Source organism: Mya arenaria, chromosome 13 (assembly GCF_026914265.1).
Source record: "Mya arenaria isolate MELC-2E11 chromosome 13, ASM2691426v1".
NCBI lineage: Eukaryota > Metazoa > Mollusca > Bivalvia > Myida > Myidae > Mya > Mya arenaria.
This window is the reverse complement of record NC_069134.1, coordinates 382,873-657,058: the sequence shown is the minus strand read 5'-3', so window position 1 is coordinate 657,058 and position 274,186 is coordinate 382,873. Positions and strand designations below refer to the sequence as shown.

General features: G+C 36.0%; 12 protein-coding genes across 17 annotated transcripts; 10 read left to right on the top strand and 2 right to left on the bottom strand.

Annotated features, from left to right (window-relative positions):
• Nucleotides 1–2,504: 2,504 nt before the first annotated feature.
• Nucleotides 2,505–8,078, top strand: LOC128214434 (uncharacterized). The gene is made up of 4 exons (XM_052920904.1): nt 2,505–2,688; nt 2,995–3,061; nt 6,377–6,652; nt 7,025–8,078. Exons 1-4 carry the CDS (start codon nt 2,530–2,532, stop codon nt 7,435–7,437), a joined length of 915 nt encoding a protein of 304 aa, XP_052776864.1. The 5' UTR covers nt 2,505–2,529; the 3' UTR covers nt 7,438–8,078.
• An 8,274-nt stretch (nt 8,079–16,352) lies between these two features.
• LOC128213764 (protein GVQW3-like) lies at nt 16,353–17,026 on the top strand. Its single transcript, XM_052919811.1, has 2 exons — nt 16,353–16,700; nt 16,949–17,026. Exons 1-2 carry the CDS (start codon nt 16,353–16,355, stop codon nt 17,024–17,026), a joined length of 426 nt encoding a protein of 141 aa, XP_052775771.1.
• A 6,758-nt stretch (nt 17,027–23,784) lies between these two features.
• Nucleotides 23,785–29,066, top strand: LOC128214437 (uncharacterized). The gene is made up of 4 exons (XM_052920908.1): nt 23,785–23,969; nt 24,276–24,342; nt 27,655–27,930; nt 28,304–29,066. The coding sequence occupies exons 1-4, from the start codon at nt 23,811–23,813 to the stop codon at nt 28,714–28,716; spliced, it is 915 nt and encodes a 304-aa protein (XP_052776868.1). The 5' UTR covers nt 23,785–23,810; the 3' UTR covers nt 28,717–29,066.
• An 8,573-nt stretch (nt 29,067–37,639) lies between these two features.
• On the top strand, nt 37,640–38,312 carry LOC128213754 (protein GVQW3-like). The gene is made up of 2 exons (XM_052919795.1): nt 37,640–37,987; nt 38,235–38,312. The coding sequence occupies exons 1-2, from the start codon at nt 37,640–37,642 to the stop codon at nt 38,310–38,312; spliced, it is 426 nt and encodes a 141-aa protein (XP_052775755.1).
• Nucleotides 38,313–45,065: 6,753 nt separating this feature from the next.
• LOC128213753 (uncharacterized) lies at nt 45,066–82,398 on the top strand. The gene is made up of 5 exons (XM_052919794.1): nt 45,066–45,255; nt 45,562–45,628; nt 48,946–49,221; nt 49,596–49,854; nt 81,942–82,398. Exons 1-5 carry the CDS (start codon nt 45,097–45,099, stop codon nt 82,396–82,398), a joined length of 1,218 nt encoding a protein of 405 aa, XP_052775754.1. The 5' UTR covers nt 45,066–45,096.
• A 36,921-nt stretch (nt 82,399–119,319) lies between these two features.
• On the top strand, nt 119,320–123,807 carry LOC128213752 (putative 3-phosphoinositide-dependent protein kinase 2). Its single transcript, XM_052919793.1, has 8 exons — nt 119,320–119,634; nt 120,052–120,107; nt 121,519–121,620; nt 121,943–122,084; nt 122,613–122,776; nt 123,061–123,186; nt 123,405–123,467; nt 123,667–123,807. The coding sequence occupies exons 1-8, from the start codon at nt 119,320–119,322 to the stop codon at nt 123,776–123,778; spliced, it is 1,080 nt and encodes a 359-aa protein (XP_052775753.1). The 3' UTR covers nt 123,779–123,807.
• Nucleotides 123,808–131,216: 7,409 nt separating this feature from the next.
• Nucleotides 131,217–143,839, top strand: LOC128213837 (serine/threonine-protein kinase STK11-like). 3 transcript variants are annotated; one of them, XM_052919897.1, is made up of 9 exons: nt 131,217–131,641; nt 132,448–132,531; nt 133,116–133,205; nt 134,932–135,064; nt 136,619–136,755; nt 139,181–139,308; nt 140,081–140,138; nt 140,397–140,641; nt 141,627–143,839. In XM_052919897.1, the coding sequence occupies exons 1-9, from the start codon at nt 131,262–131,264 to the stop codon at nt 141,734–141,736; spliced, it is 1,365 nt and encodes a 454-aa protein (XP_052775857.1). In that variant the 5' UTR covers nt 131,217–131,261; the 3' UTR covers nt 141,737–143,839. The 3 variants fall into 3 exon arrangements, with proteins under 3 accessions (XP_052775857.1, XP_052775856.1, XP_052775855.1); XM_052919896.1 differs by having other exon boundaries at nt 132,448–132,549; nt 141,630–143,839; XM_052919895.1 differs by having other exon boundaries at nt 132,448–132,549.
• A 5,270-nt stretch (nt 143,840–149,109) lies between these two features.
• LOC128214277 (ribonuclease 3-like) lies at nt 149,110–186,025 on the bottom strand. 2 transcript variants are annotated; one of them, XM_052920663.1, is made up of 34 exons: nt 185,969–186,022; nt 183,082–183,165; nt 182,515–182,656; nt 181,042–181,115; nt 180,638–180,716; nt 179,150–179,265; nt 177,998–178,990; nt 176,340–176,540; nt 175,390–175,506; nt 174,963–175,074; nt 172,280–172,433; nt 169,907–170,103; nt 169,415–169,495; nt 168,641–168,727; nt 167,899–167,985; nt 167,565–167,636; nt 167,042–167,192; nt 165,094–165,263; nt 163,991–164,121; nt 163,628–163,756; nt 162,439–162,517; nt 162,001–162,108; nt 160,760–160,898; nt 160,401–160,521; nt 159,883–159,982; nt 159,228–159,330; nt 158,532–158,704; nt 158,220–158,323; nt 157,940–158,045; nt 157,247–157,412; nt 156,923–157,005; nt 156,565–156,671; nt 153,471–153,613; nt 149,110–149,876 (listed from the first exon to the last, which is right to left on the bottom strand). In XM_052920663.1, exons 2-34 carry the CDS (start codon nt 183,114–183,116, stop codon nt 149,428–149,430), a joined length of 5,109 nt encoding a protein of 1,702 aa, XP_052776623.1. In that variant the 5' UTR covers nt 183,117–183,165; nt 185,969–186,022; the 3' UTR covers nt 149,110–149,427. The 2 variants fall into 2 exon arrangements, with proteins under 2 accessions (XP_052776623.1, XP_052776624.1); XM_052920664.1 differs by lacking the exon at nt 183,082–183,165 and having other exon boundaries at nt 185,969–186,025.
• Nucleotides 186,026–187,862: 1,837 nt separating this feature from the next.
• Nucleotides 187,863–196,495, top strand: LOC128212854 (histone chaperone asf1b-B-like). The gene is made up of 4 exons (XM_052918230.1): nt 187,863–188,047; nt 192,825–192,940; nt 193,383–193,559; nt 194,479–196,495. Exons 1-4 carry the CDS (start codon nt 187,939–187,941, stop codon nt 194,725–194,727), a joined length of 651 nt encoding a protein of 216 aa, XP_052774190.1. The 5' UTR covers nt 187,863–187,938; the 3' UTR covers nt 194,728–196,495.
• Nucleotides 196,496–198,238: 1,743 nt separating this feature from the next.
• LOC128213942 (uncharacterized) lies at nt 198,239–201,449 on the top strand. The gene is made up of 5 exons (XM_052920060.1): nt 198,239–198,338; nt 198,474–198,591; nt 199,366–199,403; nt 199,646–199,763; nt 201,336–201,449. The coding sequence occupies exons 1-5, from the start codon at nt 198,281–198,283 to the stop codon at nt 201,346–201,348; spliced, it is 345 nt and encodes a 114-aa protein (XP_052776020.1). The 5' UTR covers nt 198,239–198,280; the 3' UTR covers nt 201,349–201,449.
• On the bottom strand, nt 201,433–248,463 carry LOC128213941 (coiled-coil and C2 domain-containing protein 1-like). 2 transcript variants are annotated; one of them, XM_052920058.1, is made up of 26 exons: nt 248,317–248,463; nt 244,753–244,870; nt 244,459–244,556; nt 243,147–243,344; nt 242,599–242,872; nt 235,665–235,780; nt 235,244–235,331; nt 221,039–221,167; nt 220,541–220,689; nt 220,138–220,210; nt 219,588–219,809; nt 215,592–215,734; nt 215,112–215,168; nt 211,762–211,893; nt 211,459–211,517; nt 211,123–211,239; nt 210,580–210,709; nt 210,259–210,310; nt 209,074–209,173; nt 208,853–208,943; nt 207,901–208,050; nt 207,636–207,658; nt 204,018–204,081; nt 203,618–203,747; nt 202,588–202,712; nt 201,433–202,057 (listed from the first exon to the last, which is right to left on the bottom strand). In XM_052920058.1, the coding sequence occupies exons 1-26, from the start codon at nt 248,383–248,385 to the stop codon at nt 202,022–202,024; spliced, it is 2,943 nt and encodes a 980-aa protein (XP_052776018.1). In that variant the 5' UTR covers nt 248,386–248,463; the 3' UTR covers nt 201,433–202,021. The 2 variants fall into 2 exon arrangements, with proteins under 2 accessions (XP_052776018.1, XP_052776019.1); XM_052920059.1 differs by lacking the exons at nt 201,433–202,057; nt 202,588–202,712; nt 203,618–203,747; nt 204,018–204,081 and adding an exon at nt 204,108–207,097.
• A 66-nt stretch (nt 248,464–248,529) lies between these two features.
• LOC128213747 (CDK5 and ABL1 enzyme substrate 2-like) lies at nt 248,530–271,759 on the top strand. Of its 2 annotated transcripts, XM_052919789.1 has the most exons (13): nt 248,530–248,921; nt 250,107–250,201; nt 251,595–251,706; nt 251,885–251,977; nt 253,008–253,143; nt 255,193–255,286; nt 255,841–255,924; nt 261,116–261,219; nt 261,414–261,520; nt 261,873–261,909; nt 262,196–262,258; nt 262,793–262,897; nt 263,168–271,759. In XM_052919789.1, exons 1-13 carry the CDS (start codon nt 248,530–248,532, stop codon nt 263,306–263,308), a joined length of 1,563 nt encoding a protein of 520 aa, XP_052775749.1. In that variant the 3' UTR covers nt 263,309–271,759. The 2 variants fall into 2 exon arrangements, with proteins under 2 accessions (XP_052775749.1, XP_052775750.1); XM_052919790.1 differs by lacking the exon at nt 255,841–255,924.
• Nucleotides 271,760–274,186: the final 2,427 nt, after the last annotated feature.

The following is a 274,186-nucleotide window of genomic DNA, read 5'->3' as shown; positions in this document are numbered from 1 at the left end:
AAGCACTTCCGGCGGAAAAAAAACAACATGATTTCATTCAAAATATGAATCAACAAAACTGTCATATAAGTCAATGTACATGACTTAATCACAAATTATACTACAACAGTAATCATCCCATAGATTTAAACTGCTTTGCTAAAGAAGAAATTAGTCCATTTCACTTCAAAAACAAACGTCTTTGATTACGCTTTACTAAGGCAAAAAGTACTTAACCAGTACACGTGCTGGTAAAGACCAAATTGTTTACATCGTGAACAAAGAATTCATTAATCGTCTTCTCTAAATGTCACACTGAGACTCTGTAAAACTTGACGCCAGCAGTGACTGACTTTGAAATTAACCAAACAGCTTCCCTTGATTTACGACCCGCGCAATTTCCCCGGCAAAATCAACATCGGAAGACACTTGATTGTTCATTTGTTGTACACATTGTACGTGAGACGAGTATGTACAACAAACCTAAATATTTTTCTAGGAAACAATCATTTGCATTAAAAGTAAATTCAGCTTAAACGCTGTATTCATTTATTTCATTTTATCTCAAAACAATATACTTATTTGGGGGAATGCAGATTTTGACGTGTTAACACTAATTATAGCATAAAATGTGTGTTTTCGGTCCGTTATCGTGGTGTGTTAAAACGCAAAAATCCGGGCGTTATCGGTAGAAACGTGCATAATTCAGTTAATTCACGTGCCGTTAATGACCGTTTTTTTTTGTTTTACATAAGCCCCTTTAGGGCTCGCATCATTACAATGGCAGCTGGGCGACCTGGTTTCTGACCGAAAGTGGGTCAACGATGCCAACTTTTGCACAAAAACAAATTTCAACAAATTAAATAAACCGCATCTAACTTACATATTTTTTTCCTGGCAAGCTGATGTGTGTTTACAACGTTCAACTCTTCCGAACTTCAGTTAGTTCTGTCGATTTTATTCAGAACAAACGACTAATATGGACATGATTCCATTACGTCGTATGCAAAGAACAAAGAAATGTCAAATATTTGTTTTCTCTGATGCTGAAGATGCTGTACATTTTATCAAGAACATGTTTACAAACTTTTCAGGCTTAAATTAGTTGTCAAAACAAATAATGGTTAAAGTAGGACTATATCGGTAATTAATCGATTACCCAATAGGTATTAAGTGTAAATAATCCCAGTAATCCAGGATCTTCCAAAAAAAAAACACTTTCCAAACGAATAAACACTGCAAAAAATGGCGTTGAAACAAAAATGCAACTGCCGAGTTATGTTGCGGCCCGAATCGAGCTTAATGTAAAACTTTTTCAATGACATCACTCATGACGTCACACAAGCACCTGTTATGGAGGTTGTTTTGAACTAACTATTTTTGCATTTTCGTGACAGCCTTTTTAAACACAAACGTTTCTCATGGTGTGTATTTTATGCAATAATAGCGATAATACACCTTTTTTCGTTCGTTACCATCTGCAAAGGCCCTTAAAATAGTTTACAACTCTCGTGCTACGCACTCGGGCTGTAAGTTGCAGATGGTAACGACCTCAAAATGGTGTATTAAACCTATAGTAAGGATATTTTTTTTTCGATAGAGTGTGTGCTTTCAAACGATCCCTCTTCCAAGATTATTGTTTTGAGTTATAAAGAACCATATTGACACATACATCTTGATCCGAGGTCCTTCTTATGCATCAACCATATTCAAATCCAAATCCTGATATATAGGTTCAATTGAGACTGTTCATTTAAAATTATGGTGCACAAATTTCAACGCCTCTAGCACAATGCTCATACCACAGTACAGGCGTAAACGGAAAACCATTAAATCTGGTGCATACAAACAGCCTTGGTTGGATTGGTCTATTCATTGACAGCAATCGTAAGTAAAACTTTGCAAAATATTCGCTTCATTAACCTTATTAGCATTTCAAAGCTACTATTTCCTACTATGATCTGTTGCGATCTAATATGTGGTAGCAGCCATCAATTGTTAAGTTTGTGTATCCATAATTTACATCTTAAACAAGCAATACTGGCATGTGAACGATATAAATTCCTTCCAATTTCTTGGGTGATATCATTGAGTGTATGTATACATTGCTAGTCAACCACTGAACTTGGACCAATTGCGTTTTATTTGTGTTTAAATTACTTCTTATTTGGTTTCATTGTTTCCGATAAAATAATCAGCGTCATGTACATCACAATACAATCTCCCTGTGCTGTCGTTACATAATCATCTTTAAGTCCTAACTTTTAAATATGCAATAAGCAATGAAAATGGCCCATTCATCGAAACCCGAATATGGCGAGTTTAGTAGTCAATCAAAGCGCCAGAAACTAGTTCAAGCCGACTTTGGTCTGTATTGGGCGAGTTTTGGCATAAATTATCGTCAATTGTAATGTGTAAGTACTATGATTGTTACAGAATAGCATAAACTTGAATTTCCTTTTCCAAATATTTCAGCTTTTTAAGGCTGTATACGAAATTCTCATTACTGCATTATCGATTGGTTGTACCGACATTAAGACCCGGTAGTTTATGTTTGCGCCTCCTCTTTTGCGCCTTTCAAACATGGCAGACGAACTGCTTAAGAGATTGTGTACAGTCATTGAAGTGTTAATACTTGTCGTTCTTATTGCAATGCTCTGCATTGTGTGGACCAAGCCGGACTGTAGGCACACAGACAGTGACTCAGAGGTATGTCTGCAAAATAAAAATCAAAATTTAAAATTTGGTAAAACAACCTGTTTGTTACACGCGTTGATTGAAAATGCAACATTATAAGCATGACCTTAATTATATTTGTTTTTATTGGTTTCGTTTAATGTTCTCAACTTTCGGTTGATAACTATAGTTTGTATATATGCTAGCTTAAACCGAAATCATAAAAATATTCCATTCGTATGCAGCCACATCATTCACTAATTCACTTCCTGGTTTAATTAAACTTCCCACAATATACTTTGTAAAAAGCTATCATTGTTCTTTTTTTAATCCTATTAGGAATGTTTGTTTGCATACGATGGAGCTGAGAAACAGGAGCAAATTCAAACAGAAACAATCATAAAAGGTAAAAGAAGTACTTATATACATGTAAATATTTTGTCATAAAATTGCTCACGCAATTCTAAATTGCGACTGATTACTATAAATAGTTTCCTCTTTTGTATACATTTACATGGTATTGGCAAAATGACTTTATAAAGTTTTCATTGTATTATTGATATAGATATTGACTTTTTGCGATATGTTCATTGTTTAAAATATATCAAGGTCATTAACCTGTCAGTTGATATGTTACGCTCTGTTAAGATTGCTTATGCTATTTCAATACTCATGACATATAATCTGCATCAAAATAGTATGTTTTTCTGCATTATTGTCATTGACCTACAAAACAAAAGTTTATCAATCTTATAGCGATTAATTGGGCGAGTTTGACAATTGTCTTCAATTAAAATGTATTATTACAGTATCGCGTCAAAAACGTCATTGTTAATAATAATGTTTTGCCAGATCGCCTTTTTGTTAATCTGTGTATGCTTTCCTTCATTGTTCTTTATCCGTGTTAACAGATTGAATATCGTCTCAACTTGCCTATTTTTCATTGTAATGTTGTACATATTTCGACATACTAAAGATTAATGTCAAGACAACTTACATATTTTTAAACAAACGAACCAATATCAGAACACCATTGTCATCCAATTCATTCGCTGATTAAAAAGGTATTTCGTTAACACTATCACTGATTGAATGGTTGTATCCCCCGCCGAAAGACAAATGGGATAAAATTATAATAGGTGTGTGTGCGCCTGGGCAATCTTGTCCGGAGCATTACTTGCAAAGTATTAAGCTATTGACTTTAAACTTTATATTCAGATATATCCCATTGAGAAGAAGTGCAGCGCACAGAAATCATAACTCTAGGTGATTTTTAAGTGATTATCGTTTTCTAATGGTCATACGTTTTTGTCAGTAGCACAACTTCGAAAGTATTTAAGGTACAGTTTTCAAACTTCAAAAATAGATGGATCGGATAAGGGAAAAATGCAGTGCACAGGAACCATAACTCTGGGGCAGTATTTTAGTTATTGCCCTTTCTTGATTTTCATACTCATTTTTGTCCGGAGTAAAACTTGAAAAGCCTTTTAGGTATTGACTTCAAACTTCATAAACAGATCTCTTTAATGATAAATGCAGTTCTTAAGAACTCTGGATGCAGCTTTTTTTTACTTTTTGCCCTTGTTAATATCCAATGCCATCCTTTTTCGTAAAGCAAAGTTGATACTGTTCTTAATTCGGATGGGACTATAGTGACTGCTATTATTTAAGGAATTAATTGCGTGATTTATGTCATATCCCATATAATGACACCAATCATGCAATTAATTGCTTATATTTATACCGATTGTTCATTGTTTCTTTCTAGAATTGTGACCAAAATACTTAATTTCATTTAAGAAAACCTCACAATAATTATTTCTCAACCATGCTGTAAATAGAACGACCGACCGGTTTATACTTTTTTTATTGCTGCGGACAAAATAAGGCCCGAAATAAAATCACTTTTTAACATAAAATTAAAAAGCTAATGACAACAATACATTTAACAAATTATAAATTAATCTTTTAAACATGTTGATAAAATTCGTGGCCTGCTAAAATAATACAAATAATTGAAGGTTATTTAAATCAATACGCGATGATTCGCAATCCGAATATTTCCGAAGATGTTGCGATCATCGGAAAATATTTGCAATTGCCAAAATGCTAGTAATTGAAGGAATGGAAGTTGGAGTGTAAATATTCCCATCCTTGTACATAAGTCGGTGCACGTCTGATTTTGCTGTTTTACTTCATCACTGTAAGAGCATGATGTTACTCAAAACATGTATTTTTGTCAATAGTGACATATTATTTCTGTATTTCTCTTCTGTTGTATCCAAGCACTGTGATAACTGTCGTGCAACTTGAAACCCTTTAAAGATATCAACTAAAACTTGGAAAACATAAACAGTCACAACTATATGCGCCTGTATTAAACTATTATTTAATATGAAAACATACCGCTGTTATTCTCCGCGTTGCTCTAGCTCATTACGTATGTTACAGCATGTATACTGCGTCATAATGCGATACTACATAATGACTGATTTTTAAACTACCACCAGTACCGTCCTTAAACACTTTGAGTGCTTCGATAGTTCGTGTTTCTTTTAACGAAAACCTTAAGCGTTATGTAAACCACAAACATACCCTGTGTTGTAATTTCTTAACTAACCATTTCTGAGCTCAAACAAGTTTAACAATATTTCCATATTTGAAAGAGTTTAATTTATCAAGCATATTCAGTTGTTCAGGAAACGAATGACCAATAAAGAAATAAATAACGATTTAAATGTAGTTTGACGGGATTTGGGGTGTCAAATAGACACAAAGGAAATGCGTCACTTGCATGCTGTTTTCTATTTCCTTTCGCTTTTATCTATCATTTCACGATATCTCTCGAGACAAATTCTAATGATACAATGGAAACTGCAGGGACATGCCCGGTAGCACACAAAAATAACAACGATACCAGAAAAAGTCAACCTACTACCTAGATTGAACATAGTTACATTACGTACTGTATTTACAAAGTATCACAAACAGACAGACATGCATTCCAAGAATATTGCGGTAGAAAAGAGAAGGAGAGACACAATGTCAAAAACAAAGAAAATGCGCATTCAATGAAATATTAAAGTTAATATCTATAAATGTGTGTGTCATGATATGGATAACGTTAATGGAAAATGTTGACTTTGATGTTAAAGCGTGTTTTACAATAGCCGGCAGTAAAGGTTTATTTCTTACTGAGAGGGTTCGGCTGTTTCTTCGGATTTAATATACGTGGACATGAAAAACGGACCGAACAATTTGAAGCATTTTCTTGCTGATGATCATACACACAATTTTATAATTTTATCCTGTACATTCGATTTCGCCAACATGGCCCATGATCAATTGTATATGATAAATATATCCGTAAGTACCATTATCTTCGGCGAACAAGATAATGATTTAACAAATATAAACATCTTAAGACAACAACTTCTTCTTAATCCAGTATACACATCTGGTAATAATGTTATGCTTATGAAAACTATTCCATAATACTAGTAATACCAAATCAATATACACACACATTAAACAATATATATTTCATGTGAATACTTGCATTTTACTTTTTAACCTTTGTTAATCACATTGGAAATTGTGTTGACTGGTTGGTATTAATATAATCTGTAAACAACATCATGTTTACACTTGTCTGACACGTGAAAAGCGTTTGTAAATATGATTTAAATAGCATTAGTTATTTTATTTGTTCAATACTTAGTGGATTCTACGGAACCTTCGTGTCCTAAATACAACCTTGAAAAAAGACTCATTGAACGCGTGATTAAGAATGAAGTGGAAATAAAACACCTGCATGACGATATATCAACGGTTCGTGAAGAGATCGGGGAGATGACCCGCAGGATTAATCAGTTGGATCTCGCCTCTGGTTTCCGCTTTGAGCAGTTGTCCCAGAGTCTAATAGAGAACATGACGCGTTCTCTCGCGGAGCTTGAAACTGCCCGAGATATGGTGACAGAAATGACCCGGCTCAAAGGTAGGCTGTCTCGATGATGTATTTGTATAAGTATACATTTAAAACGTACAAGGTACCTCATTCACTTAAGTTTTTTTTCCTTATTAACTAAAAGTAGGCTACTGTTGTTGTTTTTTCAATTGACGTTGTTTAAATTTATTAATCATTTCAGTTTAGATAATCATTTTGTTCATATTTCTTTGTGATTTTAGTAAAACGTTAAAAGTTGGTATTTCATTACATTCTGTTTTGTTACAAAATATCACGTGCTAATGAAAATGGTAGTGTGCATACCTCTTCATGTACAACCTCATAATTGGCAAGGGATTGATGTTCCCTTTAACAAACAAAATTCCTTTACTTAATAACTGACCATGTATGTTTTCCGTGCAGGAGCCAGTATATGGCCGCCAAAAATACAGTTCACTGCCAATAGCCCATTTGACAAATATTTGGACAATGGACAAACTATAGTGCTAAAGAATGTGGTCATCAACGATGGTCAAGGGTACGACCCAAATACAGGCATATTCACGTGTCCCTTCAGCGGTCTTTACACATTCTCTTTCCAACACTGTGTGCACAGGGGAAAATATTCTCACGTCGGCATAGTGAAGGACAATACCCTGCTCATTGCTGGTGTAGCGTTTGGTACCGAGTGGTACCCTTGTAGTTCTATGCAAGCGTTTGTCAGTCTGAAGAAAGGTGAGAAGGTTTGGAGCAAGGCCAACTGGGAAAGCTTCCTTTTCCATAGTGAAACAAGGTGGACAAGTCTTAGTGGGGTATTGCTGCGTTCTGAATCTTGAGTGATGTGCACATGCTGTCCATCTTTGAGGCAGAGAAACTGATATATTTTATGGTGGTTAGAACGTTATAATAAACACAAAGTCATACATCATAAAATGTATATATATATATATGTTTATATTATCATGGCTTAAATAAGATCAAAGTAACACTCAAATCGTAAATCATACAAGTTCAAACAACGCGTTACTGGTTTCTTATGTTAACCAAATGGATAAAAGTGTTGTCAATGTTAAGTTACACCATTGGCTAATGTATTTGTATTATGTATACAAAAATTTGCTTCATAACATATATTAAAATTGTTTGTATTTCCAGATGACTGAATAAGATGTACAATTTGTATTAATGCTTGAAATTTCAAACCATTTCATATTTCATCCGACGGAAAAGTAACCATTACCTTATAAAAGATCGATAGTGTTGCTTTAGATTATGGTCTTAAACTAGATTTGTGTCGCATATGTTTGTGTGGGCAACTAAAAATCAAGGATTTTTCAGTTTTCTGTTCATTAATTCTACGTAAATCGATTCTAACGAATACTACATAAAATAGTTTCATGGAGTATATTCCAGTCAGTCTTCTTTTCCTACCAAGGCTTACTTCTCTACTACTGTTAGTAATAAAAGGTAGCATGTCCATGATGTTTGCATTTTTGTGTGGCCCAATATCAATCGGGTATTTTTCAAATGTTGTTGTTCATTAATTTTACGTGTATTGCTCCAAACGAATGCACCAAAAACAACACATATGTTAGAGTCCAATTTTGACGATGTACAGAAAATAGAGCGGGCTATCTCGGCCGAGGTACGTACGCTCTTTTTTCTGTAGATCGCACAAATTTGATCTCTTAACACATAAATAATGAAATCATGCCATGTAACAAACTTATCTTAATACTGTTTGATGACACACCACTCGTGCAATGAAACTTTTAGTGATCACTCCTTTAAATACTCATACATCGGGATACTAAACTAAAAATAGTAATTGTAATCCTCGATATATTGGGCTTGAACATTATATGCATTTACTTGAAATCGATCATTGGCAATAGAATGAAAAAAAATGAAAAAAAAGAAAGGTATTGGAAGGACGTATCCCAAGCGGTTGTTATCAGACTGACCAGTTTCTCTATGACAAAATTGAATTTAATGAAACTATATACAGTGTCGCTGCACAACTAGTTTGAATTGTGTTTTTGTTCATGGCTATATAATTAAAGCCAGTCCTCGTCCAGCGCTTTACCGCGAATAGAATAATAAATACATAGACGGTGCATCAAGATCATTCAATTCAGTGATCTTCTACAAAAGTAAAATTACCAAATGTTTACCAAACAGGTGTAATCAATCATTTTTGTGTTCCTTTTACCGGCATTTTCCTATTAGTTATTAGTTTTTATTAGTTTTTTTAAGTAGCATTTCCTTAGTGAGTTTATAACTATTCCATCTAAAGACCTAAAATAATGCTTTTCTTCGGATGAAAGGATATAACTTGAACTATCCTAAATAACAACTGGTAATTAAATGTTAAAAATTACATATATTATTAACATTTCCATTTTCAGTCTTTATAGATGGAAAAAAATATTAGATTATGTAGTGAATAAACCATTATGCGTTCAAATATTACCGAATGGAAAACCCCATTAGAACCTTCGTCTTTTTTAAGGTAATATGCTTTGCGTAGAACCAGTTGTCCAGAATATCTCAATGGAAAGCTAATGTAGAGCTTTGCTTTCATAAAAAGAAATCTATAATGGCACAGACAGTGACGAAATGAACAGCGTGAAATCACTTTTGAATGATTCTTTGGAATAAGTCATTGACATATATAGAATACCTTGACAACATAACGCAAATGTCTGTCGATGATAGTCATAGGTTAAAAAGAGAATGGAAATGTTCGTTTATTTTAACGCAAAACAAAAATAACATTAAATGATAATTTTGTTGTTATGTATTCATAGAGTCATGTCCTACGCCAACCGCTGAGTCCTGTTACTTTAAAATATAGGTTCGTATGACGTTATCAATCAGATTCTTCCACGTTTAACCCTCAGTCATTTGTACGACGAGGCACAAATGTGTGTTTAAGGTAGTCACCTAACCTTCGTCCGGTTTTCTGCAGAGTAATTGTTTACAAAAGAAGAACAGTTTACCTTTAGAATATTTATTCAGACAGTATATACACCACAAGATGAAACTAATTGTACTAAAATAAATCAATACCCACACAAACGGCCACATATATCCTGTACATTCAAACTAAATTGACCAAAAACTAAAATGACAAAATAATATCCAAATGTAAGACAAGTCATTTATCGGTGACTCTTATCACTTAGTGCCACACATCGCTCGGAGCTGAACCTGACAACAGGTCCTGATGGCAAACATATACAGGCGATATCGCGCAACATTGGTAAACACGAAAGGTGCATCTTCATTAATTTCGATATATTCAAACACGAGTCACAGACAGTAAAGGCGTACGTCCGATAGGAAATAACTACGTTGGTCAAACATACCAGCACAAAGTCTATACGGCTAAAACAGATATGGTATTTCATCCGATAACAACGATTATTCTATCTCAAATATTTATAACATAAACTGTCATATTAGCCAATGTACATGACTGAATCCGAAACATATACTACAACTGTTTTCATACCTTACACTAAATTTTAATAACTAAATGAAAGAATGTTCTTATTTCACTTAGTAAAAACAGAATTGTTCACGTCATGAACTTATAATTCATTAATCGTCGTTCATTATATGCAACACGAAACTGCAGAGAAGGTTGAATTCCTGGAGTAATTGAATCCGAAATTAACCAATTTTTTCCGCATGATTTACGACCTATTCAATTTTGCTGGCGATATCAGCATTCAAGGACACTTGATTGTTCCGTTTTGGTACGCATTATACACATTTATTTATAGAAGCGAACCTTCTGAATTAAAAGTTAATATAGCTTTACGTTACTGCATTTCTCCAATCCCACTGTATCCATACAATGTATTTATATTGACAAAAAGCAGCCGATGACTGATATTTTTTATTATGATACATTGTGTGTTCTCAAAGGATCCATCTTCCAAGTTAATCGTTTTGCGTTAATTAGAACCATATTGACAAATACATTTTGACGTGAAATCCTTCGAAATCACCAACCTTATCCAAAGTCTGAATGAGACCTATCAACGTCGATAATGTTGCAACACTTTAAAAAGTTTCTAGCTCAACACTGGCTTTAGCGTAGACCCCTTCAATACAGTGTTTTACGACTGCCCAGGCAGCGCCTAAGCGCAGCTTTAGTCAACTGAATACATACCATAAGGGCGCAAACAGGTACATTCCAAATATAAAACAGAAGCCGTAGATGTATTGGTATTTTCATTGACAGCAATTGTAAACAAAACTTTACAAGGGACAAAGTAGTCAAGCCCCCTTATACGCTTTGATGGCAATAAGACGATATGGTCATAAAGATATACAGATCAAGGACGAAATCTACAAGATGGTTTACATAACGGAAACTTGCCATTGAAACACGAGCTCGTATGTCAGTAAAAACTGATGAGTGACTTCGATAGTGACACCATTTATTTCATACGTTCACCCTTTACACCTAATCGTACACAATGTACGATTACCGAAAACTGGAGATAAAACGTCCGCATACCTCAAAAGTATTTGTGTAACATCAATGGATCAAGTGCTGACCACCAGCCGTCAGTTTTTTAATTTGACTATACATAATCACGAAAATCTACTTCTTAAAATGTAAACGATATGAAGTCCTGCCTATTTTTGTGCGATATCATTCATTGCGTATATGAATATTGCTAGTCAACAGTTGGAAATTGTCAGAAATGCGTTAAATCACTTCTTGTTTTGTTTCTGAAAAAAAAAACATCAATTTAATTTAAACCACAATACAATATACTGTATTCTCACTACGTAATCATCTCTTAAGTTCTTACATAATTTGCACGAAACTATAAATACAAGGATTTTCACGTGTTTAGGAAATGAATTGCCATTAATAGAACCATAAGAACGATTTAAGTGCAGTTTGAAGGCAACAAACGATAGCAAAGACAAATAAACATTGCATCAAGGAGTTTAATTATTCAAAGACTTTACGTCTTATATAATGGTGAAATAATTCAATTTTGTGCATACTACGAGTAGTTTGCAACAATTGGCCTATTGCTCAGAAATAGAAATTTGATTTCTAGCAGATGACGTCATTACAAAAGTACACTTCACAATTGGCACGCATCATGAACCTATTCTTATTTTAACTAGATAATTCCTTTAGTTGTTATCCTTGCAAAAAACCATTTATGGAATATAAAACAAATCTACAGAGCATCTTAACAAAGAGTTTAATAATGAAATTAAAGGCGCAGTGATCAAGGCATAATGTTGTTCAGACGAACGATTAGCTCGGGACACTCAACGTCACAAGACAACAGACACAGATTATATATATCTAATTATGTTTAAAATACATTTTAATGTGTCTACACGTCATTATGTCAAATAGACAGTCTATTGTATCAAACAGACGATTTACTTTGTATAAATTGCATATTATGATGTCTGACAGATATGTCATTTGTCTGAATGGCATGCTTAAATGAACAACAGACATGCTAGTATGTCTAGCAGATATGTCATTGTGTCTAATAATATGTCTGACTGATATTCTGATGTCCAACTATTCTATTATTATGTCTAAATGACATGCAATAGTGTCTAACCGACGTATTGTCCTTTTTCTCGACTGATTATAAAACGTTTTGTTGTTATGAAAAAAGAACACGAGATAAAAGGTGGCATAATCAGTCAGATATAACGAAAATATTTGATGCACTTAAAATTGAATGTTTGGGTAATATAAGACATGCAAGAGGTGGATAAACTAACTACCAGTTAAAATTTTGTAAACACATTCTTGGAGTTCGCTCTAAAACGTCTAATGCTGTGGGTCTGGTTGAGCTCGGCGGTCTTATTTTCTTTGTTTTGTGAAGTAAGAGCACTTATATTTTGGTGCAAGATCATATGATATACATATATGATAAATATAGAATTGCATTATCAAGATTACGATTATGTCCTCACTCACTTGAAAGATAAGTTGGAGGGAACACTAATGTTACACGTTTAAAACTACAATGTAAACTATGCAATTCTAATTTGGTTGAATTTGAATGCCATTTTATGCTCTGTTGTCCTCTTAACTGGGATTTAAGTTTCCAGTTCCTGGAAAACCTTAACCACATTAACGGTTATAATAAACAATATAACCACCATTAGATATTTTATAATGTTTTACCATGCAAGGCTAAGACGTTCTGTCAGAATTGATACAGTTCAGTTGCTTATTAGTTAGATGATTCAATCAGGGGGTTTGTTGTTGTTTATATAATATGTACTTGTCAAGTGCTTGTTTGTGTTCGCAACATTTTCAATTGGAGTACATGGGCAAAGGCTTAAGTATTGCCATTTCTGCCAATAAAACTTGAAAATTTGAAACTATAAACATTACAAGAAGACTGTGTTCGCCCCTTGCCCAAAATACCGGTCAAGTAATTAAAAGCAATTTATATACACACACCTGCATTTGCAAAGAAAAGCTTGAATCGACAAGAAAGCCGAATTAAAAAAAAGAAACAGACATTTATATCGTGTAATTATATTTAAGAAATAGATCATTGTATCCAATGATTATTAAATCGCTTAACAAAATAACCCTTCAAATCATGTACAAGGAAACGTTTTGTTACTTTATTATGTCTTATAAAATGTTAATAAGTCCATTTCACGTTGTGACATTACAACATGTTATTAAGTCCATTTGGCATGGCGCTTAATTGACATGATATTACAATTAATCATAATAAATGATGGTTACACATAATAACATATAGTTTAGAGTTTTAGAGTTTATTACTAACTATATATACATCGAGGCAAACTCTCAATTATACACGAACAATTGACCAACTGATCGTATCAGTAGGTTTGATTGTGTCAATAATTCCCTTAATACAATAAAAAGCTCTCTTTTAATCCCATAGCTTGATGAAAATCAATAAAAAATAAGTATTGCGTATTCAACTTTGTGTATGGTCAGGTAGAACCGCAGCGTTACCTAACCGTTTTACAAGTGTTCTTAGATATTGGAAGACACATTGTTTGAATACAACACATAATCTAAAGACATAACATAATGTTGCTCTTTGGTTAAAATATGCATATATTGAACAATCCATTAATATTAATTTGTCAATAGTGTCAAAACAGATATATTTTAACATTTCCATTTTCACTTGTGTCCCGGTAGATGGAGATACAATAATGGACTCTGTGTATCAACCATTATACTTTCTCAAATACATTCTCTCGTTAGTGGGAATAAGCTATAAACAACTTCGTCTACTTCAAGGTTCATGCTTTAAGGTTATGGACCTTGAACACTGATTATATAGATTGCATCATTAACATATATTATTCAAGTACTATGTCATCGTACAGTCAGACAGTAATAATGAATGGTTATTTTACTAAATACGTGTAAATATATCCTGAAATTTAACTCATTTGGGTATATATTCCTAGATATATGAACATGGCCGACCGGTTTTTCTTGTACCGTTAAATAGAGGTTCTTACAGATAAACCATAAGGACTGAAAATACAAAAAAAAAACACGTTCATCTTGTTTGTTTGAATGCCTTTACCGGGCGCCATCAAAACTTGTAAAATTCCTGTCTGTAAACTAAACCAGTGGGTTATTTCATCCTTTCAATATTTATGCGAAAAGCTTCTGAAACAAGCTCAGTAGCAAAAAGTTTAAACATAAACCCGGTTCTATGGCACTGGGTAAACGCCGAAGACATAAAATCACAAACCCGAAACATGGAAGAACAGCACAAAACTCCACAAGCAGCACATTGCATACCCACTATATATAAAAAATAACTAGGTATGTCTATCAAGGATTGTGTACCGCCTTGGAATGGTAGGTAAAATGTAAATTTACTTGGGGTTTAAACCAGTTTAAGTGCACAAACCTCACTCTCACTAATAATAAACTTATAGGTAAACCCCAAGTACTTCAAACCGAATAATGGATGTCAGCGTGACACAATTCTTTTTGTATTATTACCAAGTTGTGATCTATGGTAAAAAAAATTGTCATTTTGTCACCTTTAACCCCCCGTAATTCAGTAAGACCGAGCACAATTGGGTGATAATGCAAAACATTATAGTTTACCTTGATATCCATTGTTCATGCATTTTCACAGTTATTCCAACAGTGTTTATACAATCAGAATTGTTGTTTTTTTATTTCAGCTAATTATTACTCAAACATATTAAAACGTTCGCATAAATCCTAAACATTTAAACAAAGTAAACAAAAACAGTAAATGACAGGTTGTATCCATTTTACCATGAGAACATAATTGACATTGTTTACAGGCTCCAACGGAATTCCTCATTTACAAAAAGCTAAATTCCCCGGAGCTTCCGAAAATGAAATGAAAAGTCATTAATCGCTGTCTCTGAGCATTAAATGTCAAACACCGCTCGAAGCTTAGCCTGACAACAGGTCCTGATGACAAACCAATACAGACAAAATCGCGGAACATTGCTGAACACGAAAGGTGCATCTTCATTAATTGTAACAGGAAACTGCAAAAGTGTATAACGTCCGGAAGGAAATACATACGCTGGTCAATATTTATGCGAAAACTACAAAAACAAGCTCAGTAGCACAATGTTTAAACATAAACCCGGTTTAATGGCACTGGGTAAACGCCAAAGACATAGGACATAAAAAACAAAAACAAATCACAAAAAAGAAACATGGAACAACAGCACAAAACTCTCGCAACAGCATATTGCATACATACTATATATAAAATCTTGGTATGTTTATCAAGGATTGTTAGGTACCGCCTTGGAACGGTCAGTAAAATGTAAATTTACTGGGGGTTTAAGTGCACAAACCTCACTCAAACCTTAATTCAAACCTTGCCGCACCAAAACTTTACTATGACTAACCCTATAACATATACAATATAGCAACATCACGGTTTTACTACCTTAAATATTAAAGTCATTTAAGCTCGTGTACATAACTGAAACCGAGGTAGTTATTATATTATACATTCAACTTATGAATACATGAATCATTTGTTTATTTCACTTTTAATACACAGATTTTTGTCTCTGGCTACGCTGAACTGTGGGAACATGTACCTCACAAGTGCACGTCCTGGTAAAGACTTAATTATTTACGTCATTAACTAAGAAATCATTTATCGTCGTCTCTATATGTCACACTGCGCCTGAGGAAAACTTAATTTCTGGAGTGATTGACTTTGAAATCGACTAAACTTTTCAACATGATTTACGCCCCGCGCAGTTTTCCCGACGTCAACAACAATGTGAACTGATTGTTTCGTTTTGGTGTGAATTGTACGTGGTTAAGGCAAGTCAAATCAGACCTTTAACATCAAGGTTATATACGAGGGATGATCCAAAATAAACAGGACTGGCGTACTCATAACAACATAGAGTTTTCAACCCGCTAAGTATTTTCTATCGATTCATGTTATTGCCGAATATGTTTGTATTGCACTTTTCTCAAAACGGCCCCTTTTAATACCATGGTAACGCGAAACCGGCGCAGTAAAATGTACCGTTAACATATGTGTAATGCAATTGTAATATCATCCAACACTATAGCTCAGATAATATTGAAAAAAACGCCATTTGAAGTATTTGTGACGTCATATGCAAGTTTGACGTCATTTGAACGTTATATGCGAAAATAAACAAGTATCATTCAAAACTAGTAACAACGATCAGAGTGTACGAAATGGCGTCATCAGATCGCATCGAAGCTCGGGCAGTTATAAAATTTTGTAGTGAATTAGGGAAAACGCCGACACAAACCTACAAGATGATACAGACGACAAGTGTAAAGAACAGTGTCAGTCGCAGTCTGGTTTTTGAATGGCATCGGCGTTTCCGCGACGGCAGAGAGAGCCTTAAAGATGATGAGGGTAGAGGAAGAAAAAAGAAATACGGTGCGACGTTGGTGACGTCAATCGCTGACGCATTAGCAAAGGACCGACGGTTAAAGGTCAGGACGTTGTCGGAGATGTTCGGTGTTGGCTATGGAACAATTCATAGAATACTTACTGAGGATCTACAAATGTCGAAGGTGTGTGCATAAATAATACGATATGAAAATATTATTTCTTAAAAATAGCTGCTCATAAATGATTCAGCATCTTTATGTTAAAAAAAACGTATTTCAATTAGATCAGAAATAATTAATCAAACTAACTTGCCCAGTCTAAGGATCTGAATAACTTAATAATTGAATTAATAATTGAATTAATACACGTTTTTTGTGTGGGGGGGGGGGTATAAATGATTTTTCAGTTTAAAAAAAAATAATGCTTGCAGGTTCATGCACGCTGGGTTCCACGCCTGTTACAAGACCATGAAAAAGAACTCCGTGTCCGTGATTCTAGAACTTTCTAGATTCTTAGATGTTTGCTGACATGCAGGGAATGATTCTTAGCCACGCCGTTCCAAGCCATATGACCGTAAATGCAGATTACTATAGCAAGGTAGGGTTATTTTTTATACTTGATAATTAGTTGTTATTCAATTTTCGAGTTTTGATATAAATATCACTATGTAATTTAAATATTTCCTTATGTTTGAAGTACAAACTATTTAATTGCTACATATTAAGCAATTTATGTACCCCTTTTTTATTTTAAATGAACAAAAAATATGTGTTATTTTAAAATATGTGATACCATACTTTTTATCTAACGTAATTTTGTAATTTGCATATAGCGAATCGTTTCTTGTCACACTTATTATCGCATATGCGGGCCGTAATGTCTTTTTCACTTGAACAGGTACTCCGCCGGGACCTCGTGCACGCATTGCAGAAAAAGAGACCGGCGATTCCCCTCGAGAATTTCATTTTGCATATGGACAATGCATCGTCCCATACTGCACAGACGACACGTTTGGAGATCGGGGTCCTCGGATTCGAGACAATTTCGCACCCACCATATTCCCCAGATTTGGCTGACAGATCTCCGCACGGCAACATCACAAATTATCAAACAATATGACTCTGAGTGGTATAGAGAAATATTCCGCCACCAATGGATTCATCGCCACCAACGGTGCATCCAGTGTGACGGCGATTATTTTGAAAAAAAACTAGGATGACGTCGATTACGCTGTTAACGTCATTCCAATGCATCCGGCGTGTGCCGGGTCTGAATTAATGACCTTGTTCAGAGCCCTGTAACTTTTGCAACATACATACTATTTTCATGAAATTGTCAGTGTTTGTAGCGGATACTATCCGCGTCTTGTTAATGTATATGTTGATGTATAAATATTAAACCATATTGGTTATGTGAGAACAATCCTGTTTATTTTGGATCATCCCTCGTATACTTTATCTAGCTAAAACAAATTAATTACCATTAACGTTTCCATACACAGTATTTACATGGGCAGAGTAATTATTGGTTTAAAGTTCAAATTGATTCCGAAGATACATGTCCATTAACTAGAACCATACAGATACAAATTCTAAATAAAGAATGTTATCCAAAATAGGAAAAACATATCTCGGTTTGATAGAGACTTTTCATTCACTGCAGCGGTAGGTGCAACACTGTCAATGCCCTAAGCATCGAACTGATGTTTACAGAAAATCATTAAATAAATAGCAGTTATAAGGATGCTACGCTACACTTAACATCAGCCATATGTGATCTGAAAAAGAAACCATTCTTCATTCATAATATGAATACAATGGCTTTGGTTTGATTGCGATTGTTGACAACAATGTAGGTAAGACATATTCAACGCCCTTATTTAGCATGGTGTAAGCGGAAAACAATGAAACAAAAGGTTTTACATCCGCCACATGGCACCTCATGCGAGCTATAGGCGATCCGGAAAATAAACTTTTATACTTTCGTAATGCAAGCAATAGGACTGGTTATCAAAATTGTCCGAGGTATTATGCCAATATACATTCTGCCGGAATTTGCAAAGGCTTCTAAAGTTATTGATCGGAAAAGATTGGTTTAAGGGTTATTTCTTTAATGAAAGGGTGATAACTCTAAAATGACTCGAGCGCTATGTCTGGTTATCGAACTTGCCCAAGATAGTATGCACATACACATTTGGTGATAATTGGACAAATGCTTCTATAAGTATTGATCGGAAAAATACTGGACACCGACCGCACACGCGCGCGTACGCCGCATGTGAAATATGCCCTGTTGTATGAACAGGTGAATTAAAACAGCATCAAACTATCAACCTTAGTTTGATGAGAATGATCATTGACAGGAATGATGATACATATAGCTATATCAGACAGGCAAGAAGCTTATCTTAAACTTCATAGGATTGCTAAAGCAGCAGGAACATGCCATTGACGCATGCACATTAAACTTGTTTATGGCACAGGCAATAATACCATTGTTCTTAAGTGTTCACCCTTAGTTCTTTTTATCTCCAAAGTATTTTTGTTACAACCATTTGATCACCGCGCCTTAAAATATGAACCAAAATTGATTCCATATATTTGCTCTAATAACCAAATCGTATAAGCATTTCAGAATAATTCAATATCTTTTCAGCACTATCTGTATTTTTGGGCTCTGTTTTTGTTTGTAGTAACAGTTATCGATGATTAAGTACTATATGTAATTTATTGCCCTATTCTCATCTGTTCAAATGTTTACTTACCAATCTAAATCAGACATTTTAACGATACAAAACGATATCAACTTGTGTGTTTCATTGACTGTATTTTAATTACTACTCAATTTTGAAGTGGTCAAAAATGTGTTTTCATTGACTATATGCATATTACTATTTAACTTTTGGACGTGGTCAAAATTGGGTTCAATGTCATGTTCACCTCAATGTAATTTCCCTTTGCTATTATTCCGTAACCATCTCTAAGTCCTAACAAGCTTTTCAGGATTTCCATATTTGCAAGAAACTATAAATTAGAGGATATCCACGCATTCAGGAAATGAATTACGATTAATTGAACTCTCAGAAAGATTTAAAAGTAGTTTGACTGCAGAAAACGGTAGCGATCCGTTTAAAGAAAAAGCGCATTGCATCGTTGACATCAATAATACAAATACAATACTTCGTTATAATGGTTAAAATGTACGATGTTTAATTTGTTTATCATTAATTTGTAGCATTATGAATTACTATGTTCAGCAATGTTGTCACATTTTGGACTTCTACCACAACGTCTACATATTTGCGCCTAGCCATTTGCTACTTTTTCGCCTTTGCAGGTCTCGCGGCATTTTGACTACAAAATAACTCCTTTGGCGAATATCCCGTCAACCGGTGGGAGGTAAAATTCCCCACTTGGCTTCCTTTTTTTAAAATCACACTTACGGTCGTGACGAGGTCAAGTCATAATGCAACCTTTAAAGGGCGGGGCAGACCTTTACAAACTCAAGAACGACAACATGATTCATCTGATATAAGACGGAGAATATTTATATTTACGTTTAATCCTATTTCAGAATTGTCAATCACCGACGTAGATCCTGCTCACGCAGTAACGCAGAGGATTCAGTTAACAAGCTATATTTGTAAAGTAATCATCAAGCAAAACATGAATACTTGAGTAAGGATCTATTCTTGGGGTTGGTTTTGTTGTTCGAACTGTGTTCTTATCCTTTTATTATTTTGTTGTATAATCACTGTTTAAAATAAATATATAACATATTACCAATGCAATAACCAATCGCGTAAAAAGGTTCAGCAAGAAGGTGCGTCCAGCGAATAACTAGAACATAAAATCCCAAACAAGAAACATGGAAGAACAGCACAAAACTCCACAAGCAGCACAGTGCATACATACTATATATAAAAAACTAGGTATGTTTATCAAGGATTGTTAGGTACCGCCTTGGAACGGTCAGTAAAATGTAGATTTACTGGGGGTTTAAACCAGTTTAAGTATACAAACTTCATTCTTATCCCAACAATCCTCAATAACGATAAACACAAAAGGTAAATCTTATCAAAGTATGCATTAACTTGATGAAACTTAACAATAAAACAAATAATGATAAACTTATAGGTAAACCCCAAGTACTTCTATGATTAGAGATCCCAACTCTATCTGCAGACGGAGGAATATAATTCAGGGCTCCTAATGCAAAAACTTTTCAAAGATACGATGCAGTCATTGTTTGAAACTATAAACATCACACACAGTCTGCCTTATAAAATAAAAGGTTTAAAACTGTGTGATCATAGAGCTTCATAAATAAAAGCATCATTGTACTAAAACTGGGAACAAACATTAAAAATAAAAGAAACATGTATAAGCTAATATTATATTTCCTTCCAGATGTTTGAAAATGTAAAATGTTTGAAAAAAATGAAGTCACATGCCAACACACTCCGAGTCAGCCAAAAAGTTTTAGCAAAAAAAGGTTTTAACCAAAAAAGACCACACATTCACAGGACTTGCCCTATCTTATCTTGGTAAGCCAGAAATGTTTTTGTCTTTCTGCATTGAGTATTTTTTTTAGATTTTACATTATAAATAACAGTTATCATCTGAGATTACATATATAAAAATGTATCTCCTTTCATGGAAAAAAGTGCATCTGAAAAACGTGATACTTACCCATATCTTGGTGGAATGAAAACACACTCAAAGACAACTGCAATCAATCAATACATATAAATATAAAGCAAGCACTTCCGGCGGAAAAAAACAACATGATTTCATTCAAAATATGAATCAACAAAACTGTCATATAAGTCAATGTACATGACTTAATCACAAATTATACTACAACAGTAATCATCCCATAGATTTAAACTGCTTTGCTAAAGAAGAAATTAGTCCATTTCACTTCAAAAACAAACGTCTTTGATTACGCTTTACTAAGGCAAAAAGTACTTAACCAGTACACGTGCTGGTAAAGACCAAATTGTTTACATCGTGAACAAAGAATTCATTAATCGTCTTCTCTAAATGTCACACTGAGACTCTGTAAAACTTGACGCCAGCAGTGACTGACTTTGAAATTAACCAAACAGCTTCCCTTGATTTACGACCCGCGCAATTTCCCCGGCAAAATCAACATCGGAAGACACTTGATTGTTCATTTGTTGTACACATTGTACGTGAGACGAGTATGTACAACAAACCTAAATATTTTTCTAGGAAACAATCATTTGCATTAAAAGTAAATTCAGCTTAAACGCTGTATTCATTTATTTCATTTTATCTCAAAACAATATACTTATTTGGGGGGAATGCAGATTTTGACGTGTTAACACTAATTATAGCATAAAATGTGTGTTTTCGGTCCGTTATCGTGGTGTGTTAAAACGCAAAAATCCGGGCGTTATCGGTAGAAAACGTGCATAATTCAGTTAATTCACGTGCCGTTAATGACCGTTTTTTTTTGTTTTACATAAGCCCCTTTAGGGCTCGCATCATTACAATGGCAGCTGGGCGACCTGGTTTCTGACCGAAAGTGGGTCAACGATGCCAACTTTTGCACAAAAACAAATTTCAACAAATTAAATAAACCGCATCTAACTTACATATTTTTTTCCTGGCAAGCTGATGTGTGTTTACAACGTTCAACTCTTCCGAACTTCAGTTAGTTCTGTCGATTTTATTCAGAACAAACGACTAATATGGACATGATTCCATTACGTCGTATGCAAAGAACAAAGAAATGTCAAATATTTGTTTTCTCTGATGCTGAAGATGCTGTACATTTTATCAAGAACATGTTTACAAACTTTTCAGGCTTAAATTAGTTGTCAAAACAAATAATGGTTAAAGTAGGACTATATCGGTAATTAATCGATTACCCAATAGGTATTAAGTGTAAATAATCCCAGTAATCCAGGATCTTCCAAAAAAAAAACACTTTCCAAACGAATAAACACTGCAAAAAATGGCGTTGAAACAAAAATGCAACTGCCGAGTTATGTTGCGGCCCGAATCGAGCTTAATGTAAAACTTTTTCAATGACATCACTCATGACGTCACACAAGCACCTGTTATGGAGGTTGTTTTGAACTAACTATTTTTGCATTTTCGTGACAGCCTTTTTAAACACAAACGTTTCTCATGGTGTGTATTTTATGCAATAATAGCGATAATACACCTTTTTTCGTTCGTTACCATCTGCAAAGGCCCTTAAAATAGTTTACAACTCTCGTGCTACGCACTCGGGCTGTAAGTTGCAGATGGTAACGACCTCAAAATGGTGTATTAAACCTATAGTAAGGATATTTTTTTATTTCGATAGAGTGTGTGCTTTCAAACGATCCCTCTTCCAAGATTATTGTTTTGAGTTATAAAGAACCATATTGACACATACATCTTGATCCGAGGTCCTTCTTATGCATCAACCATATTCAAATCCAAATCCTGATATATAGGTTCAATTGAGACTGTTCATTTAAAATTATGGTGCACAAATTTCAACGCCTCTAGCACAATGCTCATACCACAGTACAGGCGTAAACGGAAAACCATTAAATCTGGTGCATACAAACAGCCTTGGTTGGATTGGTCTATTCATTGACAGCAATCGTAAGTAAAACTTTGCAAAATATTCGCTTCATTAACCTTATTAGCATTTCAAAGCTACTATTTCCTACTATGATCTGTTGCGATCTAATATGTGGTAGCAGCCATCAATTGTTAAGTTTGTGTATCCATAATTTACATCTTAAACAAGCAATACTGGCATGTGAACGATATAAATTCCTTCCAATTTCTTGGGTGATATCATTGAGTGTATGTATACATTGCTAGTCAACCACTGAACTTGGACCAATTGCGTTTTATTTGTGTTTAAATTACTTCTTATTTGGTTTCATTGTTTCCGATAAAATAATCAGCGTCATGTACATCACAATACAATCTCCCTGTGCTGTCGTTACATAATCATCTTTAAGTCCTAACTTTTAAATATGCAATAAGCAATGAAAATGGCCCATTCATCGAAACCCGAATATGGCGAGTTTAGTAGTCAATCAAAGCGCCAGAAACTAGTTCAAGCCGACTTTGGTCTGTATTGGGCGAGTTTTGGCATAAATTATCGTCAATTGTAATGTGTAAGTACTATGATTGTTACAGAATAGCATAAACTTGAATTTCCTTTTCCAAATATTTCAGCTTTTTAAGGCTGTATACGAAATTCTCATTACTGCATTATCGATTGGTTGTACCGACATTAAGACCCGGTAGTTTATGTTTGCGCCTCCTCTTTTGCGCCTTTCAAACATGGCAGACGAACTGCTTAAGAGATTGTGTACAGTCATTGAAGTGTTAATACTTGTCGTTCTTATTGCAATGCTCTGCATTGTGTGGACCAAGCCGGACTGTAGGCACACAGACAGTGACTCAGAGGTATGTCTGCAAAATAAAAATCAAAATTTAAAATTTGGTAAAACAACCTGTTTGTTACACGCGTTGATTGAAAATGCAACATTATAAGCATGACCTTAATTATATTTGTTTTTATTGGTTTCGTTTAATGTTCTCAACTTTCGGTTGATAACTATAGTTTGTATATATGCTAGCTTAAACCGAAATCATAAAAATATTCCATTCGTATGCAGCCACATCATTCACTAATTCACTTCCTGGTTTAATTAAACTTCCCACAATATACTTTGTAAAAAGCTATCATTGTTCTTTTTTTAATCCTATTAGGAATGTTTGTTTGCATACGATGGAGCTGAGAAACAGGAGCAAATTCAAACAGAAACAATCATAAAAGGTAAAAGAAGTACTTATATACATGTAAATATTTTGTCATAAAATTGCTCACGCAATTCTAAATTGCGACTGATTACTATAAATAGTTTCCTCTTTTGTATACATTTACATGGTATTGGCAAAATGACTTTATAAAGTTTTCATTGTATTATTGATATAGATATTGACTTTTTGCGATATGTTCATTGTTTAAAATATATCAAGGTCATTAACCTGTCAGTTGATATGTTACGCTCTGTTAAGATTGCTTATGCTATTTCAATACTCATGACATATAATCTGCAAATCAAAATAGTATGTTTTTCTGCATTATTGTCATTGACCTACAAAACAAAAGTTTATCAATCTTATAGCGATTAATTGGGCGAGTTTGACAATTGTCTTCAATTAAAATGTATTATTACAGTATCGCGTCAAAAACGTCATTGTTAATAATAATGTTTTGCCAGATCGCCTTTTTGTTAATCTGTGTATGCTTTCCTTCATTGTTCTTTATCCGTGTTAACAGATTGAATATCGTCTCAACTTGCCTATTTTTCATTGTAATGTTGTACATATTTCGACATACTAAAGATTAATGTCAAGACAACTTACATATTTTTAAACAAACGAACCAATATCAGAACACCATTGTCATCCAATTCATTCGCTGATTAAAAAGGTATTTCGTTAACACTATCACTGATTGAATGGTTGTATCCCCCGCCGAAAGACAAATGGGATAAAATTATAATAGGTGTGTGTGCGCCTGGGCAATCTTGTCCGGAGCATTACTTGCAAAGTATTAAGCTATTGACTTTAAACTTTATATTCAGATATATCCCATTGAGAAGAAGTGCAGCGCACAGAAATCATAACTCTAGGTGATTTTTAAGTGATTATCGTTTTCTAATGGTCATACGTTTTTGTCAGTAGCACAACTTCGAAAGTATTTAAGGTACAGTTTTCAAACTTCAAAAATAGATGGATCGGATAAGGGAAAAATGCAGTGCACAGGAACCATAACTCTGGGGCAGTATTTTAGTTATTGCCCTTTCTTGATTTTCATACTCATTTTTGTCCGGAGTAAAACTTGAAAAGCCTTTTAGGTATTGACTTCAAACTTCATAAACAGATCTCTTTAATGATAAATGCAGTTCTTAAGAACTCTGGATGCAGCTTTTTTTTACTTTTTGCCCTTGTTAATATCCAATGCCATCCTTTTTCGTAAAGCAAAGTTGATACTGTTCTTAATTCGGATGGGACTATAGTGACTGCTATTATTTAAGGAATTAATTGCGTGATTTATGTCATATCCCATATAATGACACCAATCATGCAATTAATTGCTTATATTTATACCGATTGTTCATTGTTTCTTTCTAGAATTGTGACCAAAATACTTAATTTCATTTAAGAAAACCTCAATAATTATTTTCTCAACCATGCTGTAAATAGAACGACCGACCGGTTTATACTTTTTTTATTGCTGCGGACAAAATAAGGCCCGAAATAAAATCACTTTTTAACATAAAATTAAAAAGCTAATGACAACAATACATTTAACAAATTATAAATTAATCTTTTAAACATGTTGATAAAATTCGTGGCCTGCTAAAATATACAAATAATTGAAGGTTATTTAAATCAATACGCGATGATTCGCAATCCGAATATTTCCGAAGATGTTGCGATCATCGGAAAATATTTGCAATTGCCAAAATGCTAGTAATTGAAGGAATGGAAGTTGGAGTGTAAATATTCCCATCCTTGTACATAAGTCGGTGCACGTCTGATTTTGCTGTTTTACTTCATCACTGTAAGAGCATGATGTTACTCAAAACATGTATTTTTGTCAATAGTGACATATTATTTCTGTATTTCTCTTCTGTTGTATCCAAGCACTGTGATAACTGTCGTGCAACTTGAAACCCTTTAAAGATATCAACTAAAACTTGGAAAACATAAACAGTCACAACTATATGCGCCTGTATTAAACTATTATTTAATATGAAAACATACCGCTGTTATTCTCCGCGTTGCTCTAGCTCATTACGTATGTTACAGCATGTATACTGCGTCATAATGCGATACTACATAATGACTGATTTTTAAACTACCACCAGTACCGTCCTTAAACACTTTGAGTGCTTCGATAGTTCGTGTTTCTTTTAACGAAAACCTTAAGCGTTATGTAAACCACAAACATACCCTGTGTTGTAATTTCTTAACTAACCATTTCTGAGCTCAAACAAGTTTAACAATATTTCCATATTTGAAAGAGTTTAATTTATCAAGCATATTCAGTTGTTCAGGAAACGAATGACCAATAAAGAAATAAATAACGATTTAAATGTAGTTTGACGGGATTTGGGGTGTCAAATAGACACAAAGGAAATGCGTCACTTGCATGCTGTTTTCTATTTCCTTTCGCTTTTATCTATCATTTCACGATATCTCTCGAGACAAATTCTAATGATACAATGGAAACTGCAGGGACATGCCCGGTAGCACACAAAAATAACAACGATACCAGAAAAAGTCAACCTACTACCTAGATTGAACATAGTTACATTACGTACTGTATTTACAAAGTATCACAAACAGACAGACATGCATTCCAAGAATATTGCGGTAGAAAAGAAGGAGAGACACAATGTCAAAAACAAAGAAAATGCGCATTCAATGAAATATTAAAGTTAATATCTATAAATGTGTGTGTCATGATATGGATAACGTTAATGGAAAATGTTGACTTTGATGTTAAAGCGTGTTTTACAATAGCCGGCAGTAAAGGTTTATTTCTTACTGAGAGGGTTCGGCTGTTTCTTCGGATTTAATATACGTGGACATGAAAAACGGACCGAACAATTTGAAGCATTTTCTTGCTGATGATCATACACACAATTTTATAATTTTATCCTGTACATTCGATTTCGCCAACATGGCCCATGATCAATTGTATATGATAAATATATCCGTAAGTACCATTATCTTCGGCGAACAAGATAATGATTTAACAAATATAAACATCTTAAGACAACAACTTCTTCTTAATCCAGTATACACATCTGTAATAATGTTATGCTTATGAAAACTATTCCATAATACTAGTAATACCAAATCAATATACACACACATTAAACAATATATATTTCATGTGAATACTTGCATTTTACTTTTTAACCTTTGTTAATCACATTGGAAATTGTGTTGACTGGTTGGTATTAATATAATCTGTAAACAACATCATGTTTACACTTGTCTGACACGTGAAAAGCGTTTGTAAATATGATTTAAATAGCATTAGTTATTTTATTTGTTCAATACTTAGTGGATTCTACGGAACCTTCGTGTCCTAAATACAACCTTGAAAAAAGACTCATTGAACGCGTGATTAAGAATGAAGTGGAAATAAAACACCTGCATGACGATATATCAACGGTTCGTGAAGAGATCGGGGAGATGACCCGCAGGATTAATCAGTTGGATCTCGCCTCTGGTTTCCGCTTTGAGCAGTTGTCCCAGAGTCTAATAGAGAACATGACGCGTTCTCTCGCGGAGCTTGAAACTGCCCGAGATATGGTGACAGAAATGACCCGGCTCAAAGGTAGGCTGTCTCGATGATGTATTTGTATAAGTATACATTTAAAACGTACAAGGTACCTCATTCACTTAAGTTTTTTTTTCCTTATTAACTAAAAGTAGGCTACTGTTGTTGTTTTTTCAATTGACGTTGTTTAAATTTATTAATCATTTCAGTTTAGATAATCATTTTGTTCATATTTCTTTGTGATTTTAGTAAAACGTTAAAAGTTGGTATTTCATTACATTCTGTTTTGTTACAAAATATCACGTGCTAATGAAAATGGTAGTGTGCATACCTCTTCATGTACAACCTCATAATTGGCAAGGGATTGATGTTCCCTTTAACAAACAAAATTCCTTTACTTAATAACTGACCATGTATGTTTTCCGTGCAGGAGCCAGTATATGGCCGCCAAAAATACAGTTCACTGCCAATAGCCCATTTGACAAATATTTGGACAATGGACAAACTATAGTGCTAAAGAATGTGGTCATCAACGATGGTCAAGGGTACGACCCAAATACAGGCATATTCACGTGTCCCTTCAGCGGTCTTTACACATTCTCTTTCCAACACTGTGTGCACAGGGGAAAATATTCTCACGTCGGCATAGTGAAGGACAATACCCTGCTCATTGCTGGTGTAGCGTTTGGTACCGAGTGGTACCCTTGTAGTTCTATGCAAGCGTTTGTCAGTCTGAAGAAAGGTGAGAAGGTTTGGAGCAAGGCCAACTGGGAAAGCTTCCTTTTCCATAGTGAAACAAGGTGGACAAGTCTTAGTGGGGTATTGCTGCGTTCTGAATCTTGAGTGATGTGCACATGCTGTCCATCTTTGAGGCAGAGAAACTGATATATTTTATGGTGGTTAGAACGTTATAATAAACACAAAGTCATACATCATAAAATATATATATATATATATATATGTTTATATTATCATGGCTTAAATAAGATCAAAGTAACACTCAAATCGTAAATCATACAAGTTCAAACAACGCGTTACTGGTTTCTTATGTTAACCAAATGGATAAAAGTGTTGTCAATGTTAAGTTACACCATTGGCTAATGTATTTGTATTATGTATACAAAAATTTGCTTCATAACATATATTAAAATTGTTTGTATTTCCAGATGACTGAATAAGATGTACAATTTGTATTAATGCTTGAAATTTCAAACCATTTCATATTTCATCCGACGGAAAAGTAACCATTACCTTATAAAAGATCGATAGTGTTGCTTTAGATTATGGTCTTAAACTAGATTTGTGTCGCATATGTTTGTGTGGGCAACTAAAAATCAAGGATTTTTCAGTTTTCTGTTCATTAATTCTACGTAAATCGATTCTAACGAATACTACATAAAATAGTTTCATGGAGTATATTCCAGTCAGTCTTCTTTTCCTACCAAGGCTTACTCTACTACTGTTAGTAATAAAAGGTAGCATGTCCATGATGTTTGCATTTTTGTGTGGCCCAATATCAATCGGGTATTTTTCAAATGTTGTTGTTCATTAATTTTACGTGTATTGCTCCAAACGAATGCACCAAAAACAACACATATGTTAGAGTCCAATTTTGACGATGTACAGAAAATAGAGCGGGCCGAGGTACGTACGCTCTTTTTTCTGTAGATCGCACAAATTTGATCTCTTAACACATAAATAATGAAATCATGCCATGTAACAAACTTATCTTAATACTGTTTGATGACACACCACTCGTGCAATGAAACTTTTAGTGATCACTCCTTTAAATACTCATACATCGGGATACTAAACTAAAAATAGTAATTGTAATCCTCGATATATTGGGCTTGAACATTATATGCATTTACTTGAAATCGATCATTGGCAATAGAATGAAAAAAAATGAAAAAAAGAAAGGTATTGGAAGGACGTATCCCAAGCGGTTGTTATCAGACTGACCAGTTTCTCTATGACAAAATTGAATTTAATGAAAACTATATACAGTGTCGCTGCACAACTAGTTTGAATTGTGTTTTTGTTCATGGCTATATAATTAAAGCCAGTCCTCGTCCAGCGCTTTACCGCGAATAGAATAATAAATACATAGACGGTGCATCAAGATCATTCAATTCAGTGATCTTCTACAAAAGTAAAATTACCAAATGTTTACCAAACAGGTGTAATCAATCATTTTTGTGTTCCTTTTACCGGCATTTTCCTATTAGTTATTAGTTTTTATTAGTTTTTTTAAGTAGCATTTCCTTAGTGAGTTTATAACTATTCCATCTAAAGACCTAAAATAATGCTTTTCTTCGGATGAAAGGATATAACTTGAACTATCCTAAATAACAACTGGTAATTAAATGTTAAAAATTACATATATTATTAACATTTCCATTTTCAGTACTTTTATAGATGGAAAAAAATATTAGATTATGTAGTGAATAAACCATTATGCGTTTCAAATATATACGAATGAATGGAAAACCCCATTAGAACCTTCGTCTTTTTTAAGGTAATATGCTTTGCGTAGAACCAGTTGTCCAGAATATCTCAATGGAAAGCTAATGTAGAGCCTTTGCTTTCATAAAAAGAAATCTATAATGGCACAGACAGTGACGAAATGACAGCGTGAAATCACTTTTTGAATGATTCTTTGGAATAAGTCATTGACATATATAAAATACCTTGACAACATAACGCAAATGTCTGTCGATGATAGTCATAGGTTAAAAAGAGAATGGAATGTTCGTTTATTTTAACGCAAAACAAAAATAACATTAAAATGATAATTTTGTTGTTATGTATTCATAGAGTCCATGTCCTACGCCAACCGCTGAGTCCTGTTACTTTAAAATATAGGTTCGTATGACGTGATCAATCAGTTCTTCCACGTTTAACCCTCAGTCATATTTGTACGACGAGGCACAAATGTGTGTTTTAAGGTAGTCACCTAACCTTCGTCCGCCGTTTTCTGCAGAGTAATTGTTTACAAAAGAAGAACAGTTTACCTTTAGAACATTTATTCAGACAGTATATACACCACAAGATGAAACTTATTGTACTAAAATAAATCAATACCCACACAAACGGCCACATATATCCTGTACATTCAAACTAAACTGACCAAAAACTAAAATGACAAAATAATAGCCAAATGTAAGACAAGTCATTTATCGGTGACTCTTATCACTTAGTGCCACACACATCGCTCGGAGCTGAACCTGACAACAGTCCTCTGATGCGCAAACATATACAGGCGATATCGCGCAACATTGGTAAACACGAAAGGTGCATCTTCTATTAATTTCGATATATTCAAACACGAGTCACAGACAGTAAAGGCGTACGTCCGATAGGAAATAACTACGTTGGTCAAACATACCAGCACAAAGTCTATACGGCTAAAACAGATATGGTATTTCATCCGATAACAACGATTATTCTATCTCAAATATTTATAACATAAACTGTCATATTAGCCAATGTACATGACTGAATCCGAAACATATACTACAACTGTTTTCATACCTCACACTAAATTTTAATAACTAAATGAAAGAATGTTCTTATTTCACTTAGTAAAACAGAATTTTACGTCATGAACTTATAATTCATTAATCGTCGTTCATTATATGCAACAAACGAAAAAGCAGAGAAGGTTGAATTCCTGGAGTAATTGAATCCGAAATTAACCAAATTTTTTCCGCATGATTTATGACCTATTCAATTTTGCTGCGATATCAGCATTCAAGGACACTTGATTGTTCCGTTTTGGTACGCATTATACACATTTATTTATAGAAGCGAACCTTCTGAATTAAAAGTTAATATAGCTTTACGTTACTGCATTTCTCCAATCCCACTGTATCCATACAATGTATTTATATTGACAAAAAGCAGCCGATGACTGATATTTTTTCATTATGATACATTGTGTGCTCTCAATGATCCATCTTCCAAGCTAATCGTTTTTGCGTTAATTAGAACCATATTGACAAATACATTTTGACGTGAAATCCTTCCAAATCACCAACCTTATCCAAAGTCTGAATGAGACCTATCAACGTCGATAATGTTGCAACACTTTAAAAGTTTCTAGCTCAACACTGCTTTAGCGTAGACCCCTTCAATACAGTGTTTTACGACTGCCCAGGCAGCGCCTAAGCGCAGCTTTAGTCAACTGAATACATACCATAAGGGCGCAAACAGGTACATTCCAAATATAAAACAGAAGCCGTAGATGTATTGGTATTTTCATTGACAGCAATTGTAAACAAAACTTTACAAGGGACAAAGTAGTCAAGTACTCTTATACGCTTTGATGGCAATAAGACGATATGGTCATAAAGAAAATACAGATCAAGGACGAAATCTACAAGATGGTTTACATAACGGAAACTTGCCATTGAAACACGAGCTCGTATGTCAGTAAAAACTGATGAGTGACTTCGATAGTGACACCATTTATTTCATACGTTCACCCTTTACACCTAATCGTACACAATGTACGATTACCGAAAACTGGAGATAAAACGTCCGCATATCTCAAAAGTATTTGTGTAACATCAATGGATCAAGTGCTGACCACCAGCCGTCAGTTTTTTAATTTGACTATACATAATCAGACAATCTACTTCTTAAAATGTAAACGATATGAAGTCCTGCCTATTTTTTTGTGCGATATCATTCATTCCGTATATTAATATTGCTAGTCAACAGTTGGAAATTGTCAGAAATGCGTTAAATCACTTCTTGTTTTGTTTCTGAAAAAAAAACATCAATTTAATTTAACCACAATACAATATACTGTATTCTCACCACTAATCATCTCTTAAGTTCTTACATAATTTGCACGAAACTATAAATACAAGGATTTTCACGTGTTTAGGAAATGAATTGCCATTAATAGAGCCATAAGAACGATTTAAGTGCAGTTTGAAGGCAACAAACGATAGCAAAGACAAATAAACATTGCATCAAGGAGTTTAATTATTCAAAGACTTTATGTCTTATATAATGGTGAAATAATTCAATTTTGTGCATACTACGAGTAGTTTGCAACAATTGGCCTATTGCTCAGAAATAGAAATTTGATTTCTAGCAGATGACGTCATTACAAAAGTACACTTCACAATTGGCACGCATCATGAACCTATTCTTATTTTAACTAGATAATTCCTTTAGTTGTTATCCTTGCAAAAAAAACCATTTATGGAATATAAAACAAATCTACAGAGCATCTTAACAAAGAGTTTAATAATGAAATTAAAGGCGCAGTGATCAAGGCATAATGTTGTTCAGACGAACGATTAGCTCGGGACACTCAACGTCACAAGACAACAGACACAGATATATATATCTAATTATGTTTAAAATACATTTTAATGTGTCTACACGTCATTATGTCAAAATAGACAGTCTATTGTATCTAACAGACGATTTACTTTGTATAAATTGCATATTATGATGTCTGACAGATATGTCATTTGTCTGAATGGCATGCTTAAATGAACAACAGACATGCTAGTATGTCTAGCAGATATGTCATTGTGTCTAATAATATGTCCTGACTGATATTCTGATGTCCAACTATTCTATATTATGTCTAAATGACATGCAATAGTGTCTAACCGACGTATTGTCCTTTTTCTCGACTAATTATAAAACGTTTTGTTGTTATGAAAAAAGAACACGAGATAAAAGGTGGCATAATCGTCAGATATAACGAAAATATTTGATGCACTTAAAATTGAATGTTTGGGTAATATAAGACATGCAAGAGGTGGATAAACTAACTACCAGTTAAAATTTTGTAAACACATTCTTGGAGTTCGCTCTAAAACGTCTAATGCTGTGTCTGGTTGAGCTCGGACGGTCTTATTTCTTTGTTTTGTGAAGTAAGAGCACTTATATTTTGGTGCAAGATCATATGATATACATATATGATAAATATAGAATTGCATTATCAAGATTACGATTATGTCCTCACTCACTTGAAAGGTAAGTTGGGGGAACACTAATGTTACACGTTTTAAAACTACAATGTAAACTATGCAATTCTCATTTGGTTGAATTTGAATGCCATTTTATGCTCTGTTGTCCTCTTAACTGGGATTTAAGTTTCCAGTTCCTGGAAAACCTTAAGCACATTAACGGTTATAATAAACAATATAACCACCATTAGATATTTTATAATGTTTTACCATGCAAGGCTAAGACGTTCTGTCAAATTGATACAGTTCAGTTGCTTATTAGTTAGATGATACAATCAGGGGGTTTGTTGTTGTTTATATAATATGTACTTGTCAAGTGCTTGTTTGTGTTCGCAACATTTTCAATTGGAGTACATGGGCAAAGGCTTAAGTATTGCCATTTCTCAATAAAACTTGAAAATTTGAAACTATAAACATTACAAGAAGACTGTGTTCGCCCCTTGCCCAAAATACCGGTCAAGTAATTAAAAGCAATTTATATACACACACCTGCATTTGCAAAGAAAAGCTTGAATCGACAAGAAAGCCGAATTAAAAAAAAGAAACAGACATTTATATCGTGTAATTATATTTAAGAAATAGATCATTGTATCCAATGATTATTAAATCGCTTAACAAAATAACCCTTCAAATCATGTACAAGGAAACGTTTTGTTACTTTATTATGTCTTATAAAATGTTAATAAGTCCATTTCACGTTGTGACATTACAACATGTTATTAAGTCCATTTGGCATGGCGCTTAATTGACATGATATTACAATTAATCATAATAAATGATGGTTACACATAATAACATATAGTTTAGAGTTTTAGAGTTTATTACTAACTATATATACATCGAGGCAAACTCTCAATTATACACGAACAATTGACCAACTGATCGTATCAGTAGGTTTGATTGTGTCAATAATTCCCTTAATACAATAAAAAGCTCTCTTTTAATCCCATAGCTTGATGAAAATCAATAAAAAATAATAAGTATTGCGTATTCAACTTTGTGTATGGTCAGGTAGAACCGCAGCGTTACCTAACCGTTTTACAAGTGTTCTTAGATATTGGAAGACACATTGTTTGAATACAACACATAATCTAAAGACATAACATAATGTTGCTCTTTGGTTAAAATATGCATATATTGAACAATCCATTAATATTAATTTGTCAATAGTGTCAAAACAGATATATTTTAACATTTCCATTTTCACTTGTGTCCCGGTAGATGGAGATACAATAATGGACTCTGTGTATCAACCATTATACTTTCTCAAATACATTCTCTCGTTAGTGGGAATAAGCTATAAACAACTTCGTCTACTTCAAGGTTCATGCTTTAAGGTTATGGACCTTGAACACTGATTATATAGATTGCATCATTAACATATATTATTTCAAGTACTATGTCATCGTACAGTCAGACAGTAATAATGAATGGTTATTTTACTAAATACGTGTAAATATATCCTGAAATTTAACTCATTTGGGTATATATTCCTAGATATATGAACATGGCCGACCGGTTTTTCTTGTACCGTTAAATAGAGGTTCTTACAGATAAACCATAAGGACTGAAAATACAAAAAAAAAAACACGTTCATCTTGTTTGTTTGAATGCCTTCACCGGGCGCCATCAAAACTTGTAAAATTCCTGTCTGTAAACTAAACCAGTGGGTTATTTCATCCTTTCAATATTTATGCGAAAAGCTTCTGAAACAAGCTCAGTAGCAAAAAGTTTAAACATAAACCCGGTTCTATGGCACTGGGTAAACGCCGAAGACATAAAATCACAAACCCGAAACATGGAAGAACAGCACAAAACTCCACAAGCAGCACATTGCATACCCACTATATATAAAAAATAACTAGGTATGTCTATCAAGGATTGTGTACCGCCTTGGAATGGTAGGTAAAATGTAAATTTACTTGGGGTTTAAACCAGTTTAAGTGCACAAACCTCACTCTCACTAATAATAAACTTATAGGTAAACCCCAAGTACTTCAAACCGAATAATGGATGTCAGCGTGACACAATTCTTTTTGTATTATTACCAAGTTGTGATCTATGGTAAAAAAAATTGTCATTTTGTCACCTTTAACCCCCCGTAATTCAGTAAGACCGAGCACAATTGGGTGATAATGCAAAACATTATAGTTTACCTTGATATCCATTGTTCATGCATTTTCACAGTTATTCCAACAGTGTTTATACAATCAGAATTGTTGTTTTTTTATTTCAGCTAATTATTACTCAAACATATTAAAACGTTCGCATAAATCCTAAACATTTAAACAAAGTAAACAAAAACAGTAAATGACAGGTTGTATCCATTTTACCATGAGAACATAATTGACATTGTTTACAGGCTCCAACGGAATTCCTCATTTACAAAAAGCTAAATTCCCCGGAGCTTCCGAAAATGAAATGAAAAGTCATTAATCGCTGTCTCTGAGCATTAAATGTCAAACACCGCTCGAAGCTTAGCCTGACAACAGGTCCTGATGACAAACCAATACAGACAAAATCGCGGAACATTGCTGAACACGAAAGGTGCATCTTCATTAATTGTAACAGGAAACTGCAAAAGTGTATAACGTCCGGAAGGAAATACATACGCTGGTCAATATTTATGCGAAAACTACAAAAACAAGCTCAGTAGCACAATGTTTAAACATAAACCCGGTTTAATGGCACTGGGTAAACGCCAAAGACATAGGACATAAAAAACAAAAACAAATCACAAAAAAGAAACATGGAACAACAGCACAAAACTCTCGCAACAGCATATTGCATACATACTATATATAAAATCTTGGTATGTTTATCAAGGATTGTTAGGTACCGCCTTGGAACGGTCAGTAAAATGTAAATTTACTGGGGGTTTAAGTGCACAAACCTCACTCAAACCTTAATTCAAACCTTGCCGCACCAAAACTTTACTATGACTAACCCTATAACATATACAATATAGCAACATCACGGTTTTACTACCTTAAATATTAAAGTCATTTAAGCTCGTGTACATAACTGAAACCGAGGTAGTTATTATATTATACATTCAACTTATGAATACATGAATCATTTGTTTATTTCACTTTTAATACACAGATTTTTGTCTCTGGCTACGCTGAACTGTGGGAACATGTACCTCACAAGTGCACGTCCTGGTAAAGACTTAATTATTTACGTCATTAACTAAGAAATCATTTATCGTCGTCTCTATATGTCACACTGCGCCTGAGGAAAACTTAATTTCTGGAGTGATTGACTTTGAAATCGACTAAACTTTTCAACATGATTTACGCCCCGCGCAGTTTTCCCGACGTCAACAACAATGTGAACTGATTGTTTCGTTTTGGTGTGAATTGTACGTGGTTAAGGCAAGTCAAATCAGACCTTTAACATCAAGGTTATATACGAGGGATGATCCAAAATAAACAGGACTGGCGTACTCATAACAACATAGAGTTTTCAACCCGCTAAGTATTTTCTATCGATTCATGTTATTGCCGAATATGTTTGTATTGCACTTTTCTCAAAACGGCCCCTTTTAATACCATGGTAACGCGAAACCGGCGCAGTAAAATGTACCGTTAACATATGTGTAATGCAATTGTAATATCATCCAACACTATAGCTCAGATAATATTGAAAAAAACGCCATTTGAAGTATTTGTGACGTCATATGCAAGTTTGACGTCATTTGAACGTTATATGCGAAAATAAACAAGTATCATTCAAAACTAGTAACAACGATCAGAGTGTACGAAATGGCGTCATCAGATCGCATCGAAGCTCGGGCAGTTATAAAATTTTGTAGTGAATTAGGGAAAACGCCGACACAAACCTACAAGATGATACAGACGACAAGTGTAAAGAACAGTGTCAGTCGCAGTCTGGTTTTTGAATGGCATCGGCGTTTCCGCGACGGCAGAGAGAGCCTTAAAGATGATGAGGGTAGAGGAAGAAAAAAGAAATACGGTGCGACGTTGGTGACGTCAATCGCTGACGCATTAGCAAAGGACCGACGGTTAAAGGTCAGGACGTTGTCGGAGATGTTCGGTGTTGGCTATGGAACAATTCATAGAATACTTACTGAGGATCTACAAATGTCGAAGGTGTGTGCATAAATAATACGATATGAAAATATTATTTCTTAAAAATAGCTGCTCATAAATGATTCAGCATCTTTATGTTAAAAAAAACGTATTTCAATTAGATCAGAAATAATTAATCAAACTAACTTGCCCAGTCTAAGGATCTGAATAACTTAATAATTGAATTAATAATTGAATTAATACACGTTTTTTGTGGGGGGGGGGGGTATAAATGATTTTTCAGTTTAAAAAAAAATAATGCTTGCAGGTTCATGCACGCTGGGTTCCACGCCTGTTACAAGACCATGAAAAAGAACTCCGTGTCCGTGATTCTAGAACTTTCTAGATTCTTAGATGTTTGCTGACATGCAGGGAATGATTCTTAGCCACGCCGTTCCAAGCCATATGACCGTAAATGCAGATTACTATAGCAAGGTAGGGTTATTTTTTATACTTGATAATTAGTTGTTATTCAATTTTCGAGTTTTGATATAAATATCACTATGTAATTTAAATATTTCCTTATGTTTGAAGTACAAACTATTTAATTGCTACATATTAAGCAATTTATGTACCCCTTTTTTATTTTAAATGAACAAAAAATATGTGTTATTTTAAAATATGTGATACCATACTTTTTATCTAACGTAATTTTGTAATTTGCATATAGCGAATCGTTTCTTGTCACACTTATTATCGCATATGCGGGCCGTAATGTCTTTTTCACTTGAACAGGTACTCCGCCGGGACCTCGTGCACGCATTGCAGAAAAAGAGACCGGCGATTCCCCTCGAGAATTTCATTTTGCATATGGACAATGCATCGTCCCATACTGCACAGACGACACGTTTGGAGATCGGGGTCCTCGGATTCGAGACAATTTCGCACCCACCATATTCCCCAGATTTGGCTGACAGATCTCCGCACGGCAACATCACAAATTATCAAACAATATGACTCTGAGTGGTATAGAGAAATATTCCGCCACCAATGGATTCATCGCCACCAACGGTGCATCCAGTGTGACGGCGATTATTTTGAAAAAAAACTAGGATGACGTCGATTACGCTGTTAACGTCATTCCAATGCATCCGGCGTGTGCCGGGTCTGAATTAATGACCTTGTTCAGAGCCCTGTAACTTTTGCAACATACATACTATTTTCATGAAATTGTCAGTGTTTGTAGCGGATACTATCCGCGTCTTGTTAATGTATATGTTGATGCATATTATTAAACCATATTTTTATATGAGAACAATCCTGTTTATTTTGAATCATCCCTCGTATACTTTATCTAGCTAAAACAAATTAATTACCATTAACGTTTCCATACACAGTATTTACATGGGCAGAGTAATTATTGGTTTAAAGTTCAAATTGATTCCGAAGATACATGTCCATTAACTAGAACCATACAGATACAAATTCTAAATAAAGAATGTTATCCAAAATAGGAAAAACATATCTCGGTTTGATAGAGACTTTTCATTCACTGCAGCGGTAGGTGCAACACTGTCAATGCCCTAAGCATCGAACTGATGTTTACAGAAAATCATTAAATAAATAGCAGTTATAAGGATGCTACGCTACACTTAACATCAGCCATATGTGATCTGAAAAAGAAACCATTCTTCATTCATAATATGAATACAATGGCTTTGGTTTGATTGCGATTGTTGACAACAATTGTAGGTAAGACATATTCAACGCCCTTATTATAGCATGGTGTAAGCGGAAAACAATGAAACAAAAGGTTTTACATCCGCCACATGGCACCTCATGCGAGCTATAGGCGATCCGGAAAATAAACTTTTATACTTTCGTAATGCAAGCAATAGGACTGGTTATCAAAATTGTCCGAGGTATTATGCCAATATACATTCTGCCGGAATTTGCAAAGGCTTCTAAAGTTATTGATCGGAAAAGATTGGTTTAAGGGTTATTTCTTTAATGAAAGGGTGATAACTCTAAAATGACTCGAGCGCTATGTCTGGTTATCGAACTTGCCCAAGATAGTATGCACATACACATTTGGTGATAATTGGACAAATGCTTCTATAAGTATTGATCGGAAAAATACTGGACACCGACCGCACACGCGCGCGTACGCCGCATGTGAAATATGCCCTGTTGTATGAACAGGTGAATTAAAACAGCATCAAACTATCAACCTTAGTTTGATGAGAATGATCATTGACAGGAATGATGATACATATAGCTATATCAGACAGGCAAGAAGCTTATCTTAAACTTCATAGGATTGCTAAAGCAGCAGGAACATGCCATTGACGCATGCACATTAAACTTGTTTATGGCACAGGCAATAATACCATTGTTCTTAAGTGTTCACCCTTAGTTCTTTTTATCTCCAAAGTATTTTTGTTACAACCATTTGATCACCGCGCCTTAAAATATGAACCAAAATTGATTCCATATATTTGCTCTAATAACCAAATCGTATAAGCATTTCAGAATAATTCAATATCTTTTCAGCACTATCTGTATTTTTGGGCTCTGTTTTTGTTTGTAGTAACAGTTATCGATGATTAAGTACTATATGTAATTTATTGCCCTATTCTCATCTGTTCAAATGTTTACTTACCAATCTAAATCAGACATTTTAACGATACAAAACGATATCAACTTGTGTGTTTCATTGACTGTATTTTAATTACTACTCAATTTTGAAGTGGTCAAAAATGTGTTTTCATTGACTATATGCATATTACTATTTAACTTTTGGACGTGGTCAAAATTGGGTTCAATGTCATGTTCACCTCAATGTAATTTCCCTTTGCTATTATTCCGTAACCATCTCTAAGTCCTAACAAGCTTTTCAGGATTTCCATATTTGCAAGAAACTATAAATTAGAGGATATCCACGCATTCAGGAAATGAATTACGATTAATTGAACTCTCAGAAAGATTTAAAAGTAGTTTGACTGCAGAAAACGGTAGCGATCCGTTTAAAGAAAAAGCGCATTGCATCGTTGACATCAATAATACAAATACAATACTTCGTTATAATGGTTAAAATGTACGATGTTTAATTTGTTTATCATTAATTTGTAGCATTATGAATTACTATGTTCAGCAATGTTGTCACATTTTGGACTTCTACCACAACGTCTACATATTTGCGCCTAGCCATTTGCTACTTTTTCGCCTTTGCAGGTCTCGCGGCATTTTGACTACAAAATAACTCCTTTGGCGAATATCCCGTCAACCGGTGGGAGGTAAAATTCCCCACTTGGCTTCCTTTTTTTAAAATCACACTTACGGTCGTGACGAGGTCAAGTCATAATGCAACCTTTAAAGGGCGGGGCAGACCTTTACAAACTCAAGAACGACAACATGATTCATCTGATATAAGACGGAGAATATTTATATTTACGTTTAATCCTATTTCAGAATTGTCAATCACCGACGTAGATCCTGCTCACGCAGTAACGCAGAGGATTCAGTTAACAAGCTATATTTGTAAAGTAATCATCAAGCAAAACATGAATACTTGAGTAAGGATCTATTCTTGGGGTTGGTTTTGTTGTTCGAACTGTGTTCTTATCCTTTTATTATTTTGTTGTATAATCACTGTTTAAAATAAATATATAACATATTACCAATGCAATAACCAATCGCGTAAAAAGGTTCAGCAAGAAGGTGCGTCCAGCGAATAACTAGAACATAAAATCCCAAACAAGAAACATGGAAGAACAGCACAAAACTCCACAAGCAGCACAGTGCATACATACTATATATAAAAAACTAGGTATGTTTATCAAGGATTGTTAGGTACCGCCTTGGAACGGTCAGTAAAATGTAGATTTACTGGGGGTTTAAACCAGTTTAAGTATACAAACTTCATTCTTATCCCAACAATCCTCAATAACGATAAACACAAAAGGTAAATCTTATCAAAGTATGCATTAACTTGATGAAACTTAACAATAAAACAAATAATGATAAACTTATAGGTAAACCCCAAGTACTTCTATGATTAGAGATCCCAACTCTATCTGCAGACGGAGGAATATAATTCAGGGCTCCTAATGCAAAAACTTTTCAAAGATACGATGCAGTCATTGTTTGAAACTATAAACATCACACACAGTCTGCCTTATAAAATAAAAGGTTTAAAACTGTGTGATCATAGAGCTTCATAAATAAAAGCATCATTGTACTAAAACTGGGAACAAACATTAAAAATAAAAGAAACATGTATAAGCTAATATTATATTTCCTTCCAGATGTTTGAAAATGTAAAATGTTTGAAAAAAATGAAGTCACATGCCAACACACTCCGAGTCAGCCAAAAAAGTTTTAGCAAAAAAAGGTTTTAACCAAAAAAGACCACACATTCACAGGACTTGCCCTATCTTATCTTGGTAAGCCAGAAATGTTTTTGTCTTTCTGCATTGAGTATTTTTTTTAGATTTTACATTATAAATAACAGTTATCATCTGAGATTACATATATAAAAATGTATCTCCTTTCATGGAAAAAAGTGCATCTGAAAAACGTGATACTTACCCATATCTTGGTGGAATGAAAACACACTCAAAGACAACTGCAATCAATCAATACATATAAATATAAAGCAAGCACTTCCGGCGGAAAAAAACAACATGATTTCATTCAAAATATGAATCAACAAAACTGTCATATAAGTCAATGTACATGACTTAATCACAAATTATACTACAACAGTAATCATCCCATAGATTTAAACTGCTTTGCTAAAGAAGAAATTAGTCCATTTCACTTCAAAAACAAACGTCTTTGATTACGCTTTACTAAGGCAAAAAGTACTTAACCAGTACACGTGCTGGTAAAGACCAAATTGTTTACATCGTGAACAAAGAATTCATTAATCGTCTTCTCTAAATGTCACACTGAGACTCTGTAAAACTTGACGCCAGCAGTGACTGACTTTGAAATTAACCAAACAGCTTCCCTTGATTTACGACCCGCGCAATTTCCCCGGCAAAATCAACATCGGAAGACACTTGATTGTTCATTTGTTGTACACATTGTACGTGAGACGAGTATGTACAACAAACCTAAATATTTTTCTAGGAAACAATCATTTGCATTAAAAGTAAATTCAGCTTAAACGCTGTATTCATTTATTTCATTTTATCTCAAAACAATATACTTATTTGGGGGGAATGCAGATTTTGACGTGTTAACACTAATTATAGCATAAAATGTGTGTTTTCGGTCCGTTATCGTGGTGTGTTAAAACGCAAAAATCCGGGCGTTATCGGTAGAAAACGTGCATAATTCAGTTAATTCACGTGCCGTTAATGACCGTTTTTTTTTGTTTTACATAAGCCCCTTTAGGGCTCGCATCATTACAATGGCAGCTGGGCGACCTGGTTTCTGACCGAAAGTGGGTCAACGATGCCAACTTTTGCACAAAAACAAATTTCAACAAATTAAATAAACCGCATCTAACTTACATATTTTTTTCCTGGCAAGCTGATGTGTGTTTACAACGTTCAACTCTTCCGAACTTCAGTTAGTTCTGTCGATTTTATTCAGAACAAACGACTAATATGGACATGATTCCATTACGTCGTATGCAAAGAACAAAGAAATGTCAAATATTTGTTTTCTCTGATGCTGAAGATGCTGTACATTTTATCAAGAACATGTTTACAAACTTTTCAGGCTTAAATTAGTTGTCAAAACAAATAATGGTTAAAGTAGGACTATATCGGTAATTAATCGATTACCCAATAGGTATTAAGTGTAAATAATCCCAGTAATCCAGGATCTTCCAAAAAAAAAACACTTTCCAAACGAATAAACACTGCAAAAAATGGCGTTGAAACAAAAATGCAACTGCCGAGTTATGTTGCGGCCCGAATCGAGCTTAATGTAAAACTTTTTCAATGACATCACTCATGACGTCACACAAGCACCTGTTATGGAGGTTGTTTTGAACTAACTATTTTTGCATTTTCGTGACAGCCTTTTTAAACACAAACGTTTCTCATGGTGTGTATTTTATGCAATAATAGCGATAATACACCTTTTTTCGTTCGTTACCATCTGCAAAGGCCCTTAAAATAGTTTACAACTCTCGTGCTACGCACTCGGGCTGTAAGTTGCAGATGGTAACGACCTCAAAATGGTGTATTAAACCTATAGTAAGGATATTTTTTATTTCGATAGAGTGTGTGCTTTCAAACGATCCCTCTTCCAAGATTATTGTTTTGAGTTATAAAGAACCATATTGACACATACATCTTGATCCGAGGTCCTTCTTATGCATCAACCATATTCAAATCCAAATCCTGATATATAGGTTCAATTGAGACTGTTCATTTAAAATTATGGTGCACAAATTTCAACGCCTCTAGCACAATGCTCATACCACAGTACAGGCGTAAACGGAAAACCATTAAATCTGGTGCATACAAACAGCCTTGGTTGGATTGGTCTATTCATTGACAGCAATCGTAAGTAAAACTTTGCAAAATATTCGCTTCATTAACCTTATTAGCATTTCAAAGCTACTATTTCCTACTATGATCTGTTGCGATCTAATATGTGGTAGCAGCCATCAATTGTTAAGTTTGTGTATCCATAATTTACATCTTAAACAAGCAATACTGGCATGTGAACGATATAAATTCCTTCCAATTTCTTGGGTGATATCATTGAGTGTATGTATACATTGCTAGTCAACCACTGAACTTGGACCAATTGCGTTTTATTTGTGTTTAAATTACTTCTTATTTGGTTTCATTGTTTCCGATAAAATAATCAGCGTCATGTACATCACAATACAATCTCCCTGTGCTGTCGTTACATAATCATCTTTAAGTCCTAACTTTTAAATATGCAATAAGCAATGAAAATGGCCCATTCATCGAAACCCGAATATGGCGAGTTTAGTAGTCAATCAAAGCGCCAGAAACTAGTTCAAGCCGACTTTGGTCTGTATTGGGCGAGTTTTGGCATAAATTATCGTCAATTGTAATGTGTAAGTACTATGATTGTTACAGAATAGCATAAACTTGAATTTCCTTTTCCAAATATTTCAGCTTTTTAAGGCTGTATACGAAATTCTCATTACTGCATTATCGATTGGTTGTACCGACATTAAGACCCGGTAGTTTATGTTTGCGCCTCCTCTTTTGCGCCTTTCAAACATGGCAGACGAACTGCTTAAGAGATTGTGTACAGTCATTGAAGTGTTAATACTTGTCGTTCTTATTGCAATGCTCTGCATTGTGTGGACCAAGCCGGACTGTAGGCACACAGACAGTGACTCAGAGGTATGTCTGCAAAATAAAAATCAAAATTTAAAATTTGGTAAAACAACCTGTTTGTTACACGCGTTGATTGAAAATGCAACATTATAAGCATGACCTTAATTATATTTGTTTTTATTGGTTTCGTTTAATGTTCTCAACTTTCGGTTGATAACTATAGTTTGTATATATGCTAGCTTAAACCGAAATCATAAAAATATTCCATTCGTATGCAGCCACATCATTCACTAATTCACTTCCTGGTTTAATTAAACTTCCCACAATATACTTTGTAAAAAGCTATCATTGTTCTTTTTTTAATCCTATTAGGAATGTTTGTTTGCATACGATGGAGCTGAGAAACAGGAGCAAATTCAAACAGAAACAATCATAAAAGGTAAAAGAAGTACTTATATACATGTAAATATTTTGTCATAAAATTGCTCACGCAATTCTAAATTGCGACTGATTACTATAAATAGTTTCCTCTTTTGTATACATTTACATGGTATTGGCAAAATGACTTTATAAAGTTTTCATTGTATTATTGATATAGATATTGACTTTTTGCGATATGTTCATTGTTTAAAATATATCAAGGTCATTAACCTGTCAGTTGATATGTTACGCTCTGTTAAGATTGCTTATGCTATTTCAATACTCATGACATATAATCTGCAATCAAAATAGTATGTTTTTCTGCATTATTGTCATTGACCTACAAAACAAAAGTTTATCAATCTTATAGCGATTAATTGGGCGAGTTTGACAATTGTCTTCAATTAAAATGTATTATTACAGTATCGCGTCAAAAACGTCATTGTTAATAATAATGTTTTGCCAGATCGCCTTTTTGTTAATCTGTGTATGCTTTCCTTCATTGTTCTTTATCCGTGTTAACAGATTGAATATCGTCTCAACTTGCCTATTTTTCATTGTAATGTTGTACATATTTCGACATACTAAAGATTAATGTCAAGACAACTTACATATTTTTAAACAAACGAACCAATATCAGAACACCATTGTCATCCAATTCATTCGCTGATTAAAAAGGTATTTCGTTAACACTATCACTGATTGAATGGTTGTATCCCCCGCCGAAAGACAAATGGGATAAAATTATAATAGGTGTGTGTGCGCCTGGGCAATCTTGTCCGGAGCATTACTTGCAAAGTATTAAGCTATTGACTTTAAACTTTATATTCAGATATATCCCATTGAGAAGAAGTGCAGCGCACAGAAATCATAACTCTAGGTGATTTTTAAGTGATTATCGTTTTCTAATGGTCATACGTTTTTGTCAGTAGCACAACTTCGAAAGTATTTAAGGTACAGTTTTCAAACTTCAAAAATAGATGGATCGGATAAGGGAAAAATGCAGTGCACAGGAACCATAACTCTGGGGCAGTATTTTAGTTATTGCCCTTTCTTGATTTTCATACTCATTTTTGTCCGGAGTAAAACTTGAAAAGCCTTTTAGGTATTGACTTCAAACTTCATAAACAGATCTCTTTAATGATAAATGCAGTTCTTAAGAACTCTGGATGCAGCTTTTTTTTACTTTTTGCCCTTGTTAATATCCAATGCCATCCTTTTTCGTAAAGCAAAGTTGATACTGTTCTTAATTCGGATGGGACTATAGTGACTGCTATTATTTAAGGAATTAATTGCGTGATTTATGTCATATCCCATATAATGACACCAATCATGCAATTAATTGCTTATATTTATACCGATTGTTCATTGTTTCTTTCTAGAATTGTGACCAAAATACTTAATTTCATTTAAGAAAACCTCACAATAATTATTTCTCAACCATGCTGTAAATAGAACGACCGACCGGTTTATACTTTTTTTATTGCTGCGGACAAAATAAGGCCCGAAATAAAATCACTTTTTAACATAAAATTAAAAAGCTAATGACAACAATACATTTAACAAATTATAAATTAATCTTTTAAACATGTTGATAAAATTCGTGGCCTGCTAAAATAATACAAATAATTGAAGGTTATTTAAATCAATACGCGATGATTCGCAATCCGAATATTTCCGAAGATGTTGCGATCATCGGAAAATATTTGCAATTGCCAAAATGCTAGTAATTGAAGGAATGGAAGTTGGAGTGTAAATATTCCCATCCTTGTACATAAGTCGGTGCACGTCTGATTTTGCTGTTTTACTTCATCACTGTAAGAGCATGATGTTACTCAAAACATGTATTTTTGTCAATAGTGACATATTATTTCTGTATTTCTCTTCTGTTGTATCCAAGCACTGTGATAACTGTCGTGCAACTTGAAACCCTTTAAAGATATCAACTAAAACTTGGAAAACATAAACAGTCACAACTATATGCGCCTGTATTAAACTATTATTTAATATGAAAACATACCGCTGTTATTCTCCGCGTTGCTCTAGCTCATTACGTATGTTACAGCATGTATACTGCGTCATAATGCGATACTACATAATGACTGATTTTTAAACTACCACCAGTACCGTCCTTAAACACTTTGAGTGCTTCGATAGTTCGTGTTTCTTTTAACGAAAACCTTAAGCGTTATGTAAACCACAAACATACCCTGTGTTGTAATTTCTTAACTAACCATTTCTGAGCTCAAACAAGTTTAACAATATTTCCATATTTGAAAGAGTTTAATTTATCAAGCATATTCAGTTGTTCAGGAAACGAATGACCAATAAAGAAATAAATAACGATTTAAATGTAGTTTGACGGGATTTGGGGTGTCAAATAGACACAAAGGAAATGCGTCACTTGCATGCTGTTTTCTATTTCCTTTCGCTTTTATCTATCATTTCACGATATCTCTCGAGACAAATTCTAATGATACAATGGAAACTGCAGGGACATGCCCGGTAGCACACAAAAATAACAACGATACCAGAAAAAGTCAACCTACTACCTAGATTGAACATAGTTACATTACGTACTGTATTTACAAAGTATCACAAACAGACAGACATGCATTCCAAGAATATTGCGGTAGAAAAGAGAAGGAGAGACACAATGTCAAAAACAAAGAAAATGCGCATTCAATGAAATATTAAAGTTAATATCTATAAATGTGTGTGTCATGATATGGATAACGTTAATGGAAAATGTTGACTTTGATGTTAAAGCGTGTTTTAGCAATAGCCGGCAGTAAAGGTTTATTTCTTACTGAGAGGGTTCGGCTGTTTCTTCGGATTTAATATACGTGGACATGAAAAACGGACCGAACAATTTGAAGCATTTTCTTGCTGATGATCATACACACAATTTTATAATTTTATCCTGTACATTCGATTTCGCCAACATGGCCCATGATCAATTGTATATGATAAATATATCAGTAAGTACCATTATCTTCGGCGAACAAGATAATGATTTAACAAATATAAACATCTTAAGACAACAACTTCTTCTTAATCCAGTATACACATCTGGTAATAATGTTATGCTTATGAAAACTATTCCATAATACTAGTAATACCAAATCAATATACACACACATTAAACAATATATATTTCATGTGAATACTTGCATTTTACTTTTTAACCTTTGTTAATCACATTGGAAATTGTGTTGACTGGTTGGTATTAATATAATCTGTAAACAACATCATGTTTACACTTGTCTGACACGTGAAAAGCGTTTGTAAATATGATTTAAATAGCATTAGTTATTTTATTTGTTCAATACTTAGTGGATTCTACGGAACCTTCGTGTCCTAAATACAACCTTGAAAAAAGACTCATTGAACGCGTGATTAAGAATGAAGTGGAAATAAAACACCTGCATGACGATATATCAACGGTTCGTGAAGAGATCGGGGAGATGACCCGCAGGATTAATCAGTTGGATCTCGCCTCTGGTTTCCGCTTTGAGCAGTTGTCCCAGAGTCTAATAGAGAACATGACGCGTTCTCTCGCGGAGCTTGAAACTGCCCGAGATATGGTGACAGAAATGACCCGGCTCAAAGGTAGGCTGTCTCGATGATGTATTTGTATAAGTATACATTTAAAACGTACAAGGTACCTCATTCACTTAAGTTTTTTTTTCCTTATTAACTAAAAGTAGGCTACTGTTGTTGTTTTTTCAATTGACGTTGTTTAAATTTATTAATCATTTCAGTTTAGATAATCATTTTTGTTCATATTTCTTTGTGATTTTAGTAAAACGTTAAAAGGTGGTATTTCATTACATTCTGTTTTGTTACAAAATATCACGTGCTAATGAAAATGGTAGTATGCATACCTCTTCATGTACAACCTCATAATTGGCAAGGGATTGATGTTCCCTTTAACAAACAAAATTCCTTTACTTAATAACTGACCATGTATGTTTTCCGTGCAGGAGCCAGTATATGGCCGCCAAAAATACAGTTCACTGCCAATAGCCCATTTGACAAATATTTGGACAATGGACAAACTATAGTGCTAAAGAATGTGGTCATCAACGATGGTCAAGGGTACGACCCAAATACAGGCATATTCACGTGTCCCTTCAGCGGTCTTTACACATTCTCTTTCCAACACTGTGTGCACAGGGGAAAAATATTCTCACGTCGGCATAGTGAAGGACAATACCCTGCTCATTGCTGGTGTAGCGTTTGGTACCGAGTGGTACCCTTGTAGTTCTATGCAAGCGTTTGTCAGTCTGAAGAAAGGTGAGAAGGTTTGGAGCAAGGCCAACTGGGAAAGCTTCCTTTTCCATAGTGAAACAAGGTGGACAAGTCTTAGTGGGGTATTGCTGCGTTCTGAATCTTGAGTGATGTGCACATGCTGTCCATCTTTGAGGCAGAGAAACTGATATATTTTATGGTGGTTAGAACGTTATAATAAACACAAAGTCATACATCATAAAATGTATATATATATATATATTGTTTATATTATCATGGCTTAAATAAGATCAAAGTAACACTCAAATCGTAAATCATACAAGTTCAAACAACGCGTTACTGGTTTCTTATGTTAACCAAATGGATAAAAGTGTTGTCAATGTTAAGTTACACCATTGGCTAATGTATTTGTATTATGTATACAAAAATTTGCTTCATAACATATATTAAAATTGTTTGTATTTCCAGATGACTGAATAAGATGTACAATTTGTATTAATGCTTGAAATTTCAAACCATTTCATATTTCATCCGACGGAAAAGTAACCATTACCTTATAAAAGATCGATAGTGTTGCTTTAGATTATGGTCTTAAACTAGATTTGTGTCGCATATGTTTGTGTGGGCAACTAAAAATCAAGGATTTTTCAGTTTTCTGTTCATTAATTCTACGTAAATCGATTCTAACGAATACTACATAAAATAGTTTCATGGAGTATATTCCAGTCAGTCTTCTTTTCCTACCAAGGCTTACTTCTCTACTACTGTTAGTAATAAAAGGTAGCATGTCCATGATGTTTGCATTTTTGTGTGGCCCAATATCAATCGGGTATTTTTCAAATGTTGTTGTTCATTAATTTTACGTGTATTGCTCCAAACGAATGCACCAAAAACAACACATATGTTAGAGTCCAATTTTGACGATGTACAGAAAATAGAGCGGGCTATCTCGGCCGAGGTACGTACGCTCTTTTTTCTGTAGATCGCACAAATTTGATCTCTTAACACATAAATAATGAAATCATGCCATGTAACAAACTTATCTTAATACTGTTTGATGACACACCACTCGTGCAATGAAACTTTTAGTGATCACTCCTTTAAATACTCATACATCGGGATACTAAACTAAAAATAGTAATTGTAATCCTCGATATATTGGGCTTGAACATTATATGCATTTACTTGAAATCGATCATTGGCAATAGAATGAAAAAAAATGAAAAAAAAGAAAGGTATTGGAAGGACGTATCCCAAGCGGTTGTTATCAGACTGACCAGTTTCTCTATGACAAAATTGAATTTAATGAAAACTATATACAGTGTCGCTGCACAACTAGTTTGAATTGTGTTTTTGTTCATGGCTATATAATTAAAGCCAGTCCTCGTCCAGCGCTTTACCGCGAATAGAATAATAAATACATAGACGGTGCATCAAGATCATTCAATTCAGTGATCTTCTACAAAAGTAAAATTACCAAATGTTTACCAAACAGGTGTAATCAATCATTTTTGTGTTCCTTTTACCGGCATTTTCCTATTAGTTATTAGTTTTTATTAGTTTTTTTTAAGTAGCATTTCCTTAGTGAGTTTATAACTATTCCATCTAAAGACCTAAAATAATGCTTTTCTTCGGATGAAAGGATATAACTTGAACTATCCTAAATAACAACTGGTAATTAAATGTTAAAAATTACATATATTATTAACATTTCCATTTTCAGTCTTTATAGATGGAAAAAAATATTAGATTATGTAGTGAATAAACCATTATGCGTTCAAATATATACCGAATGGAAAACCCCATTAGAACCTTCGTCTTTTTTAAGGTAATATGCTTTGCGTAGAACCAGTTGTCCAGAATATCTCAATGGAAAGCTAATGTAGAGCTTTGCTTTCATAAAAAGAAATCTATAATGGCACAGACAGTGACGAAATGAACAGCGTGAAATCACTTTTGAATGATTCTTTGGAATAAGTCATTGACATATATAGAATACCTTGACAACATAACGCAAATGTCTGTCGATGATAGTCATAGGTTAAAAAGAGAATGGAAATGTTCGTTTATTTTAACGCAAAACAAAATAACATTAAATGATAATTTTGTTGTTATGTATTCATAGAGTCATGTCCTACGCCAACCGCTGAGTCCTGTTACTTTAAAATATAGGTTCGTATGACGTTATCAATCAGATTCTTCCACGTTTAACCCTCAGTCATTTGTACGACGAGGCACAAATGTGTGTTTAAGGTAGTCACCTAACCTTCGTCCGGTTTTCTGCAGAGTAATTGTTTACAAAAGAAGAACAGTTTACCTTTAGAATATTTATTCAGACAGTATATACACCACAAGATGAAACTAATTGTACTAAAATAAATCAATACCCACACAAACGGCCACATATATCCTGTACATTCAAACTAAATTGACCAAAAACTAAAATGACAAAATAATATCCAAATGTAAGACAAGTCATTTATCGGTGACTCTTATCACTTAGTGCCACACATCGCTCGGAGCTGAACCTGACAACAGGTCCTGATGGCAAACATATACAGGCGATATCGCGCAACATTGGTAAACACGAAAGGTGCATCTTCATTAATTTCGATATATTCAAACACGAGTCACAGACAGTAAAGGCGTACGTCCGATAGGAATTAACTACGTTGGTCAAACATACCAGCACAAAGTCTATACGGCTAAAACAGATATGGTATTTCATCCGATAACAACGATTATTCTATCTCAAATATTTATAACATAAACTGTCATATTAGCCAATGTACATGACTGAATCCGAAACATATACTACAACTGTTTTCATACCTTACACTAAATTTTAATAACTAAATGAAAGAATGTTCTTATTTCACTTAGTAAAAACAGAATTGTTCACGTCATGAACTTATAATTCATTAATCGTCGTTCATTATATGCAACACGAAACTGCAGAGAAGGTTGAATTCCTGGAGTAATTGAATCCGAAATTAACCAATTTTTTCCGCATGATTTACGACCTATTCAATTTTGCTGGCGATATCAGCATTCAAGGACACTTGATTGTTCCGTTTTGGTACGCATTATACACATTTATTTATAGAAGCGAACCTTCTGAATTAAAAGTTAATATAGCTTTACGTTACTGCATTTCTCCAATCCCACTGTATCCATACAATGTATTTATATTGACAAAAAGCAGCCGATGACTGATATTTTTTATTATGATACATTGTGTGTTCTCAAAGGATCCATCTTCCAAGTTAATCGTTTTGCGTTAATTAGAACCATATTGACAAATACATTTTGACGTGAAATCCTTCGAAATCACCAACCTTATCCAAAGTCTGAATGAGACCTATCAACGTCGATAATGTTGCAACACTTTAAAAAGTTTCTAGCTCAACACTGGCTTTAGCGTAGACCCCTTCAATACAGTGTTTTACGACTGCCCAGGCAGCGCCTAAGCGCAGCTTTAGTCAACTGAATACATACCATAAGGGCGCAAACAGGTACATTCCAAATATAAAACAGAAGCCGTAGATGTATTGGTATTTTCATTGACAGCAATTGTAAACAAAACTTTACAAGGGACAAAGTAGTCAAGCCCCCTTATACGCTTTGATGGCAATAAGACGATATGGTCATAAAGATATACAGATCAAGGACGAAATCTACAAGATGGTTTACATAACGGAAACTTGCCATTGAAACACGAGCTCGTATGTCAGTAAAAACTGATGAGTGACTTCGATAGTGACACCATTTATTTCATACGTTCACCCTTTACACCTAATCGTACACAATGTACGATTACCGAAAACTGGAGATAAAACGTCCGCATACCTCAAAAGTATTTGTGTAACATCAATGGATCAAGTGCTGACCACCAGCCGTCAGTTTTTTAATTTGACTATACATAATCACGAAAATCTACTTCTTAAAATGTAAACGATATGAAGTCCTGCCTATTTTTTGTGCGATATCATTCATTGCGTATATGAATATTGCTAGTCAACAGTTGGAAATTGTCAGAAATGCGTTAAATCACTTCTTGTTTTGTTTCTGAAAAAAAAACATCAATTTAATTTAAACCACAATACAATATACTGTATTCTCACTACGTAATCATCTCTTAAGTTCTTACATAATTTGCACGAAACTATAAATACAAGGATTTTCACGTGTTTAGGAAATGAATTGCCATTAATAGAACCATAAGAACGATTTAAGTGCAGTTTGAAGGCAACAAACGATAGCAAAGACAAATAAACATTGCATCAAGGAGTTTAATTATTCAAAGACTTTACGTCTTATATAATGGTGAAATAATTCAATTTTGTGCATACTACGAGTAGTTTGCAACAATTGGCCTATTGCTCAGAAATAGAAATTTGATTTCTAGCAGATGACGTCATTACAAAAGTACACTTCACAATTGGCACGCATCATGAACCTATTCTTATTTTAACTAGATAATTCCTTTAGTTGTTATCCTTGCAAAAAACCATTTATGGAATATAAAACAAATCTACAGAGCATCTTAACAAAGAGTTTAATAATGAAATTAAAGGCGCAGTGATCAAGGCATAATGTTGTTCAGACGAACGATTAGCTCGGGACACTCAACGTCACAAGACAACAGACACAGATTATATATATCTAATTATGTTTAAAATACATTTTAATGTGTCTACACGTCATTATGTCAAATAGACAGTCTATTGTATCAAACAGACGATTTACTTTGTATAAATTGCATATTATGATGTCTGACAGATATGTCATTTGTCTGAATGGCATGCTTAAATGAACAACAGACATGCTAGTATGTCTAGCAGATATGTCATTGTGTCTAATAATATGTCTGACTGATATTCTGATGTCCAACTATTCTATTATTATGTCTAAATGACATGCAATAGTGTCTAACCGACGTATTGTCCTTTTTCTCGACTGATTATAAAACGTTTTGTTGTTATGAAAAAAGAACACGAGATAAAAGGTGGCATAATCAGTCAGATATAACGAAAATATTTGATGCACTTAAAATTGAATGTTTGGGTAATATAAGACATGCAAGAGGTGGATAAACTAACTACCAGTTAAAATTTTGTAAACACATTCTTGGAGTTCGCTCTAAAACGTCTAATGCTGTGGGTCTGGTTGAGCTCGGCGGTCTTATTTTCTTTGTTTTGTGAAGTAAGAGCACTTATATTTTGGTGCAAGATCATATGATATACATATATGATAAATATAGAATTGCATTATCAAGATTACGATTATGTCCTCACTCACTTGAAAGATAAGTTGGAGGGAACACTAATGTTACACGTTTAAAACTACAATGTAAACTATGCAATTCTAATTTGGTTGAATTTGAATGCCATTTTATGCTCTGTTGTCCTCTTAACTGGGATTTAAGTTTCCAGTTCCTGGAAAACCTTAACCACATTAACGGTTATAATAAACAATATAACCACCAGTATTGCCATTTCTGTCAATAAAACTTGAAAACTTGAAACTATAAACATTACAAGAAGACTGTGTTCGCCCCTTGCCCAAAATACCGATCAAGTAAGTAAAACCAATTTATATACACACACCTGCATTTGCATAGAAAAGCTTGAATAGACAAGAAAGCCGAATTAAAAAAAGAAACAGACATTTATATCGTGTACTTATATTTAATAAATAGTTCATCGTATCCAATGATTATAAAATGGCTTAACAAAATAACCCTTCAAATCATGTACAAGGAATTTTGTTGTAACTTTATTATGTCTTATAAAATGTTAATAAGTCCATTTCACGTTGTGACATTATTACATGTTATTAAGTCCATTTGGCATGGCGCTTAATTGACATGATAGTACAATTAATCATGATAAATGATGGTTACACATAATAACATATAGTTTAGAGTTTTAGAGTTTATTACTAACCATATATACATCGAGGCAAACTGTCAATTAGCATACACGAACAATTGACCAACTGATCGTATCGTATTGTTTGAATACAACACATAATCTAAAGACATAACATAATGTTGCTCTTTGGTTAAAATATGCATATATTGAACAATCCATTAATATTAATTTGTCAAAAGTGTCAAAACAGATATATTTTAACATTTCCATTTTCACTTGTGTCCGGGTAGATGGAGATACAATAATGGACTCTGTGTATCAACCATTATACTTTCTCAAATACATTCTCTCGTTAGTGGGTATTAAGCTATAAACAACTTCGTCTACTTCAAGGTTCATACTTTAAGGTTATGGACCTTGAACACTGATTATTAAGATTGCATCATTAACATATATTATTTCAAGTACTATGTCATCGTACAGTCAGACAGTAATGATGAATGGTTATTTTACTAAATACGTGTAAGTTTATTCTGAAATCTAACTCATTTGGGTATATATTCCTAGATATATGAACATGGCCGACCGGTTTTTCCTTGTACCGTTAAAAACAGGTTCTTACAGATAAACCATAAGGACTCATTTGGGTATATATAAAATAATAATAATAATATATAATAATGTAAGTACAATACAAAAAAAAAACACGTTCATCTTGTTTATTTAAATGCCTATACCGGGCGCCATCAAAACTTGTAAAAATCCTGTCAGTAACCTAAACCAGTGGGTTCTTTTATCCGTTCAATATTTATGTGAAAAGCTACAGAAACAAGCTCAGTAGCAAAAAGTTTAAACATAAACCCGATTCTTTGGCACTGGGTAAACGCCATAAAATCACAAACAAGAAACATGGAAGAACAGCACAAAAATCCACAAGCAGTGCATACACACTATATATATATAAAATTAGGTATGTTTATCAAGGATTGTTAGGTACCGCCTTGGAACGGTAGGTAAAATGTAAATTTAATTGGGGTTTAAATCAGTTTAAGTTCACAAACCTCACTCTTATCCCAACAATCCTAAATAAAGATAAAAACGCAAAAGGTAAATTTTATCAAAGTATGTATTAACTTGAGGAAACTAAACAATAAAACAAATAATAATTTATAAACTAATAGGTAAACCCCAAGTACTTCAAACCGAATAATGGATGTCAGCGTGACACAATTCTTTTTGTATACCAAGTTATGATCTAAGGTAAAATCTTTGCCATTTTGTCACCTTTAACCCCCCGTAATTCAGTAAGACCGAGCACAATTGGGTGATAATGCAAAACATTATAGTTTACCTTGATATCCATTGTTCATGCATTTTCACAGTTATTCCAACAGTGTATATACAATCAGATTTTTATTTTTTTTTTCAACTAGTTATCACTCAAACATATTAAAACGTTCACATAAATCCTAAACAATTAAACAAAGATAACAAAAAACAGTATATGACAGGTTGTTTCCATTTAACTATGAGAACATAATTGACATTGTTTACAGGCTCCAACCGAATGCCTCATTTACAAGAAGCTAAATTTCCCGGAGCTTCCGAAAATGAAATGAGAAGTCATTAATCGCTGTCTCTGAGCATTTAATGTCAAACACCGCTCGAAGCTTAGCCTGACAACAGGTCCTGATGACAAACCAATACAGATAAAATCGCGCAACATTGCTGAACACGAAAGGTGCATCTTCATTAATTGTAACAGGAAACTGCAAAAGTATATGACGTCCGGAAGGAAAAACATACGCTGGTCAATATTAATGCGAAAAACAACAGAAACAAGCTCAGTAGCAAAACGTTTAAACATAAACCCGGTTTAATGGCACTGGGTAAACGCCAAAGACATAGAACATAAAAACAACAAAAAAATCACAAACAAGAAACATGGAAGAACAGCACAAAACTCCACCAACAGCACATTGCATACATACTATATATATTTATACAACTAGGTATGTTTATCAAGGATTGTTAGCTACCGCCTTGGAACGGTCAGTAAAATGTAAATTTACTGGGGGTTTAAGTGCACAAACCTCACTCAAACCTTAATTCAAACCTTGCCGCACCAAAACTTTATCATGACTAACCCTATAACATATACAATATAGCAACATCACGGTTAATCTACCTTAAATATTAAAGCCATTTAAGCTCGTGTACATGACTGAAACCGAGGTAGTTATTTTAATATACATATAACGTATGACTACTTGAAGCATTTGTTTATTTCACTTTAAAAACACACATATTTTTCGCTGGCTACGCTGAACTATGGCACGTCTTGGTAAAGACTTAATTGTTTAAGTCATTCACTAAGAAATCATTTATCGTCGTCGCTATATGTCTCACTGCGCCTGAGGAAAACTTAATTTCTGGAGTGATTGACTTTGAAATCGACCAAACTTTTCCCCATGATTGACAACCCGCGCAGTTTTCCCGACGTCAACAACACTGTGGGACTGATTGTTTCGGTGTGAATTATACGTGATTAAGGCAAGTCAAATGAAATATATAACATCGAGGTAATATATATTTTATCAAACTTAGATAAATTTATTACCATTAACGTTTCCATACATAGTATTTACATGTGAAGAATAAGCAGCCTTCCATATTCTAACAATTTATACTATATACTGATATTCTGTATACCATTATACAAATTGTTGGTTTAAGGTCAAATTGATTCCGAAGATACATGTCCATTAATTAGAAACATATAGATACAAATTCTAAATCAAGAATGTTATCCCAAATAGGAACAGCATATCTCGGTTTGATAGAGACTTTTCATTGACTGCAGGTGCAACACTGTCAATGCCCTCAGCATAGCACTGATGTAAACAGAAAATCATTAAATAAATAGCAGTTATAAGGACGCTACGCTATACTTAACATCAGCTATATGTGATCTGAAAAAGAAACCATTCTTCATTCATAATATGAATACAGTGGTCTTGGTTTGATTGCGAGTTTTGACAACAAGTGTAGGCATATTTAACGCCCTTATCATAGCATGGTGTAAGCGGAAAACAGTGAAATAAAGGGTTTTACATCCGCGACATAGCACCGCATTCGAGCTATAGGCGATCCGGAAAATAAATTTTAATAATTTCGTAATGCAAGCAATAGGACAGGTTATCGAAATTGTCCTAGGTATTATGCCAATATACATTCTGCCGGAATTTGATGATGATTGCGAAGGCTTCTAAAGTTATTGATCGGAAAAGACACATTTGATGATAATTGGACAAATGCTTCTATAAGTATTGATCGTGAATAAACTGGACGCCGACCGCACACGCGCGCGTACGCCGCATGGGAAATAAGCCCTGTTGTATGAACAGGTGAATTAAAACAACATCAAACTATCAACCTTAGTTTAATTGAGAAAGAACATTGACAGCATTGACAAATACAGCTATGTCAGACAGGCAAGAAGCTTATCTTAAACTATATAGGATTGCTAAAACAGCCGGAACTTGCCATTGACGCATGCACTTAAAACTTGTTTATGACACAGGCAATAACACCATTGTTCTCAAGTGTTCAACCTTACTTCTGTTTATCTCCAAAGTATTTTTGTTTCAATCATTTAATCACCGCGCCTTAAAATGTTAATCAAAATTGAATCCATATATTTGCTCTAATAACCATATCGTGTAAGCCTTTTAGAATAATTCAATGTCTATTTAGTAATATCTGTATTTTTGGGCTCTGTTTTATTTTGTAGTAACAGTTATTGATGGTTAAGTATTATATGTAATTTATTGCCCTATTCTCATCTGTTCAAATGTGTACTTACCAACCTAATTCAGTCATTTTAACGATACAAAATCGTATCAAGTTGTTGTGCGTTTTCATTGACTGTATCTTTATTACTACTCAACTTTGAAGTGTTCAAAATTGTGTTTTCATTGACTATATGTATATTACTATTTAACTTTTGGACGTGGTCAAAATTGGGTTCAATGTTATGTTCACCTCAATGCAATTTCCCTTTGCTATTGTTCCGTAACCATCTCTGAGTCCTAACAAGCTTTTCAGGATTTCCATATTTGCAAGAAACTATAAATAAGAGGATATTCACTCATTCAGGAAATGAATTACGATTAATTGAACTCTCAGAAAGATTTAAATGTAGTTTGACTGCAGTAAACGGTAGCGATCCGTTTAAAGAGAAAAGCGCATTGCATTGTGGACTTCAATAATGCAAATACAATACTTCGTTATAATGGTTAAAATGTATGATGTTTAATTTGTTTATCATTAATTTGTAGCATTGTCAATTACTATGTTCAGCAATGTTGTCACATTTTGGACTTCTACCACAACGTCTTCGTCTTTGCGCCTAGCCTTTTGTTACCATTTCGCCTTTGCAGGTCTTGCGGCATTTTGACTACAAAATAACTCCTTTGGCGAATACCCCGTCAACCGGTGGGAGGTAAAATTTCCCATTTGGCTTCCTTTTTTTTAAATCACACTTACGGTCGTGACGAGGTCAAGTCATAATGCAACCTTTAAAGGGCGGGGCAGACCTTTACAAACTCAAGAACGACAACATGATTCATCTGATATAAGACGGAGAATATTTATATTGTCATTTAATTTTATCTCAGAATTGTCAATCACCGACGTAGATCCTGATCACGCAGTAACGCAAAGGATTCAGTTTACAAGCTATATTTGTAAAGTAATCATCAAGCAAAACATGAATACTTGAGTAATGATCTATTCTTGGGGTTGGTTTTGTTGTTCGAACTGTGTTCTTATCCTTTTATTATTTTGTTGTATAATCACTATTTAAAATAAATATATAACATATTACCAATGCAATAACCAATCGCGTAAAAAGGTTCAGCAAGAAGGTGCGTCAAGCGAATAACTAGAACATAAAATCCCAAACAAGAAACATGGAAGAACAGCACAAAACTCCACAAGCAGCACAGTGCATACACACTATATATAAAATACTAGGTATGTTTATCAAGGATTGTTAGGAACCACCTTGGAACGGTCAGTAAAATGTAAATTTACTGGGGTTTTAAACCAGTTTACGTATACAAACCTCACTCTTATCCCAACAATCCTAAATAACGATAAAACACAAAAGGTAAATCTTATCAAAGTATGCATTAACATGAGGAAACTAAACAATAAAACAAATAATGATAAACTTATAGGTAAACCCCAAGTACTTCTATGATTAGAGATCCCAACTCTATCTGCAGACGGAGGAATACAATTCAGAGCACCTAATGCAAAAACTTTTCAAAGATACGATGCAGTCATTGTTTGAAACTATAAACATCACACACAGTCTGCCTTATAAAATAAAAGGTTTAAAACTGTGTGATCATAGAGTTTCATAATAAAAAGCATCATTGGACTAAAACTGAGAACAAATAAAGAAAACATTAAAAATAAAAGCGACATGTATAAGCTAATCTTTCCTTCCAAATGATTTAAAAATGTAAAATGTTTGAAGAAAATGAAGTCACATGCCAACACACTCCGAGTCAGCCAAAAATGTTTTAGCCAAAAAAGGTTTTAACCAAAAATGACCACACATTCACAGGACGTGCCCTATCTTTTCTTGGTAAGCCAGGAATGGTTTTGTCTTTCTGCATTGAGCCTTTTTTCAGATTTTACTTTATAAATAACAGTTATCATCTGAGATTACATATATAAAAATGTATCTCCTTTCATGGAAAAAATCATCTGAAATACGTGATACTTATCTATAACTTGGTTGAATGAAAACACACTCAAAGACAACTGCAATCAATCAATAAATATAAAAGCAAGCACTTCCGGTGGAAAAAAATGATTTAACTAAAATATGAATCAACAAAACTGTCATATAAGCCAATGTACATGACTTAATCACAAATTATACTACAACAGTAATCATTCCCTAGAATTAAACTGCTTTGCTAAAGAAGAAATTAGCCCATTTCACTTCAAAAACAAACGTCGTTGATTACGCTTTACTAAGGCAAAACGTACTTAACCAGTACACGTCCTGGTAAAGACTAAATTGTTTACGTCGTGAACAAAGAATTCATTAGGCGTCGTCTCTAAATGTCACACTGAGACTCTGTAAAACTTGACTTCAGCAGTGATTGACTTCGAAATTAACCAAACGGCTTTCCGTGATTTACGACCCGCGCAATTTCCCCGGCAAAATCAACATCGGAAGACACTTGATTGTTCATTTTTTGTACGTGAGAAGAGCATATACAACAAACCTAAATATTTTTCTATGAAACAATAATTTGCATTAAAAGTAATTCAGCTTTAACATTGTAATTATTTATTTTATATTATCTCAAAACAATATACTTATTTGGGGGAAAATGCATACTTTGACGTGTTAACACTAAGAAAGGGTATTTTTTATTCCCATATAGTGTGTACTCTCAAACGGTCCCTCTTCCAAGATCAATGTGTTCAGTAAAAAAGAACCATATGGACACATACATCTTGTTCCAAGGTCCTTCTTATGCATCAATCATATCCAAATCTGATATAAAGGTTCAATTGAGACTGTTCATTTACAAGTATGGTGCACAAATCTCAACGCCTCTAGCACAACGCTCATACCACAGTACACGCGTAAACGAAAAACCATTAAATCTGGTGCATATAAACAGCCTTGGTTGGATTAGTCAATCGGAAGTACAACTTTGCAAAGAGTAAAGTATGTCAGGCACTCAAATGAGGCAAAATACCTAGCAAGCAATCAAGAAACAAGATGGTTCACTTGCAATTCATCACGACGTCATGTGTCAATACATACTTATGTAGAACAAGGCAGTGAGATCATTGTTTCCGTGCGTTCCAAATTACAGACCCGATATAACATATTGTTTATCTAAGTTATTGTGTTATATAACTTGATCAAATGTTGACAACCACACCTTAAAATGCGATACAAAGGTTTAAGTCTATTATTCGCTTTATTAACCTCATTAGCATTGCATAGCTGTTCTATTATTTCCTACCCTGATCTGTTGCGATCTAATATGTGGTAGCAGCCATCAATTGTTAAGTTTGTGTATCCATCATCTTAAACAAGCAATACTGGCATGTGAACGATATAAATTCCTTCCAATGTCTTATGTGATATCATTGAGTGTATGTATAAATTGCTAGTAAACAATTGAACTTGGACAAATTGCGTTTTATTTGCGTTTAAATTACTTCTCCGATAAAATAATCACAATCATGTCTGCGTCCTAACTTTCCAATGTGCAATAAGCAATAAATCCAAGGATTTTCACGTGATTCGGAAATAAATTGCCATTAACAGAACCATCAGAACGATTTAAGTGCAAGTTGATTGCTGCAAACGGTATCAACGACAAATGGACGCTGCATCAACGAGTTTAATTATTCAAACTCATCTCATATTTTAAACGATGAAATAAGTTTACTGTGGTTCATACTATTTTGTGACAGTGGGCCGATTGCTTAAATTTTCTTAAAGTTAACAATGTGGTTAACGTAATTGTTATATCTTTTTATAATTTAATACTGATTTTTTTAGATCATGAACACACGTATAATATGCAGTACATCTTATTATCAACGTCATTGATTTAGTTTCATATCTTTAACACTGTTGGAAAGTTCAATTCAATTTCATACGTTTATTTGACAAAGACCACCGGCCCATAACAAAATATGTGTTGGAAAGTGAATGGATTTTGTAATCTGCAGTACATCTTATAATTCGAAACAACATTCTTAGCTGTGCTTGTTTTGTTTGAATAAATGTGTACATCATAAAGTATATCGCATTGAAAGGTTAAAAGCGTTGCCATTAGCAAAGTTGATATCATTAATAAAGTTCCGAACATTGAGCCCAATGTATGGTAAAAAGAATGGCGATATGAAGGCTATATGTTTTCTCTCGCTGTTTATCATAGGTCCTCTATATGTACATAAATATGACAATGGTAATGCAAAGTGCAGTAGGATTTGGCGAGGAATTGAAGGTCTTCCTCATTGTCTTTGTTTAATCAAACCGTGGTATATAGGCCGTCGGACATACCTGGTTAATTGGTTAATTGCTTATTGGATATTTCATTTAAATGACATTTTAGAAAGAAATACTGAAAGCGTCATGATGATATGTATCGCATTGCCATAATATACATGCATACAAGCAAGAACTATAAATTGCAAATAGTCAATATTATGTCCCGCACATTGCGTCATTGCAGATGCTGTCGGTTCTGAAATAGGTATGATCAGAGCTTATTATGAATATAATGATACAAAACTAACATTTTGCACCACCTCGGTATAGATTATTTCTAAATACCTCAAGGCAAAATGTCCGTGAAAATACATAATAGTAATGACAAACATAATAATCATCAATGTAAAGGTTCAATTAAGCACTGGAAACAAATGAACAAACTATCGCTATCATAGCAACCCATATAATTCGACCAACAGATACATGTGTTGGAAATAAAGCGTGATGTATGGAATGGTGTCAATAATACCCGTAATAGATACATATATCTCTCTTAATGTCCTTGCTTTATGGAAATATATAGCAAGATTTCTGATGACATTGACATTCTACGAAGTAAAAATGCAACACACATAGGTATATTTGGTCCAGTATAATACAACAAATCGAGTATTGTGTATTCATAATTTATATGGAGAGTAAGGTAGAACAACATTGTTAGCTAACCGTTAAATTAAGTGAATTAGATATGGGAATAAACATTGTGTAAATGCAACACTACAACTCAAGGCCATACATAATACTGCTCTTCTAAAAGGCATTAAATTGAACAATCTACAAATATCAATATCTTATTAAATGTCAAAAATGTCAAGTCAGATATAACCCTATATTCTTAATATTTCCATTTTCACCCTAGTGCTAGTAGTTGGAAATACAATAAAACTCCGTAATGCATCAACCGTTGATCATTCACATATATATTCTCTTCTACGTATGAAAAGCCATGTCATCTAATCGTTACATTCGGAACGCCTTTATCGATCGAAAACAACCTCGGATATACGCCGGTACATAAGTAGAAGTAGTTCGTAAAATGTTAAATAATAGTTTTAATTAATTGTAGCAATTAACCGTGTATTTCGTATTACTAAGTTTAAATTAATTGCCAGTGAAGTGTATTATTGCATAAACAATTGAGATTCCCAAGAGAAAAGTCATTTAGTTAAACTGCAAAATTGAAATGACTACGCGATCTACTTGCAGCGTAGTTAAATTGTTGCAATTGTAAAAATTGTAAACCGTTCATGTTCACCCGAGGTTGTTTTTGAAGGAATATGTCCGCGGAGTTCCAAATGCTTATCGTTGATGATTATCAATGCTAGCCATAGGTAACGTTGAATGGTATTGTTCCTTAATACGTGTAAATATATCCTTAATTGTAACTTATTTGGGTATATATTCCTAGCGATATCCTTTGGATAGAGGTTCTTATAGAAAACCATTAGGACTGAAAATAAAATATCAACGTTTATTGTTTTTGTTTGCACACTCATACCAGGGGGCCATCAAAACATGTAAATATCCTCTTCAATAAAATATTCCATTTTCTTATATCCCTTTAAATGTGCGTAAAAACAAAAATAAAAACACAGTTTACCTTTCTATCCATTGTTCATGTGTATTCACATTTATCCCAGCAGTGTTTATACAACTAGATCTGATTTATTTTCTTCATACAAATTAACGCTCACACATTTTGAAACGACTCCATATATCCTGAACATTCAAACAAAATTGGCAAAAAACGTAAATGACGGTTTAAATCCATTTTACCATGAGAACAAAGGTTTCATTGTTTACAGGCTCCAAAGGAATTCCGCATTTACAAGAAGCTCAATTTCCCAAGCTTCGCGAAATGAAATGAGAAGTCATAAATCGGCGTCTCTGAGCATTTAGTGTCACACATCGCTCGGAGCTGAGCCTGACAACAGGTTCTGATGACGACGTCAATACAGGCAATATCTCACAACATTGCTAACCACCAAAAGTGCATTATCATTAAGTGTAACAGGAATCTGCAATAGTATCAAAGTCGAATAAAGCCAACGCGGGTATATACGAACGTCCAAAAGTTAATACCTACGCTGGTCAAACGTTACCGGACGTTACCGAAAGTATATACGGCCCGAGTATATACAGCATAACAATCACTTCCTGACACAAAAGTTGTTTTTTTTTTTATCTTAAAGATAATTACACAAGACTGACATATAAGCCTATGTAGTTTAATGAATCCAAGAACATACTAAAGCAGGTATCATAATTTACATTTAAACTTCTGAATACCTGCAGCAATCGGCATCACGTTCAATTACGGCTTACGATTAAATATGGGAAAATGTACATCCCCAGTACACGTCTTGGTAAAGACAGAATTCATAAATCATCGTCTAGGTATGTCGCACTGAGTCGTAGTCTCTATATGTCAAACTAAGATTTAGTCTCCATATGTTACACTGGGATTCAGTCTCCATATGTTACACTGAGATTCAGTCTCAATATGTCACACTGAGATTTAGTCTCCATATGTCACACTAAGATTTGGTCTCCATATGTCACACTGAGATTCAGTCTCCATATGTCACACTGAGATTCAGTCTCCATATGTCACACTGAGATTCAGTCTCCATATGTCACACTGAGATTCAGTCTCCATATGTCACACTGAGATTTCGTCTCCATATGTCACACTGAGATTTAGTCTCCATATGTCACACTGAGATTCAGTCTCCATATGTCACACTGAGATTTAGTCTCCATATGTCACACTGAGATTTAGTCTTCATATGTTACACTGAGATTCAGTCTACATATGTCACACTGAGATTCAGTCCCCATATGTTACACTGAGATTCAGTTTACATATGTCACACTGAGATTCAGTCTCCATATGTTACACTGAGATTTCGTCTCCATATGTCACACTGAGATTCAGTCCCCATATGTCACACTGAGATTTAGTCTCCATATGTCACACTGAGATCAGTCTACATATGTCACACTGAGATTCAGTCTCCATATGTTACACTGAGATTCAGTCTCCATATGTTACACTGAGATTTCGTCTCCATATGTCACACTGAGATTTAGTCCCCATATGTCACACTGAGATTTAGTCTCCATATGTCACACTGAGATTCAGTCTACATATGTCACACTGAGATTCAGTCTCCATATGTTACACTGAGATTTCGTCTCCATATGTTACACTGAGATTCAGTCTACATATGTCACACTGAGTTTCAGTCTCCATATGTTACACTGAGATTCAGTCTCCATATGTCACACTGAGTATCAGTCCCCATATGTCACACTGAGATTTAGTCTCCATATCTCACACTGAGATTTAGTCTCCATATGTCACACTGAGATTCAGTCTCCATATGTCACACTGAGATTCAGTCTCCATATGTCACACTGAGATTCAGTCTCCATATGTCACACTGAGATTCAGTCCCCATATGTCACACTGAGATTTAGTCTCCATATGTCACACTGAGATTCAGTCTCCATATGTTACACTGAGATTTGGTCTCCATATGTCACACTGAGATTTAGTCTCAATATGTTACACTGTGATTCAGTCTCAATATGTTACACTGAGATTTAGTCCCCATATGTCACACTGAGATTTAGTCTCCATATGTTACACTGGGATTCAGTCTCCATATGTTACACTGAGATTCAGTCTCAATATGTCACACTGAGATTTAGTCTCCATATGTCACACTAAGATTTGGTCTCCATATGTCACACTGAGATTCAGTCTCCATATGTCACACTGAGATTCAGTCTCCATATGTCACACTGAGATTCAGTCTCCATATGTCACACTGAGATTCAGTCTCCATATGTCACACTGAGATTTCGTCTCCATATGTCACACTGAGATTTAGTCTCCATATGTCACACTGAGATTCAGTCTCCATATGTCACACTGAGATTTAGTCTCCATATGTCACACTGAGATTTAGTCTTCATATGTTACACTGAGATTCAGTCTACATATGTCACACTGAGATTCAGTCCCCATATGTTACACTGAGATTCAGTTTACATATGTCACACTGAGATTCAGTCTCCATATGTTACACTGAGATTTCGTCTCCATATGTCACACTGAGATTCAGTCCCCATATGTCACACTGAGATTTAGTCTCCATATGTCACACTGAGATCAGTCTACATATGTCACACTGAGATTCAGTCTCCATATGTTACACTGAGATTCAGTCTCCATATGTTACACTGAGATTTCGTCTCCATATGTCACACTGAGATTTAGTCCCCATATGTCACACTGAGATTTAGTCTCCATATGTCACACTGAGATTCAGTCTACATATGTCACACTGAGATTCAGTCTCCATATGTTACACTGAGATTTCGTCTCCATATGTTACACTGAGATTCAGTCTACATATGTCACACTGAGTTTCAGTCTCCATATGTTACACTGAGATTCAGTCTCCATATGTCACACTGAGTATCAGTCCCCATATGTCACACTGAGATTTAGTCTCCATATCTCACACTGAGATTTAGTCTCCATATGTCACACTGAGATTCAGTCTCCATATGTCACACTGAGATTCAGTCTCCATATGTCACACTGAGATTCAGTCTCCATATGTCACACTGAGATTCAGTCCCCATATGTCACACTGAGATTTAGTCTCCATATGTCACACTGAGATTCAGTCTCCATATGTTACACTGAGATTTGGTCTCCATATGTCACACTGAGATTTAGTCTCAATATGTTACACTGTGATTCAGTCTCAATATGTTACACTGAGATTTAGTCCCCATATGTCACACTGAGATTCAGTCTCCATATGTCACACTGAGATTCAGTCTACATATGTCACACTGAGATTTAGTCTCCATATGTCACACTGAGATTCAGTCTCCATATGTCACACTGAGATTCAGTCCCCATATGTCACACTGAGATTTAGTCTCCATATGTTACACTGAGATTCAGTCTCCATATGTCACACTGAGATTCAGTCTCCATATGTCACACTGAGATTCAGTCCCCATATGTCACACTGAGATTCAGTCTCCATATGTTACACTGAGATTCAGTCTACATATGTCACACTGAGATTTAGTCTCCATATGTCACACTGAGATTCAGTCTCCATATGTCACACTGAGATTCAGTCCCCATATGTCACACTGAGATTTAGTCTACATATGTCACACTGAGATTTAGTCTCCATATGTCACACTGAGATTCAGTCTCCATATGTCACACTGAGATTTAGTCTCCATATGTTACACTGAGATTCAGTCCCCATATGTCACACTGAGATTTAGTCTACATATGTCACACTGAGATTTAGTCTACATATGTTACACTGAGACTAAGTTTATATATGTCACACTGAGACTCAGTATATATGTGACAAACTTTGACACAGACTCGTAGAAAAACTTTGATTCCTTGGGTGATTGCCTTCGAAGTTTACCAAACATCTCCACATGATTTACAACCCGCGCAATGCTTTGGGCGACAACAACATAAGAGGACTGATTGTTTCGTTTTTGGAGTACATTAGAGAACAAGGCAAGTGAATTTAGACTTATAAATAATAAATAATATGAGACTTATTCATACACGATATTTACGTTGGCAGACAAAACAGGCTTCGACATTCTAAAAATGTTTACTTAGTAATACTCTGTATACCATTTTCTCGATGTTTTGTGAACTTTCCATCTTCGTGTATTATCTCCTTGCCTGTTATAATTTATAGAAGCAGCCATCAATTGGCTAATGTATTCAATATCAGAGATATTGACTTCTTACAAATTCAGATATTTTAACAAAATCGTGTCAACTTGTTATGCGTTTACATTGGTTGTATGTATATTAATACTCAACGATTGGAAATCGTAAAAGTTGTGTTAAAACTCGACTGTTTTTGTTGAATTATTTGCTAAAGGGTAAGCAACAAGACACTTCCCTGTGCTAGCGTTCAGTTAACATCTCTGAGTCCCTAACAAGTTTTCTCAGAATTCCATATTTGCAAAAAACTATAAATTAAAGAATATTCACGCGTTCAGAAATTGAATTGCCATGAATCGAACTCTTAGAACGATTTTATTGTATTGATCGCAGTGTTGTGACCCGTCATCATCATCATCATCATCATCATCATCATCATCATCATCATCATCATCATCATCATCATCATCATCATCAACAACAACAACAACAACAACAACGCTGCCGCCGCAACCACAACCACCAGCAGAAGCATGTCATCGTTTGTTTTGTCGTCGCAACAGAAGTAGAAGCATTAGTAGCAGCAGCAGCAGTATTATCAGTAGCAACAACATCAGTACCAGTAAATCCCAATCAAAATGGCGGCTTCCGGTATAAACACTGGCTCAATAAATGTATATTGACCATGCTGGAAGTCATTGCTCATCGTCTCATGCACTAAAGGATCATTGATTGATTTAATAATTATGCAGTAAACATGTGTATCTGATACTGGTAGCGTTATTTGCGTAGCCATAGTCCAGCAGCCAAATTGGTGAACTTTTCATCGGAGTATATAGAAAATGTGTTAAGCTTTTTAAGAAGTTTATACACTCTAGTTAAGGAGTCCGTTTGATGGCTTCGCGCCATCCTTTGGGAAATTGAGATACTCAAGACATATTATCGCCTCGTTGACTGAACGATTTGGTGACGATCTGCTAGTTTTAACAAAGCAAACAATGATGAATAAGATATAGATATAGCGATAAAAAAGGAGCAAAACATATCGTTCGCGAAAGAAAATTGTATAACATACGTTTGCGGAAACAAACAATTAAAAGTCAGCTGAGTCCAACTGTAATGACATTTTTATCTCAAGCGTCTACGAAACTCTATGACACTCCAGCAGCATATCTAAATGGAAGCATCGTGACCAGTATATTGACCAATTTTCCAACTCCACTGTCAATAGCACTTTGTGTTAAAATGCGATATTCAAAGGCACTAGTAAACCAAAGAACAAATTTGAAGTAATCTGTACCTATGACGATGTATTGCAATTTAAAACAATCAGCAGCAGTAGCAGCTACTTTATCTAAATCTCTTCAAGGAATAGCAGACTGCTCAGATGGATTAGTTCAGATGGAAAATTTTGATGCGGACATTATCAACGTATTCTCTTGCAATGCTTGTGACACAGCCTACTTCCGAAGAAAATAATGGAGACAATGACAACGTGATAGGAAGTGTCGACAAGAGTGAAATGGCAAACCGAATTGATTTCGAAATCAAAGTCGAACATTATAATTGACCAAAGAAGGCTGACATTCCAATTAAAGCATCGTTAAAGAAAGTAATGCCCTTGAAAGTATTAGCAGAAATAGCAATATCAACAAGACGAGGAAATAACATTGATTATGATTTTTTAATTATGTAATTGCATCAGAGTCATGTTCAGAATTATATGGGTATAAAACGCAACTATTGTCGGGAACAATATCACACAAGAAGACAAAAAAAACAAAGTAGTATACTTACCTCTTATTGACAAAACTCCATCTGATCCAGACACAGTAAAAGCAAAAGCTTTGAAACAAGCCATGCTTATTGCCACCAGGTCCGGTCAAGAGTACACACTATTTATCGGAGATTTACAACTGTACAGGGTAGCTCTCAATAACACAGGTACAAATCCAGATCAGTACAGCGGTGTTGTTTTATGTTTGGGGAGAATGCATACGCTTATGAGTTTTGTAGGAAGCGTGGGATCTCTAATTAAATGGAGCGGACTTGTAAAATTGTTTGATTCTACATTCGATGTCGTTCTGAATATGTTATCGGGAAAAACCTTTTATAAAATATTCGGGCCCTACGTATGCATTCAGAAGCACTACAGAGAGAAACATTTCAAGTAGAAATATAAGCAACATGAGAGACCTAAATAAGACTCTTGCAGACTTGTTTTTTGAAAGTAGAACATGCCATTTTTTATAAAAATGTGTTATTAAAAAGGTGTTAATCATGATACTTTACATAAGAGCTGAAAGAGCAAATGACTGGAATCTGCATTTGGCATGATTCCCTACTCCTTTGCAGCAGGACACGTGCATTATGCTAGATATTGGCTCGTCTATTTACGATCTATGGAGTCGATGCTCGATTCATGTAGGGAAAAGTAGCGCGTGGTAATGTTCTTTAAATGATCAAGTGTTCCTGTGTGTCACAGAGTCCATGTAACACTATTCGATGTCATTGCAACCATGTACGGTTATCATGTACAATGTTTGAATCTGTGACGGGTAAGAAATTTGCTGGAATGAGCAAACAAACAAATATAAGGCTTTAAATAAGCAAATCGAAAAACAATCAGGCTCTTATTACATTACTAGGAACATGGCTATTATGCTTTACTTGGACAAAAAATACTTCACCAGTACACGTTCTAGTAAAGACAGAATTGTTTAAACTAAGACTTCATTAATCGTCGTCTCTAAATGTCACACTGAGACTCTGGAAAACTAGACTCCTGCAGTGATTGACTTCGAAATTAACCAAACAGCTTCCCGTGATTTACGACCCGGGCAAGTTTTCCGGCATAATCAACATCAGAAGACACTTGATTGTTCCGTTTTTGTACACATTGTTCGTGAGCAGAGCATGTAAAACACACCTAAATTTATCTTTTCTAGGAGTAAAGTAAATACAGCTTAAACTCATTTATTTCATTTAATCATTTTTACAATATATTTATTTGGGGGAAAATGCATACGTGTTAACACTAAGAAAGGATATTCTTTATTTCGATATAGTGTGTGCTCTCAAACGACCCCTCTTCCTCGATCATTGTGTTGAGTTAAAAAGAGGCATATGGAGACATACATCATGATCCGAGGTCCTTCTTATACACCAACCATATCCAAATCCTGATATATAGGTTCAATTGAGACTTTTCAAAAACAAGTATGGTGCACAAATGTCAATGCCTCTAGCACAACGCTCATTGCACAGTACACGCGTAAATGGAAAACCATTAAATCTGGAGCATATGAGCAGCCTTGGTTGGATTGGTCTATCCATTGACAACAATGGTAAGTACAACTTTGCAAGGAGTTAAGTAAGTCAAGCACTCAAATGAAGTAAAATGCCTAGCGAGCAAGCAATACACAAGATGGTTCACTTGCAATTAATCACGATGCCATGTGTCAATAAATACTGATGTAGAACAAAGGCAGTGAGACCCTTGATTTCGTGCGATCCAAAGTACAGACCCGAAATAACATTATGTTTATCTTAGTAATTTTGTTATATAACCTGATCAAGTGTTGACAACCACACAAAATACGAAAAAAGGTTTAAGTCTAAATATTCGCTTTATCAACCTCATTAGCATTTCACAGCTACTCTGTTATTTCCTGCCGTGATCCGTTGCGATCTAATATGTGCTAGCAGCCATCAATTGTTAAGTTTTTGTATCCATAATTTACATCTTAAACGAGCAATACTGGAATGTGAACGATATAAAGTCCTTCCAATTTCTTGTGCGATATCACTGAGTGTATGTACACATTGCCAGTCAACAATTACTTCTTTTTTGGTTTCATTGTTTCCGATAAAATAAAATCAGCGTCATGTACACCACAATACAATCTCCCTGTGCGGTCGTTACATAATCATCTCTGAGTCCAAACATTCAAATATGCAATAGGCAATAAATCCAATGATATTCACGTGATCAGGAAATAAATTGCCATTAACAGAACCATCAGAATGATTTAAGTGCAATTTGGCGGCTCCAAAGGGAGCAACGACAAATGAACATTGCATCAACGAGTTTAATTACTTAAACTTATAAAATATTTTAACGATGAAATAAGTTTACTGTGGTGCATACTAGTTTGGGCCGATTGCTCATAACTTTCTTAAGGTTAACAACGTGGTTAACGTAATTGTTTTATTTTGTATATTTTAATACTGTAATTCTTTTAGATCATCGACATACTTTTAATATGTAGTTCATCTTATAATCAACGTCATTGATTTATTTTCATAGCTTAAATACTCTTTGGAAAGTTAATGGATTTTGTAATCTGCAGTACATCTTACATTTTGTCTAAATAAATGTGTGCATCATAAAGTATATCGCATTGAAAGGGTAACAACGGTGCCATTAGCACTAGCTAGACTTAACTTATAAGCATAATATGTATTCTAAATTTACATATAAAATAGCCAGACACAAATATGGCAGTGGAAATGAAGTAGGATTTGGCGAGGAATTGAAGGGTTTGCTCGGTGTCGTTGTTTAATCAAACCGGATATACCTTTGTTAATATTGCGTTATTGGATATTTCATTTAAATGACATTTTTAAAAGAAATACTGAAAACGTTATGGCGATATGTATCAAATTAGCAAAAGATACGTACATACAAGCAAGACCATGCATTGCGAATTTTAAAATAGTCAGTATTATGTCCAGCACATGGCATCATTACAGATGTTCTCGGTTCTGAAATTGGTATGCTGATTGTGAATATAATAATACAAAACTAACATTTTTTCACCACCTCTGACTGATATGTCCACATATGGATTAGATCAGTTCATACATTCGTTTATTTTTAAATAAACAACGTAACGGGATGTTGGCATAAAACAATGAAAAAAAACACAACCGCATAACCCACGCTGTGGACAAGACGTCTAAAAGAGATAATTTCAAGTCAATTGGACATGAAGCCAAATGGACTTAATAGTAAGTTAAAAGACATTATAATATGTCAATTAGACGACTTCATATATGAAATCGACAAGTATTTGACATGATGATGCATCGATTAAACTTAGTAAATGACAGTTACACGTAATACAATATACTTTAGAATTATTTTTTTTAAATACCTCAAGGCAAAAAGTCCGTCAGTATACATAATAGTAATTGCAAACATATTAATTATCAAAGTAAAGGTTCAATTAAGTACTGGAAGCAAATGAACAAACTATCGATATCATAGAAACCGATATAATTCGACCAACAGATACATGTGTTGGAAATAAAGCATGATGTAATGGTGTCAATAATACCCGTAATAAATACATATATCTCTCTTAATGTCCTAGTTTTATGGAAATATATAGCAAGATTTCTGATGACATTGACATTCTACGAAGTAAAAATGCAACACACATAGGTATATTTGGTCCAGTATAATACAACAAATCGAGTATTGTGTATTCATAATTTATATGGAGAGTTAGGTAGAACAACATTGTTAGCTAACCGTTAAATTAAGTGAATTAGATATGGGAAGAAACATTGTGTAAATGCAACACTACAACTCAAGGCCATACATAATACTGCTCTTCTAAAAGGCATTAAATTGAACAATCTACAAATATCAATATCTTATTAAATGTCAAAAATGTCAAGTCAGATATAACCCTATATTCTTAATATTTCCATTTTCACCCTAGTGCTAGTAGTTGGAAATACAATAATACTCCGTAATTCATCAACTATTATGCATTCACATATATATTTTCTGACACGTGGGAACAGCCATGTCATCTAATCGTCACATTCGGGACACCTCGGCCATTTTCGATCGAAAACAACCTCGGATATACGCCGGTACATAGGTAGAAGTAGTTCGTAAAATGTTAAATAAAAGTTTTAATTAATTGTAGCGATTAAAAGTGTATTTTGTATTACTAAGTTTAAATTAATTGCCAGTGAGGTGTATTATTGCATAAAGAATTGAGATTCCCAAGAGAAAAGTCATTTAGTTAAACTGCAAAATTGAAATGACTACGCGATCTACTTAGCGTAGTTCAATTGTTGTAATCCGTCCATGTACATCCGGGGTTGTTTTTGAAGGAAAATGGCAGAGGTGTTCCGAATGCTTATCGTTGATGATTATCAATGCTAGTCTTAGGTAACGTTGAATGGTAATGTTCCTTAATACGTGTAAATATATCCTTAACTGTAACTTATTTGGGTTTATATTCCTAGCGATATCCTTCAAATAGATGTTCTTATAGATAAACCATTAGGACTAAAAATAAAATACAAACGTTTATTTCGTTTGTTTGCATGCCATCAAAACATGTAAAAATCCTCTCCAATGAAATATTCCATTTTCTTATATCCATTTAAATGTGCGTTAAAGCCAAAATAAAAACACAGTTTACCTTTCTATCCATTGTTCATGTGTATTCACATTTATCCCGGCGGTGTTTATACAACTAGATCTGATTTATTTTCTTCAAACAAATTAACGTTCACACATTTTGAAACGACTTCATATATCCTGAACATTCAAACAAAATTAGCAAAAATCGTAAATGACGGTTTAAATCCATTTTACCATAAGAACAAAATTTACATTGTTTACAGGCACCAAAAGAATGCCGCATTTACAAGAAGCTCAATTTCCCAGCTTCGCGAAATGAAATGATAAGTCATTAATCGGCGTCTCTGAGCATTTAGTGTCACACACCGCTCGGAGCAGGCCTGACAACAGATTCTGATGACGAAGTCAATACAGGCAATATCGCACAACAGTGCTGACCACCAAACGTGCATCATGATTAAGTGTAACAGAAATCTGCAATAATATCGAACTCGAATAAAGCCATCGCGAGTATATACGAACGTCAAAAAGGAAATACCTACGCTGGTCAGACATTACAGAATAAAAATATATACGGCCAGAACATATACAACATAACAATCACTTTCTGACACAGCAGGTTTTCTATCTTAAAGATAATTACACAAAACTGACATATAAGGCTATGAACAAGAATGAATCCCAGAACATACTAAAACAATTATAATAGTTTACTTCTGAATACCTCCAGCAATCGGCTTGTTTCACTTTAAAAATCAATTACGGCTCACGATAAACTATGGCAAAGTACACGTTTAGGTAAAGACATAAATCATTAATCGTCGTCTATATATGTATATGTCGAACTGAATCTCAGGAATTCGTCGTATTTTTATGTCTGGTGTAAGCAAAAAATCATTAAAAAAATATCAGTTATACAGACGCCACGCAACACTTAACATCAGCTACGTGTAATCTGGAAAATACACCATTCTGGAAAAGAGACCCTTTTACATTTATGTATTATACTAGGCTTGACTATGACTCTCATATCCCGAGATAGTAAGTAATCAACAAACGACCAGGATAAGTTTGTATATGGGCATTTATTTAATGCCGTAATTTATAATATAAATACAGCAGTCCCGGTATGATTGCGACCTTTCGGTAGATGCAACACTGTCGCACAGCACTGGCGTAAGCGAAAAGCCATTAAACAAATATCATTACTGTGGACAGCACTTTACAACCACCGCAAAGTACAAACTGCCGCATTTGTCGAACTGGAAAAGAACAAAGGTACAAGAGGTCGAATTGTCGCAAAATACACCCCTCCTATTTTATAGTACGTAGATATTTTGCCAACTCGATGGCTAAGACGACATGACTGGTTATCGAACCTGACAGAGATATTTTGACAAAAATATCCTGTTTGTATTTGGGGATGATCGGAGAAAAACTTCTTAAGTTATTGATCGGACAAGACCGAAAGGTTATTTCTATAATAAAAGTGCAGTAACTCTCGAGTAACTTCAGCGATGTCATCAAACTTTTAATTTGAATAGTATGCCCATACACATTCTAACCAACTTGAATGATAATAGGATAAAGGCTTCTTAAATTATTGATCGGACAAGAACTGATATAATTATAAGTGTGATAGCCCTCAAGTTGCTAAAGCGATATGACAGGTTATCGAACTTGTCCAAGATAGTATGCATAAACACTTTCTGGCCAAATAAGGTGATAATTGAACTAAGGCTGCTAAACTAATTAATCGGAGAAGATCGAAGTCAGATAAATATTATTATAAAAGAGCAATAACATGCAAAGATAAATGCGCATTATATTGTTGACGAAGTTTAAACGTGATGATTTTAATTTTTATTTTAAAATAATTTATTACCCTTCTTTAGATAGATATGTTCTTAGTTCACCATCATATGATGTTTTATTGCTTAGTTGATAAGATTCGCTAGAATATGTACATATGCCAAAAAATTCAGATCTCGCGGTTTCAGATATCATAATTAATCATTTCTTAAAATTTGCTCATGGCCATTATGCTATCATATCAAAGAACATTATTAGTCTTAAATCGCTGATTGCTCATCACGATTCTTATGGTGATGTTTTAAAGAAAATTCGAAAAATCAAAATGTTTCCAGCAGATAATTGGGTAGATAGACTCAATGAAATGCTTGGATTTTATGTAAACTGTGGATATAACGGCAATACTTTAAAGAGAACTTGCCTTCTACTTTTTGAAGATGAATTCCTCAAACAAAATATAAGGTTGAATATAGCTACCTTACATAACAAAACTTTCAGTCCTTTGATTTTTATGAAACATTCGCATATTCAAGTTATCTTTAAAACCGTCTTTTGGCTGGCTAGGAATGTTCCGGCATGTGAAGTCTCTTTCTTCATATATTTTACATAGTTAATCATTTGGAAAAATGTTTTGCTAATACATGACGTTTATGCTTTTAATTGTGTTGTCTTGATTTGTTCCCAGTTTAAGTTCAATGTTGCTTTAAGTTTTTATTCTGAAACTCTCTGATCACACAGTCTTAAACCTTTTATTTTCTTAGGCAGACTGTGTGTGAAGCTCATAGTTTCAAAATATAACTGCATCATACCAGTTTTTGCATTAGGTACTCTGAATTGTATTCCTTCGTCTGCAGATAGAGTTGGGATGACTAATCATTAAAGTACTTGGAGTTAACCTATTAGTTTATTATTATTTGTTATATTATTAAGTTTCCTCAAGTCAATGCATTCTTTGATAAGATTTACCTTTTACATTTTTACTTTATTTAGGATTGTTGGATTAAAATTGAGGTTTGTGGACTGGTTTATCCCCCAGTAAATTTTCATTTTACTGACCGTTCCAAGGCGGTACCTAACAATCTTGATAAAGTTTTTTTTATATAGCATATATGTACTGAGTTGTTTGTAGAGTTTTGTGCTGTTGTTCCGTGATTTTTTTGTTTTGTGTTCTATGTCTTTGTCGTTTACCCTGTGCCATTAGTCGGGGTTTATGTTTAAACTTATGGCTACTGAGCTTGTTTCTGTAGTTGTTCACATAAATAATAATATAACACACCATCATCATCATCATCATCATCATCATCATCATCATCATCATCATCATCATCACCGCCACCACCACCACCATCACAACCACCATCATCATCACCACCATCATCATCATCATCATCATCATCATCATCATCATGCACCGACGAAAAGGAAATAGATAAACAACTATTTGCACCGACAAAAAGGAAATAGATAAACAACTATTTGCACCGACAAAAAGGAAAAAGATAAACAACCATTTGCATGGAAAAATAGAAAATAGATAAACAAGTCAGAAAATCACAAGCAGAAAACATTGATTTAGTCTGTCAATGCAGACAATCATGGAGAAACTCATTAATCTTATCGTAATATTGCATTACATGCTGATAAAAAAAATCGGGCATAAATTGTTGAACTAATATACTGTCAAAAAAAAGGGGCGAGCTTTATTGAAATGAATTTTTTTGCAATCGACTAAAAGGAGATATCTATGGCAATTGACATGATAGATACGTTTTATTCCTCCAGTAACGGAGAGCATTTTAATACAAGTCTAGATTTGTTGGTATTTGAAAATCATAACAAAATAATAAATTACACCTATTCGGAAGTGCCTACTCATTGTTACATTATTTTTTTTTCTTTAATTAACACATGACCGTGAATCAAAGCATGTTTATACCATCTCGGACCATTTCCTAGCTTCCATATTTATAGGTTTTTAAACTGAATGATTTGCAATTTCAAAAAACATGCTGCCCATGATGGATCATCTTGATTTACTTTTTATTTGTTTACATTTTTACCACATTATTTGTACTCGTACCTCAGAATGATCATTTTACTGATTACACAGTGGTTACGTTAAACGTAACCTTTTTCTTACGTTGTTTAATGTTTAGTACACAAATGTAGCTTTCTTCCCATTTATGCTGTTTGGATCACTAGACATCAGTGTTATCTTGCTTGCTAATTGGTCAATTGACCATAGAATATTTATTTATTTATTTAGTGGGGTTAGACCTAAATAAAGTACCAATAACCCGTAATATGAAAAGAAGCCGACAACAATAGGTCTTATCCATGATACGAGTACTCATAAGGTGGGCCAAATGTAACCCAAAGCAAACGTTACTATTTTGGCGTAGACGTAATTCAAAAACGTAACCTAAGTTAAAAACAAAACAAAAAACAAGACACATTCAAACCAAATATGGTGATGCTTGTAATAAGACATCTATATTAATTGATAGGACAAGACCGATTTTAGCTAATTTCTAGAATCAAAAAGCGATATTTCGAAGTTTTCAAGCGATATTTGACATATGTTGCTACCACACATTCTGACCAAATGAGGTGAAGACTAAACAAAGGATTCTAAAATTATTGATCGAACAAGACCGAGTTGAGGTAACCTCTTTTTTATTATTAGATAGCAATTACTCTTCCTTGCCAGCAATACGACTGCCTTTAGATCCCGTCCGATATGTTATGCCCATACACATTCTGACCAAGTTTGGAAATGATTAGGGAAAAGCTTCAAACATCTTTGATCGGGCAAGACCAATTTTAGGTCATTTCTATAATTAAAAGGCAATAACTCTAGAGTGACTCGAGCGATACAGCTAGTTATTGAACTTGTCCGAGATATCATTCCTTACACAGTCTGACTTCATGTGGTGATAATATGACAAAGCTTCAAAAGTTATTGACCGGCCATGCCCAATTTGAGGTAATTTTTAAATTAAAGGGCGTTAACGTTCGAGGGACTACAGTGATATGGCTGGTTATCAAACTTGTTCCAGAAATATTGCCAATACAAATTCTGCCGAAATGTAGGGATGATTGTACAAAGACTTATCAAACTTGTCAAAGCAATTATATGTAAGGCAATACACAATCTGATCAAATTTGATGGTGATTGGACAAAGGCTTCAAAAGTCCTTGAGCGGACAATACCAAATTTAGGTATTTTATTCATTAAATGACGATAACTCTCGAGCGAGGGAAACGATATCGATGATTATTGAACCTTAGAAAGATAGTAATCCAGTAGACATTCTGACTACATTTGGTGATGATTAGACAACGATTTTGAAGTTTTGGAGCGGAAAACATACTTGACGCTACTCGTAAGCCCGGCTATACGCCGCAGGTAAAACTATTTCTATGTCCCGTTTTTTAACACGGGCGTATAAAATTGTAACCAAATTAAAACTGCTTCATAACTGTATTTTTTTAACAAAACAAATGCATTCTGATTTGAAGTATGACAAACGAAGGTCACGTGACGACGTGCAATAATTGCGAGAGTGCAGACATTAAACTAAATTATTTTCGTTACAAGTTTAGTAGTTCATAAAATGAACAATAATATAACACTCTTTGCCATGCAAACCAAAGCTTTCTTCCCATCTTACATCCCAGTTAGTTGCGATTCATGAAACAGTTCATGAAACTTGCTTTAACAAATTTAATGGACAAAACCATCAAACAAAACATAACTCCTTTCTGTTTAGAATTATCAACCTGTGGTGTCACAATACCCCGACTTTCTTTCTTCGAAACACCCAAGACCTAAAATTGTTTGCACCATTTCTAATAATAAATTGCTTGGACTTGTTTGGTAATTCAAGAATAGTTCGCTCGACTCGAGGGAATACCTTGTTTTGTCGTAGACAAAGAATTAATTAATTCCATAATTTTATCCAAGATGACGAGTGTAAATATAATCAGGGGCTGATCTGCGCCTTATCAAAGGGGGTAGCAGCATCATTTGGAGGGGTAACAATGAAGAGAGGAGCAGTAACGATGTCATATGGAGGGGTAACATCGTAATCGAGATGGTAGCAACGCCATTGGATGAGGTAAAAACGAATACGGAAACGCAAACAGTAACAACGAGATTGGTAACAACGGAGACGAGAATGGTTACAACGGAGACGAGAATGGTAACAGCGGAAACGAGAATGGTAACAACGGAGACGAGAATGGTAACAACGGAGACGAGAATGGTAACAACGGAGACGAGAATGGTAACATCGGAGACGAGAATGGTATCAGCGGAGACAGAATGGTAACAACGGAGACAAGAATGGTAACAGCGGAGACGAGAATGGTAACAACGGAGACGAGATTGGTAACTACGGAGACGAGAATGGTAACAGCGGAGACGAGAATGGTAACAGCGGAGACGAGAATGGTAACAACGGAGACGAGAATGGTAACAACGGAGACGAAAATGGTAGCAACGGAGACGAGAATGGTAACAGCGGAGACGAGAATGGTAACAACGGAGACGAGAAGCGAGAAATGTGAAGACGAAAGGGGAAAACGGAAACGAAAAAAGTAACAATGCAGACAAAGGGGGACGTAAAAACGGAGACGGGAAGGGAAACAACGGAGGCGAAAAGCGTTATTTTAATACAAAAGAATCACTAATAACCAAAGGCAAGTGAAAATGAACATCCATACATTTTACATTCTATTGAACTTTTAAAGCTCACTTATAATTTAAATATCACGATTCTGTGCTCCCATTTGCCCTTAACATGCAAGAGGGTATACAGAAGAGCACTTTAGATTAGATATAATATTGAAAATATTGTCTTTCTGATAAAGTCACAATGCTGATTCAAAACCTTGATGAAGGGTCCGTGACGTTGTGGCGTCGTTGAAACAGCCAACAGTGACTGGAGGTATGTGTTCTTATTTTCAGAAACCTTTACTTAAATATTCGAGGTGTGGGTGGAGCAGATAACAAAAGTCCCTACAATACACACATACAGTTGAACCTCGCTATGTCGACATCTGATAAGACGACTTTTCGGTTATGTCGACTTTTTTCCGGTCCCGAATTTATTCCTTCTTTTTCTATAAAAATAAATCTGTTTGTGTCGATTTTTTTATCTCGACTTTTTCGCTATGTCGACCTCGTTTTTCAGTCCCAGTGGTCGAATTTCACACGTTTCCTATGTTCTTTATGTCGAACTGTAGATCGAGACGTAGGTGTGAAAATATTCATGACGGTTTGCGGCATGTCGCAAAATACCGTGCGTGTCAATATAACAAACCATCATAATTAGGGGATACAAAAATGTAATTAGTAAGTGAGAGTAATTAAAGTTGTTTGTTTGTGTATTTAATTAAGGAGACATTTATTGCTCAAGTTCTTTTTGGTATTGTATAAAACATGAACATTTTATTGATTAGATATCAATCCCGAATGGGAACAGAAAGAATAACTTCAAAATGTCAAATGTTAGTTCCACTGCTCTGGTCGACCAATTCAGAGAAGGACCCGGTATAAAATCCGGGGGGATATCTGGATCGGCCATAGGGAGAAAGGGTTCTAAAAGAAAATTGTCATCGAAATCTTACACCGAGAAGTACCAAGCCATCATCGAAGTCGAGAAGGGTATTAAGACAAAGAATGTGTTTTGTGTGATCCATAAACGTAAAAGAAATAAATTTGACACAAATAATTCTTCTTTTGTTTCACTTAAATTTTCAATAATAAGTTTACTGTTTTCACGACGAAAATATGTAACAAGACCGATCAATTGTGGATGTAAACATCGGACAATCCAACTCAAACGTGTTGGGATTGATGATATTTTTTGTAATTCGGATGAGTCGACTTTTCGTTATGTCGACTTTTTTCACTAGGTCCCGAAAAAGTCGACATAACGAGGTTTGACTGTATATAAATCAATAAAGTCGCAATGCTTATTAATATGTTTGAAATGATAGAAAAGAGAAATATCACGGACTCTATTATGGCCATATCTGGAAAACTTAGAGTATCTGACTGAAGTCACACTATATAAATACTATGGTACATCGCTTTGAATCTAACAATTAATACCTTTTGAAGAAGTTCATTGCTACCCTAGTGCAACATAGCTATTTACAATACTGTGAAAGTGTCGAAAGTTACATGTCTTTTGGAACACGATGCAAAAATAGCTTTTCGTTTCTTCCCTGCTATTGGTCGTTATTTTTTTTATTCTTGCATTCCCGCATAATTTTGTAATAATCTGAAAGAGTTTTGCTTGCTGATTAATGATATGTTAAACAAACTATCAAAACATAATTATACATACATTTGTACAATATTTGCAGTTCATGGTTCTGTATTTTATGTCAACTAAAATCAGACACGAAATTTTGCAATATTTTGAGGCCAAAAATGTCTGCTAGAAACATTTGATTCAACATTTAACATATTCCTTTCCCACATATTACACCTACAAATGACAAAAACCTTATTTGCGATCACCAGGCATCTTAAGCTCACATAATTGTAATTTATAAATTTTAATGATAGAATAATTGTAGATAGCCTTTTTGTTCTTTTTGTAAGGATATAAACATGTGACAAATTGTGTGATGTGCCATTTAATCCTGTCTCAGAATTGCCAATGTAACTGTCAAACTCTGACGTTGATTTTGCTCACGAAATGACGAAGAGGAATCAATTTATAAGCTATATTTGTATATTAAATCATTGTGCAAAATAGGAATGTTTTGATAGTCTCTCTAGGATGCTGGTTGTTTTCTGTATTTGTATTTTTACGACTTGTTTTCATCATATATAACTCAGAAACTCTTAATGAACTTTTAAGTTATTATCTAACGGGCAAAAGGTTTTCAAAACTTCCCATTTTATAAACAAATGTGTCCAACAAATAAGCCATTTGAAAGGTAGGTTTAGTGTTGCTAGTCTCTGAGTTTGACTGGGTGAGTAATTTACAAGTTACTCAAACGAAATTACATCACTAAATTTTATGTCAAACGTGAAACACGAACGAATATATCAATACAAACGGAAATAATGTATTGACAACTACAGGGACAATTCCGATAACTCAAACTAAATAAACATTGGAATACCATTTATGATAATTATACCGATTCGAACAAATAAATGCTGTCAACCGTCTCATCAGTCATCAAAGACAACAGCCCTTCCATACACGATTCATCTGAATGCGATGTGTTTCCAAGTTGTGCTGCTCACATGCTGTTTAAGTTCGTGTTTTAAAAAAGCATCAGTCAATCATCGTATTTCGCGCTCACCAAAGATCAAAGTTAGCTTGTTACAATATCGATTAACGAGCTTTCGATGATTGTCTGCATGTTCTGTCCATAAAAAGCTATATCGCATCATCAATATTTCCCCGGATAAAAGTCACATTGTGATATGTTTTGACTTGTGTGTCCCTAGCTATCTTATCTCCCCAGTGTTAGATACGCAATGGTACTAGACACACTAATAAAAACACTATATTCCAGATAAAGGTCAAAGCATATACAAAATATATGAGAACACAGCATTCTTGAGTGAAGATATATACCAAAAGCACGTGTCTTGAACAATACAATACATACAGTATATCTGAAAAAAAGCTAATTACAAAAAAGGCCGGCTGGTGTTTTGTTAAACAAATTCATAAATAAAAACAAAACAACGCACGTTCTCGTTTAGGTTTTCAGCTCTCAGAATAAAACCATCAGTTGTGCAAGAAATGTTAAATTTCTTTTAAATAGCTCATAAAACACGTCCAAGCCAATATGAGAAACGACGACTTCATGCCAAAATCGTTTCTCTTGAAATGAAGTTTGAAATAGATTAATAGTGTTGATATTTCCTAGGGCTGATTGACGACTAAAAATCAATGTGAAACTCTGGAACAGTATTGCAAATCCCCTGCAAAAGAATATTAATCTTTTGACTTTAATTATCTGCATAAGCCTACTCATGTACAGGAAACAGATACTTAATGTTGAAAAGGCAGACAGGAAGAAAAAAGAAGTACAAAAAACATGCCTGTGATTTTTTTCCCGCAAAATGCACTGAATTATTATCCGACACCAGTTTTCATTAGGATGAAGTAAGTTTGTCACAATCTACCAAAAGTACCCGCTCATCTACATCCATCCCAAATTACCATTCACTTATTTATATATGCAATTTTATGGCCCTTCAGTGTACTTTTTTGTGAAATAAAGACAGTTTAAACAATTATTGTATTCAATTTCACGTTTACGTTAAAAACAACGGCGCCGAGCTTTATTTAAAACAAATTGACTGTGTAACATACTTAGGATATATATTCATGACAATTAACATGAACAAGTTCAGATTCGTTGGAAGTTTTATTCAACCATAACTCCAGCACCACCAATTAAACAAACTTGATATGGGAATAAAAACGGTGGGGGCAACCCTACATCGAGTGTCATCATTTGAACAAATTTGATAGTGGAATACAAAGGGGAGAATCTTATCTCAAAAGTCGCCATTTGACCAAAATTTGGTAGATGAGTACCAACGTTGGTGGGTAACTCTACCTCATGAGTCGCCATTTGAACAAACTTTGTAGATGAGTACAAACGGTGGTGGCCACCTTACCTCCTGTGTTATTATTTGAATACAGACGGCGGGGAGCAACCTTGCATCCAGTTTCATCATCTGAAATAAACTTGGTAGATGGATGCAAACGGTGTGGGCTACAGTTCATCGAGTGTTATAAATTGAACAATATTTCTGCCACTGAATTTGTTTAAAATATTCCGAGTGATACATTAATCACCAATAGAAATAGAGCAATATTATATTTCACATGTGTTATACAGATAATTGTTTCTTTAAACAGGAAACAAGGTACAGCATGTGATAAATCTCAGAATTGTCAATGGTTGACGTTGATTCTGCTCGCGCAATAATTTGTCCTTCTGAAGTGTCCCTGTTGTTCTTATTTTACCTAATAATTACCAGTTATCATATTTTTAGGAGATTGAACAGCTCTTTATGGTCGAAAGAGCGACTGAAATACATGTAACTAGTCCACATAAAACACCTTTAAAATCAACAACAATCAATAAATTTCATACAAGCAATAAAACACAAATCAGCATTACACAAAGCACCGACAAAATAGAAAAAGATAAACAATTATTTGCACCGTCAACAAGAGAGACAGATAAATAACTATATGTACCGTCAAAAAGAGAAACAGATAAACAATTATTTGCACCGTCAACAAGAGAAACAGATAAATGACTATCTGCACCGTCAACAAGAGAAACAGATAAATATATATGTGCACTGTCAAAAAGAGAAACAGATAAATATATATGTGCACCGTCAACAAGAGAAACAGATAAATGTATATGTGCACTGTCAAAAAGAGAAACAGATAAATAACTATTTGCATCGCCAAAAAGAGAAACAAATAAACAACTGTTTGCACCGTCAACAAGAGAAACAGATAAATATATATATATATATATATATATATATATATATATATATATATATATATATATATATATATATATATATATGTGCATCGTCAAAAAGAGAAACAGATAAACAACTATTTGCACCGTCAAAAATAGAAACAGATAAACAACTATTTGAACCGCCAAAGTAGAAACAGATAAACAACTATTTGCAGCGTCAACAAGAGAAACAGATAAATAACTATTTGCGCCGCCAAAATAGAAACAGATAAACAACTATTTGCACCGTCAACAAGAGAAACAGATAAATAACTATTTGCACCGTCAAAAAGAGAAACAGATAAACAATTATTTGCACCGTCAACAGGAGAAACAGATATATAACTATTTGCACCGTCAATAAGAGAAGCAGATAAATATATATATGTGCACTGTCAAAAAGAGAAACAGATAAATAACTATTTGCATCGTCAAAAAGACAAACAAATAAACAACTGTTTGCACCGTCAACAAGAGAAACAGATAAATATATGTGTGCACCGTCAAAAAGAGAAACAGATAAACAACTATTTGAACCGCCAAAATAGAAACAAATAAATAGCTATTTCCATCTTCAAAAATTAAAACAGATAAATATATATGTGCACTGTCAAAAAGAGAAACAGATAAATATATATGTGCACTGTCAAAAAGAGAAACAGATAAATACCTATTTGCATCGTCAAAAAGACAAACAAATAAACAACTGTTTGCACCGTCAACAAGAGAAACAGATAAATATATGTGTGCACCGTCAAAAAGAGAAACAGATAAACAACTATTTGAACCGCCAAAATTGAAACAGATAAACAACTGTTTGCACCGTCAACAAGAGAAACAGATAAATATATATGTGCACTGTCAAAAAGAGAAACAGATAAATAACTATTTCCATCTTCAAAAATAAAAACAGATAAATATATATGTGCACTGTCAAAAAGAGAAACAGATAAATATATATGTGCACCGTCAACAAGAGAAACAGATAAATATATATGTGCACCGTCAAAAAGAGAAACAGATAAATAACTATTTGCATCGTCAAAAAGACAAATAAATAAACAACTGTTTGCACCGTCAACAAGAGAAACAGATAAATATATGTGTGCACCGTCAAAAAGAGAATCAGATAAACAACTATTTGAACCGCCAAAATAGAAACAGATAAACAACTATTTGCACCGTCGACAAGAGAAACATATAAATAACTATTTACACCGTCAAAAAGAGAAACAGATAAACAATTATTTGCACCGTCAACAAGAGAAACAGATAAATAAATATCTGCACCGTCAACAAGAGATACAGATATAAAAATATGTGCACTGTCAAAAAGAGAAACAGATAAATAACTATTTGCATCGTCAAAAAAAGAAACAGATAAACAAATATTTGCACCGTCAACAAGAGAAACAGATAAACAACTGTTTGCACCGTCAACATGAGAAACAGTTAAACAACTATGTGCATATATAAATACATGGGCTTATTATTTACACCAAAATTATCATGGACCGCAGCTAAAACAAAATTGGCATCACAGGCTCGTAAGGCTAGCCTCTCTATCAGACAATACCAAAAACCATTTGGATATTTTACCCATTCCGATATTTTTTAATTGTTTGATAGCATGGTCACCCCAATACTCACCTTCGGGTCTGAAATATGGGGCTATGAACACAGTGAAATAATTGAACGATCACATGTAGAGTTTTGCAGATACTTTCTGGGTGTTAATTCTAGTATAAATAATAGCACAGTATTGGGTGAATGCGGACGTCTTCCACTTTGCACTATATATTATTATAAATGTGTCAAATATTGGTGTACACTGCTGCAAATGCCAAACCATAGATTTCCAGTAAACTGTTATTTAATGTTGAAATCCTTAGACGACATTGAAAGACGAACATGGGCAACTTGTATTAAAGACTTGCTGTTTAGGTTTGGGTTTGGGTATGTTTGGGTTGCACAAGATGTCGGGGACATGACCATGTTTTTATATTCATTCAAACAGCGCGTTACAGACTGTATGGCGCAAAGTTGGCATAACGATATCGATAGCTCTTCGCGCTGCGATACTTATAAATGCTTTAAATCGCTATTGAATCCTGAAAAGTACTTATTCATTGACATACCATTTCAGATAAGGCGATCACTAGCGAGATTTAGATGCTCTAACCATAAACTAAATATAGAATTAGGCAGACATTATAATGTTCAGCGTAATGATCGCACCTGTTTTTATTGTCTCACACGTCTGAACGTACAGATCATTGAAAATGAGTATCATGCCTTTTTTGAGTGTCCTCAATACGGGGAAATAAGAACAAATTACCTTTTTAATTGGTTCAATGGTCAGACATGTCAGTCAACATTTATTAACTTAATGATTTCCCAAGATGCATACACTTTAAAGCAAGTAGCATACTATGTTTCAAAAATAATGATTGCTATTGAAAACCGATAGATAATCGATATAGAAAGGGGGCACTATTTAAATTATATACTATGTACAATGTTATGCTGTATTCTGGGCCGGAGGCCTTTATTTACAATAAAGTATAGTTGAGTTGAGTTTGCACCGTCCAAAAAGGAAGCAGTTAAACCTCTAAATGTACCGTAAGAAGGAAAACAGATGAACAATAATTTGCAACAGAAAAATTAGGATTTGAACCTTTAAACAGAGAAACAAATGAACAACGTTTTGCAAAAGGCAAAAGCGAAACAGATTATAATTATTTGCACCGTCAAAAGGGGAAACTGATAAGCAATTTCTTGAAAAGTCAAAATTGAAATAAATGAACAATTGATTGCAACTACAAAAAGATAACAAATAAACAAATCAGAAGATGACAAGCAGAACATATTGATCTAGTCTGTCAGTTCAGACAGTCATAGAGAAGCTTATTAAGTAAATCAAGATATTGCATCATATAATATTGATTTTTTTCGGGAATAAATTGTAAAACTGATTCACCATTAAAAACAGCGGCAAGCATTATTGAAGACGAATTGAGACTGTGTACTGAAAGGAGATATCCAAAGCAATTAAAATCATCATCTTTATACAGGTTCAGATTCGTTGGTATTTGAAGATTATAAAAAAATAGTAAACAAAGTACGAATAATTTCAAATACACAATTGAAGCCGATTTCTATATGTCTTATCCATCATACAACCTAGTAATTGTTAAAGAGTGTTAGTATGTGAAAGTAGTACTATGTTCATACTATCGATCTTTACTTATTAGTGGTCTTCATAACATTTTGTTAACTGCTAACGGTTGATTTACTGCAATAAATTATTAAAAAAACTTGAGAAATACGGCCGTCTCATTGAACAAAATAGTTTGGTTATCACAAACATAATTTAAAGTGAATTTAATTAAAAATAGATTCAGTAACATCCAAATACAAAAAGAAAAACGTCAAATACAACATGAGTACAAATATTTAAAAAACAAATGAAAAATATAACCACGTTAAAACTTCTCCACATTAACGTTGGTTTCAGTAGAAATTTCGCATTTTGATGTATACAAGAAATTATGATAACAAAAGATGGTCACGTGTAAACGTGCAATGCCTGCTAAAGCGCGAGCATTAACTGAAATAATTTCCGTAACGAGTTAAATGGTTCATAAAATGAACAATAATTAAACACGTTTTGCCATGCACAACATATTGTTCTTCCAAATGCTGGCAGAAATCAATTCATTGCGAGTCATTAAACAGTAACTGACACTTGCTTCAACAATTGTAATGGAAGATGATAGCAAAATAATTCCTTTCGTTTAGTAACACAAAGTGGTGGAACCATCAATCGAATATAATGACAAGTTAAATATATATTTTAGTGTTGGGAATCGGTTCCAATTATTATAGCCAAGCTATCCCAAGCTTTATAATTCAATTTACATTGCGGTTTATCAGGTGAGTTTTTCAGCCAATATTAAAAAATAAATTATGTATAGACTTTTTCAGATCAATTATAATTTACAAATCATGATTATGAGTTAAATTCTACCCAAAACCTAACATGCAAGATGTTGTGCAGAACAGAATATAGATAGTGTTTATAAAATAACTTAAACTTTAAATTGTCCATTTTGTTTAAACATCACCGAAAGTTGTAGTGTCCGTGACGCGTTATTTATATATCCATTTTTACACATTTTTTTTCAACCAATTAATGACTATCCATTTTTTTCTGTGTGCTTGAAGAAACTCGTGTGAGATTCATCTCTCAGTATTGAGATCTCAGGATTTTTCATTAAGCCACACAATGCTGATCCAAACACCTGTCCGTGTTTCACAAAGCAATAAAAACGAGATTATTACCGTTTTGAATTTAAGACCTGAAGGGTCAGACTAAATTCACTTACAGATTACGATAGAGTGAATAGGGTTCAAAACAAATGTAAAAATAAATGTTAATGAACGAAAAACATTAAATACTTGTAAATTAATGTTATTCATTAAGATACATGAAAATGAACTTCATTTTGCCTAAGTGCAACTTAGCTGCTCGAAATACTGTGAAAATGTTGAAAGTAACATGTCTTAAGGATTCCGAAGCAAACATGCGTTCCGTTTCTTCCTGCTATTGGTCTTAATGTTAAATGTAGATGATTGGTCACCCCGCATTTTTCAGATTATGTCTTATGGTGTGTGTTTTTTTACATTCTGCTGCTCACATTCTATATTAATCCGTGTTTTAAAACAGCATCAGTCAATCATCGTATTTCTCGCTCGTCAGGGATCAAAGTCAGCTTGTTACAATATCGGGTTTGGATGAACGAGCTTTTCGATGAATGTCTGCATGTTCTGTCCATAAATTGCTATATCGCAGCATCAACATTACCAAGGATAAATGTCATATTCTGTTATGTTGTGATATGTGCATCCCTAGCTTTCTCTTCTCGCCAGTGAAGCCTTTGCAATGAAAATGGAAAAACGAAGAGTAATCTGCAAATAGCAACATTCAAGAAAAAATGAAAACATTTTTCTCATATATTTTTTTTTTTTTTTTTTTTTTTGAAAACAGAGTAGTCTTGGTTAAAGTATATAAAATTGCAGGCTGATATTTTTGGTTAACAAATTCATAAATTAAACTAAACAACCTTTTTCTCTTTTAGGTTTTCAGCTCTTACTATAAAAAACCATCAATTGTGCAAGAAATGTTCCCTTTGGTTAACCTTTTAAATATCTCATAAAAAACGTCCAAGCCACGATGAGAAACGATAGCTTCATGCCAAAATCGTTTCTCTTGAAATGAAGTTTGAAATAGATTAAGAGTGTTGATATTTCCAAGGGCTGATTGACAACTGACAATCAATGTACAGCTCTAGACGAGTATTGCAAATCTCCTGCAGAATGGCTGTCAACCTGTTGACTTAATTATCTGCAACATGCAAGCTCCACATGCGCGCCTACTCATACAAAGGAAACTGATACTTAATGTTGAAAAGGCAGACAGGATGAAATAGTTTACAACAAATCATGCCTGTGAATTGTTTTTCCTGCAGATTTTACTTAACACGAGGATTCGTTGAGCTCAAGAAACTTCCTCTCAATCTGCCAGATCAACCTGCTTTTTTACATACCAGCTTACCATTCACTTCTATTAATATAAGTAATTTTATGGCCGTTCAATGTGCTATTTGTGAAATTAAATATAGTTTTAACCATTATGTATCCAATTTCACGTTTACCCGTTTTTGTAAAAGACAAACTTTAATAATGTTTTTTTTTGTGTCTTTCTTTTCGTTAATCCCATTTAAGGCAACCGCAGATATTAGTCATTATTGATGCTTCTTAAAGTACATGACAAGAGGGCAATGGTTACCCTACATCATTTGAACAAACTTGGTAGAGAAATGCAAACGCTGGTGGAAGCTCTACATCGAGGGTTATCATTTGAACAAACTTGGTAGAGGAATACAAACGGTGCGGGCAACCCTACCTCCAATGTCATCATTTGAACAATTTTGGTAGAGAAATACAAACGCTGGGGGCAATCCTATATCGAGTGTCATCATCCGAAAAACTTAATAGAGGAATACAAACCCCGGGGGCAACCCTACCTCAAATGTCATCATTTGAACGAGCTAGCTAGAGGAATACAAACGGTGAAGGTAAACATGCCTTTCGTGTCACAAAACAAAATTGGAAGATGAATACAAACGCTGGGGGCAACCCTACATCGAATGTCGTCATTTGAACAAATTTGGTAGATATATACAAACGATGGTGGAATCCCCGCCTTATGCTTTGTCGTTTGAACACACTTGTAAGAGGACTACAGAACAGGTGTTGATGGCAAAAAAAGTTTATGCCAAATCACGATATAAGTAGATATCAATTATTCGATGGCAAAGATGTAACCATAAGATTATATAACCTGGGTATTTCATATAGGCAATGCCGTTGATCTGTTAACGCCAACACCGAATTTTCGGTGTAAGACATGTTAGCATATTTATCTTAAAGATCATTTCATTACCTTTACATTGATATCGACTAATTATTTATATGTGAATTATAAGGAAACAATGTCTGACTGCAAACATGTATAGTAATTGATACTGATATACAAATGGCTTAAAAGACAATTGTAATTACTTACTACTTGATGCTTAAAGAAATGAATGTGAGTGGACAAAGACATGTTGACAACTGGACGATAGTGCTTTTAAAGGTTCCATTACTAAGTACATGATGAAGCTTCGATCGTAAACATCAAGGATGATCGGGGAATCTAAGTACTCTAAATGTGTTTCACGCAGTCAAAGTAAGGCCTAGGTCAGGAGGGAGCTCTTACAGTGGAGTAGCAGCAAATATCGCCGAAACGTAAATGTGAAACCCTTGTATTGCGACTGGTTCTTCACAAGTAGAGATCAATGGCATGTCTCCTGTGATTTCGTTTCCAATTGTGATGCTGAGTTTAAAATCTAGCATATATGGACGCCCAGAGAATTCAAAAGTTAGAAACCACATAGTAAATTTAAATTTTGATAGAATAAAGAATGATGTCCAAATGTATCAAAATACTTTTTTCAACGTTCAATGTTCAATGCTGAAGGCACTGTATTGAAAACAATGATAAAATCGCCAATGCAATTGTGTCATAGTGTAATCCTTAAAAAACTGTTTGGAATAAGGATGAATCACGCTTAATTCGGTACAGATTTTCAAAAAGCAAAATCAAAGGTCAATCATGTGCTAAAGTATATAGATCAAGCAAGGAGATGCATAAACCATATGTCTATGTAAAAGGAGAGCGCTCATCCCTTGAAAAACCAAAATCAAAACGGCAACTGCGCCATATGTTTATTGCGGGCCGTATATTTAATACGTGGCGAGTAAAAGGTTTATGGAGACTTAAGGACTTGGTTGAAAATATGCGTCTCTTTTTCACAAAAAAAATCAAGTACTTTTGAGCAGAAAATGTAGACACAGTCAATTTTTCCCTTGAATACATGAGTTGTCGTTCTTACCATAATGATTGTATCGTCATTAGATAAACGGTGTTGCTTTTGACATTAATAATGTAGACACAGTCTATATTTTTTACAGAGTTTCTTTCGTACGTTTGTTTTCGGAACGTTTCTGGGCACGTACTAAAGTGCTGACGAGTTAGCTGACGATATAGAAATAGAGTAGAGTTGCTGCTCAATTGCTGACCATATAGACAAAGAAGGAAAAAAAATAAGTTTTGAAATTAAAGACGTTTTAAGACTTATTTTGTTTAATTGATTTTATATACTCCTTAAAGTGTACGTAATGACGGATGTTTGTGTATTTTTATTGAAAATGGCAGTTCATTGAAATGCATTGAGTAATTTTACTTTTTTGCTGGTTTGGTGAAAAGATGAGAAGATATCACGGATTAAATTACTTTTTTAGGTGTTTCATTTACAATTTTTTGAACCAATTATTTTAATTGTAAATGTAGCTTTAAATGTTAGCCTCACAACTTGTGGAAAACTATCTGCACTACATCAAAGAACGATCAAAAGAATGTTGTTTGCCAATCCATTATTTATTTAAGTTGTTTTGTGGAAAACAAGGCAAACTGTTGCCAATGAAATGTTCATATGATGTGAAAAAATAAAGCATGAATCATTAATGGCGACAGATAATTAGATCTCCCCCACTCCCCTTGAAGAAACTATGTTAAAATGCCCAAGAGAGTCTGAGCCACAAGAGTACCTTGCAGCACCTCAAACAAACACCGCAACGGTACACGAGGATGTCGTGCAGACAGCGACAGAGAGTGACTAGGCCCGGACAGAGAAGTGCAACCCTCATGACAGTTTTTTAACAATGCATATATGTCAAAATGCCAAACTTTTGGTCAAAATAGTAAAATTAAACTTTTATTATTAAACGTCTGTGGAATAGTATCGAAGCAAATTTGCCCAGAATTTATTTCTTTTATTAATACATTTGATATTATTGGCTTCCAAGAAACTAAAAAAGATTGTTTGGACCAAGTAGAAATAGAAAATTTTACTTTGCATTTTAAACATCGACAACAGATTGTTAAACGAAAATCAGGTGTTGGGATTAAAAACGAGTTATTACCTTATGTATCAGTAATTGACACAGATTGTAACCTTGTGATGTGGCTAAAGTTATCTGAAAAGTTTACTGGTAAAAGGGATATTTTACTAGGCGTGGTGTATCTGCCACATGAAAACTCGAATTACGCGATAGATGACCCATTTATAGTATTACAAAACGATTTTGATAATCTGTCTCGAAAGTATAAAAATGTATGTCTATTTGGAGATTTTAACTCGAGAACAAAAGATTTACAAGATTTTGTCACACCTGACTATGAAATTTTGCATGAAATGCAGTTAGATGAATTATATTCAGATTTAAACTCGGAAACGTCATACTTTAGCGAGTCGAACTTGTGTAAAAATAAATGCAATCAATATCTCTTCGTGAATAATTATGGATATAAATTAATGGATTTTGTGAAGCTTAACGGCATGTATGTATTAAGCGGTAAAACACCAGGTGATTTATTATTCACACCACGTGCAGGTAGTTAGTACGGTGGACTACTTTATTTCTAGTCCGAATTTGTTTCGTAATATAGTTAATCTATGTGTGCACGATTGTTGTACCTTGCTTTCCGACGTTCATAATCCAGTGAGCCTTGATCTCATATTTTGTTGAAAACAAACAATTAGTAATGAACGTAATGGTTCCCAAATGCATAATGCGAAGTTATGGGATAATACCAAACCAAACGAATTTGTAAGTAACATAAAAAGAAATGATATATACAATATTATACATGAATTAGACCATTTGCAAGAGCAAAATATTGTTAATAGTGAGAATATTAATAATGTTGTAAATAAAATTGGACAGGTCTTTCACGACAGTGCCAGAACGTCTTTCGGTCCGACCAACTTATCTAGACAGAATATAACCCAAAACAAACGTAAAAATAAAATTTGGTTTAATCACGAATGTAAAAGCGCAAGAAAGAATTTCCATAGAGCAAAGTTTTTGTATAAACTTCGCAGGGATCCCCACCATAAACAAAGTTTTAATATTGCAAGTAAACACTATAAGAAAGTATTAAACACAAACTATAAAAACAACAAAGATTAAACGCTTCTAAGTTAAAACAGTTCAGCAAATCTGACCCTAAAAGCTTTTGGAAATATTTAAACGCTCGAAAGCCTAACAACTGCTCTGCATCAATAAATGTAATGTTTGATCATTTTAAAAACGCCAACTCGGGCGATATAACTGAAAATCATGCTGATATCACTACGGATACAAATACGTTTGATATTAAAGCAGATGTAGATATACACATGCTAGATAGCGAAATAACACTTGAAGAAATTGAAAGTGCTGTTAGAAATTTAAAAATAACAAGGCATCTGGCGATGATAAAATAATAAATGAATAGCTGAAATATTCCTTTGATATTATGAAGATTGTGTATCTTAAGCTATTTAATATTGTCTTTAAAACTGCAACTATACCCGAAAATTAAAAAATCGGCTCACATCACAAGGGGTCACTGTTTAATGGGCTAACTTAAACTTTGACTTAAATTACTTGCAAGCTGCAAAGGAAATTTGAAACATCTCATTGAGTGTGTGTATAGTGAGGGGGGAGGGGGGCTTAAGCGTTAAATCAGATAAAGTCATAGTTCTTTTAAATTTCTTAAAGTCGTTTAATCAGACTTGTGCAAATTAATTTACGTGTTTGGCGTATGTTAACCAAAGTACACATACTTTTTTAATTTGGTCAATACTTTTATAACAAAGGTCTGTTATTTGCAGTTTCAGAGAAGATTTTCAATGATGTAATTATATACTATATAGAAAACCTGTCACCTCTTTTTCAGGGGAGCTTTAAACCACTGGGCCATACTTTGAACACTCTTTGTAAAAGACATCTACATTGTACACGTACGTCAGACTGCATGCACAATGCTATTAGGAAGTAGTTTTTATTTGAAAAGTGAAGAATTATTTTCTCACTCTTAATTAGTGCTTTGTATTCAATTAATATAAAATGTTACCATGATAACTTAGTGCTGTTGATAAATATTATGCACTGCTTTCTGTCTCATGCTATTCTTATTACTGCTGCAGACTTTTGTACAAAGCAAGTTGAGTAGACTAAGATGAGATGAATATCGTTTATCAAGTATGAACTATTGAAATGTCTATTAAATACAATGTATTTAAAAGACATTTCAATATTTCATACTTGATAAACGATATTCATTATATACATTGACCATCAAATTTCATAACATGGTGTCAGCAGTTCATCACACTGCTTGTGAGAATGGAATACCAACCATAATCATATTCTTTATTATATACCCATCATCAATCCACATGCAATACGTATCACAAAATACTTTAACCCATATTCCGCTCCAGTGCATTACGGCCATATACCAATCTTGTGACGTCACGTCATAACAAGTATGTTGGGCAATATTAAATTGACCAATGAGTGCATCCTTAAAATTCAATTTATTATGCAAAGATGTGGCTTTTAAGTGATCTAAACAGTAATGTATATAATAAAAGGAGTATTAGTACTGCGTTTTGATCCGGATATGGCGGAATGTCATATTCGATTCTGGTAGTTTTTTGTAGATTTTGATTTTACTCGGCTGTGCCTTGTGAAAACCGAATCTGCAAAAATCTACTTGAGTCGAATACAACCTCCTGGATCAAAACGCAGTACTTATAACCCTATTATGTACAAAACCTGTTACCCCATGGACAGAGCATCTTTCACCCACAGGGCCATTGTAACTTTGAACAATCATTGTTTGCATGCAGTACTTATAACCCTATTATGTACAAAACCTGTAACCCCATGGACAGAGCATTTTTAACCAACAGGGCCAATGTAACTTTGAACAATCATTGTATGCAGTACTTATAACCCTATTATGTACAAAACCTGTAACCCCATGGACAGAGCATCTTTAATCAACAGGGCCATTGTAACTTTGAACAATCATTGTATGCAGTACTTATAACCCTATTATGTTCAAAACCTGTTACCCCATGGACAGAGCATCTTTAACCCACAGGGCCATTGTAACTTTGAACAATCATTGTAAGCAGTACTTATAACCCTATTATGTACAAAATATGTTACCCCATGGACAGAGCATCTTTAACCAACAGGGTCATTGTAACTTTGAACAATCATTGTAAAAGACAACTACATGTCAGACTACATACAAGATGCTAAGGAAGTAGTTTGGAAAACTAAGAATTATTTTCTCCGTCTTAATTTGTATGCATTAGATAACTCAATAAATGCAGCAGTTGACCATTCATATATTGTCCTCTGTCACTGTCCTGATAGCTCCCTATCTCAATAGTTGCAAAAGGTTGTAGGTTCATGATTCCATGGCCCAATATGTCATACAGAAAGAAGATGTTGAATGTAGAATCAAGAAGCTTTCTTTTCAGGCACTTCAAATTGAATATAGTCCATATAAACAGCCGCTTCAGAGTCTTTGATATTTTTTGTGTTGGCGACTCTTCGCGTCCATATACCACTTGTTGTTTTCCTAGCCAAGATCCCAGCGCTAAATATATTTAGCGCAAAGATAACGCGCACCTGTTCCGGTTAAACTCCACTAATAAAAGGCGCATTTGAAATCAGTGCCAAATATATATATATATATATATATATATATATATATATATATATATATATATATATATATATATACTAATCAGGAAAACAGTCGAAAAAAAATCAATCTTATGAATAATGTATCAAGAATATCGATGTCCCAACAGGGACAAAGACACTAATAGTGGCTAACCCAATATGGCAGTGAAAAGTTGACAGAAGCCGATCAGCGTCAGTTTATCATGGAAAACTTAAGTTATAAATAAAAGGTATTAACCAGTATATCATTTATGTGTCCCTTTTATGTTTTCTTTTAACGATTTATTGTTGTTGTAATATAATAGTCTAATATTTTATTTTACACTGCTATAAATAAGTCGACTTGTGGCGTTGTAGGGAACACAACAAATAATTATCCAAATGTTAAAAAACGTTCCCTAAACGCGCATTATTGTGGCTAAATTGAATAGTACTGGACATTTGGAATGCAAAGAATTTGTTGGATTCGTAGGCAACATGTATCAGGTGTTGCAGTACATTTGGCAAATACTTTCACCACTTTTTTAGGTTGCTAAATCAGAGTTTGAATAATTCTGAAAACTAGATGTGCATTTAATTGCAGTAATATGAACTAATAATGTCGATTAAGCAGTTCCTTGTAATGGGATTGCTTTATTTACTTTAATAAACAAACATTTCTTGCGTTGGATAGTACAATGTATCTTTGATTTGGATTATAAAGTATAACTTATATAAATAAATATATATTCTTAACTTTTAATATGTAATTAGACAATTAGTTAATTTTTCAACCGCGCACCAAAACCCTGAATCTGAATACACAAGCTAATGCATCAGTCAATTGTAACCATGCCCCCCCCCCCCCCGGTCCGGGAATAGCGGGGAATTCCCGGCCCTGCGGAGATAATCTGGTGGTTAAGTCCCCACCGAATGCACCCGCGCCCAAGGGACATTAGGTTAATAGGTTAAGCCCCATCCACACTGTATTTTCTGGGAAGACCCGGCACTGCGCTGCCTACTGAAAGGTAAGAACATGGCTATCCCCGGTAAACCCCCGGATGTGGGAGCCGTGGTTTCAATTGACTGGCGCATAATGATCCTTGTGATCCAATCTCATGCCAAGACGATTTCTGTTCTAACATTGCCAGGTCAGTTATTCTTAAGCATAAAAAAGCCTGGACAGTATTTGAGAAAGACTGTTGTGAGGTTAAATCTTCATTACTTCACTATTCCACAACATAATTGCGTGATAATGGAACTTTATTGAATATTTTGATTTTAATTTTGTTCCCTAAACGCCACAAGTCAACTTATTAATACAAATTAATTCAATTTTATCTCCACAATATTCGGCACGGCATAGTTAAATAAAACTCAAAAGTTACACTTGTAAATTATATAACCAAATACCTTTCCCTCTAATATTTCACAAATTTATATTGATATATCAACAACAATGTATCACCATACTGTATCTCTGACTGATTATTGATTTATATTCTTGGTTAGAAAACAAAAAGTGAGCACAAAGCGTCTTCAGAAAAAGAACTTGTAAAGTATGCATCAGTCAATTGTAACCCCCCCCCCACACACACACACACACACACACACACACACACACACACACAGTGAACTGCAGGTACTTTGACTTTCGGTCACGAACTGGTGGTAAAATCCCGTGAATAACCCCGCACCCCGGGGATCTAAGGTAAGAGCAATTCACTGATATAATTTGCGGGAAGACAAAACCACCGCAATCTCCCGGCAATGCGAGGACACTAGTTCAGGCTTCCATAACTTTAATGTAGATATTTTTTATGTTTACAACACATTGAACAAGTCCAAAAAGGTAATATACAATGTGTTCGCTGAAGTTCTTTAGCTACGAGGACACCTGTAAGGTTTAAACACAGCACTTCCCCATCACCCGGTATATCCCCAAGGGGCCGTGGTAACAATTGACTGGTGCATTATACGAGAGGAAATCAAAATTGAGCAGGCAATATTGTTTTATCTACAGCGATGTTTTATTACAATGTCATTGAACAAAATGTACTTACACTGAGAGAAGCTCCAAGACATTTCTATGCACATAGGTAACAATCATCTTATTCATAAGCCTGATGCTGTGCACATATTAATACATTTGGCTTCATTTAGAATGAAACTTCATAAATAAGTATGCGCATATTTGATATTTTTTATCTCCATTTTGCAAAATTGAAATCACTTGATTTTATCAAACGAACTTGTGTTACTTGAAAATTTACGTGTCAAATTAAAAATGCTACCCACGGTAAGATGAAAATAAATCCGTTTGATGGTGGCAATCATTCAATGGCGGCTTTATTGATAAATTTCTTCAATAAAACAGGTATGAAATTCACATCATCAACATCCGGAAGTAGTGATAACATACATGTCTGAATCATTCGGCCGCTCTGATCAGAGTAAATAAGGTCAATACAGTAGACTGGTACCCTGATTTACTTTTCCTCAAAAATATAAAGTTATACAGGTACGCGGCATATGGGTTTTAGTTAACATTAATAGTATATTTGAACAATAAATACCAAAAATCATGTTTTGTTTGAAAAAGTGCTTAGTGCCATGCAATGATTAGTTAAAAAATAAACTTTGTATCGAAAAGAAAATATCACGGAAACATGCAAATTATGTCCAAAAAAAAAGAACAGGGACCGACTTCGGATTTTTTTATTAACAATGGATATCGTTTTTATAAATAAATACCAACATTCTATACAAAGGATATTAACAATACTTTTTAAACAAACTTTCGTGGTTGTTTTCTACTTAGGCCGCACACTTTAGTCGCTTTACGTATGAATTCACAAGACATTTCGAATGCGCGATGGGCACCGCGGTTATCTGATACTGGTTTCTTTTCGGATAAATGAGAAAGAGGGTACCAGTCTATCAATACAGAGCATTGAACGGGAAAATTTCGATCCGTACTTTTCCAATATGTTCATACTCTTATTGCATGTAATCTGACCGTATGCAAGAACATTCATGTAGTTAACCCGATTAACTCACTCGCTACGTATGACTTTCTTGTGCTTCATTAAAAGAACATACGGTTAGCTTAAATTGTTAGGAGAACTATTTTTATTGGATTTTTTTCATTGTAATCAGTTCCGGTACTACTTTGATTATTCAAATTCGCTAACGGCAATCCAATCAAAATAAAGCGTATGAATACATTACGTCAGTGAACCCCCAGATGCGGCTTGAAAATGCAGACATCGCGGTTATGGCTATAAACTAGGCCACAAGTGCCCTAGTCCTAATATTAGGGTGATATGTGTGATCCCGCTAATTATCGCCCAATTACATTGCTTAGTTGCTTTGGTAAGCTATTTACTACAGTTTTCAATAATAGACTATTAAAATTCATTGAAAAGTACGATATGTTAAGCGAATTTCAAACTGGTTTTAGACTAGCACATTCAACAGTCGATAGCACGTTTGTTTTGAATATGCTTATAGAACACATGTACACATCTCGCAAGGAATTGTTCTGTGCCTTTATTGACTTAAAAGGTGCCTTTGATTCCATTAATAGAAACATGCTATGGTTTAAACTACATGGATATAAGATACAAGGAAACTTTTTAAATGTTGTTAGGAACATGTACGAACAAGCAAAAAGCTGTGTTAAGGTGAATGGAACAAAGTCGGACTATTTCTCTTGTTGTGTTGGGGTCCGGCAAGGAGAAAGTTCATCTCCTTTACTGTTTTCATTCTTTGTAAATGATTTGCATCAATATTTTCTAAGTAGCTTGGTTGTAAATGGTATTATAATTAACAAACATGAACATGATTACAGGTTAATTGATGTTTTAAAGTTATTTTTACTCCTTTATGCGGACGATACTGTTATATTGTCTGAATCTGCTATAAATTTACAGAATGCACTAAACCTGTATGAGAACTATTGTTTACAGTGGAATTTAACTGTTAATACCTCAAAAACTAAGGTTGTCATTTTCTCCAGAGGTAGACTAAACCGCCATACGTTTTCTTTATGTAAAGATACAATAGATGTTGTTACGGAATATAAATATTTAGGAGTTATTTTTTACTAAAAGTGGCTCGTTTTGTAAAACAAATGACTATATTTCAAAACAGACAACAAAGGCAATGTTCTGTTTGCTTAAAAAGTCAAAATATTTATGTTTATCTACTGATTTACAAATAGATTTGTACAACAAAATTATTAAACCTATATAACTATACGGTTGTGAATGTTGGGGTTTTGGCAACAATTACATACAAGAAACAATCATTTTTCTATTGAAGTAGGTAGTTGGAGGAATATAAACATAAATGACAGAAATTGCCACCTTTGTGATTCAAATCGTATTGGTGATGAATTTCATTATTTGTTAGAGTGTAGTTATTTCACTTACGAAAGGCGACGTTTCATTGATAACTGTAATTTTAGAACTCCAAATATATTGTCATTTAAACGTGTTATGAAATTAAACCCAGAATGTATTATGTTTTCAAAGTTGTGTAAATTTATGAAATGTATCATTAAAAAAGTTAATTATAGAATATAATGTACTCCTCTTTATACCATGATGTTAAGTATTATATTATGATTGAAGTTCATTTTTCAAAGCCTCTTTATGTGTAACAGTATAATATGTTCATTGCAATTCTCATTTTTTTCATGACATGAGTTTACTGAATAAACTTGAAACTTGAAACTCGAAATAAGTGTAATCTTTTCATTTTTATTTATTATTTGTTTATTAACTTGTATAGTCCATTAAGCCTCAAAGGCGTGTTGTCACATTTCGCACAAAGCCACTCGGGGTGTTGAATTGTTGTATGGTCATTATATTTCATGGTCCAGTGCATATAGATGACCAATTTACTGCCTCATTCAGAATTTAATGACCAATTTCTTAGCTGACCAATGTATGCTTTAGGGAAACTCGATACTGCCGTATTGATAAGTTACTGACCAATTCCTCAGCTGACAATGCAACTTATATGAAAACTTGACTCTGATGCATTGTAAAGTTAGTGTCAATTTACATAGTGATTTAACTAATGTGTAATTGAAACTTATTTTCAATAGAAGTAACTAAATGTCCCGAGAATTGTTACTGAACATAAAAATGGGTACCAAAATAAAAAAAGTATTGTTACGCTTGTGCTTGTGCAAGAACTGTAACTTCGGTTTGCCTTATTTATGTCTTTTCGCGAGTAAGCAAGAGACATATTGATTTAGTGATGTCTGTCTGTCACAAAACTTTGTCCCCTGTAAAACTTATAGTTGTACTGAAACTTGGAAGAAGTGTTTAAACTGTAGGTGTGCATAGACTAATGTTTTACCAAAATAGGTCTCTTTTAATTCCTTCATAGCCTTTACTCGACATCAGCCATCACCAACTTCAAAATATTTACATGGTAGATCTGTTTGTGGGTCCGCTGTAATACCTTGTAACACAGTTTTCCTTGTATTATATGATTACGAAAAAGTATTGAATTTTGTGGGTTTTCGTGTTTGTTGGGTACATCTATAGCTGAGTTTAAAGATGCACTAGTACTCCCAAATAAGAATTAACACATTTAATACAATTGTTTAAATATACCAAAAAGGATGAACAAATGTCGATAAAGAATTGAATTTTGTGGGTTTTCGTGTTTGTTGTGTACACCTATAGCTGAGCTTAAAAGACAATGTAAAATACATGTTAATACTGAAACTTTGCAAATTGATTAAAGAGTGAAACATTGAACATATTGCATAATACAAATTGTAAGTTTATAAATATTCCACAATTCATTTTCTGAGCCTCAGCGGTCGCATAAACACAGTTGGTACATGTATATTGGTCGTCTTAAGATCACTTCTGTGAAAGTATTTAAAATAGAGTATTTTTCCACACATAGTATTTTTAAGTTTGGAACAGTCAAGGGCTCCCGTTTCAATAAGATATCTTAGTCGTATTCCTAACGCGGCTTAAGAGTGCTCAGGTTAAACCGTAAAGTTGCGGGCAGAATCTATGAGATAAATGGCCTAACGACATTTGTATTTGAAAGCAGTATACGCCGAAGCCTTGCGATCTTTTTCTAAAGGGGGGCCTGAACGGAAACATATGGAGATGGGGGATGAGTACGAATTTTGCAATGGTTTAACGTTGTTGTTTTTTGTTTACGGTTACTTAAGGTACCTTTTCTAAGACCTGATGTTTTCAGTTTTCTTTTGCCGCTACCATGAAAACAAGAGTTTTAGGTGCACTACAATTATTTTTAAAAAACATAAAGAGGACCATTTATTCATTGTATTTGAAAGCTTCTTCACTAGGAACATTGGTCAAACGGTAAAGGGACTTTAACAATAAAATATGGTGGTTATCATTACTTAGTTTTAAGGATATGTAAAACATGTATCCTTTGCAACATGTCTTGCTGTAAAGCAAAGTTAAGGAGTTGAGCAAATTTAGAAAAGGGATATTTATCAGAGATTTGTTGAATTAATTTGTTTTTAAACGGAAAATTTGTATGAATATTTGTTGTTTATCAATGTTTAAAAATATACAGTGAACGATTTCCTGTGCCTTCTTGATATTATCTTTACAAAGAAGATATTATTAATATTAAATAAAATAGGGTAATTAATCCTGCGTTTTGATCCGGGAGGTTTTATTCGACTCGAGTAGATATTTGCACATACGGATTTCACGAGTCGCAAGCCGAGTGAAATCAAAATCTGCAAAAATCCACGAGAGTCGAATTCGACCTTCCGGATCAAAAGCCAGTATTAATAACCCTTTTATTATATACAATATTGGTTAGATCACTTAATCGCCACATGTTTTTATAATGTTATTTTATCGACGCACTTTTTATGACGTCATTTAAACATCGCGCACCGATATTTGTTATGACGTGACGTCACAAGAGTGGAAAACGGCCGTATTGCACTGGAGTGGAATACGGACTAACTTTTTTTGCGATATGTATTGCGTGTGGATTTATGATGGGTATATAATAAAATGTAATATGTGATTTGTTGATGTATCATGTACTGTATGTTTTTATGACCTATGACATTGTACGAATAAAACTATCGATCTAATCCATGTCCTGGTAACATGTCTTAAAATAAAATCAATCGTCACAAAGCGCCAAGACATAGTTGAATGGACAGATGCATTAAGCTCGTGCTTAATATTGAACCTTTAGAATCATTATTGTTCATTTGGTGGTCTATGAGAAAATCATTCCTTCAAGTCTTGTATTTAATGATTATTGATCCTATTACGAACGTTACCTGTGTACTGTTACTGTTTAGTTCCAGAACATATATATATATTCATTTACAGCGTCTTGTTGAATGATGCTCATTACTCACATAAAATAATAAGACGAGCTTTAAAGAGACACTTTTATTCAAAATCAGTACATACACATGTATAACAAAGGTCAGACTACATTCATTTACAGATTACGATTGGTTAGAAGAATAGTGTTCAAAACTTTGAATGTAAAACAACATGTAAACGAATGTAATACATTAAAATATTTATGGGATAAGCTACAGAAACAAGCTCAGTAGCAAAAAGTTTAAACATAACCCCCGTTTAATGGCACTGGGTAAACGCCAAAGACATAGAACATAAAATCACAAACAAGAAACATGGAAGAACAGCACAAAACTCCACAAGCAGCACAGTGCATACATGCTATATATAAAACAAGGTGTATTAATCAAGGAGTGTTAGGTGCCGCCTCGGAACGGTCAGTATAATGTAAATTTACTTGTAATTGAATGATATACATTAAAACACATGTAAATGAACTTTGAATGTAAAAACACCATTTGAAGAAGTACATTTTAGCTCAGTGCAACATTGCTGTGAAAATGCCGAAAGTAACATTTCTTAAGGAATCCAAAGCAACAGGCTTTCCGTTTTTTCCTGCTATTGGTCTAAATGTTGAATGTTGATGATTCATCACCCCGCATTTTTCAGATTATGTCTTATGGTTTTTTTTCACATTTTGCTGCTCACATTCTATATTAATTCGTGTTTTAAAAAAGCATCAGTCAGTCATAATAATATCTGTCATGTGGTCCCGTTCCGGATAGAAAAATCCGACCCGAGGGCACCTGCGTCGCCAGGTAACGAGGCTTGCCGAGTTACCGGCTACGCAGCGTGCCCGAGGATCGGATTTTTCTATCCGGAACGGACACACATGATAGATATTTTTTCTAGCATACCTTAAATTACATTTTTATATGAACAAAATACATAAGAAAGCGCGTTTTGTACATTTCACCAAAATGCGCGTGCGATGATGTTTACTGACGTCAGGACGCGCAGTAATTTGTATTCATTGCATACGTCAATAAGTTCCTTCGCTATCACGTCTTTTAAGGGTTATTTTGTTTTGTTTTTAAGGAATATTTTTGTAAAGTTAATGTTAATGGAACTCATCTATTGAAATCATAACTATGGTTACATTTAGTGTTTAATAAAAGAAATTGAAAGTATTACGTCACAGCGCGTGACTCATCTAGCATGGGGGGATGCCAGATGGAGTTTTCCAGCACGGCTGAATTTACCGGAAATGCCTATCCGGTGTGCTAGAATCGTATTCCTCGCTCGTCAAAGATCAAAGTCAGCTTGTTACAATATCGGGTTTGGATGGACGAGCTTTTCGATGATTGTCTGCATGTTCTGTCCATAAATTGCTATATCGCAGCATCAACATAACCAAGGATAAATGTCATATTCCGTTATATTGTGATATGTGTATCTCCAGCTTTCTCATCTCGCCAGTGAAGGCTTAAAATGAAAATGGAAAACAGAATAGTCATGTGCAAAAAGCAACATTCAAGAAAAAAATGAAACCATATTTAACATTTTTTTTTATTTATTTTTTGGAAATACAGCAGTCTTGGTTAAAGTATCAACAAAGACATATACCAATATCAAGTGTCTTATACAATAAAACACATACAATTTATCCAGAAAATAGCTAATTATAAAATTAACGGCTGATGTTTTGGTTAACAAATTCATTAATTAAACTAAATAACCTTTTTCTCTTTTAGGTTTTCTCTAACTTAAAAAAAACATCAATTGTGCAAGAAATGTTCCCTTGGGTTAACCTTTTAAATATAATAATAAAAAACGTCCAAGCCACGATGAGAAACGATAACTTCTTGCCAAAATCGTTTCTCTTGAAATAAGTTTGAAATAGATTAATAGTGTTGATATTTCCTAGGGCTGATTGACGGCTTACAATCAATGTGAAACTCTGGACGAGTATTGCAAATCCCCTGCAGAATGGCTGTCAATCTGTTGACTTAATTATCTGCAACATGCAAGCTCCACATGCGCGCCTACTCATACAAAGGAAACTGATACTTAATGTTGAAAAGGCAGACAGGATGAAATAGTTTACAACAAAACATGCCTGTGAATTGTTTTTCCTGCAGATTACACTTAACTCGTGTCTGAAACGAGGATTCGTTGAGCTCAAGAAACTTCCTCTCAATCTGCCAGAAAAACCTGCTCATCTACATCCCACCTTACAATTCACTTTTATTTATATAAGTAATTGTATGGCTCTCCAATGTACTATTTGTGAAAATAAAAAAAGTTTGAACCATTATGTATCCAATTTCACGTTTACCCGTTTTTTGTAAAAGACAAACTTTATTAATGTATTTTTGTGTCTTTGTTTTCGTTAATCCCATTTAAGGCAACCGCAAATTTTAGTCAATTTTGATGCTTCTTAAAGAACATGACAAGAGGGCAATGGTTACCCTAAATCGCGTCCCTGAGTTACACACTACTTGACATCAGAATATAGTCTGTGAGTACTTTCTTGCAGCACATTTCAGACATAGGTTGTCTGTTTGTCAAGAAGAACGTTTTTAGATTATTTTCTTTGAAGCTTTTCAATTCAATTGTATTACCGAGACGAAGAGCTAAACGGCGGGGAAGGGGTGCAACACTGTCTACAGTGTCATCATTTTAATAAACCTGGTAAAGGGATTCAACCTAGCTGAGACAAACCTACTTCGAGTGTCATCATGTGAACAAACTATGTAGATGAATAGAAACGGTGGTGGGCAGCTCTACCTTCAGTGTTATCATGTGAACGAACTTGGTAGAGGAATACGAACGGTGTGGGCAGCTCTACCTTCAGTGTTATCATGTGAACGAACTTGGTAGAGGAATACGAACGGTGTGGGCAAACCCTACCTCCAGTGTCATCATTTGAACAAACTTGGCAGAGAAATACAAACAGTGCGGGCAACCCTACCTCCAGTGTCATCATTTGAACAAACTTGGCAGAGAAATACAAACAGTGCGGGCAGCCCTACCTCCAGTGTCATCATTTGAACAAACTTGGTAGAGGAATACAAACAGTGCGGGCAGCCCTACCTTCAGTGTTATCATTTGAACAAACTTGGTAGAGGAATACAAACAGTGCGGGCAGCCCTACCTTCAGTGTTATCATTTGAACAAACTTGGTAGGGGAATACAAACAGTGCGGGCAGCCCTACCTTCAGTGTTATCATTTGAACAAACTTGGTAGGGGAATACAAACAGTGCGGGCAGCCCTACCTCCAGTGTCATCATTTGAACAAACTTGGTAGGGGAATACAAACAGTGCGGGCAGCCCTACCTTCAGTGTTATCATTTGAACAAACTTGGTAGGGGAATACAAACAGTGCGGGCAGCCCTACCTTCAGTGTTATCATTTGAACAAACTTGGTAGGGGAATACAAACAGTGCGGGCAGCCCTACCTTCAGTGTCATCATTTAAACAAACTTGGTAGGGGAATACAAACAGTGCGGGCAGCCCTACCTTCAGTGTTATCATTTGAACAAACTTGGTAGGGGAATACAAACAGTGCGGGCAGCCCTACCTTCAGTGTTATCATTTGAACAAACTTGGTAGGGGAATACAAACAGTGCGGGCAGCCCTACCTTCTGTGTTATCATTTGAACAAACTTGGTAGGGGAATACAAACAGTGCGGGCAGCCCTACCTTCAGTGTCATCATTTGAACAAACTTGGTAGGGGAATACAAACAGTGCGGGCAGCCCTACCTTCTGTGTTATCATTTGAACAAACTTGGCAGAGAAATACAAACAGTGCGGGCAACCCTACCTCCAGTGTCATTATTTGAACAATTTGGTAGAGAGATACAAACGCTGGGGGCAATCCTTCATCGAGTGTAATCATTTGAACAAACTTGATAGTTGAAAACAAACCCCGGGGGCAACCCTACCTCCAATGTCATCATTTGAACGAGCTTGCTAGAGGAATACGGTGAAGGTAAGCATGCCTCCCGTGTCACCATTTGAAAACAAAATTGGAAGATGAATACAAACGCTTGGGGCAACCCTACATCGAGTGTCGTCATTTGAACAAATTTGGTAAATGAATACATACGATGGTGGAATCCCTGCCTGCAGCGTTGTCGTTTGAACACACTTGTTAGAGGACTGCAGAACAGCTGTTGATGGCAAATAAAGCTCATGCCAAATCACGATATAAGTAGATATTAATTATTCGATGGCAAAGATAAAACCATAAGATTATATAACCTGAGCATTTCATATCGACAATGCCGTTGATATTTTAACGCCAACACCGAATTTTCAGCGTAAGACATGTTAGCATATTTATCTGTAAGATCAATTCATTACCTTTACATTGATATCGCCTAATTATTATATGTGAATTATTAGGAAACAATGTCTGACTGCAAACATGTCTAGTAATTGATACTGATATACAAATGGCATAAAAGACAATTGTAATTACTTGCTACTTGATGCTTAAAGAAATGAATGTGAGTGGACAAAGACATGTTGACAACTGGACGATAGTGCTTTTAAAGGTTCCATTACTAAGTACATAATGAAGCTTCGATCCTAAACATCAAAGATGATCGGGGAATCTAAGTACTCTAAATGTGTTTCACGCAGTCAAAGTAAGGCCTAGGTCAGGAGGGAGCTCTTACAGTGGAGTAGCAACAAATATCGCCGAAACGTAAATGTGAAACCCTTGTATTGCGACTGGTTCTTCACAAGTAGAGATCAATGGCATGTCTCCTGTGATTTCGTTTCCAATTGTGATGCTGGGTTTAAAATCTAGTATATATGGACGCCCAGAGAATTCAAAAGTTAGAAACCACATAGTAGAATTAAAATTTTGATAGAATAAAGAATGATGTCCAAATGTATCAAAATACTTTTTTCAACGTTCTATGTTCAATGCTGAAGGCACTGTATTGAAAACAATGATAAAATCGCCAATGCAATTGTGTCATAGTGTAATCCTTAAAAAACTGTTTGGAATAAGGATGAATCACGCTTAATTCGGTACAGATTTTCAAAAAGCAAAATCAAAGGTCAATCATGTGCTAAAGTATATAGATCAAGCAAGGAGACGCATAAACCATATGTCTATGTAAAAGGAGAGCGCTCATCCCTTGAGAAACAAAAAACCAAAACGGCAACTGCGCCATATGTTTATTGCGGGCCGTATATTTAATACGTGGTGAGTAAAAGGTTTATGGAGACTTAAGAACTTGGTTGAAAATATGCGTCTCTTTTTCCCAAAAAAATCAAGTACTTTTGAGCTGAGCAGACACAGTCAATGTTTCCCTTGAATACATGAGTTGTCGTTCTTACCATAATGATTGTATCGTCATTAGATAAACGGTTGATAGTTAAAGAATGATGTCCAAATGTATCAAAAGACTTTTTCAACGTGCAATGTTCAATGCTGATGTCATTGTATTGAAAACTATGATAAAATCGCAAATGCAATTGTGTCATAGTGTAATCCTTAATAAAACTGTTTGGAATAAGAATGAATCACGCTTAATTCGGTACAGATTATCTCAAAGCAAAATCGAAGGTAAATCATGTGCTAAAGTATATAAACCAAGCAAGGAGAGGCATAAACCATAAGTCTATGTTGCAGGGGAGCGCTCATCCCGTGAGAAACAAATGAGCAAAACGGCAACTGCGCCATATGTTTATATTATATTATTACGAAAAAGTATTGAATTTTGTGGGTTTTCGTGTTTGTTGGGTATATCTTTAGCTGAGTTTAAAGATGCACTAGTACTCCCAAATAAGAATTAACACATTTAATACAATTGTTTAAATATACCAAAAAGAGTGAACAAATGTCGACAAAGAATTGAATTTTGTGGGTTTTCGTGTTTGTTGTGTACACCTATAGCTAAGCTTAAAAGACAATGTAAAATACATTTTAATACTGAAACTTTGCAAAATGATTAAAGAGTGAAACATTGAACATATTGCATAATACAAATTGTAAGTTTATAAATATTCCACAATTCATTTTCTGGGCCTCAGCGGTAGCATGAACACAGTTCGTACATGTATATTGGCCACCTTCAGAACATTTCTTTGAAAATATTTAAAATAGAGTATTTTTCCACACATAGTATTTTAAGTCCGGAACAGTCAAGGGCTCCCGTTTCAATAAGATATCATAGTCGTACACCTTACGCTGCTTACGAGTGCTCAGGTTAAACCGTAAAGTTGCGGACAGAATCTATGAGATAAATGGCCTAACGATATTTTATTGAAACGCAGTATACGCCAGAAACGAGGTTATGCCTGGAAACGAGGTTACGCCTGGAAACGAGGTTACGCCTGGAAACTTACGATCTTTAGCCTAACGATCTGTTTTTAAACGGGGCCCTGGACGAAAACATATGGGATGAGGGTAGGGGGCAAGGATGGGTACGAATTTTGCAATGGTTTAACTTTTTTGTTTACGGTTACCAATGGTACCTTTTCTAAAATTGTTTTCAGTTTTCTTTTGCCGCTACCATGAAAACTAGAGTTTTAGGTGCACTACAATTATTTTTACAAACCTTAAAGATAACTATTTATTCACTGTATTTGAATGCTTCACTAGGAACATTGGTCTAACGGTAAAGGGCTTTCAGCAGTAAAATGTGGTTGTTATCATTACTTAGTTTTAAGGATATGTAAAAAAATGTATCCTTTGCAACATGTCTTGGTGTGATAACGAGTTGAGCAAATTTAGTAAAAGGATAATTATCAAAGATTTGTTGAATTATTTTGCTTTAACGGAAAAAAATATATGAATATTTGTTGTTTATGAATGTTTAAAACTATACAGTAAACGATTTGCTGTGCCTTCTTGATACATTCTTTACAAAGAAGATATTATTTAAAGTATATAGTATAGTATAATGGCATATGTAATATGTGATTTGTTGATGTAGCATGTACTGTATGTTTTTATGACCTATGGCAGTGTACGAATAAAACTATCGATCTAATCCATTTCCTGGCAACATGTCTTAAAATAAAACCAATCGTCACAAAGCGGCAAGACATAGTTGAATGGACAGATGCATTAAGCTCGTGCTTACTTTTGAACCTTAAGAATGAGTTCTGTTCATTTGGTGGTCTATGAGAAAATCTTTCCTTCAAGTCTTGCATTTTAATGATTATTTATCCTCTTACGAACATAACCTGTGTACTTCCTACAGTACTGTTACTGTTTAGTCCCATAGCATATTCATTTACAGCGTCTGGTTGAATGATACTCATTACTGACAGAAAATAATTAGACGGGCTTGAAAGTTTCACCGTCAATATGAACGACCTATAATCTAGGGATTCAATGTATAAGTACGCTAAATAAATCTTTGAACAATACGAAAAATAATCGTAAATTAATCTGAAAATACTGTCAACCTTTATAAAGACTTAAACCTTGACTTTTTGACAAAACAAAAAAAAAACACCTTTAAACTCGATATGCATTGTGACAAGTCTTAAAGAGGACGAGCTGTGACGACCATCAAAACAGATTGGTACTCAAATGACGAAGAAATAAGATAGATATTTTCTTTCTTTTTTTTCATGGACTTTTTTGTTTATTAAACATTTAGTACTAAATATAGACAAAAATGGGAAAATAACATGTATACGTACATAAAAGTTTTATACTGTATCGCTTTAAACGCTGAACAATTATCCATGATTTCAAAGAAAAGAAAATAGACATGCAAGTGTATCACGAATTGTAAGCTTAATAATGAACTATTATTCTAGTATTATAATTTTATTAGAAATTTTGTTACAATAGAAAACGTTCTACAACTGTCCAAATACACTTCTTCTTATCTGATAAGTTTGTGTTATTATAAATGTCCAGAGCAAGGCTAAGGCTATTATTAAACCCTGGAACTGTTGGAACTTTTTTTTCTTTTATAAAGATTTTTTTTTATTCTAGGAACAATATGTCAAACCTGAAATTATTATTTCTAGACCCTAGCAAAACAAACATATTATGACAATATTTGAATCAATGGAATACACTTTTTGTTAAATATGCTATAGTAAAGTCTGTATTTTATTACAATTCCAAAAAACAGACGAAGCAGAGTTTCTTCACAGCGTTCACAAAAAGAACATAGCTTATCATCAACTAGTTTCATTTTACATTAGCAACAATTTTGTTGGTAGTATTCTGTGAACTATTCTTGTCTGTAACCATTGAATAAACGAGTCTCTTGTGCAATAGAATACATAACATATATGCAACTTTCCATTTTATAATGATATTTTCATAAAAAAAACACCCACTTTGGTTGACTAGTTGGTATATCAGTGTTTTTAATAAACGCCGTTGTATAGAAATCTATTAAGGTCCTGTTTTACCCAAATAGGATATAAATTACATTTATACATGGATTATTACATAAAGCAAAGTCAATATCTCTTAAAACAATGCTCTTTTTCTTCATATATGAATTTATTGCACATTAAAGTCCATTGTAATATAAAAAGTTCAATGCCAACAATCAGACCATACATTTTACCATTTAAATCGAATAAGTCTTTTACATAGTGTAACCCCTTACTAAAAAGACGTGTATTAATAAATGAAACAGATTGGTACTCATATAACGATTAGAGAGAGTTGCGGAATATTATGTGTTGACCTTGTTTATTTTGTCCTGACTGTTAATAATTTAAGACACGATCTGATCGTTAACATACAGTAGCAGTTGGCAATCATCCTTTACAAGTGTATTTTGTAAGATCTAATTAGTTAATATCAGCGTTTTAATGTTTATGGCTAGACTTTGACCGACGTTAGATGTCACAATATATTTTCCTGCCAGACCTATTTGAATAATGCCTAGTGCTGAATTGCAAACTCGTCTAATTGCTAATGCAATAAACACAACTTAGAAAAAGTGAGAAACAAATCAATTCGTTCTTTTTTATGAACATTGTGTATTATAGTGCTCTGCCGAGAATGTAAGACCACATTATACCTGAAATAATGACATTGAAGGTGACCTATCACCGTTATATCATGGATTCTCTGAGACGGGCTTATGGTATTCTGTGTACAATTAAATGAATTGTGGACGCCTTGTTACCCATAGTATGTGTGTATCGTTAACCACGTTACAGTCTAAATTTCAATGATTATGGGGAACTACTTCTAAGAGCAGTCACCCATAGTCCCTTATGTGTCAATCCGATCTTGTCATTGTTCAGTTTAATTTCGCCCCGTCCAGACGTCAAGTATAAGACTAACAAAACCCATCACCTCCTCAAAACATACTCGATAGCGCCACCACCACTCGATAGCGCCACCACTACTCGAATGCGCCACCACTACTCGACAGCACCACCACTACTCGACAGAACCACCACTACTCGAATGCGCCACCACTACTCGACAGCACCACCACTACTCGATAGCGCCACCACTACTCGATAGCGCCACCACTACTCGATAGCGCCACCACTACTCGACAGCACCACCACTACTAGACTGCGCTACCACTACTCGACAGCGCCACCACTACTCGTGGGATAGACATCATGGCAGATCTTGGTTGAAAGATCTTTTTTCGCGCATGAAATTGATCCTAACATGTTTTAAATGAATTCCCACACTGCATAGGTCGAACATCGAACAGTAGTGTCTTATGCAGTGTAAACTGCAGTGTGTAAACTTCAATGTAAACTGCAATTTGTAAACTGAAATGTGTAACCTGCAATATGTTAACTGCAACGTGAACTGTCTCGCAATGTAGACTGCATGAATTGAAATGTAACTGCAATGTGTAAACTGTAATGTGTAAACTGAAAAAAAAACTGCGATGTCAATTTCGATGTGTAATCTGGACTGTGAACTGCACTGTATAAACTCGACTGTAAACTACACTGTGAACTGCGATGTGTAGACTGGACTGTGAACTGCGGTGTGTAAACTGCAATGTGAACTGCGGTGTGTAGACTACACTGTGAACTGCGATGTGTAGACTACACTGTGAACTGCGGTGTGTAGACTACACTGTGAACTGCGATGTGTAGACTACACTGTGAACTGCGTTGTGTAGACTACACTGTGAACTGCGAAGTGTAGACTGCACTGTGAACTGCGGTGTGTAGACTACACTGTGAACTGCGATGTGTAGACTATACTGTGAACTGCGGTTTGTAGACTGGACTGTGAACTGCGGTGTGTAAACTACACTGTGAACTGCGATGTGTAGACTGCATTGTGAACTGCGGTGTGTAGACTGCACTGTGAACTGCGGTGTGTAGACTACACTGTGAACTGCGATGTGTAGACTGCACTGTGAACTGCGGTGTGTAGACTACACTGTGAACTGCGGTGTGTAGACTACACTGTGAACTGCGGTGTGTAGACTACACTGTGAACTGCGATGTGTAGACTGGACTGTGAACTGCGATGTGTAGACTACACTGTGAACTGCGGTGTGTAGACTGGACTGTGAACTGCGATGTGTAGACTACACTGTGAACTGCGGTGTGTAGACTGCAATGTGAACTGCGGTGTGTAGACTGCAATGTGAACTGCGGTGTGTAGACTGCAATGTGAACTGCGGTGTGTAGACTGCAATGTGAACTGCGGTGTGTAAACTACACTGTATTTGTAAACCGTCTATAACGCTTTTAACATCTCATGAACTTGTTGGTTTATTAAAAATTAACTACTTTGGGCGAAAGGTAATGAAAATAATGAGTTGAATAAAATAGAAAATTCGTGCAGTCTCCTCGTTTTTTCAAAACAGTGCAAGAGAAACGGCTTCAGGTTAAATGTTCAAGGTCTTACCGGCCAAACACATACCAGCAGTTTCAGCGGTTTTGGCCTTTACTTTTTGGAATATAAATTGCGTATTTTTCTACTATGCTATTATTTTGAATTATCTCATTTTCAACGACAGAAAATAAAATACTGGGAGCACTTGGGATCCGGCTGTTGATCGAACTCAGTCGAACTATTCTTCAAATAAATATTGTAACAAAGATTTGTAAAGATTGGATACGAAATGCTTACATAAGAACACGGGCGGTATAGAAAGTGTGCCGTCGAGGGCGGTGACACCGGCGCCGGACAACATGATACCAATAATAATGTCTGCCATATTACGTAGGCAACATATCAAAATCATGGGGAAATGGGCAAGCACTTTATACAACAGGATGGTCACCATACCTATGCATATCGATGGATGTACAATATCGATAGCCCCATATAAAAGTACGCATCTCATAAGAAAAATATTTCCACGATAAGAAAAACCATCAAAACATGTATTTATCAAGAAATGATTATATAGCATGTGTCAGTGGCATATAAGTCACTCACGATAATATGATAATAATTCCCTTTTACCTGTGTATTCGAGCCAATTAATAAAATGTTATCTTTTATCCATACATATAAGCGTAAATTGCGTTTTATTCAAAATAATGGAATTAAATACTAGAAGTACATACACGATCATTACAGCACTGACCTGCATTCATGGTTGACGCGAGTAAATCCATTAGCAGCATCAATTAGAGAAAAACAAACATGTGCACTGATGAGATCAGAATTGAAAAGATAATAAAGGCTGATATGACATTTCATGCAGACACTGCATCTTTTACAGCGCTATCTTGGAACCGCTTAATCAATTTATTGGTTTCATGGTTAACACGTAATGTTTGCTTCTACTGGATTCTTGTCCATCATAATTATAACTGAAACGAGACAATGTGGCATTAAACACAAATTATTGTTTTATAACACTTACAAATTAAATTTTGCAAGACATAATAGTGGCTTCTTAGTGATTGTAATCCTGTTAAAAGTGTTGATGTTTTGGCGAGACTAGTTCTTCGAGTCTGATTTTATTTCTTAGCTATACTGTCGGCGGTGCGTTATACCTTTACATGTGCTTACAAGACGATCAATTTCCCTTCACTTTACCTTAACCTTATATGTATTTTAAGTTATAAGTAAAGCAGACAATTGACAACAATTTAACGTTATGATTTATTTAGCTGTGCAGTTAGCTATACATACGACATTGGGTATTCAAAATTGTCTTGCTGGAACGCAATTGGACATTCACAAATGAATGTCTTACTGGCACGACATTGGACATTGGATATTCAAAAAAATATATCTTGCTGAATGTATGTTAATGTTGTCTCTCTGTCTGTATGTCTGTCTGTCTTTATGTATGTCTGTCTGACATAATATTTTACCGTTTAATCCATTTATGGGTTTTAATACTGTTACGTTTGTTTCATTATCTCACGTCAACGATGCTCACGTCAAGTTTAGAATAAAAAGGCGCGCAAACGACTGTTGCAACTCAATGACGTCAACGTAGTGTACCTTCTCGTTTCCACTTCCGGTATTAGACGGAAAGAAACAATATGTCGCGAAAGACCGGTGACAAAGCGTCTGTAGACGCAATCACGACCAAACTTAAACAGTGCGCCACTGATCTGAGAACGGCCGAGTCAGAACCAAGTATGGAATCAGATCAGAATAATGGAAGCTTCCGGTATCATATAAAAAGGGGTAAATCGGCTAAACTTCATAAAAAGTTACCATCAATTTTGAAGAAGAAGGACAAAGTTGAGTACTATCTCGTGCCTATCGGAAGTTACATGCAGAGTCCACAAAAGACGTCACCGAAATGGGTTGATATTGCTTCCATCATCGATCAAGGGATCGCCAGCCACAGGGTATAATTAATTAAGTGAAATTACAAATGAACATGATATTTTTGTCCATGCGCATAGCCACGTGAATTCATCAGGATCATGCTGGGTAATGGATATGCACGATTCTAGGGAAATAATTACAGAATGTGGTAGATAATGATCAGTTTTTATCAACGGCCAACAATGATTAATATAGCAAACTCCTTTAATTTTGTCCTCTATTATTGAATGCGCAATCGAACCCATGTCTTACTTTTCATAACTTTTTAAAATAGGTTTTATGCATGTAACTTACATGCGCATCGTGTGGTGCATTATTTAACATGTGAAGGGTTCACGTTTGCACGTCTTTACACGTCAACTATGTTCTGGTAGTGTATGTCTCCAAAACGTAGCAAAGCACTGATTGCAGCAACTGTATAATTATCTAATTTACAGAATCTTAATTCCAACCCGTCCTCGAAGCCTGACATTAGGACAACGTTGAGTTTGGGGTAATATTTGTTATGATATTCGGTGCTCATCTGACAAATATTTAATTATACACGTTGATGTTATTGTTGTTGTTGTTGTTGTTGTTGTTGTTGTTGTTGTTCAGCAATACTCATTGATTTGTATGTGATAAGAAATGTACATTGCGATATCAACAGCAATGTTTTAAAGATGCACTCTTACTCCCAAATAAGATTTACCACAATTAATAATATTGTTTTAATATTCCAAAAAGGATGAATAAATGTCGAAAACAAAGGTTCTTATTAAATAAACGGTTACAATCATGTAATTAGTAATTAATATTTTCCATTAATGCATTATTGAGTAAGTAGTTAAAGGTATATCACTCAAAATTTATGTTTGTTATCCATGTGTATGTATTGATTTTGAATAAGAAGTGTCACTTTAAAAGGTCATCTGTACCAGAAGCTTTCTGGTTGATAAATAGCTGGTGCTGTCTTTGGTTTAGTGGTACAATCTTCAATTATGTAATGACGTGTTTCTGAAAAAAATACCCCATTTTACGATAAAATGAACTTTGAATAATATGTAGCTGCTTCCCGTTGTCTGTACAAATTTAATATCAGATATAAGGGAATTCTTTTCGTCATTGAAAATCGATATTTATTTTTTATGAGAAAAAACCTCTAGGACAAATGCTATATAGATCATAACTGTTTGTTTCAGTGTAAGATCGCGATTTATTTCATACCTGTTAAATATCCGTCTAAAATATTCCGTTCTATAAAAAAAATCCGTATTACTTAATGTGATTTCTGAATCCGTACCTCACAGAAGCATAGTGCGCATCGCAAATCTACGTCCGCAATATAACGCAAATGAAATAGGACGATTGTCGTCGATTTTAAATGCTTTTGTAAAGAAAATCATCGTTATTTGGGGAAAAAACACCTTTAAAGGTAAAATAAAATAAATACTATCATGTTAGTTGGTTGGTCTGTGCGATTATATCACTTTTCGATGCTTGGGTACAGATACATGACACTCTACCTTCAGTCACGTGCGATACGAACTTTTCGCAAGCAACTCGAGGTGATACAGCCCCACAGATCGACCGTAATATTCCCTATATGTTTCACAGAGTAAGCCCCAAAAGCTATATTTCATGAATGGCGTAGTGAATTTTACTGCGATATTACCCAGAAACAGACATATTTTTTCGTCGTTTTTTCGTCTTTTTCTTACAAGTAAATTGCATTTTGTTCAAAAGCGCCGAATTGTATGCGAACATAACGTTTTCTCAGAAATGACGTCGATGAAATAATGTGTGGATGCGTTCGATGTGAACACATGCTTCAACAAACATCGCTATTGGGAGTTGGTGATTTGAATAAGATCGCATGTTCACATTGGCCTGTTTTGAAACTCGTCCGGTGTCCTTTGTTTCAGGACGCTGACATCTGTACTGGCCAAGATGCACATGTACTCGGTACTTCCCGTTTCCGGTCATATGACTAGCCTGCAGACGCTCCTGGAGAAGAATGCACAGACGTACGTTATCTGTATGCTGTTGTTCTCGTTCGACCTTAGCTGCGTCTAACGTCTTCCACAATAACGAGCACGTAGAAGCTTAGCATTGAACCGCAGCAATTTCATAAATTACTGATGGTCATTGGGGAAGTTTTAAGGTCAGTTAAATCTGAGCAACATAATATCAACGGTTTTTAGAAAGTTGTTTCCCTTATTATATATTGGCTATCGTTTACTAGCGCAGAGGGTTTTACAAAAAAGCTTCAAATGAGCTCAAACATATGATGTTTGTTGGTTTCGCTGGTGTTCATTAACGTAAGTCAAAGTTTGCGTATATTTGTAGACGACAGTTTGCTGAGACGCATGCGAAGTTCGTCTGCGTGAACCTGGCGCTGGCTTTACAGTTCCTGCACGAGAAGGGCGTGGTACACGGCTCCCTGCGCCCCCGCAAGGTCATCTTCAACAACAAGGGATATCCCTTCCTGGTCGGTCAATTTAAAAAATACTGCATTCAACTTTAAAAATTCCGAACACATTGTTGCATTGTCATTTGTCACGTGTTACATACAATGAAAGAACTACATTCTTTTCGACACGTTTTTCATCATAAGTCACATGTGACAAATGACGATTCAACGATGTGTTTGGAATGCATATGCTTTTATTTGTATTCGTATTCCGATGAACAAAGCATCTTTGGAGCTCCTCTGATAATACTAAAACCACGCTTGTGATTGATCACGTCACGTTTTATCGCCTTAATATGTATGACGTGGGCGAAACGACGGAATTGACGCTGCCGCTGTTTAAACAGCGAATTTAAACAAACTTTCAATTGTCTTTGGAATGTGTTTTTACCGTAGTAGTCGGATTATCTTACAGAAATATTGCAAACAATGACATTGAATTTTAGAATAAATACAATGCACGTATGACCAAATGTTTTCAGTTACCGATGCACTGCAATGCTTTAACTTTCAATATTGATGATATTGATTTGCGCTCTCCTGCAGACGGGCCTGGGTACGGCGGACTTCCACAAGCAGCGACCGAGCCGCCCTCGAGAGCTGCTAGAGCTGGCCTACACGCCGTCGGAATTGCTGTATGACGAAATCGCGGAGCCTCATTCTGACATTTTCCCAATGGGCTGCCTCGTGTATGCCATGATCTTTGGCACGTGAGTATATTGCAACGGGGGGGGGGGGGGGGGGGGGGGTACATAAGGAGTCCTAGACAGATTCTACAGGGTTACATCGGGGGTCGTGGACAAAGGCTATTTGGTAACATAAGGAGTCGTGGACAAATGCTACTGAGTTATATAGGGATCTGTGGACAGATGCTCCTAGGCTTAATCGAATGTATGAGTCAGTTATCAATATTGTGTTGCTTCGTACCGTCAGCAATCTGCGTGAAGAGTTGTTGCTGATTTTCATTTTTACAAATACAACGCTCGTGTTCTAGGCCACCTCACCAGGGTCCGGACCTGGCGGCGACCCGGCGGAATATTCTTTCGAAGACCTACTTGCCGCCCTTTGCTCCTGACACTATCTCCGGTCCCGGCCACCGCTTCATTCTTCGGTGCATTCGGTATGTGGTTTTAGGTTGTACTTATTATGGCGTTCGTTCTGCTAGCACTTTCTGTTCTTTTACCTTATTTAGTAATGGTTGTATAGGTTGTGTAGTTAAGTGTATAAGAAGATCTGTGAACAACCTTATTATGAATTAAGCTACCTAAAATATATTCAAGCGAAATATTGAATTGCTCTTCCAATGAATGTAAACTAATACGAGCGTGAACGTTGTAGGAGGGATGAGGACCGGCGGTTCAGCCTACTCCGAATGGACGGGCCTCTCTCCGACTATTCTTCGTAAGTATAGTTGTTCGCCAACCATGTAGATTCTTAATGTTGACCTTTGAATCATCGAAACACTGGCTCCTGCATAAAAGAATCTTCGTTTAATTACTTTGTTTGGGTTAATTCAAGTCACAGAATTGCAATGTTGTTTTGTAAATTGTAAAACATTGCTCAGTCTACTGTAGATATAGCTACTGTGCTGATGTTACAGGTGGTTTACCGGCGTTCCAGAGGAGAAACTGTACCGCCAGACGCTGCCGTCACCTATACTTCCGGTCATCCGGGCTCTACACACTACGCCCGGTGAACAGGAAACCAAATAAAAAGCATACACTGTTCGCCTTCACTTGTACATTATCTCATAATGTGACACGGAGTATTACAGTTAATATTGGAAACTCTAGATTTACTCTTCAGATGGACAGCTTGCCTTATGTCCCTTTTGCAACACTGTATCGGCTAGAACTCAGACCAATCAAATGTTGATAAAGAATAAATTTGCGAAAAAGTATTTTTTGACTGCGATTATAAGAAGCATTCCATGTTTTAAATAAAGAGAACCAATTATTCCATTTTGAATTGAATTGCACTGTAAAGACCGGAGGTTTTGCAATCTCTCAACATAAAAACATCCTGGACCGCCCCCAGTGCCCTGATATACATATTAGTGAAGCTTTATTTTTTAAAGAATTTATTTCATAACTAATAACTAACATTTGTATATAGAGATTCAAATACAACGAAACATAAATAATTAAATACACTTGAAGATATAGACAGAAACAAGAAATGCCATTCATTCGAGATGGGGCAACAATAGTGAAATATCTTTACAATTATAATACAATTATAATTGATAATTACTGATTTTGCACAGCTAACAAATTTCAAAGATTTTTCCCAGACATCAACCATTATATTCGTGGGTTCATACATAATGTTCGTGGGTTCTACCATTATGTTCGTGGGTTCAACCATTATGCGCGTTCAATCATACTGTTTTTGTGTTCAACTATAATGTTCGTTGGTTCAACCATTATACTCGTGGGATCAACCATTATGCTCGTGGGATTAACCATTATGCTCGTGGGTTTACCATTATGTTCGTGGGATTAACCATTTTGCTCGTGGGTTTAACCATTATGCTCGTGGGATCAACCATTTTGCTCGTGGGTTCTACCATTATGCTCGTGGGATCAACCATTATGCTCGTGGGTTCTACCATTTTTCTCGTGGGATCAACCATTATGCTCGTGAGTTCTACCATTATGCTCGTGGGATCAACCATTGAGCGTTATGTACAAGAAATTTGACAAAACAAAAAATATATATACAAAGACACATGTAAACAACTTTCGCCCATGTAAAATGGGCCAACTTGGCAATACCTAAAACATAAAATGAATGACAAAACATGAAATTGTATACAATGAATATTGGTGAAATGATATTGGGATAAATGTTTTATACAAATAAAGAGTAAATGACATCGCTCTCTTACTTATGTACATTAGCAAAGAACTCGCTCGCGGACACGTGTGTAGATAGTCAGTCAGGTGGCATCTTATATGATCGAATGTTATGGATATTCGTTGCAATAAGCAGATAACAATAATACATATGCGACTTCCAAAACATTAAAGAAAACGAATTTGAAGAAAAACAGCAATAAATACAAAATATCACAAGTTCAAATAGATCACTTCTCGTTCGTATCACAGGACCAAATGTGCAAAACTTAACAAACTTAGAAAATAATATGCAGCGGAGAAAATCATTGACAAGTATTTTCGCACCAAATATAACGGTGGACAGTTCTCTTTTGTATACTTAAGCTAAATATTTAGAATCTGTATTTTAAAAACAGCATCGCACAGTTGAAATAACAACAACATCGCCAGCGGATGACAACGCCCGTCCGTTCATAATAGACGCAACACATATCTAAGCCATTGGTGTATAACATGCTATACGTGTATGTTTAGGGACTTGTAACTTATGGACTAAGATGCTCATACAGTGGTTATTTTCTACATGGTCTGACAACCGATGACGACAACAGCGCTATGACACTGACTCAACATTTCCCTTCGAAAAACAGGGGAGCTAACCCAAACACGTCGTAAGAAAAAAAGTGATTTCTGGAATTATTAGAAACAAATGTTAAATTAGCCAAATCCAAACACAAATCCACATGTTGTTCACTTCCCTATATGGGAGGTGTGTTTAGCAGGATTTTTTATGCATTGAAAATTTGAGTGGCGAACCGCAGGTGGGACAGTTCGGGTAGGTTTTCACCTCCTTTCTTGGGATGTGCCAACACCGGCTGCACCGGAGACGATATTTCTTGTACCTGCAGCAGAGGAAGGTGGGCTTGGTTGGAAATATTTGGATTAGGCGGCTTGCTAGTGTTCTTGGTTCTTATCAAGGCTATAAATAGTGCACAGGTTATTGTACACCTATTGAAGCATCGTGACGCTACATGGCATTGGTGGTTTCGAAACTTACATTCTTAATTTGGCCCAAAAAAATAATGCCACAATGAAAAAAATATTTTCCTACTCCGTACCTGATGCCGCAGGCGTTACAAAGCGGTGTTCCGTCTTCCGAATCTCGCCACAGGGGGGTCCGCCGGGTCTTGCACGAGGCACACGTCTTCACTGAAACAAGTACACGGTATACAAACTACAGACATGACAACATCTGTCTATGAATTGATATATTCTTCTGTCTACAAAATCATACATGTTAGATATTTTTTCTATCTATGACTTTGTATATAGTAGACTACTGCATATTGTAGACAAATTATTCTATTTACCACTTGGTATATTATAGACTATAAGTATCTATCATGTGTTTCCGGTACGGATAGAAAAATCCGACCCGAGGGCACGTGCGTAAGCCGGTAACGATGCTTGCCGTTGATATATTGTAGACAACTCCTTCAGTCAGCGACTTGGTATATCGTAGACAACTCCTTCAGTCAACGACTTGGTATATTGTAGACGAATCCTTCAGTCAACGACTTGGTATATTGTAGTCAACGAATTGGTATATCGTAGACAACTCCTTCAGTCAACGACTTGGTATATCGTAGACAACTCCTTCAGTCAACGACTTGGTATATCGTAGACGAATCCTTCAGTCAATGACTTGGTATATCGTAGACTAATCCTTCAGTCAACGACTTGGTATATCGTAGACTAATCCTTCAGTCAACGACTTGGTATATCGTAGACTAATCCTTCAGTCTACGACTTGGTATATCGTAGACTAATCCTTCAGTCTACGACTTGGTATATCGTAGACTAATCCTTCATTCTACGACTTGGTATATCGTATACGAATCCTTCATTCTACGACTTGGTATATCGTCGACGAATCCGTCAGTCTACGACTTGGTATATCGTAGACTAATCATTCATTCTACGACATGGACTATTGTAGACGAATCCTTCAGTCAACGACTTGGTATATTGTTGACTAATCCTTCAGTCTACGACTTGGTATATCGTAGACTAATCCTTCATTCTACGACTTGGTATATCGTAGACGAATCCTTCAGTCTACGACTTGGTATATCGTAGACTAATCATTCATTCTACGACATGGACTTTTGTAGACGAATCCTTCAGTCAACGACTTGGTATCATGAAGACATATTCTTGGACATAAATACACACGTCGGAAAACTACTGCTCTTTTTATCAAGGCAAATAACTCAGCAAGTGGAATAGCCATACCATGTAGTATATGGGACTTGCCATGTTTATGCACATTGGCCACTGTGAGCATGTTCAATTTGAATGATTTCCAACATAAGTGTTTGCACGACATTAATGACGGTATTGTTGCCAACAACACCAAGGCTATAACAAAAGCTTTAACAATAAGTTTTTGTTTTAAGTTAAGAAGTGTTGTCCTACCCATGCCGGTCTGCAGTTTGTCCCTGTACGCGGGCTGGCTGCTAAGGGTCACAGGCGCGCTATACGTCTCGCGGACGGCGGGCTTATCAAGCGGAGCCCGTGGATAGTGCACGTGGACATTGCTTGAGTATAAAGGAAGATATTAATAATATTGCAATATAAAAAGCCGCGTATATAATGTAGTATATAAGTATACCTAGAAATTTGTCCCAATATCCGGGAGTTGCAGACGATCAATTACTAAATGAATATCAAAGGTCGGCATGCACTTACAAAGAACTTGAATTATACGGTCTCTATAGTAATCAAACCTAAACGAAGTGTTCTATCAAAATATATTATTTACCTGTAAAATGCTGATAGCTGCAACTTGCTGATCCCTTTTTCATATGACGTTTGCAGCCAAACCGTTGCGCCCTTGAATCTGGGGTCGAATCTTGCCGCGCTGCGGACAGGGTGTTGAGATTTCCGGCGACGTATACGTCTCTGTCTTACGTTGACGGTATTCAAGGCAATGGTTGACCTATCCAGTTCATCAGAAGACGTGTCCGAGCCACTGGAATGGTCACTGGACGATGTTTCACTCCCCTCGCTGTATTTTCCTGTAAGTTTATCAGCACAAGTATTGTTGTTGGTGTCAACATTTGAAGAACCGTCGGTATCACTGATGTCACTGTAAGCCAATAACTGTGGTGAACATGGTTTTACCGGTGCGTTTGTCTCAGTCTCATTTAGTTCATTGATTGCTTTAGTGTAATTAGTTAGTGAAGGACGGTAGAAAGTAGCACCTTTCATATACCCTTCGTTCCGATTATTCATAACTTCTTCAGGCTTTTTCCAGGATTTCGTAGAACCAACAGTTTTGTATTGTGCCGAATTCTCATATAATGGCGCTCGATTCAATAGAGACACGAGGGCACTGTGTTCTATGTTGGACCGTATGGCCGGAAGACTTGATTGACGCTCACATGATGTCGGTATACCCAGCTTACACTCACCACTGGAAGGATTTGCATTGGGTTCGTCAGCATGAATAGTTCTCTGTAGTGGTGTCGGAATTTCTTCCGGCAGGGGCCGAAACATTTGGAAAACTGGCGGGCCCACAATCGACGGCGATGGATCTCCTATTGGCCGCCAGGGGTTGTATACTAGGAAAGGGGCGGTTCCCGGAACCGAGGCCTTTGTGGCCATTTCCGCTGTTGGAATCGGGGAGCCGCCAGAAACACCTAGAAACTCCCGGTGCGGCGTTGGCGCCATTCTATACGGTGTTGAGCAATGATAGTGTTCATATGAAGATGGCTGGAGTTGGTAGAATGAACAAGGTGTAAAGCAGCGAGCGGGCTCGTTGCTGTAACTTGTCAACTGCGGTGGTGTTCTGTAGCTCCCGAGGCGCGCAGGGTCGCTGTCATCATAGTGATGGTCGCAGAACCCACTGTCGTCTCCGAAAGTAGCATTGTCTTGACTGGCAAATGTGCTAAAAGAGGTTTTTCAGGGGAAAATAAATAGAAAACTAAACACAATCAGATAAACAAGATGACAGCTAGATGTATAATGTACTGTTTTGAATCATTCTTGGATCCCTGAGTGGTATTCAGGGGGAGTTTTTGTCCGGTGTCGTTGAGTCTCACACACAATGCCAAAATTTAAAGCTTGAAGATCAATGTCACACTTTAATTCTAAATGGTCAACCATATTTCTTGGCACTTAAACTAGCGATCAGTTTTATAATTGAAAATGTATCTTTAAGAATTAAAAACACAGAAATGAGAATATCCAGCATGATAAAAAAAAACGTACCTTTTGTGAAGCACCTCACGATTATAAGATAGATCTCTGGCATCTTGTGTATTTTCTGGATGTTGATCATACAGCCCCGTGGCCCCTTTTGGTTCAAATCCCTCGGGCACAGGATTAGGTGACCTTAGATAAGTGCCGTCATGGCTCATTGAATATGATTTTCCGCACGATCCGTCCATTCTGAGTAATTTTTTATAACTGTTTCAGCACACGTAAAATGCACAGCTGATTGGTATCGTCTAGGTCGTCTGAATAAACACGCATGTATATATTGTCACTGACACAGGTGTAAGTTCCATGTATATACCGGTTTGCTTGATTGAATAGCCATGGATTGCACGAGGAGTTTTGTGACCGTCAACGTGTGTGGTGTATGATGAGTTAAGTCGCTGTGTATTGTAGTTCACAGGTATATTAAACCTTTATAGAAACTAAAAAAAAACACATAGTTAGCATTTTCTGTAGTAAAAAAAGTTTGCCATGGTAACCAAATAAAAAGTTTATCTTTTTCATTTTTATTTGCTTTAAAACCGGTTCAGCAAATATCGTTATGCTGCATTGTTGTTGAAGTGAACGCCATTTAATTAAAATTAACAGAAACTTAGGCCTGCCGCTCACTTTACGATTGACCATGTTTCCGAAATCGTGGCGATTCTTGCCAATCGTGAATACATTCTCAAAATCCTGGTGCGTTCAATCGAGATGGGCTGGCATGGATGGGATAATAACAAGGGAAAAGGCACTGCATCTTCCACGTTTTCTCTATGTTTATAACTGTGAATAATTCGTAATGATGAATTGATAACTGTTAAGATTATATATGGATACAAACGGTCAGATTGTCAGCAAAAAGTCATCACAATTACAAAATCTAAACAATGTCAATAACCGAAACGTGTCTCCAGTATGGAAGTATTTTTAAGAAAACCTTAAGAAATTTATGTTTTGGGATTTTGAGGCGGAACATTATAGTTTGGTTTCATTATGCGTGGTACAACCCGTACCAAAATTATTTTCGAATTAGTATCAGTCTGCATGCCTGTAGCTTCTTGAACGCAAAATATATAGCTGCGAGTACAAGCTCCCAAAAAGTGGTAAATTAAAAATGCAATAAAATCAGGAAATTAAGGGAGAAATAGTGACTTCAATGACAAAATGAACAAGATTTATGACGTATTACTTTCATGCACCATTTTTCCTGGTAGTAATTCTACTTTAATTGTTGATGCTCAGACTGATTGGAATTGATTATTTCAAAATATTATTGTCAATAATAACATTTTATGAACTATGTTCTTCAACAGTCATACTTAAATTGAACTCCGTGTTCGGTTCGTACATCGGGTCTAGGCTCTAGCATATGTTTCCCCCAATAAACATTATAAAACTATGTGCATCACAACGGCGATTGCAAGTATACAATGTTCTGTTCGCTACGCTCACTCCGTCCATTATTTATAATTGACATTTTACTTCATTACATCTAAATATAAGTTGCTTAAGGTATTATTATGTAATAGATATTAATTCCTGTTTTTACTTTATTATAGTAACGTAGGCTGTATACCCAGAAATTTGATACTGGTTGTCTAAATTATTTAAAAAACAACAACAAAAAAACGCTTTCAAACATAAATTTACCTGGAATCCTACAGCAGGCCTTTACATTTATGTACGTCTCGCTTCGCTTGAGTTATAACAAATATAATTGTAAGAAAGACAACAAAGGCCAAGATGTATATAAGATATATGAACATCGAGCAATATAGGAACGATAAATATGCACTTCGTATTCTAGTTCATAATTTAGCGGTATTTTGTAACCCAAAGGAACGCTGCTACTATAAGCTTTACTAGACGAAATCGTCATGTATTCCATTGATTCACAATAAAATAATGCCTAGAATTGTTGTTGTATTGTTTGTTAAAAAAATGTTTTTGCCCGGGACGAAACTACAAAATATTTCAAATTTGGCGGGTACGAAACATTAAGTCATGTGACCAATCAAGCCTCTTTCTGACTTAGGAACAAACATGGCTGACATGGGGAGACTACAGCCGAACAAAATTGAAATTTATTATGACTTTCGATGAAAATCAACCAATTGCATCGATGGCAATGTCTGATAATCAAGTAACGAATGAATATTACCAGTATGATGATGACCAGTACTGCCACGGGACCATTGATAACGTGGATGGTATAAATTTCATACATGACGATGATGATAATTTTGATCTCAACTTTTTCCACAGGGTGGAATCAGCAGAGGTTGTGTATCAGGCACGCAAGCGTGCTAAACTGGTTGAAAAGTATTTAATGGGTGATTTGCTTGGCGAGGGTTCATATGGCAAGGTAAAAGAAGTGATGGACACAGAGACATTATGTAGAAGAGCTGTCAAAATTTTGAAGAAGAAAAGACTAAGGAGAATTCCGTACGGAGAACAGAACGTGAAAAGGTGTGTAAGACTCAATATTTCTATACTATTTTTCCATCTGTTATGAGTCAGAGATTCACACAGATACTAGATGCATTTTCCTTTCCGGTTCAAGGTCAGAGGTGATTGTGCGTTGGCGTTTGTTTGTTTGTTTGTCCTTGTGACAATGCATCTGTAAAAAATTGTTTGTGAACACATTTTTCATGTCTTCAGATTATTTTTGTATCTTAATCAAACTTATATTGTAGTAAGATATTCATGAATGCTCTTTTGCTTTTGACAACCAGCAAGATCCGCCCATAGGATCATTAAAAATATATGTAGACACTGTATATAACACATGTAATACAAGTAATAATGTTATTGATACATGTAACAGAAATTATCAGAATCTTTTCTCTTTATGTGCCAAATTTCATTTTGGGTCATTCATTGTGCTTGATGTGGCTATATTTGAAAGGAGTTAAAGTAGAGCAAGGTGACGCAACCCAATGTGTTTTCATCAACATATATCAACTCTTCACTAATGACATGAATTTACAGTTGAAAACATGTATGTTAAGAATTTAACCAAAACAATTTTCATCTATTTACCCAGTTGGCTTTAAATTCACAGTGTAAAAATATAATACTTACCCAATTGAAAAGACTCAGTTCTCATTTCAACAAAAATGAGTGGGTAATACCCAATTCATTGAAAAATTTGATCTGGAGCTCTGACATCATAGAAATCATAATGCATACTAGAAATTTATCCTTGGCTGTGACATGTTTATGAACAAAATGATATAATGATTGTTTTTAATTGTAATACTTTACATTTTCAGGGAAATTCAGCTGTTAAAGAGGCTGCACCACAAGCATATTGTAAATCTGATAGAAGTGCTCTACAATGAAGAGAAACAGAAAATGTATCCTTTCCCAGACAGGTTTTGCCAATATGCTTATGCTGTTGTTTTGTTTTGTTTTGTTTTTAAAATGCCTGCATCAATTGTTTATTTAAGAGCTATACACACCCAAATATATACACTATACATATTTATGTGAACTCATAGGGTTAATAATATATGGGCATGTATTATATTTATTTAAAAGTGTCAATTATATTTCTGGCAATTATATTATAGTTTAAACTATTTGAAGAACTTATAGGGCAACTGAACTCCAACTTTCTTATGTCAGCATTGGCAGTGCTTTTTCCAGCTTGATCAGAAGTTTGTATGCAAGAATGATAGTCACTGGCTATCTGTCCATGTACATTACTGCCGTGTACCTGAATTAATAAGGCCTAAAGTAAAGAACTACATAACAATATTTTTTAATGGGTTCATTAATTTTAGTCATCAAAATCTATTAAACCAGTCCAAATATGATAGTTTTCAAATAATTATCATTGTTATATTTTCTTAAACAATCCAGAATAAATTAAACACATCAATACCCAAAGTGTGGGCTTTTGCTATTTTTGACCATTGCCCTTAACTGCTTTGACCAGGTACATGATTATGGAGTATTGTGCAGATGAGCTACAGAGTATGCTTGAAGCAGCCCCGGAGAAAAAGTTCCCCGTCTGGCAGTCTCACCTGTAAGTGTATCTATGTGTGCATATTGGGTCAAATAGCGTCTATCTATAGTACATAGGGACTTGTCCTTACCCTAGCTTCATATATGAGATTGTTTAGGTCAAACAGTCCAATGTCATGATGCTAGTCCAGAAACTACTGTTATCTTGAATCTGTGTTTAACAAAGAATCTTTTGTTTGATATGTATTGTTATATACAAAAAAAAGATGATTCAGAAATAGGATAGGCAAGGTGTCAGTAGTTCCTCTATATCTTTATTTGTTTGTGACGTGATGTGCAATATGCGAAATGATTCATAAGTAGTACCTTCTAAGTTCCTGTGTCTAATTTTATGCCTTGAAAGGCCGCATTCAATAATCTGACTGTCTGTCCGTCAGTCCACCTGTTTCTCTATCCGTCCATTCCCATGGTTTCCGATCAATAACTTGTGACTGCTGGGGCACAATGACCACAAACTTTGTTGGAATATTGGTCATGACCAATAGATGAATCTTCTGGTATTTAGGGCAGTGGATCAAAGTTCAGGGTCATGGTGACCTTGAGGTGAAAATCGGTTTCTGATCAATAACTGAAAAAAACTGGGGCCCAGGGACCTCAGTCTTAATAGACAGGTTTTCATGACAAGGACATGAACACTATTTATTTTGTGGGTCAAAGGAGAAAGTCATGGTGATCTTTAGCTGACAATCTGTTTCTGATATCATTATCTGAAGAAAGCTGGAGCCCAGGGCCCACAAATTTGGCAGGCAAATTGGTCATGACCAGCAGATAAACCCCATTGATTTTGTTGTCAGGGGGTCAAATGTCAAGGTCGGGGTAACCTAGAGGTGAAAATCCATTTCCAATTAATAACTGAAGGATGCTTGTGCCCAGGGACCTCAGACTAAATAGGCAGGATGGTCATGACCAGCAGATTAACTATTATGATTTTGAGGTCAAAGGTCAAGGTTGTGGTGAAAGTAAGCTGAAAACCTGTTTCCATTCAATAACTGAAGAAAGCTCTGGTTCAGAAACCTCATACTTGGTAGGTAGTTTGAACAGTATCAATGGATGACCCCTTGATAATGGACACCAAGATTTCAATACTGTAATCATGATGGAGCCATTTATCTACATCATTTACTTAAAAGTTAACCAGTGCCCGTTATTTTGTGTTTTCATTCCTTTTAACATAAAAGTTTTTTTATACCCATTTTCTATCCTAGTTTTTAATAAATAAAAAAATGAACCCTGGCAAACATTTTTCCAACACTATGTAAGGTATTCACACTCATTCATGTATATATAATGCCCAACAATCTCAGACACAAGTTGACATCCTCTCCAACTTAGGGTGACTTACCATCTTTGTGCTCATACTTTGCTATTTAAAAATTTCATTTTTGTGACAGTTCTTGATGGAAATACAATAAGGATTGTCAAAGTAAAAAAAAGACATTGAACAGATAGTCATGGCAATAATTTGATCATAACCTTTTGAAAATTATTTTTCATAGCATATCACAATGTTTACTAATGATGATGTATGTTGAAAACCACAAATGTCTTGGACAGGTTTGCTGTTTGAGATTGAAGTATTTCTTTTTGTATAAATGTGATAAATGCTCACCATGAATTGTTTATGTCCTAAATGACATACTTAAGCTGGTTTTTGTCAAGGTCAGTTAACTTGTTTAATACATTGCTTATCCAATGACCACTTATGTATTATCCTCTATATACTATAGGTACTTTGTGCAGCTGGTGGACGGCCTGGAGTATCTTCATGGCAAGTCCGTCATCCACAAGGACATCAAGCCTGGCAACCTGCTTGTCACCCTCGACCAGGTCCTCAAAATAACAGACCTCGGTGTCGCAGAGGTAACTATATCACTACTGTCCTGGACACAGTCATAACTCCTGTTGTTGTTGTTGTGGTTGTGGTTGAATGTAGTCCATCAAGTGGTGAATCACATCAACATTTTACTCTTTTTCTTCTCATCCTTGTCAAAACTTGGACAATATTTTTGTCCAGTGATAAGAAATAAATGTCAAGATCTGTTATGGGTATTTAATGTCAGGTAAAAAAAAAGAAGGTAACTTGGTCAAATGTTCAAAACACCTTGTTCAGTATTAGGGTCTATACTTTTACCCAATCTATATGTTACTTTGTCCAATTGTGTGCCTATGGAAATAATACAATTTGGTCAAGTTTTGATATGGATTATGTCCAGTCATATTCATGAAGGTTGGTCAAAATATTTCTTTAATTGATTTTTATCAAGTTGTTTAGGAGGTTTCTTTTCACATGTAAAGTTCTGATACTTTGGTGAGTTTTTCATAAACTGTTTCCCAACCTCCATGTTATTGACTTGTACTAAGTTGTACATAATTATTGAGTATATGTGAATTGATGTCTGGAATTCCAGGGGTAATGACCAGTTACCTTTGTAATTGTTTCTCTACACGCTGCTTGAAAAAATATGTTGTTAGAAACAATAGACAAAAATAGACAATAGATAAAAATATCTGTGATAGTTTCTTGGCAACCAAACTGGTGTAAGGCTTCCTGATTGTAAGTATGAGATTTACATGTTAACTTTGTTATAAGATAGAAACATTATCTTTGGCAAGGAATCTGCCTATAAAAAAAAACAACATTACATTTACAGGCGGTGAATGACATCAACATTTTACTCTTTTTCTTCTCATCCTTGTCAAAACTTGGACAATATTTTTTGTCCAATGATAAGAAATCAATGTCAAGATCTACAAAAACAGTGTTTGATAGGATACATCCTTTTCTTGTGACTATAACTTACTTCTTACAATGTCGGGAGGGATCTATCTTTTTCAAGCTTTATTTTGGCAAGATGTAACATATCAATAGATCCCTCCCGACCAATTGTGGATGAACTGAACATGAAGTGGTCAAAAACAGCACCAACATTTGAATAAACACCGTTATCCCAGAACAACAATCTGCAGATTCTCTAGAAAATATATACCAGGTCAACAGGGTTTCTAAAGTTGTGGATTAATCCTGACTTCAAGATTTAGAGCTCTTAACTGCAGACTCATGTACAGATGTAAAGTTGCATCACAAACAGAAGGAAGTACCTTAAATAATTATAAATGACTTGGAAACAATTTTAAAAGGGGTGTTAGCCCCTTTACCTTGCTTGGTCATGAATCCCTCATACTCCTTGTCTTTTTTACAGGATTGACAAATATCAGCTGTTTGAACCCCTGGTAACTTTTTATCTGAATATGAATATAACCAATTCAACCTGTACTTTCTGGTAAAAGATATATTGTAATATTATTAAACAATAACTAACAAATTAGTAGTTGAAACAAATCCAAAGAAACCATGTGTTTAGTGTGAAACAGTCAGAAGTCTTTTACAACTCTAGGAAATATTGTTCTTTTCAGATGTTGGATCCATTCAGCAAGGATGATATATGTAAGACCAGCCAGGGCTCACCTGCATTCCAACCTCCGGAGATCGCCAACGGCCTCGAGTCATTCTGGGGCTTTAAGGTCGATGTCTGGTCTTCAGGAGTCACACTGTAAGTCAGCTCAATAAGAATATTATAATTATCATAAATATCATTCACTTATATGCCGGGCAGATTGAAATATTTCTTTATCAAAAATTTATCGAAAATGATAATCATCTCTAGCCATCCATAATTTTGTCATTATAAACATATTTTATCTAAAAAAAGTTCCTTTGATAGCAGCAAATTCCTGGAGTATATAGCCTTTAAAAACAGAAAGTTTTCCAAAGATGTTTTAAAAAAATGAATTTGTTGTTAATTTAATAATTCAATGATGTATGCAATGAATTACAATTAACACAAAACACATTCTACATTTTATTGTAGCCTTTATTAAGATAAGCGAACTCAATTGAATTATTTATTGATTATTAAACAATTTTTAGTCTCCAATGATTTATCTTAAATTTGATCTGATTCAAAACTCTACATCCGGCATACTGGTAAATGATACTTTTTCTTGAAAATCTAAAACTAGAAATTGTGGTAAAAGTTGATGTTATGAATGTAATATTCATTTCACTTTTAAGCCAGAGAGTGGCAATTCAGGTTTTAAAGTGCCATTTTGAGGATTTGTCTATGTTGGTGTTTTCTTTGTCATGATAAAACATCATCTCTGGCAGGGATATGCTTCTTCTCAAGTCTTTTTGTATACTCCATGTATTAAATCAAAATGTTGTACATGGACAAATACTGCTTTTTCGCTCTGATAAATGCTGTCAGAGAAAAAGATAACAATTACATTGTTTAGAATATTCTCAAGCTGTGCAGCTGAAACCTGTTATTTTCATGTAATTGACTGCCAGTGTCCTTCATTACATGTTATGGGTATTGTTGTACCTGTTTTCCCATTAGTTCTTGTCAGACCTTCATGGTCACTTATTAAATCAAGTCGAGTAAAGTCAATGCTAACAATGTTAGTTCTCTCATACGATTATACATGGCAAATGGTTTTATTTATACATAAAAAGTCATAATACATACATAATGATTGCTTATTTAATCCTAGTATGAACCTGTGGAGTAGTGTGGAAAATTCATTTTTTTATGATCAACTTGCTGTTGTTGGCAGATGCTGTATTTGGAATACATACATTTGTAAATCATAAAATTTATTGCAATGGTTATGACTTTATCCTAAAAATGTCCACTAAATGACTTCCTTCTAAGACTTCTCTAATATGTCGGAAAAAAAGCTCATTGAGCATAAAAAAAGGTCATATACCCGACTCTTGTGTCTTGTACTTGTAAATATTGCTTTGACAAATATTTCGCGCATGAACATTTTGTCTAGTGTGTTATGTTCTATTATTATGCCCCCCTTCGAAAGAAGAGGGGTATATTGCTTTGCACATGTTGGTCGGTCGGTCAGTATCCCCTATTGATTTTAGGGCTCATTGGGTCAAAGGTCAAGGTCACAGTGACCTTAAATGGTAATAGGATTTTAAAGCTTGTCCAAGTGATTAATCAGCAATGCCTAGACCTATGGTTATCAAACCTGACATGGAGGCTGGTCCTGACCAGTAGATGACCCCTATTGGTTTTGGTGGTCATTTGGCCAAAGGTCAAGGTCACATTGATCTTCAATGTTAAAAGGCTGTCCTAGTGATAACTCCACAATGCCTGCACCAATGGCCCTCAAACTTGACTTGGAGGTTGGGCCTAACCAGTAGATGACCCCTTTTTATTTTGGGGATCATCAGGTCAAAGGTCAAGGTCACAGTGACCTTGAAGCCAACTCCACAATTCCTGCACTTATTGTCATCAATTTTGACATATAGGTTGGGCCTGACCCGTGTTGATTTGGGGTTTCATTGGGTCAAAGGTCAAGGTCACAGTGACCTTTAACATGAAAAAGTTAACAAAGCTTTTCCCAGTGATAACTCAACAAAGCTTGGACCTATGCTCTTCAAACTTGACATGAAGCCTGGGCCTGACCAGTAGATGACCCCTATTGATTTTAGGAGTCATCAGGTCAAAGGTCAATTTCACAGTGACCTTGAATGTGAAAATGTTGTTTGAGTGATAACTCGACAATGCCTGCACCCATGGCCCTCAAACTTGACAAGGGGGTTGGGCCTGACCTGTAGATGAGCCCTTTTAATTTAAGGGATCATTGGGTCAAAGGTCAAGGTCACAGTGACCTTTAATGCAGAAGGTTGTCTGTGTGATAACTTGACACTGCCTGCACCCATGGCACTCAAACTTGACTTGGAGCTCCATGCATATTTCATTCAATTGTCCAAAAAATCCTGACAACATGGGGCTCAGGGGGGGGAGGCATAATGTTTGACAAACATCTCTATGTTTTGAGTTGAGAAATAAAGCTGTTTTCTCTTATATACAAGACAAATATGTATTGGGTCTGCTTAAATTGACTGTTTCTGCAGGTACAATATGACAAAAGTTGTGTATCTTTTGTCTCTATTTTCAGGTACAATATGACGACGGGTGTGTATCCTTTTGAAGGAGAAAACATCTACAAGTTGTTTGAAAACATTGGCAAAGGGGTCTTCACGGTCCCAGACACAATAGACAATATTCTTGCATCTATGCTCAAGGGTATGTGCACTTATAGAAGTTCTGTACTGAAAATGGCAATCAGCGATTTACTTTTTTAGCGAGTTATTTTACTCTAAAGGGGATATTATTTCCGATGTTTTACAGATAAAATCATTTATGTCCCATTGTACATCCATTTGCCATGTTAAACCTGTTGTTATTATCTCTTTTTACATCAATTTCCCCATGTTTTAAACCCTGTCACTGATGGCCTTTTTACATCGATTTCCCCATGTTTTAAACCCTGTCGCTGATGGCCTTTTTTGCATCCATTTCCCCATGTTTTAAACCCTGTCACTGATGACCTTTTTAACATCCATTTCCCCATGTTTTAAACCCTATCACTGATGGCCTTTTTTACATCCATTTCCCCATGTTTTAAACCCTGTCACTGATGGCTTTTTTACATCCATTTCCCCATGTTTTAAACCCTGTCACTGATGGCTTTTTTACATCCATTTCCCCATGATTTAAACCCTGTCACTGATGGCCTTTTTTACATCCATTTCCCCATGTTTTAAACCCTGACACTGATGGCCTTTTTTACATCCATTTCCCCATGTTTTAAACCCTGTCACTGATGACCTTTTTTACATCCATTTCCCCATGTTTTAAACCCTGTCGCTGATGACCTTTTTACATCCATTTCTCTATGCTGTAAAACTATCATTGATGTATCTTAACATAATGTTGTTGAAGCAGAGTTTTGATTAAATTATAGTGAACCTATATTATAATTAACTTGCTCATTTTTGCCAACTTGATATTTCAGGAATGTTGCAGTACAAAGCAGAGGAACGGTTTTCCATAGAGGATATAAAACAACATGAGTAGGATTTATTTACAGAATTATGCTCATTAAACTTAAATAGAAACAATTTGAATACCAAATGTTTTATTGCTATGCCACTTGTCACACTAAAATTGTCAAGCTTGGTGAGAGTAAATATCATTAAAATGTTGTTTTTTTACTAATTATGTCTCATAATTATTCTGAGATTTTTAAGGTAGAATTAATTAAAGATTTTCCAAGGACAAAAATGTTGCTAACAAATTGTCCTACCTAATACTTTGTGTGCCGTTATCAGCTGGTACAGGAAGAAGTTTCCACGCACATGTGAGAAGGTGCCATTCCCGGTACACCCCGAGAGCGGTGACGAGCTGCGCAACATGACTGTGATCCCGTACGTTGAGGACCTGCATCGTGGTGAGTCATCCGAGGATGAGGAGGAGTACACGCCTGATCAGATCAGCATTGTCCCGGCCACTGTTATAGAACCAATCCTTGATGGAAATGGTACACACAACAACTCCCACACTGAGAACTACGCAGGTACAAACTCAATCTGGTTTAACTTTTGCTTTTGAAATAGAAAATTAAAGGCCTGTTAGCTGCAATTTTGATGTAATCAAATGTAAAATGATTCTGATAAATTTGAAAAATATGATATTTTATTTTATAGCTTTAATTTTGTAAAAATAATAAAAATAAGAAAGAAATTAAGCAAAAAATAATATAGAAATTGGGTGTCAAAAATGCAGCGAAACTTCAATGTGGTAGTTGAACACTCTTTTGAACAAAATTACCTGTTTGTCAACATGTTTCACTATCAGTCATAAGGATTTAAAGAAGTGTTCAACAGCCCTAATTCAACCAGCAGTTTAATTTTTTGTAAATATAAAACAGATATAATGGTCATAACAGACAGTTGAGCATTAATTTCAGTTTAATTATTTTTAAATATAAAACAGATATTATGGCCATAACAGACAGTTGGGCATTCATTTTATTGTTGCAGCAAGATGAAAAGTCAGGATTATTAGCTTTGATTTTTTGCTCTATTGGCCAAAGGCCAGATGAGCTTATGCGATGGCGCAGTGTCCGTTGTCTGAAAACAATTGCTTGTGAACGCGATTAAGTTTTCATTTTATTTGTATTTTAATCACACTTGAACTGTAGTTAGATTTCCATGAAAGCTGGGTTCCTTACAAAAACCAGTCATATCTGTATGACTGGGTTATGGCCCTTGAAATGCAAACAACTTTGTCAAGAGAGTTGTGTGTAGTGTTTGTCTCCCTTTGAAACATGGTATTATACTCTGAATTGAAAATGACCAAAAAGAGCCATGCCAGCAGAGCATAAGACTCTCATGGGCCTCTTGCTAAAAACACAATGAAGTAAGTAACCAGAGGTTGAAGTATGTTTTTTTTTAAATTCATAGAAACTGAACCAACCAGTATTTGTTATTACATTTTGAACAATAGAAATCTTTCGTATTTAGCCAGTATTATTCACGAAAATTTATCTCTCTCTCAAGCAGTGGCAAAGGAGATAGCTGAAGACCCCATTCCAGACCCCAAACACAAGAAGCGGAAGGTCAAATCCAGCGCCCGTAGATTCAAATTCTCTGCCTGTTCCCAGTCCTGATGTCAAAGACACTTAGTGCGGATATAGCTAACTTTGCATGTATGCCAAGCCATTTGTCAGGTGGTAGGGCCTTGCTGCTAGCAGGGGATCATGGCTGGCCTGTGATATTGGAACAGGCCTGTGATATGTATCAAGACTTGGTAGCACAGGTTCACTCAACATACATACACATTGGCTCTGTATGTAAGTGATCCTGTGGTGTATGCATGCCGGGACTGATGATGTATAAGCAGGGACTGGTGATGAATATGCAGGAACTGGGGATGTATGTCCAGGTCTGTGATATGTGCACAGACTTATGATATTCACATGGGCCTGTGTTCTAGAAGTAGGCCTGTGATATTGCGGGTAGTTATGTGGCTTTACAGAGATACATGACAGGCTTCACTCTACAAACTGGGCTGGATCTACACCTGAGAAGTTTAACATGTAACATGATATCAGGAATTAATATTAAGATATTAGCTAAACTTTTAACCACAACCATGCTTTAGTTTGGAAAATATACTCCATTAAGGGATTTTTCCCATTTAAACATTTAAAATCAATTCAACTCTTGAGAGTCATTTTAGATATTCTTTATGAAATATTGATACATATATATAGCTTGTTACATAGGTAATAAGGTATTATTTCAGGTAAAGTGAGCACAAAAAATGTGTAGAAGAATAAACCAGACGACTCTTTTAAGTACTTCATTTAGGCATGCTACTTATCCACACCATGCCTGGATTAAAGTCCCATTTCAGTTAAATGAAACCACTGATAATCATCACTTTTCTTGATTAGCCGGTGCAATTAGCATGCTATATTAAAATTTTAACTTGAAATGGAATAGAGGAAAAACGATGGATAAACTAGTAATGGTGAAACTCCTTGCTCTGTCAGACATGCAGAGAACTTGACGTCAGGTTGAACATGACAGTCTCTAACTGAATCAGAAATGCCCTTAGCAATAAAATTCTCATCTGTGGCTGATATTCACCTCACCAGATTCCTATACGTGCGTACTTATCATTTAGCCCCTGTATGATACTGATATAATCGAAAAAAATGTTGCTTAAAAAGAGGTAGAATGCTCCTTTTTCCATGATAGCTCATACATATAACTTTCTTATACAAATGTAATTTAAAAACTAAAAAAATGACATTTTAAATGCGTATATATTATTGAAAATAGGAAAAATATTATTTTTATAAGAAACCATCTGCATCAGGGATATTTGAATGAGATGTTGAAGTACTCATTTCAAAACTGAATACTTAAAAGAGTCGTCCAGTAAATAAACATAGGCATAATATATAAGTTATAATTGTAATATGTAATAACAACGCTGAATGCTTTTTGCATAATATGTTTTTTTGTTTGTTTTGTTAAAATGAGCAACAGTTTTCTTAAATATTATTCAGTATCTTTTTTCACATAAATACTTGTTTTAAGATCTGTAATATTTAACCTTGATTGTATTCAGAAAATTTGTTCCTGAGAGCTGTACTATGATCATGTATTGCTAAAAGTGTGTTGGGTTTTTGAAATCAGATTCAGAAAATGAGGACAATGTTCTCCATTTCCATAGCTCCAATAGTAGTCTATTTACTGGTTACATAGATAAAGCAGTTGTTCCTCCATTTGTTATATCGATCCAATTATAGTTCATCCACTGGTTACATAGATCCAACAATAGTTCGTCCACTGGTTAATAGACTCAACAATAGTTTATCCACTGGTTACATAGATCCAACAATAGTTCGTCCACTGGTTACATAGATCCAACAATAGTTTGCCCACTGGTTACATAGATCCAACAATAGTTCGTCCACTGGTTACAGAGATCCAACAATGGTTCATCCACTGGTTACATAGATCCAACAATAGTTCGTCCACTGGTTACAGAGATCCAACAATGGTTCATCCACTGGTTATAAAGATCCAACAATAGTTCATCCACTGGTTATATAGATCCAACAATAGTTCATCCACTGGTTATATAGATCCGACATAGGTCCAACAATAGTTTATCCACTGGTTACATAGATCAAATAATAGTTTATCCACTGGCTATAAAGATCCAACAGTAGTTCATCCACTGGTTATATAGATCCGATATAGATCCAACAATAGTTCATCCGCTGGTTAGATAGATCAAATAGTTCATCCACTGGTTATATAGATCCAACAATAGTTTATCCACTGGTTACATAGATCAAATAATAGTTTATCCACTGGCTATAAAGATCCAACAGTAGTTCATCCATTGGTTATATAGATCCGACATAGATCCAACAATAGTTCATCCGCTGGTAATATAGATCAAATAGTTCATCCGCTGGTTATATAGATCAAACAATAGTTCATCCACTGATTATGTAGATACAACAATAGTTCGTCCACTGGTTATATAGATCAAACAAAAGTTCATCCACTGGTTATATAGACCCAACAAAAGTTCATCCACTGGTTATATAGATCAAACAATAGTTCATCCACTGATTATGTAGATCCAACAATAGTTCGTCCACTGGTTTTATAGATCAAACAATAGTTCATCCACTGATTATGTAGATCCAACAATAGTTCATCCGCTGGTTATATAGATCAAACAATAGTTCATCCACTGATTATGTAGATCCAACAATAGTTCGTCCACTGGTTATATAGATCAAACAAAAGTTCATCCACTGGTTATATAGACCCAACAATAGTTCATCCACTGGTTACATAAATCCAACAATAGTTCATCCACTGGTTATATAGATCCAACAATAGTTTATTTACTGGTTACATAGATCAAATAATAGTTTATCCACTGGCTATAAAGATCCAACAGTAGTTCATCCACTGGTTATATAGATCCGATATAGATCCAACAATAGTTCATCCGCTGGTTAGATAGATCAAATAGTTCATCCACTGGTTATATAGATCCAACAATAGTTTATCCACTGATTACATAGATCAAATAATAGTTTATCCACTGGCTATAAAGATCCAACAGTAGTTCATCCACTGGTTAATTAGATCCGACATAGATCCAACAATAGTTCATCCGCTGGTTATATAGATCAAATAGTCCATCCGCTGGTTATATAGATCAAACAATAGTTCATCCACTGATTATGTAGATCCAACAATAGTTTGTCCACTGGTTATATAGATCAAACAAAAGTTCATCCACTGGTTATATAGACCCAACAATAGTTCATCCACTGGTTGGTTATATAGACCCAACATAGATCCAACTCATCCACTGGTTATATAGATCCGATATAGATCCAACAATAGTTCATCCGCTGGTTAGATAGATCAAATAGTTCATCCGCTGGTAATATAGATCAAACAATAGTTCATCCACTGATTATATAGATCCAACAATAGGTCATCCATTGGTTATATAGATCAAATAATAGTTCATCCACTGGTTATAACGATCAAACAATAGTTCATCCACTGGTTATAAAGATCAAACAATAGTTCATCCATTGTTTATAGAGATCAAATAATAGTTCATCCACTGGTTAAAACGATCAAACAATAGTTCATCCACTGGTTATAAAGATCAAACAATAGTTCATCCACTGGTTATAAAGATCAAACAATAGTTCATCCACTGGTTACATAGATCCAATAATAGTTCATATATTGGTTACATAGATCCAATTATTGTTCATATATTGGTTACATAGATCCAATAATAGTTCATATATTGGTTACATAGATCCAATTATTGTTCATATATTGGTTACAGAGATCCAATAATAGTTCATATATTGGTTACATAGATCCAATTATTGTTCATATATTGGTTACAGAGATCCAATAACAGTTCATATATTGGTTACATAGATCCAATTATTGTTCATATATTGGTTACAGAGATCCAATAATAGTTCATTATACTGGTAACACAGATCCAGCAGTAGTTTTTTAATTTGTTATATCAATCCAATTAGTCTATATGCTGGTAACATAGTTAAAGATATAGGGTCTTTTTAAGCATTTTAAACATTAAAAAAATACTGAGATTTTCTTAATTCAGAAAGTCTGATTGTGGGTATAAAGATCAAGCTACATGTAGACTGTTTCTGTTTTAAATTGTAAGTTGTTTTAAAGTACATATAATAGCCATATTTTGTTCTAAATATATGCTTGACAATTAAGCCTTTTTCAATAAGTTTGCATTGCTGCATTTGTATTTAGCTTGTCCGTTGTTGATGGAAAAAATGAGGTATTGTCATAGCCTTGGTGTCGCAGTCATCAAAATAAGACTTGGATGAACAAGCCCAAATTCTTATACTATATTGCTTGGCATCAAAATTTCTAACAAGCCCTGCTGTATAAAATTCAGAATTTTAACAAGCCCAGAAGACATTTTACCAGTGCAGGGCTTGTAGGCTTGTGTTGATTTTGATCACTGGTCTCATCTCCTTCATGCAAAAACCTTAACCTAGGGTCATAACTCGAAAACCATTTAAGATATTTATAAGAAATTTGATAAACATGCTGCAAGTGAAAACACACACATGTGTAGAAAGGCCTGTAACTCTGTTTTTAACAAATATTTATAATGCCCTTTGTTGGATATAAAGAAATATGGCCTCTCTGCTGCACTCATGTAATTACAGTATATAATCCGTCCATACTGATTTGGATTGTTGGAATATTAAAAACAAAGTTCATATAGGCTTCTATCTGTTTATGTTATAGCCTCAGAATGTGGACATATTGTGTTAGCAGACCAACACATGTATATGTTGTTATAATTCTGGTGTTTTGGAAATGTTTCCCTCTATAGACAGATCCATTGACTTGCTTAACACTTGCTTCTTCTATTTCCCAACATTATATTTATATTATATCCAGATTTATTTTGCACTGTAATATTTATCTTTCATTTCAAAGATCAGTCGTTGGTTAACATGTTTGTTTATAGCAGTTATTTTCTATGGATAATTTATTTAACAGAAAACATACTTTAGTTTTAATGTTTTACCAGTTACCGTAAGATAATTATGATAAAAAATAAAATCGGCAGATTCATACAAAAGCAACATTTACATTACATAATGGTATGCTTTGTAAGGATTTTTATAGAATTGATTTTCTGTTTTAATGGAAATGAACCCTTTTCATAAGCCAACATGTAAATGCCCTGCTGTCAGTTAATTCACAATTCATGGCGCTAGTATCTTTCAAAGATATTGCTTCTTTGCTTTGCGTTGTTAATGGTATGATATTATAACTTAAAACTTAAAATCACACTTTTTTTAAGCTTATATGCAATCAGAGGCCCCGGGGCATTCAGTACACTTCTTTAGTTAAGGATTTCACTTAAATCAAAACATCAGATTTCAAAACGGAAAGACTGTAAGAATTGGTTAAAAAGGAAACACAATAACATCAGGATCATTTATGGAAACACACTTAATTAAGCAGAAATCTGATACAAGGCCTTGAAAAAGAGAAAAGAAATCTGTGAAAATCAACTCGAGAAGTGTATTGGCTGGCCTTGTTTGTTGTTTCACCTTGTAATCCAGTGATGTTCTCTGTTGTGACTGTTGTAGTCAGCTAGTTTTCAAATGGTAAAGGAGACCAATATAAACACATGTTAAATGCAATTTCACTGTCACATGTACAGGGTTCTTAGGTTCCGATTAATTCTGAAGTCAGGATTGAGAGCTTTTTAACTTCAGACTATTTATTGTACAGTTGTAAAGATTATTTTTTGCTTGAATATTTGCATAAAAAACTGTAGGATGTATCTTGAAATGAATATAATGACTTTTAAAACAATTTCAAAAGGGGTCTAAGCCGGATTGCAGAACAACAGTTCATTTGTAACAGACATTTTGTCCATATTTTCTCCTAGAATAGCATTTTTACAACAAAATTGAAATTTTGCATCTCGACTCTCAACTCAAGCTGTTAGGTAATATTGGCTGAGCTGTTAGAACCCCTGCATGTAGACAGATGGATGACATATCCATTTTAAATCCATGTAAATGCTGTTTTCTTCATGAACATCTTGATAATTTTACATGAGGTTTATTGCTGCTATGATATGATAATTAAATGGATGTGATTGTTTCTGCAATAATGTTCTACCAATCAGATTGATTAACTTATGAAACCAGAGTCAAATTGTACGTACTGTTTCAGATGAGAAGAACTTGAAATGTTTCAAGATTTGTATACATATTATTTATTGATAATGAGTAAGTTTATAATGTTTAACTTTCTCCTTGCTGCGATTCAGCTTTACAGATTGCACAAACAGTCAACATCTCATGATGGGAACTGGAACTTTCAAATGATACAAAATGCAGGAAATATACTCTCTTGACATGCCAAATTTTGTTATTATCAATTCAATATCACGCCAATGAATATTCCATATTATTTCTTGTTAATGTGCATATTATATATTGTTATTATTTACTATTAAATCATGGAATTTTAATCAGTCTGATGTTTTATGTATGCCTACCAATGCTTTTACTGATAATTTGATGGGAAATGTCTGTTAATTACTTATAAATGTTTCAAGATGTAAAAAAAAGCCCTCATGTCAATAAGATGTTTAAAATAGGTCTAAACTCTTATAAAAAATAAAAATTGGTCTATCAATTTTGGATTTTGTAATTGAGACCCAGTTTATAAAAAAAAATATTGCAGGTATAGAATTATAAATCGTAACAAGCTGCATTTAAACAAACAGGCAAAAATATTAAATTGATATCCCCTGCCGGAAAAAGGTGGTGAAATATTCCTATCAAAACATGTAATACGGCTGCAGAGACAGCTTCTTATGAACATTGGATAGTTCGAGTTTGTTGGCAATTATTTCAAAAGAAAGAGTGTTGTTTAAAGAGAAGCATTTGTGATTCTGTCCTTCTATTAGAACATCAGCTAGCCATTCAATACAAAGATATGGTTCTGGACAGCAAAACATGAAAGGATGAAACAGACAAATGGACAGACAATATCAAAACAATACCCCCCTCCTGAAACCTTCAGTTGGGCAGAGGATAATATTATGGCTAAGAATTGACCATTAATATGACCTCTCCAGTGTCTCTCAAAGAATTAACCTTGTGACTAAGTTTTAACACCACATGACCTAGTTCCAAACTAATCCAAGGGTTCATCAAGGAAAACTTTGATTAAGTTTCATGAATACTGGACCAAATATGTCTTTGTTTTAAAGATTGTATTAAGATTTGACCTAGTGACCCAGTTTTTGACCCTATGTGACCCACATTTAAAGTGCCTGAAATATCATCTATGGGATCATTCTGACCAAGTTTGAACATTATCTGACCAACCTACAGTCAAACATCTAATCATCATGAAAATGTTGAAGGAAAACACAGAACACCTTGTTCATTTTATTACCGTAAATCACAATATATCACTGAATTCTATTTCATAGTCCAACCAATAATGACTATTAAATTGCTGTTGAAATACAAATTGTGCCGGAAAATTATTGTTCACAGGCATAACACTGCACTCAACCTTAAAGGATTGAACATCCTGAATACATACTGTCTGAAAATTCCGAGTGATTCCATTTTATATGGATGTCTAGAGTTCTTCACATTCACACTTGAGGGAAGTGGGAAATTCCCAATGAATGCATATACATAGAATTGAAGTTGATCAGAAAATAAAAAAATGTTGATTCATGTTATCAATGATCGTTAAACTCCTGTTGTCTATTGGTTGTTTTGTAATGTGGTTGTTGTTTAAACTTGCTGTGCAGTCCAGGTTTGCCAAGGGCACCATGTGTCTGTCCAGGTCTGCCGAAGGCGCCGTGTGTCTGTCCGGGTTTGCCAAAAGCTCCGTGCATTTGTCCGGGTTTGCCAAAGGCGCCATGCGTTTGTCCAGGCTTTTTCATCCAGGGCCTCTTAGGCTGCTGCCAGTGGGGAGTCTTGGGATGCCCAAATGCTTGGGATTTCTGGTGCCCAAAACCCTGGGGCTTATGTTGCCCATGCGGCCCGAAGCCAGGTTTTCCTTGGCTATGTTGTCCGTACTGGCCCCCGGTTGACTGAAAAAAACCACCCTGACCCCATGTCCGCCGGTACTGTAACATCCGCTTCTTATTCAAACGAAACTTCAGGTTGCTCTTGTCCATAATTTCTGAAACCACAAAAAAATATCACCTTAGATCCCTTCCGTCATCATGTCGAAATATCTATTTATATAATTTTTATATCTATAATATGAAGAACACAGACATATCATTCTTCATGGTGACCTCCCTTAATCAGAAAATAGCATATAGTGGTTAGCAAATCAAAGTACATTGAATATCATACTTGACTTGGATAAACATTAAAGAAAGACTTCTATAGAAATACAACTAAAAATGCCACTTCCCAACTGTGTGTTCAAGCTAGTATGCAATAAACCACTATACAACTAAAGCCTCTTCCCACCTGACAGTTAAAGCAAGTATGCAATAAACCACTTAACAACTAACCCCTCTTCCCTTTGGAGTGTTGAAGCAAGTATTGCAATAAACCACTATACAACTAAAGCCTCTTCCCTTTGGAGTGTTGAAGCAAGTATGCAATAAACAACTATACAACTAAAGCCTCTTCCCTTTGGAGTGTTGAAGCAAGTATGCAATAAACCACTATACAACTAAAGCCTCTTCCCTTTGGAGTGTTGAAGCAAGTATGCAATAAACCACTATACAACTAAAGCCACTTCCATTTGGAGTGTTGAAGCAAGTATGCAATAAACCACTATACAACTAAAGCCTCTTCCCTTTGGAGTGTTGAAGCAAGTATGCAATAAACAACTATACAACTAAAGCCTCTTTGGAGTGTTGAAGCAAGTATGCAATAAACCACTATACAACTAAAGCCTCTTCCCTTTGGAGTGTTAAAGCAAGTATGCAATAAACCACTATACAACTAAAGCCTCTTCCCTTAGAAGTGTTGAAGCAAGTATGAAATAAACCACTATACAACTAAAGCCTCTTCCCTTTGGAGTGTTGAAGCAAGTATGCAATAAACCACTATACAACTAAAGCCTCTTCCCTTTGGAGTATTAAAGCAAGTATGCAATAAACCACTATACAACTAAAGCCTTTTCCCTTCGGAGTGTTGAAGCAAGTATGCAATAAACCACTATACAACTAAAGCCTCTTCCCTTTGGAGTGTTGAAGCAAGTATGCAATAAACCACTATACAACTAAAGCCTCTTCCCTTTGGAGTGTTGAAGCAAGTATACAATAAACCACTATACAACTAAAGCCTCTTCCCACTTGAGAGTTCAAGCAAGTATGCAATAAACCACTATACAACTAACCCCTCTTCCCTTTGGAGTGTTGAAGCACGTATGCAATAAACCACTATACAACTAAAGCCTCTTCCCTTAGAAGTGTTGAAGCAAGTATGCAATAAACCACTATACAACTAAAGCCTCTTCCCTTTGGAGTGTTCAAGCAAGTATGCAGTAAACCACTATACAACTAAAGCCTCTTTCTGCAAGACTGTTCAACCAAGTATGCAATAAAACACTATACAACTAAAGCCTCTTCCCTTCGGAGTGTTGAAGCAAGTATGCAATAAACCACTATACAACTAAAGCCTCTTCCCTTTGGAGTGTTGAAGCAAGTATGCAATAAACCACTATACAACTAAAGCCTCTTCCCTTTGGAGTGTTAAAGCAAGTATGCAATAAACCACTATACAACTAAAGCCTCTTCTCTTCGGAGTGTTGAAGCAAGTATGCATTAAACCACTATACAACTAAAGCCTCTTCCCTTTGGAGTGTTGAAGCAAGTATGCAATAAACCACTATACAACTAAAGCCTCTTCCCTTTGGAGTGTTGAAGCAAGTATGCAATAAACCACTATACAACTAAAGCCTCTTCCCTTTGGAGTGTTGAAGCAAGTATGCAATAAACCACTATACAACTAAAGCCTCTTCCCTTTGGAGTGTTGAAGCAAGTATGCAATAAACAACTATACAACTAAAGCCTCTTCCCTTTGAAGTGTTGAAGCAAGTATGCAATAAACCACTATACAACTAAAGCCTCTTCCCTTTGGAGTGTTAAAGCAAGTATGCAATAAACCACTATACAACTAAAGCCTCTTCCCTTAGAAGTAATGAAGCAAGTATGAAATAAACCACTATACAACTAACGCCTCTTCCCTTTGGAGTGTTGAAGCAAGTATGCAATAAACCACTATACAACTAAAGCCTCTTCCCTTTGGAGTGTTAAAGCAAGTATGCAATAAACCACTATACAACTAAAGCCTTTTCCCTTCGGAGTGTTGAAGCAAGTATGCAATAAACCACTATACAACTAAAGCCTCTTCCCTTTGGAGTGTTGAAGCAAGTATGCAATAAACCACTATACAACTAAAGCCTCTTCCCTTTGGAGTGTTGAAGCAAGTATACAATAAACCACTATACAACTAAAGCCTCTTCCCACTTGAGAGTTCAAGCAAGTATGCAATAAACCACTATACAACTAACCCCTCTTCCCTTTGGAGTGTTGAAGCACGTATGCAATAAACCACTATACAACTAAAGCCTCTTCCCTTAGGAGTGTTGAAGCAAGTATGCAATAAACCACTATACAACTAAAGCCTCTTCCCTTTGGAGTGTTGAAGCAAGTATGCAATAAACCACTATACAACTAAAGCCTCTTCCATTTGGAGTGTTGAAGCAAGTATGCAATAAACCACTATACAACTAAAGCCTCTTCCCTTTGGAGTGTTGAAGCAAGTATGCAATAAACCACTATAAAACTAAAGCCTCTTCCCTTTGGAGTGTTAAAGCAAGTATGCAATAAACCACTATACAACTAAAGCCTCTTCTCTTCGGAGTGTTGAAGCAAGTATGCAATAAACCACAATACAACTAAAGCCTCTTCCCTTTGGAGTGTTGAAGGACGTATGCAATAAACCACTATACAACTAAAGCCTCTTCCCTTTGGAGTGTTGAAGCAAGTATGCAATAAACCACTATACAACTAAAGCCTCTTCCCACTTGAGAGTTCAAGCAAGTATGCAATAAACCACTATACAACTAAAGCCTCTTCCCTTAGGAGTGTTGAAACAAGTATGCAATAAACCACTATACAAGTAAAGCCTCTTCCCACCTATGAGTTCAAGCAAGTATGCAATAAACCACTATACAATTAAAAATTCTTCCCACCTGAGAGTTTAAGCAAGTATGCAATAAACCACTATACAACTAAAACCTCTTCCCTTTGGAGTGTTCAAGCAAGTATGCAATAAACCACTATACAACTAAAGCCTCTTCCCTTTGGATTGTTCAATCAAGTATGCAATAAACCACAATACAACTAACCCCTCTTCGCTTTGGAGTGTTGAAGCAAGTATTGCAATAAACCACTATACAACTAAAGCCTCTTCCCTTTGGAGTGTTAAAGCAAGTATGCAATAAACCACTATACAACTAAAGCCTCTTCCCTTCGGAGTGTTGAAGCAAGTATGCAATAAACCACTATACAACTAAAGCCTCTTCCCTTTGGAGTGTTCAAGCAAGTATGCAATAAACCACTATACAACTAAAGCCTCTTCCCTTTGGAGTGTTCAAGCAAGTATGCAATAAACCACTATACAACTAAAGCCTCTTTCTGCAAGACTGTTCAACCAAGTATGCAATAAAACACTATACAACTAAAGCCTCTTCCCTTCTGAGCGCAAGTTTTCAATAAACCAGTAAACAACCAACTTCCTTTCCCACCTGAGTGTTCAAGTGCCTCAACAGCCGCGTTCATCTCGGCCTGCTGTATACTGCCTCCATCACCAATAGCGAGACGCTTCTCCCGGAAATACACTGCTACCTTGTACTTGCGCAGGTTAGACGGTCCGCTCTGCTGGATTACCCTGCAATAGAAGACATCATGTTAGACGGCCTGCTCTGCTGGATTACCCTAGAATAGAAGACATCAGGTTAGACGTCCTGCTCGGCTGGATTACCCTGGAATAAAAGACATCAGGTTAGATGGCCCGCTCTGCTGGATTACCCTGGAATAGAAGACATCATATTAGACAGCTTGCTCTGCTGGATTACCCCGGTATAGAAGACATCAGGTAAGACGGCCCGCTCTGCTGGATCATCCTGGACTGGAACAGAAGAAATCATGTTAGACATCCCGCTCTGCGGGATCACCCTGGAATAGAAGACATCAGGTTAGATGGCCCACTCTGCTGGATCACCCTGGAATAGAAGACATCAGGTTAGACGCCCTGCTCTGCTGGATCACCCTGGAATAAAAGACATCAGGTAAGACAGGCCCGCTCTGCTGGATTACCCTGGAATAGAAGACATCAGGTTAGATGTCCTGCTCTGCTGGATCACCCTGGAATAAAAGACATCAGGTAAGACGGCCCGCTCTGCTGGATTACCCTGGAATAGAAGACATCAGGTTAGGTGGCCCACTCTGCTGGATCACCCTGGAATAAAAGACATCAGGTAAGACGGCCCGCTCTGCTGGATTACCCTGGAATAGAAGACATCAGGTTAGACGTCCTGCTCTGCTGGATCACCCTGGAATAAAAGACATCAGGTAAGACGGCCCGCTCTGCTGGATTACCCTGGAATAGAAGACATCAGGTTAGATGGCCCACTCTGCTGGATCACCCTGGAATAAAAGACATCAGGTAAGACGGCCCGCTCTGCTGGATTACCCTGGAATAGAAGACATCAGGTTAGACGTCCTGCTCTGCTGGATCACCCTGGAATAAAAGACATCAGGTAAGACGGCCCGCTCTGCTGGATTACCCTGGAATAGAAGACATCAGGTTAGATGGCCCGCTCTGCTGGATCACCGTGGGATAGAAGACATCAGGTTAGACGTCCTGCTCTGCTGGATCACCCTGGAATAAAAGACATCAGGTAAGACGGCCTGCTCTGCTGGATTACCCTCGAATAGAAAAAATCAGGTTAGATGGCCCGCTCAGCTGGATCAACCTGGAATAGAAGACATCAGGTTAAACGGCCCGCTCAGCTGGATAAACCTGGAATAGAAGACATCAGGTTAAACGGCCCACTCTGCTGGATCACCCTGGAATAGAAGACATCAGGACTGACGGCCCACTCTGCTTGATACCCTGGAATAGAAGATATCCTAGTTTTAAACAAAGGTTAATGGTATGAGTATCTATTCTAACATGCCCAAGCTCCTACCCGTTCTGGTATCCATTATGGGAGGGATGGTCAGACACCAATAAAGATAGACAACTATCACATTTTTTCGTTTACAGGTATTCATTATCCAAATTTTAAACATAATGATATTTAAATACACAGATTGATTTTTTTTTATTGATTTTTTTTTATTTTTGGCAGATAATGGTAAATCTTCAATGACCAATTCTTGACCTACTGGGAGCTTGATCTTAATTTAATGACAAACTGTTTTAAAGGGACTGTACACCAGATTGGCACCAAAAAAAGTTTTTTTCTGTAAGGAATCTCAGGACAATCATTTAATAGAATGTGTTACGCTTTGATATCATAATCGTAAAAAAAAAAAGTACCAAAATGTAAAAAAAAAATTGTGTCAGAGACCGGATTTGAACCTGGTCGCCAAAATTGCAGTCCAGCGTCGTATCCACTGAGCTTCTACGGCTTACTCTAATCGGTGACATAATTAAGCTATTCACCTAACTCGGTAATATCACGTGATAACACCGACTAGCCAATCACGCATAAGGAATGAATTCTATTATGTAGACATACCCAGTAATCTTTTTTAATGGAAAAATACAAAATAACTGCTAAACTTAAATAAATTGTAAACTATGTGGTACTTCAGTTTATATAAGTTTCAATGCTTGTACACGTTAATACCAAGTTTATGACAGTTTTTGACAATTTTCTTTTTTTCTTGCAAATTGATCATCTTGTGCACAGTTGCTTTAAAGTGCAGTTTGATTTTGACAAATTACAAGATATCATCATGTACATGTTCATAATTTTTTTATTCTGCCAGTTAATAAAAACACAATACAGACTGATCCAATGTCAAATTACGGTAAAGTTATTTTATATTGAGAATGCAGAATATATCCAGCACATATAATAATGTTAATGACATGACGTGACGCCAAATTAGTGCATGACACAGGACTTATTCTGCAAAATCATTGTATGGTTTTGTATAATCCTTGCCCTGCAAAAAGCCATAAAATGCCTTGAAGCAATACATTTTAAACAACAATACTTTCACTCACATTAAGGAATCAGACCCATAAATAAGCCAGCTTCATTAACCATAATGTTACATTCTGATGCCTGGTGACCCCCATGTAATGTTTGTATCATTGAAGAAGGGTATTGCTTGCTGATAACTAATATGTTTATTAAATCATTATATGTGTAATTTATAATTTTCTTCTTTATTTCTGTCACATGCTTATTTTGTTTTTCTGCACATAAAACCCTTCCAAATGATACAATGGGGCAACAGGCATCCAAAATTTACTTATCTAAGTTTCAGGTACATTAAAAAACAATGTTAACAAAACGTCAGCGTAACACGAACAAAGTCAGCGTACAGAGATTTTAAACTGCCATTTATAAAGTTATCATGACTTAAAAATGGCTTCACCATTTCTGACACATGAATGGTAAGGCAAATTACTGATGTAGACTGTATTTTCAACACATTTGTGATCATTTTTACTATATGAAATTTTAAGGCTGTCATAAACCTCATGTATGTACAATAACATACATCAAACTCTTTGCTAATGGAGCGTTTTCAATATCTGCCAGTATAGTTCAAACACTACATCAAGAATTGGCAACATTGTGTTAGCGGATCACCTACTTGTACACAGGAATGTCGGGTGTTTCGTCGTCCACGTTACGCAGTGTGAGGCAGCACTGCTGGAGGTGAGACTTGGGGTCATTCCAGTCCTGGTTCAGGATAAACGACTGAAACAGAACAACACATATACAGAAGTTGTTCAGCAGGGAATAGTTTTTTGCTGATTATAAGTACATTATATGCTTGATTAGAATTATACACAACTTTTATACCTTTGAAGTGATTTTTTTTAAAATAAATTTCATATCAAATAGGAATACCCATAATATCAAACAAAGTACTTTACCTGTAGTTGGAAATGTAATAATTAATGAATTTTAATGATATTATTAGCTTAAGAACAAGCAAGAAGTTATACCTCCAACCTGGGGAAAAAGCAGACCTCACACAACACACGACACGGGTCTATACCTCCATCCACAAACAAGGCACCTAGAAGGGCTGAAAAAACATTTACACAAAATGGTTTTGGTATAACCAAATAATTATGCCTTCATCATGACAAGTATTCAATAGAATCAGAAGGATTCAGAATACATGGTTATTATATGAGCTAATCCATGACATCTGATTGGCACAGGAAATAAATCTTCACTGCTTTACAGGTCTTAAATCAGCAATGTACAGGTTTGATGACATGACAACAAAGATCCCCTTCCCCCGTCCAATCCTTAATCCCTACCCTCCAAAAGGTCAGCCCTTTCTTTCATCTTAAGGTTGCTGGTTTTCTCGGGGCGCTGTATCCCAGCCTTCTTCACTTCCTGTTGTTTCACAAGGTAGCCCCGGAGGCCAAGCTCGTCCGCCACGATAGACTGTGTCCTGTTACTCACGATGGAACTTCTCAGTAGCTGTAGGCAATATGAACTGTCATTGTTACAAACACGTCATATGTTTATGCCTAAGATTCACAACACTATGTGCCATGTGCATTATCTACATCAACTGTGGCAAGACAGACATGTAGCAGTACAGATTCAAGTCACTATCACTTATATAATGTAGTGGATAACCACTTACATTGGGTTATCATTTACAGATCACAAGGAACAAAGCACCTACACTGTCAACAAATAAGTCTACACAAGCCGAATAAGTCTACTCAAATATGTAATGCCATCATACTCGGTAGACACACCCAAATTTCTAAAAACATCTTCGGCACAACAGTTTAAAGTTTATCTAGTGCTTGTTTTAAGTTTAATATAGCCATTACAAATTTTTCTGCATTACATATGTGTAATATAACATTGCTTTATTTCTATTGGTCAAAAAATATATCACTTCATAGAGTCAGTTATGATATTGAACTATTGTAAAGGTACTATGCAAGTATCCATATTATTAGCGATGGAGGACATTCCCTGCGTGAACTCACTGAGAGATGTCCTTCATGATGGTCGGGGAAATGTCTGTACAGGTAGTCAGTCACGATCAGCTGCATAATTGTGTCCCCTAGAAATTCCATACGCTGGTTGTTACCCCTGACAACAGAATATAACATTGAGGCAAGTCTATCAACGATAATACCAATATGTTATTGAAAAAATTCAGCAGATTTGTAAAACAATCTTAAAAATACAATTCAGCAAATAATAGCCAACTGGGCATGATTTGTTTCGAGACGAACTTAATATTAAAGCTTTAAAGCAACATACAGTGTAAGGTTGTTAAAGCCGATACTCTTCATGGTGAGGCAGCGCGCCAACAAGCGGATGTGTTTAAACTCATACCCGATCTCCTCCTCAAACTTCACCAGCGACTGTCAAGATACAGTATACAGTCTTGATTAATAAAAATAGAAGCAGGTGAAACTGTATCAATTTAATTTATCTTTGGTAATAAAGTAAACACTTCTGGATACTGTTAACAAGATATGATAACCGGCCAGAAGATAAACATCACAAATATGACTTGTAACTGGCAATCACCATTAAATCAAATTAAAGCTAAAACAAACTTTTCCCTACCTTGAGAACGGGGCTCTTCTCCAGCCAGTGTCTATCCCCATCGGGTTCATCAGCTACGAGGGGATGTTTGGGTGGGTTCTGCCAGATGTCTAACAGCTCTGGCTCGTCCTTCCATAAGGTCTGGGAGAACACCCGGTCCGCCAGCTCAATACCTCCGTCCAAGTACAGCGCACCTGTTGGGGGAAAGAAGGGGGTAATGTATTAACAGAGTCTTAGAGAACACCAGGTCCGCCAGCTCTATACCTCTGTCTAGGTACACTGAACCGGCTGGGGGAATACAAGAGGAGGAAGTTTGAACAGGGTCTCAGAGAACAACCTATCTGTCAGCTGAAAATCTCTATCCAGGTAAAGCGCACCTGTAGCAGGAATACACAAGGTGGTAAAACATTGACAGGGTCTCAAAAAATAACAATTCAACCAACAAACCTAAATCTTTGTCCAGGTACAGCGCACCAGTAGGGAGGTTACATGGTGTCCAGGCTTTTATTTGAAGGCATCAAATTCTGTAAAATGCTTGCACTTCATCACATTGTACCTAATTCAAGAATTATGAAATTATTATGGCAGGCAAACATGAGTTGCATGGTAGGATTCACCCTCATCAGTCTATGTAATGACAACAGAACACTTTGCTAGCAAGGCAATATACGAAACAGTCTTCTTCTCCAGTTAAACTATATCTATATATTCACCTACCCATGAGCGCCTCAAAGCAGTTGGCCATGGCATGGTTTAGCGTACTGGTGTGACAAAGGTCTGTCCCGTGGGCGTACAACAAGAAGTCCTGTAGCCTTAATTTCTGCAAACAAAGCCAGGAAATAGACATATTTTACAAATAGGAAAGTAATACATTTTCCTTTGTTTGACATGAAAATGATTAAGATTCCATTGAAGATCTAGATAGAATGAATGTGATGAACAGGTCAAAATCAATTCAACATCCACAAATCCACTTTCTATTGACCATTGACAGCCCAGCTTAAATTCTGCGAAGCGAATGTGTCACAGGTCTAAAAGGCACATAATTTTTCTAGTAAAGTTCACCATGACCTCAACTTTTGATTAATTGACCATAAAATTCATCTTATGACCATAACCGATATGCATACCAAGTCTAAACAGCTTTTCACCAAATCGTTCAGAAGATATTGATTGGAAATGAAAGTGGGATGCCTACAACAAGGATAACAATGCTGGACAAAGTGTTTTTATGTGTTATCCAAGCTTGAAGGCGATTATAGCCAACTCCCTTAGGAAATTGGAAGCCTGATAAAACCTTTTACAATCAACAGATAGTAGTCATATAAGTAATGATCCAGTTTTACTGACTTTGGTATTGTGTCCAACTTACATCTGCCATTATGGCAAGGTGGGCATTCTGGACAAGAGAACCTCGGTAGATGGTGAGTGGACCTTCAGAAGCATCTGTTAACATACTGTACAGGTGCGTGCTGAAATATGGACAGCAATGGGATTAAAACTTGGGTCAAATTTCAACACAATGGCAACATTTTATCAAAATCTTGATCTTGCAATATTTTTGTGTCCGGTATGCATGTTGATAAAATAATTTCCTCAAGATATTTTTATATTGACATAGAATTGTCACAATTACATAACTGCAAGTCAGAGAGAAATATAATTTAAAAAAAATCAATACACAGATTTTAAATACATGCAGGTGTTCTCTAAAACCCTTTATGTATGTTCCTGTCAATCATATTGTCATGTGAAGAAACAGTGTTGGACTCTAGCAAGGCCCCCTAACCTGGTCCCCTAAGTACTCCAGCATCTTGTTATGCGGGTAAGCTCATACAATCTTGTCAACAATCAAATAACCTCAAGAAAAAATGTCAGAGAGACCCATACCTTGTGATGAACTCTACCACTGCGTCTCCCAGGTACTCCAGCCTCTCGTTGTGTGGGATGTCTGACTTCACCTCCTCCTTCTTTCCAAACCGAGACATGATCTTCATCAACATGTTCAAACCTGTGTTAGAATGTAGTTAGTATTTGTTTCATGCTGCTGTATGTTGTTTTCTAATAATCTTGAAGTAAATGAAGACATATACATTATGGTATCAGAATTAAGCTAACCGGTATTTTTTTCTCATCTGAACATGAATCTTTCCAAAACTATATGCTGTTTTAATCATATTCAAAAATATTGTAAATTTCCATAGATTATTTCTTCCCAACTCAATTGATAATTGAAACAATGTCCCTACCTCTTTTCCTCGTGTGTTGAAAGTGGACCTGTGAGTCTCCAAACTCAATCTGCCGCGACCCACAGTTAGAGAGAGCGTTACGCCCGTGATCAATGTTGTTCCCATAGTTGATCTTGTACGAACTGTGTGTCAGGGCAAGCTGCAAGAAAAAGAGTCACTGAATAGTTAGTTGAACAGAAAAGTCAAGAAGGAACAGGGCTGTCACTTTGTGGGCTTGATTTGTTTCTCTCAAATATTTACATGCAATCATTTCTTCACTATCACTAGAAAATAGGGATGCAAACGAATGGCAAAATTGATATTCGAATATTCGATTACCAAAATACATCTTGTTGTAGTAAACTGTTATACACTATATTTGCTAGAGTAATAGCCGGGGCATTTTAGCCCTACTTTGTCGTAACCACTACGCGCGGTGGACCCTGAATTTCACCAAATGAGCCTATGAAATTCCTCATAATTTCAGAAAGACAAAAAGTAACACATTATGAACAAAGTAAAAAAACAAAATCTTTTCATTTATATTCATGTGCCTTCATATTTGTAAACAACGTGAACTTAGATGAAATTCTTGTCAAATGGCATTATATGCCATTGGACGGTCTTTCCGTAGGACAAACAGCCTCGTTTTGGGATTTACCTCTACTAAATAAAACTATAGAAAAAACAAACCAACTCAGGAATTAGTTTATTCCTTAATTGGCAGAGGCATTTACCGAAAATAATTAGGTTTTTGTGTCACTTGTCTTATAGCCAGTAATTGTAAAATTAAGGGGACTTACATAGTACCTGACGATATGTCCCTAAATGACATACACTGTATGACGCGTGTTTAGTGTATTGTCATCACATTCACACCTCTGGCAGTATAGGCCAATCGTTGTATAAACAAGACAAACAAACTTTAAACACAATAACAGGGTTGCAGGCAAAAGGTTTATTGTTATATTTATTCAAAACATCGAATATTCGAATACCGATTTTGACATTCGAATACCAAAGTTTGATCGAATATTCGAATATTTGAATATTCGTTTGCATCCCTTCTAGAAAATATCGAGAAGGCTGTTTTCGTTGATCTCCACACGGAGTTTGAGTTATGATTTCGTTAGTAAACTGAGGCAATTCTTCCACTACAGCTTATCATTATCAAATATGTATGAAGAACTAACAATGTTTGATCTACATGTTAGTTCTACAAAGTAAATGTGATGTAAATGAAGCTATGTCATCCTTGTTACCTGGAGCAAAGAGATGTCCTTGAAGAAATAGCCAATGTTGGACTGCAGGACATTAAGGCACGAGTGGAACCGGATGTGGTTAAACAGCACGGGCAGTAGCAGGGCATACTACAAAAAGAAACAGAACCAATCACTGGCAGTAACAGGGCGCACTACAAACAGAGAGAGAACCAATCACTGGCAGTAACAGGGCGCACTACAAACAGAGAGAGAACCAATCACTGGCAGTATCAGGGAGTACTGCAAACTGAGAGAGAACCAACCACTGGAAAAGGAACATGTTTGAGCAACTACAATGTTCTAATTGTAATCTTGGGAAAAGAAATTTCCTATCAGTCACTTAACCATCAGCAAGAATTATTTTGATGATGATTTTATTCATATCAAGCAGTGTGAAATAATTCTTTCTCTTTACAATAATAATTGTATATGTCATACCTGGCAGATATCGGCTCTAATCCCTGTGAGAAGAAAGCCCTCACTGTCTATGTCTGATGTCACCTCTCTCTTCATATTGCTGGTGAAAGTGAAGATAATTTGTCAATGACACATTTTAACATTACATGTGTTATTGCAATAATGTCATCAAATAAACAGTAATCCTCCAAGAAAATACAGCATAGAACTAACTTATTACTTTGCTAATAATCAAATCTCTTTCTATGATAAGCCAGCAAAACATTTTTTCAAAAGATTTCTGACATAAACTTTCCTTATCTGGCAACTGTTGTTTCATGCTTTTAAAATAAATAATAAACGTGACTCGTGCATCTTATTCTATATACTACGCTCTACATATTTCCTCAGTCCACCTACTATTAAGATTGTAATATCTCAGTCCACCTTCTATAAAGATTTTATTTTCTCAGTCCACCAACTATGAAGATTTTATTTTCTCAGTCCACCTACTTTTAAAGTTTTTATTTTCTCAGTCCATCTGCTATTAAGTTTGTATTTTCTCGGTCCATAAACTATTTAGATTGTGTTTTCTCAGTCCATCTACTATTAAAATTGTATTTTCTCAGTCCATCAACTATTAAGATTGTATTTCCTCAGTTCACCTACTATTAATATTGTATTTTCTCAGTCCACCTACTATTAAGACTGTATTTACTCAGTCCATCTACTATTAAGATTGTATTTTCTCAGTCCATCTACAATTAAGATTGTATTTCCTCAGTTCAACTACTATTGATATTGTATTTTCTCAGTCCACCTACTATTAAGACTGTATTTACTCAGTCCATCTACAATTAAGATTGTATTTCCTCAGTTCAACTACTATTAATATTGTATTTTCTCAGTCCACCTACTATTAAGACTGTATTTACTCAGTCCATCTACTATTAAGATTGTATTTTCTCAGTCCATCTACAATTAAGATTGTATTTCCTCAGTTCAACTACTATTGATATTGTATTTTCTCAGTCCACCTACTATTAAGACTGTATTTACTCAGTCCATCTACTATTTAGATTGTGTTTTCTCAGTTCACCTACTAATAAGGTTTTATTTTTCTTAGTCCACCAATTTTTTAGATTGTATATTATATTTTCTCAGTCCACCTACTATTTAGATTTAGTTTTTAGTACCCCATCCACCTGTTTAGATATACCTGTCCACCTACTATTTAGATCGTATTTTCTCCAGCTCAGCCTCAAACTCCTCTAGTTTTTCCTTGTCCTTATCTGTGACCTTGGCCCTTGTCCACAGGATATGACGATATTTCATGTATGCACGGAACGTCTTCTTGTACCTGTTAAACATATGCTCTGACTCTGTGTACCTTCTTTCATGGATAACGTATTGTAGCTTGATTTTAACTATTTCACAAAGAGTTTGGTTTTTGGCATTATGATTGGTTTCGACTGATTAACTGTTGACTTTTTGATTAAATAGGCAATGTCAAAATCTAAAAAAAAATTGCTAGATTTTCAATATATGAACAAAAGTTCTCGAATCTACTGTAATAACCATCTCTAAAACTAACATAGGGTCTCCAGCGTAGCTGAGCTGGGAGGGCCTCACCCCATGGTGGACAATGTCCGGGAAAGTTTTCCCTGTCGGGTCACGTTTACACTCTGTCCTGTCCAGCTGGTCAATACGAATAGAGCTTGGCCTCTGAAAGTACAAGACACCTCAGGCATATTATTGTTTGTTCCAAATCAATATCATCAGTCACATCAGCATTCTTGGCAAGAATGAATGATAAAAAATCTGAATAAAGCAATGTAATTCTGCAGTCGATACATGTATTTATCATAATCAAAGGAGCTACGTACATATACACTGTACAATTTTGTCAGCAAAACAGTGCCAGGGACAGTTTTCTTACAGCCTTACATAAGCATTTAGGACCCATTCCCAAAGCAAAATATAAGATATTTTTCCCAATATTTAGAAAAAAATCAAAATCAAAAGTAAAAATATTTATATATATATTTTTTTTAGGAATGACTTTTTACCTGTACTGGTTCATTCAACATCATAATCAACTATATAAAGTGGGGGTAATTGAATTCAGAAATCGTTGATTTTCATCACATTAGAGATCAGTATGAAACATTATCTGTCATGATTTATTGCAATTGATATTTCAGCCTTTTCAGGTATTTTGAAAGAGAAAAGAAACTAATATCTAATTATTTCTCATTCGCAGGAAACTGGAAAGCTTGTTCTTTTGACTGTAAAATTCTCCATTTCGGCATATTTCGGGACGCAAGTTTCCAAAAAATGTCAAGGGTCTTTTTCCCAAAATGAGCAGAAAAAGCCCTGGCGTTACTCCACGTTCCTATGAACGTAATTATATGCATAGAGTTATGCCAGAAAAAAGAAACCAGTAGTTTATTCTAAATAGCATAAATATAGCTAACGGAAGAAATCACCAATGTCATCAGCGGCGTAATTTTCTGTTCAATTCTTTAAGTTGGAGGGAGGTGAAGGAGAAGTAAATGTTTTATGAAGGTTGAAAATGAAAGGTGGAATGGGAACATAAAACATGTTTTACAACAGCTTGTAGTGCATGAATGTAGACTTATCCCCATAAAACGATGTTGACTTTTAAACATTGTGCTATATTATTGCTCCACATACCATGCCTGGCCAGGTGACGATCACGTGCCGGAAGCTGTCCACAAACTTGTTCCACTCAGAGTTCTCGAGCGTGAGGAGGAAGGGCAGATCCTTCTTGTCGACAAGGGGCTTACATATCTTCATGAGGTACAACATCACATCATTCATAGACAACAGCTCCTTACCATTCTCTGCAGGAAGATAAGTACAGGTGTAATAAAAGTGGAAACTATCACATCTTTAGACAATCAGAATTCAGATATCAGGTGGCATTGCATTGACAACACCTTTTTGCCATGTTATGTTAACAAACAGTTTACAAGTGTACTAACAGAAGACACTTATAAATCATTCTCTTGCTGAAGTGATAGTCGATTCAGTTTTAAAAATCTAGCTTCCCAAATGCATGTAGCTTTCTAACTAGCCATAGCAACCCAACCAGCCATTGCTACCTAACCAGCCACTGCTACCCATCCAGCCAAAGCTATCCAACCAACCATAGCCACCCAACCAGCCACAGCTATCCAACCAACCACAGCTACCCAACCAGCCATAGCTACCCAACCTGGCATAGCTACCCAACCAGCCATAGCTACCCAACCTGTCATAATATCCAAACCAGCCATAGCTACCCAACCAGCCATAGCTACCCAAACAGCCTCAGCTACCCAACCAGCCACAGCTACCCAACCTGTCATAGCTACCCAACCAGCCATAGCTACCCAATCAGCCATAGCTACCCAACCTGTCATAGCTACCCAACCAGCCATAGCCACCCAACCAGCCATACCTTCCCAACCTGTCATAGCTACCCAACCAGCCACAGCTACCCAACCAGCCATAGCTATCCAACCAACCATAGCTACCCAACCATCCACTGCTAACCAACCAGCCTTAGCTTCCCAACCAGCCATTGCTACCCAACCAGCCATGACTAACCAACCAGCCATAGCTACCCAACCAGTCATAGCTATTTAACCCTGTCCATATAAATAAATGGGCATTTTTATCGTAAAACATCAAACTTAGAACACCAGTATGTCTCTCAAAAACGTCTTTTTTCAAGTTGTCTTAGTATTTTTCTTTTTTTTCTTTCTTTTTTTTCGCACAACCTCCTTTTTCAACTAAAAAAGCATTACAGTATAATATCGAACATAACTTTGTTACATTATAAACTCTACAACATGTTTTTGAAACTATCTAGTATATGTTAACTATAGTCAGTTCTGTATTGATATTGTTTTGTTGATAACTGAATAAAAAAAATAAAATTTAACCAGCCATAGCTACCAAACCATGCACAGCTACCCAACCAGCCATAGCTACCTAACCAGTCACAGCTACCCAACCAGCCATAGCTACCTAACCAGCCACAGCTACCCAACCAGTCACAGATACCCAACCAGCCATAGCTACCTAACCAGCCACAGCTACCCAACCAGCCATAGCTACCTAACCTGTCATAATATCCCAACCAGCCATAGCTACCTAACCAGCCATAGCTACCCAACCAGTTGCAGCTACCCAACCAGCCATAGCTACCCAACCTGTCATAATATCCCGACCAGCCATAGCTACCTAACCAGCCACAGCTACCCAACCAGTTGCAGCTACCCAACCAGCCATAGCTACCCAACCTGTCATAATATCCCAACCAGCCATAGCTACCTAACCAGCCACAGCTTCCTAACCAGCCATAGCTACCCAACCTGGCATAATATCCCAACCAGCCATAGCTACCTAACCAGCCACAGCTACCCAACCAGTTGCAGCTACCCAACCAGCCATAGCTACCCAACCTGTCATAATATCCCAACCAGCCATAGCTACCTAACCAGCGACAGCTACCCAACCAGCCATAGCTATCTAACCAGCCACAGCAACCCAACCAGCCATAGCTATCTAACCAGCCATAGCTACCTAACCAGCCATAGCTATCATTCAGCCATAGCTACACAACCAGCCATACCTGGGAAAGGCCTGGAAAACCTTGGAAACACATGGAATCTACGGCAGTGCTCGTCTGTGGCGTTCTGCCCCTTCCAATCGATGTCCACAAGCTCCAATATCTCGTCAAATACGTATTTAGTGAGCAGATCCAGGCTACGCACGGAGAAGTTCTGGGTGATGTAAGCAAAAAATTGACATTGAATTTTATTCATTTATCTGACATACCGGAAGGTTGATTTGATGAAATAAAATATTTGCTTTTTACCTGTTTCAAAAAAAAAAAATTCAAATATACACTGAATGGAAGAAAGGGATTTTAAGTCATTTATGTTCATTTCAAGGTACTTCCTACAGTTTTGATGCAAATGTCCGAGCAAAAATCACATCTGTACAACTTCAATAGTCTAAGGTTAAAACTCTTAATCCTGATTTCAGGATTAAGCAACTGATTAGACTTTCCATATTAACTAATCCAATGGGTATAACGTACATAATCATGTACATTAAACCTGTACAACAAAGACAGGCACAACGTTTCTTACCTCGGGGACAGGTTCCTCAATCAAGTGCAGCGTATACATATGGTTAAACCGGATAATCTGCATCTCTGGCAACTGAAACAGGAAATGTTGACTTGACACAGTAATATACCAACCTTACACATGTATGGGCTGGAGGCACAATAAATCTTCAATCTATGTTATACAATTAAAATATAATTACAGAAAAGACCTTGAAAATGAAGTTGGATATCATTCTAAATAAGTGTGTATCTATAAATCAAGTAATACAAAAAATAGAACTGCTATCTATATTTATTGAGTTATTCCCATAAAATCTAAAGCTAATACTGATCTGAAATATGCTTCAGCTAACCTTGGGCAGTTTTTCATGCACAAATATGGAGAATCCTTCAAATGTGTATTCATGGCCGTCAAACATGACAACTGTTGGATGCTCACTCTGTAAATAAATTAACACAAGCATCACATGGGTAAGTTGTAACTTGACATTACAGGGGCTGTGAAATGCTTTTACGTGATACATGATCCAGGTACGTGTACTAGTAAAACATCATTAGCGAGCCAAAATGTTAATTGATTGGTCAGTATCAGTCCAATAATTACTGTTGAACAATCAAATTGCCTTTAAACGAACCAATAGATAACCTGTGGATAACTTATAACAGTTTTATACAATTTGCTGCAGGAAAGTATGTTAGGAGTCAGTCAGAGAGTTTTAACATGTAAAAAGAGAGATTTCCCAAACATTTAAGGCTAACTACAGTTTATTCTTGTACGGGTACCTACACAAACAAGTACAATAGTGTTTCCCAACCACTCTATTTCTTCATTCATATGTGGGCTATATATCAAATATAACATGTAGCATGTTGAATCCCGGGCACCACATGAATGTTCTTATTGGCTTTATGGGGTGGTGGCAATAACCCTATGTATGAGTTATGTAGGCAAAATTCTAAGCCCAGTGCCATAATAAATATAACTGAAATAAATATATATCAACATGTGCTGCTCAGAGTATTTCTGAGATAAGTTCTCAAGCTAAAAGTTGAAGCTGATATTGCTTTTAAGACAAAAGATGTGATAACAACTACCTTAAAATTTGTTGTTGGTGAGATGGTGATCTTGTAGTGATGAAGCTTATCCAGGTTATTACTGCTGGGGTCACACTTCGGGATCGGCTGCAATACAGAAGTAATATTCAACTGGCGTTGCTAGTGATAGATGGCATATCAGCAAACATGTACATCAGATATCTTCAATCAGGTGTACTGTGATAATCTGCAACTCAAAACTGTACTGTGAATTACAAACTAAAATGAAGGTGATTTAAGTCTTTTTCAGTTCTGTAAATGATCATTTAAAAGTACTTGTAAAGAAGTTAAAAATATATTGCAATCTACGCAAAATAAAAAAGTTTTTACTCCCAATGGCCATTTTTACTCCCTGTTCCCAATCTAACTCCCTGTGACCATTCTAACTACCTGTTGCCATTCTAATTACCTGTGGCCAATCTAATTACCTGTGGCCATTCTAACTACCTGTGGCCATTCTAATTACCTGTGGCCATTCTAACTACCTGTGGCCATTTTCACTCCTTGTGGCCATTTTATCTCCCTGCAGCCATTTTTACTCCCTGTTGCCATTTAACTCCCTGTGGTCATTTTTACTTCCTGTGGCAATTTTCACTCCCTGTGGCTATTTTAACTCAGTACACCTTGAAAACAATTTTGCTGCATGTGGCCATTTTTACTCCCTGATATATTTCACTCCCTGAGGACAATTTTGCCCAATGTCGGCATTTTAACTTCATGTGGCCATTTTTGCTCCATGTTGCCTTTTTTGCACCATGTTTCCATCAAGCCTACCTCCTCTCCAGGGTAGATGTCGTGCCGAATTCCAAATTTCCGGGCCTTCAAGCTACATCGACACAATGGACCATCATTCAACTGGAACATAAATATATACATAGAACACCTTACAATAAATTGACATGAATAAGACATTGATTTATTTGGCTAAATCAATGCTTCATTATTGAATTTGAAGTCAAGCTATCCAACCACTATGTAAATGAATCACTTCATAAATTCTTAAACTATGTCACATTATTGAGATGAAAATTATTGTTTAAAGCAACATTTTAAAAATCTCTACGAACTTTCATTCTGACGAAGAAGTACCAATTAATACATTTCACATTAACACTGTGTTCAACAAGTAAAACAATCCATATACTTCAATGAGAGCTTATTCATTATGCAATATATGTTATATCTACACACAAAAGTTGTGATTGCAATCTCCTCGTAAGTATAAATCCTATAGACCATCCCCCCCCACCCCTCCCACAAACTCACCTCTTTCGGTTCGTTGTACCAGATCTCCTTGTGCATCCTGTACGGATTGTTGATCTTGTACTGCAGCTCCTTGGATGGCATGTCGTTGTCAGAGTCAGAATCTGTGCCACTCCCACTCCCACTCCCACTGTCAGAACTGGAGTCTGATCCTTCCTTCTTGGCTTTCGGACAGCCGGCCTGCCCACACTGACCCTTGGCTGACGGAGAAAACAAGAGTATAAATACATCCGTGGAAATGCATCATAAGTAAGGATGGAAGCGAATATCCGAGTATCCAGATATCCGGATATCACGCAAGTATTCGGATACCAAAATGGGTATTCGAATATTCGTTAAGAATTAAAATTTCAATGAAATAGCTTAGCAGAGACATAGCAATTGTTATAAAACTTTTCAGATGAAATATTTCAGGAGATCAACAGTGTCTGTCGCGAAGCGGGTATGTGTCACAAATCGTCTGCTAAGGACTAATTGGGTGTTTGCACAAGGCGTGATATTGTGTCCTTGTGCAGCACCCTGTGAAGTTCAATGACCTTGTTTACAATGACAAGTGTTGTTTTATGATCTCAGATGTGCTTAATTGACACTAATTGGCACTAGTTGATATTAAACGGATTGATCATTAATCCATGTTTAGTTTATTGATAAATAAAAAAGTACACGCATGTAAATAAAGAAAAATCAGATTGTCTTTTTGTCTTCTTATCTTTTCCGCAATTATATCCTTCATTACAAAACACCGCAGAAATTGTAGGTATTGCATTAAATCAAACAATGTAATGAAATAAAATTACAATCGACTATCAAATAATCAAAGCGTCATTTAACATGAAACCTGCTGATAAATAACAAACTCGAAAGCACGTGGCAGTAACCAAGCAACCACATCGGCCGAAGTGACTATCAAATTCGCGAGGTGTTTATGTGGTATTCATCATGAGTTTTATGACGTAAAATGAGTTGTTTAGCTTTGATTATAACCTAATAAATTATTAAGACTGAGAAAGAATGAATGAAAAAATGAAATTGCCATATGACGATTTATAAATTAAGTGGACAATTATGTCAAATAACAGGTTGGTGACATATAATAGGAAATTTACTTATTATGAAAACAATTTGATACAAGTATCCGGATAGTATTCGAATACTTGATACGAATATCCGGATACCGATTTGGTATCCGGTTTCCATCCCTAATCATAATGTTGTTTTTTTCTAAAATGTACAAACAAGATCAAAAAGGCTTTATAGAGATTTATTCATAAATTAAAAAAAAAATCCCTGTTTTGAAATAGTAGACTGCTCTCACTTCTAGATCAAACATCAGCGCACACAGGGCTGGGACACAATTCAAAAGCGTAATTTACAAATTTTCCAATATAAATAGGGTTTTCTGAAAAACTACAAATCTTTGTCACTTTATATCCATTTTAGGCATATCATAAAAAGGAAAAAGGTTGTTTCAGTGTTACAGATTGCAATTAATTCCACCAATAACAACATCATCATTTTTCATCAGAAAAAACACAAAGAAAAAAAAAGATGGTTGATTTGGAAACAAAAACAGATACATGTCTCCCACCATGCTTGTCTCAGACTTTTTTCACTTCATGTAATGTTGGGAGATATGGAGCAGATTGCTGATGTTGTGTTGCTGTGTAACAGACAGACAATGTCTGCTATTTGTATTCATAATGTACTGAATTACTATATTCTTTTGGTAGTCATGTTCTCAAGGTAGTCAGCAAAAGTCTGACTTGGAATATAGAAGCAAACCATCAACAAGTTTCATGAGAATCCTTCTGAATGTTGTGCAACTATGGCTAACAAATTACCCAAGTTTAATGAAAATCATTCAAGGAGATATGGAATGGATATGAAACCTATGACACAAACCTTAAACTGAAAATTTGACCTTGACGCCTGTAATCTGAGTTCTGCATGTTTTCTTGATGAAGTGACCATTCAAATCAAATTTCTTGAAAATTCCTTCAAGGGTTAAGGAGATATAGTGGACACAAAATCTGTCCAAACCCTTAGACCTTGAAATGTGACCTTGACCTGGAGTGGTTGCATCTATATTATGGGTTTTGCATGTCATCATGTCATCATGTGTTGAACATTTGACCCAAGTTTCATGAAAATGTAAGTACAGAGCACAAAAGAAAGTGTGATGGACAGATGGACATCCATACTTAAAACATTGTGTTGACCTGCATTTCATAATTATAAACCTGATCAATATCATGTTTATAGTATTGTTTTGAGATCTCAACCCCATTCCACACATATTATGAGAAATAAAACATCATTAATTTTATTATTTGACTTAAAAAAATAACACACAAAAAAAATCGGTTCACAACATACAGCATTTGTGAGCATCACGCCAGTTAGGTCGTGTGTTACGCTCCATCCTGTACGCCTTCTGCGTTGCGCGCACTTTCCCTGCTCGCTCCACAATCTCTTCTTCAAATTTGTCTTCTAGGTCTGTCATGCGCTTGGTCGCTACCATGTTACCTGTCTACAAAGGAAGAAAAGTATTCATACGCTTTTTCCCTAACATGTTAAACATCTACAAGAAAGATAAGTATGTTGTCTACAAGGGAAGATAAGTATGTCATACCCTTTTTTGCTACCATGTTACCCATCTACAAGGGGAGATAAGTATGTCATACGCTTTGTTGCTACCATGTTACCCATCTACAAGGGAAGATAAGTATGTCATACGCTTTGTTGCTACCATGTTACCCATCTACAAGGGGAGATAAGTATGTCATACGCTTTGTTGCTAGATAAGTGTAAGTGCATGTATTTCTATAGTCACAACAGTATTTAAAGTAAAAAAACCAACAGCAAGGCACATGCGTTATCATTTCTATTTAGGAACTAATAGAATAAGAGCAGTCACAGACTACAATATATCCCCCTCCAAATGCAGTACAGTATCTCCTTCGCATTATAACATCCTTCGCATTATAACAGAGTATAGGAGTTAAACAATGGGCAAAAAAAAGTAGGAGAATAATCAAATGTGCAATAACTCTAAAAAAACATACACAAAATAAATGCTCACTTATAATTCAGTGCTCATAGCATCACCTCTATAGACTTCAGTTCTCACAGTATTATATCTATTGAATTCAGTGCTCACAGCATTATATCTATAGACTTCAGTGCTCACAGCATTATATCTATAGACTTCAGTGCTCACAGCATTATATCCATAGAATTCTGTGCTCAAGGCATTATATTTACAGAATTCAGTACTCACGGTATTATATTTATAGAATTCAGTGCTCACGGCATTATATCTATAGAATTCAGTGCTCACAGCATTATATCTATAGACTTCAGTGCTCACAGCATTATATCTATAGAATTCTGTGCTCACAGCATTATATCCATAGAATTCTGTGCTCAAGGCATTATATTTACAGAATTCAGTACTCACGGTATTATATTTATAGAATTCAGTGCTCACGGCATTATATCTATAGAATTCAGTGCTCACAGCATTATATCTATAGAATTCAGTGCTCACAGCATTATATCTATAGACTTCAGTGCTCACAACATTATATCCATAGAATTCTGTGCTCAATGCATTATATTTACAGAATTCAGTACTCACGGTATTATATTTATAGAATTCAGTGCTCACGGCATTATATCTATAGAATTCAGTGCTCACAGCATTATATCCATAGAAATCAGTGCTCACAGCATTATATCTATACAATTCAGTGCTCACAGCATTATATTTATAGAATTCAGTGCTCACGGCATTATATTAATTATATTTATAGAATTCAGTGCTCACGGCATTATATTAATATAATTCAGTGCTCACAGCATTATATCTATAGAATTCAGTGCTCACAGCATCATATCTATAGAATTCAGAGCTCACAGCATTTTATCTATAGAGTTCAGTGATTACAGCATTTCATCAATAGAATTCAGTGATTATAGCTAAAGAACTTCAGCGAACACGTTATATATTACCTTTTTGGATATGTTCGCTGAAGAGAACGCCATATCCAAACCCTACCAGAATTTGTGACATTTTTATGTCACGCTGTTATTTCACTTGTATGCATTGTACAGACAAAATAGCTGTATCCTTAGGTTAATGAAGTAAAATGTAGTTCACAAACTCATTTTCAAAACCAAAAAACGCTTTAAAGATAGTTGATTTAGCATTTTAATAAATCCTATTACAAGCATTCCTTATCTAGGTCATAGTTGTGTTCAAATTTAATCACGTGACACCAAGGTTTTCAGAAAATACCCATGTGACCTAGTGTTTATTTTGCTGTTATTTTTTCTATTTCGAATAATTAATAAGTAACTAATAACAAATTTGGAATAAATAAATTGTTTTTACTTATCAAAAGGTATTTACAGCCTTACTGCAATTGGATTCAACTAAATGAACAATGTGAATCCGATGCTATAAATAGAATCCATCGACGTCATCATGGTCATGTGATTGCATTGCATCATCACACTCAATTGATTCTGGTTGACTTTACTATGGGGGTTACGCCATAACTTTAATGCGTTGTAAACATCAAAAAAATAAATATCAACATTAAAGTTATGGAAGCCAGAACTACAGTGATTACTGCAGTAGCTCTATAAAAATACAGTACTCACATAATTATTTCTATAGATTTTAGTGCTCACATAATTATTGCTATAGATTTCAGTGCTCACATAATTATTTCTATAGATTTCAGTGCTCACATAATTATTTCTATAGATTTCAGTGCTCACATAATTATTGCTATATATTTCAGTGCTCACATAATTATCTCTATAGAATTTAGTGCTCACTGCATTGTTTATAAAATTCTGTGCTCACAGCATTAGCTTTACATAATTCAGTGCTCACAGCATTAGCTTCATATAATTAAGTCTCATTACATTATCTCAATAGAATTCGGCGCTCAAAGCAGTAACTCTTTATAATTCAATGCTCACATCAAACAGGTTTCAATTCTTAACTGATTATCACAAAGGGTTCTTTCACCTTCATCTCACATACCTGCCTGTCCCTGCTGAAGTAGAGGTCAGCGGCAGAGCACCTCACCCAGGCTGACACCTCCCCAATATCATCTTCTACAGTCTCAGCCACCGACCTCACACACTGCTGCAACCTGTAGAATGGGACTTTTTTAATGGTATTTGATTCAGCATAGCTTCTTTTCAAATACATTAAACGATCTGATGTGGTACAAAGCATCATAATCAATTTGTGTTCCAAATAGACATGTTGATCAGTCTGGGTAATTTAAAGGTGAATTCTCGCTCAAATTGGTGGATTTCAATATGCAAAATCCTCTGGCATACTTCGCAGACAAGGTATTCACTTTAACACAGAAAATGAGTTATATTAAATTTCTACTAAGAATGAGCACTTTATAATCACAAGCATCAATAGCAACATTTTCTCTCTTGAATTGAGCACATACTTGACGTCTTCATCCTTTGGTTTCCACTTGGGTTTCTTTGGGGCGAAGGCGTCAATCCTCTCTGGACTCCGGGCTCGGTAACCACGGGCATCAACCTCCACCTTCTCCTTACTCTCCCTGAGGGACAAGCCATGAGAATGTTAGAAGATTGGGCTCCTAAGACGAACAACTTGCCACTTTGCCAGCTCTCACATACTGGAGCACAATAACAACCCCAACAATATTTCAGTTATTCTTTTCAATTTTCACACTAACATTAGTGCTCCTTTTAAAGTCACACTTTTCAGCGATTTTCTGATCCATTCACCCCATTTCTAAACATACTTTCTTTCCCATATGCAAAAATAAAACTCCCAATCTTATGTTTTGAAAAAATATTTGTATTTTATATTTCAGTCCAATAAAAAAGGAGCTGTCACAGCTGTTGCAATTTACCTAAATGGAGTTATCTTACATGTATATTCATGTAGGTTGGATGGTTGAGTATCATTGCATAAAGTTTGAATACAATACATCAAGTAGTTCCTAAGATATTGACTTATGTGTGCTTACATGGAAAACCTTAACCAGAAGTCGAATAATGAGGGCCCTTAATTTTCATTACCGGTATATTAAGAATAGTGATATCCAACTTCATTAATTAAGTAGGTTGGATAATTGGGAACACATATCTAAAGCATTCTTGTTAATTTCTGGGCAAAATTTTAGCAAAAAGACACACTTTTCCCAATCAAAAGACACCAGCTGCTTTGCTGGAACTACATCATAGTGACATGTATTTGGCACTAAGTATGAAAAGTGGAGCAATAATTATAGTCTTGTTGTAGGCTAACAGTTTTTCCCGAATAAAGAGAAAATTGAAATTGTCTGTAGACACTGATCAGATCTAAACCAATTCAGAACATATTTGTATTTAACACGACAGTGTATGACTTTTATGTTTGACTTACATCCTGTAAAAGTTGGAGCCAATTCTACTTGAGCGGGAAGCTTCATCTGGGGTTGGCTGAGCCTGGGAAGATGCCACTGGTGGGTTGTAGAAGTCCTTACCCTGGTTCCACTGTCCCCTACCCCTCCCCCTGAACCCCCCTCGGCCCCGGAATCCACCTCGACCTCGTCCCGGGGGCATTCCTGGAGGTATGCTTGGTTCTCTGCAAACGTTTTTTTTTTAAAGTATATCAAAGCATATAAATCTGCAAGGTTTAGCATAAAAAATATACCTTTATAAAGCAAATGTATTCCATGGTTGGTTGGAATCCACTAAAACAACAACTCATAATTGCCTTTTCTCCTGCTTAACATTCAATTAGATCATTCCCTCTTTGTAACATAACAAGGCGATCATCAACAAATCCAGTGACTAGTGCAACTGCACAGCAGATTCACATGTTGTTCCATATTAATTCTTTGATTGTCAAAAAAATACTGAACCATTTCTAGACCAATTGAGGCTTCAAAAGCGACCATGAGGTCAATGATGAAAAATAATTGGTTTTGATCAATAGCTCATTGTGCGCACTTTTGTTAGCCTTTCTTCTACACTTAGAAGTAGACTTTGTGTTTTAGCTAAAGCAGAATGGAAGGGCGGCCCGCCCTGCCCTTTTTTTACCCTGGCCCCTTGCCCCTTTTTACACCCCGTCATATTTTTTCCGCCCCCTTGCCCCTTTTGGCCATTCAGATTGTTGTTTATCACAAATTTACGCTCTAAAAGTATTACATTGGTCAATGTCGACGTTTCCTAATCTGTCACAAATCAGTGCGTGCTAAGGCACATGACCATCATCATTGCGGGTCTGATTAACGGTAATTCACGCTTATAATCAGGGTGCTAATTGCTGTTCATTATGACACATTATTCCTTGTCTGAGACATCGAAGTTGTACCTCTCAATGTCGATCTTTGATGCTGTTGTTGTTACAAATAAATTAATTTAGCCATTTATAATCGGTAATGTCCTAATCACATAATAGGGTCGTCTATCATCCAATTATCGAAACGTCCCATTTTAACCAATCAGAGAAGACACTGGTCAAATAATTAAAAGTTTGTTAAATTGCGATAGAAAAAGCGAAGAATTGATGAAATATGTTGTCAAGCATTAGTAAACAATTGATACTTGCAATGTAAATACAAGGCACACTTTTTAGAACAGTGTTTCGTTTGAAGCAGACGGTCCTTGAAAAACATACAGTGGCGCTAAGAAAATCAAATACTTAACTTCATGACCAATATTTGATAGTTTTTGTGTTGAATGTTAATAATGAAAATTTGTTTTGTAATCTCAAAACATTTTTATTTGCTTTATATAGTGTTTACTTACTTACAGTATTTTCCTCATTTGTAAGATGTTTAAAAGTACCCTTTAGAAGATTCGGCGAGTCACCGCCATTTTGTCAAAACATTTATCGGATTTTATTTCTAAATTTTCAAGTTCTATAATTAAGTATTAGTGAGTTTTTCATGAAGGATAGAGATTTTAAATGTCATTTTGTTTTAAAATGTCAGCATATTGAAATTTATTGTATCAGTAAAATTATTTTAAGTTCTACAACAAAATCAAATCGAAAGATTTTCTCTATATATCTATACATTAACAAATGAGACCAACCTCATGTCCTTGTGTCCCCCTCTGCCCCAACCAAGGGGATGCTGACCCCCACTCCTGTCCTCAAGCAGCAAGGCCCCACTGCGACCCCTTTGAGGTGCCAGTTCCTCCCCATCGTCCTCTATCAGAATGGCCCCACTCATTCCCCGTGCAATCTTCCCACCCGGATCATCATCCATCCGCAGGATGGCCCCACTGCGGCCCCTCTCTACCTTGGCTCCTTCATCCCCACTGTCTTCCACCAATACAGCCCCACTCCGGCCTCTAGCTATCCTCTCACCTTTCTCACTGCGGAAACTCCTCTCCGAGATTAAGTCATCAAAGTCATCTTTCAACACAGCCCCACTACGACCTCTTTTCATTGAGCCCCTCTCACCATACACATCCCTGTAGCTCAAAGTCCTCTCCGGTGACCTTTCTTCCATCAGGACAGCCCCACTCAGACCCCTCTTCACCCTTCCCCTTTCAGACATGTAGCTCCTGTCAGAGCGTTCAGACATCACGCTATAGGTGTCATCCTCCATTGCACCATACCCCCGGGCCCCGTACTCTCGCTCCATCATGGTCTTCCTGTAAGACTTCTCTTTCATGGCCTCTCTATAGGCTTTCTCCTTCAGGTACTCCCGTTCCTTCATGGCCTCTCTGTAAGCCATTTCCTTCAAGTATTCCCGGTCACCTATCACCTCTCTATACACCTTCTCTTTCCTGTACGCCTTCTCTTCCAAAGCCTCCCTGTAAGCCTGCTCCTTCAAGGCGTCTTTGTATGCTTGTTCCTTGATGGCCTGCCTCATTGCCCTTTCTTTCATTTCAGCTTTGAGCTTTGCTCTTTCATACTCGTACATTGCAGTGTCCTTCATGGCTCTCTTAAGCTTGGCCTTTTCATATTCGTATATTTCCTGTTCTCTTAGTTTACGCTTCATGGCCCTGGGGTCTTCTAAGGAGTGGTGGCGGCCATGTTTGTTGCGACGAGATTCTTCATATTCTGAATTGATCTCACTGTAGCACCAAATATGTAAAAATAGAATTTTATAATAATCAAACTACATTTCATGTTTAGTTATTTAAAAAAAGCATGACATATAAATATACAATAGGAGTTAGTCTAACCATAACAATTTCTGCTATCTATCAAATCATAATAGTTATCATAATTACCTAAACTCATACGAGTGTTTGCGCTTGCGTTTCCTGTCGCGGGATGACCCTAGGTCGTCTTGGTAACCAGTAGCTGGGAACTCTCCTTCCTCCCCCTCATACTCCCCATCCTCCATCTACACATAAAAGGGGGACACAGGTTACAACTGCACATACTGGGGCCATTTGAACTAGTCTTCAGGATAACCTACTTGCCTAAAGCCCAGAACAAATAAAATTGCCAAAGGACAAGTTTAATTCAGTTAACTTGCCCGAATGAGCAAATAAAATTAAAGATTAAAACATGCAGAAAAAACACTTTTACATCAAAGTAAAATAACTAGACAGCAAATGGCAACATGTCGAGCCTATTTAAAGAGCCTTGGAAATAATGCTCTTCCTTGCAATTGCAACACAGAATAACATATCAGTGGTCGAAATTAGCAGAAGCCCGCAAGCCCTTCAATGGTAAAATGTCTTCCGGGCTTGCTCAAATTCTGAATTTTAAATAGCAGGGCTTGTTCAAAAATATGATTCCATGCAATAGTATAAGAATTCGGGCTTGTTCATCCGAAAGTCTAATTTCGATGACTGACATATAGGTGAACAATACATGGAACCTGCGACACTACGCCTATAATGCATGTTCAAGATACAGCCCGGACCAGACAAGGATCATTTCAACCTTTGACCTCTAAGTGTGACCTTTGAGGTACAGACCTGGTTCTTGTGCACGAAAAACCACCTCATCATGATGAGCCTTCATGGCGTGTTTTTCAAAATCTTATAAATAAATGCATGGTCAAGATACAGCCCGGATATAATTCAGTCCTGATATACGGAATCACATACGCACGCACATACATTGCACTGCCGTTGTGACAACCATGTCTCGCTCACCACAAACAGGGTCAACAAAAATGATACAAGGTTTTGTACCTCAAATAAAGTAAACTTAATACATTTTATAAAAGCAATAGCAATGGTCATGCCAACCTCATTTAATATTTTTTCATGGTCAAGAAAAACAACAACAATGCCTATATATATATAGAAAACAGATTTTGTAAAAAATGTTAATCTTTTCAGGCAAGTGAGAGTGGCTTTGGGCAAGTTCAAAAGCTGGAAAAGCTGGCTTTGGACAGCAAGTATACCAATCTCATGAATAATACTTAGCTTAGATAATAACAATAACCATTTATCTTAATATGGCATAATTTATGGAAATACTAAAACATTATGGTGTAGTAACTAATGAATGAGTTATAATAATTTTTTAAGTAATCATAGAAAACATTTCAATTTCCCTTTACTGTTAAAGACAGCCCTCATGTTTCATTTCAATAACATTGCAGACCATTGATGCCCTGCCTAAACTTCATCACTGAGTTCTGCTATGCTTTTCAAATATTAATGGACTACTGCATTATGCTATTTTCAGAGTTACATGTCATATTTGACCCATTGTTGTGTTTTCTTATCTTTCCCACCATTCCCCCCTCCTCGTACCTCTCTATCTCCGGCGACTTCATCACCTCGGTGACCGCTGTGTGACCTCTTGTGTTTGTGCTTGTGGGAGCTGCTGTGTCTGAAAGGGGAACAGCAATGGGTTTTACAATAAAATACACTTATACTGGTCATATTGATATAGTCATGTGTATGAAACAAACTTAACCCATGGGAAATCATGACATTTCACTTATGCCTAAGTAACCCAAAACATATTGAGATCAATAAAAGACGTAAAAGCAAAATCTTCTTTTCTCAATGAAAAGGTACATACTTTGTTCAAATGGACACTGCTATAGAATAAAAGCTTGAAGAAGACAACCAGAGTTGAAGCCCTGGTGCACTGGAAAGAAAATAAAGTAAACCTTATGAATAATGTCCACAAAAGTATGGGCTACATGTACCTGTGTTTATGTCTTTTCCTGTGTCCCTCACTGGAAAGTTCAGATGGTTCACGATGAGTGGACCGGTGCTGAGACTGAAATTGAATACTTTTACATGCATTTCTAGGATAACTAGGAAATGAAAGAAACAGCTATATGCAAGGTGTAAGACTACCAGAACTTTACCTGGTTCACCAGGGTACGTATTACAGAAGTGCAAAATTTGGAATTGTTATATATCTTGGAAAAACTAAATTATTAAAAATGGTGTTTTCATTTTTGAAAACTTAATTATGTTTCCGTATTTTAATTGCAGTTTACACTAAGCATAACAGTCTACCAGTAAAATAAAACAGTTAAGGATATTGTTGAATTTAAGGAAAAACTACAATTCTAAGTTAAAATGCTTCTGTAATATGGCCCCATTATTTAAGATTACAGACTTCCTTGTGAATTATATAATGTCTAACCCTGTGAATGGATGAAAAGGCTTTGATATATTTTTAATATCTTTCTTTTCAAGTAAACATTTTTTTATTTAGCAAACATTTTTGCTTTATATATTTAGGACTTCAAAACTGATTTTCTGACAGAAAATCTGAGAGAGTCAAGTGGAATCTTTAATGAATTACAGTCTCACTCCACAACATAAAGACCTTCACCCTCCCATTATTATTGTTGATATTTTTATCACTATTGCTATGAAACAATAACACTAAATCCTGTTTCACAATGCAGGCTATGTGTTAGTCCATGCTGGAGTACCTACCCGACAATGCAGGCTATGTGTTAGTCCATGCTGGAGTACCTACCCGACAATGCAGGCTATGTGTTAGTCCATGCTGGAGTACCTACCCGACAATGCAGGCTACGTGTAAGTCCATGCTGGAGTACCTACCCGACAATGCAGGCTATGTGTTAGTCCATGCTGGAGTACCTACCCGACAATGCAGGCTACGTGTTAGTCCATGCTGGAGTACCTACCCGACAATGCAGGCTATGTGTTAGTCCATGCTGGAGTACCTACCCGACAATGCAGGCTATGTGTTAGTCCATGCTGGAGTACCTACCCGACAATGCAGGCTATGTGTTAGTCCATGCTGGAGTACCTACCCGACAATGCAGGCTATGTGTTAGTCCATGCTGGAGTACCTACCATTCCATGCTGGAGTACCTTCCCGACAATGCAGGCTACGTGTTAGTCCATGCTGGAGTACCTACCTGACAATGCAGGCTATGTGTTAGTTCATGTTGGAGTTCCTACCCGACAATGCAGGCTATGTGTTAGTCAATTGCTGGAGTACCTACCTGACAAAGCAGGCTATGTGTTAGTCCATTCTGGAGTACCTACCCTACGATGCAGGCTATGTGTTAGTCCATGCTGGAGTACCTACCCCAACAATGCTACCCAACAAATCAGGCTATGTGTTAGTCAATACTGGAGTACCTACCCGACAATGCAGGCTATGTGTTAGTCCATGCTGGAGTACCTACCCGATACCTGCTTGATGCCACTGAGCCATTGTCCTCTGTTACTTCATCAACAATCTCTGTGTACTCCCCGGGGTCAGAGGGTAGCTCTCCCTCATCACTCCCGACAGTGTCCACTGCCTCCAGACCCTCCATGTCAGGCGAACTGGCAACGAAAGAATTCTACAGATTATTGATGTATTCTATAGTATGAATAATTTGCTTTTGCATATAGCAAATTTAATAAGTAAATTTACACTGTTTGCGAAACCTGTATTACAAACAAAACAAGTCTGGTAAACTTTTGCCAAGCTAATAATTGACATGAACAAAAATAGTAAAGACAAATTTTTGGTATTCAAAATGTCTGAGACAGTTTTAACCATTGATCAAGCAACAGTATATGAGAATTATGAAACGTTCATTTTTTATCAAAATTTATGAACATTCAATTAATACAATGAAGACTCAAGTACATGGCTTAATAGAACATTTCAGAAGATACTAATTAGAAATGACTAATTTTGTTTATTATAAAGATGGTTAGCCTTGTCAGTTGCACAGAGTTCTAATATGTAGGTAAAATCATACGCTGGTGATGGACTGGCTGGGCCTTCATTTGACATTTCAGTTGATCTCAGGCTTGTGTAAATTTAAAAAGCACCTGTATGGTATCTGAAAAAGGGTTCATAGTTCAGTGATCAAGGAAATTTGACTGATGGGCAGACTGATGGACAGACCAACAGACAGATATATTGTTTTAGTTTAGTCCATACAAATTTCTTAAGGCTTGATTGTGATGAAAGCTGAGAGCTTACTGAATTTCACTAGTCATGTTTCCTGTGGAGAAACCAGTTTTGGTGTCCGTTTGGAGAATAAAAAATCAAGGTACATAATTTGTATTTAGGGTTAAAATGGAGTTATGTTTCTTGTTGTAAGATGGTCGTAAATAATTTTGAATTTTATTTAGTGCAATGAATGAAAAGTATAGTTTTTTTATTAAAATTCCAACTTGCCCTTAACTTTTACTTGCCTAAAACTTTAACCTAAGTCAATCAGGGCCATAACTTGTATTAAGGATATGGAGTTATGTAACCTCATTGGGTGATGGTCATGAACAATTGTGTGAACTATTAAGTCAATTGAATGAAGGGTATAGAAGTTATTAATAAATATCCCAACCTGCCCTAAAACTTTAACCTAAGTTTCATAGTCAATCAGGGGCCATAATCTGTGTAAAGAATAATATGGAGTTATCTAACCTCATCATGTGATGGCCCTGAACAACTGTGTGAAGTATTAACTCAATTGAATGAAAGGTATTGGACTTATAAGTGAAAATCCCAACTTGCCCTAAAACTTTAACCGGATGCTGACGCTGACGCCCGGGCGAGGAGTATAGCCAACCTTTTCTTCAAATAGTCAAGCTAAAAATATTGCGTTGAAGGTATGTCTGTCTGTTCTTTCTACGTATGGATTTTCATTTAATTGTGATATTATTCGAAAATTTAAAGCATGATGTGTATTTTGTATAAAACTTGGGTGTATATATTACAATGCTGCATTGGTTGACCTTTCAGCCAAATAGTTAAAATGGCTCAGTTATATCATTTTTATGGGCAAATTTCAGATTATGTTTTCTTTCTTAGAAAAAAACCTTCAGGACCTATTATATTTGTTTAAAGTGAAGCAAAAAGATTCAGCTTTCTACAATAGTTGGTTCGCTATTCTCAAAATACTAACTTATCAACATATGTTTAACATACAAATACATGGTTTCAATTTTGCTTTTTAGAATTTCTGAAAATGATTCTAAAATGAAAAAGGGGAGGGTATGTTCTTTTTACAAAGACACTAGCCTATCCATTTGGCATAGGCCCAAGTGAGATAATCAGGGGTGTTCATTTATTGTCCAAGTCCACTGGCTTATCCATGGGCATCAGCCCCTTTGTGATTTTTAATGTTGTAAGGTTAAGCGGCTTAGGGCACAAGATTTGTTAAGAGTACTTGCTTATTTTTTTGTAAAATGCACTTTTTTTGTATGACAAAATAAAGTGTGGCAAATCAATAGGAGAGTAAGATACTGGTATTAAGAAAATGATGATATTAGCTCAAATAAGTCTGAAGACCGCAATCTTCATTAGCGTTACTGACGCTAACGGTCACTCAAATTTAAAGGCTTTGTTGTTGCATAATTGGTTGATTGACATTACAACGTGATGTTATCAATATATTGTTAAAAAGTCAAAATATCCATCATGTTTCAATAAGTCCTGGTGGCCTTGCGGTGAAGGCGCCTATGTTCTATTATTTTTTTTACTTGACCATTGTTGGTTTGCACCCTGCTTATACCAGACACATTTTTATGCTACAATTGTTTTTGATATCAAACGTAAAGTAATGATAAATTAAGTGTTTTCAGCTTATTGGAAAAACTAGTTTTTAGGTCCTAAAACATGAGCTAGTCTAAAATAATAGACGTGTTATACGGGATTCTTCCAATCCCTAACGTCTAAACGGGAATGTGCAAAAAACGGGGGTGTTTTAAAAATATTGAAATTGTTTAAAGGGAAGTATTTTATGGTTGAAATTGATCATAAAGAGTTATATTCATATTTTACCATGTAAGTGAAATGTTATTTTGCACTAAACAAGCATTTTATGCATTAAAACAAGTTGTTTACCTTTCCAATAAAACGAAAGCTGACTGACACAGACAACAATTATGCGAAGGGGAACAACTCGATACAATCGTAATAGCTCGGCCTCCTCCGACAAAGCTTCGAGATAGACCTCGTTATACAATCGTAACAACTTGGCCATGGCCGAAATGTTCCGAGTGATTTAAAACTGTGCCCTAAAGCCTTGCAGGTGCCCTTCATGTATATATCGTTATGTTTTGACAGAATGAAATGAAAAAAAGCTGTCAAACTCATAATTATAAGTTGGATATTTATTTTTTTGTGTACGGAACTAATATAAAATAACATTATCTGGTAATATTTCTTGTTTTTATGATATTTTATAGACGCTATATGCTTTAACCCGGAATCCTGATCGGAACAACTACCCACTTTTGATACTAAACAATTTGTACGTGAAGGATTTGCCATATCAAAAATCTAAAAAAAATCCGTCAACGTACAATTATTTGGACTAAAACATGAGCCAGTCCCTTTAAGACCTAACCTGGTTCTTTAAATACACCAGTGTTAAGCCCTGTCAGAAAAAAAAACATGCTCAACATCACCACCTCTTAAATTGAGAGGCGGTGGAGGCACCATGTAATATTGTAATCATGACGAGTATCCGAATATCGAATGGTGTCCGGATTTGGTTAATTACAATACCATACTGAAAACGCAAAATGTACGGGGACGAAACACCATAGACTAAGCGTATGAACGCAAACCAATACATTAATAAATTAAAGTATATTCAAAATAGATCTGCGTTACGACTGTTGGCTATAACTTACGTTTTTTCTCGGTTTCATTTCAATTCATTGTTGGGTGCGGCAGACAACAGTTTTTTGTACATACGGTCAAGTCGTTGGGTCACGGACACTACGGACCATGGACATTACGGACCAGACATTACGGACCAGATTTAGGGACACTACGGACCAGATTTAGGGACAAGTCGTTCACAGAAAATCCATAGTAATTTCGCGTTAAGGAAAGCTGCGCCCAGTCTTGCACTAGAAAGCCTCATTACTAACTTGCCAATCATTTTTTTTTGCTATGGTATGATTTATATTATATGGAAGAAAATTTTCCAAGCTTATCCGTGTATAAATTGCAATAATAACATTTTAGATAATATTTATATAACGTTATGACAATTTTTCGTAGGACCACACATTTTTTTTAAACCTGCACTGGCGGTCAAATTTTGCCGATTTTCATATAACGGCTTTTTTAACTCGCCGTTTCAATGTCATTTTTTTGTTATGAGCGTATTTTACATTAAATGAAAGGTAATTTGTTCAGCTTTATATCGGTGTATAATTTTTTAAAATACCTTGTTTAATAATTAAGAAATGACGATGTGTGTGAAGGCACACATGTATTTAATCGATATAGCATCGTTGTAAATCATTAAGCGTGCGCTGATTTCTATCATATTCAATTGTTATCAATGATGAAATCAACCGACGACAGTATATTCAGACTGGCTTAAGATTTACTGCTTGGGTTCTCCTCTCTTTAATACAGGAAAACCCCAAAACTTGTATATATATATATATATATATATATATATATATATATATATATATATATATATATATATATATATATATATATATATATATATATATATGCTTTAAAGGGGTAGACACCAGATGGTCCCGAGCAAAATAATAAATGCAACAAGCATGCATGTTACTGCTTCATCTGTAGCATGATGTCAAGTTTATGCTAGTTTTTTTTTACATTTTTCAATCGTAAACAAATCATCTGGAGTCTAGCCCCTTTCAGTTAGTGAAACGCCTCAAATTGTTCATTATGTCAGCGAAAAAAAAACAACCTCGACACTGCGGAGTGTTCTTTCTCTGACATATAACGGACATTTTTCGGTCTTTTACCCTTACTGGGGCTTATGCTGTTCCAGAGGTCAAAGATTTTGGGTTAAAGTCCTTCTTTTCTGTTTTTTCCTTATGGAACAAAATACCATCTAATATAGCACAGACTAAGAAATTACCTGTTTTTAAATTGCTAGTAAAGATTTTTTTTTAGATAGTTTGGCATAATTATTTATGGTATTAAAAGTCTAGAGTTTTAATATAGTTTTTGTTTCATTTATTTATTCAAAGTTTTTCAGTAAAGAAACTATTTTAACTTGACCTCGCATTTTATAAGTACTACATGTATACTGTCATATTCATACTATAATGTGAGAATTATATATAACTTTCTCAACTTATAACTTTATATGTAAAGTGACTGTGATACAACTAAGGCAATATTTATTTTAATGCATAAGGACTGACTTTTAATATACTGGTGCAATTTCGATTACAGCCATATTTTTATTTAAATATGCATGTACATGCTTCCCTATGCCATGCCGCCAAAACAAAGGACCACAATGGAAATAAGAGTTTTCTCTTTTTTTGTGTCATCCTTGGTTCGGTGTGCCTGTCATGGCTATTGGTAATATCATGTATGTATAATGTTATTTAATATACATATTATTTATTTTTAATGTCCATGTATCATCACGGTGCTTTCCTTACTGAAATAAATACTGTGAAATAAAATCTGTGTAGTAAGAAATTTCTTTCTGCTTATATTTCGTTGGGTTCTTTTTAATATAAAACGGCCAATTAAAATGTGTGTTTCATTCGGTAAGATGTTTGACCAATGAAAATCGATTGCGCAAATGTCAACTAAATCGCCATTTTATTCGCGCCATACTTTGTAAACACATCTTAATTTTAACAAAATGGCAAAAGTTAACATCGTCAACGTTGTAGTCCTTGATAACCCATCACCATTTATGAACCCTTTTCAGTTTGAAATAACGTTTGAAGCTTTGGACAATTTAAACGAAGGTAACTATCACTTATGTTCACTTCAAGTCAATTTAAAGTAAAATGTACATGTAATAAGCCTGGGACTGGGAGGAAAGTCGTGCTCGATTTTGGGCTTGAATCCTCGACCGCCGGAACTGTGTCGGGTCAAAAAAGGCCCAGTACCAGAAAGGCCCACTGTGAAATCAGTTTCTTATCACTGGTTGGCCTCAGTAAAGTAATTCTGTGGGCTGACGTGAATGAAACAATGGCACGGCTATCAACCGGATTCTTCCTGATGAATCCGTAATAGTGTGGGGAAGAGTGGCGGCTCGAACATTAGATGGCGACAGGGCTTCTGTAGACACTAGACAGGGTCCCACCTGTCGCTGTTATGCAGCAGTTGTTTTTTTTAAATTTAATATTGGTCGGTGTTCTGCATTCACTTTTGCTTTAGCACACCTTTAAAGCTAAACAAGTGTCTTGTTGAGTGATATTCAATGTATCATTGATAAAAAGTGTAGTTAATACATGTCAGGGCTTGACGTTAACTTTTAAATCCACTGGTCCATTCGGACTAGTAGATATATTTTCTACTGGTCCTGACCTAATATCCACTGGTCCTGACCAAATTGATACTTTTTGATGATATGATTTTAATTCTTTGCCTGTGAAGGTTTATTATATACACACATGATGAAAATAATAGTGAGCTTTTAATTTTAATATAAAACTTTAACTGGTTAACATTACAACAATGAAACAATAGTATGAGGATTGACTAGAATATCCGTTGGATTATCAGGCAGCAATAAAAGATATATAGTACATATATGACTTGAATGTACATTAAAATTTGTCAATCACATTAGCAAATGGCTTTAATTTACTATGCATACGATAAATACTTAAAAACCAAATTCAATGCTATAAATATGGACGAAATGATTTGGTAAAATAAGTTATTGGAATTTTACATCGTAATAAAGATTGACCTAATTCCGATGATTTCACAGCTATCGTAAACTGTTCTGTGCTGTTTACTTCCGGTCGCAGATGTAACGCATGCGCAAGGGAATGTAAATAAAAACAACGAACGCTGCTTGCACTGCATTTATTTGTTGGATTATACATATTGTCAGATTTAGTCAGGGATCATGCTTAACATTTCTGATTAAATTATTTCTTCTTGGAAATTTCACTGGTCCAGTCGGACTAGCCAGAACTGGTTTCTACTGGTCCGGACCATGAATCTGGTGGTCCCGGACCATCGGACCACCGTTAATGTCGAGCCCTGCATGTATACATGTTTTATAGTCAATTTCATTGATGTTTTATATACACAGTATGTAAAATTTAAACTGATTGTTTAATTAGAACTTTGAATCTTTGAGTGTATTAACACATGCATTAATAGCAGTCTAAGACTTTAAAATGTCAAGTTAATGATATAAATGTTATGTTGTTCTCTGATTTTCACCCTTTTAGAGGATGTTTTGTGACTTTTCCTCTTTTTTTTCGAAAACCAAAACATAAACAAGGAGTGGCCTTTGGCTTAGTGTAGTCCATATAAACAGCTGCTTCAGAGTCTTTGACGATTTTTAGCTCGACTATTCGAAGAATAAGGAGAGCTATACTACTCACCCTGGCGTCGGCGGTGGCGTCACACCTTGGTTAAGGTTTTGCATGTAAGCACCTTTAAGTCATTATCTCAGAAAATACATCAGTAATTGCATTGAAACTTTGGATATGTATTCCCAACTATCTTACATACTAAATTAATGAAGTTAGATAACAATTATTTGAATATAATGCAAATAATAGGCCTTTATTATTCGACTTAGAAATTCTGGTTAAGGTTTTGCGTGTAAGCACACATAGGTTAATATTTCAGCAACTACTTGAGGTATTGCATTGATACTTGATACAATGGTACTCCAACCTACTAAATTAACCAAGTAAGATAACTCTAGTTTGCATTTAATGCAAAATAATTGCCCTTTATTATTTGACTTAAAAATTCTGGTTTAGGTTTTGCATGTTACCACATTTAAGTCAATATCTCAGCAAATATATCATGTATTGCATTGAAACATTAGATATGTACTCCCAGATAACACTTTTTTGAATATAATGCAAATTATGGGCCTTCTGGTTAAGGTTTTGCATGTAAGCACACATAGGTTAATATCTCAGCAATTACTTGATGGATTGCATTGAGACTTTATACAATGGTACTCAACCATCCAATCTACTTAAATAACCAGATCTTGCTTGCTAGCACACTTAGGATAATATCTTAGCAACTATTTCATGTAATGCATTGAGACTTTATACCATGGTATTCAACCACCCAACTTAATTGAATAACCAAGTTAGATAACTGTATTTTGCAAATAATGGCCCTTTATTATTAGACTTAGAAATTCTCGTTAAAATTTTGCATGGAACCACATTTATGTTTATATCTCAGCAAACCATGTATTGCATTGAAGTCTAATCTAACAGTGATCTAACGTTTCAATCCTTACATTGAAAAGCGGCGGAATAGTCGAGCGCGCTGTCTCTGTGACAGCTCTTGTTGTTATGGCGGCTCTACGCATCCATATCACACTTGTTGTTTTCCTACCCAAGAATGACAGATCCTAGCCCTAAATACATTGAGCGGAAAGATAACGGCACCTGCTAGATAGTTAAAAAAATGGCGATGCTTTTTTGACAGAACGATCTAAATTTGTGTTTCATAAAACATTCAGGTGTAATAAGAGAAAGGTATTGGCTAAAAATAATTCATGTTTTACTTTTGTGTTTTTATATAACAATGCAGTGTTAAATATTTTGGAGTTACAGTTGAAAAATATATCTTACATTCGTCATTGGTATGAATCAGTCGGCTTGTGGCGTTAAGGCAACACAATGAAAATCCAAATGTTAAAAAAAGTTCCCTATACGCTCATTATTGTGGCTACTACTTAGTGTTACCTTTAAAGTAAACCTGAGTGGAAAAGGCGCATGCTGTAGGGCTCGGAACCCATTAACCAAGGCAGCTGATTCTTTCCCACACACTACAGAACAGAATGAAACATAGCTTTAGCTTTTGTATATACATTATAGTTCTCCTTAAAACAGACTTGTTAAATATCCTTGACTAATAATGATTCACAGATGTAAGGAATTAATAAAAAATAATAATAAAGTCAAACAAAGCAGTGAGTTTGTTTACTTACTTTAATCAGACATGCCATTTCTTCATCCTTATTTCCACAGGTATTAAGCACAACAGGTCAAAGTTCACATACATATTGTCAACAGACAAAAATGTGTACATTCAGGGAAACTGAACATTCTAGATGCCATAAGAACTGAAGCCCAAAACTTAAGATTATGTTTTGTGGCAAGTATGGTTGGTTTCTATGGCAATCAATTTGGAATAGTAAAACTACGTTGTTTGTGTGTACACTTGTTTGTAGTGAATTTAAATGTTTTAAACATCTTTTTCCTGAGTTTGACAGCAGTTGCTGTAGTGATAAGTTTGTAGTAAAAATGACATCATAGCCTTGAAGATGAATCAATACAAAAGTGACCACAAATTAACGTTTGTTGCGATTTTAGGGACTAGGACAATAATAATAAATAACAGTTAAAGTCAAGACTTGTTTAGGTCATAAACAGAATAATTTAATTTCAAAGTGGGTTAGGGTATGTAAAAATTATTTACTTTTACGTAACCTTGAATAACCACTAGCGGAACCGGGGGGGGGGGTCTCTCTGGTTCTAAAAAATTGTCTCCGCTCTTCAGCGCACTGGATAACCATTGAAGTATATATTTTTCCACTCGTATTCACTTTTGTAGTAATGCACATTACTCTTGCTATATATATGTATATATATTTATATATATATACATAATTCAGGGTTCTATTTTAATTTAGTTTAAACCATCCCAAATATTAACGGATTAGTTTCTAAAGTACTACTTATTTTACTGAAATATCGCCTTTTTTTCCAAATTTGAACTGACCCAATTGCCATTTTGGCGGGACAGAACTTTGTATAACTGACAATTTTTTGTCTTCATAGATTAGAAAGGTTGCATTGACATGACCCATCCTATGGCCACACCCCCTCCTTAAAAAAATCAGTAAAAAAAAATCCGGACCCAAATTATTTGGAACATGATCATCTATCTCTGAACCCTTCATATCAACCAAAAATTCTAAGAAAAAAATCAACCAAAATACTAATATTTTATTTTGTTTTGATTTTCATGATGATAGACTGTGCCTCAAAATCGATACGATTTTAGCCAAATATTGCCACTTAAAATCTGAACACAAAAAATCAGTGCACAATATGAGGAAAGATTAACACTCTTGTGTAACTGTCATCCTTTTATTTGTGTTAACGAGAAATAGAGAGTAGACAAAATGAAAGTTGCTTTTATTCAAGTTTTCACTGGCAAAATTACCTTAAAACTCAACTTGCAATTTCCAATTTTTACTGGCATTTTGCATGAGTGAGAGTGCTCAATTCGTTCTTAAAATAAGTCATTTTAAGGTGTGATTTCTAAATATTTCTCTGCATTTCCTTATAAGAGCAGCGATTAGGGGTTTTAATCACATTCAGTGATAGATCTAGTTTACTTAAAGTCCATCCGGATATGGGTTGTCCCATTTTGGTGCAATATTTAGGATTTAGCTTAGTATGGTATTCCCGAAAAGGGTAATATCTTCCCACTTTCAGCTGAAAAGGCCTTGATCATGATGGCATTTGTATGGTGTCAATTTGATCCTTTATAACCTGGCATGCTGTATTTCAGACCTTGAATGGAAGATAATTTATGTTGGTGCTGCAGAGAGTGAGGAGTTCGACCAGACACTGGAGACCATCCTGGTTGGGCCGGTCCCGTGTGGACGACACAAGTTTGTCTTTCAGGTAATAACACAATGCCACTTTGAAATAGTTCAAACTACAGTATACTCATAACAGTTTCTTGGAAGGAAAAAAACATAGTGTTTTCTATAAAAACTGTGAATTATAGAAATATGTACATGATTCTATGTGAAGGGAAAGCTGACATGCCATGAAAGTTGTACAGACATTTTAATAATTATCTTATTATGAGCATGAATTATCAATACTGAAACCACCTTATTGTTTATTAACCAAGGATGGTTTAAGTTGTGGTAGAATACACAAAATAATCTCACTCAGGTATTAGTCACTGGACAAACATATATCATATATATGATGTAGCATCAGATTTGTTTCAACTGTTCATGTATGAATGTATGAATATGCCATAGTACTTTCACGTTGGAATGCATGTTTGGGAGCATTAGTAAATAAAATTATAAACTGATATGTTAATTCATAGGCGGGTCCCCCTGAGACTTCAAAGATCCCCGTTGCAGATGTGGTTGGTGTCACTGTGGTCCTGCTCACATGTTCGTACCGGTCCAAGGAGTTTATTCGGGTCGGCTACTATGTGAACAACGAGTATGAGGAACCGGAGATGAAGGAAAACCCTCCAACCTCGCCACAGTATGACAGAGTGAGTTTCCACTGATATTTTGACTACACTTTTAAAAATATTTGTTTGTTGCTTGCCCAGCATAGCAAACACAAATATTACCTTTTCAAGCATAGTAATCAACATTGGGGTTACACTGTTATCAATCAATAACTTTTGAAGCACTGTTTAGTCTTAAAACTGTTCATTGGTTATGATCAGTACATAACCAGACCCCTGTAGATTTATGGGTCAGTAGGTGAAAGGGGATGGTCATTGTGACCTTTTCAAGAAACATTCACAAAACCATCAGCTTTTGTTGTAAAGCAAGCTAGCGGTGAGCTTGTCTTATTTCAACGATGGTGATTGATCGGGTCTGTTTGTTTGTCCGTCCTTCTGATGATGGTTTGGGCTGTAACTTGGCCGTTCACTGTGTGATTTTGATATAATGTTCACCATGAGAAGCCAGTGAATCACATGTCAGAACTATGTCAAAGGTCAAGGTCACCTTTATGGATGTGGGCCGTAATTTTTGAAATAACTGTACTAATGTTTGCTGTAAAAATCCTGGTTGTCGTCCTGAAGACCGTTGCTGGTAGGTCAAAGTAACAATGAAGGTCTTTGGTAAAAATTCCGTGTATTTTGATTCTTTGTATTTTGGCTTGTAGGAGCTGTTACTTTGCAACTGTATATGTTGATTTCAAAATAACTTAACTCAAATGCAGACGGAATTTGGCAGGCTCAACATTGTTGGTATTTCGCTTACAATGTTTTAGTTTAAATGAGATTAGATGGTCTACTTTTGAATTGTTGTCAACAGACAACTTAAGTCTTTCTAAGTATGTAAGTATGTATGTTTAGACATATATGTCAGTTAAATTTAGTTTCCAATTTTGTGGACTCCTTTAGGCTATAGACATACATGTAGTAAGATTACATTAAATAATTTCTCCATTTCCAGCTACAAAGGAACATACTAGCAACCAATCCCAGGGTAACAAGGTTCAAGATAGACTGGGATGACATTGTGATGCCCGTCAACACAGAGAACGGGGAGAACATCCCACCACCTGCAAGCCTCGAGTCAGAGTCCAACCAGATGGGCATGTCAGGCTCCCGACTCCTCGAGGAGACAAAGCAGGCCCAGGTTGTCCCCAGCATTAACACTAATGGCATAGACATGGATGAAACAAGCATCAGTATGTCTTGAAAATTAGTGTACAGTGAGAACTCCTTTGGGTGTATTGTGTGCAAAGTGGAGATGGTCAGTCAAATAGGGCAAGCTCTTCCACCTTGGGGATTGACTGGAAATGTTGTTGATAAAATCTTCGGACAAAGACATTGTTCAGGAAGAAATGTCACATGTTAAGAGCTTACTCAAACAAGAGTAATCTAGACAGAAGAAGTGGGTGTGAATTGTTTGGAAATTACTCTGTTTATGAGGAATGCATTGTATCAGAGTTATTTATAAATGGAGTTGTTGTTGTTGATAGTCAAGTTTAATTAAAAACACATAATGTATAAAAAAAATGGAACTACTGTGTTACAGTAGTAATGATAATGAATGGAAAATAAAATGAGTAACTGCTTTTTAAAAGGAACAATGACATTTCTTTAATTCTAATAAAATTTGTTAATTTGAAATGATAGACCACATTATGATCGATTTATTTCACCTCCTTCAAATGTTGTATTCAAAACAAAAATAAGTGATTCACATGCTATTTATTACTTAACTTTCATTTAGCCTATGTTGTTATAAATGTCTATGTATGGATGAGCTATTATGTTCGTGTGGATATAAATCCGTCTCCAAAAATATATGTGTGATGATGACTACATCACAGCTTCTGATATTTATTTTATTAGCTTGTTTTTTGTTGTTGTTTTTCAAAGAAGATGAAATTTTGGTAGTGATTGTGTCATGCAAAAACATACCCCTTGACCACAACTCTTCAAAAAATATTGAAGATATTCAAATAAAATTTGGTACGCATGTTGCTAAACACACTCCTGCATGTAAAGTAAGGGGCCAACGCCCCTAACTCGAAGCTCTAATAGTCAAGTAATGCCTTCTGTTTGACTGTACAATCATCAACAACAAATGAGCATTGACATTCACTCTACAGCCCTTTTATTCTCTAACTTGGTTGAAAAAAGATTGTAATTATTACTAATAATTACTTATGGGTAATGTTATTTTTTGTTTGAGTATGTTGTATTGTGCCTGTTCAATGTTGTAAAGGAACAATTGTTACTACTCGGACATTATGGGCAAACAACTAATCATAATAATGTTTTCTAAAAATGTGGTGTAATTGGCCATTCTTTAAAAGTGAGTAATGTGTAAGATTATAGGGAATTTCAATGCATTTCAACATCCAATTTCATGTATATCTTAGCTGTGTGAAAATAAGTAAAACAATTTCTGATTTAGCAACCTAGGATTTTGTTAACATTTTGAATCTGGATATATCTTCAATAGATTATTAATATTTTTAAAATGTGCATGGCGAGGCTATGGAAAATAAACAGGATGCGATTTAACAAAATTTAGCAGGTTGTAAATCAACTACGCACATAAGAATCTAATTGCAATATCCTTGTGTACATGTACACACATGTATATTTTTGCTCAAACCAATCTTGATATATGCTGGGTAAATCATCCCAACAAAAAACTGAATATTACTCTATGTATACTTTGTCTTGTTTTCATTATTTTATGTTACTTTTAAGAATGTTGTGTTTGTGTATGGTGTTGCATTGCAGTTAAAAAAGTATTCAATCGCAACACCATGTTCGATGTATGTGCTTTGTCTAATAGATGGATAGTGCTATGTATGATAAACCAGGTTACACTTAACAAATGTATTTCATTGTTCCAGCAAGAATAGTGCATGATTTATGTATGAACAGACAGTTAGGTATCATGTGGACTCCAAATAAACATTCTTTTACAATAAAATGTAAATGTTTGTTCGAGTTTTTTTTGAAAGAGGTGTCACTTGCATAACTACGATGAAGACACCATTTGGTTGTGAATCAGAATGCATGCACTGTGTTAAGATTCAAATCAGAAGAACTATGTTTGGTTAAGTTTGACCTTAGGCCCGGTTTAATCAAGTGGTATATGTGTCCGCCTTTCAACCAAGAGATCATGGCTTTGATCTCTACGAGGGGAGCGTTCTCTTGACCTTTTAAGAGCTCCTGTGAGATGGACTCGTGAAAGGTAAAAGCCTGTAGCTATCTTCACAATGATAGCACCAATTACAAGTAAGGTTCATAAGATAACCGTTGACCTTGTCAACTTCAAGTTAAGAGAGAGCGAAAACGTTGCAATGCCACTTCCAATGGTTATTGTTTTTGACAGAAATGTTATTGGTGACATCGACTTGTTCAGATTCATTTCAATGAGACTGTATGAATATGACTTCTGACCGCGCCTGTAGGCTGCATTGTATCCGTGCTGTGAAAGGGAAATTTGAATGCCGAAAGGCTCATCGAACGAGGTATACATACTGCCAAATGGAAATTTAGCCCCAACATGTGGGTGTGTTACAACGATGAATGAAATCTTAAGCGTAACACAAACTCGACTAAAGAAAGAGGGTTCTGTCCCGGTTAAATGGGGACCATCGAGGCAAGGCGCGTCACTGGGGCTCGGTGCCCATGTGTCAATACAAGGGAAGCCCAGAGCCTCGTCTTGCACGGAACATGATTCACTAATGCTATCAGAATACTACTTTTAAGGTAGCACACCCCGAATGGGCACCAATTCAAACTATGATCGGCTTGATAATTTCTTAATGTGTATCATTTCCTCGATTCAAAAACAAAATTTAAAAGAAATTTACCGTCAAATAACAATTTTATTTAAATTTTAATTACTCTACCCCCATTTCAGAATTGTCGATAAAAACGACATCACCCGAGAGACAAGAACAATCCTTTATTTCATTTATTTTTCAACATTTTGGTAATAATTTGGTATCAGAGTAACAAGAAATATATTTGCTTTCAGAAATTATACATTATTGATCACATCACCAACAATTATAATCATACTGTACTGAAATAGCCATATGGTATTTCAATTTTACCATACTGTTTTGACCTCGTATAATTGGAACATCGATGTTTAAAGGCAAACATAACAAGTTCTAGACATACTCATTACCTGTTCTTTATAAATAATTATCTTTAATCTTTTGGGAAGATTATGCCAAATAATCAAAATGTTTTACCGTCTCATTTAAAAAAAAAAGTTTGTAATTCCCAACCATATTTCCAGCCGTGCCTGCAAGTTATAAAATCTTCACAGAAGCTTATATTTATGTGTAAAAAATGTATTTAATTAATTTTTAATGAAAATACAATTTATCTTTTGTAAAAATTGTGAGCTTATGAAAACAAAGAAGAAAAAAAAATAAATATTTGTGCTTCTGGCTGGATTCGAACAACTACCTTGAAACCCTCAAAAGGGTTGTAGTCCTGTGCTTAACAACATAGACTAAAGCATTAAAATTGAAGAGTTTCAAGTGGAGGTTTTCATTAGGTGTGTGCTACCTTAAGATACGTTACAGTGGTAGCTCCTATCATGACTTTAGGAAATTTATGTCAGTTGGGGTCAGTTATGAAACACAAGATAAGGGCTCGGCACGTGGCGAACAGTGCGGTTTTGATAACATTTAAGGGCCGTCGACCTTTTCGGACCCTTCTGTATAGGTTGTGGTGTCAGTGTAACAAGGCTAAAGAACAACATGGTGTCTGTGATCGTATTAGCCGGCTTTGTGGCATTCGCTTCTGCCTCGACGTTAGGTCTGTTCTTATATTTCTATTGTCTCATAAATATTTGGTTTCCGTTAACAAATACATGGCGCGGTATCGATAGGTAAACGTTTGGTATTAAGTATTTTGACGGCGAACAGACAACATTTCTACTTATGTCTGCAGGTCCGTGCTATTATGATGGCCATGAGTACGCGGTCAATGAGACGATCACGATCCCCCACTGCCTCGCCACGATGACCTGCCTCGGAGATAACAACTACGGGAACGTCGTCTCCCTAGGGTCAGAAATCACACTTCTACCATGTTTGAGCGAGTTGTCTTTGTTTTCGGGCAGCAAGTAGAATGAGCGTTACTGTTTTATACCAAACGTGTGTATCAATTACGTATAGGATAGATCACAAGTAGCCGTTTCATATGGAACTTATCAGCGAGCGTATCCGACGTAGACAACAGAAAGTGTATTGCTTGTTTCTCAGTCCGATACACTACATTTGTATAGAAAAATGTCAGGAAAGCACAGGAAACAAACATTTCTGTAGTATTAAGAACGTCCTTGTTACATAAGAAGTAGTTGCACGATTTGCACGAGATTTACCAGTTGAATTATCCGACAGAAAAACAGTTGTGTGTGAGATTTATCAAACACTTTTGCAAGCCTATGATGGAGGTAGCTGTTGCCTAAAACGCTATTCAAGTATAGCGAATACTATTTATTAAACCTTTGTATTCCTCAACTCTTGTGAATAAATGATACACTCTCGCCAAAGCGCTCGGGTCTAATCTTAATACATGTACTCGGCGGTTGCGAGTGCCGTTACTATTACATGGTTCCCTCATTTAGCGTACCGCATTGTCACAATATATTGTCACTACTTATCGTAATTCAAAGGGGGCTCGTATTAAAAACAGATCAGTAAATAGCGACTTCAATTTGTCACCCATTTTGGTAAGATATATATACATGTATAACGTTCTAAGAACACCTAAAACTGTTTGCCACGACGTTCCTTATTACTACTCATGGTAATCTAAAATATTTTTTATCCTATTCTAGAGGCGTGTGTCCGGACAAAAGGGAGACCGATGGTCAGAGTAAGTATTAAAATGTTAAACGGGACATCTCCAGTGTTTAAGCAGCCCAGTATCTTCTCCCTTATGTCATAACATATTATGATTACGTACAAAACGGTCTTGTGCCTTCATCTTGGTTAAGAAAATGTTTGATACTTGATCTACAAAAAACACACATACTCAACCTACGTTTAGCTGGGAGAAATGTTAGGGCTTTCAGTTTATATACACACCCTAACCTAGCTTGACCCCTCCCCCAACAGGCGGGTGTTTGTATGATGGGACCGTGTATGGAGTGGGGGACAAGATCATCATCCAGCCATGTCTCGCTGAAATGACCTGCCTGGGCAATAACGTCTTAAGTGACCCCGTCGCTGTCAGGTAGGTGACGTCATTACTTTCATGAGAACTGGGCCATGCTTTTTACTAATACAATGTAACCATTAGTTATTCAGTGTCTCCCCAATCCCAAGCGTTCATTCATAAAAGTTAAACTGAGTTTCTCAGCTGTCGAACGGTGAGAATAACGGCGTTTTTTTACACACTTACTGGAAACCCATTCTTGCATACCGGAAGTGTGTTTCCGGTCATGAGACCAGTGCTGGAATATAAGTATCTATCATGTGAAAAATCCGACCCGAGGGCACGTGCGTAAGCCGGTAACGAGGCTTGCCGAGTTACCGGCCACTCAGCGTGCCCGAGAAACGCATGATTGATATCTTAATTTATCAATTTGTGGCAAAAAATGACGTTGAAAACGAACTTTTGTACAATTACACCAAAAAGCGCGTCCGACGTTGTTTACTGACGTCATAGAGCGCAGTAATTTTAAATAACTAAAACTAGCGTTTTTTACGATTATTTATTTTCAATTTTAATTAAAAGTCTTGCAAACATATATATTTGACTGCGCTTAATTGAAATGGCAAAATATACTATTCATATATCATACAATAAAAGAAGTGGCGCGTTGTTGCGCGTGAATCATCTTACATGGGGTATGTAAGATGGGGTTTTCCATCACTGGTCACATGACCGGAAATACACGTCCGTTAAAAACGCTATTTTTAGATATTCAAAATTACTGCGCTCTATGACGTCGGTAAGCAACGTCGCACGCGCTTTTTGGTGTAATTGATATATTTAGATATGCAAGAAAAAATATCAATCATGTTTTTTCGGTCCGGATCGAAAAATCCCACCCTCGGGCACGCTGCGTGGCCGGTAACTCGGCAAGCCCCGTTACCGGCTTACGCACGTGCCCTCGGGTCGGATTTTTCTATCCGTACCAGAAACACATGATAGATACTTATAATCTTACATGAGTGGCTATGGTAGATGCTTTTTCTCCAACGTCAGTTAAACAAAACTAAGTAAAATGTATTTTTTGCTGGAACTCTTCTGTGCTTGGTGAAAATAATTGCGTATGGATATGCGATGAATCGTGGTTGTCATGGATATGCGCGCAGTGATTCAGGTTATGTTGATAGTCAAATCGGTATTTAAATAGTTAGTTCTACGGAGAGTGAAACATTATTTCTTGAAAGGTGCGTGAAAACTGTTTTATGGTGACATAAGTAGTCTGGTGCCTTCATCTTGGTTAAGATAATGTTTGATACTTTTAAATTGACAGTTCATTAAATGTTTGTTGACTGACTGGTCACTATAATGCAAGGACGCCGTCAGCGGTCCGTTATATTTCTTAAACGAATCACCTCGAGTCCGGTTCCTGGTTAGAAACCAGGGATCAAGTCGTTCCTGAACCAATGAGCCATTTCGTTTCTGGGAATGATTTTTATGAGATCAATACTACAATTGTAAAACTCTCCCACATAGGTAATAGCACCATTAAGGGCTAGAATACCTAACTAGACAGGCGACAGTGAAGGCGCCATTTTAAAAGGCTGCTAAATAAACATGATATATGTGATGCCTTTGTTCATATTTTTTCAGTGATTCCTGCTAGACCACAAGAGCAACAACGCCGACATTTGTTGTTTGCATTTGTATTTATTTTAATTATATTCACTAACAATATTGTAGAATAAATAACAACATTATACACAACACCTTGGTTCCAGAGTGTTCCCCACACAAACTAACAACAAACACCAACAGTAAGTGGTCATTGCCAGATCCAACATCACTCACAGATTGATTTCCCTTTTATGATCCCAAAGAAATGATAAGCAAAACAATAAACAGTTAAACTAAACCTTTCTTGTCTACATTTTCTTTATAACATATCATGGTAAAATAAACTTCATTCAGCTGAACGCAAACATCCCAATTAACAGCAAGCAAAAAATGACATTCTTAGAATATATTTAGCAATTACAAATGGAACTTAAAGGGCTATTAGCCATGGGTAAAAAGGCAACACATCTTGCATTGTTCATCTTCTGTATGACATGACGCGAAATGTATTTTGATAGAATCATTATTTATAACCTTATGCCATTTAGGTCCGTTATGCATTGAACATAAATGGGACAATGTTACAGTGAAGCACACAAACTATTTGATGAACAGAACACATGCACGTTGGTCCAGCCTTCTCAGCTGGGCAGGAGCCAACACTGGCCACAGGACATGGTCATCTGCTGTTTTACATGAAAACTACCCATATATATTCACCGCTATATGTTGGGTATTTTTGTCCTAATTGCACTGACCTGAAAAAAGATTTGCCACATTAGAGAACTCTTAATGAATTAAGTGTGTTAATAGGTTTTAATACACAGTAATAAGTTACTTAGTTATTGTTACAAACAATAAATATGAAGTTTTCTACAATCAGTGTATTAATTGTTGTATTGCAGGATATTACATATACTTGTGTACAGCAGGAATTAACATCAATGGAACCAGTGTTTTATTGGATTTTTAATCACCTGTCCCTTCCTAATTGCGAAAATATTGCCGAAATTAATGATATAATTGCGAATATACTTTTTTATGTGTACAATTTTATGTTTTAGAGCTGGTCTTGGAAAGATCAGTAGAACAAATGGACTCTCTTTTGAAAAGGGGAAACAGACTTAATATCATAAATCATCAGTCTGGTCACATTTATCATTAACAGCAATTTTCATTCCATTGGGTTTCTATCCACACAATGAGAACCCAAAGCATTTATATGATGAGAAGTTGAGAAAACTGATAAAACGTGGATGAGAACAAAATGTCAACCCATTGTTTGTACCTCCTTTACAGCAAGTTTTTTCTTTGTGAGCATCAGTTGAGCCTTCTGCATGTCTCCGTGCTGGGCAAACTGTCGCCCCTCCTCAGTGTACGCTGCTATCTCTGCATCAACCTGCCCCACATACTCTGTAACGTACACCAACAACACTTTACAACATGAAACTCATGGTTACTGCTAAAATTTGCATAACTGTAACTCTGACATAACATTCAAACATTATTTAATATTCATTATATCTAAATGTCGACCAATATTTTTTATACTCAAAAAAGTACTGAATAAACTTGTGATGGATTCTAGACATGTTCACCATATTATGCTTGTTCCATTTCTTTTATTGTTGGCAGATATTAAGCAGATAATTGTTCTTTGTGTCAATGAGGTCAACAATTCAAATGAAAATCCTTCAAAGGATTTAGGAGATATGGAACCCATATGAAATATAAAAAAAACAAAAAACAAAGCTTTGACCTAAACCTATGACTTTGAGCTGGCAGATCAGAGTTTGGGTTCTGCATGTTATTTGGTTATCATTTTTTTCCAAGATTCATAAAAATCATTCAACAGGTTTGGGAAAAACGCAGCAACACAAAATTCATGGCTTGAGCCTTTGAGCTTGAACTGTGACATTGACCTTGAGCCAGCACACCTGGAATGGGTTGTACACTTTGTGTAAATGTGGTTAATTTCTTACTCAAGTTTCATCAGAATCCTTCAAGGAGTTAAGAAAATACAAAGCTTAACACAAAAGAGTAACAGACAGACAGACGAACATCTGCACTAAAAATAAATGTCTTCCCCAACATAGAATGGCAAAAGACATAATTCATTTGGTTAAATAACCTCATTAAAGATATCATCGCTATATAGTTTCTTAGTATGAAGTGCTTTGCCTTCTTCTTTCTAAATTTTGCTAACCCTGTGGCGATGCCCCATCCTTCAGTCCTCCATGCCTATAAATATCTTCTGATAAAGTGGTTTCCTTTTGCACAAATGCTACTACTACTAATCGGAGTTAAACACTACGCACCTTTCCATGCGGCGACTCCCCCAGCTTTCAATCTGCCGGCCGTAACATCTATCTTCTGTTGAAGCAACTTGCACTTCCCGTCCAGTGTGGCGAGCTGGGTCGCACTCAGGCTGTCACGCAGGGAAGACACCTAAAGGGGGAGTAAATGCCTTACATTGAGACTGTTAAGATCATAAACAAAAGCATTTAGAAATTATATTTCAGGTAGAAGGTCATGAAATCTTTGAATGTACCAAATAATTTCCTGGTAGAACAAAATGGTTGTAACCTGATAATAATTTACTTTATTTGGGTGAAAAAAGACACTTATGAGACTCAGTATTTGTAATGTTTTACAATTTGAAAGTTTGTACTGGTGTCAAGGCTTTTCTGCCCGTACAATTTGCCACCACCTCTATACCTGTTTATCAAGCTGTTGTTTTTCAAACTTGAGCACCTCCATGCACGTGGAGCCTGCCGCCTGGCTGGAATAAAAGATGGCAAGGTGCTTTATTTGAGACTGAAGCTTATCATTTACAATTCAGCCTTCTTTTTAAAGTGAAAACTTATGTCCTGATGAAAACATGTACAACTATATCTATCACTGGATACCGCCACTACCCAACCTTTTCATAAGAAGAAGTATCTGCGGTAGTGATGAATGCAATATGTCAGAGAGAAGGCATTATTAAGTTAATGGTCCTCCTACATAGGAATAAGCACTTTAACATCTTGGAAATAAGGCATAAAAAAATATTTTTTGTTTTTTAAAAGCATAGCACAGTTTTTAATTGAGTTGACGGAACACAAAATCATGTTGTTTTTTGGAGCATACGGTATCAAAATTAACAAACGACAATAACCTAAAAAAAAACTGCAGCCAGAGTTTAGGTTCTTGTGCACTGCACCTCAATGAAATATATCTGTATATTAAGTTTTAATTCAATACCACAAACACTTTTCGAGTTATGCTCCAGACAAAAAAATAAGTATGAACAAAACAATAACTCTGCAAAATAATAAAATATTGCAGCCAGCCTTATTGTTCCTTTGCACTACACTTCTTCCCAGTAAGTATATGTATATAAAGTTTGAAGTCAATACCTTAAAAACTTTTATATTTCTTCCTCCGGAAAAGACTGCCTGGTGGACAGATAACAAACTAGGGTATATCATGCAAATAGACAGATATTGGGAAAGTACCAGTCATTGCTTTATAGTTTTTTTGTGCACCATTTTGATTCGACATAAAAGACATTACCATATTTAAAACCATCAAACTGCCTCCATTGTTCTAGTCATATAAAGGAACAGTGTGATGTTGCAGTCTTAAGAATACAGGAAAATGCTCCTGCCTGCATAGAAGTTTACAAAAATAAATGGGGGAACATTTCCCAGGATCCCTCTAGCAGACTCACACATTTAATTGTATCTAGCTACGCTCCTGTCAATGTTGGTTGTTGCAGAGATTCATTGAGAAATTGGCAATTATATCAGGAGTAATTCAGGAACCATTGGTATTGGTTTCATTTCTTCCATTTCAAATATCTTTATTGTTATAATACAAAACAAAGAGCATGACAAGAAGTGTCCATTTCCCTCAGTCCATCTAAGGGCCATATGTAACAGGTACGACACATAAAATTGAGATTTATTTTATGTTGTAATGATGAACAGGTAATGTAAGCCCTGCAGAGCCTTGATAGCCACAACTAATTGTACAGTTTAAAAATCTGTGATGTGCATGCGATTAAGAATCATTCAACAATTATGGATGATGACCAGCACATTAACGGAAAAAAAGAAAGAAAAATGAGTGAAAATAAATTTACAATGACAAAGGGTAAAACAACTTTTTATTAAAAAGTGATTCAGAATATACAAAGAGCAGGTAAATACTTATTTAAATACGAAACACAACACTGAGCACCTGCAGAAAAAAACAGCTGATTGGATCTCAAAAATATCATACGGATAAACAACCTGAGAACGATCACAAACTATATGACATAATAAAGTAAAAACACGAGATATCACTGAAGTGATTACTACCCCTGTCTGCTGCCTGACACAGAAGAGAACTCATTCTAGATGTTTCAAGATAATAACAAGGAAAATTATACTTCTTTGCAATAAGATCAATCTTTATTCATAAATATAGCTCGTGTTAAACTGGTTTACAATGGCACATAACTCGAAAAAGAGTTGGCCGGGGTCAACGAAATTAATATTAGCCATGGGTAAAGGAAATATAGAAGGTATTTAGTACTACTTCCTACCATAGTGGCAATATGTACCAAGTATCAGATTGATCTCTTAAACATTATCCAAAATAGCCCAATGTGTAAAAATCGAATTACAGGGCCAATAACTGCGAAGAAATCACCTGTATGTGATGAACAATATGCACTGTTCTACTACATATCATGTTTGTAATGTGTATAGTGTATCAGGGTGATCTCTTAAACTGTGGGAGAAATTTGCTCCGCATAGTCCAATATAGGAAAAAGTGTAAAAATTACATTCAAAGGTACATAACTGTATGATGAAATGGCAAAAGATAATGGAAAGTATGTCAGGCACTACTTCCCATCACAGTTTTATAGTACCACAGTATTAACAGAGTGATAAACTGTGTAAGTAGTTCATTCTACAAACTTGAAAGAACCCGTCCACCCTAGGCCACTGGTACATGATAAAACAGAGCAGAACAGCCAACATTACGGTGTCTCCAATACACATAGCATCAAACTTTGTGATGCATAAAAAAATCAAAATCAGAATACTTTATAGACATATCACAGAAAACAACATTTCAATCACAGACTAGATTAGAATAATAAACACTAGATTCATTACTACATTCATGTACATATTCATAACTAATTGACGAGGACCTTAGTGTATAAATCACTGAACAAAGACCAAGAACAGATAAAAACATCAATAAATTCTCAGATAAACACAAACATTACATAAAGAAAATCAGCATTGTCAAAGATTGCTCAAAGGCTGGATAATCCACTTCTCATGGGTATACACAGCGCTTGTCTAACTTTAAAATAAAGTGTTTAAAAAAACATTACCCGGTAATCTGTAAAAAAAGGTGATTTTGATATTCTAAAAAAGTGCCAGTGTAAAAAATGAACACAATGAAACAAAGCTCACTAAACAGTGGAGAAAATCATTTGAAATCAGCACAAAAAATATACATAATATAACCTACACTGAAGTTTTAACACAATCAGAGATTCATTATCACATAAATAATGCAAATTAATAATCATATAAATGAAGTGAATATAATACAATAAAAAACTGCAACGTGTTATGATGTCAAGTCTTCAAATTTTAAAGAGGAGTGTATCACAGAAATTGCAAATTTCCCCATCCATGCCCAGTGCTCCCAGTTTCCATGGCAACCTTGGTGGAGTCCATGGCGACGTGGGTGTGTAGAGAGACGTGGGTCACATGATCATGCAGGCCCGGGACCGCGGGGCCCTGGAACACATACACAGGTCACATGACAAACATCTCTCCACATATCCCACCCACCATGCACACTAGTATGTCAATCATGGATGGTGAAAGAGTTATGGTACTTATAGCGGTACATTGAATGGAATCTCACTGACTAAAGAGGTATAGTAAGTTGGAGCTATGTATATCACTACAATTGGCAGGGTATACCATAGCTACTACGGCCATACAAGTATTCTTGAAAATTACTTAGTTTTGTAATGCACAGTAAACAACAATCACTTGAAGGGGCAATGTAAATATGAATCTCAAAGCATTCAAAATATTTATAATCTAAACATGTAATTATGGAGAAATGTTTGTCACAAAAACAAGAAGATGGTCAGAGACATAAAACAATTTTTATTGTTTGTATTTATAAATAAGTAAAATTTTAGAAGTACCCAGTAAATAATTTTGAAAAGGAATCCTACAGCAATTTTTACTTTATTTTTAACTTGATTAATCAAAACATCACAAAACCATGCTTAAGTAAGACAAAAAGAAAAGGCAATCTTACGTGTTCTTTTCTGAGCCTGCCCCCTGAAAAGCAAACACATCATTGAATTGAATTTCAGAAAGGAAAGCAATGTATACATATTTTACTTGTTTATTAACAACAAAAATTGCCTTCCTCAGAATCCCTTTTCAGTGAGCTTTCAACACAAATTAATGCACCAAAGCTTTAAATAACAGTAGTTTGTTATCCACTTGTCACTCAAACACTATCAGCAGATTTGAAATCACTCTTTGACAGTACTTGACAAACATCAAGCTGAACTCACCCTGGCTGACGGAGCGTCAAGTGTCTTGATGAACTGGTCAATAACGAGCCACTTCTCCTTCACCTCCTCCACCTGCTTGCTCTTGAAAGGGTCTCGTATACGGACCTTCACCTCCAACTTCCCGCCCAGGGTCTTACGCCCATCACACAGCTGGAAATATAAATAGGAACACTAAGTCTTGAATGGGTCGCTTATTCAGACCTCCACCTCCAACTTCCTGGCCAGGGTCTTATGCCCAAGACACAGATGGGAATATGAATATAAGCACTAAGTCTTGAATGGGTCACAAATAACTTAAGGACCTTCACCTCAAATTTCCCTCCCAGGGTCTTACGTCTCTCACATAGCTGGGAATATAAACAGAAACAGTAAGTGTTGAACAGGTAACAAAATAGGGACTTCACATCCAACTTCCTGCCCAGGTTCTTATGCCTGTCACATAGATGGGAATATAAACAGAAACACTAAGTGTTGAATGGGTAATGAATAAAGACCTTCACTTCCAATTTCGCGCCCACGGACTTACGCCCGTCACATGAACGTACAATGTAAGAAAACATTCCTGGGCAGAAACCAGTACTGTGTCCTATATGGGAGGCCATGAGAAAATAGCCCTGGCTGGGATCTAACCATCAACCTCTTGAGTGAGAGGAGCACACCTATACCACATCACTTTAATCCGGCAAACTATACCATAACATCACTTTAATCCGGCAAACTAAGTACTATTGGATCTCTTTACTTCAATTATATTTTCTGAGCTTTTTGTATGACTATGTGCTCCATAAATGATAATTCCTTTAAAGTTGGAATAATAGGAGTAGAAATCCAATTATAAGCTTGAATGTAACATTCTTTTATCAATAAGATTACTTCTGGGAGCATTTTAATTAAGGAATTGTTAACATTTGAAGTACAAGCCATTTCATGGACGTATGAGTGTTTGACTTACATCGTAGCTGTCATGGAGCGTACACTGTGTCTCCAGGGGCAGCAGTTTCACATTGACCGTTCCCAGTAACTTGTCACTCTTTAGAAATCCTCTGAAATTAGCAAAGATGCTTTTATACCAGGCAAAGCATTTAAATCTTACAGATACTGGAAGCAATTTACTAATGATCTCAATAAAGCTTCAACACAGGAAATCAAGTCATACAAACAATATATGCCTACCTTTTGTAGAATATTTCTAGTTTAATTGTTTTCCGTTCTATAACTCTGACTAGGGCTCGGGACTTCCTGTTCATTGTCATCTTTACTGGTTCTTGATATTCTGGAAAGAATAAGTGAAATATTATCAACTAAAAACTTCAAATGAAAGGTCAAATTGTGATTAATCAGAAACAGTAAAACAATATTCAATTGTTTGTTTAAGGTTGTCTGTAAGTGCAATCATTTCTTGCTGAGGCGTCCGGGGTTTAATTACCAGCCTAGGTGCCAAGATATGTTTTCTCTGGGTACTCTGGTTTCCACAACATCACAAGACCACACTCTCCCACAACGTGATGCCAATGAGACTGACTAAGCATAGGTTAATATTCACTATCTTTAAATGAACAATAAAATAAACTAATGACCTAACAGAAAACCCATATTCAAAATAAACTGTGCTTTTTACATCAACAAAATATACACCTGATCATAGCAATGCAATAAAGTATGACTAAAACTAAATTTCATTTTTTCCATGTTTATCTAAGAAATAATTCTACCTAAACATGTATTTACACACTTCAGAAGAAGAGCAAGAGATAACTTGGTTTTAGAGATGTATTTACACACTTTAAAAAGCAAGAGATTACTTGGATTTAGAGATGTATTCAGAGCAAGAGATTACCTGGATTTAGAGATGTATTCAGAGCAAGAGATTACCTGGATTTAGAGATGTATTCAGAGCAAGAGATTACTTGGATTTAGAGATGTATTCAGAGCAAGAGATTACCTGGATTTAGAGATGTATTCAGAGCAAGACATTACCTGGAATTAGAGATGTATTCAGATCAAGAGATTACCTGGATTTAGAGATGTATTCAGAGCAAGAAATTACCTGGATTTAGAGATGTATTCAGAGCAAGAGATTACCTGGATTTAGAGATGTATTCAGAGCAATAGATTACTTGGATTTAGAGTGTATTCAGAGCATAGATTACCTGGATTTAGAGATGTATTAAGAGCAAGAAATTACCTGGATTTAGAGATGTATTCAGAGCAAGAAATTACCTGGATTTAGAGATGTATTCAGAGCAAGAGATAACTTGGATTTAGAGATGTATTCAGAGCAATAGATTACTTGGATTTAGAGTGTATTCAGAGCAAGAGATTACCTGGATTTAGAGATGTATTCAGAGCATATATTACCTGGATTTAGAGAGCTTTTCACGGTTTCTGTATGCCCTGTCTGTGGATCATCCTAGAATGGGTCAACATTTACACCATATAAATGCTTTATTTTCTAGTTATGGGCTTATTTAAATGTCTTCAAATAAAATTTAAAATGCAATGTACGGCATCCTTTTCTATAAAGCATTTCTGATGGATACAAACTTTGACTGATGTTTTAATAAAACTTGATCAAATTTTGGGGATTTCATTATTTAGTGATCTTTTGTTCTAATTTCTTATATATGTAGTCAAATTAAGTTTAAGCTATTTCCTTTTACATATTAAAAGGGCACTCACTGTAGGGAAGGGAAATTCATATTTGACGTAAGTGTCGAGGTTTTTCTCGGAGTACCCGTCTGGTGGGTTATACTGAACTCCCCGCACCACTGTCATCTCAATATCGTTATCCCCCAGGTCGGTGTTACATCTGTAAGGCAACACAGAAGTTTGGTGGTAATGCCTACAGGTTGCTTAGAGATGGATGGCTCACTTAGATAATGGAATATTTTGGCCAACTCTACCCACTTACTTAAAATTAGAAAAATATTACTTCTCTTAATAGATATATAACAACTTCATGCCTGTTTTTACACAACCATGGTGGGAATGGTGTTTGGGACTCAACTGATAATAATTATGTTTTAATTTCAAAACATGTTAAATTGATTGTTATATAAAAAGTCTTTCTTCAATACCTAGTACATATAAGAGAAAATTAATAGATGGTATGCAGCCGTACATGAATCAGTTCAAAATCTTCATAAGAAATTAGCGCTTTTCTAATCAGGGGCATAAGCCATCATTTAGTATTTTACGTGACCAAATCCCTATTTTACTCACTGGACCATGGAGAAAGTCCTGTTTTCATAGTGGAACTTAGGCACGGGGTCTTTGTGTCGCAGGGCGTTCTTCAAAGCCTCAAGGTCCTTCTGTAGGCCTGACTCCATCTTCTGGAACCTACACATAACAAAAACATTTGTAACACATTCTCAGTAACATAGGCAATTTAATTATTTATACTTTGTCAAGCTTACCATGCAATAACATACAGTTTTGAACATCTAGAGTGTCATTGCAACATAAGTACATGTGACAGTGACCTTATTTCTAAAGTTTCCTTAAAATGAAATAGGCATTCATTCAAAATTACATTTAATTGCATGTTAATATACTCACTTTGTAGCACTTATAACATCTCCCAGCTTTGAGAAATGAGTATTGTTCGCTTGGCAGGTCTGAAAAATAGAAATAGTTGTAATTTCTTTTATTTCTCACTTTTTCAAAGTAACATTGTTTTTAAGTTTAGTTATAACCCTAGAGCATCACATTGTTAAATATATTTGATAGGTTATTTCTGTTAAAGGAAATATAAAACTGGCTATGACACCTCTCATAACTATACAATCATATTAGACAAGAGCTAAATTAGAAGAGACTTAATAAAAATAAAAAAAAAATAAAAAAAAAATGTCCACCTACCCTAATCTGAGCAATGAGGTCCTGTTCAATCTTCTCGAAGACCTGATCTCTGTCGCCTGAAAGCTCGCAGTCCTCTCTGGAGACCATTACAAAGCTTGGGTTGTCATCCTCACCCTCAAGAGACGGGGGAACCTGCAAGAAGGGGGAGATATGCTAGCATGTAACAGAGAAAATGTCTCACTCCAGTGAAACCGGAGGGAAGCTGAAGGAAGTGGGAGACATATTAATGTGTAAGAGAGAAAATGTCATACTCCAGTGACACCCTGGGGGAAATGGCTGAAAGGGGGAGACATGATAACGAGTAAGAGTGAAAATGTCGCCCTCCAGGGATGGGGGAACTGGCAGGATGGGGAGACATGTTAATATGTAAGAGTGAAAATGTCAGGCTCAAGGGACGGGGGAACCGGCAGGAAGGGGGAGACATGTTAATGTGTAAGAGTGAAAATATCAGGCTCAAGGGACAGGGGAACCGGCAGGAAGGGGGAGACATGTTAATGTGTAAGAGTGAAAATGTCAGGCTCAAGGGAAGGGGGAACCGGCAGGAAGGGGGAGACATGTTAATGTGTAAGAGTGAAAATGTCAGGCTCAAGGGATGGGGGAACCGGCAGGAAGGGGGAGACATGTTAATGTGTAAGAGTGAAAATGTCTGGCTCAAGGGACGGGGGAACCGGCAGGAAGGGGGAGACATGTTAATGTGTAAGAGTGAAAATGTCAGGCTCAAGGGACGGGGGAACCGGCAGGAAGGGGGAGACATGTTAATGTGTAAGAGTGAAAATGTCAGGCTCAAGGGACGGGGGAACCGGCAGGAAGGGGGAGACATGTTAATGTGTAAGAGTGAAAATGTCAGGCTAAAGGGACTGGGGAACCGGCAGGATGGGGAGAAATGTTAATGTGTAAGAGTGAAAATGTCAGGCTCAAGGGACGGGGAACCGGCAGGAAGGGGGAGACATGTTAATGTGTAAGAGTGAAAATGTCAGGCTCAAGGGACGGGGGAACCGGCAGGAAGGGGGAGACATGTTAATGTGTAAGAGTGAAAATGTCAGGCTCAAGGGACGGGGGAACCGGCAGGATGGGGAGACATGTTAATGTGTAAGAGTGAAAATGTCAGGCTCAAGGGACTGGGGAACCGGCAGGAAGGGGGAGACATGTTAATGTGTAAGAGAGAAAATGTCATACTCCAGTGACACCCTGGGGGAAATGGCTGAAAGGGGGAGACATGATAACGAGTAAGAGTGAAAATGTCGCCCTCCAGGGATGGGGGAACCGGCAGGATGGGGAGACATGTTAATATGTAAGAGTGAAAATGTCAGGCTCAAGGGACGGGGGAACCGGCAGGAAGGGGGAGACATGTTAATGTGAAAGAGTGAAAATGTCAGGCTCAAGGGACAGGGGAACCGGCAGGAAGGGGGAGACATGTTAATGTGTAAGAGTGAAAATGTCAGGCTCAAGGGAAGGGGGAACCGGCAGGAAGGGGGAGACATGTTAATGTGTAAGAGTGAAAATGTCAGGCTCAAGGGACGGGGGAACCGGCAGGAAGGGGGAGACATGTTAATGTGTAAGAGTGAAGATGTCAGGCTCAAGGGACGGGGGAACCGGCAGGAAGGGGGAGACATGTTAATGTGTAAGAGTGAAGATGTCAGGCTAAAGGGACGGGGGAACCGGCAGGATGGGGAGAAATGTTAATGTGTAAGAGTGAAAATGTCAGGCTCAAGGGACAGGGGAACCGGCAGGAAGGGGGAGACATGTTAATGTGTAAGAGTGAAAATGTCAGGCTCAAGGGACGGGGGAACCGGCAGGAAGGGGGAGACATGTTAATGTGTAAGAGTGAAAATGTCAGGCTCAAGGGACGGGGGAACCGGCAGGAAGGGGGAGACATGTTAATGTGTAAGAGTGAAAATGTCAGGCTAAAGGGACTGGGGAACCGGCAGGATGGGGAGAAATGTTAATGTGTAAGAGTGAAAATGTCAGGCTCAAGGGACGGGGAACCGGCAGGAAGGGGGAGACATGTTAATGTGTAAGAGTGAAAATGTCAGGCTCAAGGGACGGGGGAACCGGCAGGAAGGGGGAGACATGCTAATTTGTAAGAGTGAAAATGTCAGGCTCAAGGGACGGGGGAACCGGCAGGAAGGGGGAGACATGTTAATGTGTAAGAGTGAAAATGTCAGGCTCAAGGGACGGGGGAACCGGCAGGAAGGGGGAGACATGTTAATGTGTAAGAGTGAAAATGTCAGGCTAAAGGGACTGGGGAACCGGCAGGATGGGGAGAAATGTTAATGTGTAAGAGTGAAAATGTCAGGCTCAAGGGACGGGGAACCGGCAGGAAGGGGGAGACATGTTAATGTGTAAGAGTGAAAATGTCAGGCTCAAGGGACGGGGAACCGGCAGGAAGGGGGAGACATGTTAATGTGTAAGAGTGAAAATGTCAGGCTCAAGGGACGGGGGAACCGGCAGGAAGGGGGAGACATGTTAATGTGTAAGAGTGAAAATGTCAGGCTCAAGGGACGGGGGAACCGGCAGGAAGGGGGAGACATGTTAATGTGTAAGAGTGAAGATGTCAGGCTGAAGGGACGGGGGAACCGGCAGGATGGGGAGACATGTTAATGTGTAAGAGTGAAAATGTCAGGCTCAAGGGACGGGGGAACCAGCAGGGGGAGATATGTTAGCATGTAACAGAGAAAATGTCTCACTCCAGTGAAACCGGGGGGAAGCTGAAGGAAGTGGGAGACATATTAATGTGTAACTACCAGTGAAAATGTCAGGCTTAAGGGACAGGGGAACAGGCAGGAAGGGGGAGACATGTTAATGTGTAAGAGTGAAAATGTGGCCTTCAAGGGACGTGGGAAACAACAGTTAGAGGGAGACAGCAGGAAGTGGGAGACATTTTGTAGTGAAAATGTTGCTCTTCAGGGATGGGGGAACCAGCAGGACGGGGGAGACATGTGAAAGTGTAAAAGTGCAAATGTCTCCCTCTAGGTACAGGTGAACCGGTAGGAAGAGAGAGACATTTTGACACATGTAAGAGTGAATATGTTCTATCGGCTTTTTATTTCTCTTAAAACATTTGTACCTTCGGTCCTCCATGTGTGCTACTACATGTACAAGCCGATACCTCTCACATGTGAATGTCAATGTCCCATTGTAATTTTTTTTACATAGACTTTAAAATCTTACATGTGATTTTCTATATTCTACAATTCTCCCTGGAATTAAAATCTTAGAACTTAATAAAAATCATATATGGTAAGTTTACTGTTAGAAGTCATAATCAGAGGAAAATTGACTTTAAGGCATAAAGTACTATATTTGAAGGTGAACAAGGCACTTGTTCATGGCCTGTATTTCTAACTGACCTGTGTGAGGTCCACTGGCAGGCCGGACTCCGAGGCCTCAATCATTGGCTCAAACCCCTGGCAAAATAATAGTGAACATAATTATACTGGGTAATTGAAATTCACATTCTATCCAAGTGTTATGTTTTAATTTCCAAATACATGCATAATTATGTTAATGTGGATGTGGATGAGACTTGAATAAGATATAAAGCAATTAAGTTTATTTCTCTTGAATAGAACTGCAGAACGCATAATAAACATAAATGTATGTTATATACAATCACAATAATTTTCATGTGTCATAATTTATTCTTTTATTCAAATGTTGACTTGCAAAAATATGAGATGCTTCTCAATAAATTACATAATCATATATATAACATATATCATGACCAACATGGACTAGAGTGACAACCTGTATGCAATCAAGCACAGTCCCTGCACTTGGTCAAAGACCAAAATATACAATTGTACTGTATATCTTACTATCAGCCCTACCTTTGCCATCCTCAGATACTGTTTGGCCAGAGCGATGTCACCCTTCTTCTTGGCGTTTATTGCCCCATTCTTGTACTCCTGCATACGTTCCCGTAGAAAATGGGCCTGCTGGTCAGCACGAAGGGACGCACCACGCTTCAGAACTGGTAGAGAGCAAGAATAATACTCAACTATTTGTGTGTGTCTGACTGCTGAGGAATCTGAAACTCAACTATTTGTATGTGTCTTACTGATGGGGTATATGCTAATGTGTATTTTTCTGACTTATGGGGTATATGTGTATGTGTCTGACTGATGGGGTATATGCAGATGGGGTATATGTGTATGTGTCTGATTGATGGGGTATGTGTCTGGCTGATGGGGTGTGTGTGTCTGACTGATGGGGTATATGTGTATGTGTCTGACTGATGGGGTATATGTGTATGTGTCTGACTGATAGGGTATGTGTCTGACTGATGGGATATATGTGTATGTGTCTGACTGATGGGGTATGTGTCTGACTGATGGGGTATATGTGTATGTGTCTGACTGATAGGGTATATGTGTATGTGTCTGACTGATGGGGTATGTGTCTGACTGATGGGATATATGTGTATGTGTCTGACTGATAGGGTATGTGTCTGACTGATGGGATATATGTGTATGTGTCTGACTGATAGGGTATGTGTCTGACTGATGGGGTATATGTGTATGTGTCTGACTGATGGGGTATGTGTCTGACTGATGGGATATATGTGTATGTGTCTGTCTGATGTGGTATGTGTCTGACTGATGGGATTTATGTGTATGTGTCTAACTGATGGGGTATATGTGTATGTGTCTGACTGATGGGGTATATGTGTACGTGTCTGACTGATAGGGTATATGCTGATGGGGTATATATGTATGTGTCTGACTGATGGGGTATATATGTATGTGTCTGACTGATGGGGTATATGTGTATGTGTCTGACTGATGGGGTATATGTGTATGTGTCTGACTGATGGGGTATATGTGTACGTGTCTGACTGATAGGGTATATGCTGATGGGGTATATGCTGATGGGGTATATATGTATGTGTCTGACTGATGGGGTATATGTGTACATGTCGGACTGATGGGTATATATGTATGTGTTAGACTGATGGGGTATATGTGTACATGTCAGACTGATGGGGTATATGTGTATGCGTTAGACTGATGGGGTATATGTAAATGTGTCTGACTGATGGGATATATGTGTACATGTCAGACTGATGGAGTATATGTGTATATGTCAGACTGATGGGTTATCATTCACTTAGCTTTACAAGATCACATGAACAGTTTTAAACATAATTATATTACATAAAAGTTGTAGGACTATAAATGATGTAAATATTTCTTTCCAAATGAAAACACAAATAAGTCTATGTAGAGTCAACATTAAAGTCAATGTTCAGCCAACATTCTTTTACCATATTCTTGAGAATCAACATATTCTGTTAATTACAAAACCGTTAAACATCAACAAAGCCTTGGACTTATTTAAAAACCTCTCACCAATCTGTGTGTGCTGAAACACATTTAAGATTAATTAAGTCTTCGAGGGTACCATTAATTGTGTTTTTTTCCTTTGAAAAGTTAGTTACTGTTCTAGAAATTGTATGAATTTGATGATTTATTTAGTAAAAAGTGTGTGAAAAAAAACAAAATTCTACACAAATGTTATATACTGCCATCACAGGACGTAATTCCTTTGAAAACTTTTCAAATTCTGTAAATTTATATGATTTGCTGAAGTTTTATAAGTTTACAAAGGGCCATAAATCTGACAACATTAAAGTTTGAGTTACATTACTTGTCATAAATGAGCCTATTGTTACTGTGAACAAACTTCTGAAGTTAGTAGTTGATATATTTAACAGTTTTAGTTATTAAAAAAATCCATGAAAATGTGGACGGACAGATGGATGGACAGACAGGGTGATTACTATAAAGCATCCGCAAATTAATGTGCAGCTGCTTATGAAAGTCATTTAAATACGTCACTGAATATTGATATAGCAATAAAACAGTCCCCTAACAATTCTTGTGCCAGTTTAAGATAATTAGTAATTACTAGCATACATATCTTTTACCTTGTGGTTGCCATAGAAACCACATTTTCTGTCTGACAAAGAAAACAAAAAGACATGTTTAAACTCCTTTATACACATACTGAGTTTCATGAACATAGCTCAAAATATTTATGAGGTAGTATAAGTGTGAAATTTGAACTATTCTGACATCCAAAATTAAAGAACGTGCTTATTCTAATTTTACACTGTCCACATAGAAAACTAATGTTCATGAAATTAACTTTAATATGTACTATATGATTTACGCCACATCCAGTTAAAATTGTCATTTTTATAATTTCTATTGTTTTCATTGCTATAGCAACCATAAATATTGTCAAATATTTCTTTTATTATTTGTATTATCTCCTGATGGTACTCTTACAAAAACAACAAAAATCATAATCCTAGGTTACGATCCAAAATAATGTTAACATTTTAACCAGACCCACATTTCAATAACTATGGTATTGTAGTATATATTGCTGTTAAAGGGATGTTAAAGAATAAATTGATAAGTGGTTAAAATGATAAACATGGACACAGGGGTAAACGTTTAAACCACCATGGTAATGCAAACCCGGAACAATCCATTTTATGACATATAGCTTGAAATTATAGTCCAATTTAAAACACTGTTCAACATGAAAATGTTGCAAACTTAGATTACTCTTTAAATAGATTTATCCTGACATGCTGGTAAAATTAGGCATCATCTGGAAAAGTGTAATAAAAACTATCCTTGTTCATTCCAAGGGTCTACTGTGATTTTGAGGCTAGTTTTGATGTCATTGATAAATGAGAACTACATACAGCATCATATTGTACCGGTAAGAACAGTTTACTGTGGTATTAGAGATGAAAACAAAAATAAATGAAAATATATTTTTAGTATATCAATTTGATATGTTGGATTTAGAAACCAAACAAAAATCCTTTTTAAGAGTGTACATAATTCCCATCTTCATTTGTCATCATCTCCATAACATTGAAAACAGAAATGGGTTTCAACTCTAAAACCATAATTTAAAGGTTACCAATTATGATCATACTTCTAAGATGGTACATATGGTTAGAGTTAGTATTGTTAAATCCTATCCATTGTTTAGGAAATAAAAAAACACATATTATTTGATTATTATTGGATATTATTTGCTCATGACAATAAGCAGAAATATGCTGAATGTTTGCCACATTTGAAACCAAAGCTTGTCAGACCACGTACTATGAACTATCTGTACCTTTTAATTTGGTGATTATAGAAGCTATGCTCAGCTTATAGTGAAAACATTACCCTTAGATATGCAATACATGTTTTAGTACTGAATTGAAATATAGCCATGTGCAGAGTAAAGAAAGTCCACGCTATTTTGGACCATCCTTCCTATTCTTCTTGAGTTATGGCAGGATCCTTTTTTTTTTTCGGACATGTGGACGAAGGGCAAACCTTTGTATATTCTCCTCCAGTGATCTGGTAGGATACTTAAAACTTAATAAGTAATGAATCCATTTGAAAAAAGTATTTAGACTAAAATGTTATATGCAAAAAGTAATCATAAAGAAAAAAACCCAGCACAGACACCCATGTTCTGCAGCTGGAGTTATTTTACGACAGAGACATAAACACTTGCACACCGTTTATGTGTTCAATACTTACACCTTTGCTTCTGAGAGACTAAACAGTAAACATATAGAGTTCTAATAACTGTCCTCTTAAGCTATAATAGCTCTTTACATAAGTGCAGTATAATATACCATATGGGTCAAGCAGTAGAAATAATGGATAAAAAAGGGATCATTTCACAGTAAAATAAATCTTTCAATATCAAATTTGACTGTCAGAAAACAAGAACAATTACTAACAGAAATGAGCCATGACCGATCAATATTGCACTATGTTCTTTATGAAATGACCTACCTTTTTGTGACTGATCTGATGGGTGTGAAGGTCGTTTCCCAGGCGACACAGCAGGTGACCTTTGTGGCTGGGGTGACCTCTGACCTGGCTGGGGGGCTGACCCCTGGCCCCTGCCAGCAGGGGGATTGAGGCTTGAGACCCCAGGGGTAGGAACTGGTTTAGGGTCAGCACTCAGGGCAGGCCGGGGCTGGGCTGCTGGGCCCACAGGGATAGGGGCAAAACCTGGAGTGGAAATACAGGCTCATAAATATAAACTATGATGCAACATGTTTCTTTTTTTAAATTATAATCATTATGGTCCTCAATACAATCAAATTATCAAGTCCTTGTAAACAAACAAGCCTTTTTTGAAATTCTTAAATGTTTTGTTGCCACACAAAAAATGTCTGTAGAATTTTACAAGTAGATAAGCACTTAAATTACATTTTATTGATCATAATTGCACATGGAAAGATTTAATTGCTATATGTTGAACAATTTGAATAATTTATTATTCAAAAGGTTACAATTAAGTGCTCATATTACTACGGAAAGTATGACTCATCCTCACCTGGTGGGGTTGGCAGCTCGTCAAAGTCTACTGGTTTACCATTCTTGAAATCCCTGATGGCCTCCTGGTATTGCTGAAACCAGACAAGTAATAATGTATAAGCCACTTCAGCCTTGAATTACATTACACTGATATGGGAAACACAAGTGATTTACCGCAGGTCACCATTTTATAGCTGTCTGTGAAAGTAGGCTATAATAACTCAACTCTGTTTAAACATACAATGAATTCAATATACAGCTGTTGTTAAAACAGAATAGGAATGATCATGCTACTGCTAGTTGGGGTTGTGTGTATGTGATAGTGTGGTCTAGTGTTTGTAGGTACAACTTACAAGGGAAGCCCACTTTTCCAAATACACTTGTAAGCATCACTACATGGTATAACAGAGTGGGCCGGTTACCTTGGTGATACGGCCCATTCTGCGAGCCTTGCTGCCATTCCCCTCCTCCTTTGCCTGTTGTTCCGCAGTCTTGTACTTGTCAAGGCGCTGTGAAAGGGCATCCATAGTGGACTTGGGGGGATCCGGGGCTTTGAAAATAGATCGCTCCTCTGTCAATAAAAATGAGATGTATTATGTCAAGGATGCAATAAAGTCATAAATCTGTCAATGTTGGGCATTGTTCCTTATATACAGTGAGAAGTGTGTTATCTAATAATGAAAAGTTTTATTTACTTTTTCTATGGATCTATAAATCTCTTTTTTTCTTCAATATAAAATTGTTAATTGTTGTCTTACCTGTTAATTAATAACTAAGATTATTAAATAATAATAATCACATTAATTATTAATATTTAAAGTGAACTAATATTCTTGTAGAAATTCTTATAACCACAACAGGGATACATATACCAGTAACAGATAAGATATTTTGAAATCTATACACCTAAAACATCTCACCATCTTCGCTGGGTGGAGGAGGGATGGCTGTTGGTGCGGCATTGGGATCCTCACCACCACGCTGTAATGACTCTGCGGCCATGGACGGTCCTGTCATTATCTCTGACCTCTTCACCACATCTTCAAAGGCTGAAACACAGGACATTGTTATATCGGTCAGAAGTGCATTTAGAGTGCAATTTTATTGGAAATAAAGCAATTATAGCAAAATAAAAAGCTCCAGCTTCAAGTGAAAATTCTTACTTAGTTGAACCCATAAACATGCTGTAAACATCTAAATCCTCCTCAATCAATACCATACAGTTGAGTTAATTTGATGCTTCTAGAACAAGCAAGGGACAGACAAAGTTTCATGCTGTTTATTAATAGTTACTAAGAAATTTCCAGAAACTTACATAACTAAGAATATGTTTTTGTACATTTCAAGCAGGGTCGGACGTAATTAAAGAGGAAACATTACAATGTGTATGAAATTGAAATCTTATGGATTCCAACAATAAAACCAAATACCAAAAGTAACCTTTCTTAAAGATGCACACAAATAACATTATAAGTTCAATTTCTTACACAGTTTGAAAGAGCAAATGTGCTATAACGAAATATAATTATGAGGAATGTTCTAGTAAGAATATAGTTGACTTTTTTAAATTAAATTTGTGGCTTTATTACTAAAAATTATTGATAAACGAAAGTATAAAATGATATTGTTTTTAGATAAAACCTCAAAGTTATCAATGAAAACTACTTCTAAATCGCAAAAACACAACATAAAACATTGCTTGTCACATTTATTTGTTGTCAAGTACACTTAAGTCTTGTTGACATTTAATTGCAGATTGCTATTATTTCTTAACTCTAAGTTTAAGCATTTTTACAAAATTCTGATTCCCATAACATTGTCGAAAATGGATCAAAATGGATCAAAATGGATCGGCCGATTATTTCCAACAATAGATTTTGATTTTAGACCAATTATCAATCCCAAATAGCCGAGTTTTTAAGTGGACAGGTTCTTCAGGCCCTTCTCTTGGATATTTTGAGAGTATCATGTTGTTTTTTTCAATGGTTGCTTCTGTATTTTTGTAGCAACTTTAATGGTTAACAAACATAAAACTCTATGATTTACTAAAATGTTTAGCAGTTATCAAATATGGTGTATATAAATCACTAATTGACTGCTTTGCTTCGATTTCCTGACATGCCATTAGCACCAATTTTTAACAATACTTAATCAGAGAGTCACTGTAAGTGTAAAACTAACATTACAGATAGTTAAGTGGGTCGAACAAAATAATATTTCTTTAGTTCTGAATATTCAACATCACTGATGTCAATCAAACATTTAATAGCGATAAAAAATACTTAGAGGGACTGACTCATAGATCGTATGTTCGAAATTTTGGAAAAATGGAGATATTTTACTTATTTTTATGAACAAACAGCAAATAGTAGATAGTTGATACATATTTGAACAGTTTTTGTAAATCCAAGATTTCAATTCAATTAAAAAATAATTCAATTTTCAATAGCATGCACATAAAGCTTTTCAACAAAATAGTGCATTTTCTGTCCAATTTTAAATAATGATATCTATTAGAGCTTAAATTTTTGTCCCAGTGATAACTTGACAAATAAATTTTTGAAACAAACATTCTGTTATCATTTCACAATTTTTTTTTTTTTCAATGGCTGACACTATAAAATATGAAAGAGTCTCTTTAAGCACATTGTTTTAACAGCATAATGGAGGCAATTGGTAATGTTTTAGCCTTACCAATATGGGATTATTATCATCATAACTTAACGAAGCTTAAGGTACATTGAACCTTTTCAGTTAATTGGAAATGCGAAATATGGCCATTGGGAAAATAGAAGATTAAAAATATCAGGAATTCAATGTCATCTATCTAATAAATGCATTAACTGGTTATCATAAGTCAAAATGTCAGTGGGAGAAAAAGGCTTTATCCAGCTGAACATAGGAGGAACTGTTTTTTGTGTACAAGCATCCTCAGTGAAGACTTTTCCCAGTAGCCTGCTCTCTCAACTCGATACAACACATTCTAGCTATAACAAAGCCAAGGACTGTTACTATTTTGACCAGGACCCTGTCAGTTTTCGGCACGTGCTGAACGCCTACCGCAATGGCGAGCTACATGTTACCAGAGACGTGTGTCCCCAGCAATTCCGACGTGACCTTGAGTTCTGGGGGCTGACCCTTGACCTCCTGGCCCCTTGCTGCTGGAAGTACTTCTATGAAACGATGGAAGATGTTGAGACTATCAGCAAGATACTGGCCACACTTTCACACCCAGCTCACAATCAAGTGGGAATCATCAATGAGAACAAATTGGGAAATACAGACAGAACCAACAACTGTGAAAAAGTGAAGTCAACATCCAAGCTGTACACATTTCTCGAGGAACCTACTTCCTCTTTAGGGGCGAAGGTAACAGCTCATTTTTGAGGACATACTATTCTACAAAATTAAATCTTTTCATGAATAAATTTATTCAAGATGCACTCTTACTCCCAAATCAGATTTACCACAATTAATACAAATGTTTTGATATACCAAAAGGGATGAATATATGTAGAAAACAATTATGCTTTTGAAGGATACTGAGTTTAATTTGAAAGAAAGGGGCAGAAAACACACAATCATTTAATATTTTTGTGTTTTTAGCTATTTAATACAAGGTTACAATCTTGTTATCAGTAATTAATATTTTCCATAAAAGCATTATGTAAGATAACTGTTTAATATAAATATTTTGTTCCCCAACTAAAATTCTGTCAAATGTAGTTCTCCAAATAATATTATGTTATTCTTTATATGTCAGATATTCTGCTACCTGTACATGGTTTTGGCTGTGGCAAGTATTTCCCTGGTGATCATTTCCCTCGAGCAGTGGGCACGTGTTGATTCATACATTGACCCCAAAACCATGTCTAACTACAGCATCTGGGACTTTAGTGAGCTGGAAATAGCTATTATAGCTCAAGCGAGTGGAGTGAGTGTGAAGGTCCTGTGGTTTTACCTATCCGATCCAGCTTTGTCAGTACTAGTCTTGGACTTGTCAATACTAACATTCTTTGTGATTGAAACTGTGCTCCATTTCTGCAGTTGTCCAGACAAGAAGTCATACTGGAGAAACACATACAACCTTGTCAAAATCACGCTCATACTGTCAACAGCTGTTACACTGGTATTTGAAATGAAGAAATCCCTGCTGAACTCAGATCTACGTTTTATTGCATACATTTTCTGCAAAAGTTTGTGCGTGATGCGACTGCTGCTGGTGTTTCGGCTAAGGAAGCTGTACAGGAGCCTGGACATTCTGCTTCTGTCAATGAGTAACAGTGTGAGAGAGCTGGCTCTGCTCCTGTTTGCATTCTCAGTGTGCATCATAATCTATGGGATCCTGATCAGTGCAGCAGAGGTCCAGAAGGACACATTTGACAACATCTTCAATGCCATGTGGTGGGCCCTCATCACCATGACAACCATCGGCTATGGTGACTACTTCCCGACAACCAGCATGGGGTACCTGGTCGGGGTTCTGTGTGCCATCAATGGCCTCATTGTCCTGGCCCTGCCCGTGGCAGCACTGGCTTCTAACTTTGCCAAGTTTTACACACATTACGGACACTTTGCCCGTATGGAAGCAGAAATAAACAACAAACCAAATATTGAGCCATCTCCAGGGTGCACAGTTGAAGATCTTGAAAACAAACCTGATTAGATTTACTTCACAGATTAATTATTGACATATGGGCATGTCCCTCTTTTGTTATAGAGAAATATATATACTAGGGATGCAAACGAATATTCGAATATTCGAATATTCGATCAAAAGAATGGTATTCGAATATTAAAATCGGTATTCGAATATTCGTTTATTTTTTACTTTTTTCTAAATTTTGTTCCATCTTGAACATTTATTTAACATTTATATTTAAAGATTAAAACGCTCTAATTTACCCTCGTTTCGTCAATACACCCACGCATGTCACCAATTATCGAGGCGCGAGCATCTAGACAATACACAGTGGCGCGTCAAGTGTCAATTAAGGCCCATCATCATGGCGAAATAAACAAATAATTTTACGTGTGCCGTCCCCTGCCAATTAGCGGCAATGCAATAAATAAAGTTGAGAGGGAATTGGAACCTATTTTAAACGATGGCAATTAAGGGTTCGTCATGTCAGCAATAACACAAAATATTTCTTTTGTATGTCAATTAAACTGAGCAATGTAGATAAAATCACACTGAATATAATGCGCATAAAATTTGATGTCCATTATTCCTTGTGAATAAGCTCTCTCGAACTGTTTGGAAATAAATATAACAAATACACGTAAACAAAATAATCGACAAAATGCCTGCTTCATCTGAAGTTTGGAATTATTTCACGCGGTCTGTAGACAAGAAAACAGTGTCGTGCAAGTTGTGCAGTGTTAGTCTTACGTACTTGGGAACTACCACAAATCTATGGAATCATGTGAAAGGAAAACATCCTAGTGCAAAAAATGAAAATGAGAGTAAGCAACAAACCATGAAAAAATTTACTGTGTCAGATCAATCAAAAGTGCTAAATTCTGAGGATATTACTAGGAAAATCGTGAACATGGTTGTGAAGGATTATCTACCTATCAGCATCGTCCAAGCGGCCGGGTTCAAGGAGCTCATGGCTTACGTGGCTCCCAGCTACACCGTGCCGTGTCGTACAACCATTCGCTCCAGGATCGTGGATCGCTACGATGAAGAACGAGCCGCCCTCGCCGAACGCCTCGAGACCGTCAACAGCGCTTCGATCACTACCGATACCTGGACGTCAAACGCCACAGACAGTTACCTCACAGTAACTGAGCACCACATCAACACAGACTGGTCGCTCCAGTCCAACGTGCTTATGACACGTGAGATGCCAGAACGACACACGGGGGAGAATCACGCCATTCGTCTTCAAGAGTGCGCGTCCGAGTTCGGAATAGCAGGCCGGGTCGATACATGCGTCCATGACAACGCCCGGAACATGGAACGGGCGGATGCTGACTCTGACTGGGATAGTCTTGGGTGCTTCGGCCACACACTACAGCTCGCCATCAAGCCAGCGCTAGCTCTCCCGGAGGTCAGCAAGGTGGTTACCAGGTGTCGTAAGCTGGTCGGGCACATCAAACACTCCACTACACTGACAGCCGAGATGCGGAAACGTCAGGGGACGTTGAAGGTGCCTGCTCACGAGCTGGTCCAAGATGTCGCCACCCGGTGGAACAGTACCCACGACATGCTCGCACGTCTGCATGAGCAACGCCGGGTGCTGTCCGACATCATGCTTGACCCACGGGTAACACGAAAGGCCGATCAGCACCTCGCCCTGCGGGACAGCGAGTGGACAGTGGTATCCGAGCTCAGTTCCGTCCTCAGCGCTCTGACCAAAACCACCAGCTACATGTCAACGGAGACGAGCGTATCGTGCAGTGAGATCTACCCAATCGTCGATGGGCTACTTACCAACACACTACTAGAGAGTGAGTCCGACTCAGCGATCATGAGGCAGGTGAAGGTGGCCATCGGAGCTGAACTGAGACGTCGCTTCCGCCCAGCTGAAGACAACACCGCTAGGTCAACACCGGTCCTAGCCGCTCTCCTGGACCCCCGGTACAAGGACTTGGATTTCCTGACCGTCGATCAGCGCCGGAAGACCGAGGACGTTCTTGAGGGCCGACTCGATGACGTGCTGCTCCGACTTCCTACCCGCGACGAGAGCGCCCTGACACCTTCAAAGCGCCCGCGCCTTAGCTTCATGGTTCCGAAGCCTAAGACCGTCAGTGACGAACTCCGGCGATACCTCCAGGAGCCCAGTGACGAGGAGGCGGATCCACTCATCTGGTGGAAGGCCAACGAGGGACGCTTCCCCCGTGTGGCCCACGTTGCGCGACAGGTGCTCGCCATCCCTGCAACTTCCGTGCCTTCTGAGAGGATATTTTCATGTGCCGGTGTGATTGTTAACAAACTGAGAAACCGACTTGCCAGTGAACTTGTAGACAAGATTATCTTTCTAAATAAGAATAAGGTGACCTGTGACATTGACGAATAAATAGCTTGGGTGATATCAAAGGGATTCTAAGACTAAGTTGGTAGTGAAACAAGCCAACATATGTGATGTATGTTATTTAAAGCAACTGTTTATTATTCTTGTTTATGAATTAAATTCAAAGTGTTTTGTGTAATATAGAATGTACATGTATATAATTTTGTTATCCTACTAATAATAGCATTATTATTTAAAATATTTCACAATATACTAGTTAAAATCCAAATATGTTGTTTTCTTTATCTTTATTGGTATAAAAACAAGTAACAAACGAAAGACGGGTACAAAATAATAACAAGTCGACGGAAACCAGACCGTTTGCAACGGTGAAGATGCCATGACCTTGACTTTTGATATATCGACGTAGTTTTTGTAATGAAACAATATGACATACTAGTATAATTCTAGATAACATATGCAAAGTTATTTTGAAATTGCACAATAAAGCCACTACACTTATTACAGACGACGTCATACAATCCGATATCAATAAAATTATTCGGCAAATGTCATACCGGAAGTCATTATTTGGAACACAAATGATCGACGCAATATAGAAGTTTTTAGACAATCTTGCCTGTGATCGAATATTCGAATATTCGATCAAAAGAATTACCGAATATTCGAATATCAATTTTGCCATTCGTTTGCATCCCTAATATATACATATGTGTTTATAAGTGAAATATTCATTGACATTTTTACTGCTACTAGAGCTATCACTGAATGTGATTAATATCCCCAAGAAGTATCTCCTTGAATGCCCTATGTCAGTGAGAAGAAGTCAATTAAGTTACAGTTAAGTCAATACCTCAAAACCATATAAAGTAATGGAGAAGTTAAAAAAATAGTATCAAAACAAGAGATGTTTGTCAAACATTGTGCCCCCCTGAGCGCCATGTTGTCAGGACTATATGGACAATTGAATGAAATATGCATGGACCGAAATGACAGCTGGTTTGTCACTGACATTTGATGCCATTGAGGCAGTTTTAAGATTATGACCAGTGTGAGGAAAGAGTGTGTTATGACCATGATCTTTGAATCATTGGAGTCATCAGCTGGTCACAAAAAAATCTAAATGTCAAGTTTGAGGGCCATGGATGCAGGCATTGACAAGTTATCACACAGACAAGATTTTTTCGTTCAAGGTCACTGTGACCTTTACCTTTGACCCGATGACCCCTAAAATCATAAGGGGTCATCTACAGATCAGACGCAACATCAAGTCAAGTTTGAGAGCCATGGGTGCAGGCATTGTCGAGTTATCACTCGAAACATTTTCGCATTCAAGGTCACTTAAAACTTGACCTTTTACTCAATGACTCCTAAAATCAATAAGGGTTATTTTCTGGCCAGGCCCAACTTCCATGTAATATTGCAATAAATTTCACCTAGTGTAAATATCATAATAAATTTCACCTTATTAACAACAAAGTAAGTATTTTAAGTTACACTGTTAGTAGCTGGGGGGGTATGTGATATACACCCCCAGTGGTTTCATACCATGCGAGAGCCGACTGTTTACATGAGTCAATGGTTACAAAATGGTGACTAAAAAACGGTTAACAAGCACAACACAAGTGACGAATCTCTCAAAAATGGTTAAAATTAAATTCAGAGGAGACGCTTCGATGCAACAAGAAATCTGCAAATGTGCTGAGGAGTTACCTTCAAGAAATTGTTAAAAAATAAGTGTTAAAAACAGTTAACTGTAGTTGTTTTTCTTATTATTACATTTATTGACTGTGATACATCTTTCTTGTGCAGTTATAATTTAATGTAACCTTACTGAGAAAACTATATTTACATTGTTTTTGTATTTATTCCAAATAAACTTGATTACATAAACTTTTTGTATTTCTTAAAATATAATTTTGAGACAATATTTAAGCATCATTGAATATTTTCATAACAAATACATTATATCTTAATATAATCTTATTATTAAAGGTACTCGGTGAGATATATTTGTTACACTGCTAGTAGCTTGGGGGGTATGTGATATACACCCCCAGTGGTTTCATACCATGCGAGAGCGAAGGGTAACTAATATTACATTACTTCACAAAGTTGCATTTGATTTCTCCCTAGAAAACAAGGGCAAGTTCTACTGCCTGAAGTATGCTTGTTTAAAGAACAATACTCTGATGAAAAAATACCAGTTTACAACAGACCTGGTTGAATAGCTAACATAAACATAACTTAATGGAGATTATTGTTCAATATGACATTGATGCCAGTTATGAATCTACCAAACAAAACATAAACTATAATAATAGCCTGAAAGCCTGACAGAAAATCTAATGACATTTGTAGTGACAATGTAATTCAATTCCGCCTCAGAACATTTGACATCAAAGTAAATATATGAAATGGCCAGGGAAATATCTATCTAACATCCAATAGTATTTCACTTAAATATTTACAGAACATTAATAATTAAAAGTTTAAAAGCAGCCATTAAGTTAATGGGTATAAATGGATCGAGGCAATCATGTCAGGGACCAAGTCTAGATTCTTAGTACTTAAAATATCTGGATTATGAATAACAACTTTCCTTCACCATTAGGAATGAGGTTACCTTTAGCCTGAGTAGGGTTCCAATTTTTAAAGTAATATTATAAAGATCTGATGAAGAAACTTGGAAAATACATCATAAATAAAATACAGAAAAAGATCATGAAGGACAACTTATATTTCATTCGCTTTTGTTAAGTATAAGACAGAGAACAGAAAGTGGTAATGTCTGGCTCAGTAAAACTGAACGTGGGTGGAACAGTGTTCCAGGTAGAGAGGTCAACACTGAACGTGATACCAGGCAGTCTTCTCTCCAGCCTTGACAACATACAGTCACGCTATGAAAAGACCACAGACTGCTACTATTTTGACAGGGACCCAGTCAGTTTCTGTCATGTGCTGAATGCCTACCGCGATGGGGAGTTACATGTTACCAGAGACGTGTGTCCCCAGCAATTCCGACGTGATCTTGAGTTCTGGGGGCTGACCCTTGACCTTCTAGCCCCTTGCTGCTGGAAGTATTTCTATGAAGCGATGGAAGATGTTGATACCCTAACTTCCATAATGGACAGGTTGAAACACCACAAGTCTATGTCGAGGGTTGCAAATACGCAGACAAACCAACTGACACAGGACAAACCAGATGGGGGACTTACTGACCCAAACAATTTTTCCTTCAAACTCTGGATGTTCCTGGAGGAGCCAACATCATCATTAGCAGCAAAGGTATGTTACCAGACTCAATAGACTGTCACAATACCAATCATTTCATATCTTTCATATTTACAGATGAAAACAGATTGAAATTCCCAATCCTGATTTATTTTTTTTGAGTTTGAGGGATATGCAAAGTGTTAAGAAGCCTGTCCCCTCTTGAGGTTATTTTCAAAGATGTTTGTATCCATGAACAGGTACTTTATTTCAATATTTAAAACGCAAATGTCCAGTAAAAACAAACTTAACATATGTACAATAGTCTAAGCTTAAACTTTTTATCATCCATGCATTTAGTGTGGCTTTATCATTAAAAATTTCTACTGTCTACTATATAAGAAAATAAAAAATATGGACAATCAGAAAACCTTTTTTCAGCTTACAGTCACACTGACCTTGACCTTTGACCCACTGACCTCAAAATCAATAGGGTTCATCTGCTGGTCATGACCAATAAGCCTACCTAGTATGAGGTCTCTGGGTCAAAGCGTTCTCAAGTTATTGATCGGAAACCGTTTTTCATGTTAAGGTCACACTGACCTTGACCTTTGACCCACTGACCTCAAAATCAATAGGGTTCATCTGCTGGTCATGACCAATACACCTACCAAGTATGAGGTTCCTGGGTCAAAGCGTTCTCAAGTTATTGATCGGAAACCGTTTTTCATGTAAAGGTCACACTGACCTTGACCTTTGACCCACTGACCTCAAAATCAATAGGGTTCATCTGCTGGTCATGACCAATAAGCCTACCTAGTATGAGGTCCCTGGGTCAAAGCGTTCTCAAGTTATTGATCGGAAACCGTTTTTCATGTTAAGGTCACACTGACCTTGACCTTTGACCCACTGACCTCAAAATCAATAGGGTTCATCTGCTGGTCATGACCAATACACCTACCAAGTATGAGGTTCCTGGGTCAAAGCGTTCTCAAGTTATTGATCGGAAACCGTTTTTCATGTAAAGGTCACACTGACCTTGACCTTTGACCCACTGACCTCAAAATCAATAGGGTTCATCTGCTGGTGATGACCAATACACATACCAAGTATGAGGTCCCTCGGTCAAAGCGTTCTCAAGTTATTGATCGGAAACCATTTGGTATTCCGACCGACCGACCGACAGACAGACAGACCGACCGACCGACCGACCGACATGTGCAAAACAATATACCCCACTTTTTTCAAAAGGGGGCATAACAAGAGATGTTTGCCCCTAATTTAAAAAGGGGTCATCTACTGGTAAAGCCCAACCCCCTTATCAAGTTTGAAGGCCATGGGTGCAGGCATTGTCGAGTTATTACTTGTTCAACTTTTTCGCATTCAAGGTCACTGTGACCTTGACCTATGATCTGATGACTTCTTAAATCAATTGAGGTCATCTACAGGTTATACCCAGCCTACATGTCAAGTTTGATGATTGAAGGTACAAACAGTGTAGAGATAACACTCAGAGAAGCTTTGTTAACCTTTTCGCATCACTGTGACCTTGACCTTTGGCCCAATGACTCCTAAAATCAATAGGGGTCATCTACTGGTCAGATCCAACCTTCATGTCAGGTTTGATGACCATAGGTCCAGAAATTGTCGAGTTTGTGTTCAAGGTCACAGTGACCTTGACCTTTGACCCAATGACCCTTAAAATCAATAGAAGCCATCTACTGGTCAGGCCCATTTGAGGGCCATGAGTGCAGGCATTGTCAAGTTATCACTTGGACAACCCTTTAGCATTCAAGGTCACTGAGACCTTTGACCTGATGACCCCTTAAATCAAAGGTCATCTACTGGTCAGGCCCAGCCTCCATGACAAGTTTGATGATCATACATCTAGGCATTGTTGAGTTATCATTTGGACAAGCTTTGCCAACCTTTTACCATCAAAGGTCACTATGACCTTGACCTTGGACCCGATGACCGCTAAGATCAATAGGGGTCATCTACTGGTCAGGCCTAGCCTCCATATCAAGTTTAATGACCATCTGTCCAGGAATTGTTGAGTTATCACTTGGACAAGCTTTTGTCTACCAACGGACAGACCTACCGACCGACATGTGCAAAGCAATATACCCCTCTTTTTTAAAGGGGGGCATAAAAATGTGTAAATAAAATATTCATTGTATTTTGCAGATTTTCTGTTTCGTATATATTGCCCTTGCAATTGTAAGCACGATGATCGTCATCATTTGGAATCAAGAATGGGCCAGAGTGGATGCCTACCTTGACACGCCTCTTTCATCTGACCAGAGCTACTTTGACTGGAATGAAACAGTCATACAGTACATTTCAGAACTCTATGATACTAATAAGATGGGCATAATGTTTGCAATGACAGATCCACATATCGTGTTACTGATACTGGATCTTGGGATTTTCACCTTCTTTATTATTGAGACTGCGCTCCATTTCCTTGTTTGTCCATGTAAAAGGCGATATTTACATTACCCATACAATGTTGTTAGGGTTGCATTAATTGTGTTTACACTAATTGCCACTGTGTTTGAAATGAAAAAATCTATGATCACCACACATGAACAAGTGAAATTCTACATTGTCTGTAAAAGCATGAGTGCTGTTAGGCTGTTACTCATTTTCCGTCTACGAAAGCTCTATCGTGGCTTTGACATCATGCTTCTCTCCCTTGAAAGCAGCTTTAGGGAGTTTGTATTGCTTCTGTTTGCCTTTATTGTCTGCATCATCATATATGGCATTATGCTGTTTGCTGCCGAAGCAGAAAAAGATAACTTTCAAAATGTTTTCACTGCAATGTGGTGGGCCCTGATCACCATGACAACCATAGGTTACGGAGACTATTACCCAACAACAGCCCTTGGGTACTGTGTGGGCGCTGTCTGTGCTATCAATGGCCTTATTGTACTGGCTTTGCCCATAGCCGCCCTAGCTTCAAACTTCTCCAACTTCTACAGCCATCACAGCAACATGCAGAAACATGAGAATGAGATCAATATGCAGATGACAAACAAAATGACTGTCGATTCCGTGGAGAGTTTACAGACGACAAAGGGAGACAATCAACACAAACACTGAAATTTGTTGCAAATTCTTACTGTGCTTGTATACTGCTTTCAGTATTGTACACTCAGAAAAAGTACGCTCATGCCTCTAAATGTAATATTTTTATGTTGTCTGAAAAAATGAATTTAAAGGCACAATGTTTATTTGTTGTTTAGTGTAAGTTTAAATGATAGATTTCAACACTGTTATTATTTCTATGTTTGTTTTATAGTGATTAAAAATTAGGCCACAGTTTATTGATGTCTTGGTCATCAGATTAATTTCAGAAAAAAAACACCTGAAAAAGATTATTTTGCATTTTTTCTTGGCACACTCGCAAAGTAATTTAAAAAATTAATGCGCTTGATCTACTGACCAAGACATCAATTTGGTGTGGCCTTATATTATTTTTGCATGGATTACATTTTTGAATCCCACCATGATGATGCTATTATTCTGCTATGATATGATAAAGGAAGGTAATAAAACATAAACTTACAGGGATTATATAGCAATTTTATTCATTTTTTCTTAAATATTAACATAATGTCTGTATCAAAAAAGGTCTTGGTGAAAACTTGTTGCAATGAAGGCTATGATAAAAGTCAATATTAAATAATGGCAGCCTGAGTTATAGTCTAATACATAAAAATATCACCATTCTATTATAACAGGTTGTTTAAACCACTTCCTTTCATATGGGACATTCTCTGCTTTACCCAGTTTGTATGTTTATATAATTGTCTATATTCACATATAAAGTAATATGTAACAGGTTAAATCAGACTTCTTGAGCTCTTCTATATAGATTTACCATGTGACTTGATAGGGAATAAATTCAACCAAAATGGAGCCTAAAAACATTATTATTCCTCTTTGTAATGTAGCTTGATAGATTTAAATATTACCTTTAAATATATTTAAAAAAAAAATAATTTATACCTCCGAAATGTAGAAAATGATCACAGACCATTGCTAAGGCAACAAGAACTGAGGCTGTTCAAATAAAAAAACTTTTTGCTTTAAAGGTAAGGCTAAAAAAATATTACCACGAACTTTACCACATTTCTTTTCAATCATCCACAAAGTTCTAACTTGACATATAACAAATGATGCATTTAGTATTGAAATATAATGTCTATTTCCTTTTGCGAGAAATTTCCAAGTTATATAAAGGATAATATTAACAAATATAGGGATGCTCACACATATGGCTGTAGTGTAATGTATGCATTTTTACCTATGACAATCCACCAACAAAACTACCTAACTTAACAAAGAAGTGTTTGTTACTTTCATCATTCAAAACATGCATGTCTTTACATGAAAATCACATGAAATATACAATGCCAGGAGCCAGAAGTAAATAGGAATCTGTCACTAACTCAAACTTTTTTTGTTTCTTTTAAAACATTTTGGCCAAGTGTGACATTGGAAGGGAAATGGTGAAGTTCAAGAGCAGACAAAAATACTTTGATCAAATTTTGATATTAAAAAAGGGTTATAAGTTTTACGTTACTGAAACCATCAGAATGATTATAAAACTTACCCACGATATTATGCCCATAAACTTTGTAGCCAAGTTTGATAAAGAATGAATAAAATAATGAAGTAAGAGAGCTGACAAGGTCATTTTGTTGAAAATGACAATTAAAAGGCAAAAAATCAAGAACTAGAAAAGTATTCAGATTTGTCCTTGAACTTATTTGAGATATTATGGCAATAAACATTGAGACCAAGTTTAGTAAAGATGGGATGAAAAAGGGTAATGTTAGAGAGGGGACAATGTCCATCTTTACAAAGGGGCTAGAAATAAAGAGTAAATGAAGGGATCAGACTGGTTATAAAAGAGTGACATACCAGGAGCTGTCTGTGATGGAGGGGGTGGCATCTGGGAGAGGTCCACCGGCTGGCCCGCCTCTAGGGCAGCTATCACAGCATCAAATTGCTGAAACACAGTCATAGCCTCAATGTTAGGTTGAGTATTGAGTAATCAGAGGATGTCTGAGCTTGACATTCAATATACTGTTAACTATAAATAACTGTATTCATGTTTAAGCCATACAAGTACTATAACATTACAACATTAGAGTATTGTATATCTTGTAATCTTGTTATAACATTTTGCTCTGCCAACTTGATTGATATTTTGTTTATCTTCACAAATCATTATTTTTTTAGAAAATAAACATTCTTTTAAGAGGGTTCAGGTGCAATTCATTTTAGGGCTAGTAAATAGTGGCAGACCAATAGGAAGGTCACTACAATAAGCATAGCTCACCTTGGATATTTGGACAAATTTTTTAGCGGTGACAATATCGCCACGATGTTTTGCCTCGAGGGCGGCTTTCTTGTACTCCTGTCTCCTCCCACTGCACAACTCAATGTCAGATGAGCCTGGCCAATATATACAATACAACTAGATCAGCTGAGCCTGGCCAATATATACAATACAACCATGTTAGCTGAGCCTGGCCAATATATTTAATATCACCATGTAAACTGAGCCTGGCCAATATATTTAATATCACCATGTCAACTGAGCAACCATGTCAGCTGGGCCTGGTCAGTATATACAATAACACCATGTCAGCTGAGCCTGGCCAATATAAACAATACAACCATGTCAGCTGAGCCTGGTCAATATATGCACTACAACCATGTCAGCTGAGCCTGGCCAATATATACAACAACACCATGTCAGCTGAGCCTGGCCAATATATACAATAACACCATGTCAGCTGAGCCTGGCCAATATATACAATACAACCATGTCAGCTGAGCCTGGCCAATATATACAATACAACCATGTCAGCTGAGCCTGGCCAATATATACAATAACACCATTTCAGCTGGGCCTGGCCAATTCATACAATACAACCATGTCAGCTGAGCCTGGCCAATATATACAATAACACCATGTCAGCTGAGCCTGGCCAATATATACAATACAACCATGTCAGCTGAGCCTGGCCAATATATACAATACAACCATGTCAGCTGAGCCTGGCCAATATATACAATACAACCATGTCAGCTGAGCCTGGCCAATACATACAATACAACCATGTCAGCTGAACCTGGTCAATATATACAATACAACCATGTCAGCTGAACCTGGTCAATATATACAATACAACCATGTCAGCTGAGCCTGGCCAATATATACAATACAACCATGTCAGCTGAGCCTGGCCAATATATACAATACAACCATGTCAGCTGAGCCTGGCCAATATATACAATACAACCATGTCAGCTGAGCCTGGCCAATATATACAATACAACCATGTCAGCTGAGCCTGGCCAATACATACAATACAACCATGTCAGCTGAACCTGGTCAATATATACAATACAACCATGTCAGCTGAACCTGGTCAATATATACAATACAACCATGTCAGCTGAGCCTGGCCAATATATACAATACAACCATGTCAGCTGAGCCTGGCCAATATATACAATACAACCATGTCAGCTGAGCCTGGCCAATACATACAATACAACCATGTCAGCTGAACCTGGTCAATATATACAATACAACCATGTCAGCTGAACCTGGTCAATATATACAATACAACCATGTCAGCTGAGCCTGGCCAATATATACAATACAACCATGTCAGCTGAACCTGGTCAATATATACAATACAACCATGTCAGCTGAGCCTGGCCAATATATACAATACAACCATGTCAGCTGAGCCTGGCCAATATATACAATAACACCATGTCAGCTGAGTCTGGCCAATATATACAATACAACCATGTCAGCTGAGCCTGGCCAATATATACAATACAACCATGTCAGCTGAGCCTGGCCAATATATACAATACAACCATGTCAGCTGAGCCTGGCCAATATATACAATACAACCATGTCAGCTGAGCCTGGCCAATACATACAATACAACCATGTCAGCTGAACCTGGTCAATATATACAATACAACCATGTCAGCTGAACCTGGTCAATATATACAATACAACCATGTCAGCTGAGCCTGGCCAATATATACAATACAACCATGTCAGCTGAGCCTGGCCAATATATACAATACAACCATGTCAGCTGAGCCTGGCCAATACATACAATACAACCATGTCAGCTGAACCTGGTCAATATATACAAACAACCATGTCAGCTGAACCTGGTCAATATATAAAATAAAATAAATAACTTACAAAAACGAATTGCAAAAATCATACTTGGTAAATCTAAACGAGATTCATCAACAAATCTATTTAAAGAACTAAAATGGCTAAACTTCTCGGATAGATGTAAATACCACGCAGCAGTATTAGTTTACAAGACGTTGAATAGCATGGCTCCATCATATATGTCAGAATTAGTAACAGTTTCAGACAATAATGTATATATGCTAAGATCAATGGCACACAAAGATATTGTTTTACAAACTAGACCTCGTACTAATTATATGAAAGCATCGTTTACATATTACAGCAGAATTGTTTGGAATAATATACCTTTGGAAATACGAGAATCAAAAAACTTTAATACGTATAAAATAAAGGTCAAACAGTACCTCATAGGAAACTTGTGATTATACAAATTGTGATGTTTTATTCATAATTATATTTAACTGAGAGTATCTGTCTAATATTGATTCAACATCATCATCATGTCATCATATGCATCATTATCGTCAGCATCAACAGCATACTTATAATCATCATCATCATCGTCATCGTTGTTAGCATCGTCTTCATGTTTGTCTTATGATTATTTGCCATATTTTCATTCTGTTTCAGAGGGCCATATCGAAAATAAGATTCTGTAGTTTTGTACATGATCTTAATATGTCACCTTCTTAAAATAAAGATATTATTATTATTATTATTATTATTATTATTATACAATACAACCATGTCAGCTGAACCTGGTCAATATATACAATACAACCATGTCAGCTGAGCCTGGCCAATATATACAATACAACCATGTCAGCTGAGCCTGGCCAATATATACAATAACACCATGTCAGCTGAGCCTGGCCAATATATACAATACAACCATGTCAGCTGAGCCTGGCCAATATATACAATACAACCATGTTAACTCAGCCTGGCCAATATATACAATACAACCATGTCAGCTGAGCCTGGCCAATATATACAATACAACCATGTCAGCTGAGCCTGGCCAATATATACAATACAACCATGTCAGCTGAGCCTGGCCAATATATACAATACAACCATGTCAGCTGAGCCTGGCCAATATATACAATAAAACCATGTCAGCTGAGCCTGTCCAATATATACAATACAACCATGTCAGCTGAGCCTGTCCAATATATACAATACAACCATGTCAGCTGAGCCTGGCCAATATATACAATACAACCATGTCAGCTGGGCCTGGCCAATAACTACAATAAAACCATGTCAGCTGAGCCTGTCCAATATATACAATACAACCATGTCAGCTGAGCCTGGCCAATATATACAATACAACCATGTCAGCTGAGTCTTGCCAATATATACAATACAACCATGTCAGCTGAGCCTGGCCAATATATACAATACAACCATGTCATCTGGGCCTGGCCAATATATACAATACAACCAAGTCAGCTGAGCCTGGCCAATATATACAATACAACCATGTTAACTCAGCTTGGCCAATATATCCAATACAACCATGTCAGCTGAGCCTGGCCAATATATACAATACAACCATGTCAGCTGAGCCTGGCCAATATATACAATACAACCATGTCATCTGGGCCTGGCCAATATATACAATACAACCAAGTCAGCTGAGCCTGGCCAATATATACAATACAACCATGTCAGCTGAGCCTGGCCAATATATACAATACAACCATGTTAACTCAGCTTGGCCAATATATCCAATACAACCATGTCAGCTGAGCCTGGCCAATATATACAATACAACCATGTCAGCTGAGCCTGGCCAATATATACAATACAACCATGTCAGCTGAGCCTGGCCAATATATACAATACAACCATGTCATCTGGGCCTGGCCAATATATACAATACAACCAAGTCAGCTGAGCCTGGCCAATATATACAATACAACCATGTTAACTCAGATTGGCCAATATATCCAATACAACCATGTTAACTGAGCCTGGCCAATATATACAATACAACCATGTCAGCTGAGCCTGGCCAATATATACAATACAACCATGTCAGCTGAGCCTGGCCAATATATACAATACAACCATGTCAGCTGAGCCTGGCCAATATATACAATACAACCATGTCATCTGGGCCTGGCCAATATATACAATACAACCAAGTCAGCTGAGCCTGGCCAATATATACAATAAAACCATGTCAGCTGAGCCTGTCCAATATATACAATACAACCATGTTAACTCAGCCTGGCCAATATATACAATACAACCATGTCAGCTGGGCCTGGCCAATAACTACAATACAACCATGTCAGCTGAGCCTGTCCAATATATACAATACAACCATGTTAACTCAGCTTGGTCAATATATACAATACAACCATGTCAGCTGAGCCTGGCCAATATATACAATACAACCATGTCAGCTGAGCCTGGCCAATATATACAATAAAACCATGTCAGCTGAGCCTGGCCAATATATACAATACAACCATGTCAGCTGAGCCTGGCCAATATATACAATACAACCATGTCAGCTGAGCCTGGCCAATATATACAATAAAACCATGTCAGCTGAGCCTGTCCAATATATACAATACAACCATGTTAACTCAGCCTGGCCAATATATACAATACAACCATGTCAGCTGGGCCTGGCCAATAACTACAATAAAACCATGTCAGCTGAGCCTGTCCAATATATACAATACAACCATGTCAGCTGAGCCTGGCCAATATATACAATACAACCATGTCAGCTGAGTCTTGCCAATATATACAATACAACCATGTCAGCTGAGCCTGGCCAATATATACAATACAACCATGTCAGCTGGGCATGGCCAATATATCCAATACAACCATGTCAGCTGAGCCTGGCCAATATATGCAATACAACCATGTCAGCTGAGCCTGTCCAATATATACAATACAACCATGTCAGCTGAGCCTGGCCAATATATACAATACAACCATGTCAGCTGAGCCTGGCCAATATATACAATACAACCATGTCAGCTGAGCCTGGCCAATATATACAATACAACCATGTTAACTCAGCCTGGCCAATATATACAATACAACCATGTCAGCTGGGCCTGGCCAATATATACAATACAACCATGTCAGCTGAGCCTGGCCAATATATACAATACAACCATGTCAGCTGAGCCTGGCCAATATATACAATACAACCATGTCAGCTGGGCCTGGCCAATAACTACAATAAAACCATGTCAGCTGAGCCTGTCCAATATATACAATACAACCATGTCAGCTGAGTCTTGCCAATATATACAATACAACCATGTCAGCTGAGCCTGGCCAATATATCCAATACAACCATGTCAGCTGAGCCTGGCCAATATATCCAATACAACCATGTCAGCTGAGCCTGGCCAATATATGCAATACAACCATGTCAGCTGAGTCTGGCCAATATATACAATACAACCATGTCAGCTGGGCCTGGCCAATATATACAATACGACCATGTCAGCTGGGCCTGGCCAATATATACTATACAACCATGTCAGCTGAGCCTGGCTTATATATACAATACAACCATGTCAGCTGGGCTTGGCCAATATATACAATACAACCATGTCAGCTGAGCCTGGCCAATATATACAATACAACCATGTCAGCTGAGCCTGGGTTATATATACACTAACACCATGTCAGCTGAGCCTAGTAAATATATACAATACAACCATGTCATCTGGGCCTGGCCAATATATACAATACAACCACGTCAGCTGAGCCTGGCCAATATATACAATACAACCATGTAATATATACAATTTAACCTGAATTATACATCATAGTGCAACAAGGAGTAGGTTCAAGGTTTTCTTATTACACAGTTATACCTGGGTCACTGGAAACAAAATGAGATTCAAGAGAAAATAAATTGATATAAAATTCAACACTTCATTTACTGTCATTACATTGAACTGTTGCAACAATTCACAGAACTCCAGGTTGCGTAAAAAGCATTAAAAAAATATGTTAAACACATTGGTTTAGTTCTTATCGATTGATACTTGCTGTTGAAATGTCACAGAGACAGCGCTCAACTATTCCACCGCTTTTAAGTTTAAGGATTGCAAAGTATTTCTGAGACATTATATGCAAATATATGCAAGAGAAAGTGTTCATACTTGATTGTATAAAGTATCAATGCAATAGTTGGAATACTTGCAAAGTAATTGATTTATATGTGCTTACATGTAAAACCTTCACCAGAATTTCTAAGTTGAAAAATAAAGGGGCAAAATTTATATCATATGCATGATATCGTTAGCTAACTTGATTAAATAAGAAGGTGTGACGGTTGGGGGCCCTTGTATAAAGTTTCAATTCAATAAATGCTGTATTTGCTGAGATATTGACTTAAATGTGGTACATGCAAATACTTAACCAGAATTTCTATGATTAATAATAAAGGGCAATTACTTGCATTTTATGCATGATAGAGTGATCTTACTCGAATGATTAATTAATAAGGTTGGATAGTTTAGTTGAAAAACCTTCACCAGAATTTCTAAGTTGAATATAAAAGGGCCATTTTTTGCATTGTATGCAAAATAAAGTTTTCTTACTTGGTTATTTAATTTGGTGGATGGCTGAGTACCAATGTATAAAGTCCCAATGCAATACATCAAGTATTTGCCGAGATATTAACCTATGTGTGCTTAAATGCAATACCTTAACAAGAATTTTAAGTCGAATAATAAAGGCCCATGATTTGCGTTATCTACCCTCATAACTTAAGAAGGTTGGATAGTTGGGAACACATATATAAAGTTTCAATGCAATGCATGATGTATTTGCTGTGCCAATGACTTGAAGGTACTTACATACAAAACTTTAACCAAGGTGTGATACTGACGCAGTTGCTAGGGTGAGAAGTTTAGCTCTCCTTAGACCAAAAACCATCTGAAGCTCTGAATTCATATATTGCAAAGCACTTTGAGTCTGAAACTAGTTTGAAAAATGAGGTTTGTTCTGTCTTTACATCTGCTTCAAAATCCACTAAAGTACATGGAGGAAGTACACAGTAATATAGGCTACCCACCATGAGTGCTGGCTTCAGGCCCAGAACTGGTTCCCTGCTGGGGCTGCACTGGATGTGGGGCTGGCTTAGGCGATACAGGGGCTGGCTTCCTGGCTGCAGGTGTTGGCCTGGGCTCTTCCCGGGCGACAGTCGGCTGGGAGATGGGGGGTGGCGTGGGCTGACTCTGTGGTGCAGGGTCTGGCTTCCTAGGTGCTGACAAGGCCATGTGTGGTGGAATGTCATCTTCATCTATCGGTTTCCCAGCCTGAGCTTTCTTCAGCAAATCTTGGATTGTCTGTCAGGAGAAAAACATTCAGAAAGTCAGCACTGAATTTAGAAAGTGGAATGTGCATAAGAGCATTAAATGCAGTTTTAAATTAGGACAACCTAACTACACTAAAACTACATTATAATATAAATTATTTCTTAAGTTTTGCCAACAAAAACATATGTATTCTGTAAAAACTCAAATACATGTATATAAGGGATATTCCAACAGAAACATAAATAAATAACACAAATTTATATTTTTTTCTATGACTTTGATTACACAAAGACCAACCACTCACCTTCACACCCCGATCAGCCCTTCTAGTTTTAGATGAATCATTGGCAGCCTTTGCTGCACTGAGGGCATCCCTGTAGTTGTTGAGTCTATCCTGTAACAGTACGACCATCCCCGACCCCCCTCCACTGGGACCACTGACAGGGACTGGAGCCTCCTCCTCTGTCCCTCCCCCATCTCCAGCCAAGTCCTGTAGCTCATCCTGAATAATAACAAAAGATGCTAATAATAACCAAACTGTGATTATTTGTTGTACATACAATGTTTCATAATATAATAAAAGAGCTTACAATGTAAAGTGTGCCATTTCTGTGATAAACATATGTGATATAGGGCTGATTGTTCCAATCTGTGTTCAAGTTAATGGGCCTTGACATGTGCATTTTGTCACTAGTAACATGTATCTAAAGCTTCACATGAATATTTTGAATGGATATTAACATACAAGCAGGTTGAGGGTTTTTTATCACTTATTCGATCTGCCATGGGGCAAAACTTGACAATTATTAAAGCCAGGGTAATGGGCCTTCCTACACATGTGCATCTTGTTCATATTATCATGTGTACAGAATTTCATGAGACTATCTTGAATGGTTATTATCTTAAAGCCAAATTTTTACAAGCTTACTAGTGGCAAACCTTGACGATTATTTAAGTCAGAGTAATGAGCCTTAATACACATGAGTATTTTTTCATAACGTGTGTACAAGGTTTTATGTGAACATCTTCAAACGTAACTAAGTTATGGCCAAGTATAAGTTTTTGCATGATTTTTTACTACCAAGGGCCATAACTTGACAATTACACAAACCAGAGAAATGGACCTATTGTGTTGCAACATGTGTAACAAGTTCCATTAGAACGCCGATATTTTCAATAGTTTTCAAATTATGGACAAGATTTAAGTTATTGCACAATGACAATACTTTTTTGTCACCAATCTTCTTAGAAATACTGCAGATCACAAGTGTTCATGAAACTTATAGAGAAGAAAAATTTAGAAATAAACAACAATGATGCTAACAATGTTGTTAACTTAAAAAAAGTTCTGAACAATCTGCCCATTATTTTCATAAAAATCTGCATGTTAAGTTTCATATTCTAGAAGAATGGTTAAGATGCTTTTGGAGTAAAGCCAACTTTCCTTAAACAATTTTGTAATATTTTCAGGCCACAACGTTGGCCTTTCAGCCTTCAGGCACTGTTATCTCCTACTAGATTCATGTAAAAGCTAGAAGGATTTTATACATTTAAATTAAATTTTGAAATCAACCACTAGCTTTATCAAAAAAAAAATGTACAATGAAAGTCCATACTAAAAGGTCAGGGTCTTCGGTGTCGGAGACATCCTCATCCTCCACCTCTTTCATGCTCTCTGCAATCATGATGTCAAACTCTGACGCACTCACTTGACCTGCAGACACATACACTTATGTTTGGTTTGATAAATAAATCTAAAAATACAGGCATGGTAAGGACACAGTTTCTTCGGAGGATAGCAGTTTCTTCAGAGGATAGATACTGTACAAACATCATTATTTCACACAGCAAAAGTAATTCACTTTCCATTATTTGTGTTGGGAATAAAGACTCAATGTAACATAACATACCTCTGCCCTTCTTCTTGGCTGGTTTAGGTTTTCCCTGCAGGGCCATTAACTCTGCCTCAAGATCTTCGTCATCATCCAGGTCTCCGTACAGGTCAGCCTCAATGTCACCAATACCCATCTACAGCACACAGATACAGACATGAACAGTTGTGTTAATAAAAAATCCCAAATCCCCCTCGCATAGCAATAAATGTAATGATTAATTTCAAACAAGTTTTTGACCGCACATGAACGATTATTAAAGTTTCCTTAAATTTCCCCAAATAGTGGGCTCTAGCATTAAAAAGAGATTTTGTTCATTTGACCTAGTGACCTAGGCATTGAATGCACATGACTGTGTAAAAGGTACCTTGATGTTATGGAGGAAAACATTAGGACAAAGTGCCATTGATTTGGGGCCACTATTTTGGCCCCTATAGTGCTAATACAAGGTTTATCTTATATTTGAGCTTGTGATCTTGGTATGCATTCAGACCAGGTTTCATTGATTTTGCCTCCAGTGTTAAGATTATTTGACCTACTGACCTCAGTTTTGGACCCACATGACCAATTATGGAACCTGATCTAGATTGTCTTTAAACAAGCATATATTGACAAAAGATCATTATTTTTTTTATCAAAATTATGTCCTATAGAATACTCACAAGGGTTGTCTTTCATTTTACCTGGTGACCTGATTTTAGACTGCACATGACCAAGAATTAATCTTGACCCAGATTTTATGAAGACGTATTTCAAGAGTTCCGTTGATTTTGGGCCCAAATTGTTACCTTCTGTTCAGAGTTTAAACATGATTTTACTTTGATTAAACTTAAAAACATACTAATAAACCCATACCATCAAACTGTAACATTCGACATCAAAGATGCAACAGATCCCTTCACAGAAAAGCATGCTCAAGCCTGAAGGGGTCGACTGGTCTTTATATACAGTAAATTCTCAATCCACACGGAGCCCAGGTTTTGCTTATTTGCATATTACCCACAAAGTAAACATACATACTATGAACGTACTTCTGCCTATAACGGAATGTTGTACTATGAATGCACATCTACAGTGGACTGTTACAAAACTAAATCTTTATGAAGACAAATAATTATGATCAAGGTTCAATGATTTTACATCAGATCAGAACAGGACAGATAAAGCTGTAGGAAGAAGTGCATTGTATGTAATACAGGTCACAGACATGGTAATTGAAATGTCAACCACACTATGTCAGTCAGAAGCATATAAAAAATTGGCCCAAAGTTAATTGATATGAAAAAAGGAACAGTGAGAAGAATATTAGCATCTTTATTCATGTCCAACTCTACTTTGATCACCATATCAGTGATAAAATTAAAAGCCAACCAAATTAAATGGATAATAAATAATTTTAAATGAGAGAAGTTGCTTTTAACTTGTCTTATATGTCCACATCTTGAATGTTAAAGCAAATTCAGAATGGAGCCAAGAAAAGATACAAGATACAAGAATCTTTATTTAAAGTCGTGTATATGTTAACAAGAAATATTAGCTCAATGAGCTATTTTTGGAAATGAATAACAGACATACATATATAACATATCAAAAACATAACAATGAGCTTGTCACCTGGAAATAAAAGCATATAGGTTGGACATTAGATTATTTGAAAATGTACCAAAAAAGGCAACAAAAAGAATTCCTGCTTATAGCCAATTATCTTATAAATAATGTTTATGGAAATTATCATTGCCAACATTGGTAAATTGACAGATAAGAGGGTAGAAACATTTAAAATTTTAAAAGATAAATATGACTAAAGTGAACATAATGATACATCTGTTCAATGAAAACATCACTTTTGGAAATTCTTTAAAGATTTACATAACTACAGTTTTACCAGTGGCGGTGTTGATATGGAACTATCTTCTAGAGCAGGTGGTATAAGCTAATACAGAGGCATTCTTTGAAAGAAGATCAGGAAAGCCTTGGCAAAATTTTCGAGATAAAGTAAAACTTTTGCTGATGGAGCCTGAAGTGTTAAGGGGATATGGTAATATAATAGAAACCAGGAGTATTTTTAGGATTTATTGAATTGGCAGACTCTAGCCACAATAATGAGTGTTCAGGGATAACTTTCAATCATTTTGATATTTGTTATGTATCCCTGTTACATGTCTATGACATCCATAAAGGTAAACTATGGCAGGCTTGTAGCGCATAAAGGGTAACAAAGACAAATATTATCAAATTAAAAACATTTCCCTCAATTCCCAGGATGTTTGACCATACACAGGGTTCCCACAATTTTCTGCAAGTAAAATTCCAGCTTTTTCCAGTGAGACTTTTCCAAGCTCTTTTTGCAAATTTCAGACCTTTTCCCACCTTTAACAAGGTTTTTGCAACGAAATATTTCAGTGAAATATTGTAAAATGGTTTAACATCATAGATATTTCATTTCTTGTTTTCGGACTGTGTATGAAGTATGTGATACATGTATGTCAATTGGATTCTGTTAAGTATACATGACATACTGCAATACTGGTTTGTGTTTCTGGCTTCCAAAGAATGAACCTCTCTGCTACGTAGTCACGAGTGATTCTCTCAAACAAGAGTGATCAACCAGCACCTGGAAGTCCTCAACCCAAGTTACCACAGAACCAAATACCAAACTAATATCTGTCTATGCAATCCATGTTCTTAATCCATGTTCTTCTCTTCAACCATTTGGGTGAAAATGCAAAATAAGTGACTTTTTTGCACAAGTTCAATTTTTTTATGATGTCTACTGGCCAAAGAAAGGTGGTTTCTCAATGTCTATAAATACGAGCAATGTCAGTTTACACAGAGTATTCACAATAGCTGTATTTAGTCTAAAGGCATCATTGATAGAATAAACACTTTAATAGCAAATATTTGGACTTTAAAGTCAGGCTGGTCAGGTGAATAGCACTTTTGCATACTAGTGAGATCATTGTAATTAGCATACACGTCTGTTATTGACAACGTATGTAAAGTGAATTTCAATGAACTGCGACCAATTTCACGTTTAAAATAACTTTTGATGAATGCAGACATCACTACTATCCATAATCAATAGCATACTGTAGACTAGAAAGATTGTTGTAGATAGCATCCATGATTGTTATTAACAGCGTATATAAAGCGAATCTCGACCTATTTCTTGTTTTTTAATGAATGCAGACGGCAAAGCAGACACCACTTCTATTCATGATCAATAAACGCTTACATGCGGTAACAGATAACTTCTACAAGTTTTCATACCCAAATCGGTTTTGTACTTTTCCTGATTTTAACCTGACATCACAAAAATCAAGGCATTTTCACGACCGGGAACGGACTCGATATTCCCGACTTTTTCCCAGTACAGTAGTGTGGAAACCCTGCATACAGTCCCAAATGATGAACATATCTTGGCTGTTTTGTCTTTTTGTCCAAAGACAGAGTAAAATTCCTATAACACAGGCTTTGGTAATCATGTCTTGGTAATACATTAACCAGTCTTTTCCAATACAGTACCTGGTTAACATAACATTTAACAATATAAAACAAATACTGTAAAGCTGTGACATTGACCTGTGACATTAATGCAGCTCCCTTTCCTTTTGGAGGTGCAGGGGCTTCAGCTTTCTTTCGTCCGAACATTTTATTCTCGGAAAACCGCAATTAATATGTAAAGAAATGTTTACTTCCTATTTATCGACGCCATATTGCAAAATATACCAATTCATGCAAAAGTAAAAATAGGTAAAGGAAAGAAACTCAAGTTGTTGACTGTTTCAAAGAAAAATGGCGACTGCAAAAATTCGCCAACAGAAAAAATCATCTCTTCGGCGTTTAGCAGCAAAAAACTTCCTTTTGAACATATCATTGGATGGAACATATGATGACACGAATTATATTTTTCATATGTGGAAGAATAAAAGAGTTCAGCATGATGTAAATAGAAGTTCGGGGCCAGATGTTTCTTCAACTGTAGTGGAGGTCGGACAGACTGTAAATTTGGATGGTGACAAAAGTGGTACTTACATAGCAAATTGTTCTGTGCAAGAAGAAAACTCTAAAGAATTGGCTTCAAGATCTCGATCGTCAACAATTCACCAGATAAGAGAAAACCAAACTGATGATTTTGATGAAATTTCGCCTAATTTGGGGGACAAGCAGTTTTCTAAAAGATGGAGGTAGCTATCCCATTCGATTTGGGAACTTCAACACCTTGTCACACTCATTATAAGATCCAAAATAATATTTACACACTTTTTCCCCCACCATAAACACATTTTTGTTTAAACATAAACTGTCATTTAATTTTGTATTTCGAGAAGTATTTTATTTTTGAAATAGATAATAAAGGTTTATATTCATAAGATTTACCTTTCCATCAGAATGAAACTTGACTGACACAGACAACAATTATGCTAATCATAACAACTCGACCAACTCCGGCAAGCTTCGAGATAGACCTCTTAAATACAATCGTAACAACTCGGCCATGGCCGAAGTGTTCCGATTGTTGTAAAACTGTGAACTGCAGCCTTGAAGGTGCCCTTCATGTATATATCACATCAAACTCTTATTAATTCGTTGGATATTTATTTTTTTGAATGGAACTAATATAAAATAACATTATCTGGTTATATTTCTTGTTTTTATGATATTTTATCGACGCAATATGCTTTAACCCAGAATCCGTACCGAAATAACTACCCACTTTTGGTACAAAACAATTTGTAGGTGAAAGATTTGCCATATCACAAATCGTTAAAAAATCCATCAATGTACAATTATTTGGACTAGAGTGACATTTGCAAGAAAATGATGTTTGCAAAGTATATTTGGGGAAAAATTGTAACCCGCCCCTCCCCCCATGTTCCGGGGGAAAAGCGGGAACTTCGACTTTCGGTTCATCCAAGCCCAGGTAAAATCTCCACCCTGCGGGGACAAACTGATGGTAAAATACTCGCTAAATGCCTCAGCATCCCAGGGACCCTAGGTAAGGCCCATTCCCCGCCATTTTTGGCGCGAAGACAAAACCACCGCGATTCACATGGCACTGCTGGCCACCTGAAAAGTACAACCACTGCCCATTACCCCGGCTATCCCCGGTATACCCTTGGACCTGGGGAGGGGGGGGGGGGGCGTGGTTACAATTGACTGGTGCATAATTTAAAAGTTAACTACCTACCCTATCTATTACCTAAACAAACATTTTTTTAAGGCCTTACTTGTAGATATAATTTTTTAAAGATCTTTACCTAGACCTCATTCTTCATGCGGACAATACAACATTTTGGCTCTAGAGAAAGCACAGCAGCCTAACTCCCATTTATGCCAATATGGCTTACTATACAATTATCTTACTTTAGGGCCTCTTCCTGTTCAGAGAGGGAAAGAGTGAATGCACGTAAGAAGATACTACCCATGACAGATTCAACTACTGTGTTAAAAGAAGCCCTAGCCGGTTAGTTACAATTTATGTATTATTACTGGAAGGGAAAAATAATGTATTCTTACAAGTGTTAAGTCAAGTCAAGTCAAGTCAATATTTATTTATTGTCGGGTACTATCATCAACAGTTTAACATAGGCTATGAATAGCTTTTGACCGACATTATAAATAAATAGCATAATTTATGTAACTAATATATCACACACATCAGTTCATGCAAATAATAATATTCAGTATGTACACTTGAAACAAATAAATAATTCTTATAGTAAAATCACATAAACATATTTGGCAGTTGAAAGACATTAGACTATATATATAGAATGTAGGTAGATTAGCATAATTTATAGCATAAGTTAATCGAAAATACGAATCACAAGGTAATACGACAATGCATTTAGCATGGGAAATAAAACAAAAGAAGTCACAATTAATTAACATGATTTAAATCAATGACACATTGAAAGAGACCAGCTGCCTAGGCAGTCTAAGCTCGCGAGGTCCCATCCAACATATCTTTGATTAAGACATTATACAGCATGTTATATGACAGCATTCTTATATGCAAAATGAGCATTTGCAGTTATCTCCGCTCCATGCCCGGACTAAACTCTTGAAATGATTAAAATTAGTTTCTTCCCTAAAATGTTGTGGAAGGGAGTTCCAGAGTTTAGGGGCACCGGAGCGGAAAGAATTGCACCCATATGTTGTAGTTCTTACAGTTGGGATAGCAGCCATCATCTTATATCTAAAGTTAAAGGAATGTTCTTTTATTACCACTAAGTCATGTAGATACATTGGACCCTGCTTGTGGATAATTTTATGGGTTTCTATAGCAATGGACCTTAACCTTCTAAGCTTGAGAGTTGGCAACATTGATTTAGATAAAAGTGTTGGGTAATCAGATGTGTAATCATTGTATATGAATCTGAGGGCTCGTTCTTGTACTTTTTCGAGCTTCTTAGTATGCACCTTGCCACAAAAATGCCAAGTAATTGGACAGAAATTGAAACTTGATAGGATAAATGAGTAATATATGTTTAATTTTCCTAGTTTACAAAGGTTATGACCTATTCGCTTTAAAACATTAAGCTGTCTTGAGGCTTTCTTGCAAATGCTTGAAATATGGACATCAAATTTAAGTGTTGATTGATAAATCTCTTAAATTGCATAGAGCATACTTCAGAAACTATTTAATATGAGCTAATGAATTGATTCATCTACATGTATTTAAATGTTGCATTACTTTCGTAATTTATATTATTCTATGCTACTTATTGGTTAGGTTTTCATTTTTCTCCATTTATATTTAAAAAAAATATTACCTGAATATTTTCTTACTAATTAATTATTGTTTGAAGGGTTTAAAATAATTGAAATTGTTAAAATGTTTCCCTCTGTTTCAGATCGCACTTTAAGTAGACACTCTAGTTCCATATCAGCTGACTCATTGGAGTCGCATGACTGGGATGTCAGGTTTATCTCCCCTGATAGCAGAAGGAAGCTGAAAGATTCCAGGTAGTGGTCTTTGTACATCATTTTAATAACCAGGCTTAAACAGAGACCTTTATTGTATTGCTCAGAAATATTTGAATTGGCAAAATGCTTCATTTTGTACAAAGCATTAGAAATACATTTGAAATTGTGTCAGTCAGTTGCAACTGACTAAGTGTATGATATTTTTGTTGAAAATCAGAGTTCTGATTGTCACGAACTGCAAGGCTCCCGCCATCATATCTTCAACGGTCCCATGGAATTCAAAGCCAAGGTACAATCACCCTCACCCAAGGTACCTTTTCTTGTTATGATTTGTTAACTCTTTTTGTATTTTAACTCAAACTGACATTCATTTTTTTAAATGTTTCAATTGCAAGACTTGTTTAAAAATAATATCTTACATAGCTGGGTTTTTATCACACCTTAGCACATTGCGCAGAGTGAACAGAGTGATGTATTAGGAGTATTGGATGTCTGTTTTTCCATTCACAACTAGCTTATGAACACATAAGCATCCACAGTTCTGAAGCAATCACATTTAAGGCTGCACTCTTACAGATTGGCCATTTTGACAACTTTCTTCTTTTTTGTCTTGAAAAGAGTCCATTTTTGTGTAAATGTGTGGAAAGCAGTGATATAAGACTCTGATAAAATATCAGATCACAGTTTTTTATATTTATGTTTGAACTTTTTTAGCAATTTTCCAAAACAATTGAGATCTATTCTATTGTGAGTTATCTTACATGATTGAATTGAAGGCATTGATGCTGATTCTCAGACATTTTTTTAAATAATGTCTAAGCTGCCCTTCTGTGATAGTGCAGCTTTGAACTGGGATATAATGTATAAGATCATAAAATCTTGGACAGGTTCAATTTTGGTTCAGATCAGGCTATAAGATCAAGAGTGATATAACAACATATATGGCCTTTGATTTATCCAAACATTTCTTCATAAAACTTTGCAAAATTCGTCAAGGTTGAATATAGGGCAGCACTTGGCTAAATAAAAGAAAAATCCTAGAAAACACAATTAAAGGTGTATTATTCTTATGTATCTAACATGAAGCTCTGAATGATTGTCTTCATGATTTTTAGGTTATATTTGAATATGGTTCTTGAAAATAGAGGAACAGAATATCACCATCATTAGTCTTTGACTAGTTAAGTAGTTCATTTCCATCCTTTCAAAGATTTCCATAAATGCATTGGTCAGCATCTCATATCTCAGGTGACCGATCTAAGGCCTTTTGGTAACTGGTGTTTACAATTTTTACAGCAAAGCATTAAAAAAAGCTTAATTTTGTTGATTGTGTTTGGCAGAATTGAGCTCCATGATGATGTTCCCCCTATGGTGGCCATCCACCGAAGTCGTCACCACTCTGGCACACGCTCCATCAGCTCCACCGAGGACATGTTTCTCCTTGGCCAGAAGATCGCCAGGGGAGACGATGCTCCAGTCAGTACACAATTCTTTCCCTGCATTCATTGCAAATGTTGAAGTTAATTAAAGAATTTTTAATTAATTCAATTTTTTTAAATAGTTCTCTTTATTTTGGTTTCCAAATGGGTTCTTTAATGACAGAGACAAACCAGAATTTGTTGCTGTTATATGAACCATGGCTGACTTGCTGTTATATGAACCATGGCTACTGTTATATGAACCATGGCTACTGTTATATGAACCATGGCTACTGTTATATGAACCATGGCTACTGTTATATGAACCATGACTGCTGTTATATGAACCATGGCTGCTGTTATATGAACCATGGCTGACTTGCTGTTATATGAACCATGGCTGCTGTTATATGAACCATGGCTACTGTTATATGAACCATGGCTACTGTTATATGAACCATGACTGCTGTTATATGAACCATGGCTGCTGTTATATGAACCATGGCTGCTGTTATATGAATCATGACTGCTGTTATATGAACCATGGCTGCTGTTATATGAACCATAGCTGCTGTTATATGAATCATGACTGCTGTTATATGAACCATGGCTGCTGTTATATGAAACATAGCTGCTGTTATATGAATCATGACTGCTGTTATATGAACCATAGCTGCTGTTATATGAATATGACTGCTGTTATATGAACCATGACTACTGTTATATGAATCATTGCTGCTGTTATATGAATCATTGCTGCTGTTATATGAACCATGGCTGCTGTTATATCAACCATGGCTGCTGTTGTATTAACCAAGACTGTTGTTATATCAACCATGACTGTTGTTATATGAACCATGACTGCTGTTATATTAACCATGACTGCGTTTATATCAACCATGACTGCTGTTATATCAACCATGGCTGCTGTTATATCAACCATGGCTGCTGATATAAGAAACCATGACTGTTGTTATATGAAACCATGACTGTTGTTATATGCAACCATGGCTGCTGTTATATGCAACCATGGCTGCTGTTATATGAATCATGACTGCTGTTATATGAACCATGGCTGCTGTTATATGAATCATTGCTGCTGTTATATGAATCATTGCTGCTGTTATATGAATCATTGCTGCTGTTATATGAACCATGACTACTGTTATATGAATCATTGCTGCTGTTATATGAACCATGGCTGCTGTTATATGAACCATGGCTGCTGTTATATCAACCATGGCTGCTGTTGTATTAACCAAGACTGTTGTTATATCAACCATGACTGTTGTTATATGAACCATGACTGCTGTTATATTAACCATGACTGCGTTTATATCAACCATGACTGCTGTTATATCAACCATGGCTGCTGTTATATCAACCATGGCTGCTGATATAAGAAACCATGACTGTTGTTATATGAAACCATGACTGTTGTTATATGCAACCATGGCTGCTGTTATATGCAACCATGGCTGCTGTTATATGCAATCATGACTGCTGTTATATGCAACCATGACTGCTGTTACATCAACCATGACTGCTGTTATATCAACCATGGCTGCTGTTATATGAAACCATGACTGTTGTTATATGCAACCATGGCTGCTGTTATATTAACCATGACTGCTGTTATATGCAACCATGGCTGCTGTTATATTAACCATGACTGTTGTTATATGCAACCATAGCTGCTGTTATTGGCAACCATGGCTGCTGTTATATCAACCATGACTGCTGTTACATCAACCATGACTGCTGTTATATCAACCATGGCTGCTGTTATATGAAACCATGACTGTTGTTATATGCAACCATGGCTGCTGTTATATGCAACCATGGCTGCTGTTATATGCAACCATGGCTGCTGTTATATGCAACCATGGCTGCTGTTATATGCAACCATGGCTGCTGTTATATGCAACCATGGCTGCTGTTATATGCAACCATGGCTGCTGTTATATTAACCATGACTGCTGTTATATGCAACCATGGCTGCTGTTATATTAACCATGACTGTTGTTATATGCAACCATAGCTGGTGTTACATGAAACCATGGTTTCGGTTCACAATGTATGTCTACGCTATTGTCACTATTTGCAGGATGTTTCGTACAGCGAGCTGCTGGAGCCATCAAGAAAGGGGGAGCTGAGGAGAGTGGTTTCTGAATCCAAATTGGGATCAGATAACCCCTCTAGTAAGTATTGTTTCATACACTACCAAAATGTTTTTTAACTACAGTGTTTTTGCAGCCAGTGTATCTCCCACTTGGGTTTTTATCCATATCAGTTGTATTCGCATTTAGAAAGCATTGGCTTTATGGTTGCACATCTTTCTGAAGCATTTTACAGTGCAGCATTCTACTTTTGTGTTCTCAAACTATGTAGGATTTACCCAAAGGTGTTTGAATTGTTTTACTTATATAAAAATGCATGACATTTCATCGTTTGTACATGTCTTATCTTTGTTAATGTATGGCTCCAAGTTTACTTTATGTAAACCTGCTGCATCCATCTTTTAGCAGAGGAAGCAAATTCATGGCTATGAAATGTTTGATTGTTTTCTGAACTTAATCTGTCATAATGTTTCTACATGTTCCCATTATTCAACATTTCTTCTTGTGGTTTATGTTTTAATATTTTAAATAATCTGCCACCCCTTCATATTTTCTTTTCCTGTAATCTTTTGTACACCAGGGTGAGACTGGTCCATATATTACACATCAGGCTTGATCAATATATGCTTTCACAGGACGTGTTTACACACGGAGTGTATCTGAGGACCCGTACCTCGCGACGGCGCGTGGCTCTTTGGCCATGTCGGGTCTGGACAGAGGTAGATCCTTGGTAGCGTGCTTGCCCATCCCGGCTATGTGTATACTGTTGCTCAGGGTGGTGGCTCGCTCATGTATAGAATTATGTACTCCTATATATGTTCATTATTTTGCAAACATTTACACTTTCTTTTCATATTCATTAGCAAAATGTCACACCAATTTTTAGCATATCAAATGTCATAAACACATATGAGCTCACATTATTCAATTTAAAATGGTAATTATTTTAACAACCTCATCGGTTAAAAAAAAGCGATATCTACATTTCTTGTTTTTGGAACATTCAATTTGTTTTTGGAACATTCAATTGTAAAACATTTTCAGTTTTATGCTGCATGCATTTTGCATTTTAGTATTATTTGAACTGGTTTTTTTGTTGTTGTTTTTTTTTTACAGTGATATGTAATGCAACAACAAGTTTTTTTTTATAGTGATATGTAATGCAACAACAGGTAATCTAAACCTTATTTCTATAATATCATGCTATTCTGGGTCTGCATTAAGTAAATCTTTTAATATTTCTCATTTTTACCAGGCTTAGTAGTTGGATTTCTGTAAGATCTTTCTCATCTTTTTCAGTAACCGAGACTTGCACTTTTAATAGTTCTTTCATGCAACGTTTTCCCACTTTTGACAAGAACAGAGTTTGTGGGTCCGATCCCCACCAGAGTGAGAGTGGTCTAGTGGTATAGGTGTCCACCTCTCACCCCAGAGGTTGTGGGCCCAATCCCCACCAGGGTGAGAGTGGTCTAGTGTTAAAGGTCTCCACCTCTCACCTTAGAGGTTGTGGGTCCGATCCCCACCACAGTGAGAGTGGTCTAGTGGTATAGGTGTCCACCTCTCACCCTAGAATGTTGTGGGTCCGATCCCCACCACAGTGATAGTGGTCTAGTGGTATAGGTGTCCACCTCTCACCCTAGAATGTTGTGGGTCCGATCCCCACCACAGTGAGAGTGGTCTAGTGGTACAGGTGTCCACCTCTCACCCTAGAATGTTGTGGGTCCGATCCCCACCACAGTGAGAGTGGTCTAGTGGTATAGGTGTCCACCTCTCACCCTAGAGGTTGTGGGTCCGATCCCCACCACAGTGAGAGTGGTCTAGTGGTACAGGTGTCCACCTCTCACCCTAGAATGTTGTGGGTCCGATCCCCACCAGAGTGAGAGTGGTCTAGTGGTATAGGTGTTCACCTCTCACCCAAGAATGTTGTGGGTCTGATCCCCACCACAGTGAGAGTGGTCTAGTGGTATAAGTGTCTGCCTCTCACCCAAGAAGTTGTGGGTCGATCCCCATCAGAGTGAGGGTGGTCTAGTGATATAGGTTTCCACCTTTCACCCCAGGGGTTGTGGCTTTGATCCCCACCAGGACCTCTCAAAATCAACTTCAATGCTGGTGTTTACTGACGCAACTGACACAAGCATGATTCTATAAGCTATCATCTCGTTACAATCAACCATGAACTTATCTATGTTTTTAATCAAGAAAGTAATTTGAATACTTGGAGCAGATCACTAAGTTGTGTAAATTTTCAAGTGCAAACACTTGTCCTAGCTGATTTCCAGCCTGACAACAAGATGTAAAATCACATACCAACTCTTGTCCAAGCCTATTTCCAGCCTGACAACAAGATGTAAAATCACATACCAACTCTTGTCCAAGCCTATTTCCAGCCTGACAACAAGATGTAAAATCACATACCAACACTTGTCCAAGCCTATTTCCAGCCTGACAACAAGATGTAAAATCACATACCAACTCTTGTCCAAGCCTATTTTCAGCCTGACAACAAGATGTAAAATCACATACCAACACTTGTCCAAGCCTATTTCCAGCCTGACAACAAGATGTAAAATCACATACCAACTCTTGTCCAAGCCTATTTCCAGCCTGACAACAAGATGTAAAATCACATACCAACACTTGTCCAAGCCTATTTCCAGCCTGACAACAAGATGTAAAATCACATACCAACTCTTGTCCAAGCCTATTTCCAGCCTGACAACAAGATGTAAAATCACATACCAACACTTGTCCAAGCCTATTTCCAGCCTGACAACAAGATGTAAAATCACATACCAACTCCTGTCCAAGCCTATTTCCAGCCTGACAACAAGATGTAAAATCACATACCAACTCTTGTCCAAGCCTATTTCCAGCCTGACAACAAGATGTAAAATCACATACCAACACTTGTCCAAGCCTATTTCCAGCCTGACAACAAGATGTAAAATCACATACCAACACTTGTCCAAGCCTATTTCCAGCCTGACAACAAGATGTAAAATCACATACCAACTCCTGTCCAAGCCTATTTCCAGCCTGACAACAAGATGTAAAATCACATACCAACTCTTGTCCAAGCCTATTTCCAGCCTGACAACAAGATGTAAAATCACATACCAACACTTGTCCAAGCCTATTTCCAGCCTGACAACAAGATGTAAAATCACATACCAACTCTTGTCCAAGCCTATTTCCAGCCTGACAACAAGATGTAAAATCACATACCAACTCTTGTCCAAGCCTATTTCCAGCCTGACAACAAGATGTAAAATCACATACCAACTCTTGTCCAAGCCTATTTCCAGCCTGACAACAAGATGTAAAATCACATACCAACACTTGTCCAAGCCTATTTCCAGCCTGACAACAAGATGTAAAATCACATACCAACTCTTGTCCAAGCCTATTTCCAGCCTGACAACAAGATGTAAAATCACATACCAACTCTTGTCCAAGCCTATTTCCAGCCTGACAACAAGATGTAAAATCACATACCAACACTTGTCCAAGCCTATTTCCAGCCTGACAACAAGATGTAAAATCACATACCAACACTTGTCCAAGCCTATTTCCAGCCTGACAACAAGATGTAAAATCACATACCAACACTTGTCCAAGCCTATTTCCAGCCTGACAACAAGATGTAAAATCACATACCAACACTTGTCCAAGCCTATTTCCAGCCTGACAACAAGATGTAAAATCACATACCAACACTTGTCCAAGCCTATTTCCAGCCTGACAACAAGATGTAAAATCACATACCAACTCTTGTCCAAGCCTATTTCCAGCCTGACAACAAGATGTAAAATCACATACCAACACTTGTCCAAGCCTATTTCCAGCCTGACAACAAGATGTAAAATCACATACCAACACTTGTCCAAGCCTATTTCCAGCCTGACAACAAGATGTAAAATCACATACCAACTCTTGTCCAAGCCTATTTTCAGCCTGACAACAAGATGTAAAATCACATACCAACACTTGTCCAAGCCTATTTTCAGCCTGACAACAAGATGTAAAATCACATACAAACTCTTGTCCAAGCCTATTTCCAGCCTGACAACAAGATGTAAAATCAACAAGAGGAACGCAATACATAAGAACCATAACCCTGCCCTGTATTGTTTCTTATCTCCCTTGGAATCCCCCTTATCTGATAGTTTTTAAAAATATCTTGGAAAGTACCTAAGAGAATGAATCTTGAAATATAGACAGATGGCAATGAAAGGAAGTGCAGTGTATAATAACCACAATCTTGCCCTGCCTATGCTCCCCTTATATCCCCGTCCCCATATAGAAATAAATGGCATTGACAGAAAATATGGTACCAATGATTAAACATTTTACCCTGCATATTTATTTGGCTATCTCCCCTTAATTTGATATTATCCTTACGGATGCATGTTTGGGCCATATCTTGGAATGTGCTAAAGAGATTCAAATGAAACTTGGTATATAGTTAGATGGCAAGGACATTATGAAAGATCCTTATTCAGGATATCATGCAACATTCCCCTTTTACTGATATTTGTGAATTTCAATTGCAGCTTTTTTATTTCATTGCTTGAGACTTTAAAATTGACTTTAAAATCTAATTCCCAAACCTGTCCATATCTTTCCATGTTATAAATGTTTCCAACTTGTGTATACTAATGCTAAAAATGTTCACCCTCTACCAGCACCTTGTATTACAATTTCTGCCTTTTCATACAAAATGGGCATATGAGGAGCCTCCATCACTTCCAGTGATACTCTTGTTAAATACCTATTAGAGCTTACTTTTCCATGTAGTTTTAAATAAATTTGAATGAGGGTAAAAGTCACCAAAAGTATAACAAGCAAATAACAGTGAACACATGCCATGTTTCTTCACAGAATTAAGATAGTCCCCTGGCCTCCACTGAAAATACACTGGAATTTAAAAATAAACTTTGTGTGATTTGGACAAATGTAGACCTAATTGCTTTGTATATATGAACTCAATACAGTGCTTTTAGGTTGAGAATAAATTCTATTTTAAATTAAATGGTTTAAATGTTGAACATGAAAAAATGCCAGCATTGAAGTAATTAATGGTGATCTATGAAATGCACTGGTTTTCTGACCAAAATCTCCTGGGAAGCCTTTAAGAAACATGGCATGTATGACAATGCAAGTTTGTGAATTTGATAATAATAGTTTGCCAACAAGGCAGTGTTTACTGTGGAGTGTATTGAATGCTGATTGGTTGGTTTTGCTTTTTTAAATACTGATCGGTTGATTTTGGTATTTTGGTTTGCTTAGCATTTTGAGTTTGAATGTGTCTGACAGGAAATTGATGTTTAAAGCATGCCATGAATAGCTGACTATCTGTTGGATTTGTCTTAACATACTTCAGCATGTATCAATATACAAATATAAACAAGAACATTTATAACTGGAGAAACATTAAACTAGTGCATGGGTACTGTCTGTGTATTGGTACAAAGTCTAGTAATATTAACAGAATATTGACTGTGCATTTAATTAAGTATTCAATTCATTTAAAACTGTATGAAATTAGGAATGACTTGATATCAGTAGAAGAGGTGAAATCCGGAAAATGATAGGTAACAAGCAATATTTCTACTGCATAAAATGATACATTCAGAGATTTCATTGATAGCTTGTCTGTTTTTCATAAAAAAAGGATGCGCTTTTGCCATATCCATTACTCAAACAAAATATATTTATTCAAATGAAACTTGGTAAATATGTTGCAAGACACAGTATCACATGTACAACAGGTTTTGATAATTGTCGAGTCATGCCTCTTTTCAGCTGAAAATAAAACAGTGGGACTTTTTCCGCGTTGCTTTTTGGTATTTCATTTTCAATGTGCTGTAAATTTGTATGATTCACCAATCCCATCATGCCATGTTTCAGTTGTGGAGGAAGAGGAAGTGGTGACCTATGACCCCAGTCTCCTTGATGACCCTGAACTACAGTCAGGTGGTTACAGGACTGTTCTGAACTTCTCTTCCTATATGGTATGTGGAGGGGGTGTGAATGAATTAAAATGATGGCAAAAAATATGGAAAAATGCACACAAACATATTTTATTGTCATTGTTTCCAGCCAACAATTTTAAATCAATAATATTGATCAACAATACAATTTATTTTAATTATATGCCAACAAGTAAATACAGATTTGATGCACTTGATTTCTCTTTGTTTTCCAGACATCAGTGATTGACTATGTTAAGCCGTCTATTCTGAAGAAAGAGTTAAATGAAAAGTTCAAAGAGAAATTTCCCAACATACAACTGACCCTCACAAAGTTCAGAAGGTAAATCTTCAGGGCTTCCTGTATTCAATTATTGTTGTATTTTGTAGACTCGCAATGAAATATTTGTTAAAATGGTAAAAACTTATTGGGCAAAACTTTTGAAAAGCAAAAAAACTTCCATCCTTCTGTACTAACTGTTGTTGTTTTCTTTTTCTCATGTGAGGAGAAATACACAGTATAGTTGTTCAGATCTATTAATGTAAAACTGTACATTCTCCAAAAGTGTTAGCTATACAGCTATTTGCCATCATTTATTAGAAAACATATGTGATGAAAACCTGGTTTTGTTTCTTATAACACAAGAAGACATTCCATAAAATATGAATTAAACTGTATGTGACTATATTTTCAGTTTGAAGAAGGAAATGAGAAATATCTCTCATGTTAAGGTATGTAGACAAACGCACCGATGAGACATTTACCACTCTGTTTGGTGGAATAGGAACCATTGATATACATGTTGTAATGATAGCATACAGCTATTGTTTGATAACTCTCAATATCTGCCTCCTTCATATCATTAGTGGGGAGTACCATCATCCTGGAAATGGTCATGTTCATTGTTTCAGTAAGCTGTTATACGATGAAAGCTGTGAATTATAGTTATTAGATGTTTAACTGGAATTGACCTTTGAAACTACACAATGTATATGGCAAGTTATGATGTATTTTCAGTGCAATATTGATATGTGGACAGTCGCTCAAGCCTATGTGTTTTTTGAGAAACTAATACTCAAGGTGAGGAACGCTTCATTTCCATTTGTTGGATTTTTAATATTTAAAATGTGCCACTCAAGAGGACCAAATTAATAATTACAAGAGTTTAAAGTTGTAAATTTGTAATTTCTAGAGTGCATAGTGCAGTTGTTCAGCTAGCACAGTGGTTAGCACACTTTCTAACCAGGGGTTTCTGGGTTCAATATCCTGCCTGTGAATATTAGAGTTTGATTGGTTGTCACAAATGAGGGCAAGTGTGTTTCCGCCTCAATCTGACTAACGTACATGACCCCCCTTGGCTTGCCTCCAACAGATCATATATTTGAGGGTAGGATTTTAATCAGACTGGTTTCCTCTGCATATTCCGTTTTTCCTCAAGATTACAAGGCTGTACTCTCACATAACATTGTGCCAACAAGGGGGATAAGTATTACCTTTTAATTGTTTTCACAATCATTGTTAAATAAATATGTGTTAAACCAAAGAATATGATATAGTATGTTAGTTAGAATAGTAAGTACATTGCATGAGTTGTCCCACCTCCCTTTGTTGCAGCTGTTGATCTCAAAGCAGAACAGGAAGCTGTGTGCTGGAGCGTGTCTCATCCTGTCTGCCAAACTCAATGATATCAAAGGACCAGTGCTGTCAAAACTCATTGATGTATGTATACAGTGGAAATTTAATTAGTCTCATTTGAGAGAAAACATTAAATCACTAGTGTCCTATTTTTTCACTACTGTAATATAGTGTTATCAATGGTCAGTAAATGCCTTGTTGCTTAGACAACTAACAGGTCAGTTATTTAAAATGTGACTGTTATCTAAGTTTCAATTGCTACCTTGAAATAACTATAACAGAATTTATTGTAAAACTTCATCTGAATGGTGTGCTTATTTTGTTGATGGTAACAATGGTTTCATTCTTTTACAGCAAGTGGAGGATGATTTCCGACTTCACAGGAAGGAGATGTCGGCCTATGAGTTTGCCACGCTGGTTGCTTTGGATTTCTCCTTGCTGATTGCGGACAGTGAGATCTACCCCCACTACCAGAGGTTGCTCTACCAGTCCTGACACACGCTCTCACACTGCAAACAATACAGAGTCTTGATACTACTCTGAATACAATAGTAATACCTGCTTCTATTGTGGACACAATAGAAATACCTGCTTCTACACTGGGAACAATAGGAAGACCTTCTTCTATTATGGAAACTATAGAAAGATCTGCTTCTACACTGCAAACAATATAAAGACCTGCTTCTACACTGGAAACAATATAAAGATCTGCTTCTACACTGGAAACAATATAAAGATCTGCTTCTACACTGGAAACAATATAAAGACCTGCTTCTACACTGGAAACAATATAAAGACCTGCTTCTACGCTGCAAACAATATAAAGATCTGCTTCTACGCTGCAAACAATATAAAGACCTGCTTCTACGCTGCAAACAATATAAAGATCTGCTTCTACACTGCAAACAATATAAAGACCTGCTTCTACACTGGAAACATTAAAGAGACCTGCATCTACATTGGAAACAATATAAAGACCTGCTTCTACGCTGCAAACAATATAAAGACCTGCTTCTACACTGGAAACAATATAAAGACCTGCTTCTACACTGGAAACAATATAAAGATCTGCTTCTACGCTGCAAACAATATAAAGACCTGCTTCTACACTGGAAACAATATAAAGACCTGCTTCTACACTGCAAACAATATAAAGATCTGCTTCTACACTGGAAACATTAAAGAGATCTGCATCTACACTGGAAACAATATAAAGACCTGCTTCTACACTGGAAACAATATAAAGACCTGCATCTACATTGGAAACAATAGGAATAGCTGCTTCTACACTGGAAACAATAGGAATACTGGAAACTGTAGTGTTTTGTGTTGTGTGTAATAGGAACATATTGTAACAGATTGTAACAGACCCTTTGTGTATTTAAAGGGGTAAGTCAGACCCGAAACGTGATTGGTATAATAGGTTTATTCAGTACAACAGTTAAACAACTGACTATGATTTTTGGAATACCTTGATATATTGCGTGAGTGCTATTTGCTGACTATTAACTGGTAGGCGGGGCTTATCAGATTATGCAGAGCATATCAGAGACAACTACATCTCTCCCTTTTTTCAGACATGGATTCTAGTCATAATATTATATTACATATTCAAAAATCATACATAATACAAGTATATTAAGCCTACATCCCTCTACTACACTACTTGATCACATGTTTGCAATTCACGTGAAACTTATATCTTAAATGCTAAAGAATCTATGAATCAATCCCTTCCCCCTTCCAGAGAAAAGTGAAATGTGTGACCAGGTCAGTTCCAATATTAAATGTCATGGTATATAACTACAGCAATAACATTCCGAAAGTCAACACATTACTGAGATCTATACATTTAATCCATGTGCATGTTTGATAATCAGACGATAATTAATCATGTCTGTAGCTTTTAGGAGAAGGAGTACATTCCCTGGTGTAGGGTTAAAGGATGGTGTCAGCTTGTTTGCATACTTTTTTTAACAAGTTCACGGTCCCCTGGTTTAAATTTTGATGGTGGTCCCCTACGCCTGTTGTCTGCATAAACCTTGTTTTTTTGGTTTTCACGTTATTGTCTTTTTATTCATGTATGTATTGTTTGCTTGACTAATAAGGTATCTTTATTTTCATTTTTCTGTTGAACATGATTTACCCTGGAGACACAACTGGACTGGGATGTGGAGTACTTCTGTGAACAAGTAAAAACTAGCTTGTAGATGACTTGAAATTTCTGCCAAATACCTCTGCTGATATCAAGGTCTTAACCAAAGGTTAAAAGCTTCTGCTGTTCTGTAGCTTGTTGGTGAAGAGGATTTACTTTCCTGTGCTGCTTTGCAAATTGTTTGAAGTTATGGCTATTGAACAAACTTCTGTTGTCCGTCTTAAGAATAGTCGGGATCCCAGCTACGCAAAATATTTTGGGAATCAGCTGTAGTCTAAAATAACCACCACAAAGTAGTAACTGTTTGTTAATGAACCACAAAAATCCACAACCACTTTGTCCCAAAGCTTGTTTGGTAATGGACTGGATTTGATAAGTTCATGGTTTGTAGTTGTTTGTTTGATTTTTGTTAAGATTCTCTGTGTACGGACACCAACATGTTTTTCTAAGAAGTGACCCATGTGTGCTAAGTTAACCATCTGATGTTTCAGTTTATCAGGTATGCACAGTCTAGTGCTGCTTAGTAAAACACGACCATCTTTAATGTTCATCATTGTCAGATCTTCTGCTAATTGTTGATTGGTTTTATAGCTTTCATCCGAAAGTGTCATGGCTTTCATCCGACTGGCATATTTGTTTATGTCACAGTGTCATGCACAGCGTCCATAATGGCAATTTCAATATCAACTTTTTGAGAGGCACGAGCAATATCAGCAATGTTTCATGAATCTGGTACCGCTGAACAAGCAATGAAGTTTTTTCAGCAATGCTGTGTTTCAGCTGGTCACTAAGTGGGTGTCTATCATCAAGCAATAATCAGAGATCACATGCGTCCCCGGGAGATATTTCACTGCAAATTTGTATGCTGTTAGTTTCAATTGCCACCGCTCCAATCTGGCTGATAGTATTTGTTTTGTGTTGTTGAAAAACAATTCTAATCTTTAATGATCTTTAATCAAAGTGAATTCTTTGTGGAACAAATACAAGTGGAAGTGTTGACATCTGAACACGCAAGCAAGCATTTCCTTTTCAGACCAAGAATAACGTTGTCCTACAGCAGTCAATGATCTGCTGGCATAAGCAATGTTCTTCCGGTCTTGTATCAAACTCGCTGATAAGCCTACTGGACTCCCATCACACTATAGCTCCAAGTGTTTCAAGGGACAGTAATTACCTGGTTGCTAACCAATGCGTTTTAAGCCGATTGAATGATGAATCCTGTTCTTTGCCCTCATACAAATTCTTGATTGTCCTTTGTTTGACTTTTGAGAGGCTTCAACATGGTTGAGTAGTCATGCATGAGCCTTGACACATAGTTTGTCATGCCCAGAAATTACCTAAATTCTCCTACAGTTTTTGGTTTTTCCATGTTATTAATGGCTGTGACTTTTTTTGGGTCTAGTGGTATTCCGTTTTCCGAGAATATGCGTCCATAGAACTTAATTCAACTTTTCCGGAATTCACTTTTTTGCTTATTGAGAGGAAGGTTCTTGTACTGTAGTTATTCAGCTTCTAGCCTGGCATCATGTATATATTTATTTGGCCTGTGAATAATAATGTCATCTAAAATATTCAGTGCTTCATCTAAGCCTGACAATTCCTGTCTCACCTCATTTTGGAATATTTAAGGTGCAACACTCGAACCGAAATTTAATCTCCATAGTCATAAATTTGAGACTAATAAGGTCATGTTACCCGTGTTACCTGATTCTTCGGACAGTAATTGCTGATGGAACCCGTTGTTAAAATCCACGTTTGAGAACACAGTGGAGCCATTGAGTACCAATTTAATTCTTTCAATCGCCGTGCATTTCACGTTTCAATGCTTAGTTGGCCTGTCTCATGTCGACACATAACTAATTTTCATCAGGGTTGTTTTTGTGCGACCACCAGGTTCAAACCCCAAGGTGTTGCGCCAGTTGCTCAAGAAATGGTATGCAGTGCTGCCTGTGCTGTGGTAACTACAGATTCATCGATACAAAATTTGACTCATTTTCTCTTCAGTTTGCGTAGCCCTGTGAACACTGGCTTGAATTTGTCACATAAATCTATGTGTTTCTCGTCCTTGGACACAGATTTTATAACTTGTATTTTTCCCAATTCCACAGATTTGTTCATTTTAGGCATAGGTGCCATTGTAACGGCCCGATATCGTATGCCGTTAAAAAGAGCGACTAAAGACCACAATGTAGTTTGATCGTTTATGTACAACAATTGTCTAAGTCAAACTGAAAGAAATAATTATTAAAATACTTTAAATGAGATGGCTATGATAATAAGAAATTACAAAAGTACACGTATAAAATGCGCTCTAAGAATTCAGCATTTGAATTAAAATCATTTAAGAATTATCACAGTAAAATGTACTTCTTTTTGGAATTAAACTCAGTGAATATAAGTTTCTTTTCACAGAACCAATCAAAATGTTCTGTGAGCGCATGAAACAATATACTTCTTGACATAACTTACACGCAATGTTCTTTGAGCGCACAAAAAAACCCGACTGCGCATGCCCAATAAATGTTAATACATTTAAGGCAAAACAAAATACTTTTTGACTATAGTAAGAATCACCTACAAAATCAACAAGAATATTTACATGCGACTTGAACACTTAAATGCACACACACATATACAAACAAGCTTAATTCTCCTCGACTGGGAATTTCTGGGGCTCTCTCATCAACAACACCAGTTTGTGAATTGGACGTTCGAGAAGAATTCAGACTTAACAGGCCTACCCTTGGCGTTCAGATTTCTGGCCATGGACAACTTGAACCAACCCATCCTTGTCAACAGTGATGCTATCAAATCGAGCAAGTTTTCACTGATTTCTGACAACATTGTCCTCCTTTACCAAAACGACATCTCCAATGGACAGATTGTGAGAGGGATTTTGCCACTTGCCTCTAATTTACAAGGTTTGAAGATATTCCTTCCTCCATCTCGACCAGAACTGATCTGCCGAGTATTGAACACGTCTGCAGTGCTTCCTCGCATACAGGTTAGCACGCTGAAAATTTGCAGGTGGAGGCAAAATAACCTTTGATTTGAGAGTGAGAAGGTATTGTGGTGAAAGTGGTACTGGGTCATTGATGGATTCGACAGAAACGGATCTGCAATTGACAATGTTTGCAGCTTCACACATGAACGTTCTCAACTCTTCATCATCTATGTGAGAGCTGCAGTTATTTATCAGACTTGCCAATACAATGTGTAAAGAACGAATTTGCCTCTCCCATTCGCCACCCATATGACTCACTGCTGGAACATTCATTTTAAAGTGAAAATCACAACCCTCCTTTAAGAGAAATTCCCCGATCTGATCTGTATCAATACTTTCCAACTCTTCTTTTGGTTCTCTTTCGGCACTAACGAAATTAGTTCGGCAATCAGACTGAAGGTGTCTGACGGGTCCTCTAATAGCCAAGAATTGTCTCAATGCGTTGATAAAAGAGCTTGTATCAAGCAAATTTGCAGTTCCCAGATGAACAGTTCTGCTTGATAGACATGTGAATACCACTCCATACCGTTTCAATTCTGTACGACCCTCTCTAATGTAAAAAGGTCCAAAATAATCCATACCACAATAAGTGAAAGGAAGAGAGGGCTCAGTTCTATCAACTGGCAAATCAGACATTTTTTGAGTCTGGCATTTTGCACGCAAATGTTTGCATTTCACACACATGTGAATGATACTGTTGACTGCTAAATGACTGCTGATTCCACGACCCTGATGCTCCACTTGTTCATGAAAACACCTAACAATGAGATTTTTTATGTGTCCATGTCGTGGCAGAACAAGAGGATGCAGAATAGTATACAGCAAAGTTGACTGGCGTAGGCGTCGGCCTGCCCACACGCAACAAACCATCATTATCTATGAATGAATCAAGGTGGAAAAGAGAAGAGGATTTTTTAAGGGTACTGTTGCATATTCTAGTGTCACCTTTGTCATCATTTTGGATGTAGACCTTCTTCTCTCTTTCTAATGAAGCAGACTGAAATAGCTTTACAACCAGTATTTTGGCATGTTCCATCTCTTCCACACAAGCTAACGTGTAGCCCTGAGTTTTCTCCAATATCAATAGCAATCTTCGCCGCTTTTCGACTAGCCACTCTTCTTCTGAGTACTGAAATGTATCTCAAACAAAGCGCAACAGACTTGATTGCTCTGTGCAAGTCAGAGAAGTATTCCAAACACTCAATGACAGAACTGAAATTCCCTGAACTGTTGACACATATTTCAAAACAACACCAATGTTTCACCTCTGGGTTCAACAACACTGGTAGGATGTTTGTCCTCCCAGAGAAAGCAAGACCCACGAAACCACCTTGGATCTTTTTGTGAGTTCTGTAACCGTTGCAACTCGCGAGGCAATATCAGCTGGGGTTTTCTCCTGACAATTTTTCTAACTTGGTATCAATTACTTCTTCCTCTATTCTACTAAATTTTGTTTGGAAAATTGAATTTTCCTTGTGAAATACCACCTTAAAACTGAATGTGATGGTGTTTTACAATATCCAAAATATCTAGGTCACTAGTTAATTTCTCCTAAGCAGAGACAAAATTCTTCAATCTGCCTGCCTTAAATGTACTACAATGTACCTGAAAAACTTGGCTTTTTTTAGCTCAACAGAGCACGAAGTGCTCAAGGTGAGCTATTGTGATCGGTCTTTGTCTGGCGTCCGTCTGTCAGTCCGTCCGTCAACAATTGCTTAAAAAAACTTCTTCTCTGAAACTACCTGGCCAAATTCAATGAAACTCTACAGGAAGCTTCCTTGGGTGACCCTCTACAAAAGCACAACAAGGGGTCACGATTGATCAACACAACAACAACAACAAAATGGACGACTTCCTGTTTTGCTTTAAAAATCATATCCTCTGAAACTACCAGTCCAGATTCAATGAAACTCTACAGGAAGCTTCCTTGGGAGACCATCTACAAAAGCACAACAAGGGGTCACGATTGATCAACACAACAACAACAACAAAATGGCTGACTTCCTGATTTGCTTTAAAATTCATATCCTCTGAAACTACCAGTCTAAATTCAATGAAACTTTACAGGAAGCTTGGGTGACCATCTACAAAAATACAACAAGGAGTCACGATTGATCATTAACAACAACAACAACAACAAAATGGCTGACTTCCTCTTTTGCTTTAAAATTCATATCCTCTGAAACTACCAGTCTAAATTCAATGAAACTTTACAGGAAGCTTGGGTGACCATCTACAAAAATACAACAAGGAGTCACGATTGATCAACACAACAACAACAACAAAATGGCTGACTTCCTGATTTGCTTTAAAATTCATATCCTCTGAAACTACCAGTCTAAATTCAATGAAACTTTACAGGAAGCTTGGGTGACCATCTACAAAAATACAACAAGGAGTCACGATTGATCATTAACAACAACAACAACAAAAAAATGGCTGACTTCCTCTTTTGCTTTAAAAAAATTATCTCCTCTGAAACTACCGCTCCAAATTCAATGAAAGTTTACAGGAAGCTTCCTTGGGTGACCCTCTACAAAAATACAACAAGGGGTCACGATTGATCAACAACAACAACAACAACAGCAACAACAAAATGGCTGACTTCCTATTTTGCTTTAAAAAAATCATCTCCTCTATAACTACCAGTCCAAATTCAATTAAACTTTACAGAAAGCTTCATTGGGTGACCCTCTACAAAAATATTTCAAAGGTCATGATTGATCAACAACAACAACAACAAAATTGCCAAAATGTTAAAGTCTGATAGTTATATGTTAAGTTTGCTCTTGAAACAAGGGCAGCAAGTCTTGCTATATGGTCTCCCTTTTTGTTGGAGATTCCACTACTTTTATTTTTAGTAACAATTAGTAACAAGGGAATAGATTTTAAATTTTATTAAGTCTTCAACATAGTCACTTAAAGGTAATTATTGTTCAATTTTTAAGTACATAGAGTCAAATAATTATTATAAACTTTATTCTTTAGAAGAAATTTCATTTTTACTTAATAATAAATTTAATAATCAGACTTTTCCATTGAACTTCATGTAGATTATTCTAAGCTACGATCTTATCTTCTGTGTGGATAGTGAATACATACATGCCATATTTTCTGGAGACCATTCAGGGGGATTTGTTCAAAAGGCTGAAAATTCAGGGGGATTTTGGTTGTATTCAGGGGGATTTTTTTAGCAGGTCTAAGTTGGCGATATATTAAAGTATTTTTAGACGCAAGTACGAAAAATGTATTCACATATAGTTTGCTTTGAAAACCTCCTAACTTTTTCATTATACTGAATTATTTTATGTCATGATTTATCATATTCTTATGATACACTATCATGTCATACTGTAATGCACTTGCAGAACAAAATATGTCATTGCAAAAATATGTTTTCGAGACAATTAAATTAAATTTACCTTCCTCCAAAGCCTTTTAAAAAAATGTGCTTAATTCTATCAGCTTTGATGACTTTCAGACAATAAGAGAATAGAATTAATATTATTAATTTCTTCCTTCCAAAATAGTAATATTTCTTTGCCTTTGATAATTACTACAAAGTAATTGATCACTTGTTGTAAAAGTTTCCTTTTGGCATTTCACCCTTGTAGTTTTGTACATTCAGTTACACTCACATACTGTGGTTTCACTTTGTCATTATTGCCTGTTGTAAAATTTCTAAAATATTTTTTTTTTAATTCCGGGGGATTTTTATCTCCCGCCGGGAGCCCGGGGGATGGATCGAAATTTCGGGGGATTTTCGGGAAAAAAAAATCAAAAAAATCTTTAAATGCATTAAGGCTTATTCAGAATAAGCCTTAATGCATTTAAAGATTATTTTTTTTAAACACGTGAAGGAAGGTGATGTTGACATAGATGGAAGAAGCAATGCTATTAGTGGAAGGTGCTGAATGTGTTCTGATATTTGATCATTAGAGCTGAAGGCAGTTTATTGATTTTATTGGATGTTGCACTTTTTGTTGTTTGTGTATCTATACTAAAAGTTATTTCAGTGTGCAAGCAATTTAACATAGTTTCATCAATGTGCAGGCAATTGAGCGAAGTCCTGTGCGTGTGTGCAGGTATCTGAACAAAATCCTGTCAGTGTGCAGTCAATCACCAAGTCCTGTCAGTGTGCAGGAAACTGTTACAAGTCCTGTCAGTGTAAGGGCAACTGTGATAAGTCCCGTCAGTGATTAACCTGGCAACATGTTTGATCAGTATGTTTTTCAATATTCTTTGAGAACAAATATCAAGCTTTATTGATTATAGTGGTTAAACTCTTTTATTCAGGTGAGCGATTTACGGCCAATATGGCCCTCTTGTTTATCTCCTTGCCGCTCCCTTTTTTTGGTGGCATGCCTCTACCACCAGAAAGTCCATGACCTCGCCCAAATGTTGCTCGACACGCAAAAACAATTGAAAAACTGAAAAATTGACGTTTTTGAGGGTGCTGTTGACTATAGCTATGCTGTAAACAATTTCCCATTTTGTTACAATCTACAATTTATTTTGCACTTTTGGAGACATCATCCCCAAATATTTCACCCGTAAACGAGTAGGTGTGATTGCACAGATGGGCGTATTGATGTATTCTGATTTCAGTTCAGGTCTCAAAAAATTGCGTCTTGCCATGTTGATCTTAGCATATGCCTGGCCAACAAATCGTTGCAAGTGTCTAAAATAGAACCAAAGTTCCCTGCTAAAGTAAGCTGTTCACTTTCAAGCTTGGCCATAGCATCCATGGATTTGGCAAGATGCACTCCAGCCTTATTACAGACTTCAAAAATTTCTTGCTCTGGCCAGCACAACATCCCATATCAACTTATTCAATTTGACAACAGCAAGCCCTTCACAAATTTTAGGCCCAGCACATGTGTCATCTTTAACCAATTCCTGAAACAATTTCTCAGGCAATCCTTTTCTGAACATTTCATTTATTAACAGTCTTCGACCAAACTGGCTCAATTTCCCCACTAACTGTCTCTTCCAAAGAATATTTGTTAGCAAATTTTTTAAACCTGCTAACAGGTTTTGCACAGTCAGTTCTGCTGGCATTCGACACCGATGCTTCCTCAAAACGTAGCCTTTTTTGTCATGGTACTCGCCATTGTCACCTTTCATGAAGCATTTACCATACTAACTTTTGAAACTTGGTCTCCATTTTATCAAGCCTATTCAATTTTTATGGTCTGTTCTGATAGACCTCAACATGTCCAGTTTCATGGGATTTGAATCAATTTTCATTTTCTCACTTTCTTAACTCCATATTTCAAAACTTGCACTGTTTTGTTAAGTGAGCATTTGTTTGCTTTTGTCCTTAGACAACACGGCCCTAGCATTTCCTTAAGTTTTCTCTACTGGAATTTCTTGAGCCGTATCTGCCATTTTTTAACGTTACACCACCACCCTACGGGCAGTGACAATTTCATTATAAATTAACTGGCAACACTTGAAACACTGTAAAACACATAAAGCTAACCATGAAGAATGAGTCCCTAAATATTATTGTAGAAATAAAACACGTTAGGCGCATTTAATATATCATAAAATAAGAATTTTTTTTTTGAATTCCACAAGCGGAAGCACACTGATGTGCATGATGTCAATCTCATTTTAATGAAAATAAATGTTTCTGAACGAAAGAGAATCCTGGCTAATATAACTTTTTGATGGTACTAAATCTTGGCTGTCAGTGCTAGTACTGTATAATTGTTTGATGCTTTCAAAGCTAGTATAACTGTTTGATGGTACTAAATCCTGGCTGTCAGTGCTAGTATAACTGTTTGATGGTACTAAATCCTGGCTGTCAGTGCTAGTATAACTGTTTGATGGTACTAAATCCTGGCTGTCAGTGCTAGTATAACTGTTTGATGGTACTAAATCCTGACTGTCAGTGCTAGTATAACTGTTTGATGGTTCTAAATCCTGGCTGTCAGTGCTAGTATAACTGTTTGATGGTACTAAATCCTGGCTGTCAGTGCTAGTATAACTGTTTGATGGTACTAAATCCTGGCTGTCAGTGTTAGTACTGTATAATTGCTTGATGCTTTCAAAGCTAGTATAACTGTTTGATGGTACTAAATCCTGGCTGTCAGTGTTAGTATAACTGTTTGATGGTACTAAATCCTGGCTGTCAGTGTTAGTATAACTGTTTGTATAACTGTTTGATGGTACTAAATCCTGGCTGTCAGTGCTAGTATAACTGTTT

What these genes read in the sequence shown, in the direction of transcription:
- LOC128214434 (XM_052920904.1), top strand. Translation starts at nt 2,530, where the DNA reads ATGTTTGCGCCTCCTCTTTTGCGCCTTTCAAACATGGCAGACGAACTG. An exon ending in AACAGAAACAATCATAAAAG is followed by an intron (nt 3,062 to 6,376) that starts GTAAAAGAAGTA and finishes TTCAATACTTAG; the next exon opens with TGGATTCTACGGAACCTTCG. An exon ending in AGAAATGACCCGGCTCAAAG is followed by an intron (nt 6,653 to 7,024) that starts GTAGGCTGTCTC and finishes TTTTCCGTGCAG; the next exon opens with GAGCCAGTATATGGCCGCCA.
- LOC128213764 (XM_052919811.1), top strand. Translation starts at nt 16,353, where the DNA reads ATGGCGTCATCAGATCGCATCGAAGCTCGGGCAGTTATAAAATTTTGT. An exon ending in AGGATCTACAAATGTCGAAG is followed by an intron (nt 16,701 to 16,948) that starts GTGTGTGCATAA and finishes TAATGCTTGCAG; the next exon opens with GTTCATGCACGCTGGGTTCC.
- LOC128214437 (XM_052920908.1), top strand. Translation starts at nt 23,811, where the DNA reads ATGTTTGCGCCTCCTCTTTTGCGCCTTTCAAACATGGCAGACGAACTG. An exon ending in AACAGAAACAATCATAAAAG is followed by an intron (nt 24,343 to 27,654) that starts GTAAAAGAAGTA and finishes TTCAATACTTAG; the next exon opens with TGGATTCTACGGAACCTTCG. An exon ending in AGAAATGACCCGGCTCAAAG is followed by an intron (nt 27,931 to 28,303) that starts GTAGGCTGTCTC and finishes TTTTCCGTGCAG; the next exon opens with GAGCCAGTATATGGCCGCCA.
- LOC128213754 (XM_052919795.1), top strand. Translation starts at nt 37,640, where the DNA reads ATGGCGTCATCAGATCGCATCGAAGCTCGGGCAGTTATAAAATTTTGT. An exon ending in AGGATCTACAAATGTCGAAG is followed by an intron (nt 37,988 to 38,234) that starts GTGTGTGCATAA and finishes TAATGCTTGCAG; the next exon opens with GTTCATGCACGCTGGGTTCC.
- LOC128213753 (XM_052919794.1), top strand. Translation starts at nt 45,097, where the DNA reads ATGTTTGCGCCTCCTCTTTTGCGCCTTTCAAACATGGCAGACGAACTG. An exon ending in ACACAGACAGTGACTCAGAG is followed by an intron (nt 45,256 to 45,561) that starts GTATGTCTGCAA and finishes TAATCCTATTAG; the next exon opens with GAATGTTTGTTTGCATACGA. An exon ending in AACAGAAACAATCATAAAAG is followed by an intron (nt 45,629 to 48,945) that starts GTAAAAGAAGTA and finishes TTCAATACTTAG; the next exon opens with TGGATTCTACGGAACCTTCG.
- LOC128213752 (XM_052919793.1), top strand. Translation starts at nt 119,320, where the DNA reads ATGTCGCGAAAGACCGGTGACAAAGCGTCTGTAGACGCAATCACGACC. An exon ending in AGGACAACGTTGAGTTTGGG is followed by an intron (nt 120,108 to 121,518) that starts GTAATATTTGTT and finishes CCTTTGTTTCAG; the next exon opens with GACGCTGACATCTGTACTGG. An exon ending in TTCATTCTTCGGTGCATTCG is followed by an intron (nt 123,187 to 123,404) that starts GTATGTGGTTTT and finishes TGAACGTTGTAG; the next exon opens with GAGGGATGAGGACCGGCGGT.
- LOC128213837 (XM_052919895.1), top strand. Translation starts at nt 131,262, where the DNA reads ATGACTTTCGATGAAAATCAACCAATTGCATCGATGGCAATGTCTGAT. An exon ending in GGAGAACAGAACGTGAAAAG is followed by an intron (nt 131,642 to 132,447) that starts GTGTGTAAGACT and finishes TTACATTTTCAG; the next exon opens with GGAAATTCAGCTGTTAAAGA. An exon ending in CCACACTGAGAACTACGCAG is followed by an intron (nt 140,642 to 141,626) that starts GTACAAACTCAA and finishes CTCTCTCTCAAG; the next exon opens with CAGTGGCAAAGGAGATAGCT.
- LOC128214277 (XM_052920663.1), bottom strand. Translation starts at nt 183,116, where the DNA reads ATGTCAAATGAAGGCCCAGCCAGTCCATCACCAGC. An exon ending in CCAAAGGATGAAGACGTCAA is followed by an intron (nt 175,075 to 175,389) that starts GTATGTGCTCAA and finishes CCCATTCTACAG; the next exon opens with GTTGCAGCAGTGTGTGAGGT. An exon ending in GTGGTAGAGTTCATCACAAG is followed by an intron (nt 159,983 to 160,400) that starts GTATGGGTCTCT and finishes TCCATATTTCAG; the next exon opens with CACGCACCTGTACAGTATGT.
- LOC128212854 (XM_052918230.1), top strand. Translation starts at nt 187,939, where the DNA reads ATGGCAAAAGTTAACATCGTCAACGTTGTAGTCCTTGATAACCCATCA. An exon ending in TTTGGACAATTTAAACGAAG is followed by an intron (nt 188,048 to 192,824) that starts GTAACTATCACT and finishes GCTGTATTTCAG; the next exon opens with ACCTTGAATGGAAGATAATT. An exon ending in CCTCGCCACAGTATGACAGA is followed by an intron (nt 193,560 to 194,478) that starts GTGAGTTTCCAC and finishes CTCCATTTCCAG; the next exon opens with CTACAAAGGAACATACTAGC.
- LOC128213942 (XM_052920060.1), top strand. Translation starts at nt 198,281, where the DNA reads ATGGTGTCTGTGATCGTATTAGCCGGCTTTGTGGCATTCGCTTCTGCC. An exon ending in CGCTTCTGCCTCGACGTTAG is followed by an intron (nt 198,339 to 198,473) that starts GTCTGTTCTTAT and finishes TTATGTCTGCAG; the next exon opens with GTCCGTGCTATTATGATGGC. An exon ending in GGGAACGTCGTCTCCCTAGG is followed by an intron (nt 198,592 to 199,365) that starts GTCAGAAATCAC and finishes ATCCTATTCTAG; the next exon opens with AGGCGTGTGTCCGGACAAAA.
- LOC128213941 (XM_052920058.1), bottom strand. Translation starts at nt 248,385, where the DNA reads ATGTTCGGACGAAAGAAAGCTGAAGCCCCTGCACCTCCAAAAGGAAAG. An exon ending in ATCAGATCAGTCACAAAAAG is followed by an intron (nt 215,735 to 219,587) that starts GTAGGTCATTTC and finishes GCTCTCTACCAG; the next exon opens with TTCTGAAGCGTGGTGCGTCC. An exon ending in GCAGGCTCAGAAAAGAACAC is followed by an intron (nt 204,082 to 207,635) that starts GTAAGATTGCCT and finishes CTTTTATTCCAG; the next exon opens with CCAGGCGGCAGGCTCCACGT.
- LOC128213747 (XM_052919789.1), top strand. Translation starts at nt 248,530, where the DNA reads ATGGCGACTGCAAAAATTCGCCAACAGAAAAAATCATCTCTTCGGCGT. An exon ending in GGGATCAGATAACCCCTCTA is followed by an intron (nt 255,287 to 255,840) that starts GTAAGTATTGTT and finishes ATGCTTTCACAG; the next exon opens with GACGTGTTTACACACGGAGT. An exon ending in ACCCTCACAAAGTTCAGAAG is followed by an intron (nt 261,521 to 261,872) that starts GTAAATCTTCAG and finishes CTATATTTTCAG; the next exon opens with TTTGAAGAAGGAAATGAGAA.